Source organism: Pan paniscus, chromosome 3 (assembly GCF_029289425.2).
Source record: "Pan paniscus chromosome 3, NHGRI_mPanPan1-v2.0_pri, whole genome shotgun sequence".
NCBI classification, from domain to species: Eukaryota; Metazoa; Chordata; class Mammalia; order Primates; family Hominidae; genus Pan; species Pan paniscus.
This window is the reverse complement of record NC_073252.2, coordinates 97,518,030-97,806,387: the sequence shown is the minus strand read 5'-3', so window position 1 is coordinate 97,806,387 and position 288,358 is coordinate 97,518,030. Positions and strand designations below refer to the sequence as shown.

General features: G+C 38.1%; 4 protein-coding genes across 8 annotated transcripts; 2 read left to right on the top strand and 2 right to left on the bottom strand.

Annotated features, from left to right (window-relative positions):
• Positions 1-70,054: 70,054 nt before the first annotated feature.
• C3H4orf54 (chromosome 3 C4orf54 homolog) lies at positions 70,055-88,252 on the top strand. Its single transcript, XM_008955437.6, has 2 exons — positions 70,055-75,550; positions 83,586-88,252. Exon 1 carries the CDS (start codon positions 70,142-70,144, stop codon positions 75,512-75,514), a length of 5,373 nt encoding a protein of 1,790 aa, XP_008953685.5. The 5' UTR covers positions 70,055-70,141; the 3' UTR covers positions 75,515-75,550; positions 83,586-88,252.
• Positions 88,253-100,791: 12,539 nt separating this feature from the next.
• On the bottom strand, positions 100,792-160,195 carry MTTP (microsomal triglyceride transfer protein). 2 transcript variants are annotated; one of them, XM_055111660.3, is made up of 19 exons: positions 153,373-153,768; positions 149,272-149,433; positions 142,463-142,650; positions 141,038-141,181; positions 135,030-135,137; positions 133,444-133,560; positions 133,005-133,144; positions 129,904-130,054; positions 127,565-127,722; positions 124,051-124,219; positions 123,069-123,176; positions 117,820-118,032; positions 115,818-116,029; positions 113,554-113,651; positions 113,341-113,462; positions 111,654-111,881; positions 105,698-105,822; positions 103,561-103,731; positions 100,792-102,114 (listed from the first exon to the last, which is right to left on the bottom strand). In XM_055111660.3, the coding sequence occupies exons 2-19, from the start codon at positions 149,330-149,332 to the stop codon at positions 101,943-101,945; spliced, it is 2,685 nt and encodes an 894-aa protein (XP_054967635.1). In that variant the 5' UTR covers positions 149,333-149,433; positions 153,373-153,768; the 3' UTR covers positions 100,792-101,942. The 2 variants fall into 2 exon arrangements, with proteins under 2 accessions (XP_054967635.1, XP_034814835.1); XM_034958944.4 differs by lacking the exons at positions 149,272-149,433; positions 153,373-153,768 and adding an exon at positions 160,005-160,195.
• TRMT10A (tRNA methyltransferase 10A) lies at positions 160,165-175,679 on the top strand. Of its 4 annotated transcripts, none has more exons than XM_008955324.5 (8): positions 160,165-160,329; positions 164,896-165,092; positions 166,035-166,197; positions 166,830-166,901; positions 168,024-168,098; positions 170,296-170,445; positions 173,222-173,327; positions 174,856-175,679. In XM_008955324.5, the coding sequence occupies exons 2-8, from the start codon at positions 164,908-164,910 to the stop codon at positions 175,122-175,124; spliced, it is 1,020 nt and encodes a 339-aa protein (XP_008953572.1). In that variant the 5' UTR covers positions 160,165-160,329; positions 164,896-164,907; the 3' UTR covers positions 175,125-175,679. The 4 variants fall into 4 exon arrangements, with proteins under 4 accessions (XP_008953572.1, XP_003829981.1, XP_008953574.1 ...); XM_003829933.5 differs by having other exon boundaries at positions 160,172-160,329; positions 164,885-165,092; XM_008955326.4 differs by lacking the exon at positions 160,165-160,329 and adding an exon at positions 160,430-160,675.
• Positions 175,680-175,763: 84 nt separating this feature from the next.
• C3H4orf17 (chromosome 3 C4orf17 homolog) lies at positions 175,764-213,491 on the bottom strand. The gene is made up of 9 exons (XM_003829932.4): positions 212,868-213,491; positions 210,936-211,155; positions 201,494-201,703; positions 199,622-199,686; positions 194,233-194,376; positions 186,426-186,507; positions 184,806-185,013; positions 183,722-183,765; positions 175,764-182,268 (listed from the first exon to the last, which is right to left on the bottom strand). The coding sequence occupies exons 2-9, from the start codon at positions 211,060-211,062 to the stop codon at positions 182,069-182,071; spliced, it is 1,080 nt and encodes a 359-aa protein (XP_003829980.1). The 5' UTR covers positions 211,063-211,155; positions 212,868-213,491; the 3' UTR covers positions 175,764-182,068.
• Positions 213,492-288,358: the final 74,867 nt, after the last annotated feature.

Below are 288,358 nucleotides of genomic sequence, written 5' to 3'. Positions count from 1 at the left end.
TAGTTTTAGTGATGTTAATGCTTATGGTTGTGCATGGACAGAGCTGTCTGATGGGTTTATAGGGAGGCTAACTCTGAAACACATACCAGACTGAGACTGTCCCTGTAACAATTCCAATAGACTTTCCAGGAAAAACCTCTTTCTAACCCAGAAAAAGCCCATCCTCTATTTTTTCTTTCATTGAGCTCCATCTAATGGCAATTGCATGCTTTTCAACAAGCAGAGAAATTCATGGCTTCCAGGTAAACGGTAAACTCTCTCAAGGGTGTCAAGGGAGCTGAGTTTGGGCTTTCTCAGTAACAGTAGTAAGCCTTGGGGTTTATCATTTTCTGCATCAGGATTTTACTGATTGGACTGATTTCAGTTCAGGGCACACAGAAAGTCAATGCAAGAGAAAGAATATGCTTTTACTTAATCATATCATAAAGCAATGTACCCCTGGTGCACAGCTCCAAGACACATTTGTCAGAGCCATCCAGCTGTTTTAAATGCCAAGTCAGATAAGGAAATAGCTGGCTTGAGACAGAAGACTTCAGGCAGCCTCTAGAACAGCCCTTTACTGCATTGTTTTATAACACTGAGGCAATGTAGAAACGTGCAGAAAAATGCACACAGCAGTGGGTGTGCATTTCAAGATGAAAACAGTAAGAGCAAAGATCCATGCCTCATTGGTCACTATACTGCTCATAGGAGTGGAGAGACCTGCAGTAACTGTTCCAAGGCTGTCATTCAGTAGCTGCTGAATGCACGCTCTGCTGAGTCACTGGCCTTGGCAAGTCGTGTTGGCTGGGGCATGGTAGGCAGGTGATAGAGAAAAAAAAGCTGCTCTTTAAACTTAGCTGCTCTTTAAACTAAGTTAGTTCATTTTATAAGACACACTTTTAATTTTAGTACATCTCTTCTACTTCTTATGTTTGAGCCATTCAAACAATATTATAAATATTTTTACTTATAAATGTCTTGAATAATTACAAATAATCAGTCTCCAGGGAGAAGGAGACTGGCTTTTTCTTCTCTCCCACCAAATATGTAGATACATGCATACACACGTATGCACACATACACACACAGATGTATACACACACACACTTACAACTGCCTGCCTAGGGAGAATTTGTGTTTTTTCCTCATAAATGCTGGTTTGGAGAAATTAAAGAATCCAATACTAGATATGGAATAGTACAGAAAAAATGAGCAAGACCCATCGAAGGCACCCCGTCCCACATCTGTGACTAAAGGCCTCTGTTGTATACAGCGCTGTCCTTGCATTCAGCGTGAACTCAGGCTACCATTCGAGGTGGGCTCCTCTGGGAAGCATTGCCAGCTCCCACCTCAGGCCTTTACACCAACTTGCCTAATTGGAAAGATTTTCTATCCTCTGAGTGAGCCAATAAGTATTTCCGCTGAAAGCCTGTGAAAGGTGGGAATGATACATCCGGAAGCAGCTGTTTGAGTTCCAAAACACCCATCAGGCCAGCTGGAGGTCCCTTTATTGTCTGTTTGTTATTGAGATAAAGGTGCTCCTTATAGAAGAAACTGGCTTCTCAAGGGCATTGCATTTCAAGTGTCTTACTATATTTACCCATGTCCAGTAGGAGTGACTTTGCTCTTCCAGTCAAAGGTGAATGATGATCACAATGCCTTGAACATAAAACATGACCTAAGGGCTGGGATGACAGTAAAAGAGAGGCCAAAAACACAGTCATATATCTCCTTTCAATTTCAATTAATTTAGGATCATCCACCCAGCTCCCCAAACCAGATACTTCTTTAATATCTCTGCTACTGTTTTGTTTTTTGGCCATAATTTTTGTTAACAAGGAAATTCTTGTCCTGGGCAGCCTTCTCCTAGAGGGCAGTAGAATAGCAATTTCTGTAAGGAAATAAGGATTTAAAGAGAGAGAAAAAGTCTCTGTGTCCTTCTATACTGAACTTGTTGCCTCCCTTCGAAGTGCCAGATTGTTGCTCAGGAGGAGTTTCGTAGCATCACAGGAATTGATCCTTCACTTATAACCTTATTTCTTTACCCCTCCACAGAATGCAAGCTCCAAAAGGATTCATTAGCATGCAAACTCCCTTATAACCAACACCCACACTGTGTCTCAGACCTAAAGGTAATAATGTGGGCCCATAATCCTCTTCCTTCCCTGAGACAGGGGAAGGTGTATTTCCTCAATTCTTCTCATTCATCCACCCACTGGGAAGATTTCAGGTTGGCCTAGAAATATAAAGCTCAGGATATGACGCAACAACATTTAAGCCCTGCTATTCTTCTGACTGCCACAATTCAACAGTTCTTAGGATTGCCTGTGCCAACTTATCAGATATTCATTCAGCCTCAAATAACAGAGCTGTCCCAAGAATGGCTTACATTCATGAGGGTTATTTCCCAGAAACTTGCAGTTTATTTTATTGTCTGCAACGGTATCACCCCTCCAACTCTGAGAGAGTCTAGGGAGTTGAGATTTTTAGTCAGGTACATTGTTACTTTAAAAAATATGAATAAGGAAGCTGGGGGAAGAAGAATGAATTTTGGATAACAAAATAGTAACTCATGACTGCTACAATTCCAGCATTTGTTGTGCTTGGCAAATAGTAAGTTACACATATGTATTAAATGAGGCCCTAAGATGGTAAGACAAAGCATGATCAAAGCCAGAGCACTTATCCTGAAATGATTAGCCCTTTTGGGATGTTACATGTGACTAAGAAAGCGTACCCAAGAAAGTTTCATGGTCATAGACATAAGCATAAAAAGCAAATAACTGATTCAGTTCTACTTCATCCTTGCCTCACTCTATGAAACAGAGAGAGAGGAAACTCAGAATAGGTCTTTAATGTGATTCTAGTCATTCTTATAGTAGTATTATAGCTCTCAAAGTTACAAGGACCTTGACACTAGCTCTTTCCTCAATTATGTGTATGAATTCCAAGGGCAACGGTCCTCACCACATTTCAGATCTGATATCATGTCTATAACTTCATAGAAAGCATCTCAAAAAAGGTACATGACTCATTATTATTGTCTTGGGAGAGACTTCATTATTTAGCACCTTAATCACAGATGAATTTTCATATAACAGAGGTGTCCGATGATGTCTTTGACTTCAATGAAACCTTGACAATTCACTTCAACAAGGTTTATGATGCATCAACTGTATTCCAAAGACTGTGCTTGTTCCTGAGAATACAGAGAGGAATTATACACTGCTTCTCTCCTCAAGCAGTTTATAATTCAGTGGTGAGAGATTGCTGATACGGTGAGTGTTATGACAGTGGACAAGCATGATGCTGTAAGATGATGATGGAACTAAACTCATTTGGAAAATATTCTCTAGGGTTGTTAGAAAGATCTGAGATGGGCCTTGGGGTAGAGTAGGACTTTATCAAGTAGAAGGAGGTGGTTGAAAATTGTATCCTTTTGCATTTAATTTATTAAAATAATTACATTAGCACTAGGTAAGAAAGAAATGCTGAGTATGAAAGAAGTCTGTGTTTGGGAGAGTAAAAGTTTGAATTTGAATTAAAACCATACCTTTAAAGATGGTTACTAAACCTGTTGAAGATATGGTCATTAGGCACATCACTGCCACAATCCTAAGAAATGTGAAAAATATTTTGCAGACTGATGAAACTCTCCAAAGACTAAAGATATAAACTCTCTTTTCCCTTGACCTTTGATAGAGAAAGTTGAGAGTCACAGGCAACCTTCCCATAAATTTGTAATTGTGAGTTGGGAAGTGCCATTCGGTCCCTTGGAGAGCAAAACCTTTCCCAAACTAAGGATTCTCAGATTACAGTCTGCTTAAATGATTTCAAAATACTTAAAAGGATATTTAAAAATTAAGTCGAGGATCTAGCAATTTTCTTCATAATGCAAAATGCCCAGATGTTTATAGAATTTACATTTGCAAAGTTGGAAAGTAGGTAAAAAGCAATGTGACCAAAATCTTCAGACTGAAGTTTTGCCCCTGCTAGGAGAGAACAGCTGCTTCTGTGACAGTCTAAGAAAGAATTCATGCCCCCTCCAACCTCCACTCTAATCTCCTTTCCCTGACTAACATCAGGGGAGCAGAGATAATCTAGCTCAGAAGTCACATGGAGGTAGATGTTACAGGAGACCAAATATCCAAACTGTAGTCAATCAAAGCACATGATATGGTTGTAGATGACTGACCCAATTGGAGCTTAAAATGATAGTACAGACGAGATGCCTTGGCACTCTGTGTAGAATAGTTAGATATTTTATTCCCTCCCAGATACTCTGTGTTGCTGTTTGTTTTTTAAACCCCAGTCAGCTTGGATGTTTCAAGTTGTGTTTTTTTCATTTTTCAAAGCTCTGATGTGTGTTCCACATAGAGGTATCCAAATTTAGCACATCTTTGGCTTGAGAGAATGTGCTTACTCTTTTATAGCGTATTTACTGTCGTGTTACTTTAATTTAGTTGTGGGTTGCAACCGAGCATGGCACAACTGCCTGTTTCATTGTGTGTGTGTGTGTATGTTTTCTCTTGCACTGCTTTTTGCCTCTTCACGGAAAATTTATACACAAGCCAGGCTGATGATTGGTTCCCTAGTGAGAGTAGCTCACACTCTCCTCTGGGAATGTAGGAAATGGAGCAACCTCAGTGTCTCTCAAAACCAGTTAAGCATTTATACATAACCTGTGCCCAAATCTTATCAGACAATTAAGACGAAAGGACATTTCAATATAATGAAATGACATTGCAACTTTGACTTTTGAACTGGAATCATTGAAATGTCCTACTCTCCCTTAACTCGGTCAAAAACTAATCTATTATAGGTATGACAGATTAAGGACAACAGCCTCCCTTGGTCCTTTCCAGCAGTTCCCTTGGAGAAGGTCCTTTCCTGTGTGACCATTAATGAGCTGGAGCTCCTTAGCACCTAAATATTCCTAACTGTACCCAGGGGCCAGAGCACATGCAAGGAAACTGAGGGTGACAGATGGGGAAGCAGAAAGAAATCCTTCTTGGCAACAACCATTTCTTCTAAGAGGCATTTTTCTTGTTTGGCTGGCTCAAAGAGCATTCTATTTTTTTTTTCATGGAGGGTATAGACAGCTTTCTGCAACACCTATTTTCTTGTTTATTGAAATTAGGAATCAGGTGTATATGAAAAATAGAAATATTACAAATAGGTAATTTTAAGATTTGTAGACCTCAAAAATAATGTAATATCAGTCATTTAAAAAACCCATTAATTCTGGGATATTCAAATATTGCTTGATACAGAGGAGATCTCTTAAATAGAAACTTTTTTTTTTTTTTTTTTTGAGATGCAGTCTCCCTCTGTTATCCAGGCTGGAGTGCAGTGGCGTAATCTAACTGCAACCACCACCTCCCGGGTTCAAGCAATTCTCCTGCCTCAGCCTCCCAAGTAGTTGGGACTTTAGGCACACACCACCATGCCCAGCTAATTTTTGTATTTTTAGTACAAAAGGGGTTTCACCATGTTGGCCAGGCTGGTCTTGAACACCTGACCTCAGGTGATCTGTCTGCCTCAGCCTCCCAAAGTGCTGGGATTACAGGCATGAGCCAACATGCCTGGCCTTAAATAGAAACACTTTGCATGATATTTCCTTGTTTATATATGAAAATCAGATATAGATCAAACAATAATCAGCTGATTAGCAGATCGTACTATATTGCTACTCTAGCCCAAGTTAATTGTTTATTTAAATTAGGATGTTATTATCTTTACGAGGTTTAGTTTGCTAGGGGCTCCATAACAAAGTACCACAGACTGAGTAATTTAAATAAGAAAAATTTATTTTCTCATAATTCTGGAGGCTAGAAGTCTGAGATCAAGGTGTCTGCAGGGTTGATTTCTTCTGAAACCTCTCTTCCTGACTACATTGTAGATGGCCATCTTCTCCCTGTGGCTTCACCTTTTCTTCCTTCTGTGTCCTAATCTTTTCTTACAAGGATATCAGACATATTGGATTAGGGCCCACCCTAATGACCTCATTTTAACTTAATTACCTCTTAAAGACCCTATCTTTAAATATAGTAAATTCTGAGGTTAGGACTTATATGAGTTTGCAGGTTGGTATGGTTTGGCTGTGTCCCCACTCAAATCTCATTTTGAATTGTAGCTCCCACAATTCCCATGTGTCATGTGAGGGACCTGGTGGGAGGTAATTGGATCATGGGGGCAGATCTTTCCTGTGCTATTCTTGTGTTAGTGAGTAAGTCTCATGATATCTGATGGTTTTATAAAGGGGAGTTTCCCTGCACAATTTCTCTTCTCTTGTCTGCCACCATTGAGATGTTTCTTTCACCTTCTGCCATGATGGTGAGGCCTCCCCAGCCACATGGAACTGTGAGTCCATTAAACTTCTTTCTTTTGTAAATTACCTAGTCTTGGGTATGTCTTTATCAACAGTACGAAAATGGACTAATACAGAGGTATATAACTTAGTTTCAAACAGGAGGTATTAGCAAGCAAAATAAATTTGCAAATACATAAATTTTTCTAAGCCTACTACATTTCAGGCAATGGGATAATTGTTTTATATACATTATTTCATATACTTCTTACACTGACTTGAAAAGCTAGATTATTAGAATCTCCATTTTACAAATGAGAAAAGTTGAGCTAAAAATGTTCATTAATGTTTTCAAATCTATAGAGAATGAATTCTCAAAACCATATCTGTACATTGTCTCCAGAAAATGGAAAAATTACTGTTATGCTCTTGTAGGAGTGAAGGGAACTTTCCTTCTACTCTGATATTTTGATAATTTGCATCTCTGGAATAAACTAACAGTAGACAGATTAACAAGAGGAAAAGCATACAAATTTATTACATGCAAATGCCCAAGAGTCTCACAAAATATAAGACTCAAAGAAGGGTCAGATGGTTGAAGTTTAAATAGCAATTTATTTTTAAGAGACAGGGTCTTGCTCTGTCACCCAGGCTGAAGTGTAGTGGTGTGATAATAGCTGTCACTGCTGCCTCAAACCCCTGGGCTCAAGTGATCCTCCTGCCTCAGTCTCCTGAGTAGCTGGGACTACAGGTGCATGCCATCATGCCAGGCTATAAATGGCATTCTGAGCTACAGAAAGAAATAGAGGCTTAGGACTTCTTCATGTGAGGGGTCAACACAAGCTGTGAAAGGGTGAGGGAAGGAAATGTATGGTGAGCAAAGGTGTTTTGTTATGCAGGTAGTCTCTCAGGTGACAGTATAGGTGGTATAGTGACCTTTAGTCTTCTTTCCTATGAGTTAATCTTCCCTGTTCGATGGACTTTTAAGGCAGGAGCTCATGACAATTACATTCTTTTTTTTAATTTTTTTATTATTTATTATTTTTTTATTATACTTTAAGTTTTAGGGTACATGTGCACATTGTGCAGGTTAGTTACATATGTATACATGTGCCATGCTGGTGCGCTGCACCCACTAACTCGTCATCTAGCATTAGGTATATCTCCCAATGCTATCCCTCCTCCCTCCCCCCACCCCACCACATGGATGAAATTGGAAACCATCATTCTCAGTAAACTATCGCAAGAACAAAAAACCAAACACCGCATATTCTCACTCATAGGTGGGAATTGAACAATGAGACAATTACATTCTTTTGCGAGGAACTTCCCTTAGTCAAATAAACAAACTTCAGGGAAAGCCCCTCCCTGCACTTGGAGGAGAAAGAGGGATGAGAGATAGGAGGGCAGAAGAGGATCAGAGACCTTGGTTCTTCTTTAGTTCAAAGTACTCAGCATGCCAAAGCACCATACTTTGGGGTATTGTTTTCTGAGCCCCAACATTCCTTTGCAATTTACCCAAGTTTACATAGCTGATTGGCAGACAATACAGGCCTCCTGATTCCTTGTGCAGCACTGATATGCAAATAATATTAAATAAATCTATAAACAAATGTAGTTTTTAGTGAAGCAGGAAAATTTCCCCGACCCCTTTGTGGACTGGAACTAGAGTGTGAGCATGGGAACTAGCTGGCTGCTTCAGCGCTGGCAGGGGCAAACTCCACTCACTCAAACCCGCTGTGCTCAACTCCTTGCAGAAGGGAGCATGCAGGTGAGCAAGTGCAGGAGCCTGGGTGAGTGCTTTTGGCTGTTGGCAGGAATGAACTCTGTATAGGTCCTGTGGCAGCATCTAGTGGGGGTGCCTGCAAACCCTGAAGCCCCAGAAGAGTGTTACAGTCAATGTCCTTTTAGTTTTGCCACCTGTGGACAGCTTAAGTGTTAACACCTCAGTGGAGGGTCAATGTGACAGTCTTTTGCACCCGCACCCGAGTTCTCATCCAGTATCCAGGAGGAATGAGGTCACATGAACAAATTTGAAGGATGGTAAATGTGGAGGATCTTATTGCCAATGAGAGTGGCACTCAGCGGGAAGGGGAGATGAAAAAGGGATGGAGCAGGAAGGTAATTTTCTCTTGGAGTCTGGCTGTCTCCAGCTGGACTCCTCTCTGAAGTTATGCCATCAAGCTGTCCCTCTGAAGTCAAGCTGCTTCTCTCTAACTGTAGCCTCCGACATCCATTGTTTCTCCTCTCTTCTGCTGGTGGAACCTGTGGTTTTTATGGACATAGCATGTGGGGCAGGGCAGGCCATGGGAGGTTTTGGAAAAGGCAACATTTGAGCAGGAAAACAGGAATGTATGTTCTCACTTTGGGCTGTGGTTCCAGGCTCCCAGGTGGCACCCTTGCCAGGGACCTGCCCCCTTCTGCCCAAAATTTCCCTGCCTCTTGTCCCTATCATTACTACTCTGCTTATTAAAAACAAGGACTTTACTTTTTCCTTCTGTTAGTTAGACTTTTTAATTTTTCTAGGAACAGAGAATATTGAACAGGATGAGTTCTTAAAAACCATCAATGCTTTGCTTGTTAACCCAGTTAATTAGGGCTATGGAAAGGATATATACTGGCAGGATAACTAACCATCCCAGTTTGCCTGGAACTGAAGACTTTCCTGCAGTATGAGAGTTTCTAAAGCTGAGATAGTCTTAGTTTAGAAACAGAAATGGTTTTAGAAGCAGAAAAGAAAAGAAACCATCTTAGTGATCAGAGAGCCAGGCCTATGAAGGACTAGGTGATCAATCTGAATACAAACAATAGAGACTCCCAAGAGACTGATATGCAAATGGACAATGTCCAGACCATATATAAAAACAGAACTTTGATCCACAACTTTTAGAAACCTGCCCAGGAAACCAGCTCCTTATCTGCAATGAGCAACACAAGAAGCCATCCTGCTGTAAGTCAGACCTGCAGGAAGCCAGATTGCTATCTGTAGTGATGATCCAGGAAGCTAAACAGTAGCTGCTATAGCAATAGGCCCCAAATAGCCAGGACTTGATTAATAATTGACAGCATCCCTAATTTTGATCTCTGCTTCCAACCTAGGACCAGAGAAAGCAGAATATATACCCCTAACTAATCACACAGGACAACCTGATTCTGGTTAGCCCACTTATAGCTTCCCCAGGCCAAAGCCTCCGATCAGTGCATGCCTGAAGCCTTCCCTTTTTTCCATTGTAAAGCTTTCCCACTTCTTTGCCTGCCTTTAAATCTCTGCCAAAACTCAAGGGATGATGCAGACTCTTCTGCTATAGCAAGCTCAGAATAAATAACCTTTGCTTTTCTCATTTGGATGGTCTCTGTTTATTTCCACACTCCTGTAACTGCCCGATGGGTTCTTCCTGCTCACTACACAAATAAAATCAACTCACCAAGACCATGGCATTGCAGTAAAGAAAGAGTTTAATTGACATAAGGCCAGCTATGCCATGTGGGAGACTGAGTTATTACTCAAATGAATCCCTGAAGGCTCAGAGGTTAGAAATTTTTCAAAGATAGTTTTGTGGACAGGAGGCTAGGGTAGGAAGCATGCTGATTGGTTGGGTTGGAGTTGAAATCATAGAGAATCAAAGCTGTCCTCTTGTGCTGAGTCAGTTCTAGGGTGGGGGCCACAGGACTGGTTGGCACGTCTAGGTGGTGACATCTGGTTGTCAGAAACGCAAAAACCTGAAAAGACACCTCAAGAGGCCAATCTTTGTTCTACAATAGTTATGTTATCTTCAAGACTAATAGGGGAAATTGCAAATATTATGACCTCCAGAATAATGACTGAAAATTATTTAGAATTCAAGCCCCTCTCATCCTCCTAACTTGGTGCCATTTCATTAAGCTTTACAAGAACAGTTTAGTTTTTAGAAAGGTCTATTATTATGTAAGCTATAAATTAAATTTCTCCCAAAGTTAGCTTGGGCTATGCCCAGGAATGAGCGAAGGGAACCAGCCTGTGAGGCTAGAAGCAAAATGGAGTCAGCCACGTCAGATTTCTCTGACTGTCATACTTTAGCCAAGGTGGTTTCAATACATCAACAGGGCACATTGTTGACTCTCTAGTGTTCCAGCATTGCGGCGACTCAGCATCTTATCCTTACTGCTCTTATCTCTCCAGCTGCCATAGAAAATACCCTGTCATCCTTGTGTTCCCAAGGCTTCTGTTTGCTACCTTATTCCTGCCTCCTTCAGGTTCTCTTCTCCTCCACTAGCTGCATTTCTCCTAGAGCTAAACTCTCGAAGAGATAGAAAATCTGACTGCAGTATGTATTGAGCACCTAGTGAGCATCCTTATTATGCATTGTTATGGCTCCAGCCAACTGGTGAACTGCAGGCCAGACTACAGATTGCTGCTTTTGGCTCAAAAGCCTGTTTTGAGGCAATTATCTGTGCTCATCGTAACACCATCATATGGTTCAAAGCATGGCCGTTTATGCATAAAGTATCATTTCATTCAAAAGGTGTATGTGTACACTCCATGTATTCTCTACTTTTTTTCTTGTTTCCAAGAGCTCCTTTTCCCGGTATATCTGGAAATAAGAAGCTCTGAGTAAGTGCTCAATCTGATTTGGCAGACTTTTATCCCTGCCTTGTTACTACTGGGTTTTCTTGAATAGAATCTTACAAATCAGATTCCAAATGAACAATGGCATTCTCTCACCTTACTGAATAGTCCTTTGCATACGAATAATTGTTATTAATTCATAATTCTATAAACTACTTTATTTTCAAAGGAATTTGAAACAAATAATGGCTACTTCCGATTCCATTTTTCATAAAGTTCTTCAAGATATTTAATCTTGAATTACTTGTATTCTCTTATTTGTCATGTATTTCTCATATTTTCTGAGTACCTAATAGCTTTCGGGCACTATATGATTATCTATCTGTCATATAGTCCTATTTCCAAAGCAAAATTGTTATGCTTAAATCTTCAAATTACTTCACTGTAGTTAAATCAGTAGAGGAGTAGTCAGAGAAACAAGCATAATTTCAATAACAGAAGGTCACTAGGCTTAAGGGTTGCAGTTTTAGGATCTAATCTCCATTGCCCATGGAGATGAGAACTCCTATTTTGTGGCACACAACTAATCTAGATTGCAGGAAGATGAGTTCCAGAGGCAAAGGGAACTAGATTCTGTCTTAATCCCACAGCCACCCAATTCTCTTAATTTTTAACTTTGTAGTCACTAGACAAATAACTGTTCTTTTTTACAAATAGCTTTTCTAATGGGAAATACAACCTGTTGACCAGTTAAAATTAGAGTTTACTCTTCCTGGCAGTGGTGTTTCTCTCAGTGTGCTGATAACAAGTATTTCATTGTACAAATTTTTATTTCCTGAGTGTGATTTGCTTGTCTCAAGATCTTATCAAACTTGAAGGAAAGAAACTTAATCAGCCTAGAGGTCCTCTCTGACCAGAAAAGAGATGATACACCATGGAGTGGACATTCCTTTCATGTCTTTCTTTGGTGCTGAGTATAGATGCTAGGGTGTATAAACAAGTATGAATGACAGTAGTTGTCAACTCATTTCTGAAAGCAATTGGTATTGTGAGTTTATCCAAGGAAGACCCAGATAGCACAGATCTAGGAATAAAGACAGGGCTGTGGCATTCTGCTATGAGAGCCAGATGGGTCAACACTCAGAAGCACAGGGCAGGTAATGGATGTGTGTGTGTGTGTGTGTGCACGTGTGTGTGTTTGTTCCAGCTATAGAGAGGTGTGTGGGCATGGGAAGTAGGAAAGGGGATTGGGAATGACTGGAATTGGGGGAAAAAGAGTTTTATTTTCAAAAGCCCAAATCCAGGTGTTGGGTTCAGAAAACAAGCCCAGGAAAAATGATTTCTTCAAAAACTAAGAACTGAGAAACAGACCCTAGCAAGCTTGGGACAATTAAGAAGGGCTTGCTGTTTCCATTCTGTATCACTTAGTATTCTGCACAAGGTATGGCCCTGTTTTGAGATTTCTATCATAAGTTAAATCCATTCTTATACCTTTTCTAAATCTTGCTGTAGGTTTGAGAAGCAGAGTAATGTTGAGGGCCACTGCTGTGTGCACAAAGCTGCAGCTTATATAAATGCTCTATTCATCATTACTCAGCGATGGCAAAGGTAATCACTAATAACCTCTGCAGGTTTAAAACTTCTCACCAGCTGTCAAATGACCATAAAAAGTATAGTTGACATATCTGCAGAGAAAAATTCCAGGCTGGATGAGGTTTACAATCCTTAGCTGCCCTGATTCTGTCCCACCTTTTTGCTTTGCTTTACCTTTTTGCTTTGCTCATCTCTTTGCTTTGCCCTACCACCGTCTTTCCAGCTTCCTTAGCTAGAATGGCCCCTGTCATCTGCACACCACATCCTTACTCATACACTGCACCTCTCATCCCAACCATGCTGCCACCATGTAGGAAAATTACTCTTACTTCACCTGAGCAGGTTAGTCTTTGACTCTAGCATAGAATTGGATGGCACAGAAAGCACAGCTTTTTTCCCCTTACCTGACTAAACCTCACCTCACGTGACTAAACCTAACCACATGTATCTTAGCTAGAAAGCATTACTCCACCTTAGTTCCTTCTTGTTCACACCCTGTCTACGTTTACTAGATTAAACAGATGTGGATTCATGCTGTTAAAATTATGGTAACAGTCTCATCCAGAATTGATTCTCAGAGTCCCAGGGTGCTCAGTCACTGTGTCTTCATTTCCACCCTACTCACTGTCCCTCAGGAAGAAAGCCATTTCTCAATGTGTTCTCAAGCTTTCTGTCTTGAGCCATCACCATCTCACTGACTTCATTCCTGGTGGGCTCTATGGCATTGGGGCCCAAAATATTCAGCCTTATGCCCTCATTCATTTCACTCCAGCTTGTATAATTTACTTGATAATACATGTTTACTAGCTAGTGAGATACTAAGATTCATTTCACCCTCAAAATAAGCTCAGCTTCCTCATCTACTATTCCAAATTGGCATCAGGGCCAAATCTTATCATTATTTATCTGTCTCTGATGACAGATTCCATCCATTCTCATTTCAAATCTCTATCAGTTACTTCTGACTAGGAGAAACAGAATGTCTGTCTTTTCATTTTGGAATTGTCCATATGGGTTCCCTAAGTTCCTATTTCCTCTCTAAAAGATGCCTTTAAATCTTAGCTCATTTTCAGAACAAGGAGACTCTCAGTGAGTAACCAAACTTATGTCAACAGCTCTACTCATTGCCCAGGTTGTTCTAGGTGACTCACCCCTGAGGAAACTCTGAAATGTCATTCTCTAGTATCCTGTACCCGCACTACTTAGCAACAGCAAAACTATTTTACGCTGACTATAAGCACAACAGACACAGTTTCCATCAAGGGAAAAGAAGAGCTAGTAACTGACAAATTCAAAGTATCAATTACTCCCTAAGCTTAATATCAGAAAGAGCCCATAGTCTCTATTTTGAAAGTGGTTTTCCTGGTCCACAAGACACACTAGTATGTCTCAATAGGATGTTTTTAAAATAATGTACTACATGTAAACTGCAGCTCAAAGAATGTAAACAATTGAAATCATCATACCATGATTCAGGAAAAGTAAGAAGTTATTTTAGAATAGACCTGATCTTTTTTTTTTTTCTTTGATGGAGCCTCACTCTGTCACCCAGACTGGATGGAGTGCAGTGGCACAATCTCGGCTCACTGCAACCTCCACCTCCCGGGTTCAAGCAATTCTCCTGCCTCAGCCTCCTGGGTAGCTGGGATTACAGGTGTGCACCACCACGTCCAGCTAATTTTTGTATTTTTAGTAGAGATGGAATTTCACCATGTTGGCCAGGCTGGTTATAATCTCCTGACCTCAAGTGATCTGTCCACCTCGGCCTCCCAAAGTGTTGGGATTACAGGTGTGAGCCACTGCTCCCAGCCTAGACCTAATCTTTACATTAGATTTTTGGCACACAATGCTGGTATCATTCAAACATTAAACTTCACTAAGTGTATAGGAATTTAATTCACTCACAAGCATTCTGTAAACTTTTAAGGTTTATGTATTTTTATGAAACATTTATTTCTATAGGTTCTTATGTTTTTGCAATTATTTTAATTAAAGTACATTCTGGATTTGCTATGTTATCTTATTAAGAAAAGATTAGAGAATCTACATTCTGATGAGTCAGCATAGCCAGTTGGCTAGTCAGAAATGACTCTGTGTTCATCAGTATCAGCTGTGACAAGTATTTATGTCAAAGGGCAGCCATGAGCATTTGTGCAGGCATAATATTAATCAGGGGAAATATTAATCAGAGAAAATGTATAACATGCAAATGATGAGTGTAAGCCTTCTACTGAAAAATTACATGAGTAGTTCTCCAATTTCTGCTTCAATATATTATAGCTTCTTGGTAACACAAGCAGGATAATCCTTTAGTTCTATCAGAAATACAATTGCCTACCATGGTTTAACGTTTGAATTTTCTTCTCAGGAAACGTTATGGCGTGAAGCAAACTGTATCGGAAGATGCAGCTCCACATCATGTCTTAGCCTCAGCAGAACGGTAGTCAACATGAGCTACTGAAGCTCAGACATGATATAATAGGGTTTAAGTTCTCTCTTCTTCTGTTCTTCTTCAAACTAAAGTAGATTACTTTCACTTTACTATTTTAAAAATTATATTTTATAATAAAGAAATATACCTCCATAAATGGTAATGGAACAAATGTTATCCACATTACAAAATTATTATTATTGGATCCCTACTACCTACCACAAACAAAAATCAGTCCTAAGTAGACTAAAGATTTAAGTGAGGAAGAAGAAAATATAAACCTATAGAAGAAAATATAGTAGGATATCTTTAAAAATTGGAATAGGGTAGAATTTTTTAGACAAAAGTAATCCAAACCATGAAGGAAAAGATGAATGAATTTGACCACATTAAATATAAGGACACTTTCTTTTCCCCTCCCTCCTTTCTGTCCTTCCATAATAATGCTACCCAAAAACTATAGGGACCAGGGGCCTGAGCAAGGAAGGCACATCTTACAAAGGCAGCAGCATCTCACAGAGGTGTTGGGTGCTTTTATGAGATAGGAACATCCAGTTCTGTAGCAGCCCGGCGAGGTCAGTAGATTGCTTTCATATGAGGACTGACCAAATGTGAAAGCAGATTGAGAATAATGGGAGCGAGATTTCACAAAGTTGGAGAAAAAAGTTGCAATTACAGAAAACAGGGAAAGCTAATATAAACCCCAAAGTTTTCAATATATGGAGGTCATAAAAATAAATATATTCATACATACATAAGTGTGCATGTGTGTGTTGCTCTCTGCATGGCATATTGCTCATTTGGAAAATATTGCTTCACTGAGATATGCAGATCTTCCAAATTTGACACTTTTTATTGTATAATATCAAATAAACACATTCTTAATAAAGCCATTAATCAGAAAAGTCTTTATGTATTGGGAAACTGTTTCTTTACTGTGCAGATACAAGTTTTCTAAATTCTGAATTTGCCTAAAAGCTTAAAATGGAATTTTGTCATTGGCCATAAAGACTGCCTGGATTCTCTAGAGAATACACCTTCCAGTCCTTGCTAGATTGGAGCAGAGGTAGTCACTTAGCTATGAGGAGGTGTGGGAGGCTACCTGGGAATCTACATGCTCTTTATACATACTTTTATCATTTCTCACTATATTTCTCACCATCTACTTCCACAGTAACTGGTGCATCCAATGCTTGGGACTCTCCTTGGTGCTGCTGGATGAAACGGCTTGCTATTTTTGAACATCTTCCTTTGCATCTTAGATGCTTACATTTCAGCTTTCTTTACTCTGCCTAGCCAACATCTCATCTTCCAAAAGTTTATTGACATACCTCATTTCCCGTAGTCTATTCTCTTTTTAAATTGTGGTTTTAGAATATTTTTATCTTTTATTGTTGTTTTAATAGGGCTTAGGGGAGGAAATAAATATTTGTGCTTAATCTGCCATGTTCAAGGCTCCTGCATTAAGAATGTAATTTTAAAATTTGTCTTTCTCACCTCTTCAAACAAAACCGTTCAAGCTTAGAGGATTCATGTCTTAGATTGCATTCATAATGTAAAGAATATCACCCATCTTTCTTCGATAGTGAAATTGTGAGACTTCTTAGTGGTACAGGTTGTGCATCAAAAATCCCAAATCTGAAATGCTCCAAAATCTGAAACTTCTTGAGTGCTAACATGATGCTCCAAGGAAATACTCACTGAAGCATTTTGAATTTTAGATTTTCTGATTTGGGGTGCACAACTAGGATGTATAAAGCAAATATTACAATCTAAAAAAAATCAAAATCTGAAACATTTCTGGTTCTAAGCATTTTGGGTAAGAGATACTCAACCTGTAGAAGGCAATAGAGATGAGGAATGCTAACAGTCATTTTTATGTGTGCTAATTTTCCCTGTGGATTAAAGCTCCTTTCTGGGTGTAAATTGTGGTTCAAATATTTTGCCCACTTTTAAATTGGGTTGCCTTTTCTTTTTTTAGTATTTCTATTCTGGGTACAACTTCTTTGTTAGCTATGGGTATGTAAATATTTTTCCCGTATATGGTTTGCCTTTTCATTTTGTTAATAGTGTCTTGATGAATAAAAGTTTTAAATTTTAATGAAATCAAATTTATCTATTTTTCATATATAATTAATACTTTTCGTGTCACCTCTAAGAAATCTTTGTCTCCCAAGGTTCCAAAGATGTTCTCTTATGTTTTTCCTAGAAGCTTTATAATTTTTGCTTTTACATTTAGGTGTGTGATCCATCTTGAATTGATTTTTATGTATAATGTGTGGTTGAAGTTGAGGCTTATTTTTTTTCCATATATTTATTCCAGTTTTTCCAGCTCCATTTGTTTAAACAATTTTTCTTCACCTATTGAATTGTCTTGAAACCTTTATAGAAAATCAACTGACTCTGTATATAAGGGTTTATTTCCCAACTCTTAAATCTTTCCTATTTTTTGTCTATACTAATGATAATTCTAAATTATTTTAATTACTGTAGCTTTATCATAGGTCTTGAAATAAAATGTGAGTGCTCCAACTTTTTGTAGAATCATATTGTTGATTTCTATAAAAATGCTTCAGTGTTTTGATTGGGACTGGGTTTAACCTATAGATCAATTTGGGAAGAATAGACCTCTTAACAGTATTGTGTTTGTTGATCCATGAACATTCTGTATCTCTCCTGAAATTCATTTAGATTTTTAAAATTTATTTCAGGAATGTTTATAATTTTAAGTATAGAGATCTTTTATATCTTTCATTAACTTTATTCTGAAATATTTTGTATGTTTGTTGCTATAATTTAAAAATATTTTCCAATTGTTTTGGGCAAGTACATAAAAAGAAAGTTAATTTTTTGGTATATTGATCTTATTTCTTATGACCTTTACAAATTCACTCACCAGTTCTAGTACCGTAGTTTTTAAGAATAGATTTCTGGCCAGGCACGGTGGCTCACATCTGTAATCCCAGCATTTTGGGAGGCCAAGGTGGGTAGATCATTTGTGGTCAGGAGTTCGAGGCCAGCCTGGCCAACATAGTGAACTCCATCTCTAGTAAGAATACAAAAATTAGCCGAGTGTGGTGGCATGCACCTGTAATCCCAGCTACTTGGGAGGCTGAGGCAGGAGAATTGCTCGAACCCGGGAGGTGGAGGTTGCAGTGAGCCAAGATCGCGCCACTGTACTCCAGCCTGGGCAACAGAGCAAGACCCTGTTTCAAAAATAAATAAGTAAGTAAACAAATAAAAATAAAATAGATTTCTTCATGATTTCTAGATGAAAAATCATGTCATCTGGAAGATATATATGGTTTTCATTTTTTCTTTCAAATTTATATATTATTTTATTTCCTTTCCTTGTCTTACTGGGGGGTTTCTCAACCTCAGTGCTATTGACATTTTGAGTCTGTCCTGTGCATCCTAGAATGTTTAACAGCATCCCTGACCTCTACCCTGTAGGTAAGAGTAACATCGCCTTTTCCCCAGAGTTGTGAAAACCAAAAATGTCTCCTGGCATTGCAAAATAATCTCTTGCAGGGCAAAATCATCCTCCTGAGTACCACTGCCTTTTTGCATAGACTGGGACCCCCAATGACATGTTGAAGAGAAGTGGTATAAATGGACATTCTTGTGTTGCTTTCAATCTTAGAAGGAAAATATTCAGACTTTTGCTATTAAGTAAAATGTTGGCTGTGGGTTATTGTTATATATGCCTTTTTATCAAATTGAGAAAGATTAATTCTAATCCTGGTTTACTGAGCTTTGTTTTTTGGTCATGAATGGATATTGGATATTGTGCAATGCTTTTACTGTGTGTATGGAGATGATCAAATGATTTTTCTCCTGTATTTTGTTAATATTGTGAGTTGCATTCTTGATTTTTGAATGTTAAACTAAACTTACACTTTACTTAGACTGTATTATGCTTTTTACATATTGCTGAATTTCAGTTGAAAATATATTTAGGATTTTTGCACCAATATTCTTGAGAAGTATTGTTCTGTAATTTTCTCTATTTGCAGTATTTTTGTCAAGTTTTGGAACCGGGGTATGGTATCCTCAAAAAGTGAGTTGGGAAGCTGGCAAATTTGTAATGTAATTCTCTATTTTCTGAAAAAGCTTGTGTAATGTTGGTATTATTGTTTGTTTACAGATTTAAGAGAACTCATCAGTGAGCCCATTTGAGTCATGATTTTTGTGTGTTTGGGAAGATTTCTAATTAGCAATTCAATTTCTTTATTAAATGAAGAGTTATTAAGAATTTTGATTTCTACTTGTGTTGATTTTGATAGTAGTTGGTTTTGGCAGGGTTAATTTGTCTTTTTCATCGAATTTGTCCAATTATTAAATGGGTTCTTGATTGGATCCATCTCATACTAATTTTGGTATATAATATTTATCATATGAACATATATTCATATTTATATACACAATTAAAATTAATTAGACCAAATAGGAAATCATCCTGGCTTTTCAGTCTTTGTAATGACGGTTAGTAAATAATCTGAACAAGGAAACTAAGTAAGTGTTCATTATTCCGGTTAATATCTTTGTGTGTGGAAATAAGATATATTTTATACAAACTCCAAAGTGTGATTGATTGAAGGGAGTATAAAACCAGTTTCATATGAATTATTATTTTTTGTTTTTGTTTTTCATTTGTTTTTTATTATAGCCATCTCTTTTTAAATATACTTTAAGTTCTAGAATACATGTGCAGAATGTGCAGGTTTGTTACATAGGTATACATGTGCCATGGTGGTTTGCTGCACCCATCAACCTGTCATCTACATTAGATATTTCTCCTAATGCTATCTTGCCCCTTGCCCCCTGCCCCCCAACGTGCCCCAGTGTGTAATGTTCCCTTCACTGTGCCCATATGTCCTCATTGTTCAATGCCCACTTATGAATGAGAACATGTGGCATTTGGTTTTCTGTTCCTGTGTTAGTTTGCCGAGAATGATGGTTTCCAGCTTCATCCACGTCCCTACAAAGGACATGAACTCATCCTTTTTTATGGCTGCATAGTATTCCATGGGGTATATGTGTCACCTTTTCTTTACCAAGTCTATCATTGATGGGCATTTGGGTTGATTGCAAGTCTTTGCTATTGTAAATAGTGCTGCAGTAAACATACATGTGCCTGTGTCTTTACAGAAGAATGATTTATAATCCTTTGTGTATATACCCAGTAATGGGATTGCTGGGTTAAGTGGTATTTCTGGTTCTAGATCCTTGAGGAATCAGCACACTGTCTTCTACAGTGGCTGAACTAATTTACACTCACACCAACAGTGTAAAAGTGTTCCTACTTCTCCACATCCTCTCCAGCATCTTTTGTTTCCTGACTTTTTAATAATCGCCATTCTAACTGACGTGAGATGGTATCTCATTGTGGTTTTGATTCGCATTTCTCTAATGACCAGTGATGATGGGCTTTTTTCATATGTTTGTTGGCCACATAAATATCTTCTTTTGAGAATGTTCACATCCTTTGCCCACTTTTTGATGGGGCTTTTTGTTTTTTTCTTGTAAATTTGTTTAAGTTCATTGTAGATTCTGGGTATTAGTCCTTTGTCAGATGGATAGATTGCAAAAATTTTCTCCCATTCTGTAGGTTGCCTGTTTACTCTGATGATATTTTCTTTTGCTGTGCAGAAGCTCTTTAGTTTAATTAGATCCCATTTGTCAATTTTGGCTTTGTTGCCGTTGCTTTTGATGTTTTAGTCATGAAGTCTTTGCCCACGCCTATGTCCTAAATGGTATTGCCTAGGTTTTCCTCTAGGGTTTTTATGGTGTTAGGTCTTACATTTAAATCTTTAATTCATCTTAAGTTAATTTTTGTATAAGGTGTAAGGAAGGGGTCCAGTTTCAGTTTTCTGCATATGGCTAGCCAGTTTTCCCAACACCATTTATTAAATAGGGAATCCTTTCCCCATTTCTTGTTTTTGTCAGGTTTGTCAAAGATCAAATAGTTGACGTGTGGTGTTATTTCTGAAGCCTCTGCTCTATGCCATTGGTCTATATATCTGTTTTGGTACCAGTACCATGCTGTTTTGGTTACTGTGGCCTTGTAGTATAGTTTGAAGCTAAGTAGCGTGATGTCTCCAGCTTGGTTCTTTTTGCTTAGGATTGTCTTGGCTATATGGGCTCTTTTTTGGTTCCATATGAAATTTAAAGTAGTTTTTTCTAATTTTGTGAAGAAAGTCAATGGTAGCTTGATGGGGGTAGCACTGAATCTATGAATTACTTCGGGCAGTATGGCCATTTTCACAATATTGATTCTTCCTATCCATGAGCATGGAATGTTTTTCCATTTATTTGCTCTCTTATTTCCTTGAGCAGTGGTTTGTAGTTCTCCTTGAAGAGGTCCTTCACATTTCTTGTAAGTTGTATTAATAGGTATTTTATTCTCTTTGTAGCGATTGTGAATGGGAGTTCACTCATGATTTGGCTCTCTGTTTTTCTGTTATTGGTGTATAGTGATTGTGATTTTTGCACATTGATTTTGTACCCTGAGAATTTGCTGAAGTTGCTTATCAGCTTAAGGAGTTTTTGGGCTGAGAGAATGGGGTTTTCTAAATATACAATCATGTCATCTGCAAACAGAGATAATTTGACTTCCTCTCTTTCTATTTGAATACCTTTATTTCTTTCTCTTGCCTGATTGCCCTGGCCAGAACTTCCAATACTACGTTGAATAGGAGTGGTAAGAGAGGGCATCCCTGTCTTGTGCCAGTTTTCAAAAGGAATGCTTCCAGCTTTTGCCCATTCAGTATGATATTGGCTGTGGGCTTGTCATAAATAGCTCTTATTATCTTGAGATATGTTCCGTCAAAACCTATTTTATTGAGAGTTTTTAGCAGGAAGTGGTGTTGAATTTTATTGAAGGCCTTTTCTGCATCTATTGAGATAATAATGTGGTTTTTGTCATTTGTTTTGTTTATGTGATGGATTACCTTTACTGATTTTCGTATGTTGACTTAGCCTTGCATGCCAGGGATGAAGCTGACTTGATTGTGGTGGATAAGCTTTTTGATGTACTGCTGGATTTGGTTTGCCAATATTTTATTGAGGATTTTCACATCTATGTTGATCAGGGATATTGGCCTGAAATTTTCTTTTTTTGCTGTCTCTGCCAGGTTTTGGTATCAGGATGATGATAGCCTCATTAAATGAGTTAGGGAGGAGTCCCTCTTTTTATATTATTTGGAATAGTTTCAGAAAGAAAGGTACCATCTCCTCTTTGTACCTCTGGTAGAATTTGGCTGTGAATCAGTATGGTCCTGGGTGTTTTTTGGTTGGTAGGCTATTAATTACTGCCTCAATTTCAGAACTTGTTATTGGTCTTTTCAGGGATTCGACTTCTTCCTGGTTTAGCCTTGGGAGGGTGTATGTGTTCAGGAGTTTATCCATTTCTTCTAGATTTTCTGGTTTATTTGTGTAGGGGTGTTTATAGTATCCTCCGATGGTAGTTAGTATTTCAGTGGGATCAGTGGTGATCTCCCCTTTATCATTTTTTTATCGTATTTATTTGATTCTTCTCTCTTTTCTTATTTATTAGTCTGGCTAGCAGTCTATTTTGTTAATGTTTTCAAAAAACTAGCTCCTGGATTCACTGTTTTTCTTGAAGGGTTTTTTGTGTCTCTATTTCCTTAAGTTCTGCTCTGATCTTAGTTGTTTCTTGTCTTCTGCTAGCTGTTGAATTTGTTTGCTCTTGCTTCTCTAGTTTTTTCAATTGTGATGTTAGAATGTTGATTTTAGATCTTTCCCACTTTCTCCTGTGGGCATTAAGTGCTATAAATTTCCCTGTAAACACTGTTTTAGCTGTGTTCCAGAGATTCTGGTACATTGTGTCTTTGTTCTCATTGGGTTCAAATAACTTATTTATTTCTGCCTTAATTTTGTTATTTACCCAGTAGTCATACAGGGAGCAGGCTGTTCAGTTTCCATGTAGTTGTGCCATTTTGAGTGAGTTTCTTAACTCTGAGTTCTAATTTGATTGCACTTTGGTTGGAAAGACTGTTTGTTATGATTTCCGTTCTTTTGCATTTGCTGAGGAGTGCTTTACTTCCAATTATGTGGTCAATTTTAGAATAAGTGCTATGTGGTGCTGAGAATAATGTATATTCTGTTGATTTAGGGTGGAGAGTTCTGTAGATGTCTATTAGGTCTGCTTGGTCCAGAGCTGAGTTCAAGTCCTGAATATTCTTGATAATTTTCTGTCTCATTGATCTGTCTAACACTGGGAGTGGGGTGTCCCACTATTATTGTGTGGGAGTCTAAGTCTCCTTGTAGGTCTCTAAGATCTTGCTTTATGAATCTGTGTGCTCCTGTATTGGGTGAACATATATTTAGGATAGTTAGCTCTTCTTGTTGAATTGATTGCTTTACCATTATGTAATGCCCTTCTTTGTCTTTTTTGATCTTTGTTGGTTTAAAGTCTGTTTTATCAAAGACTAGGATTGTAACCCTTGCTTTTTTTTTGTTTTCCATTTGTTTGGTAAATCCTTCTCCATCCCTTTATTTTGAGCCTATGTGTATCTTTTCACGTGAGATGCATCTCCTGAATACAGCACACCGATGGGTCTTGACTATTTATCCAATTTCCCAATCTGTGCCTTTAATTGAGGCATTTAGCCTGTTTACATTTAAGGTTAATATTGCTCTGTATGAATTTGATCCTGTCTTTATAATGCTAGCTGGTTATTTTGCCCATTAGTTGATGCAGTTTCTTCATAGTGTTGATAGTCTTTACATTTTGGGTTGTTTTTGCCATGGCTGGTACTGATTTTTCCTTTCCATATTTAGTGCTTCCTACAGGAGCTCTTGTAAGGCAGGCCTGGTGGTGACATAATCCCTTAGCATTTGCTTGCCTTTAAAGGATTTTATTTCTCCTTCACTTATGAAGCTTAGTTTGGCTTAATATGAAATTCTGGGTTGAAAATTCTTGTCTTTAAGTATGTTAAATTCTTCTCTTCTGGCTTGCAGGGTTTCTGCAGAGAGATCTGCTGTTAGTCTGATGGGCTTCCCTTTGTGAGTAACCTGACCTTTCCCTCAGGCTGCCCTTAACATTTTTTTCTTCATTTCTACCTTGGTGAATCTGACAATTATGTGTCTTGGGGTTGCTGTTCTTGAGGAGTATCTTTGTTGTGTTCTCTGTATTTCCTGAATTTGAATGTTGGCCTGTCTTGCTAGGTTGGGGAAGTTCTCCTGGATAATACTCTGAAGAGTGTTTTCCAACTTGGTTCCATTCTCCCTGTCACTTTCAGGTACACCAATCAAACATAGGTTTGGTCTTTTCACATAGTTCCATATTTCTTGGAGGCTTTGTTCATTCCTTTCCATTCTTTTTTCTCTAATCTTGCATCTTCATGCTTTATTTCATTAAGTTAATCTTCAATCTCTGATATTCTTTCTTCCACTTGAATCGATTTGACTGTTGATACTTGTGTATGCTTCACGAAGTTCTCATGCTGTGTTTTTCAGCTCAATCAGGTCATTTATGTTCTTCTCTAAACTGGTTATACTAGTTAGCAATTCCTCTAACCTATTATCAAGGTTCTTAGCTTCCTTGCATTGGGTCAGAACATGCTCCTTTAGCTCAGAGGAGTTTGTTATTACCCACCTTCTGAAGCCTACTTCTGTCAATTCATCAAACTCATTCTCCATCCACTCTTGTTCCCTTGCTGGCAAGGAGTTGTGATCCTTTGGAGGAGAAGAGGCATTCTGGTTTTTGGAATTTTCAGCCTTTTTGCTCTGTTTTTTTCTCATCTTCATGGATTTATCTATCTTTGGTCTTTGTTGTTGGTGACCTTCGGATGGAGTTTTTGCGTGGTTGTCATTTTTGTTGATGTCGATGCTATTGCTTTCTGATTGTTAGTTTTCCTTCTAACAGTGAGGCCCCTCTGCTGCAGGTCTGCTGGAGTTTGCTGAGGGTCCACTCCAGACCCTGTTTGCCTGGGTATTACCAGCAGAGGCTGCAGAACAGCAAAGGTTGCTGCCTGTTCCTTCTTCTGGAAGCTTCATCCCAGAGGGGCACCCACCAGATGCCAGCCGGAGCTCTCCTATATGAGGTGTCTGTTGGCCCCTGATGGGAGGTGTCTCCCAGTCAGGAGGCACAGGGATCAGGGATCCACTTAAGGAGGTGGTCTTTCCCTTAGCTGAGCTCGAGCACTTTGCTGGAAGATCCACTGCTCTCTTCAGAGCTGGCAAACAGGAACATTTAAGTCTGCTGAAGCTGTGCCCACAGCCGCCCTTTCCCCCAGGTGCTCTGTCCCAGGGAGATGAGAGTTTTATCTATAAGTCCCTGACTGGGGCTGCTGCCTTTCTTTCAGAGATGCCCTACCCAGAGAGGAGGAATCTAGAGAGGCAGCCTGGCTACGGCAGCTTGGCACGCTGTGGTGGGCTCTGCCCAGTCCGAACTTCCTGGCACCTTTGTTTACACTGTGAGGGGAAAACTGCCTACTCAAGCCCCAGTAATGGTGGACGCCCCTCCCCCCACCAAGCTCCAGCATCTCAGGTCGACTTCAGGCTGCTGTGTTGGCAGCAAGAATTTCAAGCCAATGGATCTCAGCTTTCTGGGCTCCTTGGGGGTGGAATTCACTGGGCTAGACCACTTAGCTCCCTGGCTTCAACCCTCTTTCCAGAGGAGTGAACGGTTGTCTCTTTCTGGCATTCCAGTCACCACTGGGTTATCAAAAAAACAAAGCAAAACAAAACAAAAAAACTTGTGCAGCTAGCTCAATGTGTGCCCAAATGGCCACCAGTTTTGTGCTTGAATCCCAGGGCCCTGGTGGTGTAGGCACCCAATGGAATCTCTTGGTCTGTGGGTTGCAAAGACCATGAGAACAGTGTAGTATCTGGGCCAGATAGCTCCATCCCTCACAGCACAGTCCCTCACAGCTTCCCTTGGCTAGGGGAGGGAGTTCCTTGACCCCTTGCACTTCCTGGGTGAGATGAAGCTCCACCCTGCTTCTGGTCATCCTCTGTGGGCTGCACTCACTGTCTAACCAGTCCCAATGAGATGAATCAGGTACCTCAGTTGGAAATGCAGAAATCACCTGCCTTCTGCTTTGGTCTCACTGGGAGCTGCAGAAAAGAGCTGTTTCTATTCAGCCATCTTGCCCAAGGCTATGATAGCTATCTTATTGAGTGCCTCAAAAAATTATTAAGCAAAGTGTTACGTGAATTCAGAGTACGCTAAATAGCTTCCAGTCAGGGGAAACTAGTGAAGTCTTCAGGAGGTGGAAGCTGTGAGGCAGCCAGAAATGGACAGCAGAAAAAAAAAAAAGGCATAAGCTTGGGGAAGCAATGAAGAGACATGGAGGCAAATCGACATGAGGAATAGTTAAGAAACAGCAATGTGTCCAGTTTGATGGGATCAAGCCTGCTCAAGAACAGCAATTGTGGTTACATAAGGAATGGTGTCTTGGGAAAAGTTTCTGAAGGTCCAGAAATGCCAAAATTTGAAGTTTAGATTTTTTCCTTTAAGCCAATGCTTTTTAATATTTCCCTCTCTTCTTTCTTTTCCCTTCATTCCCTTTCCTTCTTTTTCTGAATTTTTTCAAATATCAAAGCAGAGCCCTTCCTTCAGATTAAATATTACATGGCTGACTAGAATTGAAAATAGGCAAAATCAAAGATGTTTCATCAAAATGTGTGCTGCATGGAGGAAACCTTAAACTTGTCACATGATCCTCTCCTTGAGATGGCTCCTGAGGGGTCCTCCTAGGGCACTTTAAAATCTAGATTAAAACTGCAACTCTAAGCAATCGGGAGTCAAAGATTTTTCAGATGAGAAGGTGAGCCTTTTCCCAGTAAGCCTTGAGAACATTATTTTGCCTCTGTGGGGCTCATTTTCTCCCTTGTAACATGGAGATAATGATACCTTCCAGAGAGCTTGTAACATTGACAAAAAAAGTATGTGGCATAGTGCCTGGTCTATAGGTGTTCAGATAAATGTAATTGCAAAGTTAATGATTATGACTATGATAATGGAAACAGAAGGCATTGCCAGACACCAAGTTTCAAATTCCCAGTCTTATTACCAGATTTCTATTGGGATTGAATTCCTGGCTTACTCCAACACCAGGGTCAGAAGATCCCAGAAACTCAGTAGCCCTCCTGAAGAGTTACCACCTCTCTATGTGTGTACCTCTGGCTATTCCCGGATATTCAGGAAATGAATCTCTTTGAGGTTTTCCTGAGTCTGAACAAGAACCGAGCTTGACTGATCCTCTATGGTGGCGCTGATTGTCCTAGCATGCCTCCACTCAGAAGTGCTACTCTGGTATAAACCTGGTGCACCAAAGACAAAACAAGGAACTCTCTCCTCTCCACACTCAGCGTGGCATAACCCTAAGTATTTCCTACTCCAGAGGAATCAATGCAGCAGATTTCTCCACTCCAACTCTGGAACTCTGAGTAAAGCAGCTGGTTACACTCTTTTCCCTTTAGATTCCCATGTGTCATTTTATAAATAAAATACATCTGACTTATGTCATAGCTATGACATATTTTCTGTGAATAGTCATCTTTTATGGGAAGGTAAATTCATTTACTGTTTATTTATTCATTGACGCAACAAACAACTATTGAGTGCTCAGTGTGTGCCAAGCACTGGTTTGAGTAGACACTAAAAATACACTGACAGACCAGCCTGCAAACTAAACATCACAAAAATACTAGTGATATGTTTATATTTGTGTGTGCGTGTGTGCGTGTGTGTGTACAGATAGATGTACACACACTCAAAGGAAATTTAATATGGAAAGTCAAAGTCAACTTCTAAATGTGTTTGTGTCTTTCCAGGCTGACTTATGTGGCATTGCCAACACCATCTGCTCTAGAGCAGAAAGACTACTTAATAGGCAAAAGCAGCTGCCAGCTTAGGCTCAAAGTACTCTTTTAGTTCCCTCCAGGATGACCTGGTATGACCACCCTTTCTAGGTAAAGAGGATTCCATCGCCATTTGACAATGAATCCTCAACCCGATCAAAGAGAGATCATGTCAACCTGGCTGACTTTAAGTCACAGGAGGGTGGCATTTTTATGACTTAGTACTACCAAGCAAAGGCCAGTGTGTCAATCACTCAGAAGGGTGAATCTAGGTAAGTTTGGTTTGGGATTTGACTATTATCAATGTTTCTATACCACTGATGTGAGGAAAAATAATATTTCTGAAAAACTAACATATATTAATTTTTCCCTGATATTTTGAGACATAGTAAAATGTGGTGGCTAATCCCTAGAAAGTGGGTGCAGGGAGGGGTGAAGGTAGCGGTCATCTGGGGAAGAAAGGAGAATGAAATTTGAGGTCAAGGTGTTCTCCTCTTGCAAAATGATGACTTGAAATAAAAATTAGTTTTGCTATAGGAAAAAAACCTTAAAAATCTCTTTCTTAGAGGCTTGATATTGTCAGATGAGAGTTGCAGTTGCCTCAGATACTTTATAGGGATTTGGCCTGAAATGAAAGTATCCTAATGCCAGCTGCTCTACAGTAGGCAACTTTGGCAAATTGCTTGATAATGGCAGCAAATATTGCAAGGTTATTGTAAGAAATTTCGAAAATGTAAAATGCCTAAAGAGAAAACAGTCTCATTTATAATATTGACATCCATTTCCTATTCTCTCTTCATTTAAAAATAGCATAATTAAAACTATCCATATATAGCTTTTAGTCTACTGTGTTTTGACATTGTATAAGTAATATTTTATGAAAGTGTATTTTATTAAAGTGTTAATGTTAACAATTATTTTACTGTTAAATGGCCATACTGCCCAAAGCAATCTACAGATTAAATGCTATTCCTACCAAACTACCAACATTATTTTTCACAGATTAGAAAAGATTATTGCAAAATTCATATGGAACTAATAAAGCCTGAATACCCAAAGCATCCCTAAGCAAATGGAACAAAGCTGGAGGGTTCACATTACGTGACTTTAAACTATAAGCCTATAGTAATCAAAACAGCATGGTACTGGTACAAAAACAGATACATAGAACAATGGAACTTAACAGAGAACCCAGAAATAAAGCTGCACAACTACAGCCATCTGATCTTCAACAAAGTCTACAAAAATAAGCAATGGAGAAAGGACTCTCTATTCAGCAAGTGGTACTGGGATAGCTGGCTAGTCATTGGCAGAAGAAGAAAACTGGACTTCTACTTTTCACCATATACAAAAATTAACTCAAGATAGACTAAAAATGTAAATGTAAGATCTCAAACTATAAAAGTCCTAGAAGAAAACCTAGGCAATATCATTCTGGACATTGGCCTTGGCAAAGAATTTATGACTAAGTCTTCAAAAGCAATTGCAATAAAAGCAAAAATTGACAAGTTCGACCTAACTAAACTGAAGGGCTTCTGTACAGCAAAAGAAACTATTAACAGAGTAAACAGACAACCTACAGAATAGGAGAAAACATTCACAATCTATGCATCTGACAAAAGTCTAATATACAGAACATTTAAGGACTTAATTCAACAAGTAAAAAACAACAACAAAAAAACCATTAAAAAGTAGGCAAAGAACATGAAACAGACACTTCTCAAAAGAAGACATACAAGCAGCCAACACATGAAAAAATGCTGAGCATCACTAATCATCAAAGAGAGCAAAATCACATTGAGATACCATCTCACACAAGTCAAAGTGGCTGTTATTAAAAAGTCAAAAAATAACAGATGCTGTTGAGGCTGTGGAGAAAAGGAATGCCTATTCACTGCTGTTGGGAATGTTAATTAGTTTGGCCACTGTGGAAAGCAGTTCAGATATTTCTCAAAGAACTTTAAACAGAACTACCATTCGACCCATGGAATATTATGCAGCCATAAAAAAGAATGAAATCATGTGCTTTGCAGTAACATGGATGCAGTTAGAGGCTATTTTCTGAAGAAAATTAACACAGGAACAGAAAACCAAATACTGAATGTTCTCACTTATAAGTGGGAGCTAAACAGTGGGTACTCATGAACATAAAAATAGCAACAACAGACACTGGGGACTACTAGAGTGGGAGGGAGAGAAAGGGGGAAAGGTTGAAAAACTATTGGTTACTATATTACCTGTACGATGAAGTCATTTGTACCCCAAATCTCAGCATCACCCAAAATACCCATGTAATAAACCTGCACCTATATCCCTTGAATCTAATGAAAGTTGAAAATATTTACAAAATTAATATTTTAATGTTTTAATGTCATTAAAACATGTAAATAAGAAAATTATTTTATTATAAAAACTAACCTATGTTAATCGCAGAAAATTTAGAAAATAAAGTTTAAAAAATTAAATTTTTAAAAGATAACTAATCACTCTTAATATAGTTAGCTCTAAATTATAGGCAAATGTCTTACCTCTAAAAGCTTCCTATTATTTATCTTTAAAATGGACATAATGATAGTAATTTCCTTATAAGACTTATATTTCATGTTAACGTAAAATGTTTTTCACAGTTCCTTGTACATCATAAGCACATGTTTATAATTTTATACCAGTTTTAAGCAAAGCAACATCAACCTATACAAATTGTTCTGTAAATGTAATCTGCTTTTTTAAAAATATGAACAATATATCAGGATCATTTTTCCATGTTAGTAAACATAAATCTGCAGTATAATTTGAGTAACTATGTAGTATTTCTTTTTATGACTGTGCCATACTTATGAGACAATTAGACTGCAAATGTAATTTTTAATGGTTGTATAATATTTCATCATAAATATGTACTTGGATTTATTTAACACTTTGTGTCATCTGTTATGATTCAGCTGCCCGGGGAAAATGAGGCCATCTTAATAGTAATAAAATATATTTCTCTGAATCTCTTCCAATTTTCTTCTGCTGAACTTTAAGTTCTCGTTAAAGACTCCTTCTCTCATTTCCAACAGTCCCCAAGGGATTCACCCATCCCTTCAATCCAAAAATAAGGAGCACATGCCATGTACCAGACAGTGCAATAGGGATGCAATAATGAGAAAAAAAAAGATGCAGCTGCTGCTATCTTGGCATTTCCAATCTTAAACGAGAAACCAAACCTTAACCAAATAATCTCCCAGGCAATCAAACAGAGACTATGTTATGCACTACAAAGACAAAATAGAATGCCATTAGAACAATGGCAAATGGCCAAATATAGACTGGGGCTCAGGGAAGGTCTCTGAGGATTTAGATGATTGAGATGATATCTGAAGTGTGGAGAGGCTCCCTAGGTCTGGGGAATGGTTCAGGATGAAGAGGGTTGCTTCTGGTTGGAGGAACAGCAAGAGCAAAAGCTCCCTGGCAGGAGGAATAGTGTTGCTTGAAGCCTCTAGGCTGTGGGTGAATGCATACAAGGAACAACATGCAAAGCCAAGTTGGCAGGTACCACCCATTTGTTTGAAAATGTAGGCTTTATTGTTATTCAAGCATAGTGGGGCCAGCAGATCAGGAGATCACTGTTATTAAAAATTTAGTTTGTTATACTCACACATCCCCAGAGGAGGAGGGCCTGCCACACCACACCCAAGCTGAGTTAGGGGTTGGGTTGGGGGCGGGGACATGGAGAAACACCAGAGTCAGTCAGGAGGCAGAGAGATTTAGTGGGAAATGTGGGAAATAACCATTATGGTGGTTTTCATGGGAAGGAACAGAACAGGCAGGGTATGCAGACTTAGGATTGGCTAATTTGAGTAATTTCAGCAGGCTCTAGGGCATAAACCTGTCTCTAGTTTTCTGGTGCCATGCCCTGGGGTGATCAGGAAAGGGGTATAGTAGCCCTGAGTGTGAGAGCCCAGTGGAGGAGGTGGTTGGGGGTATGGAACCTTAATTGGTTAGCGTACATATAAAAGACACTCACAGGCTAGTTGTTTACTATCTCTGGGAATTAGCTAGCCCAGGAGGGGCAGGTTTTTCAAAGTCAGCAAGGCTGGAAGATGTTAATGCCCTTTTTATGGAACTCTGCAACTCTCCGCAACTACCCCTTTGGATGGAAGCTGGGAAGCATGACTATTTTTATCCCATTAAGAACTGTGCTCCAGTTGGCTGTTACAGTTTGGGAGACTCCACTAAGCTCACTCAGCCTACCCCAAATCAGTAAGCACGGTACTAAATAAAGGAAAAAAATTAATTAAGGGAATAATGAGCCCTTGTAATGGTTTGACACCTACTCCAGAAGAGACTGGCTTTTGAAAACTCTGATTCCAACTTACTTAACACCTTTGCAGAGGTGTTATAAACTAGGAGAGATCAGTTAAAGGTAATGACAATGTTGGGAAATATTTCCTGATATTACTAAAGTTCTGTTCTGTGAATTGTTCCCTGAGAAATTAAACACCTTCTCATTGAGCGTGAGAACTAGCCCTGAATTTCATGAAAGATTGAAAAGCTCATCACCAGCAGGTCTATTTCTGCTCTCAAGAGAAATTGATAATCTTCAGAGGCCAGGCCCTTCCCCACCCCTCAGAGTAGCTATTGTACCTCTCAAATGGTCAGAAGTTTTTTTTTTTTTTAAGTTTTATCATTCTATATTGTTTTAAATGGTTTTGTTCCATTATGACCTTGTTCAATTATAAAATAAAACATGAGCTATCTAACTAAATAAGCTTTAGTAAATGCATAGAATTGTACACTGCGGTATAGCTTAAAAGTGAGTGTAGGAGGGTGATATCAGCAAGATAGTGGAGGAGAAATTTTCAGTACTTGTTCCTTCACAGAAACACCAATTTGAACAACCATCCATGCATGAAAACATCTTCACAAGAGCTAAGGAATCCATATAAGATATTACAGCACTTGGGTGGAGCATAGATATAAAAAAAGACACCCTAAAGAAGGTAGAAAGAACAGTTTCACCTTATCTGCATCACTCCTCCACAAACCTGGGCACCACAGTATGGCAAAAGATACCCTCCACCTAGGGGAAGAAGAGTGAAGTGAGCACCTGACTTCACCATCAACTCTAGTTAACCCTGGCACCAGGCCCACTCCCATGGACCCAAGTGCCAAGCCCATCTCCGTGGACTCAGGTTCCAGGCCTGCCCCAGCACCAGGCCAGCCCCAGTGGACTCATACTTAAGTCATGCTCCAGCACCAGGTCAGCTTCTATGGAAACAAATTTCAGGCTCACCCTTGTGGACCCAGTCTCCAGGCTTGTCCCTGAAGACACAGACTCCAGGCCAATTGTTATGGACCCATCATGAGCCCCATCCCATTGGACTCAGATCCAGGCACATCCCTGCAGACCCTGGTATGTGGTCAGACCACCTAAGTACACCAACAGAAAGCACACACATGGACCCCACTAGATGGCCCACTTAGAATTTCTAGGCAAGGTGATGGGAGAATAGCTTTCTCTTTTGAAGCTAGTTTGTAAATACTGAAAGAGGTGTCTACTTCTTAAATGTGTAGACACCAATACAAAGACACATGGATCATTAATAATCAGGGAAGCACAGCACCACCAAAGAAACAAAATAAAACACAAGAAACCAACCCTAAAAAAATGAAAATGCATGAACTGTCTGACAAAGCACTCAAAATAATTGTCTTAAAGATGCTCCACCTAGCTACAAGAGAACAGAGACAATGAAATAAAATCAGAAAAATAATACATGAACAAGATAAGTTCAAGAGATAGAAACCATAAACAAGTACCAATCAGAAATTCTGGAGCTGAAGAACACAATGACTGAACTAAAAACCTCCATGGTGTGCTTTAACAGTAGGCTCAGTCAAGCAGAAGGAAGAATCAGTGAGCTCAAAAATACACCACTAGAAGTTACAGAGAAACAAAAAGAAAAGAAAATGAAAAAGAGTGAATAAAGCCTACAGAACTTGTAGTACACCATCAAGCAAACCAATTATGAAAGTTTCAGAAGGAGCAAAGAAAGGGAAATGGAGCAGAAGCCTATTTAAAGAAATAATTACAGAAAACTTTCCAAATGTGAAGGGGTAAATAAACATTCAGATCCACAAATTCAAATAATTAAAGAACCTCAGATAAATAAAGAAATGGTCACTGGGACACATTACAATCAAAGTCTCAAAAGTTAACTACAAAGGGAGAATTTAGAAAGCATTAAGAGGAAAGTGACCAGTCACAAGTAAGGAACTCTCATAAAACCATCAGTGGACTTCTCAGCAGAAACCTTGCAGGACAGGAGAAAGTGTAATGTTATATTCAAAGTGCTGAAAAAAAAAAAACCTCTGCCAACCAAGGATACTATATTTAAGTGAGCTATCTTTCAGAAATAGACAGATAGAGACTCATAGACAAACAAAAGCAAAGAGAGTTCATTACCAGTAGACCTGCCTTGCAAGAAACACTAAAGTGAGTTCTTCAGGTTGAAAAAAAGGATGCTAACTAACAATATAAAAACATAAAACTCACTGTAAAGATAAGAATATAGTCAAATGCAGAATACTCTAATAATGTAATAGTAGTATGTAAATTACTTTGACCTCTAGTATGAAACATAAAACTATTAAAAATAACTATTATTATAATATTGGTTAATGGATGGATAATATAAAAAGATGTAAATGGTGATGTCAAAAACATTGAATATGGGAGGAGGAGAAATTAAAGCATAGAGTTTTTGTATGTGATCAGAATTAAGTTGTTATCAGTTAAGTTGTTATCAGCTTAAAACAGGCTGTCCTAACTATGAGATGATTTATGTAGGCTTCATGGTAATGACACAAAAAAATGTCTAGTAGGTATACAAAAGATCAAGGAATAAGCATAACACTGCAAAATCATCAAATCAGAAAGAAAGACATCAAGAAAAGAAGAAGAAAGGAACTACAAAATCACAGAAAACAATTAACAAAAGACAACAGTAAATTCTTACCTGTCAATAATTATTTTAAATGTAAACAGATTAAAATATCTAATTAAAAGACATAGGGCCAGGCACTGTGGCTCTTGCCTGTAATCCTAGCACTTTGGGAGGCCAAGGTGGGCGGATCATCTGAGATCAGGAGCTCGAGACCAGCCTGGTCAACGTGGTGAAACCCCAACTCTACTAAAAATACAAAAATTAGCTGGGCGTGGTGACAGGTGCCTGTAATCCCAGGTACTCAGGAGGCTGAGGCAGGAGAATCACTTGAACCCCGGAGGTGGAGATTGCAGTGAGTTAAGATCATGCCACTGCACTCCAGCCTGGGTGACAGAGCAAGACTCCATCTCAAAAAAAAAATAAATAAATAAAATAAAAAATAAAATAAAATAAAGACATAGAGTGGCTAAGTGGATAAAAACAAAATTCAAATATATGCTGCTTAAAAGAGACTCAACATAGTCCTAAGTACACACACACACACATGGGCTGAAAGTGCAGGGTTGTAAAAAATATTTCACAAAAATGGTAACTAAAAGAAAGCAGAGGTGGCTATACTTATATCAGACAAAATTGACTTTAAGTCAAAAACTGTGACAAGAAACAAAGAAAGTCATTATATAATGATAAAGGGTCAATTTATCAAGAAGATGTAACAATTGTAAATATATATTCACCCAACATTGGAGGACCTAAATATATAAAGCAAACATAAACGGAATTGAAGGGAGAGTAGACAGCAATACCACATGAACCAGCCATCTCACTTCTGAGTCTATATCTAAAATATCTAAAGGAAATGAAATCAGTATTCTTTTATTATTATTATTATTGAGACAGGGTTTTGCTCTGTTGCCCAGACTGAAGTGCAGTGGCATGATCATGGCTCACTGCAGCCTCCACCTCCTGGGCTCAGGTGATCCTCCTGCCTCAGTCTCCTGAATAGCTGGGATTACAGGTACCTAACACCATGCTGGGCTTATTTTTGTATTTCTTTTTGCTGTTTTTTTTTTTTTTTTAGAGACAAGGTCTCACTGTGTTGCCAAGGCTGGTTTCAAACTCCTGGACTCAAGCAATCTGCCTGCCTTGGCCTCACAAAGTGCTGAGATAACAGGCATGAGCCACAGTTCCCGGCCCTGAAATCAGTGTCTTGAAAAGATATCTACATTCTCATGTTCATTGTAGTATTATTCACAGTAGCCAAGATATAAAATAAACTTAAGTGTCCATCAAAGGATGAATGAATAAAGAAAACATGGCATGTATATAAAATGAAATATTATTGAGCCTTAAAAAGGAAGGAAATTGCAATATGGATGAACTTGGAGAACATTATGCTAAATGAAACGGGTTAGGCACATAAAGACAAATATTGCATGATCTCATATGTAGAATCTAAAAACGTCAAACTCATAGAAGCAGAAAGTAGACTGGTGGTTGCCAGGGGTAGGGAGAGGTAGGAGAAATGAGGAGATATTGCTCAAAGGGTACAAAGCTTTGGCTATATAGGATGATAAGCTCTGGAGATCTAATGTATAGCATGGTGACTATAGTTAGTGATACTGTATTGCATACTTTAAATTTTCTTTCTTTTTTTTGAGATGGAGTGGCGCTCTGTCACCCAGGCTGGAGTGCAGTGGCATGATCTCAGCTCACTGCAAGCTTCACCTCCTGAGTTCACGCCATTCTCCTCCCTCTGCCTCCCGTGTAGCTGGGACTACAGGCACCCACCACCACGCCCAGCTAATTTTTTGGCATAATTTACATTTTCTAAGAGAATAGATCTTAAATATTCTCAGCAACAGAAAAAAAAGCTAATTATGTGAGGTGATGGATATGTTAAGTAGATTGATTGTGGTAATAATTTCACAGTGTATGCATATATCAAAATATCACATTGTATACTTTAATATATATGATTTCTATTTGTCAATTGTACCTTAATAAGGCTTGGGGGGGGGAGAAGACCCCCAAAAATGAGACACATAAAATAAGTTGAAGAACAGTACATAAAATGTAATTTCAATTGTGTTATTAAAAAGAAAAGATATTTTAATATTCATGAAATATATCTGTACTGAGAAAATGCTGCCATAGGCAAGAGGTGTAAGGAGGTCAGGAGAGTGATAAGATACAGGAGATGTTTGTTTTTCAGAGGTTTTGAATACACTGTTTTCTTTTCCACCTGAGATTCTCCAGGTGACAGGATGCCATTTAGGAGGCTCAAGCCTTGTATGTAATTTAAAACATTAAGCTCTTTATTTGTTTGCTAAATGTTGTACTTTAATTATAGGTCAGAAAGACTCCTAATAAAATAAACTAGTCTTTCACAAAACTGTTTTATGTGCCATTCACTTTTCAGAATGGCTATACCTTCCACCAAAGAATATAGTGAATCTTTCAAGTAACTAATATATTTCTCTTGTTTGATCAATGTCCACCTAGTTGGCACGTTTCTACTGACCCGTAGCAATACTGATTTTGCGGTAAACAGTTACAATAGTTTCTAGGCAAAGAATGCTTTGTATGGTAGACATACACTACCCCCAAAAATGAGACAAGTCACTCAGTGGCTGATCACAGTTGAAAGCAGAATCAATAAATCTTTGTAACGTTGGGCTTGCCAAGCAAAGCCCTGTTGCACTACAAATATACTGACTAGTGAGAGAGAGTCTCCAGGTCACATCATTCACTCCACACCCCCAACTATCTTTCTTCTTCTTGTCCAACTTTTTTTTCCATGACCATACTGCAGTCTCTGCTGAAACTTAAGAAAGACTAAAAATCAGGGACAGCTGTTGTAGTTGGAAACAACCATGTTTTCTGTGTTATAGTGGTCATTGAGCCCAACAGCTGCACATATGCAAGGCCAGTCAGTGTTCACTTTAATAGAAGTGTCTTCTCTGTTTGGAAGAAAAAAAATGCCATCAGAACCTCAGATTATAAGCTGATACTGTGGGTTGTTTCATTTTTGCACAAGAAATATTTTTTCATTTGTTTCTTCCACACATATAAACTTACATGACAGCACTTGCAGTTAATTTAAAGTCAAAGTGGGGAATCATACAGATATATGTATCTATGTTTAAATATTTTATTTTATCTTAAACTATAGACGTTTATTTATTTTCTAATGTCTAATGTAGGTCCAATGATGATTTTGGTGTGAACATGGTGTTTGGAGTTCTGTTGTTGCCTCTTTTATGTGGATGTCACTTTTGTATTTTGTAAAATTTCTTAATGTATTATGCATTATAGATTTCTTTAAAGTAGAATTAACACTCCAAGATAGTTATAAAACAATCTGAGAGTAGCTTCCATCTAGATTTTTACAATCTTTCCCCAAAGAATTAACTCATTCATACATAACTCCTCAGCAGCATTGTTAGTAATTAGTTTTCTGATGCTAATACTTCTTAGTATTCATAGAAACAATGTATTAGTCAGTTTTCACACTGCTGATAAAGACATACCTGAGACTGGGAAGAAAAAGAGGTTTAATTGGACTTACAGTTCCATATGGCTGGGAGAGTCCTCAGAATCATGGTGGGGGGTGAAAGGCACTTCTTACATGGTGGCTGCAAGAGAAAATGAGAAAGAAGCAAAAGTGGTTTTTTTTTTAACATAAACCCATCATATCTTATGATACTTATTCACTATCATGAGAATATCATGGAAAAGACTGGCCCCCATGATTCAGTTACCTCCCCTGGGTCCCTCCCACAACATGTGGGAATTCTGGGAGATACAATTCAAGTTGAGATTTGGGTGGGGACACAGTCAAACCATATCATTCCACTCCTGACCTCTCCAAATCTTGTGTCCTCACATTTCAAAACCAATCATGCTTTCCCAACAGTCCCCCAAAGTCTTAACTCATTTCAGCATTAACCCAAAAGTCCCCAGTCCAAAGTCTCATCTGAAACAAAGCAAGTCCCTTCTGTCTATGAGCCTGTAAAATCAAAAGCAAGCTAGTTACTTCATAGATACAATGGAGATACAGGTATTGGGTAAATACAGTCATTCCAAATAGGAGAAATTGGCCAAAACAAAGGGATTACAGGTCCCATGAGAGTCTGAAATCCAGCAGGGCAGTCAAAATTTAAAGCTCCAAAATGATCTCCTATGACTCCAGGTCCCACATCCAGATCATGCTGATGCAAGAGGTAGATTCCCATGGTTTTGGGCAGCTCTGCCCCTGTGGCTTTGCAGGGTACAGCCTCCCACCTGGCTGCTTTCACGGGCTGGCACTGAGTGTCTACAGCTTTTCCAGGTGCACAGTACAAGCTGTTGGTGGATCTACTATTCTAGCTTTTGGAAGGCAGTGGCCCTCTTCTTACAACTCCACTAGGCAGTGCCCCTGTAGGGACTCTGTGTGGGGGCTCTGACCCCACATTTCCCTCCCACACTGCCCTAGCAGAGGTTCTTCATGAGGGTCTTGCCCCCGCAGCAAACTTTTGCCTGGCCATCCAGGTGTTTCCATACCTCTTCTGAAACCTAGGCAGAGGTTCCCAAATCTCAATTCTTGACTTCTGTGCACCTGCAGGTTCAATGACACATGGAAGCTGCCAAGGCCTGGGACTTCCACCCTCTGAAGCCACAGCCCAAGCTGTACTTTGGCCCATTTCAGCCATGACTGGATTGGCTGAGACACAGGGCATGAATTTCTTTCTCTCTGAACTTTTCTTCAAGACTGTTACTTTCCAGTAGTACCTAGTACGAGGACCCTGGGCCCGATCCATGAGACCACTTTTTCCTCCTGGGCCTCAGGGCCTGTGATGGGAGGAGCTGCTGTGAAGGTCTCTGACATGGCCTGGAGACATTTTCCCCATGGCCTTGGGTATTAACATTAAGCTCTTTGCTACTTATGCAAATTTCTGCAGCCAGTTTGAATTTCTCCTCAAAAAATGGGTTTTTCTTTTCTACTGCATCATCAGGTTACAAATTTTCTGAACTTTTATGCTGTGTTTCCCTTTTAAAACAGAATGCATTTAACAGTTCCCAAGTCACCTCTTGAATGCTTTTCTGCTTAGAAATTTTTTCCACCAGATACCCTAAATCATCTCTCAGGTTCAAAGTTTCACAAATCTCTAGGGCAGGGGCAAAATGCTGCCAGTCTCTTTGCCAAAACATAACAAGAATCACCTTTGCTTCCATTCCCAAAAAGTTCCTCATCTCCATCTGAGACCACTTCAGCCTGGACCTTATTGTTCATGTCACTATTAGCATTTTTCTCAAAGCCATTCAACAAATCTCTAGGAGGTTTCAAACTTTCCCACCTTTTCCTGTCTTCTTCTGAGCACTCTAAACTGTTCCAACCTCTGCCTGTTACCCAGTTCCAAAGTTGCTTCCACATTTTCGGGTATCTTTTCAGCAATGCTCCACTCTACTGGCACCAATTTACTGTATTAATCCCTTTTCATGCTGCTGATAAAGACATACCTGAGACTGGGAAGAAAAACATGTTTAATTGGACTTACAGTTCCACATGGCTGAGGAGGCCTCAGAATCATGATGGGAGGTGAAAGGCACTTCTTACATGGTAGCAGCAAGAGAAAATGAAGAAGCAAAAGCGGAAACCCCTGATAAACCCATCAGATCTTGTGAGACTTATTCACTATCACGAGAATAGCACAGAAAAGACTGGCCCCCATGATTCAATTATCACCTCTTAAGTCCCTCCCACAACACATGGGAATTCTGGGAGATACAATTCAAGTTGAGATTTGGGCGGGGACACAGTCAAACCATATTAAAAAAAGTACTCTCTTTTCACTCTATTTCACTGGCTTATATAACATATAATTAAATCAATATAATCAAAATAACAAGTACGACTGGCATTTACTGGCTTGAAGACAAAGTCCAACTGATCCTTGGACAGTAAGTGGCTCTCCTGGAGGGACTAGCGGGGGTAGCTCTCTGTGGGAACAGCCCACAGCAGTGCCCCATCAGCCACCAAGTGCATCTGTCAGCACATCTTACTTAACTCTGGGAGAAGGTGAAGTACATGTTGGTTCAAGGAACATCTGCTGTTTATTAATTTCTTTTAGAGATTTGCAATGCGTTTTAAGCAGCATGACCCTTTCTTCAGTTGCAATCATACACAGAAAAACAGAATATCCATCAAGAGAGGAGCTGTTCTGGGGGAGTTATATTCATCATCTTTATTCCCCCACGGTGGTCCTTGAGAAACATCTAGAAATGTCCCAGGCTATATGAAGCACAATATGACAACCTATGACAGAGTCCAGTCCTTTTGTATTAAAGTGATAAACTGGAATCTAAAGATCTTGTGACCAGAACTCAGTTTTTCTACTTCCTGAGCTTATACTTTTTTTGTCACATTTTCCATCTTTTACTTCCCATGTGACTTGCAGCTGCCTCTCATGGGGTCTTTTAGACATCTGATTTTCTCTGAGTGGCAGCCCAGAGGCACTTACAAGTACCCAAGTGCCCACCTCCTTGGTGTCAGCCCTGACATTTGGCCTAGAGGTTAGGAAGGAAAATAGTAGCTTGGCTCAGCATGTCCTTACTCTATATAATTTACTGAACTTGCCGCAAGCGACTGACCCCTGTGAATCAGGGGTGTGGTGGAACAGGCATGAATTTCTTTCTCTCTGAACTTTTCTTCAAGACTGTTACTTTCCAGTAGTCTGTGGGTCTAAGAGGTTTTATTTTTTTGACGGAGTCTCACTCTGTTACCAGGCCTGAGGGCAGTGGCACGATCTCTGCTCACTGCAATCTCTGCCTCCCAGGTTCAAGCGATTCCCCTGCCTCAGCCTCCCGAGTAGCTGGGACTACAGGCACACATCATCATGCCTGGCTAATTTTTTGTATTTTAGTAGAGACAGAGTTTCATCAAGTTGACCAGGATGGTCTCGATCTCCTGACCTCGTGATCTTCCCACCTTGGCCTCCCAAAGTGCTGGGATTACAAGTGTGAGCCACTACGCCTAGCCAGAAGTATTTTTATTGCCTGCAAATTGCTCCCAGGGGGGGTTATATCCAAGCTGGGCTTGGTCAGTTAAAAGAGATGGAAGGGTAAAAGAAAATTCTAGGCAGAGGGAATATCAAATGCAGAGCCCTTAACTTGACTTGAGCAAGCATGGTATTACAGAAGCAAAAGATAAGAACAAAAGCCAGAATCATGAAGGGTTTTATAACTGTGCTAAGGAGTTTGGATTTTATTCTGAAGGGAGTGGAAAGTTATCAAAGTTAAAAGCAAGCAGGGGAATGGTATGATCAGATTGTGATTTAGATGGGTCACCCTGTCAACACCAGAAAATGAATGGGGACAAGGAGAGATTGAGGCAGGGAGACCAGATAGGAGGCTGTAACAGTAACTCAGGGGAAAGATGATAGAGACCTGAACTAAGGCAGTGATAATTCAAATAAAGAGGAGGAGATAGATTCCTAGATATTAAGCATGCCTCTACTTAGGACACTTTCCAGTGCTAACTGACTAGAAAGCCAGATTAAAGTGGCCAAAACAATTTTCAGGGGCATGAAAGAGAGTGTAGATTTCACATGTAATCAAGCTTCAGATTCAGTTTAAGGAATATTGTAGAGCTTCTAGTTTTCCTATTGGGGTTGCCATGTATGGCTAGATGTGCGGTGCACTAACACAACTTTATTTTTTAAATATTTTAAATGTTTTTTGAGATGGAGTTTCGCTCTTGTTGCCCAGGCTGGAGTGCGATGGCACGATCTTGGCTCACCACAACCTCTGCCTCCTGAGTTTAAGTGATTCTCCTGCCTCAGCCTCCCAAGTAACTGGGATTACAAGCATGCGCCACCCCACCCGGCCAAGTTTGTATTTTTAGTAGAGATGGGGTTTCTCCATGTTGGTCAGGCTGGTCTCTAACTCCTGACCTCAGGTGATCCACCCGCCTCAGCCCCCCAAAGTGCTGGGATTACAGGTGTGAGCCGTCATGCCCGGCCACAACTTTAAAATGTGCTATGATTATAGACCAGAATGTGTTTGAAGCCTCTTTGAGTTGTGCAATGCTTCAACTCTTCTTCTTATGGTTGTGCAAACAAAAATTTCCAAAGATAGTCTACACAGCTTCTTGAGAAATGTCATGCGAGGTATATAAGCCCTAAGATCTAATGTAAGACTGAAACAGTTATTGCTCCACACAGGTGCTGAGAGAGGTAAGAGAGGAATGCCGATGGCAACAGGCTCTGAGGTAGCTGGGGAAGGACCCCATAAGAAGGTAATATAAAGCCCTTTGTATCAAAGCAGACTGAGGGAAAACTTCCATCAATGTGTCACAGCTTGGAAACTAGTCCCAGTAGGGACACTCCACAGTGGTGCCCAATTCAGGGGCTCAGGATATGGACTGCAGAAGAATGTGGAAGAGTCTCTAGATTGCTAAGCTCCTCCATAGGATCTGCTCCCCAAAACCAAGAGTCCTTTTCTTTCCATTCTCTTTTTGGGAAAGGCTGAGATACATGCACCTTCCTTTGCTTCACCATAGCCAATAAAGTTTGTAAGTATTCTAGAAGTAGACCCTTTGTTCACAATCCATGATGTACCTGAAATATGTGAAGAAGTAAATGAATATGTGTACTTGCCCATTACTGTACACAGTAGATATATTTCTGATAAGTTGTAGATACACTACATAGAAACCAAATTTTACTTTTAAATAGTTTTTATCATGGTGACATTCTAAAAATATGTAGCAACTATAGTTTATTTAAACATTTATTAAGCATTTTAACCCAGGGTGGACATCTGTAAGACAGGAAAATTGCAGATGAAATTACACACACTGTGTTGATTTTATCAGTGCTTAACACATATATGTATCTGACACATAGTAGACACTTGATGAATGTTCACTGACTTCACAAATAAATGAGTCTGTTCAACCAAGAGTTTCTACACAAATTATCTCATCACTAACAAGTCTGTGAAGTAGGTGTTGTTATCTCTGTTTTACATAAAAGAAAACAAAAGCTCAAAAATGTTAACTGACAAGTCCTCAAGGCAGAACTAATAAATAATGTGGCTGGAACATTAATTGAGATTTTTCGATTCTTTCCACTATTTGGCAGCTATTTGTAAAAGCTTTATTCTGAATAATTCTGATTTTTGAGAAAGCTACTGAAGAATCCTCTTATAAAGAAGAAAACCATGTCCTCATTTAAATTTTGTAAGTAAAAAAAATTGGCAGGGGGGATTTTTCTATAGTGGGATTCTCATCTTATAAATGCATGAAACACTAGTTTCCATTCATTTTGAAGATGGAATAATTGAGTACCTGAAGAATATACAAATAGTTGATAGGCACAAAAAGAGAAAAAGAAAAAGGGCAAAATACAAAAAAATCCACAAAATTTTGACTTCTTAACTCTCCTATTTTGTTCTGCCTATTGTTATCACTTCTTTCATTTTTAGCTAGCGTTATATAACACTTATTTCTTTTTTTTTCTACCTGCTTTCAGATTGAAAGATTTGTTTTCCAAAACTGTTATCCTAATTTGTTGAGTTGACTTGATAAACTGATAAAATAGAAATCTTCCAGAGAAGAACAAACAAGCTTTGAAAGAAATAACAGGTGTTGAAAATGATGGGTGAAAGGGACCATGATTCACTGGGACTCTGAGGTTTCCTCTGCACAGAATCTAATGCAGTTGACCCTAATGTTGGGGGAAGCTGGTTTCATAGTGTCACCTCTCCAATATGCCACAAAGAGTATACTCTGCCCATTTGTGGTTATTCAGATTCCCACATCTCTCCCACCAGCATAGGGACCCCTTCGGCTAAAGTCAGCTTAAACCATCACATCCTCCCTTGGTGATCCCCATGGCTTCCACTGGAGATCATGTTCCTTGGTTCCTGTCCTAAATCAGTGCTGAGCTTTGCACACTTGATGTGCTTTTTCTCCACTATCTTTTTTTAGGTGAGGGTGAACAGAAGTCCAAGGATCAGGTGCTGGCTACAGAACAGAGAGATTTAGTTTCTGTCAGGATCAAACGTGAACATAAACCAAAAATAAGGTCAGTACCTCCACTGTTAGGGTCCTTTCAGACAATAAAACAGGATACATATTTATAATCTGTAAACACCACTCAGGAGAATTTGTAGCAAGCAATGCACTACCTTAATTTGATTGACCCAATCCTTTTTTTGACTGTGAAACTGTCCATGAGGACACACGGCAGTGGGTCTCTGCAACCTCAGTTGGCATTTTCCAAGAACTGAAGAAACTTCAATCTTATCTTTGGTTAATCTTCTTTCATTCAACCTGCTCTGATTCAGAGATCTTTTTATTCATACTTTTTCTAAATCATTGAACAGGAATTGATTAAATATCAGATTTTAAAACAAAAAAATAAATTTGCTGGGGGTTTTAACTGATAAAAGAAGGTCCAATAAGATATAAATAAATACATGCATGCGTGAAATTTTGGTGGAGGTGGCAAGGTACTCCCCAGCAAGTAAACTGCAAACTCACAATGGTGTTTACTGAAGTGCACTATTTTTAGAAAAGGCAAGTCTAATAGAAGTTGGCTTTGAGAGCCGTTTGATCCAGCCTTTCATCACTATGAGGTGGAGACGACTTTGGCAAGCCCTGAGCTGGGAGAAATCACCACCAGGGCTTCCACTGCACGAACCTCCGCCCTTGTGACCAAACATAGCCTTGCTGTTTCAGGAAGGTTTGCATAAAAAGGGATTGATTTTCATTTGATTCTGCAGATGGACTCCCTGAGCTAGCCTGGTGGAAAGGAAGAGAATAAAAAGGGCAAAAAAAAATTCTTTGGCAGTTCTGGCCAGCTTCCAAATGCTTCAAGCTGCCAGCACAACTGGCTTAATCTGCTTCTTTAGAGCTGAAGACATGCTTAACTTTCAAGGCCAGAAACTCAAGACTTAATGAGGGATAATCTAAAATTCTGAATCTTTTTTTCTGGTAAGAAACAAAAACAAAAGAGAAAAAAAACAAGCTACCATTCTTGGACTCTTCTGCATTTAAAAATTTTTAATTGCAGGAATGGTGGTCGTTCTCATTTAAAACCATTTTTAAAATTGTAAAAATGCACAACATCAATAAGAAAGAATCCTCTTGCATGTGTTGTTATTATATGATTGAGTTAAAACTGTTTAAGACAAGAAAATATCTCCCTGAAATAAAATATATTGAATTTGATCTAAAATTGTTACTTTTTTGCAGACCATTTATCATGGGCAGGCATTAATTTTAGTTTAGTTACAAAGATGAAAGATCAATAAAACATATTCCCTATACTCAGGGACCTCACAATCTAGCAGGGGAAACACAAAATCATGAATATATAAAGATACGTCTCCAAATTTTCATGCAGTGTGAAGAGCATTATGCGAAAGATATGGGCAAGATGTGAAAACAAGATAAGGTAGCAACAAATTCAGCCTAGGTGGAGAGAAGTTGATTAAGGCTTCACTTGCATATTAATGTTTGAGCTGGGCTTTAAGGAAATATTATCTAACAAGTGTTGGAAGTGAGACCAGGACTAAGTGAGGACTTGGAAAGCACTTGCTAATGGTGAGGTCAGCTCTGTTCAGACAAGGGGGTTGGGCCACACACAAGATTGCACAGCTCCTACCACCTGGTCAGAGCTCCAACAGACTTCACCAGAACTGGAGCATTAGGCTTCTGACAGGGCTTCTTGCTTCACCCATCATCCTTCTATAGAAGACTTTTCTCCCCAGAGTTTTAAGATTCAATACTTTAATATATAAATCATTTATTTCTTAAACACATGTTTATAGAGTGCCTACTATATGTCAGGCACTCTACTAGACACTTGGAATACACCAGTAAACAAAACAGAAAACTCTGCCCTTGTTGAACTAATTCCCTGGCAGTGGGAGATAGTCTTACCATGAAAAAACATAATAGATAAATATAAACTAAAATTTATTGTATGTTAGAAAGTAGTATTATTTTTTAAAAATATGAAAGTGGATCAGAAATAGTGGAGTGGGAGGAGGTTGAAGTGTTTAAAAAGAGTGGTCAAGGTAGACTGCACTAAGGCAGTAGTCTTTAAGCATAGACCTGAAGGGGTTAGCCATGTGAGTCATTGGGGAAGAGTGTTATAGGCAGAGGGAATAGCCAATACAAATGAAAAAAGTATTTTCAAAAACAGCAAAGAGGTCATTGTGGCTGGAACAGGGATCAAGGGAGAAAGAAATAAAGTCATCTCATGAAGGGTCAGGGTATCACAAGATATCTGGCTTTACTTGGTGGGAAATGGGTTTAGAGCAGAGGAATGAAATGCTCGGATTTATACTTTAAAATGAAACAACCTGGCTGACTTGAGAATAGACTGTAGGAGAAAATGTTGAAATGGAGCATGCTTGAGAGACTACATCAGCAACCAGCAGAGAGAAGGAGGCTGAAAACAGAGAAATAAGCAGAGGAAGTTGGGTGAAGCAGTGAGAGTCTGGATATATTGTGAAAGCAGAGCCAATAGGATTTGATGATGAATTGGCTGTGAGGTGAGAATGGAAGGAGTTGGTGATGACACCAAGGTTTTTGGCCTGAGCATCTGGAAGAATGGAGTTGCCATCCACTGAAATGGAAAAGGCTATAGGTAAAACAGGCTTGGGGATAAGACAAGGAGATTAATTTGGGGCATATTAAGTTTAGACACCCCAGCAGAGACAGAAACCTGAGTTTGTGGGAGAGGTGAGAATGGGGATATTGATTTGGAAATCATTGGTGTTTAAATTGTGCTGAGTCATAAGCCTGGGTGAGATCACAAAGTGAGTATGTATACAGGGAGAAGAAAAGAAGATCATGTGCTGGGAAAGGAACAAGCTCAAAAGACGGAGAAGGACCAATGATCAAGTTAGGAAGAATACCCAGGCACTGTAGTTGCCTGCAAACCAAATAATGAAAGTTATAATCAAAGAGGAGAAAATGGACACCCCTGTCAAATGCTGATGAAAAAAGCAGAGAACTGCCCTTTGTATTTATCAACATAACTGTTAAATTCAGGGACTCATTGGTAAATTTTACAAGAGCAATTTTGGTAGAGTGGTCAAGGTAAATCTTGATTGGAGTAAATCATTCAAAATTTCTGCTTTAGAGCCATATTCCCAAATTTTCCTATTTTTGCCCTGCATCTGATCCTCCTATTCACCTTGCTGTTTTCGTTTTTTTCTTCTTCAACTTATATTTTAAGTTCAGGGGTACATTTGCAGGATATGCAGATTTGTTCCATAGGTAAAGGTGTGTCATGGTGGTTTGCTGTACAGATTATCCCATCACCCGGGTATGAAGCCCAGCATCCATTAGCTATTCTTCCTGATGCTCTCCCTCTCCCCACTCCCCCAATAGGCTCCAGTATGCAGTGTTTCCCACCATGTGTCCCTGTATTCTCATCATTCAGCTCCCACTTGTAAGTGAGAACATGCAGTGTTTGCTTTTCTGTTCCTGTGTTTTCTGAGGATAATGGCTTCCAGCTCCATCCATGTCCCTGAAAAGGGTATGATCTCATTCCTTTTCATGGCTGCATGGTATTCCATGGTGTTATGTACCACATTTTCTTTATCCAGTCTGTCACTGATTTACATTTAAGTTGATTCCATGTTTTTGTTACTGTGAATAGTGCTGCAGTGAACATACATGTGCATATATCTTTATAATAGAATGATTTATAATCCTTTGGGTATATACCCAGTAATGGGATTGCTGGGTCAAATGGTATTTATGCCTGCAGATCTTTGAGAAATTGCCATACTGTCTTCTACAATAGTTGAACTAATTTACCCTCCCACCAACAGTGTATAAGCATTCCTTTTTCTCCACAACCTTGCCATCATCTGTTGTTTTTGACTTTTTATTAATAGCCATTCTGACTGCAGTGAAAAGGTATCTTATTGTGGTTTTGATTTGCATTTCTCTAATGAGCAGTGATGTTGAGCTTTTTTCATATGTTTGTGGTCTCATATATGTCTTCTCTTGAGAAGTGTCTGTTCATGTCCTTTGCCTGCTTTCTAATGGGTTGATTTTTTTTCTTATAAATTTGCTTAAGTTCCTTGTAGTCTTTGGATATTAGACCTTTGTCAGATGGATAGATTGCAAAATTTTTCTCCCATTCTGTAGGTTGTCAGTTCACTCTGATGGTAGTTTATTTGGCTGTGCAGAAGCTTTAGATGCCATTTGTCAATTTTTGCTTTTGTTGCAATTGCTTTTGGTGTTTTTGTCATGAAATCTTTTCCTGTTCCTATGTCCTGAATGGTATTGCCTAGATTTTCTTCTAGAGTTTCCAGAATTTTGGGTTTTACATTTAAGTCTTTAATCCTTCTTGAGTTGATTTTTGTATATGGTATAAGGAAAGGGTACAGTTTCAATATTCTTCATATGGCTAGCCAGTTATCCCAGCACCATTTATTAAATAGGAAATCATTTTCCCATTGCTGGTTTTTATCAGGTTTGTTGAATATCAGATGGTTATAAGTGCGAGGTCTTATTTCTGCATTCTTGATTCTGTTAAATTGGTTTATGTGTCTGTTCTTGTACCAGCACCATGCTGTTTTCATTACTGTAGCCTTGTAGTACAGCTTGAAATTGGATAGCATAATGCCTCCACCTTTGTTCTTATTGCTTAGCATTTTCTTGGCTATTTGGGCTCTTTTTTGGTTCCATTTGAATTTTAAAATAAATTTTTCTAATTCTGTGAAGAATGTCAATGGTGGTTTAACAGGAATAATATTGAATCTATAAATTACTTTGGGCAGTATGGCCATTTTCATGATATTGATTCTTCTTATCCATGAGCATGGAATGTTTTTCTATTTGTTTGTGTCCTCTGATTTCTTTGGGCAGTGGTTAGTAGTTCTCCTTGGAGAGGTCCTTCGCTTCCCTTGTTAGGTGTATTCCCTGGGTATTTTATTCTCTTTGCAGCAATTGTGAATGGGAGTTCATTCATGATTTGGCTCTTTGCTTTTCTATTGTTGGTGTATACGGATGTTAGTGATTTTTGCAAATTGTCTTTGTATCTGAGACTTGGCTGAAGTTGCTTATCAGCTTAAGAGGCTTTTGGGCCAAGATGATGGAGTTTTCTAGATATAGGATTCTGCCATCTGCAAACAGAGATAATTTGACTTCTTCTCTTCCAATTTGAATACCCTTTATTTCTTTCTCTTACCTGATTTCCCTGGCCAGAACTTCCAATACTATGTTAAATAGAAGTAGTGAGAGAGGGTATGCTTGCCTTGTGCTGGTTTTTGAGGGGAATGCTTCCAGCTTTTGCCCATTCAGTATGATATTGGCTGTGGGTTTGTCATATATGGCTCTTATTATTTTGAAGTATGTTTTTTCAATACCTAGTTTATTGAGAGTTTTTACATGAAGGAATGTTGAATTTTATTGAAGGCCTTTTCTGCATCTATTGAGATAATCATGTGGTTTTTGTCGTTGGTTCTGTTTGTGTGATGAATCACATTTATTGATTTGTGCATGTTGAACCAAACTTGCATCCCAAGGAAGAAGCCAACTTGATGGTGTTGGATAAGCTTTTTGATGTGCTGTTGGATTTGGTCTGTCAGTATTTTGTTGAGTATTTTGCATCAATGTTCATTAAGGATATCAGACTGAATATTTTGTTTTTTGTTGTATCTCTGCCTGGTTTTGGTATCAGGGTGAAGATGGCATAGAACAAGTTAGGGAGGAGTCTCTCCTTTTCAGTTGCCTGGAGTAGTTTCAGTAGAAATTGTGCCAGGACTTCTTTGTACCTCTGTAGAATTCAGCTGTGCATCCATCTGATTCTGGGCTTTTTTTTGGTTGGTAGGATATTTATTAATGTATAAATTTCAGAACTCATTATTGGTCTGTTCAGGGATTCCATTTCTTCTTGGTTCAGTCTTGGGAGGGTGTATGTGTCCAGGAATTTATCTATTTTGTCTAGATTTTCTAGTTTATCTACATAAAGGTATTTACAGTATTCTCTGATGGTTGTTTGTATTTCTGTGGGGTCTGTGGTGATATCCCCCTTATCATTTGATTGTGTTTATTTGATTCTTCTCTCTTTTCTTTTTTATTAGTCTAGCTAGTGGTCTATCTATCTTATTATTTTTTTTCCAAAAACACAGCTTCTAAATTCATTGATTTTTTGAAGGTTTTTTTGTGTCTCTATCTCCTTTAGCTCAGCTCTGATTTTGGTTATTTCTTGTCTTCTGCTAGTTTTGGGGTTTGTTTTCTCTTGGCTCTCTAGTTCTTTTAGTTGTGACATTAAGGTATTAACTTGAGATCTTTCTAGCTTTTTGATGTGGAAATTTAGTGCTATAAATTTCCCTCTTAACACTGCTTTAGCTGCATCCCAGAGATTCTGGTACATTACCTCTTTGTTCTCATTAGTCTCAAAGAACTTCTTGATCTCTGCCTTAATTTCATTATTTACCCAGTAGTCATTCAGAAGCAGGTTGTTCAATTTCCATGCAGTTGTGTGATTTTGAGTAAATTTCTTAATCTTGAGTTCTAATTTGATTGTTCTGTGATCTGAGAGACTGTTATGACTTTTTTTTTTTTTTGCATTTGCTGAGGAGTGTTTTACTTCTGATTATGTGATTAATTTTACAGTAATTCTCATGTTGCAAAGAGAAGAATGTATATTCTGTTGATTTTGGGTGGGGAGTTCTTTGATATCTATCAGGTCCACTTGATCCAGAGCTGAGTTGAGGTCCTGAATATCTTTGTCAATTTTCTGTCTCCATGATCTGTCTAATATTGTCAGTGGAATTTTAAAGTCTCTCACTATTATTGTGTGGGAGTTTAAGTCTCTTTGTAAGTCTGTAAGAATTTGCTTTATTAATTTAAGTGCTCCTGTATTGGGTGCACATATATTTAGGATACTTAGCTCTTCTTGTTGAAAGGCATTATATAATGGCTTTCTTTGTCTTGTTTGATCTTTGTTGGTTTAAAGTCTGTTTTGTAAGAAACTAGAATTGCAACCCCTACTTTATTCTGTTTTCCATTTGCTTGGTAAATTTTCCTCCATCCTTTTATTTTGAACCTATATGTGTCTTTGCATGTGAGATGAGTCTCTTGACCACAGCATACCTATGGATCTTGGCTCATTATCCAGCTTGCCATTCTGTGTCTTTTAATTGTGGCATTTAGCCCATTTACATTTAAGGTTAGTATTATTATGTGTGAATTTGATCCTGTCATCATGATGCTAGCTGGTTATTTTTTAGACTTGTTTATGGGTTTGCTTCATAGTGACACTGGTCTGTGTACTTCAGTGTATTTTTGCAGTGGCTGGTAACAGTTTTTCCTTTCCATATTTAGTGCTTCCTTCAGGAGCTCTTGCAAGGCAGGCCTGGTGGTGATGAATTTCCTCAGCATTTGCTTGTCTGAAAAGGATCTTATTTCTCCTTCATATATGAGGCTTAGTTTAGCTGGATATGAAATTCTGGGTTGGAAATTATTTTCTTTAAGAATGTTGAATATTGCACCCCAATCTCTTCTGGCTTGTAGGGTTCCCACTGAGAGGTCTGCTGTTAGTCTGATGGGCTTTCTTTTATAGGTGACCTGGCCTTTCTCTCTGCCTTCCCTTAACATATTTTCTTTCATTTTGACCTTGGAGAATCCGATGATTATGTGTCTTGGGATTGCTCTTCTCATGAAGTATCTTACTAGGGTTCTCTGGATTTTCTAAATTTGTATGTTGGCCTGTCTTGCTAGGTTGGAAAAGTTCTCCTGGATGATATACTGACGGATATTTTCCAACCTGGCTCCATTCTCTCCCTCTCTTTCAGGTATCCCAGTCTGTCACAGGTTTCATCTTTTTATGTAATCCCATATTTCTCAGGGGTTTTATTCTTCCTTTTCATTATTTTTTCTCTATTCTTGTCTGCCTTTTTTCAGCAAGATAGTCTTCAAGCTCTGGAATTCTTTCTTCCACCTGGTCTATTCTGCTATTGATATTTGTGATTGCATTGTGAAGTTCTTCCATTGTATTTTTCAGCTTCATAAGGTCGGTCATGTTCCTCTCTAAACTGGGTATTCTAGCTATCACCTCCTGTATTGTTTTATCATGATTCTTAGCTTCTTTGCACTGGGTGACGAGACACTCCTTTAGCTCAGTGAAATTCCTTATTACCCACTTTCTGAAGTCTACTTCTGTCATTTCAGCCATCTCAGCCTCAGCCCAGTTCTGTCTTTTCTGGACAGGTGTTGCAATCATTTGGAGGACATGAGGCACTCTGGCTTTTTGAGTTTTCAGCATTTTTGCATTGATTCTTTTTCATCTTTGTGGGCTTATCTACCTTTAATCTTTGAGGTTGCTGACCTTTAAATGGGGTTTTTTGGAGTTTCTTTTTGTTGATGATGTTGTTGTTGTCTGTTTGTTTTTCTTTTAACAGCCAGGCTACTCTTTCATAGAACTTCTGTGGTTTGCTGGGGATCCGCTCCAGATCCTAGTTTCCTCGGTATTTCCCATACCTGGAGGTATCACCAGTGAAGTGTACAAAACAGCAAAGATGACAGCCTGCTCCTTCTTCTGGAAGGTTCATCCTAGGTGGGTACTGACCTGTTGCCAGCCTGAACTATATGTGTAGGAGGTGGTTGGAGACCCCATCAGGAGGTCTTACCCAGTCAGGAGGAATGGGAATAGGGACCCACTTAAAGAAGCAATCTGGCTGCTTTTTGGTAGTGCAGCTGTGTTGTGTTGTGGGGGACCCTTCCTCATCTGCACCATCTGAACTCTTCAGAACTGGCAGGCTGGAACAGCTGAGTCAATGGAACCACAGAGATTGTAGCTTCCCCTCCCCCTTAGAACGCAGTCCTTCTCAGGCAGACTCTAGCCTGTTGCTGTCAGCTGGCTGGAATTCCAAGCCAGTGGCTCTTACCTTATGAGGTGCTGTGGAATGGGTTTAAGACAGAAACCAATGGCTCTTAATTTATGGGGCCTGAAAAACAATGCTGTTTGGCTCCCTGGATTCAGCCCCTCTCCTAGGGGTATGTATGGATGGATCTCCCATCTTGCTGGGAATCCTGGGGCAGAATATGCAAAACTCCTTGGTCTCTGTGCGTGCCTGAGTGGATGCTCTGCTGGGACTCCACACAGCTCTGTGTGTTGGAACCAAGGCCCTGGTGGCATGGGCTTACAAGGGGATATCCTGGTTGCAAAGATTCATGGGAGAAGCATGGTTTCCAGGGTGGGATCACACAATCACTCACTGCTTCTCTTGGCTGGGGTGTGGGTTCCTTTGGCTCTGTGCTGCTCCTGCGTGGGCCATTGCCTCACCCTGCTTTTCTTCATTCTCTGTGGGCAGAGCTGTTTTCCTAGTCAGTCCCAATGTGAGAATCTTGATACTTCAGTTGAACATGCCAAATTTACTTGCCACTTTGATTCCTTTCTGTGAGTTCTGCAGACTACCGCTGCTTCTAATCGGCCACCCTGCTTTACTGGTTTTTTTGTTTCTATCTTCCTATCAGGTTTGTACTTGGTGCTTGGCCCCATCTCCATGGTTACAACTTTGCTTCCTTTAAATAATGACTATCTGTCCCAAACACATTGCCTTCAGATGTGTCAAATACAAATCTCTTCTAGCTCTCACTGACCCTTATCTTCATGGCTTGTTGCTACTGGATTTTTTTCTGGCTTTAGAAGGGACCAGAGAAAAGCGTCAAAGAGCTTACTGTAAATTGGATTGCTGGCAAGTCTTCCTGGTACATAGATCCTAAACCAAGTTTCTTTTTTCCCTTCAACCCAGTCTGTTTCATTTTCCCTAAGGCAGATTCACCAACCTGGCTGTAACAATTTGTCTTCCTTTCCATGAAACTGGGATATTTCATGTCTTTATCTGGCCACAAGACCTAGTTTTTTTAATGGAGAGTTTTATCTCCTGGAAACCTGTCTTTTCTGAATTCTTTTGAATTCTTTGGCACTTTCTACTTCTAAGATCATCCCATATGAGAACTTCCACTAAGTTTTTGTTATCAAGAACAGGTCTTATATTCATCATATTTGCAACACTATATGCTAGGGTCTGCTGAAAGCTAGAAAAGAAGGTCACGAGGGTTCCTAATACTTTTCATCAAAAGAAATATGATATAGAGTATTCTTCAGAAGCTTATGCTGATCCTTATGTTTGTTGTGGCTCCATTCAATACCAAGACCTGGCTATAATGTCAGCATGATGGTAGATCTAGTATTTAAATGTCCTTGAAAATTAAGGGGATGAGGGGCTAAGAATAAAGAGTTGTTGAATAATGACTGCTAAAAGACACTATCCAGGGAGAAAACTAATTTCTCTTTGTCCGTATTCTTTAGTCCAAATATTTTATGATGCCTTCCTAAAAATAAGCACAGTAGTGGCACTTTAGAATGGCCGTAGTGGTTATGTAAGTCATCCTAATAGCAACTGTGTAAAATTGACCATTTACTTAAGTTAACAATGATGGAAAATTGTGATGGTAAGCTCTTTGACACTTTGATAAAAATGATGATAGCCAGCCTCCAAGATGGCCCCAGTGATTTCTTCCTTCCAGTATTCCCACTCTTATGTAGTCCTCTTCCACAATATAATGGATGTGACTTCCAAAACTAGGTTATAAATGGTGCCATGGATTCTGTAGTGCTCTCTCTCTTTCTTGGATCACTTGCTCTGGGAAAGCCAACTGCCATGTTAGGAAGCCATTCAAAACAGCCCTGTGGAGAGGCCCACATGGTGAGGAACTGAGGTCTTCTACCAACAGCCAACAAGGAACTAAAATTTCTTGCCAGTGTATGAGTGAATCTGGAAGTGGATTCTCCAGCCCCAGTTAAGCCTTTGTATATCTTGAGCCCTGTCCCACATCTTGACTGCAACCTCATGAGAGATTCTGAACCAGAACCCACTAGCTAAGTTCCTTCCAAGTTTCTGACTCACAGAAACTATGTGAGATAGTACAAATTTTAAGCCACTAAATTGTGGCATAATGTGTTATGCAGCAATAGATTACAAATACAGTGTTGTATGGAAACTTTTGAAGGTACTATCTTCTCTCAAATTCTAGAGCGCTAATAAAATAATTGACTTTGTTTATCTAGTGTCTATGTGTACAATTTAATCTCCATTTGAAAATGTCTTCAGAATTCTGGAAATTTTATTTCTTTACCTTAGTATTTATCAAATTTTAACAACAGCACTTGATGATTCAAAAGTTGGGCCTTGGAATCAACAAATTTTAGTTTAAATCACAGTCCTGCTATTCATTACCAGTATGACCTAAAGAAAGATGGGCCTCTGTTTTCTTGTCTGAATCATGATTATAATAAACACCTAACCTAAAAGACTAACATGAGGATTAATTAGATAATTGCAGGATCCCCTAGTTTCCTCTTGCTTTCTTCCTGTGTCCTTACTGAAAATCACAGAGTGCCTTGACCATTTTGTGACCCAGCCAGCTGCAAGTTTTTCCCAGCAGGCCTGAAGCCAAACTAGGGCCTTGAACATTCATAGACACTGATAAAGGTCTCTAGGTTGTTGCCCAAAACACTGAGAGGAACTGGCTCCAGCCTTGAGTAAAAATTTTTAAACCCTCATATAAACTCTGTACCCTGACCCCCGCTCTGCAGACATACCTAAGTAAAATATCCTTTTTCTCTCACTGTCTGTCACAAGGATTAATGCAGCACTCTGTAATTAGGTTCCCCTAATAAATGCTTTGGGCCGATTACCCTGGCATTTATTGCTTCTTTCTTTGGAATCCCAACCAGCTCCATCTCAGCTTCGTGTGGGGACAACCCTTGTAGGAATTCCCCTGACACTGCTTTTGGGGGTGATTCCAGCCTCAGCGTCAAAGGACCAAAACAATAATATATGTAGGCCGGGCACGGTGGCTCACACCTGTAATCCCAGCACTTTGGGAGGCTGAGACGGTCGGATCACGAGGTCAGGAGATCAAGACCATCCTGGCTAACACAGTGAAAGCCCATCTCTACTAAAAATACAAAAAAAAATTAGCCGGGCGTGGCGGCGGACATCTGTAGTCCCAGCTACTTGGGAGGCTGAGACAGGAGAATGGCATGAACCTGGGAGATGGAGCTTTCAGTGAGCCGAGATCGCGCCACTGCACTCCAGCCTAGTAGGCAGAGTGAGACCCTGTCTCAAAAAAAATATATATATATATATATGTGTGTGTGTGTGTGTGTGTGTGTGTGTAAAACAGCATATTGTTAGCTCATAATAACTACTCATTAAATTGTACCATTGATGATGATATGATGATGATGAGGATAATGTTGACATGATGATGAGGATGATGGAAAAGGAAAAAATCTCCTTGTTTTTAACCTGTAGGTAAATTCTTTATGAGGTAAAAGATAGAAACTTTGCATTTCTGTATTATGGTGTTCTTAGTTTATTGCCCTGTATTTTCTTCTTGAACATGTATAATTACATCTTTAATAATCATTATTTAATTTGGCAACATAACTCCCTAGCTTCTTCACCGTTTTCCATAGCCCATGATAAAGAAGGCATGTTGCAGGTATTATCATGATAAAAGCACATACTATCGAGTCAATTAAGGGACAATTTTATCTATAAGTTTAATTTTGGTCATTATTTAGATTCCTACTGATTGCTTTTTCTGCAGTTAGTTTACTTGATAGTAAAGAGATAATGAAATGCATAAATTGTTCAACTATTCAACCCTTTGTAGAGAGGTACAACCATATCCTTTGGCCAAGGGTCTGAAAACCTTGTAAAGTTAGTTAAATCTCAATAGTAGGATTAATTTTAAAAGCTACATAGAGTTCACTTTCTTTAACAAAATTTTACTGTGTCTCAATCTCATAGTTAAATGTGAGTTTGGATTTCCTTTCCCCATGGAGTTTAACAAATGAGAAAAGAAGACCTACTTATTATCACTGATATGACAAGTATTTGGTGCTTCTCCTAGTCTCAATTTTCTTATCTTTAAAGTGAGTGGATTGAGCTAAATGACTTACAGAGTAATTCTTCTTACAGATTTCTACTCATGCTCCAAGTGGTGAACCACAAATCCACTTCCCAACAAAGGCTACAAAATAAATGCTTTGCTGAATCTTGTTTCTAAATGAATATCTAGCATTAGAGGAGAATTCTACCCAGCCTTTTATGTGTCTTTGGAGTATCTGGGGTCAGTAAGTTATGAAAACTTTACTAGATGGTCCCCAAAAGATCAAAACTCATTGCTAGGATGTCGTTTGTGATGAGACTGCAATAGAAATGATAGCAACAAACAACACTGATGGGCTCACTGTTTTAAGCAATTCACATGTATTAACTTGTTCAATCCTAAATCTGACTCTATCAGCTATTGCTATATTTTACAGGGTCACCTGGTGTCTCAGTAAGAGTATTCTACCTTCTCCACTTCCAGACATAGGAGAGATCATTCTTATTCTCTCTACAGTGCTGTGGCCTAAGCAATTGAGTCATTGGCATTGTCTTCTTCATGCCAGTAGCCATGGAAGCTGAACTTTTAAAAAATGTAGTTCTGCAAACCTAGAACTAAATAAGAAAATGTCCATTCACAGCAAAAGGATAAATGTGTGCTCTAGAAGTCCGTTCTGAGATATATAAACACTTTGCTCAGAAGCCGTAAAGCCCAGTATTCCCCAACCCTTTCACTCCATTATAAACACAAATACTGTAAACACATACAGCGGGTGTTCACTCCTGCCATTTTACATAACCTAAATTTGATTGAATACCAAAAGAAATGGAAACACATTTAATGGCTTTTTTAAAAAATGCAAGTAAACCAGATGAATGAATCATTTTATACAAGAAAGGAAACAAATAACAGGAATTTGAAAAGATCAGGGCTATGGCTAGGAAATAAAAATTTCTGCCTTTCTAGCTAATAATATGGGTCAGTGGTTCCTAGATACGTGTTTCTTGTGTTTATTTGATTTGTCTAATTAAGGCCATTAGTATTTATGAAAGCGTTTCCATGGAAACAATGTCTAAGGTGCACAGCTGGTTCCAAATGGACTTGTTTCAGACACAGAACAGGAAGCAAGACTTCAGAATAGAACTCAGAGGCCAAAAGGTATATCTAACCTCTGAAATAGAGAACTTTCTTGAACTCAAGGGCATTTGATTTATATAAATTCATCCACTCTGTGTGTGGGGATGGGGAACTCGGAAATAAAATGTTGCCAAGTGTTATTTTGCATATATGTTCTTTATTATATACTGAATAAATACGTGCATTTATATATTGCATACAAGTATGTGCATTCACATATTATGTTATGCAGGTTTTTACTCAAAATCCTGAAATCAGAACTTATGAGTGATTTAAAGAATTTCTAAGGATAATTTTCACCTTTCCTGCTTTTTATTTTAACATGTCTTAGAGGCCCAACCAGATAGCAGCCTGAGACGCCACTGTGAATTAAAATGTCCCTGTGAGTGAGTGACAAGGCTGAAAGGATGGATGCCTCCTGGTTCCAAGTATTAATTCAGATCTGTTTGCTAATAAAGTAGTGTCTCTCCCTTTCAGATACTGCAATTCACCTGGAATAGAGAAGGAGGAGAAGTCAAAGTGGCTCAGGAGTGTATTTGATCAGTCTGTTAGATTTGATCCAGAATTGTGCAGAAGTTGCTTTAGTTACACTAGGACAGTTGGGAGAAAACCCAGGTAAGAATATCTTTCAACTAGGAGGACACATTCCAAAATCAGTGAGAGAGTATTCTGTAAGGTATCGTATTAGAAGTGTGTTGTGTTGAGTTAGAAATGGTTTTCTTGCACACAATTTTGCTTCCTCAGCTGCTGAAGGCATACAGAGAGGATGGCTTATCAGAGTTAGTCAGAAAAGCCCTCTGCAGTTATTTCTATTCTTAGAGGCTGTGTGCGTGGTAAAGGTACAGAAATCAACTCAAGTCTTATGGAAGGGGGTATATGTTTCAGGGACTAAAATAATACCACATTTAAATCAGGTAGGTACTTGCCTAGGAATGAAAAACCATCCTCTCTAAAAAGTCTCTGGAGGTTTTTATTTAAATGTTTTCAGCAAAATAAACTGTTACTAGGAAAACATGTTCTCATAAATATAAGAAGGGTCTGCAGGCCTGAAATGTATCTGGCTGATGTCTCTTTCTTTGTAATCCCACTAAGCCCAGATACTCAGCCATGAAAGTCAGAACTCCCTGCACCCTTCATCACCCATGGCTGCTGGCAGAAAGCAGCCAATGTTCTGAGCTTAAAGTAAACAGTCTTTCTTGATTAATGACCCCTGACCTTTTAAAGACTATGTATTCAGTGAGCTATTTTGACCACAGAGGCTCTTACATGATATATGGGCTGATCAACAGACATGGAAGAATTCTGTTGGCCTGGTTTAATGAAGTGCTATAGCATACTCCAAACAGACCTACTCTTGATTTGCCTCATCACTTTTTGAGCTGAATTATAAACTAAAATCATTACTTCAGAATTTATTAATTCTGAATTTGCATCATTTAATAACAGCATATTAAGTATTTTATCTTTGCTTTAATTTAAAAAGTGTTCTACTAAGCAAATTTATAATGTAAACAAGATGAGGAAATTTTTGGAAACTTTTGAAAATTAAGTGTTTCTAAGGAGTTTGTATACAACTATTTGTAAACAACATGTTTGTAATACCCATAGATCATAATGCTTTGATGCATTAATTATAAATTTTTTTGCCTATTCAGTAAAGGAGTATTTTTTCCTAAATAATCTTGCTAGCTTCTCTCCAGTTATCCAAAAGTAATTATTAGACTATTTAATTATTGATTCAGTAATGTAGATAAAAGAGCATTTGCTGAGTTTCTATTGTTCAGTCATTACAGAGTTAATAAAGATGTATTGATGCTCACTATGTGCTAGGCCCTTTTTTGGGCACTCAAGACAATATCATGAACAAAAGAGAAAAAATAAAAAGAACAAAAAGAAAAAAGAAAATCTTTGTCCTTATGAAGCTTGTATTGTCCTAGATGTTAGAATTAAAACAATAAATATGTTAGACATGATTCTTGCCTGTATACAGTTTTGATTCAGGTGGGAAAGATGGGCAACAAACCAGGAAAATAATTTTATAAAGAGAATTCAATAATAAGGTAATGTACAGGATGATGGGATAGGACATGGTCATTCTGACTCCCACTTTGGATACAGTGGTCAGAGAAGATCCCATGAAGAAATGATTAAGCTAAAACATGAGGGATAAGAAGGAGCCGGAAATTTAGAGCCAAGGGAAAGGGGAAGAGTTTTTCAGGCCGGTTTATAGCCCTAGGCAAAGAAGAATTTGCTGGGGGAGGAACCTATGACTGGAACTTAATGTGAGCAGCCCTGGAGGTTCAGGTGGGAACCAGATCATGTGTGTCCTTGTAACCTGAAGTAAGGGGATTGGGCTTTACCTAAATGAAATGGAAAGGGGTTTAAGACAGGGAGTAGCAACCAATTTCTATTTGTAAAAAAAAATTTCTGCCTGCTGGAGAATGGATTGCAGAGGGGCACGGAGGGAGCAGGAGGGCAACTTGGAGCCATGTAAGAATGGTGAGGGCTTGGACCACGGTGGTGACTTTGAAGATGGAGAGTAGGGAATGGGTTTGGGATGGACTTTGGAGGTTGATTTGAGAGCGTTATTTAAAAATGGGAGCACCGTAAAAGGGAAGAACCAGGTCTAAATTGATGAAGTGCCACATATTAAAATGGAAAAGACCAGGGTAGAAATAAGTTTTGCTGAGGGGAAGGTTGACATGAACAATGATGAGTTCACTTTTTGATGTGTTTAACCTCTGTAATGCCAGTCAGGCATCCACATGAAAATGTCAAGTAGCCCATGGGATATGTGAGTTAGAATTGAGGACACTGTTTAGGCAAAGGCATAAAAATTAGCAATCATCAGTAAACACAAAATGTTTAAAACAAAGGGCCAGGATGAGATCAACGGAGAAAAGAATATAGGTGATCAGGGGTCAATTAGTCAGCAATTCTTTATTGTGTGCTCCTTATGTGAGAGGCACATTGCCTCATCAGTGTTGACAGACAAAGATGTATAAGACAATATCTTTATCCTCAAGAGACTTACATTCAAGGTGAAAGGAAAAACACATACAATTGAAAGCAAATGTCAATAAAAGAATCAAAATGTATTAGTCCAGAGAGTAATTACTTTGGGTATCAAGAATTAGACTCATTTTGTGATGGTGCTGGTAGTCTGGGGAACCCTAGATGGGAGGCTGGTCTAGGATTCAGGGGGATTGTAAAACTTCAGAAACTAGATGGTTTGTATACATGTGCGTATTTTTTTTAAAAAAGAGTGAATTGTGAAATTCTCAAAGGGTTTTCTGAATCAAAAAAAAGGATTAGAAGCATTGCCATGGGAGATAAATTTAGTCTCAATCTTAAAAGGATTGGTTAAATTATAGAAGGTACAGAGAAGGAAGAAGGATATTTCAGGAATGGGGAGAGTGCAAAGAAACTTCCTGAGATAAAAAGACATTCAAGGCATCTGTGGGAATAGTTTTAGACACTGTGTTTGGGACAGGGGATTTATATAAAGCAGTGAATAAACTAAAACTGGAAAAATAGGTGGGAACTGAAATGAGGGACAACCTTAAAGGAGAACTAAGGAGATTGAATTTTCTTCTACAGACCATGGGGATTTATTGCATTCAATTCAGCTAAAAAATATTGAGCATCTGATAAATGCAAAACAATGTGTGATGTCCTGGTGTGTGTGTGGTAGGGGGCGGAGACTCACATGTAGTAGGAGAAGGGTTAAAATTTCTCCAAAGAATAACAATAGTTACCAATCATTAGCATTTATTCAGTGCTTACTATGGGCCGGGTTCTGTACTGAGTGCATTAAATGTATTCTCTAACTTAATCGGCACAACCTTATTGAAGTGTACCCTTTTGCGATACAAGGAAGCTAAATTACAGTTCCTCGGTTATGTGACTAGGAATGGTGGAGTCACTATTCAAATTCAGGCAGTGTGGCACTGCCCATGCCCTGAATGTTGGCTCTGACTCCCTGCTTCTCACACCAGGGGCACTGATACCTCTGGAGGCACTCTGCAGTGTACTAAGTGGTATGTGAAGGACAAAATAAATATTGTATATTTTAATAAGCCATAAACTGTATTTCAAGATTTGAAATATATACATATGAAAACAGACATGATTGTAAAAATCACATGAATTCTTAATGACTATATTGTATAACATTTATTCAGAAAAGTGCACAATCATAAGGATACAGCTCAATATACTTTCACAAAGTGAATGCATCCATGTAACCGCCACCCAGATGAAGAAATACAAGATTATCAGCACTCTAGAGCCCCAGTGTGCTCTCTGACAACTGTAACTAAAATTAACCACTATCCTGATTTCTAACTAATGACTGATTACTTTGTCTTGTTTTAGATTTCTATATAAGTAGAATCATATAGTATGTTCTATTTGCCACTGACTTCTTTTCCTTAAAAGTATGTTTGTGGCCGGGCGCGGCGGCTCACGCCTGTAATCCCAGCACTTTGGGAGGCCAAGGCGGGCGGATCACGAGGTCAGGAGATGGAGACCATGCTGGCTAACACGGTGAAACCTCGTCTCTACTAAAAATACAAAAAATTAGCCGGGCGCAGTGGCGGGCGCCTGTAGTCCCAGCTACTCGCGAGGCTGAGGCAGGAGAATGGCGTGAACCCGGGAGGTGGAGCTTGCAGTGAGCCGAGATCGCGCCACTGCACTCCAGCCTGGGAGACAGAGCGAGACTCCGTCTCAAAAAAAAAAAAAAAAAAAAAAGTGTTTGTGAGATTCATTCATGTTGTTACATGTGACAGTAGTTTGTTGATTAAATTCACATAGTTTTTAAGATAAAATATGATGTCACAATGAAATTTTTTGCTTTTTGAGGGAATATACAGCAATTTTTTGAGAATGCAATTAAGTCTCCTTCTGGTCACTCTGATGACAAAGTCTGAACAACACAAGAGCAAACACTGATTTGGGGTCAGGAGAAATGGATTTTAGTCTTCCTCCACTATTCATAGCTGTGTGACCTTGGGCAAGTCTCTTCTCTAAACTTCTGTTCCGGTACTGATAAAATAAGAAAGTTAAGCTAAAATGTCTGTCTTTAGTCTACTTCATTGTGAATGTTCTTTACTCTAACCCCAAGCTTCAGCTTAGTTTGGGTTTAACTTAAGGAAAAGTGATAGAGAAAATACATTTTTCCAAAATAAAATTATTTTTTCTATTATAAAAGAAAAGCACATTCGTTCTAACAATTCAAACAACACAGAGCTACCTAAAGGAAAATGTAATAATGCACTCATCCCTTTGTTGAATTCTACCTTCCCAGACATACAAAAATAATGTTAGTTTTGTATTTATACTCCCATAATATTTTCCATGCTGATAGAACCCTATGCTTACTTAAATGGATGTTACTGTTATTGTTATTGCTTTTTTTTTTTTTTGAGACGGAGTCTGCACTGTTGCCCAGGCTGGAGTGCAGTGGTGCGATCTCGGGTCACTGCAAGCTCCGCCTCCCGGGTTCACGCCATTCTCTTGCCTCAGCCGCCCGAGTAGCTGGGACTACAGGCGCCCGCCACTATGCCCGGCAATTTTTTTTTTTTTTTTTTTTTTTTGTATTTTTAGTAGAGACGAGGTTTCACCGTGTTAGCCAGGATGGTACCGATCTCCTGACCTCGTGGTCCTCCCGCCTTGGCCTCTCAAAATGCTGGGATTACACGCGTGAGCTACCGTGCCTGGCCTGTTACTGTTATTTTTGAAATGGAATGGTACTAACACATTTTATTCTTCAATTTTCTCTTCATGGAAATCCTTTCAAGGTTAAAACTGTTCATTTGAATTAAAGTCTGCACAATGTTCCACAGCATGCATTCACTGTAATCAGTCAATCATTTCACTATTGATTGATATTTAGGTGGCTTCCTTTTTTTTTTTTTTTTTGCTATCATAATGCACTACAACAAGCATCCTCATGCATATAATATTAAGCCTTCATAGTCTTTCTCATTTTGTATGATAGATATAAATGGTCAGATTGTTTTCTAAAAAGTTGCTCTAATTTGCATCTCAGTACTTGAGGTTTGTGAAGGTTTGAATGTGAGATTTAAAGAAAGCGAAGACATGACATCTTAAATAATTTTCAAAAATATTCATAGAAATAGAAAGCTAAAAAATAAAATATTGAGTGTATCTTTACAGGCTCGTGTTTGAAATTGCTGAAGTCTGAAATCAGATGTGTAGGAAGAAGAAACATTTTCCAAAATAAACAGAAACAGAAACATGGTTTTAGCCCCAAAAATGCAATATCAAGAATTAAAAGGTGAAAAAAATTATTTCTTAAAAAAAAATCACAGAAATAAGTCACTCATGTGGTTCATAGACAGGTAGCTGAGCTGGCTGGTTAATGAAACACTGTTTCAATATCAACCTGAAAAAACTTACAGTAACTTCTTAAAGCCTAATGAGGCAGCTCTTCTGTCCTGCCCTCCACAATGGGGAGGGTATCCTTGGCCACTCACTTTTTGGGTCCTATATCGTTCATGCTGGGATAACAGACAGAGGTCTCGGATAAAATGGACCAAGATTTAGGGTTAGGCTACTTGAAGTTGCCAGTATTATATAGAGAAAGATTTGTTTGTCCTGTTGATATTTCATTCTGAGGCTAGTCTGGAAGGAATAATTTTCCATTATCCAGCAAAATCTGAAACACCAAAACTTCCACAACTCCCTTGAGAGAAAGCTAGATGAAAACCACTATCTGGGACAACAAGTCAGGTACTAAGAGGAAAAAGAAGGGCAATGGGAGTGAGGAAAGGGAGGGCAGATGCCTAACAGACCATTCAGAGAGGAGAAGGAGAGGGAGGGAGATCAGAGAGGAGTGACTCCTTGATATACAACCTGATGCAAGGGGGAAAGTAGCAAACATTTTTGCATCACCTCTGGCCTCTGTGTGCAGGCTTGAGTGGCTGTTAGTAAGGTTTTATTTCTGGTGGTGAATTGTTTCTTCCTGTCCTTCCAAGTTTTAATGGCATAGCTAAGGGGTTGCATCTACAATGTGTATGGCATGAGTCTACAATAACGTGCTCTTCTTTGCACAAGAAGATAGTGCTACTTATTCATCCTCACGGTACATGCTGTTTTTCTATTCACAGGGATAGTTTTATACTAATCCTGCCACTCCGTTTCCTTGGACTCCATGGTGACCAACTGTTCCTGTGTGCAGGCAGCTGGTTGAGGCTGTGAAACAGCTAACTGGCCAGCAGTGGGCATGACCCTGTGACCTCCACCAAATAGACTGAATGCTCAATCATCAACTTAGCGTGAGCTCCAGTCACTCAGAGCTGGGTTCTAATCAAGGCTCCAGCACTTATGATTATGAAAAGTCATTCAGGGCACATGTCTTCACTCAGCCTCCAATTCTTATCTATAAATGGGAATAATAGTTGTTCTTTCATGGTATGTTTGAGAGGAGTAATGAGCAAAAATATGTAAAGCATTTACCCCAATAGACAAATAAATAACACTCTTTGGCACCCTCAGGAAAAAAGATAATACGGTGCCTCTCCTTCAGATGTAATTCTTTTGCATGCCTACCTTGGCCAGGAGGAGAAACAGCTGGCCACCCTCTGAGTATTAAGCTGTGGCCCACAGAAGAGACTCCTTTCCATCAGTGTGTGTGAATAGCTGTGCAAGTGTCTATGGAAAGCCTGACACAAAATTTCAGGTAGTCAGAGAATATCCCTCACCCACCACAGCCCAGAAAATCCTGAGAAGGTCTGTGTTTGGTAAATCCTTTTTCTGACTCCTTATTTGAGTCTGAGTTTGACTCTCTCTTCATTTCTGGTCTAGTGGTACACCTTTGATAAACTGTTCTTCCTTTTGAATAACATATTTATTTATCTTATTATGCCACTGTCAGAAACCCTAAATATAGCAGTGTCCTTTTACCAACTGGTGGATAGTCTGGCCTTCATTCTTTTACATACCATCATCTCCAACACTTTCAGGGAATGCTAAGAAACTTTCTCTGCAGAGATAAAAATAATGATACTGAGTCATTGCCTTTGTTACTCTTTGAATTCCCATATAAAGTTATCAACTAAGTGTACCTAGCCTGGTCTAGCAAGTATGCCTGCTTAATATGGTTTAATGCTGGTGACATTAGTCACTGTTAATTGCTCAAGAGTTGAGATCAGGTAGGCAATCACTGAGTTCATCTGTTAAAAAAATGACTGTAGTCATATTAAGGAATAAAAGGCTCCATGGCTACCCAATGACTGCAAGTTATTTCAACAAAACTGACCACATCCATTTTCATAGTAACATATACTACTCCAGAACTCTGAAAATGCCAGAGGGAAAGCAGTTTGGGGTTCTTAATTGTTTTACTTTAGCCTTTATCGTTTTTCTATTTATCAGTTGTTTTTTGCTTTTAATAGAGTCTGTTCTATTCAAAATTTTCAGCTCACATGGTTTTTAAAGATAATTTGTGGTTTGAATTAAACCCGACTGGAAATTGACTTCATTTGAAAAAGATTTCTCTTCAAATTTTTTCCTACACTGGCATTCATTTAGCTAGAAAGCAGTAAAGGAGCCACACAGATACTTTGGAGGTAAGTACTACTGTCAGAATGATGCTCTCTCTTTGCCTCTTGGGGAGTTTTAACTAGGGCTGTGCTCTGTGGAGGAAGCAAGATGCTGCAGGTAGATTTTCAGAACTTTGGGTATTAAGCAATTATGTTTTAACCTACACTTAGGGCATATGACCTTCCAATTTTGTAGTGTGCCAACTGCAGAGAGAAACTCAGCTGAAATCTGTTGTCATGACAGACAAGGCCATATGAAAAGTGCTGGAAAATTCCTCCTTAGACTATAATTGCCTTGATGGGCAGAAACTCTGCCTTCTATTCCACTATGGAGTATGTATGCACCACAGTGCTCACAGCTGTGTTCATGGTTTATCGTCCAAGACATGGTTAGCCTCAAAGCAAAATTTAAATGGGACATTGAAAATACTCAGCTTGCCTGAAGGAGCCAACTATATGTTATTTCATTTTATTTCTAGGATTATGATCCTTAATCCCTGAGTACATAATGTGTACACAGTTTTGTTATATGAAAAACCAGAAAAAACAAACAAGTTATGTGGTATATGTGTGGTCATGCAGATGAAATGAAATTGCCTAGTGGATAAGTGGCTTCCTTCTAATTGTGAATCCGGGTGCCCTGTAGAGTATTTGAGCATGGAAGTCAGCAACACTGTGTAGCATAATGGTAAAGGTCCAAGCTCTGAAGCCAGACTGCCTGGGTTTGAAGTCTGTCACATAATTTCTTAACATCATTCTGCCTCAGCTTTTCCATCTATAAGGAATTAGAACAATGATTACACCTAACTCATCAAGTTGTTATGGGGATCAAATAAATTAATACACACACATTTAAAAATGTTTCAAGTAGTTCTTGGCACATAGTAAATGCTATGTAAGTCTTAGCTGTGAATATTGTAATTACTATCATTAAGAATCTAAGAGCTGGGCATTGTGGCTCACGCCTGTAATCCCAGCACTTTGGGAGGCCGAGACGGGTGGATCATCTGAGGTCAAAAGTTCGAGACCAGCCTGGCCAATATGGTGAAACCCCATCTCTACTAAAAACACAAAAATTAGCTGGGCGTGGTGGGGTGCTCCTGTGGTCCCAGCTGCTAAGGAGGCTGAGGCACGAGAATTGCTTGAACCCGAGAGGCAGAGGTTGCATTGAGGCAAGATCATGCCACTGAACACCAGCCTAGGCAATAGAGTAAGTCTCTGTCTCAAAAGAAAAAAAAAAAAAAAAACTAAGATAAAAAAAAACATGGTTCTCTATAATCAAAGAGTTGATTGCACATTTAGCAAGTTCTCTCGCTCTTTACTCTTTCATTCTCTTCTTTTCTTTGTTTCTTTCCTTTTCCTTTCCTCTTTTACTCTCTTCACCTAGATCTCTGGCTTTATGTCTATATTCTGATTCTTGGTATTTTTAGTCTTGCCTTAAGTCATACTTTTAATGGCAGTGGTGTGGGCAGAAAGGAGTTGAGAGGATAACGGCAGACCTGTGTTGTCCACAGCCCAAGTATGAGAAGGTAGATGCTTCAGTTGTTAGGGGCTCCCACTCCATACCTACCCACATGCCTATTCGGAGGAAAGAACATTTTTCTGTGTGGAGGTGGCATTCATGTTGAAAGGGGATGGTTGATGGTGTTATTTTTGTTCCCTGCAAATGTGGTTGTTTAAAATAGTGCTTTATTCAATCGGCATAAGTGACACATAGACTATGTATAGTGGTGGAACTGGGCCTGGCAGGTGACAAGGGTCAGATCTCACCAAAATCAAGCATCATGGTTCTCCACCGATAGTACCCAAGGAATCAGCTCTGAGGATGGCCAGCACAGACCCCCATCTTAAGTTGACTGGCAAATTTGCTTGCACAACTACCAAATTGTCTGAAATGGAGGTACCTGAGAGCCAGCGAACGGGGATTTTGGCTTCGTTTCCATGGGGCATGCCAGTGGGTCACATTTCCTCTCTGAATCTCCCTCCAAGCCGCACTGTACTCTTGAAGGGTAAGTGTATTTGTTATTCTTTTGCTTTTTGACTCAGTGCCCTGCAGGCCTGGAATTCAGCCAGTGTAACCGAATCATGAGGCTGCAGCTCAGGCTATATTTAATTGGAGGTTTGTTGTCTTGCCATGGTTCTACAAGTTTAGGGATCTTTTTTGAGATTGATTAAGGCACTGTAGGGATTTGAAGTAGTGTCAATTTTGGCTCCATGTGCCCTTTTTAGTGACCATAATGAAAAGTTTGCTTAAAGTGTTAAGTTTAGGTCTTTGAAAATTGCCCTTTTATACTTTGAGTCACCACAGTAAGGATTCTAGGAGAGATTCTTCTATTTTGAACCAAACAGGTCGTGTTTCATAGAGTGTAACTTTGGGGAAAGAGGGATGGAATATTCTATTCCTGTGAAAAGTTTTACTACCAAAATTCATCTGATTTGGCTCTCCAAAGAAAAAGAAATGCATAGATTTTGAGGCAAATATAAGGCTACCATATGTACCAGGGAGACTTTGAAATATTTCCAGAGTGTCCTTAATTCATGCGAAATGTGTGAAAAATTTGAATTTTATTTAAGAACAAGTGGGGGGAACCATTTAATCAAAAACTTGAGAGTGAAAGATGGCTGTGAGGAAAGAATAATTTCATACTTGCTAGACATCGCTATAATAGATTACATAGAACATTTGGCTGATTTGAATTAGAATCCACATGCCTCCTCCACCCCCAACCTTCTCTTTTCATCTCATTAGAGCCTCTTCTTTCTACCCTGAAGTGTGGTTTCGATATGACTACGGAATGGACACTAAAAATATTTCTGGAATGACGTGACCCTCTCTCGCCCCATCCAGGAAAGGGACAAGGCTTCACAAGAAACAGCACATGCTTTCCTTTCATTTCTGGAAGTCCCGGGGTCAACCTACAGATGCTGCTTCTTCCGTGGCCGATGGCATTCAGACTCCTCGCTGCTGCCGACGGTGCCAGGCAAACAACTGGACAGGACAGCTCAGCTACAGAACACTGGCCACAGTCTCGGCCAGAGCAGCAGCCCCCCAGCCACAGACCACCTCCACCGCCTCATCCAGGAGCCTTCCCACCTCCCTCAGGCTTGCTGCGGCCCCGCCACAGGGGCTGAAGAACTGGGAGGTGGTGGCAGCAGTGCCTACAGCCTTGGGGCCAGTCCAGATACGTGGGACCCTGCTTCGGGCAACTCTGCAGCCCCTCCGGGGCCAGAGACGGACCCAAGACTTCCCCAGCGATCACCATTGTCTCTTCCTGTCGCTGAAACCTGGGCAAGGGCTCATAATGGAAGCTGCCCCTCCTGAGCTGAATTCGAAAGCAAGACAGGCGGAGGTGGGGGACGGGGTGAGCAGTGCTCAAGACAGCCAGGAGCTCAAGCAGCAGCTGTGGCCACTTCCCAAGCCTTCAGCCTCCTCCCAGCGAGAAGCGAAATATGTGGTCATGTGTGCTTCAGCTGAAGTCCAGAGGGAGAGTCCCCGGACCATGAAACTTACCCTGGGGCACTGCCCTGGGGGTCAGAGGGCCTCTAGGAGCCCAAAGCAGAAAGCCCAAGATGAACCCAGCAGCAAGACTCCAAGCCCCAAGAACAATCCTGCCTCCTCCCCACTCTCTAGATCCCAGCACTCTGCCTCTGAAGAGGGTGGCAACTTCTCATCTTCCTCATCCTCCTCCCCGATGAACAAAGCAGAAGAGGATGGCCTTTCCAAAATGGAGGACTCCACCACATCCACAGGCGCTCTGGCCACCTCCTCTTCATCCTTAGGCTTCGAGAGTGAGAGTGGTGAAAGTGAAGGTTGCCAGGCCGTGGGAGGAGAAGGAGAGAAAATATCAGGAGGAGGGGGAGGAGGAAAAGGAGGAGGGGGAGGAGGGGCAGGAGATGGAACAGAGTGCAGGGACATTATTGCCAAGTCCCAGGGCAGCAGGGACCCCCTCAAAGTCGAAGAGGCTCACTACATCACCACCCATGAGATCCAGCTGAGTGAGGTGGAACAGGACATGGATTTCGACGTGGGACTGGCCTCCCGCTGGGATTTCGAGGACAACAACGTGATCTACTCGTTCGTGGATTATGCTTCCTTTGGTGGCAGCGACGAGACCCCAGGGGACATCACCAGTCTGACCGAAGAGGACGACGACAACAGCTGCTACCTCAGCACCACTCCCAGCACCACCACCACCCGGACGCCCAGCCCTACAAGCAGCGACCTGGCCCGCCCCAATGCAGGCCACAGTGGCCGCGACACCAGCAGCACCGAAGTGGGCAGTGGCCCCTCTGACAGTGGCCCCACTCCCCCACCCACTGGGCCTGGCACTGCCCCCCTGACTGAGCCCTTGCCTGAGACCCCGGAGGCAGCTTCAGGGGCAGCAGCCGCCGCCGCAAGCAGCTGTGGGAGTGCAGCAAGCCAGATCCTCCTATCAATCAAACCGGCTTCCCGGGCTATAAATGAGCCTAGCAACGTGCGTGCAAAGCAAAACATTATTTATGCTGCCAAGCATGAAGGCGACATGAGCCTCCGCGTCTCTACAGCTGCTGAACACAATTCAAGTTCGCTGAAGCAAAACCCAGCTGCAGCAGTGGCTCAGGACCATGCAAAGAAATTCATTGCTGTACCTGCTCGCCTGGAAACCAGGTGCGGGGCCATCCGGGCGAAGGAGCTGGTGGACTACTCCAGCGGAGCCTCCAGTGCCGTGAGCGAACTGGACGATGCGGACAAAGAGGTGCGTAACCTGACCTCCCGGGCCTTCCGGAGCCTGGCTTACCCCTACTTTGAGGCTCTGAACATCAGCTCCCGGGAGTCCTCCACCACGCTCTCCGAAGTGGGCTTTGGGCGCTGGTCAACTTTCCTGGACTTAAAATGTGGGGGTGTTGGGGCCAGGGTGGAGCAGAGCCTCCTCAGGAGCAGCGCGGCCTCTGTGGCTGCAGGTCTGAGGAAGGGCAGTGGGGCCCGGGCCACTGCCGACCAGCTCTACATCCAGTCCAAGAAGTCTCAGACCAAGGCCTTGGAGTTCGTGGTCAGCAAAGTCGAGGGGGAAATCAAACATGTGGAGACGCCCCTGTGTTTCCAGAAGCAGGTCCAGACGGGCTCCCGCGTCGTCACCCTTTTGGAGCCCCTGAATGTACGCAGTGAGAGCAAAGCCAGCTCGGCCCCTGGGCCCGGCAGGGCCACCAAAGGCCCCGGCAAGGGTCCCGGGTCGGCATACACGGACGACGGCTCCGAGACCTCCGAGGGCAGCAAGCCCACCTCCCGCGCCGATGGCCCCCAGAAGTCCAAGTTCGCCTCCAGTCTGCTCAAAAATGTCATTTCCAAGACGATGCAGCGGGAACACGAGTTCAAAATGGAGAGGGGAGAAGTCACGGATACATCCCAGCACCTCTCAGGCACCTCCAAGGAGACGGAGGGCGCCCGCGGGAGCGAGAGGCAGCGAGAGAGGGGCCTGCAGAGGCAGAGCTCTCGTCACTCCGAGGCCGGCTCCGAGTACACAGTGGTCAGCATGTCCGACGCGGGCGGGGAGGGGTCCGTGGCGGGCTCCAAATCCCCAGTCTTCAAAGCCAGTACTCCTCGCGAGCGCAACGCAGGCCCTGGCCGGAATTTCGCCGATGGACACACAGAAGTGTGTGAAATTAAAAAGAGTGCCTCAGAGACCGTCAAGGGCATCTTCCTCCGTAGTCAGAACAGTGCGTTCCGGTCATGGAAGGAGAAAGAGGCCGAGAAGAGGGAGGAACAAGCCCCCATAGGGAAGCTGAAGCTGCCCAAAGGAGGCGACTGGCGGGCTGATCTCGGGGAGATTTCTGCCAGCAAGAACACCATCATGTCTCGCCTCTTTGTCCCCAACATCCAGCAGACACCCAAGGACAAGCAGCCGAGGAAGCAGGCCACCAAGTACCCTGCTGCTCAGGCCACCTCCACAGCGGTGATCAGACCCAAGGCTCCCGAAATCAAGATCCGGCTGGGGAGTGTGCAGCAGCCGAGCTCAGACTTCAACATTGCCAAGTTGCTCACGCCCAAGCTGGCCGGTGGCAGCGCCTCTAACCTGTTCAAGACCATCGAGGACAACAGCAGGGCACAGCAGAAACTCTTCCGCGGGGACAACCTAGAAAAAGTGCCCCATTTCCAGGTGAGAGACATCAGAGACAAGTCCAAGGCTCAAGGCGCCCTCCACCAGGTGAGAGATGTCAGGAAACTAATTAAAGGGTCAGGGGATAGTAGTGACAAGGGCAGTGTTACCCCAGAGCAGGGGCTGACTGGACCCAAACCCAGGCAGCTGTCTGCAGCAGCTGGCGGATCTGGATCCCTGTCCCCCATGGTGATTACATGCCAGGCTGTAGTGAACCAGAGGGAAGACAGCATGGACCGAGAGCCCAGGGAAAGCATGGGCAAAGGGGGCGGCAGCAGAGTCTTGAATTCTTCCTCCCCAGAAGGGACAGTCTTGGTTCACAGGGCATCTGGCAGGCTGCCTGTGGCTACCATTGCCCCCAATAAGCCCGAGCAGGGCTCATACCTGCCTGTGCTCAAGATTGTCTCCAAGGCTTCCACCCAGAAGACCCCAGAGAAGCTCAAGGAGGAGGAGGTCAAGGAGGAAGGGAAAGCCACGAAGCCAGCCCGGAATGCCCTGGAGAAGCTGACTGCTGCCGTGAGGTCCATGGAAGAGCTGTACAGCTTCAACAGGAACGAGTGGAAGCGCAAAAGCGACCCCTTGCCTATGATGATGGACAGCCACGTGCTGTCGCTCATTGCCAGTGAGGAGAGGGAAGGGGTAGTGGTTGCTGATGGAGACCACGACAAGCTGTCCAAACGGCTGGGTGAGGTGGAAGAGCGGGGCACAGGAAACAAAGCTGGTGTGGTCCTGCGAGGGGCCCCCATAGAACGTCTGCAGCGGAGAAACTCCAACCCCAGCGCTGAGAGTGTGTCTGCCAGGGCAGCGGCCTTTGAGAACCTGGCCAGGGAAAGACCCCGATCTCTCTATATTCCCCCAGTCCACAAGGATGTAGAGAGAACCCAACCCCTGCAGCCCCTCCCACCACTCCCCAGCAACCGGAACGTGTTCACAGTGAGTGCCAGCAGCATCCAGAAAACTGGGGGTGTCGCTGGCAAGTTCCCACAAGGGCCTTCTCCGGAGAGTCCTTCAGCAGCTAAGGGCATCAAGTCGCAGGGACTCCGGTCCCTCAAGATCTCTCCAGCCACCCGGGCACCTCCTGATGAGGTGACCAACAGGAAAAGTGGCAGCAATTTGGAGAAGAGCAACAGTGACTGTGAGAATTACCTGACCATCCCTCTTAAAGGAAGCTCTGCTGCAGGGGAGCTTCTTAGCAGGCCTGGGGCTTCCAGGGAGGGGCCCCCCAACTCCTCAGCTGCCACTCTCTGTAGTTTACCCCCGCTGAGTGCCCGCAGTCAGGTCCCCAGTAGCTCCAAAGGCTCTCAGGTTAGTGGAACCAGCCGACCAGCTTGGCGTACCAAACCTGACAACGCCAGGGAGACAGTAGCTGCCCCCCCAGGGCCACAGAGCCCCGAGCATCCCCCCACCACCATCTACCACCAGCCGCCGCTGCCCTTCACCCTACAGGGGGCCCAGCCTCAGGTCCTCTGCTTCTCCCCACCCAGCATGCCTGCCCCAGCACCTGCAGCCTCAGCTCCCGTCCCCACAGACCCCTTCCAGCAGGCACAGCCTCAACAGACCCAGCGTAAGATGCTCCTGGATGTGACAACAGGCCAGTACTATCTGGTGGACACACCAGTACAGCCCATGACCCGGAGACTGTTTGACCCTGAGACAGGGCAGTATGTGGATGTGCCCATGACCTCCCAGCAGCAGGCTGTGGCTCCCATGTCCATCTCTGTGCCTCCCTTGGCCCTGAGTCCTGGGGCTTATGGACCCACCTACATGATTTACCCTGGGTTTCTGCCTACCGTGCTGCCCACCAATGCTCTGCAGCCCACACCAATTTCTCGCGCTCCAAGAGGCAGTGAGCTCTCCCCAATGGTGGCAGAACCTTCCAGCAAAGAGGCAGCTGCAACGTTCACCGAGGCCCCATACTTCATGGCTTCTGGTCAGTCTCCGGCCTCCTCAACCTCCTCAGCCCCAGCAGCCACATCCCAGCTCCTAGGGGCCAAGGCCTTTGCCCAGCTGCATGGCAAGCCTGTCATCAGCATTACTTCGCAGCCCCTGGGGCCACGGATCATTGCTCCCCCTTCCTTTGATGGCACCACCATGAGCTTTGTGGTAGAACACAGATGATGAGCAGCCACCAGGAAGCGGAATGAAAAACTGCTGGTAAGTGAATTTCACTTTGATAATCAGGTTTAAGAGAGTAAGAACAATATTTTTTTGTTTGTGTTTGAAGTGAGAGATTTACAATAAAGGAGGCTGTCTCTAGAAATGGATGTTTTGAGAGAATAGAACAAAACTGCATCCAATTTACAAAGGGGATAATTTTGCCAGGATTCCCCCTCTCTCTAGGCTTCAGTCCCCAAGGTCGGCCTTTGCCCTTTGACCTTTTCAGATTGCCTGAGTGTTTTTTCCCACCTGAGAGTAGAAGGGAAGTGAACCTTGGGTCTGTTCCTTCAGTCTGTGGTGAACGTTGTCAGGGCAAAGAAATGAAAACCCAGCTTGGATTTTGTGGAGTGAGCCTTACTCTGTTCATGACAGTCCCAGGGACAGGAGGCACTGAACATCCCAGGAGGTCATTGGAAACCCCTTCAATCTGTTTGCTCCCCAGAAGTATGGAGAAGCAAAGACAGATGTTTTCTTGTAGGAACATTTTCTAAAATCTGCAGAAAAGCTTCTTTCTCCTCTGTATCTTCCTTTTGAAATTGCTTATACAAAGCGACTGTATTTTTTAAGCTCTTGTTTTTCAGTTTTCAGATAATCAGAACATGTTCTCAGGATGAGTTCAAGGTCTCTGATGTGTCTTACACACACACACACACACACACACACACTTTGTTCTCTATGGGGGAGGGAGGATTCTGGAGCTGCAGTTACTCCTTGCTTGAATGGACTTGCTGTGTTTAATCCAGTCCTGTCCAAACTGAACACATTATGCTTTGCTGCTAATCCCCACAAGACTGTTATTTTCATGTCTGCATTCTTTCTTCAGAAAAGAATCAACTTCCACACCTACCCCTAGGTAAAGGAAATCAGGGTAAATAGATTCCTGACAACTAAGTTAATCCAAATGTCCAAACAGGAATCCCTGGAAATACAGTACATGGAACTTGATAGGAAGAGTGAGCTTTACTTGTTCAAACCGGGACACTTCAGGTCAAACACATGACAGGGCAAAGACACCTTCAGATAGGAGCGTAAAGGTGTCAGAACTGTGTGGGGACAAACTTGCCCCTTACACTCCTGTTCTCTTCAGATTGGGAAAGGGTGATATTATAAAAGCTTCTAGGACTTTCAGTCTTTGGTAAGATCATATTCTGAACCAAAAAAAAAGAAAAAAGAAAAAAAAAAGAGATGGAAAGAAGAGAAATCCTATTTATGCTTCTATAATAAAAAATATGTTATTTCTCTCTTCTCTGTTATAACTGAAAAGGAACAGGAATATTGTTGCTTTGTGCAATGAAAGAGCCTTCATTCGGGAGTTAGCCTCACTGGATTTTGGAGTCACACAGCTTCTCACCAGCTGTGTGATGTTGGGCCTGACAAACTTTTTAGCATTCATGTGTCATCTCTAGTAGGGACAATAAATAATATCTAACCCTAAACATGTGTCTAAATATCAGATGATATAACAATGTATTGCAAGCTAAAAATTTTGTTCAAATTAAGAGATTGTTACTGAATATTATTACACTTATTGGACTGTAAGACAATATTAGACACTTTAAAAAACCCTTAAATCTTTCTCTAAGAATTCACTTGAAAGCACAAGCCTCATTTTAGCTGCAATCTAGAAATACATTATTTAAATTCTTCTTCTGGGATAGTCTGCAACAGACACTGTGTGATGATAACAGATGAAGAGGGGAGGGAGAAAATTAAAGACAAATAAGTCATCTTTTGTTTAGTGTAGAAAATTAAAAAAAAATTCAATATGCATGGGTAGGAGACTCAGAATTAGAGAATTAGTTTCGCAGAAGGAAAAGAGTAGCCTATAGGCAAAAGTGTTTTAATCGCTTAGACAGGTGGTGTGTTTACCTAGGGCTATTTTGGACCAACTAATGCTATGAGGCCTTTGTGCAAGCTGTGGAGGTGCAGAAGCAAGGGGAAGGGAGGACAGGGAAGAGAGAAGGGAGGATCGGGCACACACTTGCACAGTATCCTCTTAAGCAGCTGCCTTTGGCCTTTCCCCTGTCTGTTGAGTCTAGAGAGATTAGACTTGGAGTTTTTTCCAGTAGACACAGATATACATTAGAGTTTTTAGCGTTTGGGACTTGAATAGTGATATTTGAAAATTTTTTCCTTTTTGAAAGCACGACCTTTATTTTAGTAAATAAAGCCCTAAAGATAGACAGAAAGGCCAAATCTGGCTGGCAACTAAAGATTAGCTTTTTGTATGCAGGTAAAAGTTGACTTAGCCAAATTGAAATAATGAATTAAAAATTTTTCAAAACTCACCTTTGTGAACATTCAATACCACCCTCCAAAGAAAAGCCAGATGGATTTTTTTTAAGTGTGTAATTCTTTTCCTTGTGTAAAAAAGTTGTAAGTACCATTCAGATATTTCAAGATGGTCAGTGTGAGAAATCTTGAAAGGGATTTCAGGTCAAAATTTCCCTTAAAAACCAGACTTATTGCAGATATTTGTTTTGAGGTAGGGTAGGTTTATGTCCCCTTTTCAAATGAGAATTTGTGTAAATGATTTTATCTGACCACAGTATTTCACAGAGAAGAAAACTGGGACTTAGAAAGAAATGGTTTTACTGAGGTCCCCAGAGAATGAGAGAACCAGGACCTTTAGAACCAGCTCTTAACTCCTGGGCCACACCTTGCTCCCTGCAGACCACTCTGTGTTCCTTGGTGTGATGCATGGAGCAAAAAAGGGACAGTAAAGGAGGTGGTAATGAGCTCTGAACTGGCAGCAAGGACACCTGGGATCTGCTCTGTGGTGGCATTTGGCCATTAACCATCTGTGTTTCCATTTGCCTCTCTGGACATTTGTAAAATGAATGTTTCAACAAAATGCACTAATTCAACAAGCATGAATTACATGCCTACATTCTACGAGCCACCGTGTACTCCCTGTTGGGGCCGTAAACCCACATACGGATAACACAAATTAGGGGCCTACACTCCAGCAGGAGTGTAGACTTGTACACACAAAACTGCAAAACAAGTGTTCAAGAACTGTCATAACCTTTAAGATTCATTCCAGTTCAAATAATAAGTATTTCATCATCTATTTTTAGCACCACATTGCAATAGGGAGCTTCACTTTTGTTCCTTCCTGTATATATTTGGACATAAACAGCTGCTGTTATCTTTTTCTGATTATTCTCTTATAAAAAATATTATTATTAAAAAAAAATTATAGGTGGGGTTTTCTCACTTCTCTTCATCCTGTGGTCAATATCCCAGTTATTCTCAGATTTTGCCATGCCACAACCCATCTAAAAAGATAATATTATTCACTTTATTATTATTTAGTGAATCTCACATTGTGATTAAGGCACAAGGCTGTGTACCACCTGGGACCCAACTGCCCAGATGGCTACAGCAGTAATCCAATTGCAACACACCAGTGTACTAGGCACAGCAGTTGCAAAACTTCACCACTTTCTTTTTTGTTGTTGTTAGGCCTTTTTGTCTGCCTATTTTGGTTTTTAATGTTCCCTCTTCACATGATCTTTGACAACTTTTTAGTGAGAATTTTTTTTTAGATTTCTGTTATTTGAGGAACATGGCTATATTTTTCCCTTCCTGACATGCTCTCCTGCCCATCCACTTAGATGCTGTATTTTTGTTTTAAGATTTTAATTGGGACTTGATGCTAAATACCATTTACAAGGGCATAAAGATAAAATAAATATGTAATATTAACAAAAGAAAACTTTCATTGGCACAAGTAGTGGATATCAGCCTAAGAGAATTGCAATTATTTTGTTTCATTTGTATGTTCTTTTTTTTTTTTTTTTTTTTTTTTTTTTTTTACTGTAAGCCTTTGTTTCTTCATTTCTCCCTGTGTTTCATGTTGCTCCTGCATTGTTGGTCTTTCTTTTCTATTTAGTCCCTCAGAGTTATTTCTACCCCCTGTATAGGGCCCCATGCATCAGCAACTAAAGTAGCAAGAGCAAGGGCTGGATTCAGGGAGAGCTGTTTTATTATTCTAATGGGTCCCTAGACTGGGTCCTTAGATCATCAAACCCAGTCTCTTTGTATTGAAATTCCAAGAGGAAATTGGCACTCAGAGAGGTTAAGTGACCCTTCCTTAGTCACAGAACTGGGACTCAAAACCTAAATATTCCATGCCAGAGTCTTTTTCTTTTTTAGAGATGGGGTCACTACATTGCCCAGGCTGGAGTTCAGTGGTGCACAGGCGCCTTCTTCTTCTCGTCCATTTCTCCTTTTCCTTTTCTCCCTAAGGCCACTTTTCTTTGATGGAGTTACTTCCTGGTGTCTGTCCCACTAGTCTCTCTTTTTTCCATTGCCATTTGCTTGAGAATTTATTTTCTGTCCTTTGCTTTTTTTTTTTTTTTTTTTTGCAACTTGTTCCTTATTGCGGTTTCTCATTTTCCATTCACTTCAACTTGATTTAGTTCAACATTCCACCACCTTGCTTCTTCCCTTCTCCTCACTTCTTTTGTAGTTTTTTTTTTTTATTATTATCATAGATTAGACAGCTTAAAGGGTAGGACTGGGTGAGTCCTCCAGCTCCCTCACCTGAATGTTCTTGAAGCGTTGTACTTGAAGCCCACGCAAGTCATCTGAAGGACAGGAAATTTGCTGCTCCGGTGCATGCAGGCCAGGTAGCTAATCTGCAGGCTATAACCTAGATGTTTTATTTTCACTTCATTCCATAGTTACCTTCATGAATTGATTAGTTTATTTCTATTTTCCCCACTAACTTGGTAGTGACTTCCTCTCCCAATTATTGTAAATAGCTTCTGTTTTATTTTATCTTCTTAATGTATTTGTTTGTTTTTGCCTTTTCTTTTCTCCCTTTCCCTTTAATTGCATTGTGGCTTTCCTCTAGCTTACTATTTTGTACCTTTCTTCACGATTCCATTACCTTTATATTTTCTTTTTTAACTTATCTAAAATTAATAAGAAATTAAAAGTAAAAGCTAGTATGTATTAATCATTTAGTATATACCAAGACTTAACATCATTGAATTATTAACACAGGTAGGTACTATTTTTAATCTCTGTTTGACAAATTAAACATTAACTTATCCCAGATCAACACCTATTGAAATCCAGGCACTTGGAGCTCCGTGGCCCGTGCTCTTATAGATTACCCCCTTGCTCATTTATTTGTCTTATTCTCTGCTTGCTGGTCTCAGTTCTTTGTTGTAAATTGTCCCTCTTCCCTTATTTGTTCTTTGTGTCAGGACTTTCGCACTACCTAACTTCTCCAAAATTTTTCAGCCATTGCATTTTTCCTCTCGGCCACATCAGTACGCTAAAGGGTTAATTATATGAAACATTAAAGTCCTTGTGGATGGTGGAAAAGAACACAGTTGGAATTGACTGGCTGCCCTGCTGCTAATTTTCCAAATTTCTGTTTCATTCAGAGGAAATAGAATCTTCTGGCCATTTTACTGCCGCGGAGGGTGTGTGTGTGTGTGTGTGTGTGTGTGTGTGTATGTGTGTGTGTGTGTTGTGGCTTGGGGGAAAGGGCAGGGAAAGGGAATAAGGTAAGAAACTGACCCTGAATCTGTCAGTGTTAAGCATATACTAAAACTCTGTGTGTTTTTCATTTGATTAAAAAACTAGCTGTCCTTAGAACATTATATGCCCCAAAAAGAAACCTGAGACGGCTTAAGGACTCCTAGGAGCTGTGGCTCCCAGAGGTGGGAGAATTTTTGTTTATGTAAAGCAGAAGAATGTGGGCTGTAAAGGTAAGGGTGAAATCTTCTTGGATGCCAGTGGATTAAAGCATTTTAGTTGAAGGGAAGCTGTGTGGCTTTTACTAAATCACAAGTACATGTGCCTTGAAGTCAGGCAACCCCAACTCAGATTCTAATACTGTTACTTACTAGTCTAAGTAACTAGTCTTACTTACTAGTCACAGTGTAGTCCAGGCAAGTGACTTGTTGTCACTGAGCCTCATTTTCCTCATCTGTAAAATGGGGTACATTTCAGGAGAGTAGTGAAGACTGAATTATAAAACCATGACAGAAGACATAGCACATAGTACATTGCTCGTAGTAAGTGTTCAAGCTCCCTTGAAACTAGATCCTCATAAATGCCTCAGAATCCCCTTATCTTCTCAGGGCCCCTCACCAGAGCGGAAAATCAGCCCTTATCAATGCAGACTCCCAGGGTAAGCATCATGGACCTGTGCCCAGGATTGCTCTGTATTTCCCCAAACCGGAGGCAGTGCCCACAGCTCTGCAGTCCTCTTTGAACTAGCTGGCTGATCTCTCAGGGCAGGCCAGTTGGCTGTGTGTCAGGGTACTCTAGTATCCCCCAAGGCCTTCCAGAATGTTATACAACTCTGAGCATAGCTTGCCAGCTGTGTGCGGTGATTTTCCCCTCTGTCTGGGCACAGGCCGGCGTGGAGAAAGGGAAAATCTGACCCAGCATCCCTGTTGAACTCTGTCATGTGTTCTGGTCCTAAAACCGTGGGAAGTCATCCAGTTAAACTCCCTGGTGACACAGTGTAGTCATCCCTTCATCTTTACTGACTTCTTCGTGATCCATTCTACTGCAGTAAATATTTGTGAGGCCTCTAACAGGTTAGCTATATTGGTGATTTTTATTACTTTTTCTTTAATAGGAATTGGGAGCAACTTTACTACTTTTCAATTTCAAACCAAATTCCTCTGAAATTAATGTAAGCAGAAGCGATATTCTGTGACTATCCAAAAAGGCAATATCTACACTATCAATCCCTAAATATGATCCTAGCAGATTGTATAACCAGATTTCTCCTTCATTTCTCAGACTATTACCGTCCTATAGTGCAATCTCTCTCGACTGTTTCTTTCTTTTCTCTCTGTCTCCCCTCAATGTCTTCTCACTGCTCAAGGAGTCTTTGCAAATCTTGCCTAGTGATAGGACTCAGTCAGAGTTGTTATCAAATCCTTGTATCCACATTGAAATTATTCTTCTCAGTCCCATATTTTCTTTTCTCCCTCTTGTAATTAAATTTTCTTTTCGTATTGCTGCTTTTATGTCCTAAGGTAGAAAAACTTACATTTAGCATATGAGAGGTCTCCAAATTCACAATGGTCCCTTTCATCTTGCAGGTCATTCCTCAATATAAAGTACAACACAATAAAATAAACATGGAGTGTATACATATAAGCTTAAAAATTATTCTTATAGACTTCTTTTTTAAAACACATATTTAAACAGGTTTGTTTCTAGATGACAGAATTAAAATGTCCCTTGCCTTGCTACTCTGAGTGCATATAATTGGCTAGATAGCTGTTATTTGATACTTCTTGGAGGTTATTTTTCACATGAGCCTTCTTAATCCCTAACAAATATTACCTGTAGGCCACTCTATTTCTGTTTTCATAATATTATATTCAAATATCAACTCCCAAATGTTAAAAAAAACTTACTTAGGCAAAGTTCTGGTAGATATACTAGAACTTATATGGAGATAGAGAGAGAAGGCTAACCTTCAGCAAGCTTTTGAACATGTCAATGCTGTTCTAGAATGGATTTAACTAAGTTAGGTTCTAACCAGTACATCTTATTTTGAACAAAATGTACTATGTGAATTTCCACATAATTTAAGTACTGGTCATTTGCTTTACAAGAATTCTCAGCATGGAGTTTACTCATTTAATAAGATTGATAACTAAATTTCAAATATTTCCATTTAGCTTAAATATTTCTGCATGCTAATATTAGAAACATATCTATTATAATATTTTATCTTTGCTATGAATGATTTCAATGAAACGGAACATTTAACTTTAAAGTCATTTTTGAAGAGTTGATTAGATTTGATTCAAATTCCACTTGGGGCAATTTCTTGAAGTTGGCATAATGTTTAGTAAGTTCATAAACACATTTGCCAAGCACATTTTAAAATGTTAACTTCATTATTAGCATTGAAATTAGTCAAACAGTTAAATAAAATGTATTTTAATATTTTTCTTGTTTGTAAAAGTGAAATTTGCTTTTAGAACTAAAAATCTTTTCCTTGACTATGTTTTTTCTTAATTTTTTTATTTTATAGGAGCAAGACAAAAAGATGGACTATTCTTCTTTAATCTGGAATTTGCATTGTAATATCACTAAGAATTATTTCATCTGAAAAACTTCTTCCACATGTGTTATTCTTAATTTTTGCTTCTTATAAGCTAAGTGTGTAAGTTTCTATATTTTTCTGAACAATCCTCTTAAGGCAGTTTTTATTTTAATTTTATTAAGTTGATTGAATGGTTGCATTTTTTCCCTTTATGACTATTTCTTTTTATACTTCAACACAGGATATAAGCTTTCTATTCACCTCCTTCCCCCCTGTACTTGTGACTAGACAAACAATTCCTTTGTTCCCATTGTTCAGTCAAAACATACCACAGAATGGGATTGATTCTGTTGTAAACCAAGCTAGTAAATGAGTAATTTGGATCACGAATCTCCTTATAGTTTCTTGGAATATATCAAGACTAGCTGGCTGAGTTGTAATACGTATTTAAGTTTTCACTATGATGGTCTGCTCTTTGAATCATATATCAGCCAAACCTACCCATTCTCTTGGTTATGCTCTATATGTTCTTTTATTAGGTTTGGCATGATTTCAAATGTGATTGTGAAAAATGGTGGTTGTAATGTTTGTGCTTTATTTTATTTTTCCCATTTGTACAATGCCACAACACTATTTGTTGCCTTAAAATAGAATGGCTTGAAATACTGGAAAGCCAATGATTGCATCTAAAATTAAGTACTTAGTCTCAGAAAGGTATAAAATATCTATTTTCCTTTAAGAATCCAATTATTTTTGTGGGTGCATAACATTTTTCTTTTCTTCAATAATTCCCTCCATAGTTGCATACTCGTGTCTCTCATGGATTGTTTAGAGTCTAAAGAGTGACCCATTTGGGGCAGTAGAGTAGAATATGGCACTAATTCAGTGGCTCTGATTCACTCCAGCCCTAGCCTCGCTATCCCAATAACAGTAACCTAGAGTTACAGCACTTGCTCCTTATGAGGATGAGGCAGGTTTGAAGAGATGTCAAGAATCCAAATCACAGAATCTTTTATCGACATTTAGTACTGTCTCAGTTGTAACCCAATTCTGAAGGCTATTTGAGTGAGTGTTCACAGGGAGTCTTGAAGACTGGAAGACTTGATTGAACAGATAAATATTTAGCTTGTCATAATAAGTGTATCGATATATACTTGGCAAATGTTACATTGAAATATTACTTAATTACTTTTTAAAGGAATAATTTGAAGGTTTTCCCAGGATTTTTTTTTAAGAATCTCCTTTTATTTACCAATTTGTTTAAAGATAAAGCATTCTGGTAATTTTTTAAACACCCTAATATTATTTTAAACCTCAGCAATATTTGATTTCTGCTTAAATTTTCTTCATAAGCCACAGAATTTTATGCTACTCATGACAAAAAGTGTGAGTAAAAAACTAGGAGACTGAGTTTTGTATGATTTATATAATCTTTTTACTTTGTAGTTATGCTTCCCATCTCAGACTCTTAAAAAAAACTTAATTTCACTTTCAGGGCCTTCCTTTAAGGGATCTTACTCTGAAAAAAAGTTCTCTTGGGTATAGGGAAAGGTTTGAGGCGGGAATAGTCAGCTCTGATCACAATTCAATTGCTTGTTGTGCTGATGAGCTATGAAATGAAGCTATAGACTTTATGAGACATGAAATATGAAACATAGTCTCTGTGTATAAAAAAGATGCCCTTGTGCCAAATTCAAGAAAAAGATATTTCTTTATCATAGAGGTCTTCTTACCCAGGCACATCAATCAATTCCCCCCAGAACTTAAGTAAGTTTTCTCCACTGGGGAACAAATCTTATGGCATCAGAGCTTCCTCGTTTTCAGGAGAGATTGGCTGGGTATAAGGTAACTTAATATTGACCCAAGAAAGTAGAATCCCTTTCAGAAATCTTACACTTATTTTACTGAAAGCAGCACCAAGAAACCTCCAGTATTTGAATACACCTGGTGAAACCTATATAGGATTTGGGTGGATAGTACCAAAATTGTTAAGACTGGTTTAAAGTGAAATGCGACTTTCAGGAAAAACCAGTGGCCATGTTGAGTAGTGACTGGTCACCAACTCTTCCAAAAGAGAGACAACTCCTTCTCTAGAAAATGTGGTAGAGTTGAGGGCTTGGGACCCCTAATCTATGTATCAGTGTTTCTCACCAGCAGATTTGAGTTTTAAATTCTCACACTGAGGTAAATTAGGACACAAACTAAGGAAAGAAAGAAAAAGCTTTTCATTTGTTTGTTCTATACAAGAGGCTTCACCTTTTAGGAAGTTGCCAAGGACACAGTGATGTCCAAGTGGCTAAAAACGCAACTTTTAAATAATGTTCTATTAATATCATGTCATCTATCGATAATTTTATGGTTCTCTATTTCACCAAATCATACAAAGCTGCTAGGCCATTCACTACCTCCAGTGATAGGGAAAAAATATTTTCACGGGCATGAGGTAAATCTCAATCTTGATTTTTATTGTTTTGTCATTTCTTGAGGTTGCATGAATATTTGAATGAAGTGATATACCCTTCCTTTTATAGCTCAAGGGGAATCAAACAAGAGCCTATGAAGCCTTCTGACCCATAAAACTATTACCCTAATAATGTCCCTTTAGTTACTGAACTTCCCTTTTATTTTTTATTACTATAAAACCATTAGTAAAACATTTCCTAAATAGTGCCTTGAACTTGAATCTAATCAGAATTGCAGAGTCTGGCTTTTATAATATCCTCTTAGGGTTATATGTGTGGCTTAGTTTTCCAGAAGATCCACTTTTTACTTGTTGATAAAATGGTCATATTTGAAATATGTCCCATTTCAATCATTTCTGGAAAACTGAACACATGTGTAACCGTATAAAAATTTAATTCACCAGAATGTATGTTTTTAAAAAGTACTCAATGAAGTTGCCCTCAGGATTAAGTGAAGGCCCAGATATGTAGGTAATGACATAGCAGAGAGGCTCTCTATATGTCCATTTATCAGGGAGTAAATAAGCTAAAGCAAATCATACTTTATATCTTTATAACAAATCTCAACTATTGACATGCATTTCTAATACATCCTTATGTCACTGGAAATATCTGGTGATATAAATTCCTTTTTCTTATTTTCAAATTTGACATTATCATCCTTGCCTCTTAAAAAGATACATTTTAATTGTTTTCATACTTCATAGAAATCAAAGTCTGTGTTTGCTACAAATTGAATGCTCACGTTACCTGAAATAATACTTTGGACTGCAGGACAGGACAGTATTGATTCCTAAGTAGATTGACTATAATCTCATGATAAGTATGTATATGTGCATGGGAAAACAACATTCAATAATAGTCTTTGTGTTTAAAACTATCATGGTATACATTTTCTTATGTGGTGCTTGAGGAGTTTCATTCTACAGTTTACAAGGTGTAGGTTTGCACCCCAAATTCTCAGGGTATGCTATTTCACCCAAATACTTGAAAGAAAAAGGTGCCCTGTATTTTATCAGTACTGTAGAGGGGGAAATTTTTTGTGTAAGTTTGTTTGATAAAACTGCTTATAAAAATCAAATTCACAAAATATGTTAGGCTTTCACATAATTTCTAAGGAGATATATGTAGAAATAAGATATATATTATCAAGAGACTGCTTATATATTCTTAACTAGCTTCTGGGTCCTAAGTAGACCTCACAGGTGCATAAAATCATTAATAAAGCATGTAGCACTTGCTAATTGGTGCCTTAAGCTTGAATCTAATCAGAATTGCAGACTCCGGTCCTCTGGGAAAAAAACATGTCCGTCTGTGGCACGTGTGAGTACTAGGCCCAGGGGAAGAGTCTGAAAATTGAATTCTTTTGTGTGTCCTGTGTCTCAGAAGAGAACTGAATGTTCAGAGCAGCGTTTGTAAGCTATTAACATTCAGTATTTCGTGTTGTAACTAGAACACATTATTAGATTTATTCCTGTTTAATTCATAATGGTGCAGAATAAAACACACACATCTGATTTGATTTCTTTTTCTTTTTTTAAGTTTCATAATTGCTTTTTATGGCTAGTGTTAATGGCAAAAAGTCCTTCCCAGGGCTCCCTGAATAACCTACCATACCTGTATCCATAGCAGGTGATGCTTTTTTTAATCCCCACTTTGAAGACGTGTGTTTCTGTATTTACACATAAATCATACTATTGTATAGTAAAGACAGCAGTGGTTGAAAAGAATGTGAACACTGTAGAAGTTATGTTGGAAAAAAGGAGAGTAAATTGTGTGATTAATGGGGAAGGATATTGGATAATGTTATACCCCGGACTATGAAAAAAGCTGGTGGTAAATGGGAAGAATGTGAAATTTTAAACTGCTCTCAACGTAGGAATCTTGGTGGAAAAGTTCCTACCTGAGGTCTGATATGATTCAATTATAGAATGCAATGAGCTTGGCCAAGGGGACTTTGAATCCAGCCAAGGGAACTTTGAATCTCGACAGCTCTGAGAATCACATTTTCAGTGCATTGAATATGGAGTAAACTATTTAGACAAGGATTCTGTGAGACTAGGCTACTTACCTTTAATTGCCAGCATTTGTAAATGATTGTGCAATCTTGTGTAATGGTCTTTTATTTTGACTGTTTTGGAAAAAAAATGTTTTATTGTTTTTTTTTCCCAGTAAAAATTACTTCAAAGAAAACGTACATTGTTTGTCTTTACTTTAACTCAAAAAACAAGCTATGGATAGTTTTATTTTCTTCTACTTTAAATCCTTCATTTAATTAAAATACTCTATTAGTATTTCACATCCAGGTACTATTAATTTTCTATTGCTGTGGTAACAAATGACCACAAATTTAGTGGCTTAAGACAACACAAATTTATGATCTTACAGCTCTGGAGGTCAGAAGTCTGGTATTGATTTTTGTCTGTACCCAGAGTATTTTACTTCCTGTACCTAGAGTATTTTGGCCAACCTAAGGAGTCTGATCTGAGCTTGGCTCATTAAGTAGCATTGTGAGGAACACCTACCAAGGTGTCTGACACTCCACTGACACCAAAGAGCAACACAGACAACATGTGTCCCTGAGAGTCCACAGTGAGGCCCCAGAAAGTAATGTGGTCATCCCTCTCAAAAACTACATATCAGAGACATACATTTTGGAAACCTACTGCACAGTGAAGATTAATGCTGTAACATGTCCCTTAAATAATACACTAGTCAATTGAGATCACTATAAACCTTAAGATTAAGACCCCAAAACACTTGAACCCATATTGCACAAAGACAGACATCCAGGATTCCTCACATCTGTCTAGTGGTTGGGGAATATAGAGCAAGAAAGGAAATTAAGGGCAGTTTCAGATCTTATATGTCACCTCTGAGTCACCTCTGGCTTCCGGCTCTTGTTTCTAATCAATTCTCAAACTACAGTCTCCACTTTACATCAAGTATGCGTCATTTTTCTCTGCACTGCATTACCCCACCAGCCTTCATTGCAGCACACTCACCCCATCCTGAGTATTCCAGAAACAGCGACTGTATGTGTGGCAGGATTTGGCTGAAGGTTTGCTGTAACTCGATGGAGATTAGCAGGTAGTTCATCATATGGCAGGCAGCTGCATTAGCATACACCTTAAACCTGAACCACTGGCATTCCAATTCTTAAATAGCCCCATGCCATCTCTGGCACGAGATCATTTTCACTGGTTGTTGAGTTTATTTGTGCTCCAGACACTCTCCTAATTGCTAGAGCCCTCTCCTTTCATCTTCCACTTCCTCTGCTCCCTAGATTTCTGGCTCCCCATCCTCCATGTTTCTGTAATTTCTTGTATAAAGCAATTTACCTATCTAATGAATCCCTACTGATGCAGACCCACTACACTATATCCAGAAGATCTTACTTTCATAAACAAGCATGCCCATTGTTCTAGTTATGTACTGCTGAGAAACAATCTACCTCAAAACTTAGTGGCTAAAAATAACAAAAATCATCTGCTTAGCTCATGAATCTGCAATTCAGGCAGGGCTCAGCATGGCAGATTTGGGTGTGATTCACATAGTATCAGTCTAGGAATGGGAGAATCCACTTCCAAGATGGCACACTCACGTGACTGGCAAGTTGATGCTAGCTGTCAGCTGGAAGCTTAGCTAGGCCCAAGAGAAAAGGGTCTTGATTCCTCTTCATTTGGGCATCTTGCTGCTTGGGCTTCCTCAGAATATGATGGCTGGGTTATAACAGTAAGTATCCCCAGAGACAGGAGGCAGACAGTGCCAGTTTCTTAAGACCTATTTCAGAAACTGACAGCGTCACTTTCATCATCTCTATTTGACAGGAAATCACAGAGCCCAGATTCAATGGACAGGAACATAAATTCTACCTCTCAATGGGTGGAGTGCCAAGAACTGGGGGACATGTTTTAAAAGCACCATACTCATTAAGAGGTGTTTTTAAACGGTTTTTTTTTAAAAGGAATTCTTAAGTCAGTTCTTCAATCAGTATCATCTCTGTGAAATAAGTTTAGTAATAGCACTATTATTAACAGTATATAAAATACTATAGTGTGTGTATATGTATATAATATACACAAACACAATATATTTAACAGTATTACAATATACCATATTATATTTATGACATATGTATCATTATAATGAGAAAATTATGAGATAATATGTATCACTCCTAGCCTATAGTTAGCATTCAAGAAACATTAACTGCTATGATACACCTCCCCATTATAGCACCTCTGCTTCTGAAAACTTCAAATTCACTGTTATACAGCGTACTTAAAAATACTCAATCATTTATTGGGATTCCTTGTATGCATTATATTTACAAATATAATGCATATTCATTGAAAAAATTTAATTACAATATTTTAAAAATTAGAAAGCAGGGGGAAAAATTTTTACTTGGAGACCCACTGCACAAATTGCCTCTAGAAAATAAATATTTATAAGTATATTTGATATTTTACATGCTATTTTGTTTTCTACTTTTTTTTGCTTCATAATATTGTACCTCTTCATTTACCAATTGTCAGGTTCTAACGAAGATCCAAGGGGAGTTGGTGGGCGAGTGCGGGGGAGCTGGAAAAACACTCAAGGAAACGTAGACAGTTTCGACATGGCTTTACTCTTTCTAGGCACAAGCGAGTCCAGGCACGAGCCATATGTACAGCATTAGCAGGATAATTATACCTTTTACAAACAATAGTCGCTCCAAGCCTAGCATGAACTCACGTGGGTGATCACCTAATGCGCCTCATGTGGCGTGGTTACACAATGAGCAGAGTTGTGCACCTCTGCTCCAAACTCACTGAGTCATGCTGGACTGGATGTCTGCCTCGGCCTGTTTTGACCACAGCACATCCATTTTCCTTACACCAATATTCTACCTCTTTGTCTTCCAATATTCTTGGAGGAATGATTTTTAACTGCTCTATCTTTTTTCTCATATAGCTGTATTATAATATGTTTAATCAATCTCATATTTTAAAGTATTTATAGTTTGGAGCTATGAAAATGATGCTGCAATAAATATTTTTGAACATAAATCTTTGTAAGCATCTCTGATTATTTTCATGAGGTAAAGTCCTCTAATTAGAGTTACTAAACAAAAGTGCATGAGCATTCTTAGAAATTTTGACACATGAGATTTTGAAATGTCTTCCTCCCTCCATCTCCCAATTCCACCATCCCCCTACACACCTAAATCACCAGTTCCTTAGAAATATTCTATGCTAATGAGAGCTGCCATGCAAACACTGCATTTAGAAACCTCATATTTTAGCACTTCACTTATTTCAAATTATCTTGAAGGTGGAAGCATGAGCAGCTCCTTGTGATTTGCAGAAATACATATTTCACTGCAGAAAGTAGTATATAAACTTTTACTTTGACATTTCCCTCACTTGCTACTTTACAGACATCAGGAAAGAGTAATGGACTAATGGTCTTATGTGGTCTTAGGATTGTCATTGTCTTTCTTCGTTCCTGGGTCAAGTTTCTCTAGAACAGGGCTCTCAAAGTGTGGTCCCCACATCAATGGCAAGGGAAACTTAACGTGTTTTCAATGCAAACCCTCAGACCATCTTACACCTGTTAAATCAGAAATGGACAGGGAGTGGTGAGAAGCTGCAATCTGTATTTTAACAAGCCCTCCAGGTGCTTCTCATGCAAATTTGGGAACCACTGCTCTGGAACACTGTGCCCTGGCAACACAGTTTGGTCACTTCCTGGACGGCAGCAAGACTGATATTCCTGAGTAGAAAACTCTGCTCTTGACCCATTATATTAGTGTACTAGTCCCCAGTGAGATATTTTCTCTCTAATCCTCATTTTCCTCAATGATCTTTAACAATGGAGACAATAAATGCCTGTCTCAGGGTTTTTGTGAACATTTCATAAAAACAATTCTTAAAAAATATTGTTTTCCTTCTATATTGATACAATTAATCTAGCCTTTATTTTTTTGAACATTTATCTTTTTTTTTTCTTTTGAGGGAAGTGTCAGAGTACCAGGGCGTGAGGGGAGAGTAAATTGCTTTGCTATGGAGGCTGTAACAGAAATCTTCCCACTTCAAATGGCACCTTGGACATCCTGAAGAGCAGTTTAAGTTATGGATGTCCTTAGCATCCATAGGGAATAGCTCAGGGGTCATTGAACACAGACTATACAGTGCATGGAGAATACTGAGGATATATACATGGCGCTGAGTTTGAGAAGCTCACACTTTATTTAGAAAGATATTTACATAAGTAATCTCAAAGTAAAACTTCTAAAAAATAGTGACATAAGGCAACAGAGAAAGGCAGTCACCTAAGTTGGTTTGGTTAATTTCCAGTTGGGTTATATATTTAATAAGCATACATGGGAAGCAAGTGTCTCGATCGCTGGCAGATTCTATGTGCAGGAAATGTAATAGGAGCTGGGCTTGGTATGATTTGTTTCGGCGGAAGGGAAGGGGGAAGGCAAGAACACAGAAACAAACAGCTAAGGGTAAGATCTGTTTGGGACAGTGCATATTTCAGGGGCAGGAAAGGTGATATTCATGAAGAGTCATGCATAGGAGACAGGAATGAAGTGTGGAACCTGAGTGTGAGGAGAGAATTGAATTCTAGTCTTAGGAGCTCAGACTGGATCTTGCCATAGGTAGCAGACTCCTCTAGAGTTAAATCTTTCAGAATTAAATCCAGACTCTGCCTTTCGCCAGCTGTGAGACATTGGACAAGTCACTGAATCTCTCTGTGTTTTGATTCTTCCTAAACAAATCTAGTGTGTAATAATAGTTCCTACTTGGTAGGGTTCTTACGAGAAGGAACTGATTTAATGCCTGTAAAGGGCCTAGAGCAGTACATGGCACTTAACAAGTGTAATATAAAATGTTTGCTAAATAATAAAGGTAGAGAAAACTTTGTTTAGGCATGTTAAGTAATGTTAATTCTTGGGAATTGTCTGCTCATCTAACAAGTGCTTTGTATTTACCATAACTCCTTCAGATCTCATTAAAGAGCGAATGTCTGTTTTTGTTTGTTTGTTTTCTTTTGTTTTTTTCTTTTTTTGACGGAGTCTCACTCAGGCTGGAGTGTGGAGTGCAGTGGCATGATCTTGGCTCACGGCAACCTTCACCTCCTGGGTCCAAGTGATTCTCTTGTCTCAGCCTCCTGAGTAGCTGGGATTACAAGCGCCCACCACCCTGCTAGTTTTTGTATTTTGAGAAGAGACAGGGTTTCACCATTTGAGGAATATATGAGAGCATCTCTACCTTTAAGCATCTCTGTGTATCTTGGCAATTTGAAAGATTCATTGCACCCTGAAATTTTACTCCATGACTGTTTACATGGTTAATCTTCAGGCAAATTGAGTGGGAGAAGTCTTTTAAAAAGATAGATATCCCCAAACCAAATAGCATTGACTCATTTTCACTAACAAAGGAAATCAGTTAATTTATAACTAAAGCCTATTCTGGAAAGAGAATGTCCACACTTTTACATGTAATCCTAGAAGATTATGGCAGGAATCTTTCTATTAAAAATAGAAGGGTGAAAATAGTTTACAGATTTACATCATGTTCCAGTTAACTATGAATAAATTAAGCTTTTATGAATAGGACGGTAGCAAAGGATGACTAATGTCACTCTAGACTAACTATAATCCCAAGATAGGAGGTAAACGATTAGCTAATATACCTCCAGCAGTGGAATTTTTATCAATCTAAATATTCATTTTTTTTTTCTACTCTCATCAAATAGGATTGCAGTTTTTACAACAGGCTCTGTAAGACTGCAGATTATTTCTCTGCACACTCAAGCTGAAGACTAGCAGACCTGACTCTCTGCTGGGGTCTTAGATGTCGTGGACAGTAATGGAAGCTGATACAAAGTTAAAGGAAAATAGAAGTTGGTTAAGTAGCAGCTGGGGTTGAGGTAAAGTACCCATGTAGCCTAATTCAAATATCACCTCCTCGATGATGTTTTCTTTATCTTTTTTCTCTTTATGCTCCATTAGGATTTTGAATATGTTTCTTTTACATTTGTATCATTGAACTAAACTATTTTTACATGTATTGCTTCCCTCACTTCACCAAGTTTCTTGAGATAAAGCAGCATATCTTGCTTTTTTTTAAATCTAATACATTTCTTGATTCTAATAGATACTCCATATTGCATAAGACAAATGATTAAATAAATTAACAAGTTGTAGAGAAGGACTCATCATATAAGCTTGGCTGGATTTCTTTCATTTTCCCCTTCAAACTACTCTTGACTGTTTCTACCTGCTTTGTATATAGTTTAGATTAATAGTGCACTCTTGCCCTCTGGCTCCTGGCTGATTCAGCTAAGGGGTACCATCAACAGAAGACAGAGAGATGAAAGAAAGTGAAAACAGAGTTTCCCTAGTTTCCACCCAGTGGAGATGGTGAGGGTGGTTGCATCCCTCTACCCAAGGCCACAGACCCACACAGTTTATACTCTATGGATGCCAATAATCACTCCCTCCATTGACTTTTCGGGATCCCTGTTGTTAGGAGCCTCAGGGAGCTACATCATCTCTTGTGGTTTTTTCTATATCCTGCCCACATCTTTATAGAGTTTTTTGAGCTCTCCTCAAATTACCCAGTTTCAGTTTCATGTAACAACCCTATTTCTTATAGGGGCCTTGACATGGAAGGAGAAACTGATGTTAAGGAAGATGAAGACTGAGAATAGGTAGAAGTTTAAACATAGATATGACATTCTGCTCAAGTCCTAAACAAGAATGACTGAGCTGGAGTGGTGTCTTCTGGTATTTTCTTTCCTCTCAAAAATCCTATCCATTTTATTTATGATGTAGAGTTCTCTTAAGATTTTCTCCAAAAACTTTCTACTAGAACTTTCTTAGTTTGTGGATGAATTTTAAATTCATTCCATGCCCCCTAGTGAAAAGACTTATTCTTTTACTCTTGGTAATTATCATATTTACAGAGGACAAAAGCAAAGAAAAATGGTAAAGAAAGGATCAGTGAAATCTCAGGTCAATTTAGGTATGCAGAGAAATGGATGAAAGTCATGTTTTTACAAAATGGAGGAATAAATTTTTATAATGTGAAAGTAGTGTTTTCATGATAAATAAACAAAACTGGTAGCCATTTCAAAACTTATGATGTTCATGGATGAATGTCCAGAAAATAGATTCACTCCATTGAGTCAAAACATAAAATGTTGCTTTACTCAGAAATTGTATAAGACTGCACATGAAAAGTTAGTATTAATGAGTACTTATTAAATGCTTGTTATCTGCCAGGAACTTGCTTATTACCTTACTTCATCCTCACAACAACCTATGAGGTGCTGCTCATTTTCCCAATGTAGAAGCTGAGAGGCTTGAAGGTTTATGTAGCAGTAGTAAGAAGAAGAAGTGAGATTTCACGTATGCAGGAGTATCTTACTCCAAATCTCCTCACTGCTGCAATCCCCTGCCTCCTACCTTCCTGGATGCTGCATGGGAAATGTTTTCATGCCATTCTGCACCAATTCTGGAGAGTTAGAGAGAAAATTACTACTATGCTCTCCAACTACCTGTAAGGAAGAGGTAGAAATAAAGTGCAAACAAACTCCTTTTTATTAAAACTGATCAGTTATAAGATATTGCTCACTACATCTCCAAAATTAAAAACATTAACCAAATGCTACCAAGTATGTGCTGAGCAGTATGCTTTACATGCATTATCTCCATGAATCCTTAAAACAACACAATGAAATAAAGATTATAATACCCATTTTGGAAATGGCAGATAGGTTGAATCCCATGTCCAAGATCCAGCAGGTAGTGGAACTGGATTTCTAAGCCAGGCCTCCCTGTCCTATTCCCTTTCTCTCCCCGCTTCCTTCTAGGGGAGGAAGTTGACTAAGTTGACAACACTGAAGCTTCAACCAATCTGAATCTCAAACATATTCTTAGTGCTGGTACAGGCACCTCAAGTTGTGTATCTCTTCTCTGTGCAGTCAGACATCTAGACTATCTTGAAAGTGTTTTAAACGTTCAAATAAGCTTTTATTAATTTTCAAGCACAGCAGAACTTACAATACTTCATATGCATGAGTTCGCCATCTATGGATAGATTCAACTAACTGAGAATCAAAAATATACGGAAGAAAAATTTCATGAAGTTTCAAAAAGCAAAACTTGAATTTGCCCCACATTGACTACTAAGTTGAAGCCATGTGAATGAAGTGATGTTTAGACATTGTATTAGGTATTATAAGTAATCTAGAGATGCTTTAAAGTATACTCAAGCATGTGTGTAGTTTATATGCAAATACTATGCCATTATATAAGGGATTGAGCATCCACAGATTTTAGTACCCACAGGGGTCCTGGAACCAATCCCCAACAGATACCAAGGAACAACTGTATATTACTTAGTGAAAATAGAACTAGAGCTACTGCCATACAATTTGGGCCTTCCTTTCATGTCCCATAGTTATTAGTGTCTGTCACTGCTGTTACCACCACCACATTTTTCACCAGCATTATCATCTTTGCTATGTCCACTCTCACCACTTCTATTCAAGATTGTGCTGGAGGTTCTTGCCAGGGCAATTAGTCAAGAAAATAAAAAAAGAAAAACATTCAGACGGGAAAGAAAGAAGTAAAACTATGTCTATTCAAAAATGACATTATTCTTTACATAGAAAATTCTAAAGAATCTATTACCAAAAGATATAGAATGAATAAATGAGGTCAGCAGTGTTGCAACAAAATTTGTTTTCACATGAGCAATATATTATACAAAAATAAACTATATTTTTATATACTTGCAATGAACAATGAAAAAATGAAACAAAACAAATGTGTTCAGAATAGCATCAAAAAGAATAAAACATTTGAAATAAATTTAACGAAAAAAGTGCAAAGCTTATACTCTGAAAATTACAAAACACTGTTGAAAGAAATTCAAGATGTGCATAAATGAAAAGATGTTTCGTGTTCATGGACCTGGAGACAATATAATTAATTTTTGATGCACAGGTTCAACACAATCTCCATTTGAATCCAAGCTGGCTTTGTGGAAATTGACAGGCTAATCCTAAAATTCATATGAAAGCTTAAGGGACTCAGAATTGCCAAAACAATCTTCAAAAAGAACAAAATATGCGATTCACACTTCACAAGTACAAAACTTACTACAAAGCAACAGTAATCAAGGCAGTGCGGTACTAGCATAAAGATCAACATAGAGATTAATGGAATAAAACTAACAGTCCAGAAATGAGCCTTCATGTTTGTGGATGCCAAAATAATTCAATGGGGACAGAGTTGTTTCTTCAACAGTCAATGATGGGACAACTGGAAATCCATACACAAAGGAATAAATTTTGATCCTCTACTTCTCACTATATAAAAAATTAACCATGATGGACTAATTTAAGAGCTAAAATATGAAGTTCTTAAAAGAAAACATAGGGTTAAATCTTTGTGACTTTGGATTTGGCAATGGTTTCTTAGATATGACACCAAAAGAACAAACAAACAAAAAAGAAAAAGTAGAGATAAATTGTATCTCAGCGAAATTACAAACTCTTGTACTTCAAAGGCCGTTATCAAGAAAGTGAAGACACCAACAGAATGAGAGAAGATTTTTGCAAATTATGTATGTGATAAGGGACTTACACTGAAAATATATAACTAATTCTTGCAATTCAAAAATAAAAGGAAAAATATTCAACTTTAAAAAGGGCAAGGACTTGAATCATTTTTTTTTTCTTTTTTGAGACAGGGTCTTGCTCTGTCATTCAGGCTAGAGTGCATTAGCACCATCACGACTCACTGCAGCCTCAACATCCTGGGCTTGAGCGATCCCCCGACCTCAGCCTCAGAGTAGGTGGGACTACAGGCATGTGCCACCAAGCCCAGCTAATTTTTTTATTTTTTATTTTTTTGTAGAGATGAGGGTCTTCCTATGTTACTCAGGCTGGTCTCAAACTCCTGGCCTCAAGCAATCATCCCACCTTGGCCTCCCAAAGTGCTGGGATTACAGGTGTGGGCCGCCATACCCAGCCAAATACATTTTTTTATTTATTCGAAATATAGTGCTAACTTCACACCCACTAGGATGACTATAATCAAAAAGAAGTATATTAATAAGTGTTGGTGAGAATGTGGAAATATCAGAACCCTTATACACTGCTGGTGGGAATGTAAAATGGTTCAGTTACATTGGAGAAAATTCTGGCAGTTCTCAAAGAGTTAAATATAGTGTTACCATTTGAGTCACCAATTGTACTGCTAAGTATAAAGAAATGTAAACACATGCCCACCAAAAAGTTTGTACACAAATGTTCATAGCGGAATTATTCATAATATCCAGAAGGTGGAAACAAACCAAATGTCCATTAACTAATGAATGGATAAACACATGGCATAACTGTATAGTGCAATATTATTTGACCATAAAAAAGAATAAAGTGCTCATACATGCTACAAAGTGTACGAAACTTGAAAACACAATGCTAAGTGAAAGAAGCCAGTCACAAAAGACTACATAGTATATATGATTGCATTTATATGAATTGTCCACAATGAATCTAGGCACAGAAAGTAGGCTAGTGATTTCCTAGGGCTGGGAGATGGGTACATTGGAAGTGATAGCTAAAGTGTGCAGGTTTCTTTTTGGAATGATGGATGCATTCTACAATTGATTATGGTGGGCTTCTGATTCCATCAGAGGAGGAGACTGAACGACCACAGAGAAAGGGCAACAAGTCCGCCGGGCGCAGTGGCTTACACCAGTAATCCCAGCACTTTGGGAGGCCAAGGCAGGCAGATCACGAGGTCAGGAGATCAAGACCATCCTGGCTAACACGGTGAGACCCTGTCTCTACTAAAAACACAAAAAATTAGCCAGGCATGATGGTGGGCGCCTGCAGTCCCAGCTACTCGGGAGGCTGAGGCGGGAGAATGGCATGAACCTGGGAGGAAGAGGTTGCAGTGAGCCGAGATTGCGCCGCTGCACTGCAGCCTGGGCGACCGAGCAAGACTCTGTCTCAAAAAAAAAAAGAAAGGGCAACAACTCTTAGCTTTATTGCTGCTGTCACATGTTTCTCATTTTCATAACCTACTGTCTGTATTCGTTTGGCAGCAAATCTTTAAAACCAAAAGCATGTGGGAAACATCCTATAATGGGTTCAGAGAGCAGGTTCTGAGGTGAAACTACTCATATTTGAGTCCTGATTCTTTCACTTTCTAAGTGAGAAAATGTCTTCTGTGGGGCAAATTAAATGTCTTGTGTGCCCAATATTGTACTATGCAATACAGCAGCTTCTAGCCACATGCATCTACTGAACACTTGAAATGTGTCTCATCCAAACTGAAATGTGCTTTATATACAAGATATATACCACATTTTGAAGACCTAATCTTCCCCACAAAAGTAAAGCTTCCCATTAATAAATTTTATGTTACTTATATATTGATACGATAATACTTTGGATATTTTGGGTTAAATAAAATATATTATTACAGTTTACTTCGCCTGTTTTGGTTTACATTTTTAATGTGGCTACTAGAAATTCCAAATTACTTATGTGACTCATATTATATTTCTCTTAGTGCTGATCTATCATATGGAAATAATGCTACCTGTTAAATATAGTTTTTATGAAGATTAAATTAATGTACGGAAAAGGCTTCAAAATACCTCGCATATAATAGGCACTCAGTAAGTGTTAGCTTTAACACTTAGTTGAAGGTGGTCAGTTTAGAGAAGCAGGGAGCAACTTGTCACAGGCAGGACTGCAACATGAGCCAGGGAATGACAATAACACTTCACAGAAGAAAAGAAGCCACGCTAATCTTAAAGCTTGCAGGAAAGATCTGACTGGACAGAGGCCTGGAGATTCACATTAGGGGGCTATACAATTCCCAAATAGATGTCTTTTCAGAAGACAAATGTGTCTGTATGCTGGCATTTATAATGGAGAAGTAGTCAGAACTAGAGGACTGCAAATGAGGTTTAAAGTTATTTTTCTGGCTCCAATATCTTATTTCCAAATGTGGACTATCACTCTACCCCTCTTCATTTTCTATCTTGTTTATTTACAAAGGAGTTACTGTTTGTCCTATGCTGCTGCTTTCTTGTTTCTTTGGAGCATGTTAGAGTTGCTCAGGATCATCCATTCTCCACTGGGTGGGCAGATACTTGGCTCAGCAGCCCAGTAAACAGTTGGGAAATGGCAAAACACTAACATTCAGAGCACCACAGTCGTCACTGTTAAGTAAATGATTACATTTTGCAGAGGTGGCTGTGATTTGTTAAACCTCACAGGGCTGAAGCGCCTGAGTCCACAACATCTTCAGCTTAGTACCCTAGACCAACTCACTTTCCCTGCGACGTCAGCATCTTTCCAGAGTGGTTTCCCCAAGGCTGATGCTACCACATACCATGTTCCACCCACCACCTTAGTTTCTGATTCCTTTCTTCCTTTTTAGTAACATGACAGTAAAGGGGCCAGTCCAGAGCTTTATGAAAACTGGGGTTATGGCATGTTTTCAAGCTCACAGGTCCTTAAGAGGTTCTGACTGCTGATATTTTCAGTGGCCCATTTTTCAAATGGGTCTGGTCTCCCATCTAGAGAACCTGGCCTGACCTGTATTGCTGCAGAGGCTTAGCTGTGTATGTGTCTAGGCTCAGAAAGTGGCAGGAATGAGAAATATGGTGTTGGAAGTAACGAAAGACAAAAGGAATTCAATATGATTTCTACATATTTATTTTATCACACTTCGTTTTCAATTTACAACAAATAGTGGGCTAGCTAAACTTTCATTTCATGTGTCTGTGTTTAGTGGAAAATAAGCACCTGTCATTTGTTTTGGGTTTATCACCACATCTGTTTATTAATAAATATTTGCAAATGTTCAACATGGATCTTTTAATTCATACAAATAAAGACTTTTTTTCCTTATTTCATATTTTGGAAATCCAAATCCACCAGTTTCTTGAAGTAATGTTCTCTTAGTCATCCTAGCTATTGTGCAGATTACAGTTAAATGAACTAGAGCTCTCACCCCCAAAAAGGTGAGATAAAATGAGGATGTCCCTTAGAGGACAGTGTACCATATTACAGTCTCAAAAAGACACAGCAAAAGAAAAATCAAATGGAGTTTCTGAAATTAATTTTCCTGATTCCTCTGTGCTAGGTCCAATATTTTTGCAGGGCTGGAGGTAGAGACCTGAATGTCTTTGGAACAACCTCACTAAAATGGTCAGCAGAAAGATGAGATGTTATTTCTATGTGCCTTCTACCTTAAGGCTTAAAACTAACAATAACAGAGACATAAATATTAATTCTTGAAGTTGGCTAACAAGTCTTTTAAAAGTCTTGTCCCTTCTCCCCGGGCCCCCAACTCCAAAAAAAAAAAGAGAAAAAAAAATGGTTTGTTTGTGTCTTACTTATTTTTTTTTTTTTTCCTGATTAGGGAACGTGTTTGGTTTTCCCGTCATGCTTAAGGAAGTCCTATCAAGAGCTTCATATACATTGATCAAAAATTGTTGAAACAAAATTGGGTTCTCCTTGTGTGGTTTTGTTTTTGTTTTTGTTTTTAACAAACACTAGTTTCCTCTTAGAGAATAACTATTCTGACTGTACCAAATGAGATTTGAGAGAGGTATAAGTAAACTAAGAACGTTGTTGAAAGCGTCACATGATGATTCAAAATGACACTGTGGGTAGCATACTGCATATACCCAAATTTGATCAAACTGCAGTTTTTTGTAGCTTTTTACAAAAATCTTAAATACAGGTAAATATGTAAACGCTGTGCTCTCAGAGAGCAAGTACTTAGTCATGCCACATTGTGTCCCTTTCGGGGAGACAAATTCAAGTAAAATATCACAGGTCAGTTTCAAAACCATCCGCTGGAAGTACTATCCAGCTGAGGGGCAAACACCACTTTGCACATCTCCGAGTTCTCTTGATGGAGCGGGAATTCACATCCTGCTAATACGCTTTCTTTTCTTTTCTGAGAGACATAACCTCTGCCTGTGGACAGCCTTTCATACTTTTTCTCAAATTGCCTGTACAACAACAGCAACAATAACAGAATTACACACACAGTTAAGTCACCCTATACCTCTCCAGCCAAGTTACTGAATGTACTTGAAGTTTCTGTTCCAAAGCAATCTGAGAAAGGATATGAGTGTCAAAGGCTACTCCATGAATGGGTGATTTTCTTCTCATTTCTTTTTATATCAACAGAAACACTTCAAATGCCTGGGATATGGGAGTCCTGCCATACATTTTTCTAGAACGAAAGACTAAATTCATTTCAGCTTTTTGGTGATGCCATTAAGCTTTGCAGGCCGTGCTGTGTCTCACCCTTCATCCCAGAAGCCCCACCTTGGGAGCACTCTCCTTTTGAGTAACAGGCAAGCCCAGCTGGATTTAAGCAGAGAATGCGGACAGAGAAACATTCTAAGAGCTCTGGCCCAAGGCAAATGTGGAACCAAACCAATTAATCATGTGGGTGGGTTGGTGGTCACTGCATTTCAACCATTAGAAGGTTGGGGTTTTTAAAATGCATCTGTGGAGGTTCATTCTAGATATAAGTTAATGTAAGTTAGTGACAGCTTAATAGTTTAACTATAATGCACAATCTTTCATTCTCTGAAAATACAACCGACTCATGTTTACTTTTATATAATCGATGCGTTTTTTAATATGAATCATGAAACGTCAGTAAAATAATGAAGGTGCTCAATTTTGGCCTACTTAAAAAAGGAGATGATGTAAGATGTGGCTTGCTGTTTTAACTGTACAAATGACCCTTATGGTTACCGTAGGTCAACTATTATGAAAGGGTCAGTGCTACCTAGACCCAAGGCATTCTAGCTCTATGTGATAGTATTGTTACAAATAATGGTTACAAAATTCAAATGACACAGCATAAATGTTACATGGAAATTATATCTTTATATTTTAAAACACTAACTATTTTACCAAAAGCATTATTTAAAAAAATTCAGAATCCCAAACTCTGAAACTTGAGCTAAAACTTAAACAGGGTCAAGTTGCTGCTATATGGAATACTTAATAATTGCGAATTCATTTTGGCCCTTAAACATGGTAAATGGATTGCCAGGTGTTTTATTTGAAATCTTTTGTCCAGCAGTTTATTGTGAAGATACCAGACAGTAAATGTGTATCTGATTTTTTTAATGAAACTATGTGGCAACTCCTATGGTAAATCATAGGCCTTTCTTTCCTGGATAAATTGTTTCTGGATTAGAATATGATAACTATCTCCAGAATCAAATGAACTAGTCATTAGATTTTTTTTGGTATCCCAGAAACTGACTTTTTTTGGCCTTATCAATTATTCTTCTACTCATTTAAAGAAAATTCATCTTTCCCTGGGTTTCTACTATTTCGTTTTAATTCTGAAACTGAATGTTCTAAACTGAATGCAAGTTCCTGGTGCACTGGGGATGGTCCTGGAACATGACCTGAACGCTGCATCTTACCTGAATGGAGCTTCATCCTTGTCCATCTGCATGCAAACTAAGAATGGGTACTGAGAAAACTGCACTGTGGAGATAAACTCCAAGCCTGCTTCTGTTTCTGTACTGGTTTCCAGGCCAGCTTTCACAAAAGAGGAGTCCACTGTGATGTCAGTGGTTATTACCACAGTCACCCTAAACATTTGAGAAAAAAAGAAAACACTTGTTCATATTATATTTAATGGAATTGGACTAACAGCTGTAACTTTACAGGGTCTGAACGTATGATGCCAGTGACTGGAAGGAAACACTTAAGGGATTCAGAGGTGACCTGGATGTGCTTAGAGTTCTGCTGGTAACCAGGGCCTGGTGAGTCTCAGATATTGGGCAGGGAAGGTTTGCCCTTCCCCTGAGCTCTCCCCTGCCTTCAGTTGCAGATGTGGGGAGTGTCTGTAAGATACTACATTGTTTTGTATGGGCATAACAAAGAACAAAATGAAAACATTCTTGGAACCCAGTCCTCTCAGCAGGTCAGAAATACCCAAGTTATATTAAAATGGAGTCTAAACTCACCAAGAAGACAATCGATGCTTATAGTTTTTTGTTAACTATCTCTCTGTTGGCTTCTAGGCAGCTATTTTAATTCCATTTCATTACCTTCTCCAAAGAGTCTCTAGAGGCGTAAGCCCTTGATTGCCAAGATATTTGAAAAAATATTGTGTTACAAAAAATCATTCTTACAGTGGGGCATGTACAGTAGGTCCTAGGAGGAAAAATATGGTGGGTCCTTTAATGATGCTCTAGATAACTGGATAAACAGATTGCATTGGCTGGGGAATGTGCCCTGGATAATAATGAAGAGGATAAATAATTTCAACAGAAGACTTACTTCTACTGTAATTGAATTGTGGACTTTAAATCAAACTGTGAGAAATTGCTTTCACAATTAAATGAGAGTTCTATGCCCTTATGTTTTGACAGGAATATTAATTTTTGCTGCGCAAATTAAAACCCCTGCTGCTGTTATGATCAGTGTAAAAATAGGTCAGAGGTCGTTTTAATCCCTGAATCACTTAGAGTACCTTCTGATGTCCTATATTCAGCAAAGGTTTAAAAGATATTTTTTTCAAATGAACAAGTGGAAATGGAAGACAGATTGGTTACAATATGGATAAGGGTAGATTCTTAAGGATACTGTGTACTTTTTTAAAAAATCCAAACTACTTTTTGTTGTTGTTGCTGTTGTTGATTTCTCTTTGCAAAGAATTCAATTCCATTTCATTTGGAAAAACTTCTGTCTAGAAAGTACTTTGGAAAGAGGTGAAAGATGACTGATTATGTGGGAAGCCCTAAGTTATATTGTGAACCTTTTGATGACCAGTGTCATTTTTCATTCTGTGGTTCCTTTTAGTAACACTGTGGGTCACGCTTCACATTAAATGTGCTACTGTTTGATTGCTCTCAGTTCCTTCATCCATAGTTCAAGATGAATCAAAAATTTGATTTTATCACATATCTCACTTTTGCCTGAATGTGTTTTTAAATATCAAAAAATTAAAATTAGTTGCATTTCTATTTCCTTTTTAAAAATTCTGTAACAAACAGAAGGCTAATAATTTTCATCTTCACACTAGTTCAAAGACATTGTTTTATATTCCAAGTAAAACACTTTCATTAAATCTCACAGGTAGATTAGAAAAATTAAAGGAGCTTAGAGTATTTTATTTAGAAAAAGGAATGCTGATGAAAAGACTTAAGGACTCCTAACACTTAATAGTTAGTTTCTGCACAGATGAAATTATCTATTTTATTTTTCCCCACTGAAGACAACAAAAGAGGAAAGTTTACCTTAAAGTGAAATTTCTTCTCTTGGTGGAATACCAAAAGAAGATGAACCATCTGATTCACAGGGCATCCTGTCTATGTATGTCTTTAAAAGCAGGAAAATTCTTGGCTGAGTCATATTAGGTACTGACCTGCTCATAAGAAGCTATAGACAGAATAATTTCCTATGATCACTTCCAACTCTATCATTTTATAATTCCAAATAGAAAGCATAGATTTTGAAAAGTCAGAAGGTTAATTCCCAAAACATATTAATGAAGTTCTCTGTATATAGTCTTATATGTAATTCATAAATGTATAATGCATAAACACTTACCTATTTTTCACTCGGGTTTTAGACTCACGATACCACAAGCTAAACTCCATTGCACCTGAAATATCAATAGCTAGACCACCCTGGACCTCTATATTGGCTTTTAGTCCAGATTGTAACTGAAGTTCCTAGAAGAAAAAAGCATAATAATAGTTATAAAAATAATAAGTACAATTTAGTTAACCCCCTTTCCAATGGCACATTTGACCTCCTGCTGTAGATAATTCCATTTGAGTTGTGTTGATGTTGGAGTCTTTCTCTAGGCTTGGAAACATGCTGTCCTAATTTTAAGCACCAGAAGTAGACTCTGTTGATTTGCTAAATTAATTAGTCAATTAAAATACCAGAGTGATGAAGTGCCAATTAAGAAGGATGTTTTCCTTCAATCATTGCTACACTTTGAAAGGAACAATGGTTCTCAAAGTGTGTTTCTGTGAACAACAGCATTAGCATTGCCTGGGAACTGGTTTGAAGTACAGATTATAAGTTCCCCTTCATACCTACTAAATTAGAAACTCTGAGGATGGGGTCTAGCAATCTATGTTTTAACAAGCCCTTGTATGATTCTGATCCACCTAAATTTGGAAACTTTTGAACTAAGGAAAATGAAGGCATCTCCATCAGAAATCTAGCTGTGGCTTTTTGTCCAGGGAAGTAAGGGGAGGAGGTTTGGATCAGGTGATCTCTCGAGGTCCTTCAGCACTTCTCTAGTTATGTGCTGTGGCAAATACAGTCAACTGCATCCTGCTAGAAAATAACAGACAAGATTTAAAACTGCCGGTGGAGTGTGTTTGTCCATTAGTATCCAAGGGGAACTGGTTATAGGACTGCCTGTGCCCAGCCCTGAGTATAACAAAATCCAAGGGTGCTCAAGTCCCTTATATAAAAAGGCATAGTATTTGCATGTAACCTACACCCATCCTCCCATACACTTTAAATCATCTCTAGATTACTTATAATATCTAATACAATGTAAATGCTATGTTGCTGTTATGCTGTATTTTAAAAATTGTATGAATATATACTGTCATTTTGCTATATTTTATTGTTTGGTGTTTTTTTTCCAAAATTTTTGATCTGAGGTTGGTTGAATTTGATGAGGAACCAGCGGTTACAGAGACGCCAACTGTATACAAGTTCCAGGAATTGCCTACATCCAACTAGAAAAAGAAGGCAAAGCAATTTAACTAAGCCTAATACCCTGCTGTTTGACATTTGAAATGACACTGAGTTAACAGTCAAGTTCAACATGAACTCAATAGTATTTTTCATAGGGACAGTAATTATTTACAAACATGGCCCATCCTGAGCAAATTTTGTGGTTGTCTGAAACCCATTGTTTTGTGCTGTTTGGCTGCATTTAGCCTTTAAGTCTTGCATTTTTTTTTCATGTACATTAGTTGAGGTGATGTTGGCACAAAACTTTTTAGTTGGATTGGAATCAGATTGCCTGGGGACAGTGTTGGAAGTGATAATGATTTTGAGAAGGAGACTCAGTATCCTTAATTTTGATATTCCTCCAAAGATCTTAAATTCCTAGCAACTGGCAGGATGACTAACTTCTTTATGTAACTGCCCTACTCAGACCAAACAAGCCATGCATTTGCCAGCTATAACTGCCATGATTTAACTTTCTAGCAAGGATTGTGTTGATCTCCCTGAGTTCTCTTCACTTTCCAAAAAAAGGTCACAGGAAACCCCAGGCAAAGGACTTGGTTTACAACCAGGTGTATTAAAAAAGTACGGTTGTGGCATGAAGCTACTTTCAGTCTGAAGGACACTCTTTGATGGAAGCATGAGATTCTCAGTGCCATGCTCAGGACACATTAGGAGATAGCCCTAAGGATACTTAAAGAGACATTTGATATAGAACAAAATATGGCTGCATGGGATGAAGGGATTGTTTGAGGCATTATAACTAATGTGATGGACACAAACTATCCTGAAGAAAACACAATAGTCATGCCCACATTTTCACCTATGCCTGTGAACTATGGGACCAAAATATGAGAGTTCTGTACGTGTACTCCAAACATGATTGTTTCCAAATGAAAGCTATGGTGTGCCTCACCTCAGAAGTATTCCTTTCTTTGCATCTTTTTCTCTCTTCCTAATTTGAAAATTATAATCTTGTTCATCCACCCAGTCCAGCAGAGGCCTGTGATGTGGATCTTGGCCTTCCCACCAACCATATATTAAATGGAAGGCAAAATACACCAAGTGCCATGGAAAAGGCCATTTCATGGCTGTTAGACAATGCACCTTTTGTGGGGAGAGAGCACTTCCATTGCAAGGTGGGTTATGAGGAGTGCCTTGGATTTCTGGGAAAATTCTACTTCCTTACACAAAGGGACAAAAGAAGAATGCATGTGCAAAGAGGAATTTTCTTGGACCCCCTTATAAAGATAAACCACTGACCCCTGTAGAAAAACAAAGCACTCTTTCCTTTTTGAAAGGGACTAAGCCACATGGTGCTAATTTTTAAGCAGTATAAAGTAAGTGGAACTAACAGGTTTTGAGCACCTACTGTGTGCCCAAAGCTCTACAAAGCTTTGGTGTCTCATTTAATCCTCATACCAATCTTCCATGGTTGGCATTATATCTTAAGATTGAAAGGAAAAATCAGGCTCAGAGGCTACACATGAAGCCAGAATAAACACTCCAATTGTCTCTAGGGTGAAGACATTTCTTTTCTTTCTTTCTTTGAGATGGGGTCTTGCTCTGTCACCCGGGCTGGAGTGCAGTGGTGTGATCATGGGTCACACCAGCCTCAACCTGCTGGGCTCAAGCAATCCTCTCACCCCAACCTCAGCCTCCTGAGTAGCTGGGACTACGGGCATACCCCACTATGCCCAGCTAATTTTTTTATTTTTTGTAGATCTGGGGTTTCACCATGTTGCCCAGCCTGGTCTCAAACTTCTGAGCTCAAGGGATCCACCTGCCTTGGCCACCCAAAGTGCTGGGATTACAGGCATGAGCCACTGCACCTGGCCTGGGTGAAGACTTTTCTACTAATATTCATGGCTATCACAAAACCTCTCTTTTGTCTCCTGGTGTACAAGAAAGCCTGTTCTAAGAAATATTGCAAAAAAAGAAAAAAAAGAGAGAGAGAGCATAGGTTTATGTCCTTGTTTGGCCCAGAGTGCATATTTATTTAGATTCTTTCCTATGAACTAGAGGAAAAAGATATTAGAACTTTGTAGCTAATGTGACCGCTTTGATCCTCTTGGTCCCATAAGTGTTTCTTATAGCTCAGATGCTGACATTTTGACAACTCATCCTGTTGCTTCCATTTAGGGAAATATGTTCTTTACTGGCTAAAGAGGATCCCCTTATTAAACTGACTTTATGAGACATCTTTCTCTGAAGAGTAATCCAATTAGCTGAAGAGAGAAAGTGTGAGCAAGCACAGAGTAATTCCATCTGCCCTGGTGGCTGTGATGGGCTACCCACTGCCAACATTTCCTTCAGTGTCAGCACTTGACCTAGAGTGGTATGTGTCTCTGAAGCTAGGATGGCATTACTGGAGTGCTCTGCAGAGCCAGGGGGCCTCAGACAGCTTAATTTGTATAATAACCTCAGATCTGCCAAATACTCCAACCTGACACACAGACACTGGGCTATGTTTAATAGCTAGGGGGCAATCTTTCTCAAAGAATATGCCTTGCCTTAGCTGCCCTAGCTTAGTGAATAGAAAAACTGTACAAGATAATCTAGATCAGGGATTGGCAAACTATGGCCAGCAGGCAAGTCTGGCCCACTGGCTATTCTTGTACATAAAATTTTATTGGAACACAGCCATACTCATTTGTTAATGTATTGCTGATGGCTGTCTTCACTCTACAGTAACAGAATTGAGTGGCTGCAACAGAAACCATGTGGCCTGCAAAGCGTAAAATATTTACTTTCTACCCTTTACAGAACAAGTTTGCTGACCCAGGTCTAGATTACTCCTCATGGTTTTACACCCCGATTCAAATCCTCAGGCATTGTTTATGGGTAGCTAAGCACATACAGGTGGTGTTGAGCTGTCCTCTGTGTCCTAAAACGTGGACTACTTTTTCAGTACTTATGCTGCCTTTAGACGATTCTTTCATTAAAACTGGAATTGTGCAATGTAAAATTCTGATATAATTTGAGAACTGTTTTTTTCACGTGTGACTTGAGGATTAAGGGATACAAGACGCACTGCTCTTTGTCCTTTCTACATTTGTATTGACAGGAACAATTTTGTTCAGACACCCATTGAAAAACTATGTTCAAAAACTTCCCTCTCAGCTAGAGATAGCCATGTAACACCGTTTTGGTCCAAAACCTAGACAGGGATTCCAAATAATTCTTGAAAAAGAGTCAGACTCTGTGACCTCTTATCCTTCCCTTCTTCCATCTTGGAATGAGGAAGTGGTGCTGGAAGTGGAGCAGCCATCTGATAATCACAAGGTGACAAGCATGAGGTCAAAAGTCACAAGTGAGAATGGCTGAGCTGAAGGAAGGCAGCTTGGATTCTGATGATATCTTAAGATTTCCATATTAACCCTGGACCACCTACTTCCAAATGTTTGTTACACTATAAAAGTGAAACTATTTAGTTAAGCCACTCTAAATTGCTTTTTGTTTTTGTTATATACAGCTATCCTGAGCTGATATGAGGAACAAGAAAGATAGAAAATTAACACTGTTTAATCCCAAATAATGAGCTTTTGGAGGAGTTTTAATACAGTCTAATATCTAAGATATCTCCCAGCCCTTAAAATCTATGATTTCATAACCAGAACCTAACAAATCAGAATCCTCAAATTATCTGGCAAACAAAAAAGCTGATAAAATCTTCAGACCACCTGTTCCAGGTGCCTCATTTTACTAGTATGAAATTATGGCTTAAGGCTATTAAGTAACTGCCCAAGAGCACATAGCAAGAAGGTAACGGAGGAAAAATTCAAACGTAGGCTATTATCCATTAATGTATTAAAACAATAAAGTAAACTTTACAAGTCAGTCCAATCATCTGTAAATTTTTATTTCAATCTCCTTATATATTCTCAATATAATAAGTATGAATTAGAGTACACAGTGATCACTTTGATTCCTTATAAGATTTTATTTAGCAAATATATCATTTTTTATGTTGCCATGCTTAGTGAAGCAGAAAATAAATCAAACTATTAAAGAAAAATTTTAAGCACCAAACATTCAGACTCAAAGGTTATTCAGATTAACCCTCTTCTGTTTTTCAGAAAATCTAATTAGGCAGACCATCTCCATCCCACAGTATCTTGGCCACTTAAATCTTACTGCACCAAAGATAGTATTGTCATTTTTTTGGTACAGTATCATAAGATTTCAGGCCACAAAAAATTGAAAACCATTTTGAAGAATGTGGCTCTAGAGAATGAAAGTACTCCTATACTCTAAGAATGAACACATCTTTCTGAGATTTTATATACATGAGAATTTTGGGCCAAGAGTCTTCATGATTTCTTGCATGTGGCTCATGGCCGTGGTTGCTTGTGCCTCTACTAATTTGGCAGGGTCAAAATGATGCACTGTATGCATCTTCATCATCGCTGTCATTACAAATGTCATCAGTGACTTATAAGGCCACATAGTTCAGCTCCTGCCTTCAGGATAAATATCACCTAAGCCCTCGTGCCTGAGAAAGCCAAGTGAGGAGACAGTGGTAGCTCTATTCTGTTGTGTCCTAACCTTTCTTGTTTCTGTTAACATCAACATTTTCTCTTTGCCTCCAATTAAAGGCACTTATTAATCATCTAATAAATGAAATTATAACATATCTATAGTAAAGGAGAAAGGGGAACAATACCAAGAGGGCCAAGTGCTTGGAATATGAGCTCCAAGATGGGCACAATTTTGTCTTGTATCCTCCAAGAACTAAGCATATTTAAAACGTGCCTGGCATATTTTAGGGACTCAATAAATACTCACAGACTGAATGAATTACCTGAGAATGATCTATTAGCAGAATAAGTCCTTTCACCACACTGATAGGGTCGCCAGATGCTGACAGCATTTTGGACATCAAATCACTGTATCCGTTGAAAAAGGTGACAGGTCTGAGCTGAACATCAAAGAGGATGGCTGACATACCAGCATAGGAGTCAAGGTTCTCCTCCCCCTCGTCAGGGGTGGCTGCGATTAAGGCTTCCAGTCCTTGGGCTTCAATAACCACCTGGATAAAATCAATATAATGTTCATGACGCAAGCTCCCTGCCTGCTCTGTAAATAATGGCGAAGCTTCTGAGCTGCAGCTAGAACTTCTCAAGGGGCCAAAAACTTAAATATTTGCAACAGCTAAAAACAAAAACTAAAACAGACAAAAACCTCTATGCCTGAATATAAGGTGGGTTAGTTTTTCATTGAATCCTCACAACCACTCTTTGAAGTACATATGATATTACCCATTTTGTAGATGAGGCAAAAAAAGTTTCAAGTTTACTCAGCTAATAAATGTCAGAGGCAGGACCCATACCCCTTCTGTCTGACTATGAAAACCATGAGCTTTCTATTTTATGATGTCATCCTACAGACTCTTAGTCTTTCCAGGACTGTCATATACAACGCATCAGCTGTCTTGCAGAGCATCTAAAAGTAGAGGGAAAGGTGTTGGCAGAGTCATTCTAAGGCTGCTGCTATGTGAGGACATGGTATTCTCTAAGCCATGACTCACCCCATTCCATGTCAAACTTTTCTCCCTAGCCAAAAAAAAAAAAAAAAAGTTGATAAACACCATGAGGGGGCTAACACACTTATTTCCACAACAAATAGGAATCCTACATATTTTCTGTCCTCCATACCCAGCCCTTTAACCCCTGGATGTTTTGCATTTCAAAGTACATATCAGAAAACAGATTGTGATTCCTCAGGACAGAAAGGCATAGTATTCTGACTACAGTACTACCAAAAGGTATAGTAATATAAGATTGATAAAAATTCAAGTTTTTATAGCATTGGATCATTTAAAAAACTTAAATGGCTGTATTTACAAGGTAATAATTTCATGTACATAAAAACTAAAAAGAAAGTACATGTCATTATTAGGAAGTCTTTATAGACCATCACCTCAATTTGGATAACACTAAAGGGGTGGAAGTCAGCCAGCTGTTGAATGCCTACATTTTATTCTTTTCTCTTCTAGCAGTGTTGGAGAAATATAGATTGACTCTTTAGAGCATCATATTCTATTATGAACGGTTTTATTATGGGGAATCAATCTCTTCATAGAAACAACCAGAAAAGGAAAATATATTCTAGAATTAAATACTTGGGGGTGAGAGGAGGCTAAGAAATATATCTGTGAATAAAAATAAAATATTATTTTTAAACGTTTATGTGAGAAATATTGGCACAATTTCAGTTTTGTGAATATGTGCACCTTTGAAAAGACAAATGGACATTTGTCAAGTTCAATGGATCAAATTACTTAGGTTTCAAGTTCATATTCAAAACTTTCTCTGAGTGACTATAAACCATACAGCCTCTTACAGATAAGGGAATCATGGGCAAAATATGACAGAAGCCACCATTAACTTATACATTCTATAGCATTACCCACAGTATATATGTTTTATTTTACCTCAGCCTGATTTCTTGCATACTTTATTAAGCAAAATCCATGAGAAGTGAGTTACCTGGCTACCGTGAAGACCAGCCTTCCCAATGTACTGAAAGATGTTCAGGTTACTTCTCCTTAGAATGCCAGAACCCGAGTAGAGAATGTCTAGGCTGTAAGTAGATGCCGAACGGGGACTACCTGATGACACACAATAACTGTAATTTAATAGCAGTTCCAGCAATGCTAAGTTGTGGGGTACGGAAGGAGAACCTCTTTTTGGTGTACATACGTTCTATGTAGCCAGTGTAGGCAGAAGAAGATCCACTCCTGGAGAAACGGTCATAATTGTGAGCGACCATTTCCTTCAGAACTCGACGGACAATTTTGCTGCAACATATGAGGGAAAAAAAAGCTGCACATTCATTGTAATGACTGTTTCCCAAGTCAAATTTGGAAAAAAAAAAATCCTCAGTGGAAAAAAGAGGAAGCCAAATTTTCCTCATGCCTTTCCAAGAGCCAGGGTGGTGCCAGCTGGCGTGGTAGCATCAGGATTAGGGCTAGCCCCTTCATTACTCAGATATTTGAAATTTAGTTTGGTATCAAAATGACAGCAAGGCAAGGGTGTCCAGCTTTGAGGTGGCTTAAGTTGACTAGTAGACACATTTCAGGCATGGCAAAATTCTTTGATTCGTCATGGTTTTATTGTTTAATAGTGCATACACTTAAAGGAAAATTGTGCCAAACTGGGGAGATTGCACAATATTTCTTTAAATGTTTTTCTGCATTCCCTAATAGTCTCTCTCACTAATGACATATAGCAGTACATTTCCAGTATTTCTTCTATATCTGTGAAGTTTCCAATTACAGAAACAGCTCAGTAAAACCCATATAGAAATCATTGTCTCCTCTGGAGTAAGTCTTAATCCTTACCCCATTGCGTCCATCTTGTCTAAGTAATTAGTGTTAAGATGTTCATTTCTGATTACATAACATTAATCATATCAGTAATAGCAACATTATGACAACATAGCAAAACATCAAAATAATCAACTATAGAAATCTGGTCCTAGGTCTAAGGTAGAAAATAATTGAGGGGAGGCAATGGCATCCTGAGAGGTTTCCCCTCCAATATCACTAGGTTATAAGATTTTAGCCTAGAGAAGCAAAGATGAGGAGGGTTATGACAGCTATCCTCAGATATTCAAAGGGTCTTCTTGTGGATGAATGACTAGACGTGTTTTGCTTTGCTCCTGGGATAAAACCAGAGCCAATAGGAAGATTTCAGATTATACAAAGACATAATGGTAAGAGTCTCTGAACAACACTGGCACAAGTTCCCTCAAAGATGGTGAGCTTCCTGTCATCGGGAGAGGGAAGCAAAGTCTGAATACCACCTGCTGGGAGACTACAGCCCTACAGTGGAGAGATACCAAGCAAGGGAGCCTTTAGTGTTCCTCCCCACTCTAATGTTTTTGGTTCTGAGACTCTGAACCATAATGTTGGTGATATTTTCCTCACAATTTCTAATCTGTTCTCTACCCCACTGTCTCCTCTTTCCGGGTCCCGGAAATGCTAGAGCCATAAGACGAAGGCAGCAAGTACACCCAGGATCTCCTTCACAGGGTCTCATAAAAGCAAACAAAGAAAAGGAGAAGCTAAATGCATTCAACTAGAAATACATGGCTGCAGAGAGATTTGGCTTCTTTTCTCACTCACTTGCTCCATTGCTCTTTCCTGAATGTCCTGCTCTTATCTCTGTTCTACTCACACCCGTTTCTTATGTCTTCCTTCAGTCTTAGTCCTTGTTTCTTTTTCTTTCAACCTTTTAATGCTGTCTTTTTTCATTTTCTTTCTCTTTATTTTCCACCCTTCCAATCTCTGTGGTGAATGCTTAAATCTGATCTTTCGTGGGGGTAGTGTTCTGCATGTAACTCAGGAAAAATGAAACTTCCTTCTCTGACCCTCTAATTCCAGGGAGGAGGCACCTTGGGGGAGCCACTTTGCATTTGGGAGGACAGACTTGGTAACTGGAAGGAAATTAATTCAGCAAGAGTTATAGAGTGATGAACTCTACTGATTGCACTCTTTAAATTTTGAATCATCTTAAAATGTGGGCTGTGCCTAAGATTTTAAACTTAAATGGGAAATTTATTTGATCTGTGATAAATGAGGCTTCAAAAATTCCTAACACTTGAAATGTTACAATGAAAACCATTTGGTAAGAATTTACATTGTTTTGTTGTACTTATTTTTAAAATCCTGTTGAAAATGCAGTTAGCTTTTAAAACATTTGGCAATATACACTTGCCAGACTGAACAAGACATCCCTACTAAAAATTATACCCAGAGTTACCACTCATGGACTCATAGTGCCAAAATGAAGTTGTTTCATCTGGCCCCCTAAATATCCCTATTATGGGAAATCTGGCACTCTTTGGTTTTATGCAACGTAACCCTGCATAATGACCACATCATTATTATTAGCTACATCGGTACCCCATGAACACACAAATAAGCTTGAATACACAGAGAGACATGTGCAATATATTATACCTTGCAGGCATTTCAAAACGTAGGATGTCTTGAACAATGGCGAGCATGTATTTATTCATTTCTTGGGGCAGCTCCCCAATAGACAGCAGGATGTTCTTGACGTCCATGTAGGATGGGTTGTTATTTAAAATGATAGCAGCTGCAGCAGTGCGCACAGTCTTTTCATGAACTTTACGGTTTTGGTGGTATATTCTGTTTAAGGTCTTCTTCACCTGTTCATAAGATGTTCAAACTTAGTGCACATCTAGATTTTTAAAATGGACATTTCAGAAGGAATAGCAGGAATAGTGAGTGTTCATAAAAATATACATGTGTTACTACATTTCCCAGATTCCTTTGTGATTTGATGGGGGCCACGTGACTAGTTCTGGCTAATAGGCCATGGATAGAATCTATGAGGATCACTTCTAGGCTGAGGCCGTTAAGAGCTGGTGGCTTTCTCCATCTCTTTCTTCCATGACTGTAGTGAACTTCAGACCACATACTTCCTCATGCACATTAGGCATAGCATGAGAAATAAACATTTTTTTTTGAGGCGGAGTCTCACTTTGTTGCCCAGGCTGGAGTGCAGTGGCATGATCTCGGCTCACCGCAACCTCTGCCTCCCAGGTTCAAGTGATTCTCCTGCCTCAGCCTCCCAAGTAGCTGTGACTAGAGGCGTGTGCCACCATGCCCAGCTGATTTTTGTATTTTTAGTAGAGATGGGGTTTCACTATGTTGGCCAGTCTGGTCTCGAATTCCTGACCTCGTGATCCACCCGCCTCGGCCTTCCAAAGTGTTGGGATTACAGGCATGAGCCACCACGCCTGGCTGAGAAATAAACTTTTAACACATTGCTGAGATTTTGAGGGACATTTGTTATTGCAGCATAACCTGGTGTTACCTAACTAATATAGAATTTTAAGGATACTACATGGCATGGGGCTCTGGGGAGAGGTAGTTATATGAAGTAATGTTTCCTTACAATGAAGTACCTCAGAATCTTCCCATCTCTCTTTTTTTAATTAATAGACTTTTTAAAGAGCAGTTTAGGTTCACAGCAAAATTGAGTGGAAAGTACAGAGAGTTCCCACACACCTTTTAACCCTACACACGCACAATCACCCCTTGTATCAACAATGCCCTCAGTGGTACATCTCTTACATTCAATAAATCTACCTGGCACTTCATTATTACCCAAAGTCTGTAGGTTACATTAGGATCCTTTTGTTTTCTAAACAAAACATTAGCATCGAAGAAAACATGCCAAAATAATTGCATTCCATAGCAACAAGTAACTTCATTGATTATTAAAAATGCCTAATGACATTCAATGTGTAAGGATCTATACTAAGCATTTATAAATATTTCTTTAATTTCATTTCCCTTTACCTTTTACTAACTCCCTCAAATCTTGGCTTTGCTCTCAGATATGTAGATGTTAAATAAGTCACCCAAGAACAAACAACCAGGGAAGGACAGAGCCAGAGTTTATATGTAGGTCTGTCTTTCTCAAAAGCCTGTGCCCCTAACCATCATGATTTGCAGCCACCAACTTCAACACAAAACTGGTGGGAAGGTGCTTAGCTACAAACTTGAAACACCATTCTCGGCAGATGGTTTATCTTGAGATTTATAGATATTCTCTGCCCTAACAAAGGTTTAATTTAGATGGCTTCCTGAAAAATGTAGTTGTAGTAACAAACAAAGTTATACTTAAACCAGGATATTTCAGTATTGAAAAATGTAACAGCATCTTAAAACTTATAAAAGTAAATATATTTCAAAAAAGAATTTGTTTCTTAAGAGAATATGCTTCAATATTTATGCTTCAGGATATAGGACGTTACCCTGTGAGGATATTTAGAATAGCCTCAAATGCAATTTAAGAGTTATTTTTAAGCAGGAGAGAAGACTATTTGGGGAAAATACAGAGTGACTTGAGCGGAATTTGCATTTGACTCATGTTCAGCATGCTTTTTTTTTCTTCTGTAAATGTTGCAAATATTCTTGGAGATTTTACCTCATCAGTTATGAAAGGGAGATCATATCTCTGGAGAGCAGTGGCAGCCAGGTGGCTGATGGGCCCTTCTCCTGCTTCTGCATACTTCAGAAGACTTGGGATGCCTTCTGGAAGCAGGGCATTCTTCAAAGCCAGCAGATACATCCTAGTGTCCTCTTTTTTCTCTGCTTTTTCAAGTCCTCCCAGGATTAACTTCTTAGCTTCCACTACTGCCTGAAAAATCATATACCTTAGATATATGCATGACCATACATTGAAGAAGACTTGGGCAAGACTGGCTTTATTCTTGGGTCCAAGAAAGCAACCTACAGTTTTACAAAGTTTTGCATTGGTTGCTTGACTGAGGCACACAGTGGAATAAAAGCAAACAAGTAAAGCCTGATAAAGGTGTTATACTTTTTTTAAAAAAAATACATATACATTCTTAAGAAGCAACGAGTATTATCAATAATGGGCATATTTTGTTTTGAACACATTTTGAATATATAAGGCCACTTTTTAATTTCATTGTGATTGGTTATTCAAAAAACTGCTCATTCACTGAATTGCTAAAGCAACAATTAGATGGAGCCTTAGTGTCACCATACACCTTTCCTTAAGTAAGAACTTGGGTGAGACCTCTTAGAGCTCAACCATAAAGTCTGGCTCTAAATGTTTTAAAAGTGTTTGTTTTCACTTAATTCCAAATTTAATTAATGCTGCAATATAGTTCAAAGAATATTTCTTAAGTACCTCCTATGTGGTAGGTACTTTACTAGGTACTTTTCAAATATGTTCTGTAATCAGAAAAGTCCTTTTGTCCTAGTCTGAGAAAAAGGGGGATTGAGTGTAAGTTAATAGTTTAATGGGAAAGCAAATTAGAAATAGGGACATCTGGGTTCTGGTCTTATATTTGCCACTACATATGTTTTAGAGGCTTCAGTTTCATGTTTAAAATAAAGATTCTTTGTATGACAGAGTCTAGGCTGAAAAAAATTTTTCAAAAATAAAGAGTTTTAAGATCTAATTCATCCACAGGATTCATAACCTCTGAAATTAGGCTACAAGCACACACAAACACACACACACACACATACACACACACACACACACATACATGGGGTTGGGGAGAATGGATGATATGGGGAAGAGTGGAGAAGTATTAACAAAAGGCTCCCAATAGAAGGAAAGATGCTAAACATCACACTTAATCGGAGAAGTGACATTTCTCAACTATCAAATTGGTGAAAAATTCAAAAGTTTGCTAATATATTTTGTAGGTGAGACTATGGGGAAATAGGCCTTTTCATAAATTGCTGATGAAAGCCTAAAATGGTACAATTCCTATGGAAGATAATGTGAGAAAAACAAACAGAACTGCTTTTTGACCAGCAACTCTATCCCTGAAGCTACATCTCAACAATAGCAAAAATCTGTGCCTGAGATTATTCACTTCAGTATTATTTGTAACAGCAAAATAGTGGAAGCCACTTACGTGACCAGTCATAGGAGATATTAAATAAAACATAGTCCATAGACACAATGGAGTACTAGGCAGTTGTCAAAAGGAATGAAAAAGATCTCTATGTAGGGAATATTTTCACGATATATTGTTAAGTGAAAAATGTAAGATACAAAAAGAGTATGTATAGAATGATATATTTTGTGCAAAAAAGTATGTAAATGTGTGAACATCTGTTTACTGTTGCAAAAAGAAACATAGAAAGAAAAATTTTTTTTAATCAGTGATTTTTTTTACCTAGAGGAAGTAGGTGAGATTGGGGGAAAAGCATCGAGAAGCGATGAGACCTCTCTGTTAATACTTTTAAAACACAGTTCTGCCTTTTGAACCACATTATTATTTCACATGTTCAAGAAATAAAATTAAATTAACAGGATGGAAAATTATCAAAATTCAATTTAACCAGAAACAAATGAAACTAAATGTCTACCAACTTGATAATATGACTAAACAGAAGAGAATGAAAAAGAATTAATCCAAGTAACTTTTGAGCGTAGAACTTTGTGTACATGCGATGGAATATATTCTAAGGACAAAAAGAACTGTAAAAGTCTTGAACTTTACTTAGTTTGTTTATGTAGTAATATCAGTGTGGCAATTCCAAAAATATATTGTGTATGTTTTAGAATTGAGCAGGTGAATCAATATATTGGTGTTCTCGAAAACCACAGTTGTCACAGTGGGAGAAGGAAAATATAATGATGAAATGAGGGAAAAAATAACCCTGTAGTGTTGAATTAGAATTAGAATTAGAGATAGCAGTGGGAACTCACAATTTGGTAAATACATGTATTTTTTTCATTGTAAGAGACTAGTTGCAATGGCACTCAAGTAATAAGAAGTAAAAGTATTTAGAGGTAAAATGTCAGATGTCTGCAATTTACTATCAAATTATTCAACTAAAATAAGACAGAAAGAGATAAAGCAAAGATGAAAATACGTTAACAACTGATGAATCTAGATGAAAGATATCTGGGTGTTCATGGAATTGTACTATTCTTACAACTTTTCTGTAGGTTTAAATTTTTTCAAGTACAAATTCAGTGAAAATAAGGAATTAGGATGCCAGGAGGTCAAAACATAAGCAAAAGACAAACATAAAAAAGAAACATGTGGCATAGTACTGGTTGTGCACTTGTCTAGCTGCCATTCAGACTGTCACAGGACTGTAGCTTTTATGCTAGTAAGTTCTGAAAGGCTATAGAACTACACAGAATGGCAGGTTCCTTTTACACAGCATGCATATAGTGTGCCCAGTAGCTACCTTAAATTTGTGCTTATTTAATACAATACATAATTTTCTTTCCTTCCTTTCATATATCTTTGATTTGGACAAAATATAGATGAGTGTTTCACAGCAGAAAATTCAAAAGAAAAACTGAACCTTTACTACAGTTGTTCTGTAGTAAATTCACTATGGCCAAATCTTATTATCCTCAAAGATGAAAAAAAAAATGTTTGCTCAAAAACATTAACAAAATTGAATGCCAGTGATAGTAGATGGTTTGCAGCTACCTTCAAGGTAATTTTAAAGATGTGATGAGAACCAGGCTGTCCATTATCAGAAGAACTTTAAATTTGATCCTTTGTTCTGTTTCCTTATGCTACATGACTTTCCTAGGTAACCCCAGTCTCTTTCAAGGTTTCAGCCACTCTCTATTTCTGACCCTAACTTCTCTCCTGAGCTGCAGGTGAATGTGGACACCTGCCTGTTGGACAACTGAGCCTGGTGACCCAAAGGATTTTGAACTTAACATGGCCAAACCAAACTAATAGCTCTACTCTCCTCCCACCCCCAACCAGGCTGTATAAACCTTACTTAAGTGGTTGGCATCACCATACACCTGGTAACCTCAACTGAAAGCTATAGAGTCACCTGGATTCTTATCTCTTTCTCATTTTCCATATCTTATGAGTCACTAAATAAAGTGGCCCTTGAATCTATCTCCTCTCGGCCCTCTGCCCCTACATTAATTCAGACCTTTACTAATTCTTGCCTAGGTTATTGCAAATGCTTCCAGTCAGATCTCACTAACTCCAATCCAGTAAACAATCAGTCCACACAACATCTTGCTTCTTTCTTAATAAAAAATCTGAGTATGTCATTCATCTGCCTAAAGACTTCACTGTTCTCTTCTTTCTATGGAATGAAGGCCAGACTCCTTAGCTTGTTATTAATGAAGATCTGGCTCACCTTCCATCTCTTTTCCCATCTTTCCTGTGTCTCCACTGTCACTTATCTGCCCCCAGAAACATACATATTTTATGTTCCAACCCCACAGAATTTCTCACTGTTCCCAACCATACCAGGCCTATTTTGACTTTGGGCCTTTTCATACATTATTGTATGTCTCCTAGAATGTCTTTCATTCCATACTTTGACCTCTTCACTTAAAAACCTCTTCTAGATTAAGTGCAAAAATTGTTATTTTGGTGGAAACTTCTTGAGCACACTCAAACAGAAAACTTTGCTGCATCTTCTGTATTGTCTGAGCACTTTGTTTATATTTCAATATTATTTATTTGTTTATATTTGATAAACAGACTAGGAGTACTTTGAGGATGGTAGAATATTTTATGTATCTTTTTATTTGAGGACTAGCATCATGCCTAGTACAGAGTAGATGCTCATTAAATACTGCTGAATAGATCTTTTGATATGTGGGTTTTATCTTTTGCCAAGATATTTAATACACAAATAGCTGAAGTAAATCAGCTACTCAAATAATTATGGAAATTGAAAAATATAAGAAGTCATGCTTCCCTAATATAAAAATAATAAATTTAATTTCTGCCAGAACTTAATAAGTTAATACTCAAGCCTTTTCAGTACTACTGTTTTTAGTGATCTTTTTCATACTTAATGTATATTCTAGTTTTGGCTTGCCTCTTTTGGGACCATTTGGTTTCAAGAACATTTTCCCTACTATTTTTAATAGCAAGCACTTAGTAAGCAAAATGATATATAGTGCTGTCTGAGGTAGAAAAAATGCTGATGGGACACTGGCTGTATAATGTGGACAGAAAAAAAGACTATGTTGTTATATATTTAGCATCTTTATTTGCATTATAGAAAGATGGACTGTGTTAGACATTAATCTATTTTGGTTTTCCATATTTAGTTATACTTAAAAAGTGTTTTTGCTTTTGGCTTTTTAATAAGAAAGACGTGAAAATTGATAGTCCACTCAGGCAAGTGGAAAAGCTTTAGGCAAATGAAATTGAAAATAAAATATAAAGTTCTCTGTGATTAGAAGTAACTAAATTCCTACTATCAAAACTTAAAACTGGAAACCACACTTACTATATACAAAGTTCTACTCTAGGAGATAGCCTTAGAGTCTAATATTTCTCTGAAAACAAGAAGTATATCATACACACCATTTAAAACTGAGTACATAGTGGGCACTCAATAAAGTATATGGGTAGGGAGGTTATTGTACTATTCACTTTTTAGCAAGTCTTTATTAAATATTATCTATGTACCGGGAACTGGTGAGCAATTGGTGTTGAAAAAAACTGAGATCCATTTCTTCATGGAACTTACATTCTAGTGAAATAGAAATATACAATAAACATAATAAATGACTGAATTTTAATATATGTTAGATGGCAAAAATTACTATGCAAATAAGGTAAGTAGAATAGAGTAAAGAGAATTAGGAGTGCCAATAGTAGGCAGCATGGTGAGTATCAAATGGACAATGGTGTAGAATGATGTAATACATGAGATTGGATTTGCACTTACTTTGAGTTTGCAGCCTTCATTCTGACACAACTTTCTGACAAGTGTCCCAATGATGATCATAACAGTTTCTCTGATGTCACTGCTACCAATAGAACCTTTGAACTTACTCTATTAACCAAACAGGGATAAAATAGGTTACCAAGACATTTAAATATTTCCAAGGAACACTTTTAGTTAAAAAATAAACACATACTTGAGAAAGTATTTTTATGTTTCTAGATTGCAAACTCAGAATTTTGCTTTTGAGACACTTACACATTTGCTATCTAGCTTTGAACTGAAGAGTTAATCCCCTTTTCAGGGATTTTTAACCTGTGGTACAGGGAATTCTTAACCCTGGAAGTTTATGGATTGGATTCATGGGGTCAATGAACAAAAAAAAAAAAAAAAAAAAAGAGAGGTGAGGGTTATAAAATTTTATGTATGAGTAAAAAGGGGCCTCATCACTTTTATCAGATTCTGAATGGGTACATTTTCCATAAAGATTATGAACTATTCCACTAGATCATAGGTAGACAAGTGCAATTAAATAGATAACATTCTTGGACACAAGAGAAGTCTAGCTTTTGTTTTCAACATAAATCTTTAACAGCAGAAGACTTGTATCTCTTTGATGTAGGTGTATTAAATATCATGAGAATTTTTGAAGTCAAAACAAATCTTGTAAAATTGATTACTGAAGCATAACCTAGATTTCTCCCCTCTGAAATTCTGTCCTATGCTATATAACATGATAGGTGAACACAATCTTTAAATTTCCATATAGTTTATACTATTTACTGAAATTATGAATAAGGCACTAACTGAAATAATTTATTATACAGTTAATAATTAGTGGATAGAAAATACCCCAATTTGAATATGAATACTCAGGAGTCTCTAGTTGATAGCCTTCATTCAGATCTAAGAAACTTTTAATTACTGTTAATATTCTTAAGAAGTTTTATAGGAGTTGAGGGTCTTTATTTTCTATTTGACTTACAATGAGGGCTCTCAGGAGTTCTTCATTGGGATGAGAAGCAAATCCACAGGCATAGAGAAACCTCTCCTGGAGGATAATGCTGCTGTCACTTTTGAAATCCAAAAAGTCCAAAATGGCTTCTAATGAGTCTGAGGTCTGAGCAGAGGTGACAGCATCCACCAGCTGAGGTCTATAAAAAAAGGCATAATCATGGATATCAATGTTTAGGGGAAGGAATACTTAAAAATCTCTACCATTCACAGAGTTTCTATTGGTTTGAGTTTTCTCAAGAAGTGATTTTTTTTTTAATTTGAACAAATGAAAAAATGATTAAGACTTTCTCAAAAAGACCCCTCCCCATTTTATTTTAATTTTCTCCTTGAACGCCCCTCTCTCTCACTCAAACAATGTATACTCAGAATATACAAACTAATTTTACTATATTAACCTAAGCCAAGTATAATTTGGAGATTTGTAAGTAAAAGTTATATAAATACAATTATAAATTAAGTTCAAATTCTTTCCTATATGAGTAATACATAAAAGCTATGGGTCCCCAAATTTATTCTCTTTCTTTAATTAGCTTTGCAAACAAACATATTTCAGAAGTGCCTAATTGAACTAAAGCAGTATTATTTGATGGAAAATCCTTTAACCTTAAATCCAAGGGGAAAGGTTTTCCTCTTTTTAAAAATAAAAACACACCATAGTATAGTTCTATGTTTAACCACAATGAATATGTGTGAACAGAATGGAACCCCTACAGGAAAACTCTAGTTATATATTCTAGTCATCAAAAATCTTTGGCTTTTTGAGCCTGGGATGGTAAAACTTCTAAAAATAGTTGTCATACTAATTAACACATGTATGTAAATATTACATACTACCCCTATATAAGCACAACAGACAATGTGACAGGTGCTTAGTAGTTTATACTTTTAAAAAATGATATACTTGTACTATTTTGATCATAACAAAAAACTAGTGAATTAAGCTTAGATAACTAGAAGACATAATACTTATTGAGTTTATATTGTGCAAGCACTGTACTAAAAATTTTATGCGTCTAATCTCTCTTTAAGTTCTTCATCTGTAAAATGAAGCCAAAGTAGTATTTACCTCAGGATTGTTGGGAGGATTAAATTATGTTATCTCTGTAAAACATTCAGAAGAGTGCTTGACATATAGTAAGTGATTGATAAATATTAGCTGTTACTAATACTACCACCTCATTTAATCCACTGAACATCCCTGTCAGTTTAATATTAATATTCCCCTGTACATGCTAGGAAACAGACGCAGATATACCTAGTCATTTGTTCAAGGTCACATAGCTGGTAAATGGTAAATGGCATTGCTGGGATTGAAACCTAGGTTTTTCTGACTCTGGAGTCCATGGTTTCTTAATTATAGTGATGTTTCTCAAAGTGTTTTCCATGTTAACACTAGTCTTACAAAATGCTTTAAGAAAAGGGATTTTCAAGATCATGTGTTTTAGAAAATATTCAAAACTTACCAGAATATTATCTGATTAAAGATACTGAAAAGTTCTGCAACAGAGAGAAATTAACAAGGTTTCATCCAGTTTTGCAAACTCAGTTGCTCACAGAATCTTTTCCTTTTTGCATACCTGTTAACTTCCTGCAAATTACAGGATACAACATATAGGCTCTTTGGGAAATGTTACATTCCACCACCCTGCCTCTCACTAGCCTACAATACATAGAAAGAATTATTATCCCTATTTTACAGATGTTGAAAGTGAGGCTCAGAGAAGCTAAATATAAAAGACTTCCTTGGCCATGTGCGGTGGCTCACGCCTGTAATCCCAGCACTTTGGGAGGCCGAGGCGGGTGGATCACCTGAGGTCGGGAGTTTGAGACCAGCCCGACCAACATGGAAAAACCCCATCTCTACTAAAAATACAGAATTAGCCGGGTGTGGTGGCACATGCCTGTAATCCCAGCTACTCGGGAGGCTGAGGCAGGAGAATTGCTTGAACCCTGAAGGTGGAGGTTGTGGTGAGCCGAGATTGCGCCATTGCACTCCAGCCTGGGCAACAAGAGCGAAACACTGTCTAAAATTAAAAAAAAAAAAAAAAAAAAAGACTTCCTTGAAGGATATACTGTTATTGGAGGTCAGAATTTAAACTAAATTTTCCAATTTTAGTTCATCTTAGTATCCTTTCTATTACACTACACTACATGTGTGTTGCATGTTATATGGTTCAATATTGTATAAATAATCTGATTTAGAAAATACATCATGCAGTCCTCCAAATTATTGCTGCCTTAAGATTTTTAGGATACAGATAATGCTAATAAGGTTTAATGTAATCTCTATTCTAAATTAATACCTAATTATTCCACTTTTATTCTCAGTAATGTCTGCCTTTAATGTTAAGACAATGCCTATGTACTTTGAGAGTGGTAAAATTTTTAAAGAATCTTAAAAATATAAAAAATAATGTTAAGACAAGTCCCTCTACCAATATATTTTAACATGCTGTAATTAAAACAGAGCCTGATAATTTATGATTTTGCTTCTTTTTCAATTTCTGGTTTATTTATTTTTGAAGAGAATAACCAACTTTGATTAGTCATTTGGAATTCCTATCAATTTTTTAATGTCCTTAAGGCAAGTAAATAAATGCAATTGAGCATAAACAGACTTTTCAGAAAAAAGCTGCAATTTTCCTCCTGTTGGGGAATTCAGTTCTTTGAACTCAGTGACTGCTACTGCTGTGTGTGTGTGTGTAACTTGGCTAATTTCCACTTTTGATTATGTTAATGACTGTTTTTCACTGTTTGTCAAATTAATTGGGCCTTGTTCTATATCATCAATTAGGATAATTGGTATCATAAGCTCAATTTGTATATATACACAAATTCTGTATGATAGACTAAAAATACATTCTATTTAGAAACAGATGCAATGTTTTGGGGAAAAATTAAGTCAACTCTGTTTATTACACATGTAAAATGGATCATAGTTTCACCAAATATTAAGTAACATATGGATTTATTTTCTCCAGATTCTTTTCACCATTCGCCTCAGTTCTCAATTTTTTACATAAAACATAGTTTCAACTGGCTGTTTAGTGAAATCACATTTTCAACTGAAGAAGTCAAACTCTTTTTGTTGTTTTCTTTTAAATGAACTCAAATCTGTTCAGGTGTCAATTAACAGCATGAGGAACATAATTTCAAAAACAGTGAGGCAGCACATGCCCCACGACGTCACGACGAAGCCTTGCCTTCACTTATCTATGTATCAATCTAGTCCTGATTTAAACTCATAAACACAACAACATGTTTATTCCAAGTCCCTGCTGAAAATCTGCTATTGTATTTCTGGTCAAGTGACCATTAAATTACTGCACTGTGGCATAACTTTTCAATGAAAATGTAGTACAAGAAAATAATTGTTTTGGAGGTGGGGCAGTTGGTTTAAAAGGTGTCTTTCTTACTTCAAAAAACCAACAATCCAGAAATGTTTCTGACAGACAACCCCACACAAAGGTTGGGGAACTTACAATACTTCCTTATTTTCCATCTTTAGGATTTGAAGGATCTCTTCTTTCTTCGCAGTCCTGAGGTGCTGAATGAAGGCCAGGAAGTTTCTGACAGCCTCGGCCTTGGAAAGGTTGTCAGGCTGCAGGTATTTCCTGGTGGACTGCCAGAGCTCCGAGAGCTGCAAAACATACACTGCAGGCTCATACCCCACTCATAACTGTGAACATCCACATTTACAAAGGGTGTTCTCCTAGGAATAAAATGTCCCTTGTGTCTGAAGCAAAAGCAGCTTTTTGTACCTTACCTCAATACACATGACAGTTCCCTGCCCATATCATACCCCTGTGACTTCCATCCACTCTGTGAACCATTCCTCTGTAGGAGGACTGTTTTTGTCTATTCGTATTTAGCTTGAAGATCCTAGGGCAATAATTAACTGGTTTCTGGGTATATAGGTCATTTCACGGCTACACCAAGGGAATTTATCCGAGGCCAGGCTTTGACTACCATAGTGCAATTTAAATTGTGCAGAACTTTAATTAACAGCAAAATATTTCAGAGATAAAATAATGAGAACTGCTGAAGAATTGCATCAGGTTTCTAATTTACCTGTACCTCACTGAAAATCAATTTTTCGGTGAGCTCCCTATTCTCTCTCTTTATTTTATTATTTGTACGAAATTCAATGTTTTGCTGTTGCTAAGGTCTGAATTATTCATTTCTTATATCTATGTTTTTTAGAGTAGCATTTAGATAAAGGTAATTCTCACACACACTAAGTTATTCTATTGAGGTTTTAAAAATAATATTAGGTTGTCACAAAAGTAATGGCAAAAACCACAATTACTTTTGCAACAACCTAATAAATAGTTCTAATTAACAGCATCTCTCAGCTTTGAAACTAACTGAATAACTTATTTTTCATACTTTACTACTTTCCCCCCTAGTTTTATGAAATCCTATCAGTGACTACTAACTCTCTAACTCTATAGTAATAACTTGCTGCCAGTTTTTAAATTATTCATTACTTCTAATAAGCAATGGATCCTTTTTTTTCTCTTTTTCAAGTGCCTTTTAGCTATGTAATCTTAAGAAGATATTCCAAGTGAAATTCCAGCTGCACTTAGCTAAAGATTTACTGGGTCATTTCTGAAGGCAGAGAGCATATCAATATGAATTCAGGTGTTTTTGTTTTTGTTTTACTTTAAAGGGCTGCAGTAGAATTTACAAAAGCAAATTTGGAATTTGGAATTCCAAATTTGGAAAAGCAAATTCCTCAATGACATAAATAAATCCTTTTCTATAATAATTAAGAAATAATTATCAAAAATCTTAGATGGCTCATAATGTTTAATATCTATGGGAGAGAAATTAATAGTGCAGAGCATAAGGAAAGATTAGTTTTATTAGCCACCTTCCTAAATAATTTCCATCTCATACAGCATTAGAAAATTACATTAGAACATTAAATGACATATGAAAAAAAGCAGGTAAAAGAAGAAACTGGTTGAAAATGATGATTTTGTGTTTTAAAATGTTTCCTTTTTCCTCTAACTCAATTTCAGAAACTAATAAGCAATTACTGTCTTGTACTTTAAGCAAATTATGGTATTACATCTTGATGATTTCACTTTTCTGAACACCAGTAATACTGAAGGAAAGAGCATCTCCCTATAGTTACACACAGAGCATGAAGCCAGTGGTTTGCTCTTCTGACAAGAGATTACAGATAAGGAAATGCTGGGTGGTAAGTCATTTCTCTGAATGTATATCATAACTGATTCATGCAATAAAAGGAAAATTTTCTTTGTTGGATTAAAAATGTTACAAGATGATCTACACTTTGCCCTGGGGATGAGATACCGCATTTCTGACAGGAATTGTAGGGGAAACTGGGGTAAATAAATGTTTCCTAATTTAGGCAAAGATCCTGGTATCCTTTTTCAGTCCTTGCAGCAATAATCAGAACACTGAGGCCAGTAAAGTATGTCACCTGTGGACAAATAACTATTATGTGACAGAACTTTCAAGGTTCAGCCTTTGTCCACATTCTTGACACCATATGCTTCCCCCTAACTTCATTAAGCCCTCTATCCTCCCTGAATTCTAGATGTGACTTATTAAAGGCTGCCCTTGAGTTATAACACTTTTTGAGAGGAATGAATGGTAACTATTTGTTAATTATTGATGTGTCATGCACTATGTCAGGTGCATATTGTGAGACTGCTGTCATCACAACTCTGTGGTAGCTGGTAGTTCTTTAGAAACTGTCTTCATTGAATGAGTTGATGCTTTCACTGGAGACAAAATGAAAACAGAGTCTGATGTCATGATTATTCCCATATTTGTCTGCACTTACAGAAGGACATCCTTTACACTGGCTCTGGAAGACCTGCCCCACAATGGGAATGGCCGTGTACTTTGAATCAACTGCTTTGATTATGGCTGCAGCCTGCTTTCCAGACATCAGTCTTGGGCCTGCTTCGGTTGTCTTCAGCTCTAATTTCTGCCTGCATAATACCAAAGGGAAATGCTATATTATAATCATTCTTTTGAGTGAACAAGATACTAATTGCCATTCTTTTGGCAAACAAGATAGTAATTTATTCAAGTTGTATATAGCCATGTCTTTAAAACTGTGATATCTCCAGAGGTAACTGAAAGCTCATTATGAAGTCTTTCTGGAGCAACAATTATATTAAAAGATTTGAAAATTTAAGTTTGCATTTTCAAAATATTATTTCAACAGTATACAGGGAAGAAAAATTGCCTGGATGATGAATAAGATATGCAATGTCAGCTCTTTTGAATTTAGCCCAGCTTTCTGAAAATGATATTGTCAATACAACCACGTGTTACTTATTAACCAAGACAGCTAGAAAATCTTATTTTCCAAAAATAGTCTCAACTATATTTTTGTCTGACATGCTCTTCCAGAACCTGTCTGTCATCAAAAGGTAGGGTCTACATCCCTCTCCTTGAACCTGGGTAGGACTCTGTGACTGCCTCAACTAATAGAGGAGACTGAAAGTAACACTGTGTGATCTCTAAGGCTATGTCTTAAAAGAGAATTCAGCTTTTCTCTGGCACACTATCAGTACATGTGCTTCGGAGCCTTGAGCTACTACATAAGAAGTCTGACATGAAGCTGCAATGCTGAGAGGTGACAGGGAAATAAAGATAGTTGCACGAGGAGCCTCAGATGTTTGAGTCTTTCCAGCCCATGCACCAGATACATGGGGGAACAACCTTTGAATAGTTTGACTGTCTGAAACTACATAATAGATGCCTAGCAAGGCCAAGGCAAGCCTGTAAATTATGACAGAGAACAGTACAGTGATTGTTGCATTTTATACCACTAAATCTGGGGTTGTTACATAGCAATGGAAATCTCATAGGCCTGATAAGTTATTTAAAATATTTATTTTATATGAAAATATAATAAAACACTATAGATATACCAGTAGTATATGAAGTAGAATGCAAAATTCTATTCCAGATGAGACTTCTATAAAATTTCAAGCATCTTAATCAGGCATTTTTACTACTATTTTGCATCTATTTGGTGCTAATATTACAGCTACTCCAGAGAAATTTTTTGAGAAGCAATGGCATAAGGTATAACACATTCACTGCTAGAAAACATTGTTTTCTGAATTAAAATCTGAAAATAACAGAAACTCTAAGATTTAACATTCTAGTTCTTAATCCTATTAGAACAATTCTGTCCAGAGAATGGTCTTCAAATGATAAACAGGCCTAAATATTTAAGTTGCATAAGTCATATCAAAAATTTTGTCACATCTCTTTACTACGGAACTTTTTATGTTTTTTAACAACAATTTTTTTTTTAAAACCCTTAAAAATTACAAATGCTACCACTTTTTTACCTTAATATTAAAAACATTTGACAGAGAAATTAGAAAATGAACTACAATGAATCAAGTAGTTTGTCTTTTTAAAACTTAAAACCTGTTCAATAAATAATTGATTTTTAATACAATTTTATTTAAAAAGTAATTATTTACCATGTGCCGTGAATTGTTGTAGATGATGTAAAAAATAAAGATGAACAAGATATAATCACTATTTTCAAGGAGCTCACAGTTGAAATGAGGAAGCACAATAAATACAGTCATGTGCTGCACAAGGACATTTTGGTCAATGATGGACCCATGTACAAAGGTGGTCCCATAAAATTATGAAGCTGAAACATTCCTCTTGCCTAGTGACATCATAGCTGTCCTATCATCACAGTGCAAAGCATTACTCACGTGTTTTTGTCGATGCTGGTGGTTAACACACCTACTGTGCTACTGTTATATAAAAGTATAGCACGTGCAGTTCTGTACAATACATAATACTTGATAATGATGACAAATGATTATTACTGATTTCTGTGTTTATTATACCACACATTTTATTATTATTTTACAGTGTACTTCTTCTACTTATTAAAAAAATTAACTGTAAGACAGCCTCAGGCAGGTTCTTCAGGAGGTATTCCAGAAGAAGGCATTGTTATCAGAGGAAGTGACAGTTCTATGTATGTTATTGCACCTGAAGACCTTTCAGTGAGACAACATTTGGAGGTTGTAAGTGCCTTCCACTGGAGGAAGACAGTGATATTGATGATCCTGACCTTGTGTAGGCCGAGGCTAATATATATGCTTATGTCTTAATTTTTAACCAGAAATTTTTAAAAGTAAAAAATAAAAATAAAAAATTTAAAAATAGAAAAAAGCTTATAGAATAAAGATTTAAAGAAAAAATATTTTTTGTACACCTATACAATGTGTTTTAAACTATGTGTTATTACAGAGTAGTTCAAAAGTTAACAAAAATTAAAAAGTTTTTAACGTAAAAATATTACAGTAAGCTAAGGTTAATTTATGATGGAGGAAAAAAGTTTTTTAGAAATTCAGCGTAGCATAAGTGTACAGTGTTTATAAAGTCTACAGTAGTGTACAGTAATGTCCTAGTCTATGACATTCACTCAGTGCTCATTTGGTGATTCATCCAGAGCCACTTTCAGCCCTGCAAATTTCACTTATGTACCTTTTATGAATAAAGGTACACCTACATAGTATCTTTTATACTGTATTTTTCTGCTGACTTTTTCTATGTCTAGATACACAAAAACTTACCATTGTGTTTAATTGTCTACAGTATGCAGTACAGCAACATGCTATACAGGTTTGTAGCCTAGGAGCAATAGGCTATACCATATAATGTAGTGTAGGCTATGCCATCTAGGTTTGTGTATGTATACTCTATGATGTTTGCACAGTGATGAAATTGCCTAACAGTGCTTTTCTCAGAACTTATTCCCATTGTTAAGCAATGCATGACTACACGCGCACACACACACACACACACAAACACAGATCTATTTACAAATCAAGTATAATAATATAACAAAGAATAGCAAAGAAAATAAAAATTTTAGCATTATCTTACTTCGATACTATTTTCCCCTTAATGGTTTGTAGGAAATTCAGTCCAAAATTGTGTGTTTCTTCAGCAAGCACAGCTATAACAAAGCTGTCTTCTATCTTATAGGTGGTGACAGATGTAGCTTTTGAACTGACACCCAAGACCTAAATAAATAAATAGCCATCTTTATAACAAGTAATCATCGTTTAAATTGTCGAATCAAGTCAAATAGCAAACTGTCTTTCAGTCTACAAACAGCTTCCCCATTACACCCATCCCTCATTACTAACACCTACAACAATTGAAATGGGTCTATTCATTACATATGTGTGAATTTGTAGCCTAAACTAAAAATTACAAATGTTTCAAAATTCTATTTCTACTTTATTTTTCTATTACATTAAATTAGTCTCTACAAAATGTAATTATTTTAATGCCTCAAAGAAAGTGACATCTATCATACCTGATTTGGGGTCGTAAATCCAGACCTCGCTATTTTGCATGAATCCAAGGCCTTAATTTTGATCACTTTGTCTTGATGAGCCTGGTAGGTCACTTTACAATTTCCAGAGATATCTACCTAAAAAGAAAGGCAAGGGCATAATGCTTGGGATTCCTTGTGGGCCATTTGAATTCTAATGAGAAGTGGCTTGAAAATTGAGGTCTCTAATAGGCCATAGGGGACTTTTTTTCTCCCCCAGGATGATAAGATACAAAGACAAGAACAAGGTTTCTGGTAGCTCATTGATTCCCTCCCATTCTCTTTGGTTGAGTGTCTTAATAGCGCCTTCTCATTTTTTTTCACGAATAATGTGGGATTTCCTACTTCTCTCGAAATCCAATTAAAATTAGACAAATGGCCTGGTAATAATTGAAACTTTGGATAAATGGGTAATTCTGTGGCAAGGGAGTTGATTGTTAATGCTGTATCTAGATTCTGTGTGTGTGTGGTGTGTGTGTGTGTGTAACTTCAACTAGCTGAACATGATTAGAAATTCTTAAAATCCTGTGGGATTAATTAAAATCCAGTGGGATTAACTCAAATCATCATTAGCTACATCATCAGTTTGAGTTTAGGCAAATGTATCCCAATACAGACTCTGTCTAGCTTCTCTGAGCTTTTTCCTGGGGCCTCTGCCAGCATCACAGAAGCAGAGGTCTCTTTTCTAGCAAGCTAACCAACATTCTTTTGGTCCAACCCTACCATCAGATTTTTCACCCACTCATGGGCTGGTTGAATTCAGTCTAAGAAACTTGGACTCCAGCCTTGACTCCAGGTATGATACTGGAAGATCCACCTAACTTCTCTAGTTTCTTCTTTTGCAAAATGAACAGTGTTGGTATAGACCAGTGGTTCCCTACATTGACAATGCATCCAAATAATCCACAAAGACTGTTAAAATACAGATGTTTGACCAAGCGCGGTGGCTCATGCTTGTAATCCCAGCACTTTGGGAGGCCAAGGCGGGTGGATCATCTGAGGTCAGGAGTTCAAGACCAGCCTGGCCAACATGGTGAAATCCTGTCTCTACTAAAAATACAAGCTGGGCATGGTGGCACACGCCTGTAATCCCAGCTACTTGGGAGGCTGAGGCAGGAGAATCGCTTGAACCTGGGAGGCAGAGGTTGCATTGAGCCGAGATTGCGCCATTGCGCTCCAGCCTGGGCCACAGAGTGAGACTCCATCTCAAAAAAAAAGACGTTCAGGTCCTCCCCGATCTACTGAATCAGAATCTCTGGGATAAATATAGGGAATCTATATTTGTAACAAGCCCCTCCATGGTACAGTGGTGCACAGTGATATCTGGGAACCACTGGAATGATCCTCACGAAGCTCCTTTAGTATAAATATTTCTAATCCTCTCTACCTTGTAATTAATTAACAAAACATTGGGATAAATGGCAATTGTTTCATAGGCAAACGCGACTTCACTACACAAGTCACCTTTTCTGAGAATTACCTTAGTAACTCTTCTACTGAAATTGTATAAGTAGAAATCCTTACAAATTTTATTGAGATGCTGAATCCTTATTAATATTGGTAAGTACCTCATTGGTGGTTCCAGAGCTTAACTGTGTCTGAAATAGGCTAGCCAGGCCTCTCTTGATATTTTCTATGGCCACTGCCTCATTTTGATATGAGTAGAACTCTTTGACCTGGTGGGGAGAGGGGAACAGAACACAAATGAAGCAAAAATGCATCATTTATCAGATTTAAATAAGTGTCAGGCAAGGTCAGATTCTTACCTGTATTAATCCTGGGAGAAAGAGATCTGACACTCCAAATCTGGGATTTCCTTTTTGTGAAAAGAAGCTATTTAAATCTCTGAGACCATCAGAATATGAAGTTTAGGGAGACCGATAATGAAGGCTCTTGCATGATGGGCACAGCATTGGGAGAGAGCACTGATATAGGCTGGGAGCCTCATGAAAACAAGGATGGCCCAGGGAAGAGAAATGATGAACATTCTGTTTGAACATGTCAGCATGTTCTCTACCTGTAACTGTACTTGAAACAAAAAATAACTAAGGTTTAAAATAATAGCAAATAAAAAAGTTCTTGGACGAAAATGGCAATCACTACCTTTGAGATTCCTGAGATGGCACAGCCTTTATGGGCTATTGCAAGGCCCCAGGCATGGCCATAATATCCATGGTCAACATTTCACAGGGGCAATGTTTTCCACCCTCCAGAGCATTTATGTTGGTATTGGGTTAAAAAAAAAATATATATATATATGAATATATATATATTCAAACAAATCACATATATATGAATATATATGAACATATATATATGAACATATATATGAATATATATATGAACATATATATGAATATATATATGAACATTTTATATATGAATATATATATGTGTATATATATATTCAGAAGGCTGGAAAATTTGAGGTTGAGATTGCTACTGCTGCATAACCTGCCCCAGGCACTGCGTTAAGGTTCCCATCAGAAGGCAGAGAAAGGAGGTTGAAATGAGGAGGGTGACTATGATTTGGCAGGAATAGTAAGCCACTTAGTTTTGTTTTATCATCTTTGATATTTATAGGCACAGAGATGATAAGTGTCTTTCGCCATTTTGATAATTTAACTAATGTTTAAGAAACAAGGATAAAAGTACAAAGTGAATTTAATGAAAATCAGCTTGTTGGTTTTCACCCTGTAGACTTGATATGCATCACACAATTTAGAAATAGAGGATAGATACATGTTCCCTGTAAAAATTCCCAAGGTCTATGATAATTATAGCTGAGCATTTCTACCAGAAATATCCTGAATGCCTTCCTAGTACTCTTTAAAACCAACCATAGCTTCTAAAGTAAAACATAAAGCTCAATAGCTATGCAATGAATCCAAATAATACCAAGCTCAGTAATTTAGTCTACATGAAAATTCTCTTGTGCCTTAGAAGAAGAGAATACTTTTCCTGAATTATCCAAACAAGTGTCTCAAATCTCTATTTTTACTTCCTACATATACTCTGCCTAGTGATGGATTTACTAGGTACTTTATCTGGCAATCAGTTTTAGTCATTAGACTGGACTAACCTATAAATGTTGGAATAGTGTTTGTCCGACTTAGAAAGGAACTGGAATAATGACCTCAGTGTCTGAAAATTCACAGTATCATATTCTCAAACAAATCACTGGCAATATCTCAGACCCAAGCCTGAGTTTCTGAAGTTCTATTTCGTAAACTGTATCTCCTTCCTCTAATAATCACAGTGTAATTTCCTTTTCAAATATTTGGAAGTGTATCTCCAGATATCATGACCATTAGAAGTTCATAACTAGAGTGCCCCAAAATAGTCAGAAGTGTTCACTCAGTGGCAATGCACACATGTCTATATGGCCCATGTCTTTTTGGTATGAACCTTAAATACTTTAGAAAGCAAGATCTCCTAAGTGGGAAAAATACCAGTATTGTCACCACTATGTCACTTTCCTTCCAGGCTACAAAATGTATCTGAGCTATTTTTAAAGTTTTACCTAAAAGGTAAGGAAACCCAGTTCTTGGATTTAATCTTTGGACTGTGCATGAGGTTCAGTGCTTATCTGTTACTGACCAACTGCAATGGATCAAGTTTTGATCTTGACCTCTGGATCCCTTAGAAAATGGTGTTAGAGCCTTTTTTCCCTCCTGGCAGGCTGAATGATAGATATAAACTGTGAGACACAATGAAAAAAGTTTTTTTAATCCTTTCTATTAGTTTTTATTGCTTTCCCAAAACTAGAAAAATGAACACATCTCTTTTTCTTTTATATGACTGCTACTTCTAGGGCCTAAATTCTGTTTCTTTAGTGTAGACTGATGAGATCCAAAGTGAAGATAGTACTGATATCCATACCAGCTAAATGTCAAAACTGTTAGAATTGAGCTGCCTTGTAATCATTTAAAAAATAATAATCTGAAATCAGAATTTTGCAGTTCAAGCCACATGGCTGTCACAGCAATAATCTTAAATTTATTATTTCACAACAGGAACTGAGTAAGTTTTATTATACTCAGGCCATAAAGTTGATTACTTCATTCAGCAATGAAATTAGTTCTGAACATCCAAGAGCACAGGGTTCTTATCTAAATTCACAGTACTCGGAGCTTCCAAAGAGCAGCAGCAGGTACGACCTGGTTACAAACGAAGTCTTTAACCCAAGGAAACCACAGCTAGAGGGAGACTGGGTAAAATGGCTGGGAAGGTGGTACAGTGCCTCTTCCAGCCAAATATGAGGGGCCAGTTTCCTCTTGAAATAGGTAGGCATCATTCATATTGTTTTTTCCTTAGGAAGAAGATGCCTTTCTCCACACCTTCCTTTGTATTTATTTTAAGAATAAGAGGAGACTAAATTCCATTAAGTGGCCAAACCATAAAAATAATAAAAAGAATCCCAGCAAACAAAGATTAGTAATTTTATCTTTGATATCTATCTAAGACAGAGCATGGCTAGGAAATGACACACTGGAGAACAAACAAGTAAAGAAATATACAACAAATTTCAGAAGGACTTTCAAGGTGTCACATTTCTTGTGGCAGTTCAGTGTGTTTACAAGAGCCATGCTGATTTAGAGAGCAAATCAATGCCCGGAAACAATACAAAATAAAGGTCTGACTCAGCAGCCACGTGGTTAATTTAATCAACACAAAGCCAAAACCAGAAATAGAAATCTGGTAATTATCCAGTTAATTGGAGCAGCATTTCAGGCCTAAAAAAGAATCCATGGTATAACTTGAGGCATCTTTCACTCGTCAGCATTAATCAACTTAATCGGATAACTGTCACGTTTACAACTTAATGATTTGTAGACAAAACTAGAGTTATGCCCACTTATGTAGGGAAGATGAGTGGGCATGGAAAAAAGAAGATGTGCAATGAATATATATCTAAGTATTTTAATGGACTCTCTTTTAAAATGTAAATATGAGAGCCTCAGATGGGAAAGGGAGACGGGGAGGTCTGGAAGGACAAAAATTACATGCTGATGAGCATCCTTGAAATCCCAGAAACTTCAGGGAGCACAACTTAATTTAAGCCTGTGGTAGAAAATGCTCTCTAAGAAAATAGCCTGTCCATAGCCTTACTCTGCCTGTCCATAATTTCTCTCATAGTAAACCGAAATGATAATTTAAGTAATGATCTTTCTGACAGTGACATGGCCAAAACTTCCTGTTGGCTTCTTAGTCCTCATTGTTAAGTTTTTTCCAACAAATATTTTATTATATACTTGAAAGATACAATGATGTACTTTAACCTGTGGTTACAGTAAATCATCGCAAATCATAGCTCCTCTAGAATTGGCCCATTGCAGTTACTAAAATAATGATGTGGCAGTTCCATCCCAGCCTTTGAACAGTGAGGGTACTGAGTCCTTTCATGTGTGTAGCAGAAGACTTTGTACTCAGCTGCTACCAAAGGAGCTATAAAATGATTGGTTGTCAGTAAGATTATAAATGCAAATAATATCTATGAACTCAAGTGTCTTGCCACATTGGAAGCTCAGAGAAGAAAATAACAATATTTCTTGTTGTTAACAAAGTTGAGCCATAAGAAAATCAAATAAGTCAACTGATCTCATGATGTAAATAAGGAACACTACAAGTCAACCAAAGAGGCAGGCATTTCTCCAAATACTTTCCAGCTGGAAGACAGTAGGCATAGAAGTTTGAGCATAGACTCTATTTCAAATCCCAACTCCACCACCTGCCAGTTGTATGACCATAGGCAAATTTCCTAACTTTTCTTAACTTTGGTTCCTCATCTATCACAAGAGGTTGATAAGGCAGCCCTTACTGCTCAGGGCCGTTACAAGAATAAAAGAGACAGTTCGTGTAATGCCTTTAGTCAGCACCTAGCACACAGTAAGTGCTTAGTTCATTTTAGCTATTATTAAGTAAACAATAAGTAAAACCTTTATCAAAGTTCAACTCAGTTGAGCCCCATATAATCTTATTTGTTTATCCTTTATTTTAGAAGCATCTATATTCAGTATCCCCTATGAGCAAGGTGCTGAATAGACAGATACAACTCTGCCCATGAGAAACTTATTCTGAATGTGGAGAGCCAAGACATAAAAGGAGAGTGACAATACACTGTGATAAATGCTTTGACAGAAATAGGCCCAGGGGTTTGGAAAGATGTCGAAGAAGGCTTCATAAAATATTCAGTGCAAGGCATAATTCTGGGTGCTTTGGGGAAGGAGGGAGTGGAAGGGCATGGAGGTGAAGGGGAGAGGCTGAAATACAAAGAGGAATTGGATTTTTTTCTATCCAACACCCATAATCTAGCAATGAACACAAATGACCAAAAAGAAAGTGATAAGGGTCATGAGTGAGCTGCAAAGTGCTAAGAGCATTCTAAAGAGTGATGGTTATTTCCAGCTGGCTGGAAGGGTATGAACTTTATGACAGAAATGGCATGTGAGCAGTCAGAAACATGGCAAGTATTTTGACAAGTAAAGAAGGAAGAGAAAGCATTCTTGAAGATAGTGATTCATATTTGGTTGTAGGCGAGGTGAAAACACAAGATTTCTTCTTGTGAGTTCCTTTTTAGAACTTCATATAAAAATGTGCATCATGATTAGCAATATACATATATGAAATGTCCAAAGTATTTGTTTTCAAATACTTCAGTTGAAAATAAATAAAGTATTACTTTATCAGTATATAAAGATCAGTTTTTCTTTATTTTGAATTTAGAAAGTGAAATTTCAGAGACGTATGGAATTATAACTCAATGTTCCCTTTCTGTTTTCCTGCTTTTGTTCCTAAAATTGAGCTCTCATCTTTAGACACATTTTTATGTATGTAAACACACTATCTGTAATTTTCATAAACACAAATATGTAATGCCTAATAATCAACTGATCACAATTGTTTCTCAATTCCAAATTTATTAAGACCATTTCAATTGACTAGAATCAAGCCATAAGTAATGCACACATAGAATTTTTAAAACAGATTTTCAAATATATATTATAAAGTGTTCAATCATTATTTTAATATATAAAAGGCTTTTCCATGTCACAGTTTTAAAATAATTTCTAAAGGCTTTAAAAAAACTCTACTTTAGACTTGTCATACCCTTTTAAAATCTTTAACCTTGTACTTTAGCCAGATATCGATAATCTCATAACAAATCAATATTACTAATCTCAGTTGGATCATTTCAGTCTCATAATTTGTCTCCTTTCCTGAATTCATCCAATCATGCTTTGATGACTTGCTTTGTTACATTATGTTTGTAATCCCTTATAATTTGATGAGAAATTTACCTTTTAATAATGCCTTTCATCAATAAATAAATACTTGATTCCACTATAAAGATTTCCAGAAAAATAGGAAACAAATTGGCTAGTAAATGTAAGGGAACTCAGGGCATTGATTCAGTTTGGAAACATTTAATTTACAACCTCTGTTCTTTAGTTCTTGAAGAAATTCCATTTACCATAAAAGTAGTTACAATGTGATTACCTCAAAATAATATCTACTGAAGGGAAGAAAAATATGAAGTTGGAGAAAAAGTTGTGGAATCTAAACGCCCCTTTACCTTTCCATGGATTAGATGAAGGAGCGTAGGTCTTTGCAGAGCTTCCAAGTTTTCCTTTCCCATTATTTTAGATGGACTTTTTCCTTTGAAGATGCTCTTCTCTCCTCTCTGCTGATTCACATTTTCAACATTTACATCCTTTATCTGGAGTAACAGAAAGAAAGCTGTTAAAAAAAACTTCCTATATCTGTCTTCATCAGAGTCTCTCTGAAAATAAAATGATAAAGAAACAGAAAGAGTTGGCCACAATTTCTTCTGTCATTTTTCAATTCATGATTTATAGGACCTTGCCACTCACTTTAAAAGAATGGAGAAGGTATTTAAAAACTAGGTTTTTTAATAAGGCAAAAATAGCAATACTTAAAGAACTCTGTGACTTTAGGCTTAAAATAATTGTGACTTGAATGTGATTCTTTCCTATCATTGCCACTCTTCATTTGTTTTTTGTGGTTGCTGTCTGCCTGATCACTTCACTTTCTTTACCACTTGTTGGAAAGGACCCCTGCCCTATTCTACCTTATCTGTGTAAATAAAAATAAAGTCTAATTACTGAATAAGGAGGAATATAATGTTTTCTGGAGAACAGTTTACTGTTGTATTGAGAAATGGCTCAGAGAGATGGATGATGATGCTTAGATCTAACTTGGAAAACACAAGAGCAATTAGAGACACCCAAAGAAGCAAATATCACTTGTAAATGTATTGCTATGACACCTCAATATAAAGGACACCAGCAACTACTTGTTCCAAGTACTTTGTCCTGTGTACCTGTTTCACACCAAGATGTAGAAGAATAACTGACTTTACTCAAGGAATCTATTATCTTTAGGTTCTTGAGAAGCAAATAAGGGAATCACCATATATTACAATTGGAAAAGTCCCCAGAGACCAACTAATTTGGCCTCCCTTCTCAACACATAAATCTAAACCATTTTAACTGACCAAACACTGTTATTCAGGGGAGTACTTGGTTCCTTCCTCAGGAAGAACACAGACTAGGTTTACTCTCTCTTCAGTAATTCCACCTGTTGTATCAAGGAATGCAGGAACCTCCTAACTGATCTCCTCTTGAGTTAGAGTGGTCTAAATTGTTTTTCATACAACATGGATTATTGACCCTTCTCTCCCAGAGCATTTTGAAAAGACTCTAGTATAACGTCCCTATTAACATGGTCTATAGAATTGAACACCATACTCTGGTCGTTTACCAGTATATACCTTCTATTGTCTGTTGCAATAACTTGGAAAGATCAGTTCACTTTTCATCAGCAAAACCTTTAAATACATAGAACTGCTAGTTTTAGTGATAGATAAGAAACTAAAGGGATTTATAAACGGGAACCCAATACAAGTGCTGTCTAATGGTACACTTCTCAAAAACTTCTTATATCTAATCTTTGCATTTATCTGGTAGAAAATGCCCACCGTTATTTGGATCAACTGGTCATCATCACCATCAGGATTCCTCCATAGTAAGGCCACATCCACGTTGGAGGAAATGCGGTAGCCCACGCTGTCTTGCAGTTTTCCTTTGCCCCGATCAAGAAGAACTTCAGTGGAGTACGTGAGCTTGTACAGCCGGTCATTATTTAATGAGAGACCAGTTGTGTGACCTGCATAAAGATAATGACACATATCCAGTTTTCATTGTAAGGGAACATGCTGTCTCACCATCAGTGCATCTCTCTACCACAGTGGGGCTGAGGAAGCTTGGTAAATATTCGCTGATTGAAACATGGTGCTACTTCATCTGCTGAAATCATTGACTTGAAAAACATAGATAAACAAACAAAAAACAAACAAATAAGCTCCCATTTCAGAGAACCTTAGTTTGTATTCCTAATCACTTATCAGATAGTGCCATGGTTGAACTATAGATATTTTGGGTTTTTTTTGTTTAAATGCCATTGTATTTCTCTTAATTATATGAACATGATTTCAAGTAGAGGACCCACCAGGAATTGGTTGATAAATTTAATATGAGCCATTCGTAATTAACGTATTATTTAAATGCAAGCAGATCAATGCCAAGGTAGTTTTAGTGGTTAGAAGGAAGTTCTTTAATTTGGACATTTTTGATATTTAAGAAACATCTCTTCAGTGTAATTTACTCTATTAATGTAATTATCAAACTTTTAGTACAAAGGTACATTTCAGCGTTGCACATATGTAACTTTAAATTAGCTGTGCCCGAATAAAATAATGTTTTACTATATGAAATCTTAGTACAGGCTTAAAGTTGGCATGGGGTAATTTAAAAAGATCAAATAGTATACAAATCTGTACTGTGAGCCAAGAAAACTGATGTATGAATGAGTTCACACAGTATCCAATTCAGTTTACCTAGCCCAAAGAAATGCCAAGGAGCAAGTCTTTCCCAGAGATGACTTAAAATGTATGGTCACATAAATCTTTTTTCTTTTGTATATTTTCTATGTATGGCTCTCAGGAGATAGTTAAAAAAGACTTCAGTTTACCTTATTCCTCAATGCTAATGGGGTTGCATTGCCCAGTTTACTATGACACGCAACCATAATCTTTTTTTCTCTCAGGAAATATACATATGGGGAGAGGGACAGAAAAGGGGTTTGGGGTGACTAGACAAGAAGCAAAGCAGCTGAGAAAGGTGATAGCAAAAATTACTTTGCAATGCCTGAAAAGGCCTTACCCACCTACACAGTAAAAATCTGTTCACTGTCTCCTCTACATATGACAGCACGTACTTGCCCAGAGGAAATGGTGGTCAAAAATCCATCATCTGCATGTTACATGTATTAACTTATTTAATCCTCACAAAAATCTAATGAGGTAGGCACTATTATTAGTCTCATTTTATAGATGAAGAGACTGAGGGGACACAGAAACTATATAATTTACCTAAGGTCACCCAGGTAATTCATCATAGAGACATGATTCTTTTTTTTTTTTTTTTTTTTTGAGACAGAGTCTCACTCTGTCGGCCAGGCTGGAGTGCAGTGGCACGATTTCAGTTCACTGCAACCTCCATCTCCCAGGCTCAAGCAATTCTCCTGCCTCAGCCTCCTGAGTAGCTAGTAATACAGGTGTGTGCCACCACTCCTGGCTAATTTTTGTATTTTTAGTAGAGACGGGGTTTCACCATGTTAGCCAGGCTGGTCTTGAACTCCTAACCTCAGGTAATCCACCCACCTCGGCCTCCCAAAGTGATTATAGATGTGAGCTACCACGTCTGGCTGGAGATATGATTTTAATCCAGGCTGTTTGTCTCTAAAGATGATGCTCTTATCTATACTATATATCTCTAAAACTATAGGTTGAATTATTTTCCATTCCTAGGCAGTGAGCTAGAAATTTATTCATTCATTCAACTAGAATATAGTGAGTACCTTTTGAATAGTAAGTACTTTTTAAGGCTCTGGGACCACACCAGTTAACAAGCAGAGAAAGGCAGAGAAAGTTTCTTCTTCTTTCTTTACTTTTTTTTTTTTTTTTTTTTTTTTGAGACAGGGTCTCACTCTGTCACCCAGGCTGGAGTGCAGTCGTGCGATCTCGGCTCACTTCAACCTTCATCTCAAGTGATCCTCCCACCTCAGCCTTCTGAGTAGTTGGGACCACACACTCACGCCACTAAGCCCAGTTAATTTTTGTATTTTTGTAGAGATAGGGTTTTGCCTTGTTGGCCAGGCTGGTCCTGAACTCCTGAGCTCAAGCAATCCACCCACCTCACCCTCCCAAAGTGCTGGGATTACAGGTGTGAGCCACCACACCCGACCAGCAGACAAAGTTTCTACCTTTTGTAAATTTAATACCCTTTGTAAATTTTCTACCCTTTGTAAATGTAAATTGGAAGGTACATTTAAATGCGATGGAGAAGGGCAATAAAAAAATGAGTACATAAGCAAGTTATATAGTATGATAGAAGTGCTCATAAAGAAAACTGAAGCAGGAAAGGGAATGGAGATGCTGAGAGAAAAACCTCTGTGGAAAGGTGACATTTTGGACAAAGGTTTTCGGTGAGCCACACGGATATCTGTGGGAAGGGCATCCCCCTCCCCCAACTCCTACCCTTTCTACCCCTTCCCCTCACAGAGGAAACAGCAAGTGCAAAGGCCCCGAGGAGGGCTCCTGCAGGTGTAATGGAGGAAGAGCAGGGAGACCAAAGAGGCTGGAAATGAATAAGTAAAAGACACAGTGAAGGAGACAAGGTAAAGGAGGTACCTATGGGTGGCAGGAAGATTTGGGGAGTTTGAGTGAGATGGGACGCTGCCATAGAATTTTGGGTAGTGAAGTCACATAATCTGTCGAACCTTCAAAGAAAAGGGACAAGCATTTTCATAGGAATCAAGAAGAGCCCGGAGAAGGAAGTATGAAAGGATCTAAATGTGTATACACAAAACCAAGCTGTGTCCAAGCACCAAGTCAGGCAGAAACTGAGGTGTGAGACACAGAAGGCAAAGAGAGTCAGGAAAAACCTTGAAGGGGATGAAGACTGGGATTCCCTCTTATCTCTATGTCTTCTGCATTGTAATTGGGGACTCTATAGCGGGTTCAAATACTGGCTTTCTGGTCAGGAAAAATATTTCGGTCAGGAGGCCTTCTTTTTATGACACCTATCAAATTCCACATAGGGCATAAAGGAAATACATGTTGTCTTATCTAATCCTCAGAGCAATTCTGAAAAGTAAGCATTGTGTGAGAGAAGATAGAAGCTGACTCCAAGTTCAACCCAACATAGCAAATATAATGCAGATTTGATGGTTAAATTGACCAAAATCCAAGTTCTGTGGACTATATTAAGGTGTCCTCTGGTTAAAATAACTACGAAACATTTGTAGGAAGGTAACCTTTCTTAAATTCCAAAGCTTTCCAAACTATTATGTTATTCACTTCTTTTCTTACCTCTACTTTACTGGCCATATAATAAATCAATTTTTGACTATGAGTAGGAAATGTTAAAGCACAGAAAAGAATGGGCCCTTTATTCCTCCAAACTGTTTCCTACCTCTTTCAACAGGAGATAAAGCCTAAAACGGTTCAAATAAGGTGGACTGTGCTAGAGTGTCATCCTCTTATACTTTCCTTTTTGATAAGTATTTCTCTGTTTATGCTTTGCAGAGATCTGGCAACACTGGGCATTGGGGCATGTCCCATTTATATTGTTGACTTAATTCCTTTTGTAGGATAGTGCTCTTCAGAGTATGTATAGTAATATTTTTTGATAACTGTTGTTAGATAAAACCAAAACAGAAAGTAATATTAGCCAAAAAAGTCAGAATCTCTTTCATTTGCCCTTCAAGTGCATTTAGAATTTTTAAGTGACTTAAAAGCAACAAAACTGTTAGTTTTGAATCTTCAAGAAATATTTTTTAAATACTCCTTTGTCAGATTTATATGAGTACAATCACTGATAACTGGCTTAGTCAAGAAGACAAAGCAGAGCTGAGTTATTGGTGAGGTTTGAAGAGACATGCAGTGATGATAAGGGTGATAGGTAATGGCATTTATGAACCCAACAGAAAACTAAAGGGTCAGAAGTTAAAAAAGAGGATGAAGGGTAAGAAGAAAAAAGAACTGGAAGATGACTAATAAAAATTGACTAAAAAGTAAGGGTGGGGTGAGGGATTGAGAGAAAGACTGGAAATGAAGGAAGTGTACAGGTTTAAAGGTGACAAAATTAAATAGAAGGTAAAAATACTATATAAGGAAAACACAGAGAAGACGCTGAAAATAGTCCAACCATGACAAAGTATAATTAAGAAAAAGTAGGGAAAACTTGAGTCTTTAGAAAGTTCACACAGCAAATCATATAGATGTGCTCTTTTATCCTAATCCTAATACCCTCTTCAGATTCCAATCTGCCATTCAATTTTCCTTTTTCTTTTCTTCCTTCCTTTCTTTCTTTCTTTTCTTTTCTTTTTTTTTTTTTTTTTTTGAAACAGAGTTTCGCTCTTATTGCCCAGGCTGGAGTGCAATGGTGTGATCTCAGCTCACTGCAACCTCCACCTCCCAGTTTCACGCGATTCTCCTGCCTCAGCCTCCTGAGTAGCTGGGATTACAGGCTTGCGCTACCATGCCTGGCTAATTTTGTGTTTTTAGTAGAGATGGGGTTTCTCCACGTTGGTCAGACTGGTCTCGAACTCCCAACCTCAAGTGATCTACCCACCTTGGCCTCCCAAAGTGCTGGGATTACAGGCATGAGCCACCACACCCAGCCTCAATTTTCTTTAGATTCTAACCTGCCCTTCAACATCCACCCAGATCTGAGGATTTACCAAACAGTTGCATTGGTAATTTAGAGATGAGTTTTGAGGCAATGAGGCATGGGATCCCCAAATTTTAAATGGACTGATTTTAAGGTAAACTCTTCACAAGTTATTTGCTAATTAATGTCAGTTGTTACAAGGGCAAAGAATATATAATTAAATCATGGTACCATAATGCAAAAAGTTATTCCATCTAGGTAAAGAAGCTCTCAAGTTGTACACTTTTAATTTATGATATCAGCATAAGCAACGTACCACGATGCTGATGAAGCTTAAGCTCTCTTGCCCAGGATCCTTCCAAAGACTCCAGAAGTGGACCCTAGCAATGTATCCACATGCCATATCTTTTTCAGTAACCTTTGCAATAGTAAGATATTTTTGTAATCTTTTCTCAAAAGTGGCCCCTAAATTATGTATATTTCAAGCTTTAAAAATCTAGATTTACTACTAAGCTTGTTTACAATAAACTGTAGCTACCTATAATATTCTAAACCACATTTTCTCATTTATGCCGTTTCCCAATTATGCCATTGTCTAGTGTATGTGTATATTTAAATTTTTTATAAGTATATTTGAAAACATGAGGTCATCCAATGTTCTAGTTTATAAAATGGGAAAACAGGAGAAGCTCATGATAAGTACCATGTCTCAATTATTTTTCTCAAAATACTTATGGTATTAGGTTTGATACTATGGTATTTAAATCACACATATTTTGACTACTCAACAGTTTATTTGGCAGATGAAATAGTAAGTCCTCTATATAACACTCTCAGTCAGATATAATTTATAAATCTTCTTCTCATTAAAAAATTTCTTTTGTCCAAGTAAGAACTGTATGTTTAAATAGTAAATATTTAGAAATTGGTGAAAATATTTTCTTTAGTTCAAGAACCTACAGTGTGATTTGCTGAGGTGAATTGGTTTAAATTTAGCCCTCTATTGCTCCAATAATGAAGATTAGGTTTTTTTCCTCGTGTGGAAATTTTCTACACAAAAAATCCTGAGGCAAACTTTACTTTAATATCAAAAGCCACATTTATCCCTAACAGGTTTTAGAAGTTTATAAGTGAATTGTTTTCTATCAATTACTTAGAGTACATGGTTTTAAAATTGGTCCCTATAATGCTATGTTGTTATATCAATTGGTTTTTAACAGTGTGTCTTCCTAAGAAACTAAAAAGTGATCATTTTACACAATGCAGCATTTGGAAAACCGATGTTTATAATCTAGCTGATCTGAAACATGATTCTATATTAATACACTTCACAACAGTTTTATGAAACCATTCCTCATAAAATGTTTTTTCGCTTGCCTTTTCAATGGTATTAATTCATATGTATTTTTAAAATTAATTTCATCTTAAAATAGAAACTGTAAGTAGCAACATTGTTTTTCCAAAGATAATGTCTTATTTCTTAAATCTGTATCAGGAAATTTAATTTTCTTTAATTCACTATGAATTCTATCATTTTTTAATTGTAACGGAATTAAATATATGTTGTGCCATTTCATTCATAATTCTTTGGCAAATCAAATGCCTTTTTCATTGGGTCTAATTCTTCTTGAGGTCACATTGCTAAGCAACTAAAAGAAAATTTAAGAACTCGGTTTTTTTAAAAAATCCTCATTTACAATTCAAATGAAGGAGCTGCATTCAATGTGACCAACAGCAGCAGGTAACAATAGTGGGTATCTTTTTTCCTTCTTTTAAAAACAGACCATGAATGAGAAATTGAAGCAAGAACACACTGGTCTGAGGAACTGAAACTAAAAGAAATATCTGTTTTCTTAATGTTCGTAGGGATTTGAATTTGGTTTTCATTTCAACTCAGCCATGCTTTCACAAACATTCCAAAGTTACATGGTTTTGAAGATAGTTTAGTCAGAAACTCTTTCACTATTCACTCACACAAACACACACACACACGTATCTGCCTCCAACTCCAAAGATGGAAATTAAAGTTTAGCAAAAGGCAACACAAACTTACCTTTAACAGAAGCTGAATATGAGGAAATGAAGCAGAGAAAAAGCACAGCAAGAAGAATCATATTGACCAGCAATCCTCAACTGCATCCAGTGCCCAGCTAGGAGTCACTGAGAAGTGGACTCTTTCAATGGCAGCCAGTGAGGGAGTGACCCTCTTCAGAACCTGCAACAATCATGTTTATCTTTGGGGAAAGGTCAGACTCCAAACTCCAAAATCAGGACCTAAGTTCACTGAAGGGCTCACTATTAATGATTAAACGTAGGTGGGCTGCAGTTTTCAGTCTCTCACTCTTTTTAATTTTTTTTCACCCAATGAGGAAACTTTAAATGTTTTCACTTTTGAGAGCTAAACCAAACCAGTCTACCATCCTATAAATGCAGAAGTACTGAGGGGCATTCAAAGAAAAAAACTGGTGGTGATACTTCTTTCTGCTTAATACATAATCATCATTATGCCTGTAATAGTAACTGCCTATATTCACATTACAATACTATGTGGGAGGGTAGTAAGGATTCTCAAACTCTGCTAAACCTAACCAAATTTTAATATTTCTTGTATGGACATCTTTGAATTTTTATGCTATTATAAAAAATTCACACTGAATTTTAGGATTTAAATTTAAACTGTTAAGTCATACCACTACCAATCACTTCAAAATAATGTTAAAGTAGATAGAATTTTCATGAAACATAGATGATTGTCCTTATGTGTGAAACTGTATGAGGTTGGAGCAAATCAGCATTGTCTGTCATTAGCACACTAGCAAGCCAATTATTTCATAGTAGACCTCTATTTGTGTCTGTGACAACACACATTTGTCTGAGTTCCCAAACAGGCTGGATGCAGTCCTGTCCTTTCTGAATCTCATTTCTAGGAAGAGATTAAGAGGGGGAATTCCAGATCTTAGTTCTTTTGCTACAGAATATTAATTAGAAAACTTCTGTAGAATTAAAGCAAATACCCTAGTATGGCTAAGGCCATACTAACTGAAGCAATCCTTGTCCCTGGAAACTCCCATGAGAGAGACCTGATATGAACAAAACCTACTAACCCTACTAGAGCACATAAAGCCTGCTAAACCTACTAAACCTATAAAATGAGGTGACTTAGGCCGCCTGTGGGAACGTTTTGGCAAAGAAGGGGAAAAATGTGCTAGCAAAGGGCTATTTGAATGTATTTAAAAATATTTATGGCCATATTTTAGTATAAAATGAATTCTTAAATCTATCCTGGTCACTCTCAAAACCCTTTTCTCAAACCGTAACCTTGAGCTTAAATCTTCCAGACAATCTAGGTAAAAGATAGTAGACTTGATACAGACACAATGCAATTTAAAATGTAAAAATCTACAAAGTTAAGCATATTTCCTCTTGAATTATATATATGAAGATCGAAACATGAAAATTGTTTGTTCTTCTATTGGGATTAGAATTTCATTTGCTGTCACAAATTTTGTATAAAAAATATAGCTATAGTACCTAGCAAAAGTAAATTGTTTGGTTGGAGAAACCCCCTTAAGTTATAAATACTTTCGGGAGTTAAACAGAAAAGTAGCTTTGTTAAAGAAATGTAAGTTTTTATGAAGAGTAGGGATTTTGAATACAAGGCAATGTGAAAGTGCTTTGTTACTTTCCATTTGAATAGATTTCTACAGTTTGCCACAATTTCTGTGATACATACATAGGGATATAAAATCATTATAGTCACTTGAACTTTACTTACATATTTATTTAAATTAAAAGCTAGTTTGTATTGTATTTGATTGTATGAGAGCTGTCCTTATGTATTTTCATTTGAGGCTCACAGTTACAAGACCTTTAATGTTTGTGGTTAGGCTATGTGGTGCATGATACGTGCCCTTCGGGTAAAGTACCATTCGTTGTCAAGTGTTTTCCAGAGTCCAACCAATAAAAGACATATCACTATTGCCTAACAAACTAAATTCTATTTCATTTGAGCATTTGATTTCCACTAGAAAGCTCCTATGAGTCACTGTATTAAGTAGCGATTTCAACATAAGATGTTCAAATAAGGCTGCTTCTGCTGGTTATAAATAACATCATCCTTTTATAAAATATAAACATAACTTTTTTCTTTTTACAAGGACATTTTAGAAAAGACTTCTGGAGATTGTTTCATTACAGATGACATAAGAATGCCAAAGCCTTTCCAAATTCAGTAAACTCTGTGTATCGAAGAAGTATGCTCTTCTGTTACTGTTGATCGTGCACAGCAAACACTGTGCAAGCATGTGAGCACTACCTCCTAAAACTCACCAGCTATTTTACATAACATGTGAAGCAGGGCAGAAGCAAAGCACAGTAAAAAAACAAGAGCTGCCATCTATGGAACAATTACATACTTTGTTAATCACCTTACGTTTTTATAATAATCCTTACAACAGTCATTTGACATATTAGAAAAATGAGTCTCAGATTAATTTACTGAAGTGATATTAGGACTACAGAAAAATAAACCTTGAAACCTAGACCCAAGTATTCTTCTTTGCTTAAAAAAAATTACAGGTGGGGAGTGAGAAAAAAATTGATTTCTTACAGATGACATGCAATTGTTAATTGGGACTGTCTTCATAATAAGTCATCACAATTTTGTATGAAAACTAACAGAGCCCTTGATTTTTGTGAAATTGTGGTTAGACATTCAGGCTGAACATACAGGGGTAAAACTGATCTATGACAGTTAGATCAAAATCAAATGATACATTTCAAAACAATGCTATTGCAATGAAATTCCTTAGGTAGTACATGACACTGTGAAATATTTGCCATACTTCCATTTGCATTGATAAATAAGGAGACTATGAAATAAAAATGGATGATTAATTCCAAAGTACAGTTGTGTTTCTGTTGAGTGTCAGAGGTTGTCAGGAGTTAACGTATTTTCTTAGATTAGAAGACAAATGAACTTCACCCCACTAAAGGTTGGAAGGAAATGTATTACCCTACTAGATATAGAAAGTCAGGATGTATGAAAGCTATGTGAAAAAACAGTCTGTTTATAACATTGAAACACTTTGTTCTTAGAAAGAAGCATGACATTAATGAAAAAAAAATTTAGAAGGACACTTTAAGTTATCCCTACATGGTCATAATAGTTTAAACTCTAAAAGTATTTTCAAATCAATGAGGGAGTTAGCATTTTGAAAGAATCTTGAAAAAATTTCTTAAGTTAAAAATATTCTTAATGTGATGACTTTTTTTATTCCAAGGCAAAATTATATAGGAATACATACAATAGTTTGAAAGGTATTGTTTAAAAATTCTCTACAAGAAAATAAAGATTCATTGAATTCCTTATCAAAAGCAAACTTGGTTTGAAACACTGGGAATCTAAGACTCCAAAAAGAACATTCATTTTTCCAAAATAGAGTCACTAACCAAATTTTCTACCCCCTATACATATATATGCACATACAAATTTGACAACAACCAAAAAAATCCTTTGTATCATATCAGTTACCATAAAAGGATTCTAAATTATCTTTGACCACACAAAACTGAATTGCTAGCATTTAAAGGAGAGAATTGATGGAAACTCTTTTAGTAGACTACTGTAAATACAATAAGATTTTAATTTTGATCAGAATAAATTTATCGGACATTTAAAAAAAGAAATTTCAAAACCTAAAATATAATAATATCCAAGTATAAATGCAATTTTCCTTTTAAAGTATATATGATACAACAATTACATTTATGAACTAATTCTTAATATGTAGATATAAAAATATGAATTTATTTGAAGTGGAACAAGAAGCCAATTGTTTTAAATAATTACCAAAATAAGAAAATAAAAAATGTTAAAGAGAGGTCAAGAGATATAGAGGATAGAGTGAGTGGTGCAAAGGCAATATTTGGGGAATATATTTGAAGAATTTCCAAGAACTATTGAAAGGCACTGTATCAGTTCTCCATAGCTACCATAACAAATTACCACAAAACTTAGTGGCTTAAAACAGCAGATTTATTGTCTTATACTCTTGGAGGTCAGAAGTCTAACACTGGTCTCACAGGGATAAAATGAAAGTATTGGCAGGTGTATCCCTTTCTAGAGGCTTTAGGGGAGAATTTGTTTCCTTACCTTTTCTAGCTTCTAGAAGCTACCTGCATTCCTTGACTCGTGGTCCCTTCCTGCATTTACAAATCCAGCAAGAGTAAGCTGAATCCTTTTTACTTCATATCACTCTGACCATCTCTTCTGTCTCCCTCTTCCGTTTTATGAATCCTTGTGATTATACTGGGCCTGCCTAAATAATCCAGGATAATCTTTTTACCCTGAGGTCTGTGGATTGGTAACTTTAATTTCATCTACAACCTTAACTTAGAATATCACAGGTTCTGGAGATTAAGACATTTAACATCTTTGGGGAGCCATTGTCTGCCTATCACAGATACCAATCCACAGATTCACAAGGCTCAATAAGTCTTAAGCAGGATAATTTTTAAACACACATACACACAAGTAGATACATCATAATTAAACTGCAGAATATCAGAGAGAGAGAAGATATTTAAAGGAACTAGATAGAGAGGACAGATTATTTTCAAGAAGAAAGAGAAGCAGACAACTACTAAATTATTAACAGTATCAATGAAAATTAGGAGACATTAGAATGTTGTCTTCAATGTGCTGAGAGAAAATACTTGTGAATTAAGTATTCTATATATATTCTGTAAAGATGTCTTTTAAGTATAAACTTGAAATAGAGATTTTCCAGAAAAATTAAAACTGAAAATTTACCAGTAAAGGACTCCTCCAAATGACATCTTTAAAAATCTGCTTCAATTAGAAAAAAATTGACCCCAGATAAAATCTGAGATGCAAGAAGGGATGAAGAGCAAAGAAAGTATGGTGGAGAAACACACTGGCTCTAATAATAGTGTCTTGTGGAGTTAGGCATAAAGTGCACAAAAAAAACCATTAAAAATGGTGTCACAAGGAACTTTGTGGTATAGTGAAAATTTGGATACCATGTTTGATTAATGACAAAAATAGTTCAATAAATTATGGCGTATCAATTCAACAGAATTCCATGAAGCCATTTTAAAATAATACTATATAAGTGTGTATTTTGTATAGTTTGGTATATGTAAAATATGTAAACTTGTAAATATAGTATATTTACCATATCTTAGTAAGTAAAGGAAGCAGTCTGCTAAACAGCAGATGTAGATATGGTTTGAGATTTCTTGTTTAAACAATATACATACATATGAGCACAGAAAAAGGATTAGAACAATATTCACTGAACACCTTAATAATTATTATCCCTGAGAGACGGAATATAGTTTGTGCTTGCATTTTCTTTTTTTGCCATTATATTTTCTCACATTGTATAATGTATATGTTACTTTAAAATAGGTTTATTGTTTATAACAGTTTTAGATTTACAGAAAAATTGCTAAAATAATAAAGATTTCTCATATAGCCTGCACAGTTACTTCTGTTAATAACTTAGTGTAGTTGATTTGTTATTATTAATAAACCAATATTAATATATTATTAACTAAAATTCATACTTTATTTAGGTTACTTTTGTTTTTACCTAATTCTTTTTTTCTTTTCCAATCTCCCATCCAGGGTACATTACATTTAGTTCTCAAGTATCTTTAGGCTCCTCTTGGCTGTAATAGCTCTGAGGAGAAATGGTCAGATACTTCGCAAGATACTCCTCTAGTGAATTTTTGTGGTATTTTTCTCATGATTTGACTGAGGTTGTTAAGTTTGGAGGAGGAATACCACAGAGGTAAAGTGCTATTTTCTTGATACCACATTACATCAGAAGTACATAATATCAACATGATTTATCTCTATTTACATTGACTTTGATCACCTGGCTCAGCAGTGTTGTCAGATTTCTCCATTGTAAAGTTAATTGTTTTTCTTCACCCTTTTTTTCATAGTGCACTCTTTGGAAGGAAATGCTATGTACATCCCACATTTATGGAGTGAGGAGTTATGTTCCTCCTCCTTGAGGGTGGAGTAGCTACGTAAATTATTTGAATTCCTCCACATGGGAAATTTGTCTTTAATTTCCCATTGATTTATTTAATCACTATATCAATAAGGACTTGTGGATATTTAATTTATACTTTGGGTTAAGGTTGAATCCTTCTTTGTTGCAACAATTGTTCTATCTTTAGCCACTGGGAGTTCCTTCAGCTGGCCCCGTGTTCCTTTGACATACCCCATAAATGTGTTTTGTTTGGGTTCTGGTTTTAGTTTTGGTTTTTAGCATCTCCTTATTATCTGGCACTGCAAGATGCTCCCAGCTCATCTTGTGCATTTTTACTCCAATCTTAGAATCAGTCATTTCTCCAAGAATCTCTGGTTTCCTTTATTGAAGAACTGTACTAGAAACCAAGATCTGGACTCTAGGTGTGCTCATTTTTACAGCATCGAGTCTCTCAATCTATGAACACATATCTCTCCATTTATTTAGATCTTCTTTGACTTCTTTCATCAGAGTTTTGCAACTTCTTCATGTAGATTCTGCTCAAATTTTTTAGATTTATACCTATTTCATTTTGGAGGGGTTGTTTCTTTTTAATTTCAAGTTCCAGTTCTGCACTGCTGCTATATAGGAAGGCAATTGACTTTTGCATGTTAACCTTATATCATGTGACCTTACTATAATTGCTTATTAGTTTAGTGAGTGTCTTTTTTTGGTATGTTTTTGGGGATTTTCTAGACAGACATTCAGTCATCTACAAATGGTTTTATTTCTTCCTTCCTTTTATTTTCTTTTTAAATCTTATTGCACTGGTTAGAACTTCCAGTACAATGGTGAATATATGTGTGTGCTTTCTATATTTCTTATTATTGTCTGAGTTCTTTTATTCATCTTCAAATATTCATTTTTGAATCATTTTCATTTTTATGTGGTTCTTTAATATTTTCTATTATTTAAAACTTGCTCTCTGTTTTGAAATATTGCATTATAGTTTTCATCCACTTTTTTTTTTTGCTTCATATTCTCTTTTCTATTATAGCAACTTTAAATGAAATTCAACCATGATCCTTTTCTGTGGTATATTTTTAGGCTAATTAAGTTATTCTGTATTTTTAAGAGGGAGGATTGGGTAGAATATCTTTTCCAGTTTCATGGCTCTAGAGGTTCCTTTTCTAATATTTCATAAAATGACACACATGTCTTCATATTTTCTGAGATCTGTCTCCTCTCTACTCTCCCACTTTTATCTGCATCTGCTTTTTTGTTGGCCCCTATTGTCTCTGTTCTGTTCAATTTGGATTCTACTTTCAGCAGTTTCTCCCTAGTGTTGGGCTATGTTCAAGAACGGAGCTCCAGTTTGTTGGTTTCGAGAATTTACAGGCCTCACATCCCTCCAGCAGCTTCAGACCCTCCTCATTCCTTCACACTTAGCTGAGCTTAGAGTCTGCTGAACAACCTGCCAGTTTTGACGCCGACCTCACATTGGTTTCCTCTGTTTTTTAGTGATTATTTGTTGGCAGTTTTGGGGCCTTCCCATTCTGAGGGTCTTCAGATGACCTGTTGTCTTCCCACTATTCCCTCCTACACAGTTGCTGATATTAAGTTGGGTTTGCTCCTTCCTGTTCATATTTTGAGGTTTTAGGGATTCCTTTTCACCTAGTTATGTTATAGCTATCTTCTGGGATTTTGTTATTGTCTATCCTAGATGCTTTACCTGTTTTTATCAGGAGATTCAGGAAGTTCACAGACTACACCGCCTGTCTAATCACCTTCCCAGAGTCTTCAATATTCATATATTACGTGGGAGGATACGAGTAATATGTATGTATAAGTATGTAAATGTACAAATACATTTTAAAGGTTTTTTTCTGTATTTTTGGAGTCAGTCGAAATGCAGGTTGAAATGATTATAGATGAGTGGTCGATTCTTCCTTGTAGCTACCTTTCAAGTCATGTTTAAAAATGGGTTTCTTTTTGGCTTTCCTAGCCTGAAATTAAAGTACTCACAAGTGTTACTCTATTTCCACATCTCCTCACTCCCAACTTGCTGAAGAGTATCCTAAGACTTAGAATTAAGCTTAAAATAATGGAATTTGTAATGATTGCCCAATGTTTTGAAATCAAACTTACGGAGGGGTTCATAATCATAGTTATTACTGTATTTTTATGTCCTAAAGTTCTAGTTCTGTCTGTAGCCTCCTTCTTATTCTACCAACTAGGGCCCAATTTAACAAACTGGTTGCCAACTGTCTGAATATAGCCCACAGACATATTTTATTTAGTCTGCTCAGTATTTTAAAACAAACAAAATAGCTGCCAACACTTTAAAACCAGATTTCATATTTATGGCTGTTCTTAAAAAAATGAGATCTGGTGCCATTAGGCCCATATTCTCTCCTGGAACTTGTACCCTGATTAAAGAGGAATTGCACTCTCAGGTTTGTGATACTTTCCTTCTAGACGCTTCTCTCATTTGCTACCTTCCAGTCCCCATAGATACTATGCATTTGTAACCCATGGAGTAGTATCTCTTTGAGTCCAACCTCTTATATTGGCTTAAACTACAAGTATGTGCTCATTCTTTTTAAAATCTGTTTCTACTCAGATGTCCTGCAGACTCCCCAGAATGCACATATTTTAAAACAAAACTATTTTTTCAAAACCTATTTTTCTTTTCTTTTCTTTTTCTTTTCTTTTTTCTGAGACGGAGTATCACTCTGTCACCCAGGCTGGAGTGCAGTGGCAGGATCTCGCCTCACCGCAAGCTCCGCCTCCCGGGTTCACGCCATTCTCCTGCCTCAGCCTCCGGAGTAGCTGGGACTACAGGCGCCTGCCACCACGCCCGGCTAAGTTTTTGTATTTTCAGCAGAGACGGGGTTTCACCGTTTTAGCCAGGATGGTCTTGATCTCCTGACCTCGTGATCCGCCCGCCTAGGCCTCCCAAAGTGCTGGGATTACAGGCGTGAGCCACCACGCCCGGCCTCAAAACCTATTTTTCTTCCAGTATTCCCTAAATGACCCGGTTAATGTTACTGCATTCCTACAGTTGTCCAAGTTAGAGAAGCCCTTAGGGTTATTATCTCCTCCTTCTTCCTCATTCTATCCACAGCTTTTCAGTCATGTGCAAAACTATGACACGCTTAGGTCTTTGCTTTCACTGTTCCCAATATCTTAAACTTCTTCACTTTTCTGACACCTGTACAACTCCTCCTTACTTTCCAAGATGAAACAAAATTATTTAATCTCCAAAACTATGTCCTCTGCCTCAAGGAGCATTTAGTTGCTTCTTTCAAAGTACAAGCATCTCAAGTACATGTTGTATGGTATTTATTTACTGCTGGCTCCCCTATTAGATTAAGGATTCCTTAAGCACAGAGAGCATGATTTCGTCATTTCTGTATCACCAATACTAAGACAAAACGCATAGAACTCGATACATGTGTCAAATAAATAAATACATAATTTTACAAATCAATGAAAATATTGTTTCACATGATTTCACCGTCTTAAACTTTCTATATGTTTCAATTTTTTGTTAAATTGACTTTTGCTGGTGCTCTTTTGGTGCTTACTTTGGATTAATAATAGAATCATTTTAAATTTTGCACCAAATGACTACAAAGTTAAATGTCTATGTCAAAAGAAAATTTATTGACTTCATTATTAGAATATGAAGTTTTTTTTTTTGCTTTAAAACTTTGTTTAAAATATCTAAGGATGCCAGGTATTAACTCTGAAAAAACTGTATAATTATTTATAAAACAGATCCCATAGGAGCAACTGAACAGCTGTGGAAAGATTTGGCACATCACTTTGCCAGCCTGAATTTAATGACCTACATATGAAGGGCTACATATCCAATTACTAATCCTCCCTCAGCTACTCTTTGCCCTCATATGGAGGCAGCTGAAAAAAGATGCCCTACTAACAGATCAGAAGTGGATCCAGACTTTTTTGCCAGTGCTCAGTTAACAAAGATCTTTTAGGTTTGAGATGAGGAAGAAACAGAAGAGGGACTCACAACAGTGTTATAGCTGACACAGTGTTTCAAGTAAAATTTAAGGGCTTATGGCAAGAGTGACTTTAGTTTTGTAACTAAAGTCAAAGAAATTTCGGCTCTTTTAGAGAATCTCAAATTCTGGATTTAATTTTCTATTCACTGAAGCCTTTAAACATGTTCAAATATCTTCAAGCATCAAGGATAATTTACTTCAAAATTATTTCTATATGAGAAGCCAGTCTTCTATTCAAGATGCAAACCTCATTCTTACCTTCAAATTCTGCAATAATCACCTATTAGAAGTAGAGGAGAAAAAAACTAAATAGAAAACGACAATCTACGGGATTGTATTTCATTTCTCTCTCAGTTGACATGATCTATATATAGCAAAAAGATTATATAAGGTCAAGTATTATAAACAATGAAATGTCATCTGGTGTTTTGCAAAACAGCATAGGAAAAATAGCTCAAGGAATGAATAAAGAGTAAAGCTATGGCTGTTTTACTTCAGCCATAAAAAAGCCTTACAGATTCTAAATTTAAATGCATTTTATTGTGAATCTGACTCACTTTTTGAATTTAATTTTCCACTTGAGTTATGTAAAATCATGTGATATGGTAATTTTCTGAATAAATTAAAAATAATATAGGCAAGAGATGTTTTTCTCTCATTTTCAACACAGAAAAATTAGGAGCCTTTCTTCGTTGTTTTGCATTTTTAACAGTGGGACTATCTTAATTCCTTCATCCAATACTCACAAGAATATATGAATGAATACACGTCTGCAGGTACACACTTAATTCTTGAACGGGAAAAAACAGACATCACTGTAACTACCTCCCACTCCCAAAACACTAACTCCAGACCCCGCCCCGCATAAACCCCTCCCCTTTCTTCCATTGCGGGTTCGAAATGGGCGCAGTTCGATGACGTAAGACGCAACCGCCGTAGCCTCCACCGTGTAACTACCGCCCCTGCCTCTGGGAATTGAAGTTTCTGTGGAAGGAAGCGTGAGCCGTAACCAGGCCAACCCAGAAAGGCTTTCTTTCTGAGATTTCACTTCCCTGTCAACTCTTCAGCTCGGTAAGTGTCCTGGCACTGGTTGGCGCTCCCCCGCACTATGGTATTCTCTGGACGCAAAGGGGCGCGTGCCACACAGCCCCCTAAGGGCTTCCGGGGGAGAGGGGAGCAGTGGTGTGGAAGTGGTTGCCTGCGGCGCTCTTGCTGAAGGAAATGACGTCGATGACAGGCGCCCCCCGCGGCCTACCCAGCTGCTCCCTGGTTCGCCAGAGACAGCTTAATCCCGTCTCTGAAATGCGTTTGCTGGCTGGGAGCCTAGAAGGGATAGTGGGCGAGGCTCCGCCCCGTGGTGGGGCGCTTTCCGTCGGCGCGTGTTTTGGGGTTGCCATCGGCCCGTAGTATGTGAAAAGTGAGTTTGCAAAGAATCAGTGGGAAATCTGTACTCTAAAGGGCCGGAAAGCGTGTTATGGCCCTGCCACTTCGTGGCTAGAGACCGTGGGCTTTACCTCTCTAAAGCTGCCTTACCTCATTTTTCCTGCAAAGGGCTGACGTCGCTGAACTCTCTGAAATGTAGAGAGCCCGAGGGGAAGTTGCTGCAGGTGCTGTGAGCTGAGGACAGTTTTATAAAGATCGAAGTGTTACTTGATTTCACTGAAATACTTTAAATTTGGGAATTTTTCTACAGATATGAAGAGGATGGCAACACATTACTTGTCACTTTCTGAAAGAATTTCCTCTGCCCCTTCCATTCCCAACCCTCTGCCCAAAAGGCTTGACAACTGAAGTGAACAAAGGGCTTTTCGCTCCTCCACGTTTAGTCCGCATGTCTTTAAAAAGGGCATTCCTGGCCGGGCGCGGTGACTCACGTCTGTAATCCTCGCACTTCGGGAGGGCAAGGCGGGTGGATCACCTGAGGTCAGGAGTTCGGGACCAACCTGACCACCATGGTGAAACCCCGTCTCTACTGAAAATACAAAATTAGCCGGGCGTGTTGGCGCATGCCTGTAATCCCAGCTACTGGGGGGGCTGAGGCAGGAGAACTACTTGAACCCAGAAGACGGAGGTTGCAATCAGCCGAGATTGCGCCATTGCACTCCAGCCTGGGCAACAAGAGCGAAACTCCGTCTCAAACAAACAAGAAAGGCCGGGCGCGATGGCTCATGCTTGTAATCCCAGCACTTTGGGAAGCCGAGGCGGGTGGATCACGAAGTCAAGAGATGGAGACCATCCAGGCCAACGTGGTGAAACCCCGTCTCTACTAAAAATAACAAAAATTAGCTGGGCGTGGTAGCGCGCACCTGTAGTCCCAGCTACTCGGGAGGCTGAGGCAGGAGAATCGCTTGAACCCGGGAGGCAGAGGTTGCAGTGAGCCGAGATTGCGCCACTGCACTCCAGCCTGGGCGACCTAGCAAGACTCCCTCTCAAAAAAAAAAAAAAAAAAAAAAAGGCATTCCTTTGCTATCGCTGTCAAGTCATTAATTCCAATCTGCATTATTCCCACATTCGTTGAGATTTTTCTGAAAAGGAGACTGTCATAAATTAACGACGATTATTTATTTTATCCCAATCCATAACTTAATGCAGTTTTAAAAAACTTTTTTTTTTCTTTTGGTGCTCATTGATGTAGGATGTGTCCTTGCCTTACAAAGTGAGATAGTTTGTAAGCCCACTTGATAACCTATGTCTGCGAATGAACCCCACAAATTTTTAAAATTTTATGCAGAAGTAAAATTTCACACACACACACACACACACACACACACACACATATATATATATATATATAATTTTTTTTTTTTTTTTTGGAGAGGGAGTCTTACTCTGTTGCCCTAGTTGGAGTGCAGTGCTGCGATCATGGCACACTGCAACCTCTGCCTCCCGGCTTCAAGCGATTCTTCTGCCTCAGCCTCCCGAGTAGCTGGAATTACAGGCGTCCACTACCACGCCTGGCTAATTTTTGTATTTTTAGTAGAGACGAGGTATCGCCATGTTGGTCTTGAACTCCTGACCTCAGGTGATCCGCCCACCTCAGCCTCCCAAAGTGTTGGGATTACAGGCATGAGCCACTGCGCCCGACCTCACACAAATATTTTTATAGTTACTGTAAAATACGTTCTTGAACATTTGTTGAACTTGGTTGAATGAATGAAAATGTACTGTGAGCATCACTGCATGTGAGAAAGGAATGAAAAACTCTGCCATGGAATTTTATAAATTATTGCCCAAACTAAAACAATTAGAAAGCAAGTATACCTAATAAAATGCTGTTTTGCTTAACAGGTAATCTGAACACGCTAGTACATAGTGCAGTGTAGATATACATTATACTTATTGTATAGTGTAGACAGTGCGAGTTGGTAGATATCTTTGTAAAGTATACTATACGGAATAATTTATAAGATATCAGGTTAGCATCATTTTTGTTGCATTCCATTTGTCTCAGTGCACCTGGCTTATTTAAAGCCTAAAAACTTCACTTAGTACAGTCGTTTTCTTAGTTAGGAATAGTTTTTAAAAAGATGATGATGATGATGATGAAGATGTTGACCATCTCATGACCTTTCCTTGTGTTTGAGAGATTGAAACATTAATGTACTATGACAGGTCATATTAAATTTAACTTAAGACTTCTTAGATAGGAAAGGCAAATGCTCCCCCTGGTGTACATGACCTGTAAAACATTACATTGCTCTTTAAAAAGTCTTCACGTAGGCCAGGCCTGGTGATTCACGCCTGTAATCCCAGCACTTCAGGAGGCCGAGGCAGGCGGATCATGAGGTCAGGAGTTCGAGACCAGCCTGACCAACGTGGTGAAACCCCTTCTCTACTAAAAATACAAAAATTAGCCAGGCGTGGTGGCGCGCGCTTGTAATCCCAGTTACTCAGAAGGTTGAGGCAGTAGAATCGCCTGAACCTGGGAGGCGGAGGTTGCAGTGGGTGGAGGTTGCAGTGAACGGAGATCGCGCCACTGCACTCCAGCCTGGGTGACAGAGTGAGACTCTGTCTCCAAAAAAAAAAAAAAAAAAAAAAAATCTTCACATAGAGCTAATCAACACATGCCGTTTTTGAATAAAATAGAGAACTAACTGAAAATGATGCCACTGATAAACAGAAATGTACTCTCTTGGAATATTATTATTTCATGAAGAGAGCAATTTGTTTCCTGTGAATTTTAATTGTGCTTTTAAGTTTCCTCCACTCGGTGTCGTTTTGGATACCTGCATAGCTGAATTTTATTTAATGTATTGTGTATTGAAAGAAAGGAAAATAAAAGTGATCCAGGGGATCAAAATACATATTTTTAAATTTTTTTCCATCTAGCCTTTTTAGGCTTATTCAGTTTCCCCACCTCCAGTTTCTTAAATTGAATGCTTACCTTACTTTCTAGCTTTTTTTAAAAAAATTAATGAATGCATTCAAGGCTATATGTTTATCTCTAATTACCTTTTTTTCCTGTATCTCTCTTATTCTGTTATCCAAGTCTTTACTGCTCCTCCATATTATTTTTCTGTTCTATTTGTGTCTGCATCCTGAGTCAGATTGTCTTCTAAGTCATCAGTTACTTCTTGGGACTCCAGATAATCTGGAGTTTGTCTCTTCTATTGAACTTATGTCTTCATTTCCTAGTTTTCACAGATTCTTTTTCACTGATTCTGTTCTTTTTCACTGATTCTTGTTTTACTTTTTAGTAAAGCCTGCTTTTATATCACAACTTTCTGTTTTGTTCTTATACTTCTTATTCCCTTATGACCTCTCTGAAATATTTCAGCCAAATTTATTTTAAAGTCATTTTGATTGCCCTATTTTTAATTTGTATCAAGTGAATTTATTTCTTGGTTATTGATTTCAGTTTTAAAAATCAGTTCTGTCTTTTTGTAGTTTCCCTCATTCTACAGCATTAAAAAAGACTGTAGAAAAGATGCTTTTCATCTCTTTTTAAAATTTTTTGTTTTATTAAAAACAATATATTTTCATTATATAACTTTAGAAAATGCAGAAAACTGTGGGTAAGAATTAAACGTGTGTGTGTATACCTTTTTTAAAAAGTTGGTCGTAATGTATATATTGTTTTCTTTGATTTTGTTTAATGTATAACCGTTTCCCCTTATCATTAAATATTTTTGGATATATAAGTTTTTCTGGCTGCTTAATATTCCTTGCCCATGTTATAGATTAACCGTAATTGTTTAGTTTCCTTTCACTGACATTCAGGAGGTTTCTAACTTTTCACTGTTAAAAATAACACTGCATTGCATATACTCTTGTGCACATTTTTGTGTGCATTTCTGATTTATTTACAGAAATTTAAGGAAATACTGAGTCAAAGGGTGTCTAAATAGAGATTTTGAAGCTCTTAAAACATATATATGTGTTGCCTTCTGGAAAAATTGTACCATGACCACCAGTAGTGTATGAAACACCCCATTTCTTTAGACCTTTACTAGCATTGCTGAATATTTAATTGATATTAAATGGTATTTAAATGATATTTACAATTAAATGACATTTATTTGTCTAAAGTTTTATTTCTATTATTTTATGGTTTAACTTTAATCATATTGATTATTTGAGTTTTTTAACTTTTTTGTGCTTGTAAATTATCTATTCATGTCAAAAGTTGTTTTTCAGAGGCACCAAATAATGTCATCTGAAATGTTGCCAGCATTTATTGAAACTTCTAATGTTGACAAAAAGCAAGGCATAAATGAAGATCAAGAGGAGAGCCAGAAGCCAAGATTAGGTGAAGGATGTGAACCAATATCTAAACGACAAATGAAAAAACTAATAAAACAGAAACAATGGGAAGAGCAACGGGAACTCCGCAAGTATGTGTTTCAAAATGTATATGCTCTCTTCCTATTTAGAGATATGGAATGTTAGACCTTGCATAGCCCTTTGGCATATTAAATGTAATTGTGTTGCTTAAAATTCAATTACTAATTTTAGACAAAAGCGTAAAGAAAAACGCAAGAGAAGAAAATTGAAGCTAACAACGTATATTGTTAGCTAACACTGTCAACTGGCTGTTAAAACTATTCTTTAAAATTGTTTGGGTTTCTTTTAGCACTGTTGATGATCTTGCACTCAACACTTTTTCTAATGCAGAACCTTATTATGAGTAGCAGCACAATTTTTGAAACAACTGACTTAGATAAGGGATGTAATTAGTGTCCGTGTGCTAGTTATGGAATAAAAACAGCCAACTCAGAAAGATCAAGTTTTGGCCTAACATTGATTTTGCCACAAGAACTGTTGCAGGTTTTGGTGAAAGCAGTTTGGCTAAATTTGTCGTTGTAATAAATGCCAAAATTTATGGAGAGAAAATAAACTGTAGTTGGTGTAAATTAGAGAAAAAGTATGTAATTTTTTTAATGAACAATTTTATTTTGCTTTTTTCTATACCTTATAAATGTGGCTTAAAAATCATATAGGTAAATTATGAAAATAAAATTCGTCATAACTCAAACTCAGTATTTATAAGGTTAGGGATAGTATGATACCAATAACAAATGAAACTATTCAGATAGTATAGTTAGGATTTAGATAGAAAGCTTTAGATCATTTTTGGAAGCTCATTTCCTTCCTATCTGAAGCTTTTAGATGGGTTGTATAAAACTGCTAATACTTGCCCATTTTTGAATGGTCACAGAAGTGACAATTTCATATGATTTAACCTGATGATTTTTAAAAGGAATTGTTTATTTAGAAGAGTCTTGTAAATAACTGAATACACAATAACAAAATGTTATTTCAATTACTAATTTTAGACAAAAGCGAAAAGAAAAACGCAAGAGGAAAAAATTAGAGCGACAGTGTCAAATGGAATCAAACTCAGATGGACATGACAGAAAACGTGTTCGAAGAGATGTTGTTCATAGCACCCTTCGCCTTATTATTGACTGTAGTTTTGATCACTTGATGGTATTAAAGGTATCATGAATCATTGTCAGAAAAATCTTGTATGTGAATTAGGTCGAATCATTTTTGTTTTAATATGCAATATCCCTTTTATGTAAATTTGTGTATTGAAATGAATCTTCAGTTTTTCAAACTTTCCCCTAAGTTAAATTAGCTAGCAAATTGCATTGATATAATAAATATGTATATTTATATATGTGTGTATGTGTGTGTGTCAGTATGTGTGCAGACAGGAAAGAGAGACAAACACACACTTCGTAGTCTAGATGACAGAACTAAATTAACTACTTATTAATCATAAAGATCTGTGGGGTTTTACCAGTGTTGTTGGTAAAACATGAAAATAGTAATAGTATGGCTCTAAAAGTCTTGTTGTTGTCTCTTAAGAGAGTAGCCGTTTTCATGAACTAGCATTTTAAATAAATACAAAATATGAAATAATGGGTCACTTACAGAGCATTAACTTACAGTAATTTTGCTAGTATGTAAGGAAATCAAATAACATTTATCAGAATGCATTTGTATTTAAGAAGAAAAGTTGTATGTATATAGTCATCCCTTCTGCTTATTCCATTCCTTTAAGATCATAGAATGGCCATAGACAATTTTAATAACTTTGCTTTAAAAATTGAACTCTGTGATAGGACATTAAGAAACTTCATAAGCAGATTCAACGATGTTACGCAGAAAACCGACGGGCACTGCATCCTGTGCAGGTATGTGTGAAGATTTTAAAGCAGACTCTAGTTTTCTTTGATATCTTTTGTGGCAAAAGACATAGATAATTCCTATAGTCTTTGCAGTAGTCTTACAGGTAATCTTGTTTAATGCCTATGTGAAAAAAAATTTTTTGACAGAAATAAAGGAAAATATTTTAAACATCTTTTTATATGTTATCTTAGACACACTCTTTCCAGTAATCATCAGTCTTATACAAATTGGCCTTTTCATTGCCTGTAGTTGTTATCTTCATTGTGGGACATACATATATTTTTATACCAGTTTTTCAGTTTACAATTACTTCCAATGTGGGAGAGAGATTGGACAGAGAGGCAGAAGCTGTGGCTGCCACCGCTTGACATATGTCGTGGTATCTGTTGTATAGGTTTTGTCTACTTAAAGGTTTTTAGTTTTCTTTTGGGTCACTGAGAGTTTTGACAGGTCTTTTTTAAGCTGAGGTGAGGGAGTGATTTGGGAGACTATTTGGCTACTGTTAAGAATAACATCTTTCTGTTGGAATTCTAGGTGACCTAAAAATTAATACTGGCTCACTGATGTTAAGAACCAGGAACTATTAATATATTTTGGTTAGATATTTTGTTTTTACCAAGTGATAGTAATTTTATATTTTTGTTTTTTGTACTTTTTGTTTTATAGTCTCATATCACACTTCTCTGATAGTCCTTTTATCCCCATTTTTATCTGTATTAGACCCCTTCTCACCCTTGTTTCAAACTTAAATAGGTGTCAGGGTTTAGAATCAAAGAAAAATTATGAAGACTTTGTATTGTTTTAAAAAAAAGGAGTGGGAACTTGACATGGAAGCAGGGAGTTTGTAGACAAGTGATGATTAAGGTACAGGCATGTTATAACTACTTGGGATGAAAATGTAAATGGGATACTGCAGCTACTGGGTTATGAAACATGCACACAAAACGTACTATTTCTACCACAGTTTATTGTTTGCTCAAAGCATGTCACAAATTTTTTTTCTAGATAAATGAGAATAAATATATTTTGTGTTTCATTGATCGTCAGATAAGTAGATGAGAGAAATAAAATATTAGACTTAAATGGTCATTTGTTCTCTTTTTCTATACTTACAAATCTTTTATCAGTTTTACTTGACAAGCCACGGAGGCCAGCTGAAAAAGAACATGGATGAAAATGACAAAGGATGGGTCAACTGGAAGGTAATTAAAACAGATAAACTCTCACATAATTCCAAGTATTTTTATGTTTCTAAAGGTCTACATTTTGTACCTAAATTCTATATAATGCTACTTAATACAACAATCTCCAGATGCAATCTCTGAACCTAAGTCTAAGATTACAAATCAGAGATGCTGAAGAAGGGAGTGAGACATCTGGTAGCTTGTATTTGTTCTCATTAAATCTTCCCTATTTTATGGTCAACTTTTAAAACGTATTTTTAAAAAGAAATAATTTTAAGGGCCTTTATATCATTTCTCCCTAACATACTAGCTATACATTATATGTTACCTATAAAAATGAAGTCACTCTAAATTTTGGAAGTGTGCCTGCATTCTGTTTCTTCTTACTCTGTGCTGGCCACTAACCGCATGTGGCTATTGAACTTGAAATGTGACAGTCTGAATTGTGAATTGAGATGTGCTATGAATGTGAAATACATACTGGATTTCAAAGACTCAGTACCACAAAAGAGAAAGAATGTGAATATCTCCTAGGTAATTTTTAAAATATTTATTATATGTTCAAATGATAAACTTTTAGGTATACTGTATTAATAAAATAAATTGTTAAAATTAATTTCACCTATTTTCACTTTTTAAAATTTGGATACTAGAATATTTAAAATTGCCTATGTGGCCTCACAGTTTTTTCTATTGGACCAAATTGTTCTCAGTCATTGGTAAAGGTGACTAAATAGATTGGCCTTGGTACCAGTCCCTGAGGAACTTGATCCTATTTAGGGAAGTACTGGGTTATCCCTATACCTTTTTTCTTTCTCAAAGTCAGTTCTCTCAGTGACACACTTTCCCTTTCACACTCACTAATTCCATAACAAAGGCATTTATTTTATTAATAGCCTATGGTATGAAACATTTTCAAAGGCTTTTAAGTTTTTAAGTACAGTATATTTACCAAATCCTGTATTTGTGCCCATTTTTCCAAGAACTAGTGTAATAAATTAAAAGAGGCATGTTTTCAGTTATTTTGCGACTTGTTAAATTTATCATTTATACCATCACCTTTCCAGAGAGACTTGAGATTCATTGGTCTCTAATTAATCAGGTTCCTCTTGGGGCCTTAAATTTGTAATATAACATTTTCCAGAAAACTGGCTATTTATTAATTATACATTTTAGGAGAGAGTTCTTTTGCCTCATTCTTGGTTTCATTAAAAATTATGGATAAATGTCATCTGAGCCTGGTGATACATCTTTTATGCAATCAGTGTGGCTTACAATTCATGACTGCCAGCTATTGTTCAATTTTGTACCTGTGACCTGACAATTTTGGTGAAGAAGTTTTCAAATGTGTGTCTCTTTGTAGAAACAGATACATGGAATTAATTAAATCTATAAGCTATTTTCTTTTCTTTTTTTTTTTTTTTTTTGAGACGTAGTCGCTTGCACTGTCACCCAGCCTGGAGTGCAATGGCGCAATCTCGGCTCACTGCAACCTCTGCCTCCGGGATTCAAACAATTCTCCAGCCTCAGCCTCCCGAGTAGCTGGGATTACAGGAGCCCGCCACCACACCCAGCTAATTTTTGTATTTTTAGTAGAGACAGGGTTTCACCATGTTGGCCAGGCTGGTCTCGAACTCCTGACCTTGTGATCCACCTGCCTCAGCCTTCCAAAGTGCTGGGATTACAGGCATGAGCCACCGCACGTGACCAGCTATTTCCCTTTCATGATTCATGTAGATGGAGAGGAAGTAATTGGAGAAGGCATTCTTTGGTCATAGAACAATGTGAGCAAATATGTGGCAGTAAAAATGCATTTGTTTTGTTGGAACAGAAATAAAGTTGGAAAAGTAGATTACTGCCATATTCAGGAAAGAGTTTTTAAATTAAGGATTTCAGATTTTATCCCACAGAAAAAGATAAAACATTGAAAGTAGTGTTTTTAGAAAATGAGCCTGCTATCAGTGTGTGGAAGTAGGTTGGAGGGGTCTGAGGCCAACAAGGAGGAAATAAAATTAAGAGGCTATTTAAATGATCAAAGTGTGAGATATAAGAAATCGATGTAGTAAATTCAAAATAATGCATTGTAATTATATTATTTCAAACTTTGTTTCATATATTTTTGAATGGATTTGTTTTGGGAAAAGAGAATAATCATTTTTAGCCAACTTTCATAAGGTCTTATTAATTAGTAACCTCTTTCCCTGTTGTCTTAAAGGATATCCATATCAAACCAGAGCACTATAGTGAACTCATAAAGAAAGAAGACCTGATTTACCTTACGTCAGATTCACCTAATATACTGAAGGAATTAGATGAATCAAAGGCCTATGTGATTGGAGGATTAGTAGATCACAACCATCACAAGGTACTATTAAATTTTTATTTTTGCTTTTGCTTGTTCTTAAAATTGATATATCACCATTTCCTGAAAGTAACAATAATACTAATGATAGCTCATCTTTATTGAGTGCCTACTATATGTCAGTCACCTTCTGAGCTAAGCAAAGTATTTCACATAAGTTAGCTTGCTTAATCTTCACTCAACCCAGTGAGATTAGGGCTATTATTATTTACGTTCCACAAGTAAGGAATTCATGGCACAGAGAAATTAAGTCTAAAATCAACAGTAGTAGGTGACAAAGCAGCTATTTGAAACCAGGCTGATTGTTCTGGAGTCCACATGCTTAAATGCTATACTGATAGAAGATTCTGCTGCTAATCAATTGCTAAGCCATTGGAACTTAAACTAGTTTTTAAATATGTTATTTTCATGGGGTGTTTTTTCTATTATCTTTCATTTGTACTTTTCTCTCTTCCCATCCATACCTTTATTTGGATGAAAAATTACAGAAATGCACTTTCTGAAAGAAAATGTCATTTTGTACTTCGCCAGCTACATTGCAGCATGCAAAATTCTTCGTATCTGCTTGTCCAGTATGTTAGGTCTGTGGCTATTGAGCACTTGAAATGTGTACAGTATGACTGAAGAACTGAATTTTTAAAATTGTAATCAATTTAAATTTAAGTAGTCACACATGGCTACCAATTGGACAGTTGCAGCTCTATTGCATCATAGGGAATTTTATCAGAATGATCTTTTAGCCTTTTTGTTTTTTTCTTAGTGGAAAAATTCTGTTTTGTTATTTATATAGAACCACATTTTTTCTCATGTTTATGTTTCTCTGAACTAAAACAATTTTGTTTTCAAAAGCACCTGCTTCAATCTATTATTATTTGCTGCCCCCCCCACCAAGTATGCAAACCATCAGTTGACAAATTGAGCTTTTCTTTCTCCTGTACTCTGTTTTTCGACCATTTCAGTTCTGGTTGGACATAGGTTTCAAGGATTTTAATTTTGAGAAGAGATGAAATTCATATTCTGCATTTTTTTAATTGACAGGGAAAAATAAAACTTGTCAGTTATTTAAAATTTCTCAAGTTTTCATTTAATTTGTCTTTGTCATTTGTGCAAAGTAGTGTTACTAATTGAAATTTAATTTTTTTTTACACTTACGGGAAGAATGATGGTGCTTCCATAGGAATTCAGTTTAAGTTCAGTCGTATGTTGCTTAATGATGGGGATGTGTTCTAAGAATTACATCATTTAGCGATATCAATATTATAGAGTGTACTTACAGAAACCTAGATGGTATAGCCTACTACACATAGGCTGTATGGCATAGCCTATTGCTCCTAGGCTACAAACCTATACAGAGTGTTACTGTACTGAATAGTGTAGACAATTGTAACATAAAGGTCTTTGTGTTTCTAAACATATTTAAACATAGATGATATAAAAGATTTTTAAAATACAGGTATATGCGGTATACATGTATAGGGCACTTACCATGAGTGGTGCTTGCACAACTGCAAGTTGCTCTAGGTGAGTCAGTAAGTGAGTGGCAAATAAATGTGAAGACCTGGATATTACTGTACACTGCTGTAGACTTTATAAATACTGTACACTTATGCTATACTAAATTTATTTAAAATTTTTTCTTCAATAATGAATTAACCTTAGCTTACTGTAACTTTTTTACTTTATAAATTTAATTTTTTAAACTGTTGGACTCTTTTGTAATAACATTTAGCTTAAAACGTAAACACATTATACAGCTGTACAAAAATATTTTCTTCATATATCCTTATTCCATAGGCTTCTTTCTATTCTTAATTTTTTAACTTTTTAAAATTAAAAAAAATTTTTTCCTCTTTTTTTTTCCAACTTTTTAAACTTTTTTGTTAAAAACTAAGACACAAACACACACATTAGCCTAGGCCTACATAGAGTCAGGATCATCTAAATCACTGTCTTCTACCTCTACATCTTAGTCCACTGAAAGGTCTTTAGGGGTAATGTCATGCATGGAGCTGTCATCTCCTGTGATAACAGTGCCTTCTTCTGGAATATCTCCTGAAGGACCTGCCTGAGGCTGTTTTATATGTAATTATTATTTTTTTTTTTAGGAGTAGGAGGAGTACACTCTAACGATAAAAAGTATAGTAAATACCTAACAGGTAACATTTATTATCATTATCAGGTGTTATGTACTGTACATAATTGTATGTGCTGTACTTTTATGTGATGAGCAGAAGGTTTGTTTCTGCCAGCATCACCACAAACACATGAGTAATGCGTTGCAGTATGATGTTCCAACAGCTCCAAAGTCACTAGGTGACAGGAATGTTTTAGCTCCATTATAATCTTATGGGATTACCACTGTATATGAAATCTGTCATTGCCTGAAACTTTGTTATGCAGTGCAGGACTGTATTTTAAGCTGAGATAAAGGCAGGGTAGAATGGGGAAAAGATATTTGAGTTAGGAGATATGTGAGCCAGATTTTTCTCGTGATTCTGCCACTGAGGAGCTTTGTAACTCGGCAGGAAACATAATGTCTTTGGTTTCCTCATTTGTAACTTGAGGAGCTTAAAACAAATGCTCTGCACATTGACTATACTTATTGTCAAGAGAATGTTTCCAAATGAGCAGTAAAACACACACATACCCCCCATTCAGATAATATTCTCTGAACTATAAATTCTCTGAACTATAAATCTTATCTAAAAATTATTTATACTATTACAGAAACTTTAAATAATTTAATGTTCTTGTCGAAGTCATAGTGTCTTTGTTTTAGGGACTCACATATAAACAAGCGTCAGATTATGGAATCAATCATGCACAGCTCCCACTTGGAAATTTTGTGAAGATGAATAGTCGAAAAGTTTTGGCAGTTAATCATGGTAAGCTGTAAGGGATAAACTGAAAATATACCTGAGCGAACATTGTGAGAAAGAATATTACATTTAGTATTTGAACAAGTAGAAAGTATTACACCTTCCTGGAGACAAAATTGTAAAAAGTAATAATTTATAATTTGTTTAACAGAAATAATGTGTATTAGAAAATTTTGAAAATGTACGAAAGTATTAAAAAATTAGCTGTGTCTTACTACACAGAAATACTTGGTGTTAACTTTTTGGTGTTGACCTCTAGTTCTTTTCCTATGTATATATATTATTATTTATTACATAATTGGATTTTCACTATATTACATACAATGTTGTGAATCTGGGATATTTTCTCTCCTTTATTACTTTATTTTTTCATGTCATTGAATGATTGTTAATGGTGGCCAGGCACAGTGGCTTACACCTGTAATCCTAATCCTAGCACTTTGAGAGACCGAGGCAGACAGATTGCTTAAGCCCAGGAGTTAGAACACAGCCTGGGCTACGTGGTGAAACTTCATCTCTACAAAAAATACAAAAATTAGCTGGGCATGATGGTGGGTGCTTGTAGTCCTAGCTATTCAGGAGGGTGAGATGGGAGGATCACCTGAGCTCAGGAGGTGGAGGCTGCCGTGAGCCATGTTTGTGCCACTGCACTCCAGCTTGGGTGGCAGAGTGAGACCTTGTCTCAAATAAATAAATTTTAAAAATGGTTGTTAATGGCTATGTAGTCCATCATTTGAATATACAATTATTTAACCATTCTACTATGGTTGAATTGTGTTTTTTTCTTTTTGCTGTTGCAAATAACATTGAAATAGACATCCTTGTACCGGTCTTTGCCTGGACTTTGCTTTAAAAAAATTTTTAAGCCGAGTTTTTAGTCAATACACAACTACTTATTAAACTTTTTATGTGCTACTTTCTATATAGCAGGTTCTAGGGAGTTATAAAAATGAAATTATCGATTCAACAAATGAATTGCCTCTAAAACCTTTGATATATAGTAGAAATTACTTTTTCCACAAAGTAATTCAGGTTAGCCCTTCAGCAGTATGCTGATGTGAGAGTACCCTGGAGACAATATTGATACTCTTGACTACAACCAATGTGAAAAGAAAAACAAAAGAAAAAAAAGCAGGCAAGGAGATCCTAGTGTGAGTGGCTCTTTACAGGAAACATGAAGAAAGTTAAGTGAATGCTAACTAGGTTGTTAGCATGTAAAGGATAAAGATGTGAAGGGGCTAAAAAAGAGTAGGAGAGAAACTGAAAAGGTCTTTATTGATTATAATTGACATGGGATACTGGTAAATTTCTGAGTGCTTAAGAACTGAACTGAGAAAAAGCTAGATAGGAGGTAATAGACTTAAGTACCTTGGGGCAAATTGGGCTTGACAGACAATAGAAAGAAGAGATAAGAACAAAGTAGTTATTAGGACAAACTAGCACTCTTAACACAAAGGCAATGTATTTTAAAAGACATTGTGCAGCATTGTGATGAACTTGGCTAAGAAATGTACGGAGTTTGTCTTTATTGCAGTGTTTGAAATTATTCTGGAATACCTGGAAACAAGAGACTGGCAAGAAGCATTTTTTACTATCTTGCCCCAACGGAAAGGAGCTGTTCCCACAGACAAAGCCTGTGAAAGTGCTTCTCATGACAATCAGTCTGTCAGGATGGAGGAAGGTGGATCGGACAGTGATTCCAGTGAGGAGGAATATAGCAGAAATGAACTAGATTCACCACATGAAGAAAAGCAGGATAAGGAAAATCACACTGAATCTACAGTGAACTCTCTGCCACACTAATGTTACCTGGTTTCCTTTTAGTTTAAGGAAAAATTAGGAGAAAGTGAGGTGCTATATAGAATATTGAAATTGGAAGAACATTTTATTTTCTCTTATTTCTGTTGTGATTTTTAAAAACTTTTTTTTGGACCTAAATAATAATAATAAAAAAAAGCCCTTTAAACTTTGTAAGGAAATATTTTTTGATTTTGCGTAAGAAGATTTAAATGTGTATGTGATTTTTTTGTTTTTGTTTTTAAAGCCTCAGTAGTTTCTAGATAATTTTACTGTATTAGTATATTTTCATTTTCTTTCATTTTATATTCTTTAGAATGTGCCTTCTGACCTTTCAGTTTTTTAATTTTATAGTCACATCAACATCTTTATGATCTATTGCCTATATATCTGTGAGGGCACATATTCATAAATATACTGTCAATCTATCAGAATTTGTGTATGGTAGGTTACCCTCTATTTGCAGCTTTTATGTTTAAATTAGTTACTTGAAAGAATGTAGTAATTTTAGGAGGAAGTATCAGTTTGATAGACTTAATAAATCATTTCTTTTGGACTATGGAGCGCATATCTGTTCCTTCTTTATGATGCCTTTTTATGGTTCTGAAGTAATTACTGAAGAGTTGAGAATCTCTTTAATGCATTTTCTTAATTCTTACAATGGTGATAAGTTACTTCAATTATAAAATTGAATTTTGCAGACTAAATTATTTTATAAGGCTGTTGCTATTGAAAGATCAATTTTGTCTTTACCTGCATTTAAAATGGAACAGCTCTTAGCAGCTGTGGTTTTTTTTTTCCATATTTTTTTTTAAATTTGTTGGCTCTTAAGATGAATAAAGTTTATAGGTGCATCTGCCTCCTCTTCTATAAGAATATGCATACTAATGTTTGTTTCTATAAATCAAATACACATGTGATAATATGCATGTAAATACATAACTATCCTCCTCATGTATGGCTCTCAGTTCTTAATTGATGATAACATGATTGATTTGCCAGGTTGTGTTGAACACGCTAAGAACAATTTGAATTTTATTAAGTACAAAAATCCTTAACGTTTGTATGGGAACATTGGCAAGAAAGAATAGTGTGAAAGGGAACTGTTTTAGTTTCCTATCAGTAATTGTACATGCAGTTAAATGTTTAAGGTAAAATGATTGGTCTCTGTCACAGCTAAAAGATTTCAGTAGCCTTCATTGAGTTTGGGTAAAATAAGTTGCTGTTCTTTTGTCTTCTTTTTAATATATAAAAGTTATATTTAAAAAGTATATAACATACTATATATGTTACATACTAACATATATATGCACAACAGAAAGTTTATTGGATTTAGTACTGATATTTACTGTCTATTTTTGTTACTTTGTTCTTAGTAATCTATTATAGTTACCTATTTTAAGGTAAGGTCTGTAGGCAAGATATGTAAGTAAAGACAAGCCCTACAATTTTAAAATAACAAAGCTTATGTCTTAAGTTGTATTCTTTCAAAGGTTCATGTTTTTCTGAGTAAATGTGGTTTATTAGCATGAAATATTATGCCTTTTACTTAAATTATTTTATGTAAAATAGGGCACTGTTTAATTATGAAAGGGGGAAAATCATTCCAAATAAGAGTTTAATTTTTATTAATTATAAAAAACTCTGTATTAGTTTCCTAGATGTGCTATAACAAATTACCACAAACTGGGTGGCTTTAAACAACAGAAATTTATTCCCTTAACAGTTCCAGAGACTAAATGTCCAGACTCACAATGTCCCAGTGCCATGCTTCCTCCTTAGGCCCTAGGAAAGAATACTTCCTAGCCTCTTCCTGGCTTTTGGTGGTTGCCAGCAATCCCTGCTGTTCCTTAGCCTATAGTGGCTTGACTCCAATCTCAGTTTTGTTGTCAAGTGGTCTTCTACCCTGTCTTCTATGTTTGTATCCGTGTCCAAACTCTTTTTCTAGGGAGACCAGCACTGGATTAGAGTTCACAATGATCCAATATGACCTCATCTTGACTACATCCGCAAAGACCCTGTCTCCAAATAAGGTCACATTTACAGGGTACCATGTGTTAGGATTTTCTTTTGGGGGACACAATTCTACCCACTGCAGGCCCATATCTTATCTAGGATGTTGGTGGCAAGAAGGCGAAGATTACTACCTCTTTTGATATAACTAGTTTCTGAGGTATTTAAAAATTTGGTTTTAAAAATATTAAGCTTTTTGCTCATTTGCATGTATACTTTTCTCTCAACATTGTTTTGGTTTATTTAGGTTATTTGTTAAAACTTCAGTAAATACTAAAGTTACTTGTATTAGAACATAATAAAAGTAGAGAATTAAACTACCTAAATAAACGCATCAAAAAATATATGTCTGCTGAAATACAGAATTTCCTCACATTTAATTTCTTTAATAACCTACAGTCATCATAAAGCAAGCTCATTCTTAAGAGAAGAACCATTCTTCATTCTGATTCTCCAGAGTTTGGTGCTGTTGACATTATAGCATTTGAAAATGCTCAGAATGGAAAAATCAAAAATGAGAAAAGAAAGTAATTCTACTGAATAAACATCTTTTGGGAGGTAAATGAACAATGATGAAATCCAGCAGTGACTGGCAATTATAAAGCAAAGGGACATACTATTTCACTTTATAGACAGAAAAGGTAACAGAAATGATGTAGATAAAAGGCAAGAATTGTCCATAGAGCCCTGAGAAAGTATACAGACAACAGGTGTAAAATGAGATAAAGAAAGAAAGGAGAATGGTAGAGATTTGAATTAAGGGCAGTAAAGGCATTTAGTAGTCATTAAACTTTGATTTCAGTTAGCATGCAGGTATTTATCTCTGTTTCCCTGTCTCATTACCAGACAAATATAGTAGTCATCTAATAAATGTGAAGAAGAGAAGCAGTGACAGAATCAAAAGGTGGTAATATTGACAATCAATGGAAACAGTAGGGAATTGGACTAAGCATAAGCCTTGCCACTGCCACTGTTGGTGATGAGACTTTGGATGAGTTATTCAACCTTTGTTAGGCCTCAGTGTTTTTATATGTAAAATGGAAATGTTATTCCATTTACTCTGTCAGGGCTTGAGCAAACAATTGTCAAGCAGTAGCTAACGATAATGCTTGTATTGGCTTTCTCATTTCTTGCCTTATTTCCCTTGTTTCTCAGTCTTTTTGACATTGCCTGCCCTAAAATGGTAATAATATATAGGCTTTTGTTTCAGGCTGTACTTTCTGAGGAACCCAGGCTTAGATAAGATTTTTAAAATGTAAACTTTCTAAATTACCAGATGAACACTCACTAAACAAAACAAGGAAATTACAGATCATTTAGTGAAACATTTATAAAAGCAACAAAAACAATGCTAACATAAAACACAATCACATGACAAAATCTATATGGCCTATCAGCAAATTTAAATGGTCCAAAAATCTTCCAGATTGGATTTAAAAAAGAAATATATGCTGTATTTAAAACTACTCAGCAATATTGAAAATAAAAAATAGAAAAAGCCATACCAGGCTAATAAAACGAAGTCAGAAGTCACAGTCTTAACATTAGATAAGGTCCAACACATTACAAATAAAGAAAAGGAGAAGGACATGTTGTAATTGTCAAGAAGGCAATCCTTAGTAAAGATCTAACCATTATGAAAATCTGTGTATCAGGTAACATAGTATTCAAAGTCACTGACAGTCTTTGGGAATTACATGAAACAATACATCAGTATAAGGAGTCTTTAACTCATACTTCTCAACCTATGACAATGTAAGTAGACAAAAGATGAGTATGTGGAAAATGTACATGCTATAATTAATACAGATAGTGATACCAAATTTTGTAGGCTAAAAAAAATGCAACTCGTATTCATAAAAGTAACTATATTAGACCACAAGGAAAATTTTCCAGAAGTAAAAATATAGGCAACTTCTCTGATAACAATACATTAAACTGGAAAATAAACTTGGTGAGATGGGATGAAAGCCTTATTTTAAATTTTTTTTCTCAAGAGCTTATAAAAGGGGAAAGATAAAGATAAAAGAGGAAAGATAGAAGAGGAAACCAAATTAGAAATTATGTAATATTTTGAAAATAGAGATAATAAACACTACATATCAGATCTATAGATCTAGCTAAAGCTGTGATTAGAGGAAAATTCATCACTTTAAAAATTCATGCTAATGAGAATAACTGAATATAAACATATTAAAAAGATTTGACTCAAGGCATTAGAAGAATAATGAACCTGAAGAAATAAAAAATGGAACTTAATAAAAAATGAAAAGAGATACAAAATAGAAATAGGAAAATTGTTGGACATATGAATAAATCCAAGATCTGTTGTTTTTTGAAAATGGTAGCAAAATGTGAAAAGTATTAGCTAACTGGATCAAGAAAAAAATTACAAATACACAAAAATGAGATTTCAGAATAAACAAATTTAGATGAATTATGAGATAAATCTCAATTCTATGAAAATAAATTTGAAAACCTGGATGGAATGGATAATTTTCTGGGAAAACATGAAGTTCCAAAATTGATCCTCCGCTCCAAAAATACAGAAAATATAAATAGAACAGTTACCACAGGAGAAATAAAATTGTCAAAAAGCTACAACTCCCAAAATACAAAACCTATGTGATCTGATAGATGAATGTTAGCACATTTTTAATGAAAAAGAATTGGCAATGCCACTGTAACATCTTCATAACAGAAAAGCAAGAGGGAGTGCACTTTATTAATTTTATGAGTTGAGCATAATCTTGTTATGTGTCACTAGCACCTAGTGCTTAAGCACATAGATTCTAGCCATACCTTGAGCCAGCCATGAAATCTTTGTGTCAGAGAAAGTTGACTGTCCACCAAAAGCTAATTTTTGTTAACATAGAACATAGCTGTAATTGGAATATGATTCCCACTCAAGAGTTTTTAATCAGTTTCCCTTTCAGCTATACTAATTCTCAACCATGGAATGTAACTAGAAGTGATGTTTACCATTTCAAGGCGAAGACTTTAAGCAGATATATCCTCCTTGTGGAAGGCATAATAATGTCCGTTCAAAGATCCTAATTCCCAGAACCTTTGAATATGTTAAGTTACGTGGTAAGGGGGAATTTAAGAATTAAATTGCTAATCGGCTGACCTTAAATGAAGGAGATTATCTTGGATAAGCTGGATAACAGGCCCGATGCAATCACAAAGGTCCAAAAGTGGAAGATGGAGGCAGAAGAGTCAGCATCAGAGTGATTTGTTATGAGAACAACTTGACTGGCCATTGCTGACTTTGAAGATGAAAGAGAGCCATGAAGCAAGGAATATAGATAGCCTCTAGAAAATGGAACAGGTAAGGAAACAAATAGTCCCCTAGAGCCTAGGAAAGGAATGCAGTCCTGCCACACCTTGATTTTAGCCCAGTAAGACCTGTTTCAGACCTCTGCCTACAGAATTGTGAGAGAATACATTTGTGTTGCATTAAGTCGCAAAGTTTGTGGTAATTTGTTACATCAGCAATAGGAAACTAATACTTTACTCTCATTTTTTCTTTTGCCAGCATGGTACAGTTGACAATGGAGCCTTAGGTGATGGTTGAGCCACAAGATGGAAGGATCCTGGGCCTCTAAATCACCAAGTAAAGCAAAGTTATCTTTGAAACACACACTTTAGACTCTCACGTGGGAAATAATTGTATTTGAATGATAGCATTTGTTACAACTTATCCCATCACAATGAGTTCAAATCTGTGCCTCAGCTTTCTTATTTTAAATAATGAGAAAAATAAGAGTAGTTACCTCAAATAGTTTTTGTGAAAATTAAATAAGTTATTATATCTAAAGTGTTTAGAATGATTCGTGACACATAGTATGTTATCATTAAAAGTTAATGTACATATAGACATGCATGCATATGCACACACCACACACTGAATTTATAGTATCTCTGATGAACATCAGTATGAACATTCTAAATAAAGGATTGGCTTATTGGTAGATAGACTGCAGCAACATGCTCAAAGAATCATATCTGTGGCCCAAGAGTGGTTTCTTTTTTTTTTTTTTTTTGAGATGGAGTCTCGCTCTGTCACCCAGGCTGGAGTACAGTGGTGCGATCTCAGTTCACTGCAAGCTCCGCCTCCCGAGTTCATGCCATTCTCCTGCCTCAGCCTCCAGAGTAGCTGGGACTACAGGCACCCACTACCGTGCCCGGCTAATATTTGTATTTTTAGTAGAGACAGGGTTTCACCATGGTCTCGATCTCCTGACCTCATGATCTGCCCACCTCGGCCTCCCAAAGTGCTGGAATTACAGGCATGAGCCACCGCGCCCAGCCACGTGGTTTCTTTTAAAAACACAAAAAATTCAGTATGAAATGTTAATGTCCACCATTAGTACTGACTGAAAACTAGTTTCTTTCTGGCTCATGAGTTAGAAACAATATGTATATGTTTTCTTTTTGGAGGGGAGGGGAGCATTTTTTCATAATAGTTCAACAACAGTGAGACACTAGATGATAAAAATCATCTCACATGTTAAAATTCTGTTGTTGGGTTGGTTTGTTTTTGCGGTGATGGTGGTGTTTTGTTTTTTGTTCTTTGTATTTTTTTCCCCCTCTAACAGAGTTTGGGGTAGGTGTCAAACTGTAACTGCCTAATTCTGACTATGGATGATTTTTCTAGTATCAGGGCTCTATGCTCATGTACTAATAGTGCAAGACTGGAAACATAGTATATAAATAAACGTATTTCTTTTACACATCGTATTAACTACAAATGGAAATATCATTTCCAGTAATATTTATTTGTAGCATTACATACAGGTATTTTTAGATTTACATGTGCCACCATAAAGAGGACCACTTGATTCCTCAATACCAAAAATATTCATTTGAAAAATAATTCGATGATGTAAATGTGAAGCTCATATTCATGAAAGAATTCATCCAGTCTAGAACTTCTACCTCCGGTGTGTTGAAGGATAACATGCTCTTTGGGGACAGAGGTTGTATTCTTGTATACTCCTTGCTGACACTGGTTTTGCTGATCCACTCTCCTGAGTGTTAGGCCTGGGAGGAGACTTTGGTTTGCTGAAATACTCTGCAACAGGTATTTTCATATTATTTCTTCTTATAAGTAGTGGAGGCTTGTGCTCAGCCTCTGAAATAGAGAAAAAAATCTAAGTAAGACCATAATTGAGACACTGAATACACCTTCTCCATGTTTTAGTAGTAAATTATCTATAAAAAACTATATGAAGTTTAGGTGAATCAGATACACCCAAAATTCGCAAAAGAATATATTCCTTTTCTTTTTTTTCCACCACATGCTCATCTTTAATGAGTTATTTGTTCTGTAACATGCAGGATATGTTCCTTCACTCTCAAAAGTAAACATGATTTTGATTGCATAGAACTGGTTATGGGTAAGAGTGACAGTGAGAGAAAGAAGGAAGATCTATGGTCCTGATAGATGTAACAAGAGAAGAGACAAACAGGCTAAAACAAGTTAATTGTGCTCGTAAGACCTACATAGTTGCACCCAAGCAGGAATAGGGATGTAAGGAGATGCTAAATATCGACAATGGAGAGAAAGGGGCATGACTTGGGAATTCTTATACAAAAAATTCCAAATATCTAAATGATAAAATATGTGTGAGCCTTACAGGTAAGACATAAAGTTGAATAATAGAAACCATCACTGTCATGATGTTATAGTCCCAGGATGAGGAGTTTGGTAGGAGAGGCCAGATACAATAGGCTGTCCTTGGAGTCTAAGTAAGGGAGTACTTTGTAATTTTTAAACTATACTTATTATTGGCTGTTAGGAGATAGTGTCTTTTTTGGGTTTGGTTAATCACAGTGGAACTTGCTGGGGTCTAGGGTGACCCCAGTGAGCTCTAATTGATTATATTTCATTCCTGGTATAAAGGGAACTTGTAGAAATGACAAGACACATTTTTGTATAAAGCTTGTAGATACACTTCATAGTTGTTGCTCTGTAGTCATGAATGCTCTCCTTGTTTTAAAGCTAGAAACTGCCAAACCTATAAGGATACTTTGGGCTATTTTGGACCAAGGTAGGACTTTCCACAATTCTTGATTCTCCCTGGTTCCCCTACAGACTGGAGCTGGGCTTCTGGTGGAACACAAAACTGCTCTTTTCAATTGTATTTCAGCTGTCTTGTAGGTCACCTGCTTGTGGCTGATTGCCATTTTACTCTTCTCTCTGGTTGACTTTGTCTCCAGTGAAATTATTTAACTCCATTAAGCTGTGAGGAACCAAAACTCTGAGATCATTGTCCTTTTGTTAGGTCAATGCAGGGTTTCCCTTTTCACTGAATTGCTATAACCAAACCTATAGTTCCTGTTGTCCTGCTGTCTTGCTTCTCAAAGAGTGTCTGTCCATGATCAGGCACTTTGCCTTTCAAAACAAAGGTAAATTTATCTTTATGAGAAAGTAAGCAGATGCTCTCTCAAGAATTGATCTGGAAATTACTATTGTATTTTTCTGTTTTTTTAAAAGCACTGATCCTTAAAATCTGTTCCCTGAGTCATTAGTACTTACTGGTTTCTTTATACCAACTCAATAGTTACCAAAAACTGTACTTAACCTTTTGGTACTTCCTTGTTTTCTTCAGATCCTTGACTTGACACTCTAGATCAGTTGGAGAAAGAAAAAAGTGAATTTCACAGATACAAAAAAGTATTTTCTATAGACTACACTGTCATCAATAAGTTCAGTGTATATGTATCTTAAATATGCTACCCCAATTCTTTGTTTTTTTAATGCATACAGTATTAAATTTACTTCCCAATGAAAAATTCTTCTTACTTTGAGTAAATATTTAACTATTGTATCATATGTTAGTCATTAAGGTACAGATTAACTCTTACTATCTTCTAGTTTCTGATTTTATGGAAACTTTAAGATACGGACAGTTAGTAATACAATTTTTTTGTCTTAATGCTTTTTAAAGTGACATATTTATATTTTCAAAAATGTATTTTTCCTCTAACTTTAAGCTTTACTCAACTTTTAATTTTAAAGCAACAAGATTTTCTCTCCTAGCTTAAATAACATCCTACCACACATTCTTTCACCATGATTCTACATAAATATATATTTTTCTTCTGTTATTGAAATAACAGCATCTAAGAAAAATTTCTCCTGCAATAATTTCAATTATTTTAGTAGTTATTTTTCTCTCTAGGGGGCCCCAGGAGTAAATCAGAGGAAATTAAGTGAAGCAATTTATTTTAATCTTGCATTGTTCTACACAAAAAAGTGAAACCTGTGTGATACACATTTAACAAAATATACAATAACTGTAACAATACAATTTTGTTTTCCTTAATTGCATCTATTTTCAGTTAAACTATAAAAATCTTTATTATCTTAGATTTCTAGGTAGCCACTCTTGCTTTTCCCTTAGTGGAAAAATAATTTTTCTTAAAAAGAAAGGTTACCAGATAAGAAAGACATAGTTTCTGCCAAAATGTTCTAAACAATAGAATTGAGAACAATTCTTATATTACATATATGAAAATGAAAGCAAATATATATTGCAGTCACTTACTGAATAAAGCAGAGCTTTAGAACCTCCTGTTTAACATTTTGAAAGATAAATAACAAGAGAATTCAAAGTCTTCATGTGCCATAGGCCCTCCCTCTAGGGGGCCATTATATCTAATTACCTGGTTGGTTGATCCCCTTCTGTATCTCTGGTCAGCACTTTTGATTTTGCAGTAAAATTTGGGGGCAATTTAACTGTGGGTGGTGATTTAACTGTGGGTGGTTTCCCAGTCTCTGCTGCTGGTTCCATTGAGGTGTTTCTTCTGTGATGAGTTAACAGGTTTATCTCGGCAAGCTCAGAATGAATCAAAGCTGAGATCCACTCTTTTTCTGGTTTAAAAGACAAAAAAGGGTGGGAGGAGTGAAGGTTGCAATTATCATGTTGCATAGAAACACAGGAATATCCAGCTCCTGAGTATGAAAGACTGGTCATCTATTTTCTGGATAGTTACCTATGTGGGAGTAAGGACTTCTGCAGAAAAGTTGGTTCATTTTAACATAGTTTCTGTTGACCTGTGATACTGTAGAGTGCCCAGAGTAGTTAACTCACTGAGGCACTTGTCCCTGAATAGCAGTGGAATAGTTTTAAAATATTGAGTACAGTAGCCAGTCTTACAGGCTGCTGCCAAAGATATAAGGATACCTATACAAAAATAAGAAGGGTAATATGATTCCATTAAAATACAGACTAATAGGTAATAAATAGTTACAAGCATATCTAGGAAGATATACACCAAAGTATTCACTGAAATGATGTCTGTGGTAATTTTATTGATTATTTTTGTTCTGTCTCATCTCTTTTTTTCTTTCTGGTTCATCTGTTCTTTCTCCCAACAATAAGGATTTATTACTTGTATAGTTTATTAAATGTTACATTCTTTAAAAGGAAAAATAATTGGAAGGTAACTAAAGACCCATCACCTCTAAACACTTCTCAATTGCCTAAAAAGTAGTATTGAATTCCTGGGGCAAGGTAATATTTCCAGAATGCTTCCTACTTTAAAACATTAGACTTCCTCACACATTGGTACTTGCTAGCATTGATCAGTGCAGTGATTCTCAAAGAGTAGTGCTGAGACCAGCATTATCAGCATCACCTGAGAACTTGTCAGAAACACAAATTCTCAAGTCCCACTGCAGAGATTTTGCCTCAGTCAGTCTGATGATCAACTACATTTGAGGATCAACTACAAGTGAGGATAGCTCTCTGCCGTTTATCATTGTCCCGATTGGGAATGGCATGTGTTTTCATGGAACAGGCCAGGAAGGGCCCAAAAGAGGTTAGGAAATGACTGAGTTGATGGTTTTGCTGGGCAAATGGCAGAGCTGTTACAGGTTGGATAGCTGTTCTACTGTTCTCCTTACCAAAGGAAAGAAATAAGCTTTGTGTTCAGAGTTAACAACAGGCCAGAGGATGTGCTCAGGGAGGCCTCTGGGTGTGTGGACTCTGGAGGAGCATAAACCAACTCTAGCTGAGAATAAGACCGCCCTTGGACACAAGTGTTTCATGTCACCCAAATGAGTTCAATTTAAAGCGTACTGAATTTTGGGTTCATTGAATGACCCACATGCATGCAGCTGGATATGCAGAACAGCAATTATTCTGATACTGAAACATTGCGGAAATAATATTGCAACGTTATCTTTGCAAATCCAAGGTACAAAACTTCAGATATTGGCATATTCCCAGTTTCTGACAATAAATTGAGCTCAGTGTTTTAAAATTTATATCTTAATCGCACCTTTTGAAGTTGCATGAAGCAGCCACTGTAAAACTTCTGCCAGAGAATCAGTATGCAAAATGCCACAGAGCTTTGCCAGGATCTGACAGAGAACATTAGAGTTACATATGAGCAAATAAATAGTACAAGGCTTATCAGTTTTCCTTTACCTTCTCCAGAATCCCATCTTCCCAAATATCACTTTGTATATGATGTGCAATTTAGTCAATTGGGATTTTTAACTCACGAGCTCGATTTCAAATAGCACACAGTAGAATCTTAGTGAAAACAACATTTCCAGTACAATTAACAGTTTAGGGTAGGCTATGGAGTGTGTTTGTCTGACGTATTGCTCCTCACAAGAGGGCATTAGCTGCGGGGGTCTGCCTGCAGACCCTGACCTCAACGACGGATGAATAAAACATACACTGACACACAGATATTCTGTTTTGCCAGTCCAGCTTGAGTGTCCAACCGCCTGCGCACCAAGAGAGGTTTGTCACTGCGGCTTGCCCTGAGCAGCTCACACTCCAGGCATTTATTTGATATACAATTAACAACAGAAGCTTTGAGTAAACACACTTGCAGATAATTAACATGGTTAAGAGAGTAGTTCTAGGAATGATTAAAGCTCAGGTACCGAGGTCTAAGGTAAATACCATTAGGGGGCAATATCCCTAGTCGACCTCCCGCCAAGAAGGCCATCTGGGTCAAAGGTTAGTTAATGGAGGTGGGGTAAACAGACAACTGGGGAAGCCTCTATTGTCCCTAGTATTTACCCTATGACCTGATGTTCTGAGGTAAGAACAGGCTGCCTCCAGCCTGTTCAATTATTACAAGCTGTGTAACCTTTTGGCCTTCCAAAAGGTTCGTGACTATTCCCTATAACTTTCCCTAATATTTGACTTTAATATTTCTGCCACCATCCTGAGTGAATCCCAACATTTGTCTTGTTTTGTCTGTTCAGTACCAACATCTTCTAGTAGGAACATACTTTTGGTGAATTTATCCTTCCCACTGTACCACAGGGTTCTAATGAGAATCCATCAGTCACAGAACTGGCCCCATCTGCCCTGCTCCTCTACATAGTCTGAGACAGAGGGAACAGGCTGGAGACTGCCTGTGATGGGACCAAGTTCCCAGGGGAAGGGGCAGCCAGCATATCTGTGTTTTGGTCAACTCAGCTGTTCTAGCCTGCTGGCTCCAGGGAGTGCAGGCCATCTGGACAAGGAGGAGTCCCCCACAACACAGCACAGCTGCTGTGCCAGATCATGCCCAGACTGCTTCTTTAAGTGGGATCCTGGTCCATTCCTCCTCACTGGGTGGGGCCTTCCTGTGGGAATTTCAGCAACTCCAGCCAGGGTCATACACACAGAGCTCTGATCTCCCCCTGGGACAGAGCCCCTTGGGGGAGAGGCAGCTGTTGTCTCTGCATTTCAGTTGACTCAGCCATTCCAGCCTGCCAGCACTGGAGAGTCCAGGTCTGGACGTGGAAGAGTTCCCCACAATGCAGCATACCTGCTCTTCCCAAAAGCAGTCAGACTGCTTCTTCAAGTAGGTCCCTGATCCCATTCCTCCTGACCCGGTAATACCTCCCAATAGAAGCCTCTACACACCTCCTATAGGAGCATTCGAGCCAGCAACAGCTCAGTACCCCCCTAGGATGGAGATCCCAGAGGAAGGAGCAGGCAGACACCTTTGCTGTCTTGCAACTCTCACTGATGATACCTCTAGGTATGGGAAAACTCAAGGCAACCAGGGTCTGGAGCAGACCCCCAGCAAACTGCAGCAGCCCTACAGAAGAGTGGCCTGACTGTTAGAAGAAAAACAAACAAACAGAAAACAACAACAACAACAAAGATGCCACAAAAATCCCATTTAAAGGTCAGCAACCTCAAAGATTGAAGGTAGATAAGCCCACAAAGATGAAAAAGAATCAACGCAAAAATGCTGAAAACTCAAAAAGCCAGGGTGCTTCTTCTCCTATAAATGACTGCAACACATCTCAAGCAAGGGCACAGAACTGGGCTGAGGCTGAGATGGCTGAATGAGAGAAGTAGGCTTCAGAAGGTGGGTAATAACAAATTTTGCTAAGCTAAAGGAGCATGTTGTAACCTAATGTAAAGAAGCTAAGAATCATGATAAAACAATACATAAGCTGATAACAAGAATAGCCAGTTTAGAGAGGAACATAACTGACCTTATGGAGCTGAAAAACACAAGAACTTCACAATGTAATTATAAGTATTCATAGCAGAAAAGACCAAGTGGAGGAAAGAATCTCAGAGCTTGAAGCATATCTTTCTGAAATAAGACAGGCAGACAAAAATAGAGAAAAAAGAATGAAAAGGAATAAGCAAAACCTCGGAGAAATGTGGAATTATGTAAAAAGACTGAACTTACAACTGATTGGAATACCTAAAAGAGATGAGGAGAATGGAACCAAGTTGGAAAACATACTTCAGGATATCATCTAGGAGAACTTCCCCAAACTACCAAGACAGGCCAACATTCAAATTCAGGAAATCTGGAGAACCCTGGTAAGATACTCCATGAGAAGATCCACCCTAAGATACATCATCATCACATTCTCCAAGGTCAAAACGAAAGAAAAAACATTAAGGGCAGCCAGAGAGAAAGGCCAGCTCACCTACAAAGGGAAGTCCATCAGGCTAACACCAGATCTCTCAGTGGAAACCCTACAAGCCAGAAGAAATTGGGAGCCAATATTCAACATTCTTAAAGAAAAGAGTTTCCAACCCAGAATTTGACATCTGGCCAAACTGAGTTTCATAAGCGAAGGATAAATAAGATCCTTTTTAGACAAGCAAATGCCGAGGGAATTGTCACCACCAGACCTGCCTTGCTCCTGAAGGAAGCACTAAATATGGAAAGGAAAAACTTTTACCAGCCACTATAAAAACACAGCTAAGAACACAGACCAGTGACACTATGAAGCAACCACATAAACAAGTCTGCAAAATAACCAGCTAGCATCATGGTGACAGGATCAAATTCACACATAGCAATACTAACCTTAAATGTAAATGGGCTAAATGCATTAGAGAAATGCAAATCAAAACCACAATGAGATACCATCTCACACCAGTCAGAATTGTGATTATTAAAAGGTCAAAAGACAATAGATGCTGGCAAGGTTGTGGAGAAAAAGGAACAATTTTACACTGTTGGTGGGAGTATAAATTAGTTCAACCATTGTGGAAGACAGTGTGGTGATTCCTCAGTGATCTAGAGGCAGAAATACCATTTGACCTAGCAATCTCATTACTGGGTATATACCCAAAGGAATATAAATTATTTTGTTATAAAGATATATGCATGCATATGTTCACTGCAGCACTATTCGCAATAGCAAAGTCATGGAATCAACCTAAATGCCCATCAATGATAGACTGGATAAAGAAAATGTGATACATATACACCATGGAATACTATGCAGCCATGAAAAGAAACAAGATCATGTCTTTTGCAAGGACATAGATGGAGGTGGAAGCTATTATCCTCAGCAACTAATGAAGGAACAGAAAACCAAACACCACATGTTCTCACTTATAAGTGGGAGCTGAACAATGAGAACACATGGACATATGGTGGGGAACAACACACACTGGGACCTGTCAGGGGGAGTTGGGGGAGAGGGAGGGCATCAGGAAGAATAGCTAATGGATGCTTGGCATAATACTTAGGTGATGGGATAATCTGTGCAGCAAACCACCAGGGCATACATTTACCTGTGTAACAAACCTGCACATCCTGCACATGTACCCCGGAACTTAAAATAAAAGTTGAGGGAAAAAATAGTGTTTTGTTCTTGAACATAATTAATATATTGGCAAGTGAACTTGATGTCTTGAAATTTTAAGATTTGAGAATCTAGCCTAGAGTAGGCTCTATTGCAGGGCTATTTTTAAGGTGTAACTTTTCTGGGGTCTGAATTGAAGTCCTGGTGTGTTCCACAAGGTATCTTCACTCTGTCAAGGTCTTTTCAAGGTTTCTTAGAACTCCAGCAACTCTAAGCTCTGTGATACCTCCCATTAGCTCTCCTTACCAGGTCTCAGAATCACCCTGTACATGTGAGGCTTCATATTGGACTGAACACTTAATGGTACCCCTAAATTTCTGGAGCTCATTCTCTGCATAGATTTATCTTCTTCAGATCTTACTTTGCAAGTTCCAGCCACCTCAGCAACCTCAAATGCTAAACTCTGTTTTCTGTACCTAGTGAAGCTGCTGCTCTCTGTTCAGGCTCCACTTCTCTGTGCCATGATTAGGCATGTGCCCCAGGCAGAAGTCTGGGTTGAATATGGAAATAACCCCAATTGTTTCTCTTCTCTCAATGGTCCAATCTGTAGTGTCTGTTGCCCAGTACCTGAAAATCGTTTCTGTATATATTTTGCTGAATTATATAGTTTTTTACAGCAGGAGGTTAAGCGTTGAGCCTAATCTATCATTTTGGAACCAGAGTCCCTTGTTTGCAACTTTGTCACCCCTTATCTCCCCAAATTAATCTGCATATTGTATCCAGAGTGATTTCTAAAGTACAGTTCTAACTATGTAATTCTTACACTTACAAAGTAATTCAGTATCATTTAGTGCTTAAAATTCTTTGCTGGCTTCCCACACCCCTTGGGATGAAATCTGGACACCTTGATAGGACTTATAAAGTATTACATTATCCAGTCTGTTCTTAAGTCTCCAGCCCCATCTCTTGCCACTTTCTCCATGCACTGTCTGCATCAACCATATTAATTGTTGTTCGTTGTTTTAAATAAGCAATGCTCTCACTCTTTAGTCTTAAGATACGAAGGTCACTTGACTGGGAAAGATCTCTTCCACATTTCTCTTTATCTTCTAATTATATCCTAAACATTCTTTAGGTCCCTTTCTCCTTAAAGGCTCTCTGAGCTACAAAGTCTCCTGGTACATATTCTTATAACAGCTGCACTATTATTTCATAACCTCTATGAGTGAAGAAATTAATTGTGTCCTCACACTCTAGTATTTTGTAGTTTGACATTAAATATTTACAGAATAAATGGATGTGTTTGGTCCACTCTTCTTTTTAAATTTGAGACTCAGCGGGTACATGTGCATGTTTGTTATGTGGATATACCAAATAATGCCGAGCTTTGGGCTTCAGTTGACTCCATCATGCAAATAGTGAACAGAGTTCCTGATAGTTTTTCATTCTTTGCTTTCCTTCCTTCCTCCTACCTTTTGGAGTTTCCAGTGCCTATTGTTCTCATCTTTATGTCTACATGTACCCAGTGTTTAGCTCCCATTTACTGGTGAGAATATGCGGTATTTGGTTTTCTGTTTCTGCATTCATTGACTTAGAATAATGCCCTCTAGCTGCATCCATGTTGCTGCAAAATGTATTATTCCATATTTTATGGCTGTGTAGTATTCCATGGTGTATATGTACCACATTTTCTTTATCCAGTTCATCACTGATGGGCACTGAGTTTCATTCCATGTCTTTGCTATTGTGAATATTGCTGTGATAAACACGCCAGTGTGGGTGTCTTTTTATCTTTTAGAACAATTTATTTTCCTTTGTGTATATACCCAGTAATGGGACTGCTGGTTTGAATGGCAATTCTATTTATAGTTCCTAGAGAACTCTCCAAACTGCTTTCCACAAGGGCTGAACTAATTTATAGTCCCACCAACAGTTTATAAGAGTTTGGCAGACATTTTGGTGTTATGTCTATAAAGATCTTTGGAAGGAAGGCTTAAAACAAGGTGCTAATAGACACGGAATTATGTTTCTCTTTCCTTTTAAAGTAATAATCATGAAACTGCATACCTTTTCACACATGCCCCTGCAAAAACATTTCCTGATTTCACAGCCCATTTAGAGTTACTCAATGGATAGTAGGAAATTAGAAAATATTACACATTTTTTTGTAGGAAACGTGGAAGAATAGAATGCCTCCAAGATGAGCAGTATTTCCGGGGCTCTTTTATACAAGCCAAAACATCTTGATAAAACCTACTTTATCACTTTATTCCCTCTCCGTTCATTTATTTAGCAAATAGTCAACAACTATTTGGCAAAATGTCATTGTCTGTGTGCCAGTTAATATTTTTCAAGCGAAGTGGTGAGTGCTAAGAAATCAGTTGTGAACAAGGCAGACAAGATCCCTGCCTTCAAAGAGTTTATATTTTAGTGTGTTTTATATCAACCGATGTCCAGTGAAGTTGATTTTTGTAGGATAGAAGATGCTTTTGAGAGGAGGGCTCTTTCATAGATGCCCAGAAAGCCAGCTCTATAGGATCACGCTGTTCTATTGATATGCCCAAGGAAGAATGACAGTCTTACTAAAACTGCATTCATTTTTATGGATTATTTGAGTTGAGAACTATGTATTTAGCTGATTTTCTACAGTTATCCTTTTGATTTTGAGTTCACTTTTCCTTTTAATTTATTTATTCAATATCCAACAAATACTTATCTAACAATTACTAGGTGTCTAGCACTCACCTAGGCACTGAAGATTAAGCAGTAGCAAAGGCAGACAAGTGTGAGATCTTATATGATTTAAATTTCAGTGGGAGTGGGGCGAGGAGAGAGACAAAATATTGAACTAAATAAATAAGTCTGAACATACATATATAGCATATTTATGCAAAAAAATAACAAAGGGTAATGGGATATAGAGTGACTGGTTAGCTACTTCAGATTGGATGGTTAGAGAAAGTATCTCTGAGTAAGCAATACTGAAACTGAGACCTTAATGAGCAGGTGATCACTGAGCCAATAAAGAGAAAGATAATTCTTAGAGGAAAGCTCTTAAGGTGAGAATGAGAAAATTATAGAAAGATCAAAGTGGCCAGAGTGTAGCAGGTGAAACAGTGGTTCTGAAGACTGTATAATATAAAGTCTTTAGCCAGAATCATCAGGAAATAATGTATAAACATAAGTCAAATATGTAGATACTCTCCTTTCTATACATTTCCTTTTAGTCTCCTTCTCAAGTTTAATTATCAGCATAAATTATTACACCAATGTCACTATCATACTCTGTGCTCTACTTTTAAAATACTTCTTTGTTAGGCTTATTCAATAACCATCTCTACAACATGCTCTGTTATTTGTAATTATAACTATAGACACTGATTACTTAAAATTCCAGTTAGAGGCATCATTACAATCTTCTAACCCTTAGTTCATTGTAGTGGGACTTATGGTGGTTCAATATGGAGGTTACCAAAGAGATTAAAAGAAGGAAAAATGGCAGATGACAAATATCAGCTGACTGACGTATTCTTGATTTTATATCATTCTCAGAAATAACTGTGGCTGGGAACGGCCTTTCAGGAAGCTGATATGACATATTACTATTAATATAACTAAGTTTATAACCCCAGACAGAGAAAGTTTGAAGACATAGTTTTGCAAAGAAAAGAGGAAGAGATGAATGTTGATTGGAGGAATCTATGCTTTAAAATATGAGAAGTAAATGTATAGATTGCGGCAAGACATTCAGAGTAGTGTCTCTCAAGTATTAGAAAGATGATAACGAAAGATGGAAAGAATAGGGCTGGGTTTGTGTGATAAACACCAAGCTTTTCATTACGTCTGAATCAAAGATTGTGTTTATCTGACAGTGGCAAGATTCCAAGGAAAGTTAAGACTGGAAATGAAAATAGGAGTATGCCTTGGATTTCAGGCTAAGCAGTCTTAAATCAATTCAGTTATCAGTAAGGAATCATTTAAGAGTTTTAAGGATGCTAGTGGTATAAATTTTTTTGTATATTCATGCTGTTTCCAAGTTATGGATTTGATAAACCTGATACTTACTTTTATTTCCTGATCCAGATAGTTTGGTATGCAAATGGTGTTTGCTTTCACATCATTCTTGGTACTTGTCATCCCTGAAGAACAGGAGCCAGGAGTAGAGCATGCCTTTGGAGGTGATGGTGGTCTTTTGGCCTTAATTTCTTCCTAAATCAAAAGTATAATATAACCAATATACATTTGCATCCACCTATATTTTCTATGAAAATTCAATGTAAAATGAATGAGAAATATTGTGCCTAATAAGAGAGATACATGAAAGTAAAAAAAGGTTAGTTTTATCTTAAGCTATCAAATATTTATATTTAGAGACAAAACAAATAGTGGTATCTTATTAACTTTTGATGAAATCATTTTAAACTCTTGGCTAAATAACAAGATAACAAATTTGTAATATGCAATGTGTAACCTTTTATATTGCAGTTCCAGATAACAGCCAACTCATGACACATGAGATTTGCTGTTAAGTTGGGAAGATTTCTCTTTTATGGCCAGGAAAAGACAGCTGAGAGGTTTTATGCTTTGTCTGTGAAGCAACTGCATGATGCAAATTGCTACTTCCTTGCTGCAAGCAACAGCTAACAGCTGAGAGTTAGGCAAACTAAATTTCTTCCCTTTTTCAGTTGGAATGGAAATAGAAAGGTTATTTTCCCATTCTGGGAGGTAAGTATACTGTTTGCAATTTTTAAAAATTAAAAGGTTCTGGGAGCTTTAAGTCCATGAAGAGTTACAGAAGCCTTAGATCCATGGGCCTGTTCCAGGAAAGGCTTTCTACCCTTCAGAAGTGACTGATTTATAACAACACATAGAATTTAGTGCCTAAATGAGCCAACAACCTGGGATTTTGATGATTGGAATTGATAAAACAATATTTAGCTTTATGTTTAGCAAAAATAAATCTGCATTATATTTGAGGCATTCTTTTTTTAAGTTTATTATACAGACTTTGTTATGGAAAAATAGTAACACAGTAAGTCCTTAATGTTGTTGATAGCTCTTAGAAACTGACTTTACGTGAGATGATGTATAACAAATCCAATTTTTTTTTCTCATCAACTGATATGGTTGGCTCTGTGTCCCCTCCCAAATGTCACCTTGAATTGTGATAATCCCCATGTGTCAAGGGCAGGACCTGGTGGAGTTAATTGAATCATGGGGTCAGGTTCCCCCATACCATTTCCATGAAAGTGAATTCTCATGAGATCTGATGGTTTTTATAAGTGGCCTCCCCCTTTACTTGGCTCTCGCTTTTCTTGCCTGCTGCCATGTAAGACATGCCAGTTTTGCCTTCTGCTATGATTGTAAGTTTCCTGACTCCTCCCTAGCCATGCAGAACTGTGAGTCAATTAAACCTCTTTTCCTTATAAATTACCCAGTCTTGGATATGTCACAAAGATAAAGTCCAGCAATTGAGTCATGAGTCAAAGAAGAAATAATAATGAGAATTAGAAAATACACTGAACTCAGTGAAAATGGTATATACAAAAATTGTGAGAGTGGCTAAAGCAAACTTCAGTGGGGAATTTATAGCTTTAAAATACATATATTAGAAAGATAAAATGAGTTAGAAAAACAGCAATAAGATAAAGTATGTAATAGAGAAAACTAATAACAGCAGAAATTAATAAAATAGAAAATATACAACATAGAGAATCAAAAAATCATGAAAATCAATTCTTTGATACACTAATAAAATCAATAAACTTATTGAATAAACTTTTGTTGAAAATTATAAACTTCTTTTAATTGAGAAAAACAAAGACACAAATTAACACAACTAATATGTAAAAGGGTACTTCTTACAGAACCAGCAGATATTTTTAAAAGAATATAAGGATATTATGCATAACTTTGTCAATAAATCTGAATTTAGACTGAATAAACAACTTTTAGAAAAGAATATATTACCAAAAACTGATTCAAGGAGAAATAGAAAATCTGAACAGTTTTGTAACAAAATAGATTTTAAAGCAAAGAATAATGTCAGGGATGAAGAGAGTAACTTCATAATGATAAAAAGGTCATTTTATCAAGAAGACATAGCAAACCTAAACAGTTTTATGCCTAATAAGAGAGTTTCAAAATACATGATTAAAAACTGGTAGAAATGGAAAGAGAAATTTAAAAATCCACAATTATAATCAGCGATTTCAACACCTCTCCCTCAATAATTGGCAGAAAAAGTAGCCAATCAGTAAGGCTATAGAACGAGGGTCCCCAAATCCCTGGACCACAACCTGCTGCACAGCAGAATGTGAGCAGTGGGAGGGCAAGTGAGCATTACCGCCTGAGTTCTGCCTCCTGTCAGATCAGCAGTGGCATTAGATTCTCATAGGAGTGCAAACCCTATTGTGAACTGCACATGCAAGGGATGTAGGTTGTGTGCTCCTTATGAGAATGGAACACCTAATGATCTGAGGTGGAACAATTTCATCCTGAAACCATTCCCCCCACCCCACCACAGGTCTGTAGAAAAATAGTCTTCCAAAAAAGTTTGGGAGCTGCTGCTGTAGAAGACTTGAACAACAGTATCACCTAACTTGACCTAATTGATATTTATATTGTGTTCTACCAAACAACAGCAGAGTGAATATTTGTTTCATGGGTACATGAAAAATTTATTAAAGTCAACAATATTCTAGGCCATATAACAAGTCTCAATAAATTTAAAACATTACAAAGTATATAAAGTGTGTTCTCTGACTACAATGGGATTAAACTGGAATTAATAACATAAAGATATCTGGAAAATCCCCCAAATATTTAGAAAATAAATAATATGATTTTAAGTAACCCATGGGTGAAAGAATAAATTAAAAAGGATATTAGGAAGTATTCTGAACATAACGAAAATGAAAATTCAACACAGTAAAATTGAGGGATGCAGCCAAAGTAATGCTTATAGGAAAAATGTAATAATAAATGCTTATATTAGAAAAAAAAGTCTCAAATCAATGACCTAAGATTTTACCTTCTATAAAGATAGGAGCCAAAGTCAATGAAATGGAAACACAAAAGCAAAACAATAGAGATACTCAATGAAATGGAATACTGATTCTTTAAAATGATTAATAAAACTCACAAACCTCTAGCTAGACACATCAGGAAAAAAACAAGACGCGAATTGCCAAAATCAGGAATGAGAGAACAAACATTAAACATTATAAAATAATAAAAGGAATATTTTTAAAAACTTTACATCAGTAAGTCAACAACTTAGATGAAATGGACATATTCTTTGCAAAATACAAACTACCAATGCTGGCTAAAGAAGAAATATACAACCCAAATAGCCTATATCTATTAAAAAAAAAAAAAGAAAGAAATTGAATTTGTAGTTAAAAACCTTGACTCAAAGGAAATATCAAGCCTAATATTTTACTGAAGATTTCTACTAAACTTTTAAGGAAGAATTAATATCCATTCTACACAAAATCTTCCAGAATATTAAACAGGAATTCCCAACTTATTCTATAAAGCCAGCATTATGCTGATATTAAAACCAGAAAAAGACTTTATAAGAAAACTACAAACAAATATTCCTCATAGACACAAGAATGCTAAAAATTTTTAATGAAATTTTAGTGTATGACAAGGATAATACATCATGACCAAGTGAGGTTTTTACTGGATATGCAAGGTTGGTTCCAATTTGAAACTTAGCCAGTGTAATTCACTATATTAACAGACTAAAAAAGAAACATCATTTGATCATCTCAGCTAGATACTGAAACAGCATTTGGCAAAATACATCTCTCCCCATTTCTGTTAAAACTCTTAGCACACTAGGAATGGAAGGGAGCTTTCTCAGCCATATAAAGGTCATCCACTAATAAAGTAAATGAACATAATATTTAATGGTGAAAGTCTGAATGCCTTCCTCCTATGATCAGGTACAAGGCAAGGATGTCTGCCCTCATCATTTCTATTCAACATTGTACTAGAGGTTCTAGCCGTTGCAATAAAGCACAATACAGAGATAAACAGCATGCAGATGTGAAACTATGATGGAAAAAATTATAAATTTTTTAAAGACACTTATCAAAAAAAGAGCAAGCCTCAGACTGGAAGAAAATATTTGCAAAAACATGCATGTAACAAAAGATTTAATCTAGAATATACGAAGAACTTTTACAACATTATAATAAAAAAGTCAACAACCAATTTTTTTTTTTTTTTTTTGAAACAGAATCTTGCTCTGTCACCAGGCTGCAGTGCAGTGGCACTATCTTGGCTCACTGGAACCTCCTCCACCTCCCAGATTCAAGCAATTCCCCTGCCTCAGCCTCCCAATAGCTGGGACTACAGGTGCATACCACCACGCCCAACTAATTTTTTTTGTATTTTAGTAGAGACGGGGTTTCACCATGTTGGCCAGGATGGTCTCGATCTCCTGACCTCATGATCTGCCTGCCTCAGCCTCCCAAAGTGCTGGGATTACAGGTGTGAGCCACTGCGCCCGGCCAACAACCCAATTTAAGAAGTGGACGAAAGATCTAACAATATATTTCCCATGAAAAGATATATACATGGCAAGTAAGAATTGGAAAAGATGTCAACGTCATGAGGAAAATGCAAATTAAAACCACAATAAGATGCTACTACATACCCACTAGGTTGGCTAAAAATAAAAAGACTGACCATTCTAAGCTTGGGGAAGACGTGGAGGAAAAAAAAACTCATACGCTGCTGGTGGGAATGTAAAATGGGACAATCATTTTGGAAAACAATTTGGCTATTTCTTAGAAACTTAAACATCCAACTACTATAAGACACAGTTATTTCACTCATAGGAATTATCCAAGAGAAAAGAAAGTATATATCCAAACAAAGACTTGTAGACAAATGTTCGTATTAGCTTTGCCAGAAATTGGGAAGGACCTAAATGTCCCCCAAGAGGTAAATAGATCAACACATTGTAGGATAACCATACAATTGAATACTACTCAGCAACAAAAAGGAATGAACTATTGATGCACATAAAAACATGGATGAATCTTAAAATAATCATGCTGAGTTAAACCAGATTTTAGAAAGAGAACTCACCATATGACTTCATTTTTATAAAATCCAAAAAGTCCATGCTAATGTTTAGTGACAGAAAGCAGACAAACATTTGCCTGTGGGAGGGCCAGAATCGTGAGAAAACTTTTGGGAGTGATGAGGACGTGCATTCTCTTGACTGCAGTGGTAGTTTCCCAGGTGTGTATTTGTCAAAGCTCATTAAATTGTGCATTTTGAATATGTGTATCTTATATTATGTTAATTAGACTTTACTAAAGCTGTAAAAATATTGTGAAACATGGTGACTTTTCGGAAAGGTATGTAAAGAAAAGGAGAGGAGCTTATAGAAGTCAAACTAAATAGATAGCGGTAAATAGCTGTTCCTTACCTTTTTAATTACTAAGGGATTCTCACTGGAGGTTTTGAAGCACTCTTTAATTTTTCTACTGGGCTCTGAAATAAAATTGAGGAAAAATGTATTTAGATTAAACTGAAAAAGAATTTATATCACATGATATATGTGTCAATTGCTGAAATAGATGAGAGTATTTCTGACTTTAAGGTCAATTCAGGAATCTGTTTATAAATATTAGGAAATTTGCAGGTAAATGGCATTATAATAACATAAAGTATTTGCATTTAAAAACTAGTTCTATGCCCAAGATGATGATATAAAAACACACGGCAAATGCTTTCTTGATCTGGTTAAACTGATTTTAAAAGTATATATTTTAGGGAGGCCGAGGCGGGCGGATCACGAGGTCAGGAGATTGAGACCATCCTGGCTAACACGGTGAAGTCCCGTCTCCACTAAAAAATACAAAAAAATTAGCCAGGCGTGGTGGCGGGTGCCTGTAGTCCCAGCTACTTGGGAGGCTGAGGCAGGAGAATGGCGTGAACCCAGCAGGTGGAGTTTGCAGTGAGCGGAGATTGCGCCACTGCACTCCAGGCTGGGCGACAGAGCAAGACTCCGTCTCAAAAAAAAAAAAAAGTATATATTTTAGTATAAGACATATTTTTCTCTGTTTTCTGTCCATATAAATGTCACTTTATCTAATTAAAGAGAATTTTTTTGTTATTTGACCTTTAGACAGAAAGATGGTTTGTGCTGAATTACAATTACATTCTTTATTTTCTTTCTTCTTTTATCAGCCTCTCAACCCTACCCATTTCATACTCAGTCATATAACTAAATCCCCCTAAGCTGCCCTAAAACCACTTAAAGTTTTACTTAATTTCCCTTTACATTAATTTATAGATAAAAGAAAAAGATGACTTTTTCCCACATCTGCTATAGAAATCTTATTAGGTGGTGACACCTGATTCCCATCAAAGGCCTCTTTCTTGCAAATGTAGTTTTTAAGTTTCTAGGTTCTACAGTATAAAAAGGGACACAAGAAATAAGGGAAAATAAGTGGGCTTTGACTCTTCATTGCTAGCGGAAGGGAGGGAAGAGAAATTCTTGAAAGGATGAAATGAATCAAGTATGAAGACTTTAGAACGGTATATGTCCACATAGTGAGTACTCTATAATTGACCACTCTTATTGCTATCTTTAGAGATATATTTTACTACATTATGCCATAATAATTTTCATGTATCCTGATAGTTTTAGTAATAGCATGTAAATTGTATGGGGCAAGAAAAAGAGAACTGGATATAATTTCTATCATGCAGAATTCCTTTCTTCTATTTTACCTTGCTCTTTGGATTTTTCCACATTTTACTTTTATCAGTGCCGTTTTCCTTCAATTCAGTAAAAATTAATTCAATTGTTTACTAAGGACCAGGCACTGTGCTGGGACCTGGGGAGAAAGGAAGGATGGCAAAAACACAGAAAGCAATAACACAGGGCCTGACCTTAAGGAGACGACAGTCTCATGAGGACAATGTAAACATGCAATTTCATTCTTACTGTGTTTCCAGGACTCGATTTTCGTCTGACATCGTTTCCCTATCAGTGTTGGAACAACATTCATTTCTGGCATCTTTTAGCTAGTTTTGTAGGGATTAAAGACTAGGACCACACCAAATATGTCTTAGGCACTATTAATAGTAATGGTAATAACATTTTTGACATCATTGTGCTACTGATGAGATTAGAAGAGTGAAAAAAAATTATATAACAAAATTTATGTTCCTCACAGTGAGGAAACTTGATGTAAAAACCACTGCAGCTATTTTAGCATCATATAGACTCCCCACAGCCTTGTTTGCAGGAGGCATAAGGAAACATTTCATCAGTTCTAAATCAACTCACCAGAATGAGGCCGTGGAGGCACTTTGGCACCGTTTGGGGCTGGCGACACTCCTCTTACAGGGCTCTCCTGGACTGCAGTGCTGGGTGGGTAACTGCAATTGGCAAATGGTATCCTGTTCTTCTCTAAGTAGTTAGACTGGCCAACTCCCCACAATGTTCCAAATGCATTCTCATCATCATTCACAGTACAGATTGGAATGTTATTCAAGCCTAGGTGAGTAAAGATTAAAAAAAGAGACAGATCAAACAACCAGATTAGATGTTTGGAAGGTTTTCTTTGAATGATCAACAATTTCCCAACCAAATATCATTAAATGTATGTAAAATGTTGAACTTCAAATTGTATAAACCAAAAAAAAAAAAAAATTGTATTATGAACCAGTGCAAGGTAGACATTCTTTGAAAGTCAGTGTGGCCAATTACATGCTTCCTTAAAATCTCCGGCCATTTTGTCAGTCTTGAGAGCCAGACCACATCGTCGATGTTGGTCTGGGATTCAAGTGGAGTAGACCTTCTATCCCAGACAAATCTCACACTTCCCAAAGCTTGATAATGACTAAGAGGGTTTGTGCTAGCTCTCTTCATGAATGCCAGATTTAAATTTTTTAAAGCACTCAGAATGCCTCAATGTAACTAGGTCTTCTAGAAGAGATACAGTGGTTCCTCTTTTGTCCTGGCAGAGGTAAAAAGGTGTAGGAGCTGGAAATAGGAGACAGGATAAGGTAGATTGTGACAGAAGGAGGAAGGAGAAGTTGGTATAAAAGGAACTCCTTCCTCATGTGAGAGACTTCTGGGTTCACTCTCTCTCCTAAAAATAACTATTCACTTTTGGCTCAAATATAGGATTTGGTTCAAATAATAAGTTATAGACAGGTTCTCTTTTCAATATCAATGCTAAGTCATGTGGAATTGGACAGCTTAGGAAATGGGGGTGTGCCGGGTATTGCTTTCTGTTAATCAATGAGTTATGACAGGTAGTAAGAGATGGCTGCGTTGTCTTCCCAGAAATTGCCAGGCAAGCTTCTGGATAGTGTTTTCTACACTTGCTCATTTTTCCAAATCTCTCTCCAGTACCACTGGTTCACCTAATTCTTAATTGTCTTCTCAAATAGCATCAAAATAATCTTTGCTGGCAACTCTGTCTGAAATGTGCCCGATCACTCTCTGTCCCCTTATGTGCTTTTATTTTTTCCACAGCATTTATCACATATCATAATACATCTGTTTGCACACTACTTCTCTGAGCTGCATTAGAATGTAAGATTAAATTATTTAAGATATAGATCTTAAATACACAATATGCAATGGTCACAAATTAAAATCTACTTTTTTTTTTTTTTTGAGACACAGTCTCTCCCTGTTGCCCAGGCTGGAGTGCAATGGCGCAATCTCTGCTCACTGCCACCTCCCCCTCCCAGGTTCAAGTGATTATCCTGCCTCAGCCTCCTGAATAGCTGGGATTACAGATGTGCACCATCATGCCCGTCTAATTTTTTGTATCTTTGGTAGAGACGGGGTTTCACCATGTTGGACAGGCTGGTCTCGAACTCCTGACCTTGTAATCCGCCCACCTCAGCCTCCCAAAGTGCTGAGATTACAGGCGTGAGCCACCGTGCCTGGCCCCATCTACATCTTAAATACACATTTAAGCTAATGCTTATTAGCTAATTTGGAATATTAGAATATCTAACAAATTAACTTTGGAATTACAGTTTAAAATGTTAAAATGATTTTACATTTCTGATTTTAAATAGAACACTATGAAAATATTATTAAGTTGGTAAACAGTAAAGAAATGGCTTAATCTATACTTATAAGTATAATTTATTTAACTTACAGGAGTTATTTACAGCTTAGTGAGAATTTAAGTATGTAAAATATTTTTAAAAATCAAGTATATTTAATGAATAAGTGCCATTTAAAGCTTTTAAAGCTATTAACAAAGTTTGTAAATGGGACCAAATGTTAATCAAAGATTCCCCCCAACCAAGAAATGAGTGTTAAAATTTGCTAGATTTCTAAGGCAGACAAATAATGTTGGAATTGAAATTTTTCTTTCAATTGAACATATATTACCATGAGCATGGCTTTGTGGCAGGCATTAGAGGAGAGTTGAAGACATAAAAATTAGTCCCTTGCCTGCCAATAGTTTTATAGTATATGATAAGAAAATGTGAAGCAGAATGTGAAATAAAATAAAGAAGAGGTATACATCAAGTGCTTTAAAGTATATAAAACCAGAAAGAAAATTCTTCAATGTAATACTATTTGTTTTTCATAGGAAAAAAAGTTTCAATTAAAAATTAAATGTGGGTTGGCTGGGTGCGGTGGCTCACGCCTGTAATCCCAGGACTTTGGGAGGCTGAGGCGGGCGGATCACGAGGTCAGGAGATCGAGACCATCCTGGCTAACACGGTGAAACCCCGTCTCTACTAAAAATACAGAAAAAAAAAAAATTAGCTGGGCGCAGTGGCAGGCGCCTGTAGTTCCAGCTACTCGGGAGACTAAGGCAGGAGAATGGCATGAACCCGGGAGGCGGAGCTTGCAGTGAGCGGAGATAGCACCACTGCAGTCCGGCCTGGGCGAAAGAGCGAGACTCCGTCTCAAAAAAAAAAAAAAAAATTAAATGTGGGTTTTGGGGTTTTTTCCCACATGTAGGTTGTGAAAAACTGCGCCCTCAGGTTTGGCCAAGACAATGTATTCCAAGGCCATCTATGACTTCTTTACAGTGACATCTGTTTGCTTCCCCTTGGCCTTCATTTTCCTAATCTCCTTTAGGAATATGTCTTTGCTCGTCACCTAGCCATTTTCCTTGAATTTGTTTCCCTCTGCTGGTTCTCTCTGTGCTGCTTAGCTGGACTTTCCTCTCTCTACCCCAAGTTCAACCTTCTCTGCTCCTCTCTCTGCCCTGGCCTGTCCCTCATTCCTTCCCACTTTGATGACTGAATCAGTCTTCTAACTTATCTCCCAATGTCTAGTGAGGTCCTGCTCACCTTTCACTTTCTACAATGCAGCTAGAATGATCTTTTGAATGAAATCAATTGCTCAGGGACACAGAACTGTGAGACTACTGATGTAGAATATAAATCCTATTTAAAATCTGTCAGTAACTCTACAATTTTATCTGGATGCAATTTAAACTCCTTTCCTCCCACAATAATTTATCTAGCACCTCACTTGTGGCAACTACTCCTTAGGAAGTTGAGGTAAATCATGAACAAAACAGACACACCTTCATGGAGCTCACAGCTTAGTGGAGGATTTCTGAAACTATTCAAATAATGAAGAAAATAACTATTACCACACCATAAGGTGTGGTAATTGCTGTAGTACATCCACCACCTACCTAGATCATGCCTTCAGCACCTAGGCTCTCAGCTCTGCAGCTCCACATATGTCAGTTACTTATGGCTCATTCTGAGTCCCTCTCTAGGAATTGCTCTTGGCTGAAGGCAGCTCTTGTACACAGTGAGAGCTCTTGTATATAGTGACTGGTTGGTGGGAATTACAAAGGCCTGGCCCCCTTACCTGGAATTGAGACACCTCTGAAGGGATATCCCAGCTCCACAGCTCCTCGTGCGATTGGCTGAGGTCCCTATTGTATCCGCAGTTCCACTTCCCCTTCTACCCAGTTCTTCTTCCTTCACTTATGGCTTTCTTATCAATGTTGTTCCCAAAAGCACTTCCTAATAAAGCTCCTTCACACAAATCTCCACCTCAGAGTCATCTAAGACAATTACTTTAAAGAAAAATATACAGTACTATGAAAAAATACCATAAGAAAATCTAATTTAGATTGAGGATGTGAAGCCTGAAAAGTCTCTCTGAAATGATATTTAAACCAAAATGAGGAACCACAAATAATGAGGGGAGGTTTATAATTAGAGGGAAGAGTATGTGTGGAAATCCAGACGGAGGTGGGAAAGGGCCTGTGACATGTTCAAGCAACTTAGACAAGTCCACTGTGGCATATGCATAATGGGGGAGGGAGTTGATAGGAGATGAGGCCACATCATAGGGAACATTTTAGCCTATGTCAAAATTAACCACTTTATCCTAAATTCATGGGAAGCCTCCAAAGGTTTTTGTGTAGGATAAACAGTCTCTCTCTCTCTCTATATATATATATATATTTTTTTTTCTTTTTTTAAAGAGACAGGGTCTTGCTTGTCACCCAAGCTGGAGTGCAGTGGCACAATCATGGCTCATTGCAGCCTTGAACTCAGGGCTCAAGTGATCCTCCTATCTCAGCTTCTGAGTAGCTAGACCTACAGGCGCACCACCAACTCCCCACCTCAAGCAATCCTCCCACCTTGGCTTCCCAAAGTGTTGGGATTGCAAGTGTGAGCTACTGAGCCTGGCCTAAACAGTCAAATTTACATTTTAATATGATCTTTCTGGTTGTTCTATGGAGGATAGACTGGAGAGAGGGCAAGAGTGGAAGTAAAGCTGCTATGAGGGCTACAGATTGCAAAGTAGTAGTCAAAGCAGGAGATAACAGTGGCCTAGAATGGAGCTGTGACAGTAGCCATGGAGAGAAGTGGCTTAATTTACAAAATATTTAGAAGGAAAATGACAAGGTCAAGTGAAGTATTGGAAGGGGAAGAGAATGAGGGAGAGGAGTTAAAGAAGAACTTCAAGTTTACAAACTTCAAATTTACAACACCATTTATTTGTTAGGATACACTGGTTGGGGGACCTTGCTTTTGAAGGAAGATCAAGAGTTCAGTTTTGAAGAGCACAGTTCAAGGTGCCCATGAGGCATTCCATGCCTTGCAAGTAGACAGTTGAATATACAGGTCCAAACTTTTGAAGAGGTGTCTGAGTCTGAGATACATATTTGAAAAATATTTGGTCTATAGAGGGTATTTGAAACTTGTGAATGAACATATTTGCCTAGCATCCCAGTACAGATTAAAAAGAGAAAACAGCCAAGGACTGAGCTGTGAGGGACTCCAGCATTTACCGAAGAACAAAAATTAAGCTAGGAAGGAGAAGGCACAGAGGTAGAGGAAAAACAACTGAAGCATATATTGTTACAGAATCTACATTTTTTTAAAGGTGAAGAAAGAAAGAGAGAAAGAGGGAAAGAGAGACAGGAAGGGAGGGGTGGTTAGCTGTGCCAAATGCAGCTAAGGGGTCAAGATGAGGATTGCAGTGTAGTGGATATCTGTCAATTCTGCCCAGAACCTGTTTCTATCTTTCCTTAACAACAGTACCCAGGTTATTTTGCTTCATTATCCTCCCCTTGTCTACCACTCTGCAGCCCCTGCAGCCCCTGCAGCCATATGTTCTGGGGAAGATTGAACCCATTCCCCTTGCTGTAGTGATTGGTTATTTGAACCATGGCCTACTAATCTGTGCATGCCACTTCCCTGTCCATGAGGATTCATTCAAGGATAGCATGAGAACTGCTGTGTGCTGGTAAAATGAAAATGTAAAGAGAATTTTGCAAAATCTGCTGGGAAAGAAGTCAGAGTGGCATGCAGATGTGAAACTAAGAACTGATGTAGCTATGTTGCCACTAGGAGAGGAGCAAGCCAGCTCTAGGTTGAGTCTGGAATTGTGGAAGACAGAGAGAAGCGCTTTTAAAAAGCAGGTTGTTTAAGCGAGCCATCAAATCAAACGTAAAGCCCACCTCCCTGATGGACTTTCCAGTGACTTGAGCCAATAGATCCTCTTTGCATTGGATTTGTCTAACTGAAGGATAGTGGTAACCTTAGCAAGCCCAGCCTATGCAGAATGGTGGATGAAAAGGCCACGCTTCGGTGGGCTGAAGAGTGGCTCCGAGGAGAAGAAGTAAAAACCATGAATGTAGACATTTATTTTGATTGTGAAGAAATATAAATTCCCTAGCATGATATCCAGAGCCTGCCTAAATCTGGCCTCTTATCCACTTCTCCACCCCGACTTCCCATTATCCCTTCCCTCCTCCCCACATGCTCCATAACAGGCATATGGAGCTTCTTCTACAAAGTTTCCTAATATTCTTTCGCTGTTCTCTTTGCCTTCCTTGTTTGTATACTTAACCCCGATGTAGATATTATTGTTACTAATGTCATTTTACAGAGTGGCTGGACCAGCCAGATAGCCCAGCTCCTGAGGGCAGGCTCTTGGCTATATTTTCATTCCAAATAAATGTTTGTTGAATGAATGAATAAACGTATAGATGGCTGAATGAATAAAGAGATGATCAATATTCATGCCTTTAAATATCATTTCTATGCTGATGACTCCCAATGTGCATCTCTACTCCTAAGTTCCTATTTGAGACTCAGACATGGATTTCTATTCTAGGTTTGGGATTGTGGGCAGCTCATTTCCATTTGGATGCTTGATGTTACTACACTTGCAGTATGTATACCACTGAATTGATTTTATTGTCTGACAAGAATGTGAGCTCCATGAGGGTAGGGACATTTTTTTCCTCCCTCAGAAACTTTGGTCTATCTCCCACATCTAGAACAAAGTTTGTTATATGTTCGAAATTGAATAAATATCTGTTGAATGAAATGACTTCACCTTCTCCCTTTCAGCTTTCCTGTTTCATCATTTTTTAGTTATAATAACTAAGGGTGGAGAAAGGTGCAAAGGATATGTGATTTGTTCCTCTTCACCTTCTGTACTAATCAGTTACCAGGACCTTTTCATTTCTTCCCTGCAAACTCTCTCTAGCCTCATATTCTGCTATTGCTTGGTCCTGCTGCCAAGAGCATAGCAGGGATGTTTGTCCTCGTGTATCTGCACAGGTGCAACAGCCTCCTAATTCTCTTCTCTATCTCCAGGATCTGCCCTTTTTTTCAACAAAGCTTGGTTTATTTGTATCATGACTTTTTTTTTATTTTTAATTTTTTAATAATTAATTTTTATTTTTATTTCAATGTTTTTGGGGACACAGGTGATTTTTGGTTACATGGATAAGTTCTTTTTTTAACTTTTATTTAAGTTCAGGAGTACAACTGCAGGTTTGTTACATAGATAGGTACACTTGTGTCATGGGGGCTTGTTGTACAGATTATTTCATCATCCAGGTGGTAAGCCTAGTACCCATTAGCTATTTTTCCTGACACTCTCCCTCCTCCCAGTCTCCACCCTCTGAATGGCCCCAGTGTGTGTTGTTCCCCTCTATGTGTCCCTGTGTTCTCATCATTTAGCTCCCACTTACAAAGGAGAACATGTGATATTTGGTTTCCTGTTCCTGCATTAGTTTGCTGAGGATAATGGCTTCCAGCTCCATCCATATCCCTACAAAGGACATGATCTCATTCTTTTTATGGTTGCAGAGTATTCCACGGTGTATATGTACCACATTTTCTTTATCCAGCCTATCATTGATGGGCACTTAGGTTGATTCCATGTCTTTGCTGCTGTGAATAGTGCTGCAGTGAACATACAGGTGCAGGTGTCTTTATAACAGAATGATTTATTACTGGGTAAGTTCTTTAGTGGTGATTTCTGAAATTTTGGTGCACCCATCACCCAAGCAGTGTATGCTGAACCCAGAATGTAGTCCTTTATCCTCACCCGCTTTTTAACCTTCCCACTGAGTCCCTAAGTCCATTATATCATTCTTATGCCTTTGCATCCTCTAGCTTAACTCCAACTTGTAACTGAGAACATATGATCTTTGGTTTTCCATTCCTGAATTACTTCACTTAGAATAATGGCCTCCAGCTCCATCCAAGTCGCTGCAAAAGACATTATTTCATTCCTTTTTATGGCTGAGTAGTGTTCCATGGTGTATATATACCACATTGTTTTAATCCACCTGGTTAATGAGCACTTAGGTTGGTTCCATATCTTTGTAATTGTGAACTGTTCTGGTATAAACATGCATGTACATGTGTCTTTTTCATATAATGACTTATTTTCCTTTTAGTAGATACCCAGTAGTGGGATTGCTGGATTGAATGGCAGTTCTACCTTTAATTCTTTAAGGAATCTACATACTGTTTTTCCACAGAGGTTGTATACTAGTTTACACTTCTACCATAAGTGTAAAAGTGTTCCCTTTTCACCATATCCACACCAACATCTATTGTTTTTTTAACTTAATTATGGCCGTTCTTACAGGAGTAAGGTGATATCTCATTGTTGTTTTAATTTGCATTTCCCTGATAATTAGTGATGTTGAGCATTTTTTTCACATTTGTTGGCTGTCTGTAGATCTTCTTTTGAGAATTTTCTATTCCTGTTACTTGCCCACTTTTTGTTGGGATTATTTGATTTTTCTTGCTGATTTGTTTGAGTTCCTTATAGATTCTGGATATTAGTCCTTTGTCAGATGCATAGTTTGCAAATATTTTCTCCCACTCTGCAGGTTGTCTGTTTGCTGATTATTTCTTTTGCTGTGGAGAAGCTTTTTAGTTTAATTAGGTCCCATTTATTTATTTATTTTTGTTTTTGTTGCATTTGCTTTTGTGGTCTTAGTCATGAATTATTTGCCTAAGCCAAATGACATTGGTTTTTAATATCACTTTTTCTGTCACCTCAGGAATATGACACATTTCCATCTGCTGGAGCTCACTGTGGCAGCATTTCTCTTGGGGATAAGAATCTCAGGGATGGGTGTGAGGGTCTATTTAGATTACGCCCAATAGCCAGTGTTGATATGCTACTTTGTCGGGGGTGGTATCACACAGTCACCCCATCCTAGGTGAATTGGCTAGTTCACCCTATGAAGTCCAAACAATTCTGTTTGTTTTCCATATATTTCATAACCTTGAGAAATGTACCTCTCAAAACGTCAGAACCCTTTTTTCTCTGTACCTCTCAAAACATCTCAGAACGCAAGATGTGTTTAAAAACTGTATACTTTTAAAATTCTTCAATCCAAGCTCAATTGAACTGCCTCCCTCAAAAGGGAAAGCTGTTATTAATGTCTAATTTTGAGTAATTCTACTGTATAAAGTTAAAGTAAAAGCTAGGAAAAGAGAGAGGAAGGAAAGAGAAGAAAGGGAGGAAGGAAGGGAGGGAATGAGGGCAGGAGGCAAGGAGGGAGGGAGAAAAGACAAGACAGAAGGGAAGGAAGCAAGAGTAAAACATATGCTTCCTTAGGGATGATATTTAGCATGCAGATGCTAGCATGGATGTGTGGATTGTTAAAATACTGAAATATTTTTATATCAATTGGTCAAGGCTGCCCTGAGCTCCCTGAGTGGTCCCCATTTTCCTGGCCACTTTGGCCCCTCTCCAGGCCCCTGTCCTAACAATCAAGCAATTTAACGGTTACTGTCCAACACAGAGAGGGACTGCAGGCCTCTGCTCTCACTCCAGGCCTCTGCTTTCACTCCAGTGCTGGCATCTAGTCCCAATAGTCAATTCCCATACCTCTCCAGTGGTTAAATATTTTGAATAGCAGCGTTGTGTTTACCTGCCAGAATTATCAAATAGCCCAAGTGTAGAGAATAGAGACACATACTAGGACCTTAAGTCACCTTACCTTTGATGTGGCAGACTCTTCTGGGATGAGGGGTGTGCCTGACTAGAAAGCAGCTTACATTTCTAGCCATAATATGGCTGCCTTTGCCCTCGATCTGAAGAGCAGATGTCGGGGGGTTCAGGTTCATGTTTGTGGTGTGTTTATTTTCCCCTCTTCACTGTTGTCACAAAAGTTTTTGGGGTCTAACTTGATTGACCTCACTTCCAGATGTGCTCAGACCCTGAAATCACAAAATGACAAACATTCTGACAAGAGTTTCTTGTCACTTTCTTATATATCAAACATTTCTCCATCTTCTTTGCTTGAACTAAATTGTTTCTCATGTTACAGCAATGTGAGGCTATTTTGTTTTCAGACCAAATTTTTGTAAACGTTGAAAAGTATAGGCATGGGTGGATCTAAAACATTTACCCAGGGGAAAATCAAAGTGTTTGATTTCAAAATATTTATATTATATTTGTAAAAAGTATAAAGTATATTCTGTTTTTAATTTCATTTGAGCTCACTTTGTTGACTTACCAAAAAAAAATTACATGATTATCAATTTTGATATAGTAAATTTAAATGACTTTTAAATACAATACTCACAAATGCACTTTACATTGAATTAATTTTAAGTTAAGTCCCTTCATATTGTACTTTTAAATCCCAGCATCTTAAAATGTATATCATCTTCGGAGAGAATGGTAAAACCCAAAGAAGGAAAAAAATCCAAAAGAGTGATGTATCTGGAGATGATAAACCAGAGAACCTTTGCCATGTTGTTGTTTGCAATATTGAGTAACAGTTAACATTTTTAGACACCTATGGTGTCATAGACCTGGGAGATTAAAGATAATGTTGTGTATCTTGGTGAATTCACAACCATGTGAGAAAGAACATTTCTGGATTAAGAACATAGAAAGTCGTTATTTAAATTTTCTTGAAAATAGTATGCTTTTGAAATCTAAGAAGGATGATTTTCTGGTGCCTGTTGTATTTTTTCTATCTTACATGAAAATCTTATTCATCGTAGCAGAATTGGGAAATACACATTTTATTTATAACCATGGCAGAGACTTTTTGGGTTAGAATAATTTGCAGTGTCAAAAAATGTTCATGTTCTAGAAATTGATCTCAGGATTTTGTTGGGATGGATGCTTTTAGATCGTTGACTACCTTTTTAGAACAAAGAAATCTATGTTTAAGTGTTTCATGCTATATACTTAGACTGTATGGTGTATAAATTCCCAGACTTGTTGCCACAGAATATCTGGTTTTCAGGAACTTCAGTTTGATATATATAAATACTAAAATTATCCTAGGTTGGGTAAAATATATGTAGACATTAAATGCAGAAAATATCTATCTAGCAATAAAAAGTATATTTTCATATTGCTGTTTATGAATATCACAGTGAGGAGCTAGTTCTAATCTGTTTGTTTAAATCACACTTTAGACTTACTCATTCTTTTGGTGTGGGACCTTTTGTACAATTAAGCCAGTAAATTTGCTTTTTACTTGTATTGAGGGGAAAAGAGTACAGCAGACAATTTGGAGAGTGAAAAAGACATTAAACCAGAAATTTAAAGATAGGATTCATGGTCCCAGATTTGCCATTAACCAGCAAAGTGACCACAGATTAATTGTTTTATTGCCTAGATTTCAGTCTGTTTATCTATAACCTGATGAAATTGACTTAAATGTTAGCTGATATTATTCAGTTATTCTATATGTGTCTGTCCCACATGAATTCTCTTAGATTAAAGGGTAGTGATACACTTTAAATTTTGAAAAAAAAAGTCAACAAGAAAACAATGTGTATTTCATTTTCTTAAAACAGACTTATTTGGCTTTTACATACTCTTGAAAAAAGAATGAACTTGAGGACTATTAACTAAATCATACCTAAAATTTTAGAACATTATTGTAATGATGAATTTAAAATTATACCTGAGGACAATATTAAAAGCAGGTGATCTTGCTGACAAGAACTCAAGTCTGTTGATACCCTCCCAGCCTCATAATATGTCTAGACTGAGTTTTTGTTGATCTCCTTAAATCTCTGCACTTAAGCTAGAAGTTTTTAGTTGGTAGAGACAGACCAATCTCGAACGCTTCCAAAAGAATACAGCTGTCTTCATCCAGTTTCTCACACTCTTACTCCAAGGAGCCTGTGTGGCTCCCTGGTTGTTAAGATATGTTACATAGCTTAGCAATGTGGTAACATTCCTTAGAAAAATCTAAGTTCTAGAACCTCTCACCCACTATTCTTCTCAGACCTCCAGTTACCCACTTGACAAAACCATGTGGCCACAAATGGCTTTCCTCAATTTTGGACATATAATAGAGTTAAATCCAATGCAAGAAAAAGAAAAAGAAGAAAAATAAAACAGAGAGCAATATAAATCAAATTTATAATTTTTCCCACAATTCTGCTTAAAGAACAGTTATGATATAACCAAATATAGCTTAATCCAAAACCAATGGGGAGAAGGTATACATGCTTTTAAGGAGTTTCTAATAATTGTGAATGGAATATACTGCTCTGGTAGTCAGGATGTCTGTGCTGATGACATGTTCAATAGCCATGAAAAAATATTGAAATGTTAATTAGAAGTCATAGAGAAACACACACACATGTACATGCGGTGCTTCACAAGACTTTTCAGAATACACATGATTTTCAATTTCTGAATTACAGTCTCTAAGAGCAATATAGACAATTTCTGAAAGGCAAATACTAGCTTAAAACAATGCAAGGATAGAGCCTAATTTGTCTGTTTTCTTGACTGGCCCAAGAATTAAAGGTTTAATTGCCTTTGCCTATAACCCATTCTTATGCCTTATGCCTCCCTGTTTTACGTAGTTTATGGGGAATTTTATGGGAGATCTAATTGACTTTCTAAGGTAATTTTTGTATTCTGAGATTTTTAGTTTTCACTTTGTATCAGTTGAGAAACTTTATTACACAGCTAATAACAGAGATCAGAAATAGTGTTCTAAGTAAGATAGATGTGTATTTCTTCCTCACATGGAAGACTTCAACCGTCTAGGGTTGGTATGGAAGCTTTATGAAGCATCAATATGGACCTTGGCTTCATCTATGTTTTAGGTCCATCTTTCTTAATATTAGGCTTCCATTTTTGAAATTATCCCTTTTTCAAGATGGTTCCTGAAGTTCCAGTCATCCAAGATGGCTGCTATATTTGCACATATCAAATCTGTACTCCAAGCAGGAAACAAGAGGAAGGTTGGGGAGGTAAGGGCTGGCAAGGGCACATGCTAGCTATCTGCTCTCTTTGTAAGAGCCTTCTCATGAGTCTCAGACAATAATCTAGGTTGCATTGACGATTTATAGCTACAAGGAAGGATAGAAAATGTAGTTTCTTAATAGGGCACATTGACACCCCATTCTAAAACAGGGGCTCTAACAAGAGAGGGAGAAAGTGTAAATTGGGTTATAAAAAGCAATCTCAACCACAGATCCTGACATTAATACCTAACTCTGGGTAGGAGAATTCTACGCTCTGTGTGCTGTGCTTTCCCTTAGAGAGGGTCACTAGAGATAAACATGTACTTGGCTATGTAACTATGTTATTTTCCATTTATGAAGCCCCATGGGGAATTTTCCTGTCTCATTACTAGGAAAAAAATGATACAACTGGCTTGTTTGCATTAATTTTGTCAGAATCAAAAAGACAGAGGTTGCTCTGCTGCACTGCTCAGGGTAGCACAGGTATCCTTGTTGCCTTGGATACTCTATTATTTTAGCAAAGAAAACAGATGGAAAGTTTTTTTTGGAATATGTGCATATATTTATGAATGGTAATTAGTGATTTTTAAACATTATCTGGGGTCATGATAAGCAGGAAATCCACAGGTTTTTCATTGCCCACAGATATTTTGAAAATTGTTATGGACTGAGTTGTGTCCCCCAACAAATTCGTATCTTAATCTCTAACCCCCAATGTGACTGTATTTACAGATGGGGCCCTCAAGGAGATGATTAAGTTTAAATAAGGTTATAAGGGTTGGACCCTAATCTTATAGGACTGGTGTTCTTATATGAAAAGGAAGAAACACCAGAGCCCTCTCTGTCTCCTTGCATGAGCTGGCCATGTTAGGACAAAGGAAGAAAGGGACATCTATCACCAGAAAGTGGCCCCTCAGCAGACATTCAATCTGCCAGTGCCTTGTTCTTAACCTTACCAGCTTCCATAACTGTAAGAAATAAGTTTCTATTGTTTCTAAGCTGCCCAGTCTAGGGTATTTTGTTATAGCAGCCCAATTTGACTAAGACAAGGCTTCACCAAAAACTAAGCCTGCCAGTACCTTGATCTTGGACATTCAGCCTCCAGAACTTTGAACATATAAATTTCTGTTGTTGAAGCCACTCAGTCTATTGTATTCTGTGATGGCAGCACAAGCTGACTGATACAAGTGTAAATATGCAGGATACTCTGTAAGCTCTGTTCTCTCCATGAATAAGCAGTGTGGCCACATCTCAAAGCTGTGAACTAGTTAGGCCTATTCATTTTGATCACCTAAAATCCTCACTTTGCATTTACTATAAAAATGCCACAGGTGTCTGATTAACATATGAGAAAGCAATGTAAGTGATTTCGGAAAGGAAAAGATGCTAATTTAACATAATGGAAGAATAAAATTTAATTTCATCTGGTGCCTTGACAACCCTATATTCTGTTCTGTCAATTTTGAAAGCATATGGTTCAGTCTCGAATTTGTAACAAATATCTACAATCACAGAAAACGGTACTTTTCACTCTGTGATCTCCAGAGTACAACAAAAATGCTGACATAAGTGTCATAGAAAGAATTCTACAATGGCCACCAAGATTTCCTCCCCATGGTGTACATACTCTGTGTTATCGCCTTCTCTTGAGTGTGGGTAGACCTGTTAATATGATAAATATCACTCCTGCAATTAGTTTGCATTTTCTGGCAAAGATGAAGAGATTTTACAGATATAAAGTCCCTAATCAGAATGACTTTGAGTTTATCAATCTCTGTTAATCAAAAGGAGATTATTTTGGCCTGTCCCAAACTAATCAGATAAGCCCTTTAAAAGAAGATTTAGGCCTTCCCCACTATCAGAGATGCTCCCTTGCTTACTTTAAAAAAGCAAGGCATTATGAGTTCTCAAGCTGGGAGGAAATGAACCTGCAAACAACCATGAGAGCTTGGGAGAAGACCTCAGAAGAAGACCCAAGCCACAGCACATATCTTGATTGCAGCCTTTTGACAGTTCTCACCCAGCCTTTTCCAAAGACTTCCTGTTAGTCATACCTTCCTCTAAGAATATGAGTAACTCAAAACTTCAAAAGAATTAAAAAGAAGCTCTTCAAAAAAGGTGAATACACCCTTAGAGTTCTCTTCATGGGGCAAAATCTGGGTTCACATTGGATAGATAGAAAATATAAAGCTTCAGGCCAGGCATGGTGGCTTATACCTGTAATCTCAGTGTTTTGGAAGACTGAGGTGGGAGGATTATTTGAAGCCAGGAGGTCAAGAGCAGCCTGAGCAACATAGCAAGACCCTGTCACTACAATAAAATTTTTAAAAAAGAAAATATAGTTTCCTGTTAGAAGAGCACTGTAGCAAAACTCCTAAGCCCAGTTGCTTACCTTGTTGTTGTCCAGTCATAACCAACCCCATATGATCATCTGAGAGCCTCTTTTGGCAGGCATAGGAGTCCTGTGGCTTATAACATTCTCTTGCTGATAACATTGACTTTTCTGTTCTTCTTAGGAGTTATGTAATTAGATGAAGTAAGATTATCTCTAGAGTCTCTTCTGGCACTATGATTTGATTTTGTTTTCTTCTGTGAGGTAGAAGAATATTATTTTCAGACACAAAAAAATAAAAATACAACAAAACCACCTTTGAAATTTATAATTCCTTGATATCAAAAGATGATGGAACAGGAAGTTCTAAGCCCTCATCTCCCTATAGAAACAATGAAATACTTAACAATGTTAAGTTAACAATGATATGCAGAGCAAAATATCTTTGCACATATTTCAGATTGCAGTTAAGAAGTACCCCCAGATGAGCAAAAATACTGATATCAGCCACACTGAAATGAGTTGGAAGAGCAATTTTACTTTACCATCAGCCCCTCCCCCAAGTTGGCACAGCTCTGAGCTGGGAGAAATTGCCTTAGCTTGTGGATGCTCCATTCAGGAGTAAAAAGAGGGTGGAGCATATATTCATCATTCCTGGCATTTTGGCACAGTGCCCAAGGGACTTCTTTCTGCCATGCCTCACTCAGAACACTGAAAGAATCAAAATAGTTTAAATTCCTAGGGGAAGTCAAGAATAAGGAAAAGAGGTGAGTAGCTCATCACAGCTGGCACAATTCTGCAAGATTGGGAAAAGATACATAACCCTTAAACATTTTCCCCAGGAGGAAAGGAGGGAAGTGAAGTATACATATCCCTAGAAAAAAAATGAGAGGCTCCCAAAATCTCTAGCTAGGCTGATTGGTGAAGGGCTTTCCATGTTGAACCCAGGCCTAATGAATGGGAGAGGTGACTATTTCTTCAAATATACAGACACCGACAAAAAGCTACAAGAAATATAATAAGTTGCAGAACTGTGACACAAACAAAGAAGAAAGAAAAGCACTAGCAACTGGTCTTAAGAAAAGAGAGATCTGTGAATTGCCTGACAATTCAAAATAATCATTTCATAGAAACTGTTAGTTATATATGGCAATGCAGAAAAACAACTAAATGAAATCAGAAAAATAAAACATAAACAAAATGAGAATATCAACTTAAAAACTATAAAAAAGAACCAAACAGAAATTCTAAAGATAAAGAATATAATAATTGAACTGAAAATTTTACTAGAGGGACTCAATGGCAGACTTGATCAAGCAGAAGAAAGGCTCAGTAATTTTTGAATACATGTCATTTAAGATTATCCAGTCAGGCTAGGCATGGTGGCTCATATCTGTAACCCCAGCACTTTGGAAGGTTGAGGCAGGTGGATCTCCTGAGTTCAGGAGTTTGAGATCATCCTCGGCAACATGGTGAAATCCTGTCTCTACCAAAAATACAAAAAATTAGGCAGGCATGGTGGTGCCCCTGTGATCCCAACTCCTGGGTGGGAAGGAGGTGGGAGAATTGCTTGAGCCTGAGAGGTGGAGGCTGCAGTGAGCCAAGATTGTGCCACTGTACTCCAGCCTGGGTAACAGAGTAAGACTCCATCTCAAAAAAATAAAAAAATTTTAAAAGTATCCAGTCATAGGAAGAAAGGTAAAAAGAATGAAAAAGAGTGAAGATAGACAAAGGGACTTATGGAATACCATCAGGCAAATTAATATATGAATTATGAATGTCCCAGAAGGAGAAGTGAAAAAGAGGCAGAAAGCTTATTTAAAGAATAATGATTGAGCCAGGTGTGGTGGTGGATGCCTCTAGTCCCAGCTACACAGGAGGCTGAGACAGGAGAATGGCTTGAGCCCAGGGCTGTAGTGTGCTATGATTATGTCTGTGAGGAGCCACTGCACTCCAGTCTAGTCAATGTAGCAAGATCTCATCAAGAAAGAAAGAAGAAAGAAAGAAAGAAAGAAAGAGCAAGAGAGAAAAAGAAAGAAAGAAAGAAAATGAGAAAGAAAAAGGAAAAGAAAGAGAAAGAGAGAGAGGAAAGAAAGAAAAAAGAAAGAGAAGGAAGTAAGGAAGGGAAAGAGAAAGAGAGAGAAAGAAAGGGAGAGAGAAAAAAGAGAGAGAAAGAGAAAGAAAGAAAGTGAGAGAGAAAGAGAGAAAGAAAGGAAAGAAGGGAGGAAGGGAGGAAGGAAGGGAGAAACCGGAATGGAGAAACAAAGTGGAAAAACAAAGAAGGAAGGTTGGTTGAAAACTTCTAAATCTGGAGAGGAAAATAGTCATCCAGATTAATGAAGCTCAAAAGATCCCAAACAGTATAAACATAAGCGAATCCACACCAAGACACAATATAATCAAATTTTCAAATGTGAAAGAGAATACTGAAGGCAGCAAAAAAAAAGTGACTCGTGATATACAATGCAGCCTCCCTAAGTCCATCAGCAGATTTTCCAGTGGAAACTTGCAGACTAGGAAGGAGTGGGATGATATATTCAAAGTGCTAGAAGAGTTTGTTATTTTTCCCCAAGATATCATATAGGAGACATTGTTAGCATGCTTCTCCCACTTGGAAAGACAAAATAGTGTGTAGAGATTCACACGTGAACTTTCTTCCAAGAAGCAAACACAGGAACGTAATAAGAAAATTGAAAGCCACAGACTATTTGAAAGAAGCATTGGGCTGTAGCTTACACTGTGAGCCAACTAGAAAACTGTAAGTCCCCAGAGTGTGAGAAGAGGATAGACTACCTCTGGAACATACACTCCCACTGGGAAACCTGGCAATCCAGGCCATGGGGGAAGGCCTTAACTCTACCCAGTGCTGAAGCTGACTTAGTGAGTGGTAGGGAGTATATGAGAAGAATTGACATTAGAACAGGCTTTATATTCATTTTCAGTCTCCAGCAGGGTTGGAGGGAAGACATTCCTGATCCTGCCTCACAGGGGACCTTGCCGAAATCTACCAGCTAACTCAGGTGGCAGTCACAGGTAGAAGGAAGCTCCCAACTGAGATTCATGATATAATCTTCAGTGGAGACAAACCCCCTTGGCCAGAACTGAGGGTTGGGTGGGAAGTGTGCTGCAGCCACAGGCACAGGAGCTGGGTGCCCCTGCTTCACAGGCAAACGAGGAGAGGCATGGCCTGAAAGCCATGGTTGCTGTCTCCTTGGGGGAAGAAATATGGCCTGGGGCACTTTTGAGTTCTGAGCACAGACTGTGTGGAACCTAGCTAGCTGCTGCTAGTGGAATGCTGCAAGTGTGAGACTGGCCTTGCCCAGTGAGTGGGAGCTGGGTGGAGCTTACTGCCACCTGCTACTCTCCACTCTCCATATGGACTCTTCTATACAGCAGAGGCAACTGTGCTCTTCCCTGGAACATTACTCTGGTAGCCAGAGAACTGCTCTATAATCCCCAGTGGGGCCACTGCTTTTGCTCACATGTGGAGGGCCCGGGCACAGACTTGCCTTTGCCCTTCCAACCACCCTGGCAGCTTCAACAAAGGACAAAAACTTTTGTGGGTTCTGTGTGGCCCCATCCATTTCCTGAGTCACCACAGTACATCTTCTGGATAACATAAGGCAAGCACAAATCCCACTGCTACCACTGCAGCTGGTGCTCTTTTGCAAGTGCCACCTCCTGGCTGGAGGCCAAGTGCCACAGTTCATTATAGTCTCTACAGGCAAAATAACAGTGTGCAGAATGGAGAAAATTTGTGTGTGACCTCAGCTATCACCATTGCCTGTATCATCCCGGCTAACCAAGAGGTCCTGAGTCTGTCCACATGACTAGTTCCTTACTAGTACAACTGACATTTGAGAAAGCCAACAATACAGTAACGCAACTTGTATTCAAGGAATCTCACAAACTCTATGTCACTCCCCACCACCCTTTTCAGAGCTGGCGCTGATACCCACTTCTGGGCACCTTGAATACAGATCACATCACTGGACCCCTTACAGACATTCCCCAACACCACTCTGGAGTGTGGCAGCCCCACTGGGCAGCTAGACCCAGAAGAGTAGCAACATTCATAGTAGTCTGGCTCTAAGGGACTCCTACTCCTAGGGGAAGAGGAAGTGCGCCACATCAAGGGAGCACCTCTTGGGACAAAAAAAAAAAAAAAAAAAAAAAAAAAATCCAGATGGTAGGCCTTGAGTTCTAGAATTTTCTAGTTGTGGGAAGTTTCTTTCAGCAGAGGCAGAGGTGCAGTGCTGGGCTTGGTGGAGAAAATCTGCAGCTCCACTCCAGCAATGAGGCAGTCCTGGTGCTCCTGAAGGGTCTTGGAGAATGGGACTTCTTTTCCCCCTCATCCACTACTGCAGATACAACTGGGGCTCCTCCCACAGGAGCTCGGCATGGATGCGCCTGTTGACAGCCTTTCTGGAACACTTCAGGGTGTCTGCAACCTCACAAGGGGAGTGCCTTCCAGGTGCAGGCTTGCATGAGGGGTAGAGTCATAATCCCTCTCTACATGGAACATCAGCATTCCTGCAAATGTAAAGAGGTGCCTGCCTAATCTGAATAGCCATGACACTGCATCAGGAGTGTGACTGCGAGGTGGATTGCCTTCCTGCTGAACTGGCAGGGGAGCTGAGGTGGCTCCCTCCCTTCCCCTGAAAAGACCTTAGTGCCTTTCACAAAGAGCTCCCCAAGCTGTCTCTGTCAAGGCTGGGACCTCTGCCTACCATTGGGTATTGGGTTTGCCAACCTGTGTTAACCACAGCTGGTTTGAACCCATGGATGCCTCCCCTCCTGGCCTGAAACCTGAACTTTTCAACCCAGTAAATAAAATGGTGGGGGAAAATAAATAAACAAAGTACCTACCGCTGGAGAATGAGATGAGCTTCAAGAGACCTCTGCCATTCCAACCCCACAGGAGACAGTGAACCTGCACACAAACTAAGCACATTACTACTACAACCAGCATCTAAGAAGCCACCACACAAAGACTCTATATAACCAAGGAACTCATTTAGAGTCTCCACCCCTGAAAGCACCCAGAGCTGAACTAGGTTACCATAAACTAAAAACATTAAAGTCACATCCTCAAGGGGGCATTTTTTTTTAAATCACAGTCAAATACAAAAGAACCTGGGTCATCACATTTAACCATCTATCTTGAGCACGCTATGGAAAATTAGCTCATTGGATTAGCTAGTTAAGATCTTGGAAAGGACAAAGACTTGTGACATAGGACCAGTTTGTTTTGAATAGTCATGTGACAAAATGGGAAAAGGCTGGGGAAAATGGCATTAAACCTGGATAACTAGGTGAAAGGAGAGAAGGGATTGCTTGAGGAGGGCACTGCACCCTAGGAGTGGATGGGACAGGCTGACACAGGCTGGTGTGTGTCATGCATGTGTTCTTTCTCACACTAGATGGTGAGCCTCTGAATACCAGGCCCTGCGTCTTACACACCTTCATATTCCTCGCTGTGATCTACACACGGCAGCACCGCACATACTGCATGTCAGTTAGTTGAGGTCCTGAAAAGGGAATGTCCTAAAGAAGACTCTGATAAAAGGAGAAAGATGGGGGAATTCTGAGATAGGCAGGGCAGTGGGAGAGGGGTCAATTTTGAAGCAGGAAGAAAGGGAAAGGACTTAATGAAAGAATGGAAGAGAAAGAAAAAGAACTGACAATGACAGAAATAGAGGTAGAGCAGAGACTGAGATCCAGAAGAGCCAGTTAGTAGTGGACAAAAAGAGAGAAAGCAAGGAGAGTGTAGATGTGGTTGCTGGATCTGTGTGCCCCTTAGACTGTTGCCCCAGAGCCGATAGAAATGGAACCCACAGCAAATAGTTGTTACTCATGGTGCTTAATCTGTGCGAGACCTTTTACCTCCATCATAACATCTAATTTTTAAAATATTTATGAAGCAGCTATTATCTATATTGTAGAGATTAGGAAACTGGCACTCAAAGAGGTGAAGTGATTTGCCCTGATAGCAAGGAAGTTTACCAGATTCCAAATCCAGTGCTCTTACCAGTAACAAGTGCACACTGAACTGCTGCCAGACCCACGCGTCCAGATTCTGCTCTGGCGGGAAGAATTGATAATGCTGTCTGAATGTAGCTCTGAAAGTACCCCCTGAGAGTAGCGCAGGGTTTTTTGTTACTAACAGCTTTCTCCTCATGCTAAGAATCCTATACAGTACAGAGCAGGGCCATCAGAGTGAGACATTGGAGCTTTGACTCTGCCAGTTACATGTGACCTTTGACTTGAGCACTTGGCCACTGTACATCTATTTTATTATCAGAAAAGGAAGGATCTGAGAGGACCTATTTCATTGCATTGGCTGCAGAGAAGCCAGTGTTTGTAAAGTTCTTAGCGCATAGCCTGCTTAACACAGGGCCACTTTAAATATTATAAACTTTCCCCCCCGTAGTCTATAGAAGGAAGTCAATAGGCTCTGTAGGGGCTGCAGGTCTGGGAAGGGAACCTGAGCACCTGAGTTTAGGTCAGAGCACAGTCAATAAGGCCAAATTAAAGGGAAAATGTGTGGAATGCTGTAGCCAATTTGGGGTTTGCAATGGACCAAGAAAATGTGCATACCTCTAAAACAGAGTTTGACAATGTAGGAAGAGTCAAAGTAGATCTTGAGAGAACAGGCAGAGTATAAACACCAAACAGGGAAGCTAGGAACTGCTCCTTGAACACCAGGACAGGTACTCAGTAATATCATTACTGTTCTCTAATCGTGTGGGAGAGGTTAGGAAGTGCCTCTTCCAATTATATTGTGGCCAGACAGAACAGTGAGTGGGATCCCTAAATGCTTCTCCTCTTTTTCTTATTGTATTGTGTCTGACTTCTTTAACTCAACCTTATATTTGTAAAATTTACTCCTGCTGTTGGGGGCAGTTTTAGTTGATTTTCATTTCTGCATAGTATCCCATTATAGAATATGCCATAATTTGTGTATTTATCCATTCTCATGTTGATGGACATTTGGATTGTGTATAAATTTGGCTGTTATGAATAATATTTCTCTGAAAATATTTGTGCATGCATTTTAAGTGGACACATATTTAGAAATGGATTGCTAAGTCACAGGTTGTGTATCTTCAATTTAGTAGATAAGGCCAAAAGCTTTTCAATCCAGTAGTATCAATTGATGTTCCTGTTAGTGGTGTAAGATGTTTCTGGTTTTTCCATATCCTTACAAACAATTGGTATTATAAGTCTTTTTAAATTTTAGATAGTTTAGGTGGTGATTAGTGGTATCTAATTGTGAATTATAGATTTAAATTTTTTACTTACTTATCTGAAATATAATTTGCACATAAAACTCATCTTTTTATAAGTACACAGTTCAATAATGAGTTTTGACAAATGTATTCAGTCATATAATACCACTACAATCAAGATATAGAATGTGTCCTTTAACACAAATTTCCCTCCCTTTCCTTGGCAGTAAGTTCCCTTCCCTCATGTCTATGACTGTGCAACCACCGCTAGGACTGAATGTTTGTGCTCCGCTAACATTCATATGTTGAAATTCTAACCCCCAAGGTGATCATGTTAAAAGATGGGGCCTTTGGAATGTGATTAAAACATAAATGGATTAGTCCCCTTATAAAAAACCCCAGAGAGATCCCTTGTCCCTTCCACCATGTGAAGGCACAGCAAGAAGACATCAACTGTGAAGCAGAAAGTAAGCCCTCACTACACAATGAATCTGCTAGCACCTTGATCTTAGACTTCCCAGGCTCCAGAACTGTGAGAAATTAATTTCTGTTGCTTATAAACTACTCCATTTATGGCATTTTGTTATAGTAGCCCTAACCGACAAAGACAACCACTAATCTCTTGTGTCCATATGATTTTACATTTTTGAGAGTATTACATGAATGGTTTGTAACTTTTGGATATGGCTTCTTATATTTTCACAATATTTTGGAGATTCATCTGTGATGCTGATTATATAATAGTTATCTCCCTTTTATTGCTGGGTAGATTCCACTGTTGGGATATACCACAATTTGTTTATTCATATAACAGTTGATGAATATTTTAATTGTTTCCAGTTTTTGATTATGATTAATAAAACTGTTATGAACATTTTTATGCCAGTTTTTGTCTGGAAAAGTATGTTTTCATTTCTCTTAGGTAGATACCTAGTAGTAAAATTGCTGTGATAAATTTACATGTTATCTGCTCTTTGGAATAGGAAACTACAGAAGAAGTGTATCTGGTCACTTAAATATTTCCTGAATACTACTACTGGCAATGAAAAAACCAAGTACATAGAATATACACATCATTTTATTTAATATACTAGCTTACATACAAGACACCTATGACCTAGACAAATCCAGGGACTTATCGAAGGTCACACAGACCTTGTCAGAGTTAAAATTCCAACTAAGGCTTATTGAACTAACACTCATATTCTATTCCCAGCCTCTGTTCCACAGAGGGAGTAATTGTTGTTCAGATTCCTGTGGATTGATTTAAGCATCAGCCAAATTAATAATGAATGTAAAAGTGCTCTGCAAATGATAAAGCAATATGGAAAGTTTGATGTTACTATGACATGCTGAATTTGATTAGAGGTGGCAGATGATACAACAACTCAACAGGCTTGGCTGCAGAGCACAATAAAGCTGTGAGGGAAGCATGGTTAATGATTAAGAGCATGGACCTTATAATTAGACAAACTTGAATTTGAATCCTGCCTCTGCTTTGTACTAAATGTCTGGTCTTATAAAATTATGTAAACCCTCTTTGGGTTAGATCTTCACTAGATACAAGATAATAAAACCTGTTGGATAAGGAATCCATGAAGACTGAAAGAGATAATATTCAATGGCTGGCACAGAGAAAACTCTTACTTAATATATAGAAATATTTACTACTGGTAAATAGTAGTAAATCAAATATTTTTGATTCAAATATTTTGAATCAAATATTTTTCTAAGGAGGAAGTAGATAACTGTTCACAAGTAGCATGTATTTGTTCAGATCCCTGCAAAGACATGAAATCAGAGGAAAGGAAACGTAAGCACTCCTGGTAGCCTTTTAACCTTAAACCATTTTAGTTATCCTTTTAATTATTAGTTACTCTATGGGAAGGCTTAGTTGACAACAACTTATGAACAAGAATAGAACATAGATTATGGACTTGGAAAGAAGTTATAAAAGGGAGCCCTTGGCCTCTTTCTCACTGTCGATTACTGTTAGTTTTGAATCAAAATATCTTCTAGGTCATTTTTATCATATTTGACAGAGGTTGCCTATAATTTACTAGTAGTGTGACATAGGGGAGTAGCATTATATGAGCATTCAATCAGTTTTAACTACAGGTGTTGAGAGTGTGGGTGAGTAGTAAAGGGACCTGGATGAGTAAACTGACACTATAGATAGATGGGGCAATTTGGTGGCCCTTCTGCTCAATAAACATCTGCCCTGGAGTGAGAGTGACAGGAGAGATATGAATCTATTTTTCACTGAGCAGATCTCAGTTACCTTGCAGCTCCCATGGGGCGATCCTCTTGCTTCATTCCTTGATTCTGGTGTTTAAAGATCAATCATTTTTTTTTGTAGCATGATCATAAATAGACGTTAACTTCATGATCTTGTGCCCAAATGAAGAAATAGAAAATCCGTTTCAAAGCTGGTAGAAAACTAGCTCTCAATAAACTGAGAAACTGAATATCTGAATACTATAATTTATGAATGATTTAAAAGAATTTCAAGGATGGTTCTGATTTTCAAACCTATTCTCTGCTTAAGGTATATCTTCATTGTAGATCAAAGACAGACTCCACATTATAAGATTCTCCTACATTGTATGGTAAAATCTGTGTGAATATAATGTATTTTATCATAGGAGCTTGCTATAGTTTAATCAGCCTACCCATAAACTAACATGAACCCACATGATAATACCATTCATTTCTTTTGATGCCTTCCAGTTATTAAATGCAAGGCACTTGTGGTGTGGGAACCAAACATACCCATTTCTATTGAGGAGCTGAGTTGTCCATCTCAAGAATCATGAGATTCGAGTAGAGACACAGTGCATACTGCATATCTGAGGACTAGGCTGGACCATGAGGCACCTATACCCCAGCACCGTGAAAACTTACAGAAAGGCCTCTTAAAACTTTCCACTTAAATAATACCTTTGGTTTCATGGCTGAACTTGTTGGGAATAAGCCCCCAAAATCTGGCCATAAACTGCCTCCAAAACTGGCCATAAACAAAATCTCTGTAGCACTGTGACATGTTCACGATGGCCATGGCGCCCACGCTGGAAGGCTGTGGGTTTACTGGAAAGAGGGCAAGGAACACCTGGCCCACCCAGGGCGGAAAACTGCTTAAAGGCGTTCTTTTTTTTTTTTTTTATTCTACTTTAAGTTTTAAGGTACATGTGCACAACATGCAGGTTTGTTACATATGTATACATGTGCCATGTTGGTGTGCTGCACACATTAACTCGTCACTTAGCATTAGGTATATCTCCTAATGCTATCCCTCCCCCCCACCACCCCACAACAATCCCCAGTGTGTGATGTTCCCCTTCCTGTGACTATGTGTTCTCATTGTTCAATTCCCACCTATGAGTGAGAACATGCGGTGTTTGGTTTTTTGTCCTTGCGATTGTTTGCTGAGAATGATGGTTTCCAGCTTCATCCATGTCCCTACAAAGGACATGAACTCATCATTTTTTATGACTACATAGTATTCCATGATGTATATGTGCCACATTTTCTTAATCCAGTCTATCATTGTTGGACATTTGGGTTGGTTCCAAGTCTTTGCTATTGTGAATAGTGCTGCAATAAACATACGTGTGCATGTGTCTTTATAGCAGCATGATTTATAATCCTTTGGGTATATACCCAGTAATGGGATGGCGGGGTCAAATGTTATTTCTAGTTCTAGATCCCTGAGGAATCGCCACACCAACTTCCACAATGGTTGAACTAGTTGACAGTCCCACCAACAGTGTAAAAGTGTTATTTCTCCACATCCTCTCCAGCACCTGTTGTTTCCTGACTTTTTAATGATCGCCATTCTAACTGGTGTGAGATGGTATCTCCTTGTGGATTTGATTTGCAGTTCTCTGGTGGCCAGTGATGATGAGCATTTTTTCATGTGTGTTTTGGCTGCATAAATGTCTTCTTTTGAGAAGTGTCTGTTCATACCCTTTACCCACTTTTTGGTGGGATTGTTTGTTTTTTTCTTGTAAATTTGTTTGAGTTCATTGTAGATTCTGGATATTAGCCCTTTGTCAGATGAGTAGGTTGCAAAAATTTTCCCCCATTCTGTAGGTTGCCTGTTCACTCTGATGGTGGTTTCTTTTGCTGTGCAGAAGCTCTTTAGTTTAATTAGATCCCATTTGTCAATTTTGGCTTTTGTTGCCATTGATTTTGGTATTTTAGACATGAAGTTCTTGCCCACGCCTATGTCCTGCATGGTATTGCCTAAGTTTTCTTCTAGGGTTTTTATGGTTTTAGGTCTAACATGTAAGTCTTTAATCCATCTTGAATTAATTTTTGTATAAGGTGTAAGGAAGGGATCCAGTTTCAGCTTTCTCCATATGACTAGCCAGTTTTCCCAGCACCATTTATTAAATAGGGAATCCTTTCCCCATTTCTTGTTTTTGTCAGGTTTGTCAAAGATCAGATGGTTGTAGATATGCAGCATTATTTCTGAGGGCTCTGTTCTGTTCCATTGATCTATATCTCTGTTTTGGTACCAGTACCATGCTGTTTTGGTTATTGTAGCCTTGTAGTATAGTTTGAAGTCAGGTAGTGTGATGCCTCCAGCTTTGTTCTTTTGGCTTAGGATTGACTTGGCGATGCGGGCTCTTTTTTGGTTCCATATGAACTTTAAAGTAGTTTTTTCCAATTCTGTGAAGACAGTCATTGGTAGCTTGATGGGGATGGCATTGAATCTGTAAATTACCTTGGGCAGTATGGCCATTTTCACGATATTGATTCTTCCTACCCATGAGCATGGAATGTTCTTCCATTTGTTTGTATCCTTTTATTTCCTTGAGCAGTGGTTTGTAGTTCTCCTTGAAGAGGTCCTTCATATCCCTTGTGAGTTGGATTCCTAGGTATTTTATTCTCTTGGACACAATTGTGAATGGGAGTTCACTCATGATTTGGCTCTCTGTTTGTCTGTTATTGGTGTATAAGAATGCTTGTGATTTTTGCACATTGATTTGTATACTGAGACTGCTGAAGTTGCTTATCAGCTTAAGGAGATTTTGGGCTGAGACGATGGGGTTTTCTAGATATGCAATCATGTCATCTGCAAACAGGGACAATTTGACTTTCTCTTTTACAAATTGAATACCCTTTATTTCCTTCTCCTGCCTGATTGCCCTGGCCAGAACTTCCAACACTATGTTGAATAGGAGTGGTGAGAGAGGGCATCCCTGTCTTGTGCCAGTTTTCAAAGGGAATGCTTCCAGTTTTTGTCCATTCAGTATGATATTGGCTGTGGGTGTGTCATAAATAGCTCTTATTATTTTGAGATAGTCCCATCAATACCTAATTTATTGAGAGTTTTTAGCATGAAGGGTTGTTGAATTTTGTCAAAGGCCTTTTCTGCATCTATTGAGATAATCATGTGTTTTTGGTCTTTGGTTCTGTTTATATGCTGGATTACATTTATGATTTTTGTATGTTGAACCAGCCTTGCATCCCAGGGATGAAGCCCACTTGATCATGGTGGCTAAGCTTCTTGATGTGCTGCTGGATTCGGTTTGCCAGTGTTTTACTGAGGATTTTTGCATCAATGTTCATCAAGGATATTGGTCTAAAATTATCTTTTTTTGTTGTGTTTCTGCCAGGCTTTGGTATTAGGATGATGTTGTCCTCATAAAATGAGTTAGGAAGGATTCCCTGTTTTTCAATTGATTGGAATAATTTCAGAAGGAATGGTACCAGCTCCTCTTTGTACCTCTGGTAGAATTCAGCTGTGAATCCATCTGGTCCCAGACTTTTTTTTGTTGGTAAGCTATTAATTATTGCCTCAATTTCAGAGCCTGTTATTGGTCTATTCAGAGATTCAACATCCTCCTGGTTTAGTCTTGGGAGAGTGTATGTGTCGAGGAATTTATCCATTCCTTCTACATTTTCTACTTTATTTGCACAGAGGTGTTTGTAGTATTCTCTGATGGTAGTTTGTATTTCTGTGGGGTCGGTGGTGATATCCCCTTTGTCATTTTTTATTGCGTCTGTTTGATTCTTCTCTCTTCTTTATTAGTCTTGCTAGCAGTCTATCAATTTTATTGATCTTTTAAAAAACTAGCTCCTGAGTTCATTGATTTTTTGAAGGGTTTTTTGTGTCTCTATTTCCTTCAGTTCTGCTCTGATCTTAGTTATTTCTTGCCTTCTGCTAGCTTTTGAATGTGTTTGCTCTAGCTTCTCTAGTTCTTTTAATTGTGATGTTAGGGTGTCAATTTTAGATCTTTCCTGCTTTCTCTTGTGGGCATTTAGTGTTATAAATTTCCCTCTGCACACTTCTTTGAACGTGTCCCAGAGATGCTGGTATGTTGTGTCTTTGTTCTCGTTGGTTTCAAAGAACATCTTTAGTTCCGTCTTCATTTCATTATGTACCCAGTAGTCATTCAGGAGCAGGTTGTTCAGTTACCATGTAGTTGATCAGTTTTGAGTGAGTTTCTTAATCCTGAGTTCTAGTTTGATTGCACTATGGTCTGAGAGACAGTTTGTTATACTTTCTGTTCTTTTACATTTGCTGAGGAGTGCTTTACTTCCAACTATGTGGTCAATTTTGGAATAGGTGTGGTGTGGTGCTGAAAAGAATGTATATTCTGTTGATTTGGGGTGGAGAGTTCTGTAGATGTCTATTAGGTCCACTTGGTGCAGAGCTGACTTCAATTCCTGGATATCCTAGTTAACTTTCTGTCTTGTTGATCTGTCTAATGTTGACAGTGGGGTGTTAAAGTCTCCCATTATTAATGTGTGGGAGTCTAAGTCTCTTTGTAGGTCACTAAGGACTTGCTTTATGGATCTGGGTGCTCCTGTATTGGGTGCATATATATTTAGGATAGTTAGTTCTTCTTGTTGAATTGATCCCTTTACCATTATGTAATGGCCTTCTTTGTCTTTTTTGGTCTTTGTTGGTTTAAAGTCTGTTTCATCTGAGACTACGATTGCAACCCCTGCGTTTTTTTGTTTTCTATTTGCTTGGTAGATCTTCCTCCATCCCTTTATTTTGAGCCTATGTGTGTCTTTGCATGTGAGATGGGTTTCCTGAATACAGCACACTGATGGGTCTTGACTCTTTATCCAATTTGCCAGTCTGTGCCTTTTAATTGGAGCATTTACTCCATTTACATTTAATGTTAGTATTGTTATGTGTGAATTTGATCCTGTCATTATGATGTTAGCAGTTATTTTGCTCATTAGTTGATGCATTTTCTTCCTAGCCTTGATGGTCTTTACAACTTGGCATGTTTTTTCACTGGCTGGTACCAGTTTTTCCTTTCCATGTTTATGGCTTTCTTCAGGAGCTCTTGTAAGGCAGGCCTGGTGGTGACAAAAATCTCTCAGCATTTGCTTGTCTGTAAAGTATTTTATTTCTCCTTCAGTTATGAAGCTTAGTTTGGCTGGATATGAAATTCTGGGTTGAAAATTCTTTTGTTTAAGAATGTTGAATATTGGCTCCCACTCTCTTCTGACTTGTAGAGTTTCTGCTGAGAGATCAGCTCTTAGTCTGATGGGCTTCCCTTTGTGGGTAACCCGACCTTTCTCTCTGGCTGCCCTTAACATTTTTTCCTTCATTTCAACTTTGGTGAATCTGACAATTATGTGTCCTGGAGTTGCTCTTCTTGAGGAGAATCTCTGTGGCATTCTCTGTATTTCCTGAATCTGAATGTTGGCCTGCCTTGCTAGATTGGGGAAGTTCTCCTGGGTAATATCCTGCAGAGTGTTTTCCAGCTTGGTTCCATTCTCCCCGTCACTTTCAGGTACACCAATTAGATGTAGATTTGGTCTTTTCCCATAGTCCCATATTTCTTGGAGGCTTTGTTCATTTCTTTTTATTTTTTATTCTCTAAACTTCTCTTCACACTTCATTTCATTCATTTCATCTTCCATCGCTGATATCCTTTCCTCCAGTTGATCACATCAGTTACTCAGGCTTATGCATTCGTCATCTAGTCCTTGTGCCATGGTTTTCAGCTCCATCACGTCCTTTAAGGACTTCTCTGCATTGGTTATTCTAGTTATCCATTCGTCTAATTTTTTTTCAAAGTTTTTAACTTCTTTGCCATTGGTTCAAACTTCCTCCTTTAGTTCAGAGTAGTTTGATCTTCTGAAGCCTTCCTCTCTCAACTCGTCAAAGTCATTCTCCGTCCAGCTTTGTTCCATTGCTGGTGAGGAGCTGTGTTCCTTTGGAGGAGGAGAGGTGCTCTGATTTTTAGAGTTTCCAGTTTTTCTGCTCTGTTTTTTCCCCATCTTTGTGGTTTTATCTACCTTTCGTCTTTGATGATGGTGATGTACTGATGGGTTTTTGGTGTGGATGTCCTTTCTGTTTGGTAGTTTTCCTTCTAACAGTCAGAACCCTCAACTGTAGGTCTGTTGTAGTTTACTGGAGGTCCACTCCAGACCCTGTTTGCCTGGGTATCAGCAGCAGTGGCTGCAGAACAGCAGATATTGGTGAACCACAAATGCTGCTGCCTGATCCTTCCTCTGGAAGTTTTGTCTCAGAGGAATACCCGGCCGTGTGAGGTGTCAGTCTGCCCCTACTAAGGGGTGCCTCCCAGTTAGGCTACTCAGAGGTCAGGGACCCACTTGAGGAGGCAGTCTGCCCATTCTCAGATCTCAAGCTGCGTGCTGGGAGAACCACTACTCTCTTCAAAGCTGTCAGACGGGGTCATTTAAGTGTGCAGAAGTTATTGCTGTCTTTTGTTTGTCTGTGCCCTGCCCCCAGAGGTGGAGCCTACAGAGGCAGGCAGGCCTCCTTGAGCTGTGGTGGGCTCCACCCAGTTCGAGCTTCCCAGCCGCTTTGTTTACCTACTCAAGCCTGAGCAATGGCGGGCGCCCCTCCCGCATCCTTGCTGCAGCCTTGCAGTTTGATCTCAGACTGCTGTGCTAGCAATGAGCAAGGCTCTGTGGGTGTAGGACCCTCTGAGCCATGTGCGGGATATAATCTCCTGGTGTGCCATTTGTTAAGCCCGTTGGAAAAGCGCAGTATTAGGGTGGGAGTGACCCGATTTTCCAGGTGCCATCTGTCACCCCTTTCTTTGACTAGGAAAGGGAATTCCCTGACCCCTTGAACTTCTCGGCTGAGGTGATGCCTCACCCTGCTTTGGCTCATGCACGGTGCACTGCACCCACTGTCCTGCACCCACTGTCTGGCACTCCCCAGTGAATTGAACCTGGTACCTCAGTTGGAAATGCAGAAATCACCCATCTTCTGCATCACTCATGCTGGGAGCTGTAGACTGGAGCTGTTCCTATTCGGCCATCTTGACTCCACCCCCCTCAAAAGGCATTCTTAAACCACTAGCAATAGCAGGAGTGATCTGTGCCTTAAGGACATGCTCCTGCTGCAGATAACTAGCCAAAGCCCATCCCTTTATTTTGGCCCATCCTTTGTTTCCCATAAGGAATACTTTTAGTTAATCTATAATCTATAGAAACAATGCTTATCACTGGATCACTGGCTTGCTGTCAATAAATACATGGGTAAATCTCTGTTCAAGTTTGTCAGCTCTGAAGGCTGTGAGACCCCTGATTTCCCACTCCACACCTCTATATTTCTGTGTGTGTGTCTTTAATTTCTCTAGTGCCACTGGGTTAGGGTCTCCCTGACCGAGCTGGTCTCGGCAAGCGGTGCCCAATATGGGGGCTTGAACCTGGGTTGAAGGGTCACCAGAAAGATGGTTGGAGAATGTGGAACTAAGCTGGAGGACACCCAAGTACTCTTATGCAATCCCTGTGATGAGTAAGAAGGGGAGCTCAGAAGCATCAGGGTAACAATGGGACAAGTGTGGGCTCTGGTTCATTCCACCTTGGAACCTTTTCACACCGATCATGAGGAGGAAAGAAAGAGGTGACAGAGCAGGTTTGTTTGCCAGCTAAAGCTAAAGCTGCAAGGGAGGAAGAGGTTCATCCCTACCCTTCTGCACTCCCTCATTATTTTGAAGAAAAAGAGTGGCCTGACCCTCCAGATCTTTCTTTTCTGGAGGACACTGAGTGAAAAGTAGCTGCCCCAGTGACTGTTTGAGCAGCATCTCGAGTGAGCACTTTCAGTTCTATTCAGGCAGGAATTCAACAAGCTAGACGAGAGGGTAATTTAGAGGCTTGACAGTTCTCTGTTAGAATACACCCCCAGATCAACAGGGAAATATTATAGCTACATTTGAGCCTTTTCCTTTTAAATTACTCAAAGAATTTAAACAAGCTATTAATCCGTATGGACCAGGCTCTCCTTTTGTAATGGGACTGTTAAAGAATTTTGCTGTTTACAGTCAGATGATTCCTACTGACTGGGACACTCTTACTCGAGCTTGTCTAACTCCTGCTCAGTTCTTACCACAATTTATAACTTGGTGGGCAGATGAAGCTTCCATCCAGGCTGCTCACAATGCCCAGGCCCAACCTCAAATTAATATGACTGCAGACCAACTTTTGGGGGTCAGCGGCTGGGCTGGTTTAGATGCACAAGTGGCCACGCAGAATGATGCCATAGAACAGCTTAGAGGAATGTGCATTAGAGCTTGGAAAAAAATGTCTTCAGGTGGAGAACCATATCCTTCCTTTAGTGCTGTAAAGCAGGGACCAAAAGAACTGTACATGGATTTTATAGCTTGGTTACAGGAGCCTCTTAAAAAGGTGATTGCAGATTTGGCTGCTCAGGATATAGTGTTGCAGCTATTAGCTTTTGACAATGCTAATCCCAATTGCCAGGCTGCTCTGTGACCTATTAGAGGGAAAGCACATTTAGTTGATTATATCAAGGCCTGTGACGGTATTGGAGGTAATCTGCATAAAGCTACTTTGTTGGCACAGGCAATGGCAGGAATGAGAGTGGATAAAGGAAATACTCTGTTTCCTGAATCTTGTTTTACCTATGGGAAGCATGGTCATATTAAAAAAGAATGTAAAAAAAATCAGTGAGTCAGGCTGCCAGATAGGGGAAAAAGGAAAGCTGCTGAGCCTGAAATATGTCCAAACTACAAAAAAGGAAAACACTGGGCTAATCAGTTTCACTCTAAGTTTGATAAAGATGGGAACCTGATTTCAGGAAACACCAAGAGGGGCCCATCCCGGGCCCCATTCCAAACCAGGGCATTTACAGCTCAGGCCATTCCCTCACCCCTATACAATGTCTGTCCCCCACCACAGCTGGTAGTGCTGCAGTAGATTTATGCTGCACAAAAGCTGTGAGCCTTTTGCCTGGGGAACCCCTGCAAAACGTCCCAACAGGGGTCTGTGGACCCTTGCCAACAGGGACCATAGGATTACTTTTAGGAAGGTCTAGTTTAAATTTACAAGGGGTACAAATACATACAGGAGTCATTGATTCAGATTACAATGGGGAAATTCAAATTCTTATATCTATTTCTGTTCCCTGGAAAGCAGAGCCAGGAGAGCGCATACCACAGCTCCTGATTGTGCCATATGTAGAAATGGGGAAAAGTGAAATTAAACAAACAGGAGGATTTGGAAGCACAAATAAATAAGGCAAAGCAGCTTATTGGGTGAATCAAATTACTGATAAACATCCTACCTGTGAAATAACTATTCAGGGAAAGAAATTTAAAGGTTTGGTAGATACAGGAGCAGACATTTCAATCATTTCTCTACAGCACTTGCTGTCCCTGTGGCCAATTCAACTCACTCAATTTAACATAGTTGGAGTTGGTAAAGCCCCTGAAGTATATCAGAGTAGTTATATTTTGCATTGTGAAGGGCCTGATGGACTACCTGGGAATATTCAACCAATTATAACTTCTGTACCTATAAATTTATGGGGGAGAGATTTATTACAGCAATGGGGAGCACAAGTTCTAATTCCAGAACAATTATATAGCCCTCAAAGTCAGCATATGATGCATGCAATGGGGTATGTCCCTGGTATGGGACTAGGAAAAAATTTGCAAGATTTGAAAGAACTGCTTCAAGCAGAAAGACAAAGTTCCTGCCAAGGTTTAGGATATCATTTTTGATGACGGCTATTGTTAAGCCTCCAGTACCTATATCTTTAAAATGGTTAACATATAAGCCAATTTAGATAGAACAATGGCCACTGAGTAAAGAGAAACTGGAGGCTTTAGAGGACTTAAAATTGGCCTTTAATAGTCATAGATTTAAAAGACTGTTTCTTTACTAGCCCCTTAGCTGAGCAAGACTGTGAACAGGTTTGCATTTACAATTCCTGCGGTAAACAATCTGCAGCCTGCTAAGTGTTTTCATTGTTTTACAGATGGGTCTAGTAATGGTAAAGCTTCTTATTCTGGCTCAAAAGGTAAAGTTTTTCAGACGCCCTATACTTCAGCTCAAAAAACAGAGCTTGTAGCTGTAATTGAGGTATTGACTGCTTTTGATATGCCCATTAATGTGATTTCTGATTCTTCATATGTCGTTCATTCCACACAGTTAATTGAAAATGCTCAGTTATGATTTCATACAGATGAACAACTGATGACTTTATTTACCCAATTGCAAACAGCAGTTAGGAGTAAAACGAACCCTTTTTATATCACTCACATTAGGGCTCATACACCTCTTCCAGGACCTTTGACTAAAGGGAATCAAATGACTGATCGCCTAGTTGCTAACGCAATATCTAATGCTAGACGTTTTCACAATTTAATCCATGTTAATGTCACTGGTCTCAAACACAGATACAGCATTACCTGGAAAGAAGCTAAAGCTATTATCCAGCAATGCCCAACTTGCCAAATGGTACATTCCTCATCTTTTACAGGAGAGTTAATCCTTGAGGATTGGAACCTAATTCTCTTTGGCAAATGGATGTCATACATGTTTCCTCATTTGGGAGACTAGCTTATGTACACGTATGTGTGGACACCTTTTCTCACTTTGTCTGGGCTACATGCCAATCAGGAGAATCTTCTGCCTGTGTTAAATGTCACCTTTTGCAGTGTTTTGCAGTGATGGGCATTCCATCTTCTATTAAAACAGATAATGCCCCAGGCTATACTAGCCAATCTTTAGCTACATTTTTCTCTATATGGAATATTAATCAATCACTGGTATCCCATATAATTCTCAAGGACAAGGCATAGTGGAAAGAATAAATCTCTCCCTATAATAGCAGTTGCAAAAGCAGATGGGAGAAAACAGCGACTGTGGAACACTGCAGATGCAACTGAATCAAGCATTATTAAGTTTAAATTTTTTGAGCCTGCCCAAAGGCCAGACGTTATTAGCAGCTGAACAGCATCTACAGAAACCAGCTGCAAAGACAGAAGCAGAACAACTGGTTTGGTGGAGAGATCCAATAACAAAAAGTTGGGAAAGAGATAAAATAATAACTTGGGGTAGAGGTTATGCTTGTGTTTCTCCAGGCCAAAATCAACAGCAGATTTGGATACCATCAAGGCACCTGAAAACCTTATCATGACCCAGTTGCTGAGGAAGAGATTCTGGGAGGATCCCAAGGACCCCCCAGTGGCAGCCACATTGAGACTGACACTGAGGAGGACCCCAGCTATCATGAGCAACACCCATTGAACACAGCAACCCACCTGGGGAAGATCAAGACGCTGTCACAGATGGTGGAAGAAAACCTGAGGAAAGCAGGACAACCAGTCACAATGAGCAATTTAATGGTAGCTAGGATAGCAGTGATCATCACTGCCATGAGTATTCCTTCAACAAGGGCTGACACAGAGAACAATTATACTTATTCAGCATATTTATCAATCTTCGCTGGCAATAATGCCTGGATGTAATCATTCTATGACACAGTTACACATGCTTTCTGATCTCAGTATTTACCATAATAAATCTGCTCCTATAATTGAGGCATACCACCCTCAAAAACCTATTTGTAAACAAAATTGAAACTCGCCAGAAAATATGAACGTACTTGTTTAGGAAGATTGCATTGCAGAGCAGACAGAGGTGCTGCACGATGATTCCTATGGAAACATTATTAATTGGTCCCCTAAGGGGATGTTTAGCTTAAATTGCACCTCTCAGACTGCATGCCATGGTCATACTATGTTCAGCTGGTCTGAACAAAATGGTCAGATGGTGGAAATGGTAAGAAGTATGGCAAGAGTTCCTGTTATCTGGAAACATAGTGGTATAGTGGCACCTCAACCTCAAATGATATGGCCCAATGTAGGAGCTAAACACAATGATTTGTGGAAACTATTAATAGCTCTTAATAAGAACAAAATTTGGGAAAGAATAAAAAAGCATCTAGAAGGACGCTCTACAAACTTGTTTTTGAATATTGCAAAATTAAAGGAATAAATATTTAAAGCATCCCAGGCACACCTGACCTTAATGCCAGGAACCAGAGTGCTTGAAGGAGCTGCAGAGAGATTAGCAGCTATTAACCCATTAAAATGGACAAAAACACTTGGAAGCTCTGTGATTTCAATGATGACTGTGCTTTTAATCCGTGTTGTTTGTCTTTGTATAGTCTGCAGATGTGGATGCCGACTCCTGCTAGAAGTAGCTCACCGTGACAAAGCTGCCTTTGCTTTTATTGCTTTGCAAATCAAAGAAGGGGGACATGTTGGGAATAGGCTCCAAAAATCTGGCCATAAACTGGCCCCAAAACTGGCCATAAACAAAATCTCTGTGACATGTTCATGATGGCCATGATGCCCACACTGGAAGGTTGTGGGTTTACCAGAATGAGGGCAAGGGACACCTCTCCCACCCAGAGGGGAAAACCACTTAAAGGCGTTCTTAAACCACAAACAATAGCATGAGTGATCTTGCCTTAAGGACATGCTCCTGCTGGAGATAACTAGCCAGAGCCCATCCTTTTATTTCAGCCCATCCCTTTGTCTCCCATAATGAATACTTTTAGTTAATCTATAATCTATAGAAACAATGCTTATCACTGGCTTGCTGTCAATAAATATGTGGGTAAATCTCTGTTCAAGACTCTCAGCTCTGAAGGCTGTGAGACCCCTGATTTCCCACTCCACACCTCTATATTTCTGTGTGTGTGTCTTTAATTCCTCCAGTGCTGCTGGGTTAGGGTCTCCTCAACTGAGCTGGTCTTGGCAAGTGGCGCCCAATGTGGGCAAGCTGGTCTCAGCATGAACTCAGTTAATGTTTGTTTATCACTCTAACAAAATTCCTGCAGTATATTGGTATCCCTAATAAAAAAAGCTATTGTTTGTAATTTGATTATGCATTCTTTATGATTGTGAGATCTGACTATGCAAGTTAGAAATATGTAAGGCAGACTGGCATGCTAGCAACTCTAGAGCAGGAGCCAATTCTATGATCTGCAGGTGGAATTACTTTTTCACCAGGGAAACTTCAGTTTTACTCTTAAGGCCTTTCAACAGAGTAGATGAGTCCCACCTACTTTGTTGAAGATCATCTCCTTTACTTAAAGTCAACTGATGGCAGATGTAAACCACATCTGCAAAATATTTTCACAGCACCGCTCCTATTCAACATTGTGTTGGAAGTTCTGGCCAGGGCAATCAGGCAGGAGAAGGAAATAAAGGGTATTCAATTAGGAAAAGAGGAAGTCAAATTGTCCCTGTTTGCAGATGACATGATTGTTTATCTAGAAAACCCCATCGTCTCAGCCCAAAATCTCCTTAAGTTGATAAGCAACTTCAGCAAAGTCTCAGGATACAAAATCAATGTACAAAAATCACAAGCATTCCTATACACCAACAACAGACAAACAGAGAGCCAAATCATGAGTGAACTCCCATTCACAATTGCTTCAAAGAGAATAAAATACCTAGGAATCCAACTTACAAGGGATGTGAAGGACCTCTTCAAGGAGAACTACAAACCACTGCTCAAGGAAATCAAAGAGGATACAAACAAATGGAAGAACATTCCATGCTCATGGGTAGGAAGAATCAATATCGTGAAAATGGCCATACTGCCCAAGGTAATTTACAGATTCAATGCCATCCCCATCAAGCTACCAATCACTGTCTTCACAGAATTGGAAAAAACTACTTTAAAGTTCAAATGGAACCAAAAAAGAGCCCGCATCGCCAAGTCAATCCTAAGCCAAAAGAACAAAGCTGGAGGCATCACACTACCTGACTTCAAACTATACTACAAGGCTACAGTAACCAAAACAGCATGGTACTGGTACCAAAACAGAGATATAGATCAATGGAACAGAACAGAGCCCTCAGAAATAATGCCACTTACCTACAACTATCTGATCTTTGACAAACCTGAGAAAAACAAGCAATGGGGAAAGGATTCCCTATTTAATAAATGGTGCTGGGAAAACTGGCTAGCCATATGTAGAAAGCTGAAACTGGATCCCTTCCTTACACCTTATACAAAAATCAATTCAAGATGGATTAAAGATTTAAACGTTAGACCTAAAACCATAAAAACCCTAGAAGAAAACCTAGGCATTACCATTCAGGACATAGGCATGGGCAAGGACTTCATGTCCAAAACACCAAAATCAATGGCAACAAAAGCCAAAATTGACAAATGGGATCTAATTAAACTAAAGAGCTTCTGCACAGCAAAAGAAACTACCATCAGAGTGAACAGGCAACCTACAACATGGGAGAAAATTTTCGCAACCTACTCATCTGACAAAGGGCTAATATCCAGAATCTACAATGAACTCAAACAAATTTACAAGAAAAAAACAAATAACCCCATCAAAAAGTGGGTGAAGGACATGAACAGACACTTCTCAAAAGAAGACATTTATGCAGCCAAAAAACACATGAAAAAATGCTCATCATCACTGGCCATCAGAGAAATGCAAATCAAAACCACTATGAGATATCATCTCACACCAGTTAGAATGGCAATCATTAAAAAGTCAGGAAACAACAGGTGCTGGAGAGGATGTGGAGAAATAGGAACACTTTTACACTGTTGGTGGGACTGTAAACTAGTTCAACCATTGTGGAAGTCAGTGTGGCGATTCCTCAGGGATCTAGAACTAGAAATACCGTTTGACCCAGCCATCCCATTACTGGGTATATACCCAAAGGACTATAAATCATGCTGCTCTAAAGACACATGCACACGTATGTTTATTGCGGCATTATTCACAATAGCAAAGACTTGGAACCAACCCAAATGTCCAATAATGATAGACTGGATTAAGAAAATGTGGCACATATACACCATGGAATACTATGCAGCCATAAAAAATGATGAGTTCATGTCCTTTGTAGGGACATGGATGAAACTGGAAACCATCATTCTCAGTAAACTATCGCAAGAACAAAAAACCAAACACCGCATATTCTCACTCATAGGTGGGAATTGAACAATGAGATCACATGGACACAGGAAGGGGAATATCACACTCTGGGGACTGTGGTGGGGAGGGGGGAGGGGGGAGGGATAGCATTGGGAGATATACCTAATGCTAGATGACGAGTTAGTGGGTGCAGCACACCAGCATGGCACATGTATACATATGTAACTAACCTGTACAATGTGCACATGTACCCTAAAACTTAAAGTATAATAATAAAAAAAAAATATTTTCACAGCAACACCTTGTGTCTTCGTCCATTTTCTGCTGCTATAATAGAATACCACCAACTAGGTAATTTATGAACAATAAAAGTTTACTTGGCTCACAGTTCTGGAGGCTGGGAAGTCCAAAAGCATGGTGCCAACATCTAATGAGGGTCATCCAAAGGTAGAAGGCAGAAGCAAGCACAGAACAGAGAAAAGGGGGGCTGAATTTATCAGGAGACCACCCACATAGTAACTAACCTACATCCACAATAATGGCATTAATCCATTCATGAGGGCAGAGCCCTCATGGTCTAATCACCTCTTAAAGATCTCACTTCCCAGTACTATTGCATTGAGGATTAAGTTAAGTTTCCAAAATGTATACTTTGCAGGGCATGCTCAGACCATAACACCTACTTTAATTGAATAGCTGGGCACTATAGCCTGGCCAAGGTGACACATAAAACTAACTATCATAGTACATTCCTGTCAGCATGGCATTCACACACATCTTAAATTGTACATAATCTTGAAATGACAACAATAAATTCCCATCAAGATGGCTGACTGAGAGAAGCTAGTGTACACCACTCTCATGGAGAGAAGAAAGAATGGTGAGTCAGCACTAACTCTTCAATTGGATCATCCAGGTGGACACACTGGGAATCATCAAGAAAGCAATGCAACCCACAGGGAATGGAGAAGAGCAAGACAGGATAACCTTTGACCTGGGAGTGGTGCAGAGCCAAGGGAGGCTCCCCACTGTGGTGAAATGGTGAGTGAGAGTTCCCAGGGACCGCGCTTATGCCATGAACCTTTGCAACTCTAGGCTCAGAAAATCCTCCAATAACTCCATTACCCTTCACTCTGGGGATTCCAGATTGACATGAAAATTTATGTGGAGTCTTAGCAAAGCTTCCACTCAGGCACATGAGTGACTCTGCATTTGTCTGAGGTGGACCTCCCAGAGGAAACTGAAAGCCTCTTTGCCACTACCCCTACTGCCCACGGGCTAGGGAAGGAACAAAGATCCTGTGAGCTTTACCCACACCTCCAGTAAGCCACCACTACCCTAAGAAGAGGCCAGTCTGTCTCCCTCATGATCCCCCTCCTCCCCTTGTTTATCACCAGGCAGAGGATCTTGGCTTGAGCCCACAACACAGCTACCCCACTCCAAGCCAATCATGTCAATTGGTAGTGGCTCTGCAATTCTCTGGTGCAGCCCCAAGAGACAAGTAAAAGGCCTTCTGCTACAATGACAGCCAAGATTTCTTCCCCTGCTGCCTCCAAGCTGGGGAGTGAGCATAAAGCCTGAGCTTCACCCCCACAGCTGTGGTGTGGGGCCCAGCAGTGCCAAGCCAATATCTGCAGCCAGAACTCAATGGGGCAAGGAGCCCACACTTTCAGAATACTGAGAGGGAGCATGGTTGCAGTCATGAGGAAACACAGAGGAGCAATGTAGCTGAGCAAGAGCCTACCTACTGGCCATTAAACTTAAGCACCATCTACTGGGTCGCAGCCCAAACTTCAACATGAAAATATTTTACTAATATGCCCCCCACAACATGAAAGCAAGGATAAGAATTCAGCTACAAATACGACCCTACACAAAGCCTCAGCCTTCTGAAAACATCCAGAAAAGAACTTAACTGACTATACTCAAGTTACTCCACCATTGTTAAAGGAACATCAGCCCACATAGATGAGAAAGAACCAGTGCAACTTGTAATCTGGTAACTCAAAAAGCCAGATTGTCTTATTTCCTCCAAATGACCACACTAGCCCCCAGCAAAATTTCTTAATTAGACTAAAATGGATGAAATGACAGATATAAAATTCAGAATATGAATAAAAGCTAAGATCATCAAGATTCAGGAGAAAGTCAAAACTCAATCATAGAAATAAAAAGATTATAATAAAATAATACAGGAGCTGAAATATGAAATGGACTCTATAAGAAAGAACCAAACTGATCTGATACAGCTGAAAAAGAGTACAATAATTTTATAATACAGTTGCAAGTATTAACAGCAGAATAGACCAAGCTGAGGAAAGAATCTCACAGCTCAAAAATAGGTTCTCTGAACTAACTCAGCCAGATAAAAACAAATTTAAAAGAATAAAAAAGAATGAATGAAATCTCTAAGAAATATGAGATCATGTAAAGAGGCCAAGTGTATGACTCACTGGTGTCCTTGAAAGAGAGGGAGAGAAAACAAGCAAGTTGGAAAACACATCTGAAGATATCATGCGCAAAAATTTCCCCAACCTCACTAGAAAGGCCAACATTCTAATACAGGAAATTCAGAGAACCCCTGCAAGTTACTATATAAGATACCATTCCCAGGACATATAATCATCAGATTCTTCAAGATCGACATGAAAATATATATATATATAAAAGGCAGCTGGAAAAAAGGAACAGGTTACCTATAAAGGGAAACCCATCAGGGTAACAGCACATTTTCAGCAGAAACCTACAAACCAGAAGAGACTGAGGGACTATATTAAACACTCTTAAATAAAAGAAACTCCAACCATGAATTTCATATCCAGCCAAACTAAGTTCCACTAGCAAAGGAGAAAGAAAAATCCTTTTCAAACAAGCAAATGCTAAGGGAATTTGTTACCATCAGACCTGCCTGACAAGAGGTCCTTAAGAGAGTGCTAAATATAAAAAGACCATTACCAGCCACCACAAAAACTTACTTAAGTCTACAGACCATTGACACTATGAAGCAACCACACAACCAAATCTGCATAATAACCAGCTAATAATGTGATTGCAGGATCAAATCTACACATATCAATATTAACCTTGAATGTAAATGGGCTAAATGCCTTAATTAAAAGGCACAGAGTGGTAATTTGGATAGAAACGCAAGGCCCAACTGTATGCTGTCTTCAAGAGATCCATCTCTCATGCAATGACACCCATAGGCTCAAAGTTAAAGGATGGAGAAAAATCTACCAAGCAAATGGAAAACAAGCAAATAAACAAAAAGCAGAGGTTGCTATTTTAACTTCAGTCAAAACAGCCTTTAAATAAATAAAAAGAGACAAAAATGGGCATTACATAATGGTAAAGAGTTCAATTCAACAAGATCTAACTATGCTAAATATGTATGCATCAAAGACAGGAGCACCCAGATTGATAAAGCAAGTTCTTAGAGACCTACAAAGAGTCTTAGACAATCACAGAATAATAGTGGGAGACTTCAACACCCCACTGACAGTATTAGACAGATCAGTGAGGCAGAAAACTAACAAAGATAATCAGGATCTGAACTCGACACTTGACCAAATGGGCCTAACAAATATCTACACAACTCTCTACCCAAAAACAACAGAGTATACATTCTTGTCATTTGCACATGGCACATACTCTAAAATTAACTACATAAATAGCCATAAAACAATCCTTAGCAAATTCAAAAAAAAACCCAGATCATACCAAACTCATTCTCAGACCACAGTAAAATAAAAATTGAAATCAATACTAAGAAAATAATTTTAAAAATGGAATTATATGGAAATTGAACAACCTGCTCCTGAATGACTTTAAGGTAAATAATAAAATTAAAACAGAAATTAAATTCTTTGAAACTAATGAGAACAAACATACAACATATAAGAATCTTTGGGGCATAACTAAAGTGGTGTTAAGAGGGAAGTTTATAGCACTAAATGCCCATATCAAAAAGTTAGAAAGATTTAAAATTAACAACTTAATGTCACACCTAAAGTAACTCGAGAAACAAGAGCAAACTATCCCCCAAACTTACAGAAGACAACATGTAACCAACATTAGAGCTTGATGGAAAGAAATGGAGACGCAAAAAACCATACACAAGGTCAATGAATCCAGGAGTTTGTTTTTGGAAAGAATAAGTAAGATTGAGAGACTTCTAGCTAGACTAATAAAGAAAAAAGAGAGATTTAAATGAACACAATCCAAAATAGCAAAGGGTACTTTATCACCAAATCCCACAGAAATACAAAAACCCTCAGAGACTACTATAAACACCTACAAGCACAAAAACTAGAAAACCTAGAAGAAATAGATAAATTTCTGTAAACATAAAACCTCCCAAGATTGAACCAGAAGAAGCTGAATCCCTGAACAGACCAATAATGAGTTCCAAAATTGAATCAGTAAGGAAAAAAACCTCCCAACCGGAAAAAGCCCAGTACCAAATAAATTAACAGCTGAATACTTTCACAGCAACAGTTGTACAAAAAATATCCGGTGCCATTCCTGCTGAAACTATTCCAAAAATTGAGGGAGAAGGACTCCTCACTAACTCATTCTATGAGGCCAGCATCACTCTGATACCAAAATCTGCTATCAGACACAGCAAAAAAAGAAAACCTTAGGCCAATATCCTTGGTGAACATAGATTTTAAAAAATCCTCAACAAAGTACTGGCAAACCAAATCCATCAGCACATCAAAAAGCTCATCCATCAAAATCAAGTAGGCTTTATTCCTGAGATGTAAGGGTGGTTCAACAAACACAAATCAATAAATGTGATTCATCACATAAACAGAACTAAAACCAAAACCCACATGATTATCTCAGTAGATGCAGAAGTCTTTCAATAGAAATCAGGATCCCTTCATGCTGAAAGCTCTCAATAAACTAGACATTAAAGAAACATACCTCAAAATAATGAGAGTCACCTATGACAAACCCACAGCTGACATCATACTGAATGGGCAAAAGCTGGAAGCATTCTCCTTGAGAACTGGCACAAGACAAGGACGCCCTATCTCACCACTTCTATTCAACATAGTACTGGAATTCCTAGCCAGAGTAATCAGGCAAGAGAAAAATCAGAATCATCTGTTTGTAGATAATATGATTCTATACCTAGAGAACCCCAGAGTTGCTGCCCAAAAGCCTCTAGATCTGATAAACAACTTAAGCAAATTTTCAGGATTCAGAATCAATGTACAAAATTAAGTAGTATTTCTATACACAAACAACGTCCAAGCTGATAGCTAAATCAAGAACAATTCCATTCACAATCACCACAAAAGAGTAAAATACCTAGGAATACAGCTAACCAGGGAGGTGAAAGATCTTTGCAATGAGAATTACAAAACACTGCTGAAAGAAATTAGAGATAACACAAACAATTGGAAAATTATTCCATGCTCATGGGATGGAAGTATCAACACTGTTAAAATGGCCGTACTGCCCAAAGCAATTTATAGATTCAATGCTATTCGTATCAAACTACCAATAAAATTATTCACAGAATTAGAAAAAACTATTTTAAAATTCATATGGAACCAAAAATGAACCCAAATAACCAAGGCAATTCTAAGCAAAAAAAAAAAAAAAAAAATGAAGAAGAAGCTGGACTTTGTTCCCATTTTCAAATAATACTACAAGGCTACAGTAACCAAAACAGCATGATACTGCTACCAAAATAGATACATAGAGCAATTGAACAAAATAAAGATCCCAGCGATAATGCCACACACCTGCAACCATCTGATCTTTGACAAAATTGACAAAATTATAAATTGGGGAAAGGACTCTCTATTCAATAAATAGTGCTGAGATAACTGGCTAGCCATATGTAGACTGAGATGACCCCTTCCTTGCACTATATACAAAAATCCACTGAAGGTGGATTAAAGACTTAAACGTAAAACTTAAAACTAAAAAAATTCCTGGGACGTAACATGGGAAATGCCATTCTTCACATAGGCCCTGGAAAACATTTCATGATAATGCCAAAAGTAACTGCAACAAAAACAAAAATTGACAAATGGAATATAATCAAACTTAAGAGCTTCTGCACAGCAGAAGAAACTGTCAACAGAATAAACAGACAACCTACAGAATGGGAAAAAATATTTGCAAACTATGCATCCAACAAAGGTCTAATATCCAGAATTTATAAGGAATTTAAACAAATGTATAAGCAAAAAACAAACAATCTCATTAAAAAGTGAGCAAATGACATGAACAGATCTGTATTAGTCAGGGTTCTCTAGAGGGACAGAATTAATAGGATAGATGTATATCTAAAGGGGAGCTTATTAAGGAGTATTAACTCACATGATCACAAGGTCCCACCATAGGCCATCTGCAAGCTGAGGAGCAAGGAAGCTAGTCTGAGTTCCAAAGTTGAAGAACTTGGAGTCTGATGTTCAAGGGCAGGAAGCATCCAGCATGGGAGGAAGATGTAGGCTGGGAGGCTAAGCCAGTTTAGCCTTTTCATGTTCTTCTACCTGCTTTTATTCTGGCCTCACTGGCAGCTGATTAGATTGTGTCCACCCAGATTAAGGCTGGGTCTGCCTTTCCCAGCCCACTGACTCAAATGTTAATCTCATTTGGCAACACCCTCACAGACACACCCAGGATCAATACTTGGCATCCTTCAATCCTATCAAGTTCACACTCAGTATTAACCATCACAAGACCCTTCTCAAAATAAGACATACATGTGGCCAAAAAGCTTATTTTAAAATGCTCAATATAACTAATCATTGGAGAAATGCAAATCAAACCTCAACGAGATTACCATCTCACACCAGTCAGAATGGCTATTATTGAAAAGTAAAAAACAGATGCTCTTGAGGTTGCAGAGAAAATGGGACACTTACACACTGCTGGTGAGAATGTGAATTAGTTCAATGCTTGTGGAAAGCAGTGTAGCAATTTCTCAAAGAACGTAAAACAGAATTACCATTCAACCCAACAATCTCATTATTGGGTATACACCTAAAGGAAGAGAAATTATGCTACTATAAAGTCACGTGCATGTGTATGTTCATAGCAGCACTATTCACAATAGCAAAGACATAGAATCAACTTAAATGCCCATCAATAGTAGACAGGATAAAGAAATGTGGCACCATGAAATACTACACAGCCATAAAAAAAAGAATGAGATCATGTCCCTTGTAGCAACATGGATGGAGTTAGAGGCCATTATCCTAAGCAAACTAACACAAAACAGAAAGCCAGATATCACATGTTCTTACTTATAAGTGGGAGTTAAACATTGAGAACATATGGACACAAAGAAGGCAACAATAGGCACTGGGGGCTATTTGAGAATGGAGGATGAGAGGAGGGAGAGGATCATAAACCTACCTATGAGGTACTATGCTTATTACCTGGGTGATTAAATAATCTGTACACCAAACCCCTGCAATTTGCCTTTATAACAAACCTCCACATGTACCCCCGAACCTAAAATAAAAGTTTTTTTAAAAAAAGGACAATAATAAAATTGTATTTTCACTTAACAGATGTAACTATTCTGTATACAATAAAAAATGTGCTAATACTTTCCCCCAAAAAATATGCAAAGACCTTGGGTGATGTTCATTCTTCTCATTGATCTGCTCTAACTTATATACTGTAATGGAAAATTAACTATCATTAATACATTTTAAAAGATAAAGAGATAAGTGTGCAAAGGAAAATATTTTTATATAAGCATATATATGTATATATACATATATATATATAAATAGACTCATACCAAAATATGAATATTCATAACAACTGTAGTCCTCATTTCTACAGCTGGTCATATGATTGTAGCTTGTATTTATGACTATCATATTCTACTACTCTTTCTGTGTTCCCTTTGCCCTCGGCAGGTATTTCAGCTGGTCATGGTTTTTTCCTGGAAAAATGACACAAACCTTCATCCTAAAGGATCTGGTAGTTGTGCCAGAATTGAATTGTAGTTTTCCATTGACCCTAGTCACAGGACATGTTTGTACTGAAAGATGCTCTAAGGGATCTCCTCTACTCAAGACACATTCTTTTTAATTTAATTATACAATAGCAGCCCAATTTCCCCTTGATAATCAGGATCAATCACTCCAACCAGTACAGTAACTCCCTTCTTTGCCTAAAGAAGGGAGGCATAAAAGACCAAAGTGTCTGAATCGTAGTCTTAATTTCCACTTCAGTGGAATCGTGTCTCCTGGTGGAATCATTCTTCCCTTTGGAACTAAGACCTCTAGGTCAGCAGAGCATTAGGTTTTTGGGATAGGAAGAAAAGAATTGCTAGTGAGTCACTAAGGGCAGCCTGCTCACTGTCTGCAAGCTGAACAAGGTAAATGTTGAGTAGCCGGATGCTCAATCCACCAATTTTCCTACTACTACATACTCTATCCATTAGTGTAAAATAAGCAATTAATTGGGAGAACTAGCAAGCATTAGGAGATTGTCCTATTCTTCAAGGTTATTGGGAAGGAGAAAATGTTAATTGCCACTAAGTAAAACAAAACAAAACAAAAAATGAAGTGCTGAAATCTATCATATTCTGGCATTAAGAATTTTCTGTTTTTCCCATAGAATATTGTAAAACATTTAGACGATAGGGTTTGTACTGTTATAAGATCATTCTGTGTTTATAATGGTTTCTTTAAAACATCATGTTAAGAATAAATTCTGGCCTGTAATATCAGCACTTTGGGAGGCTGAGGTGCAAGTATAGCTTGAGGCCAGGAGTCTGAGACCAACCTGGGCAACAAAGCAAGACCCTGTCTCTACAAAAACAAAACAAAAATTGTAAAAAAGAATAAATTCTGCTATTGAACAATATCAGTGAGGTAGTATAGCTTATTGAGATTAAATAAATAATCAAAGAACATACATAGAAAAAATTAACAGCATGCAATTTTGGTGGGATTGATGAAATAAGTGCAGAGCCAGTAGAATGATCTCAAAGGACTGAGGATTACATGCTATTGTATTTTAGGATAGGAAAGTAAATTGAGCTAATACATTTTAAACTTTTGACTTAAATGAATGATACAATGTTATTTATATAAGTCTATGCTTTTATAATTGATTATAACCAGAAAATATAAAAATAAAATACTGTCACTCTATTTGAACTATCTTGAGAGAAATATTATCTACGTCATAAAATACTAATGAATTTTGTGTATCTTTCTTGTTTTATCTCCTCACAGATTCTGGCCATCAGCTTTTGTGGCACAGACGACTGTGCAATTAATGGAAAATTAAAAACTAAATATCCATTTCTTCTAGGACACGAAGCAGCTGGAATTGTAGAGAGTATTGGAAAAGGAGTGAGAAAGGTAAAACCAGGTAAAATAACACAAAAGTAGAGACTTGTCAAATAGTGTTGGGGGGTGGTGGTTTCTGACAGTTTACAGATTGGAAAGAGGAATTCCAGTATGATCTTCATCCTATCATAGATTTGACTAGTGTATATTTAGTGCCAACTATCTGCTAAGTAATAGTTTGGTGCTGAATCTTTTTTAAAAATTAAAGAACCAAATCTCTCCTCTCATAGAACTTACATTCTGGTGACAGTGAACAAGATAAAAAGAAAGCTAGGCCCCAGTGTGTATTGTTCCCCTCTATGTGTCCATGTGTTCTCATCATTTAGCTCCCCCTTATAAGTAAGAACATGTGGTATTTGGATCTCTGTTCCTGAGTTAGTTTGCTAAGGATAATTGCCTCCAGCTCCACCCATGTTCTCGGAAAAGGACATGATCTTGTTCTTTTTTATGGCTGCACAGTATTCCATGGTGTACATGTAACACATTTTCTTTATCCAGTCTACCATTGATTTAGGTTGACTTCATGTCTTTGCTATTGTGAATAGTGCTACAGTAAACATACGTGTGCCTCTGTCTTTATAATAGAACAATTTATATTCCTTTGGGTATATACCCAGTAATGGGATTCCTGGAACAAATGGTATTTCTGTCTTTAGGAATTTGAGGAATCACAAAAACCATCTTCTACAGTGGTCAAACTAATTTTACGCTCCTACCAACAGTGTATAAGCCTCCGTTTTTCTTCACAATCTCACCAGAATCTGTTATTTTTTGACTTTTTAATAACAGTCATTCTGTCTGGTGTGAGATGGTATCTCTTTGTGGTTTTGATTTGCATTTCTCTAATGATCAGTGATGTTGAGTGTTTTTTCATGATTGCCGGCTGCATGTATATCTTCTTTTGAAAAGTTTCTTCAATTGCCTATTGCAGGGTGGAGAGTGGGAGGAAGGAGAAGATCAGTGCTAGGCTTAATACCTGGGTGAAGAAATAATATGTATGACAAACCCCCAGGGCACAAGTTTACCTATTTGACAAACCTGCATATGTATCCCTGAACTTAAAATAAAAGTTAAACTAAAAAAGAATAAATTGAAAATGACAGATACAAATTTAAGCAAAGAAGATACACATAAAGCCTCATGTAATTAAATAGTATGTTTTAAATGGACATGAAGTAGAACACTGTAGTACACTGTAAGGACTTTTACTCCTAAATGATTTTGAGTAAAAATGATAAGCATTCTTATATGTTTAAAAGGAACACTCAGCTGCCATACTGAAAAAAAGAGATGAGGAGGAAATAAAGGTGGAAGTAGGAGGCAAGTTAGGATGTTATTATAGCAGTAAACACAAGAGGTGATGATAGCTTGGACCAGGATGATAGTATGAAAGTAGTGAAAAGTGATTGGATTCTAAGTATATTTTGAAGATAGAGTCAACAGAACTTGCTAAAGTGTGCGAAATAAAGGCATCAAGGATGACTTCAAAGTTTGGGTAGAAAGACTAGTAAGTATGTTGGGATTGCAATTTACAGAAAAGAAGGCTATGGAAAGCATAGATTTTGAGGCACTATAGGGAGCTTGAATTTGGCCAGGTTATATTTAGGGTGTCTGATGAGCGCTTCCTTATGTCTTCATTATAGTGGAGATATATGTGTGTGTACATATATTTTTATATATTATATATAAATATATATAATTAATATATATTAATTTATAGATATTTTAAAAATTCTTTTGCTCTTGGAGAAGAGCTAAACGTGTAAGCTCAGTTTATCATCTTAAATCAGAAATATCCTCTATATTTTCTTTACTTCTAATAGTTTTTTCTTTCAGATGTTGTCAAAATATTAGGTTTCTTGCCCCTAAACTCAGGCCAGATAATCTTGGAAGCTGAAATAACACAGCCCTTATTATACCCATATGACATAGTTACTATAGTAACTCAATTCCATGGTCATCCAGTAAAACTTCCCCCAAAGAAGTGGCTTGTCAGATAGAGGTTCAATGATCCATCATAATTTCAACCAAGTTCCAGAAAGTTGAATAAATTCCCTGTGATTTAATAAGATTTTACTTTACCAGTATCATACAGATGAAATTAAAAATTAGAGGTGTCAGCTTTTTGGGTTTCTGACAAATGGAGTGAAGTGAGTAGGTTTAGCTAAAGTGACCTGAGGCATGGCCATTTGAGGTTCTAGTATTCATTTGACTAGGGACAATGTGTCTCACAGGTTAAATTTCTATTCCTCTTTAGGTATAAAAGGCCTCTCTTTCTCTGAAGCACTGTCTTCACTTTTCTTCCTTCTTCTTAATTTTAACCTTGCCTCACTCAGAAGGTAACAAGAATACTGGGTGAGATCTGAGGTGGGGGCCGCTAAACAGCCTCTCTACCTCCAGTTCTTCCCAGGCCCATCATCTCCAATGTCCCCAGTGTTGTGTTTCAAAACTAGATTTCACCTCTTGAGCGGTTTCCTCAGTTATCATCAAGATGTAAATATTGTAACAGAAATCTTTTCCTTCTCAGGAATCTTAATAAACAATAAGAGAGTTCTCCTAGTTCTCTTCTTAGGGAAAAAAATATTTCATGAGCTACTATGGCTAATGTATAAAATTGCCAAGTGCCAATAAGAGATAGCTGTTAAATGCTTTCTATCTTTACCACCAACTTACTGAATGCATTAAGAACTTTATTGATGTGTATTTCACACACCACACAATTCACCCATTTAAAGTGTACAATTCAATGGTTTTTAGTATATCTGCAAATATGTGCAACCATCACCATAGTCAGCTATAGAAAGTTTTTGTCACCTTAAATACAAACTCTGTACTCTTTAGCTACCCCATTCCTCCTCCACTGACCAAGCCCTAAGAAATGTGCAATCTCCTTTTTTGTCTCTGTAGATTTGCCTATTCTAAACATTTCGCATACGTTGAATCATATGATATGTAGTCTTTGGTGTCTGTCCGGCTTCTTTCGCTTAGCATGAAGGTTCATTCATGCTATAACATGTATCAGTATTTCATTTCTTTTTATGGCTGAATAATTTTCCAATGGATACCACATTTTGTTTAGCCAATCATGAATTGATGAGGATTTGGATTTTTTTTTTTTTTTTTTACATTTTGGCTGTTGTAAATAATGCTTCTATGAATATTCACATACAAGATTCTGTGTGAACATACATTACCATTTTTCCTGGGTAACTCTGTGCGTAGTTTGAGTACTGCCATACTGTTTTACACTCCTGCCAGCAGCGTAGGAGAGCTCTTATTTTGCTACATCCTCATTTTTTGATTCTTGCCACATGCTAGTGGGTGTGTAGGCAGTTTCAAAGGATGATGAAAATAGCCCCCACTAGGACAATGTCAAGCAAAACTGTGATGTCAGGGCAACCACAGAGAATCCCCACTAGGACAATGCCTAGTGGAGCTGTGGGAATGGGGCTGCTTCCAAGATGCCAGAACTGTAGAGCCACCAGCATGCATCATCAGCCTGAAAAAGCCTCAGGTATGTGACTTCAATGAATGAGAGCTGAAGCATGAACTGTTCCCAGCAAAGCCATAGGTGCAGGGCTGCTTGAAGCCTTTGGGGCCCAACCCTCACCCCAGTGTGTCTAGAAGATAGGACATGGAGTAAAAGAAGATTATTCTCAAGCCTTAAGACCTGATGTTGTTTGCTTTGTTGGGTTTTGGACCTACTTGGGACCTGTTGCTCTTCTTTTTTTCACTGTTTCTCCTTTTTGGGATGGGAATGTCCTTCCTGTAGCTGTCCCACCATTGTATTCTGGAAGTGCATAGCTGGTTTGCTCACAGGCTTACAGTAGAGGAAAATATAACATGGAGCTAGTTAAGACTTCGGGGGCTATTAGGGTGGAATGCATGTATTTTGTACGTGAGAAGGACATGAATTTTAGGGGACCAGAGGTCAAATGCTATGGTTTGAATGTGTCCTTTTCAAAATTCACGTGTTGGAAACTTAATTCCCAATGTTACAGTGTTGGGAGGTGAGAACTTTTGGGAGGTGATTAGGTCATGAGGGTGGAGCCCTCATGAATAAATTAATGTTGCTATGAAAAGGGCTTGCAAAAGTGGGTTTATTCTCTCTTATCCTTCCACACTGTCATGTGAGAATGCAATAAAAAGGCCCACATTAGATGCCCACATCTTGATTTTGGACTTCCCAGCCTCCAGAACTGTGAGAAATAAATTTTTGTTCTTTATAAATTACCCAGTCTCAGGCATTCTGTTATAGCAGCACAAACAGACTAAGCCACCTTCCTTTATTTAATTATAGTTTTCTTTAGTTCTTTGATCATATTTATAATGTCTACTTTGAAGGCTTTGTGTGTTAAATTCAATGTCTGGTTGTTCTCACAGGCAATTTCTTTTGCCTGCTTTTTTTTTTCCAGTGTATGGGTCATAATTTCTGGTTTTATTTTTTTGCATGTCTTGTAATTTTTGAGAAATTGGACTTTTTAGATAATACTGACAGAACGATCAAGTGTCTTACCACAGCTAGGAAATAGTAAGTACATGGCTCAAAACCCAGTTCTTTGATAAATTTAATCAGGAAGATAAAGGATATCTAACTTTGTTAAAAGTGAGCTTGGGCATGTGTTGTGAGAGGTTTTAATTGAAATACGCCGTAGTCTTTTGTATATATTTATCCTTTCAACATTCCAGAGAGACTTTTTGATGAATGATTGCATTGTTCTCTCCAGGAGACAAAGTCATCCTTCAGTATGGAAAATCTGACCCTTGTTTGATCCCTAAAGGAAATATATGTGATCAATTCAAGTAGGTCTCTTTAATTACTAAAATTTCATCCTATACCTCCATTCATCTCTCATATGTGCTTTTATGGTTTGCTTTACTAAGCTTTGATGGTATTTGTGAAACCATGGCTGATGACACCACCAGATTTACCTGTAAAAGAAAACCAATCTACCAACTCCCTAACACAAGCACCTTCACTGAATACACAGTGTTAAGAGAAAGTGCATTTGTCAAAATTGATCCTGATGCTCCACTAGAAAAAGTATGTTTGATAGGCTGTGGATTACTTGCAGGAAGAGAGCAGGAATAAATAATGCAAAGGTAAGGATTTAGATTGGCTTTTTTCCATCACAGTCTTTTAAAGCCTCCATCATAGGCTCTTTCATTTAATGTATACAAGAAGTAAATCAAGCTCATCTCTGTGATGCCTCCTTCAGGCCATCCTGTTTAAAAAGCTCAAGGCACAAAAGAAAGGGGGGTAGGAGGAAGAGATGTGTGCTCAAGATTGCCATTTTTCAGCTTTTATGGTTGCCTTCTTTTCCCCTATTCTAGGTTTAATGGTTTTATAAATTTTCACAAAATGAAAGGAAGGAACAAACACATAATGTTACAAGTCAGGCTTCCTTGTTGCTTAGCACATTTGAGAATACACAACTTAGTTTATACCACTTAGTATTTTACATTTACTTATTGCATTTTTCTTTGTTTTCTTGCATATAGAAAAGAATGCATGGAAAACAGGAGTAAAGGGAAGTGTTGAGAGTGGGATAGCAACTCATTAGGATTCTTGGAGTTCTCTCATAAAGTACTAGCAAAATGGTAGCATCTGTTCTTAACTGGTGTTTTTAGGAGATTATCATTTAGAAAGCTTGCTTTTTGAAGAAAACTGGAATATGAAAAGTAAAGAGTTTGCTGGTCTTCTCTTTTGGTATAGGAAATTTAAATACCCTCATATACTAGTCTGGGCTGTCTTAAAGTGGAGAACAGAAAGGGAAAGAAGACAGCTCTTTCATTTGCCCTTTGTCTACAAGAATTTCTGCTTACAACATTTGGGGCCAAATTTTAAAGGCCCAAATAAATCTATCAAGAAATAAAACCCCCTAATACTACTGATTTTTGCAACTCTCAAGTCTGACACAAATTCATAACTTTATAAACTGCCTATGCTCCATTGGTAACTGGGCATTGTGTATGCTCAGTTGACTAACATGAATAGACAATCCCCCAAAAGAAGTGACACTGAACTAATGACTGAAGGTGCTGACCATTTCTGTCTCAACAGAAATTGCCTGAAGGGCCAAGGGCTTCTCAGTCAAGAAGTTATTTTTTTAAAAAAACACCCTTTTCAGGAAGATTGCATAAGTTAACTGGCTTTTTTTACTGCAATAATGGAAACTAAGTGTTGTCCTCTTCTAAACAAAGGTAAATAGGTTCTTGTTAAAGATAACAATTCAGCTACCTTTTGTTGCCCTTTCTCATTTTTATGAGCCTTAGTCACATTTCCTACCCCCTTCCAGTTATTTCAAAGGAGAATAAAGGCTTTATAAGGAATGAGAGTTACTAAATAGATTCTATGGATGCGTACTTTATTAGAATTGTTTAGCCTAATCATTAGAATGGAATCATTTAGAATCATTACATGTGTATCCTTGGTTAAAGGAGACGCAGTCAGTACAGATTTTTATGTGCATTCCTAGGAAATTCTTAGCCACATATTTCTGTTTTTTATGCATGGCGACCTCATAAGTAGACACCAAAAACTGAATCACAGTGGCTGGGTAAAATAAAATTTTTGCAGCTTCCTTCATGTAAATATAATGCCCAAAGGGAGAAAGTTGCATTGACAGCTACTGCTGCTCATCTGGTCTTCAACCTAAAAAAGAAAAATTGGAAACTGCTCTCCAAGCCCTTAGGGGAGTCATAATTTTGACAATTCTAATACTAGTTTCTGACATTCCTATAAGAAATCTTTTCCTCTGTTGTCTAGAGATTGGTAGTACATCATATAAAGCTCTCAAGTTCCTTTCAAAGGAAAGTGTTATTTGAAAGATTTAATAATTTAAAAAGACAAATTGACCAGAAACATCACCTCCCTTTCCCAGTGGAATGGGGTCCACTCACTTTCTCAGCCTGCATTGCCTTTGGATGTCTGTGTCTTCTGATAATTTAGGTCAAATTCTTTCTAACTTGTACTGTGTTTGGCCTGGGTGAAGTTGGCCTCTTTATTATTATGGGTTGCAAAGCTACTGGTGCTTCCAGGATCATTGGTATTGACATCAACAGAAACAAATTTAAGAAGGCCATATCTCTGGGAGCTGCTGAATGTTATTAGTTCCAGGGATCTTGAGAAGCCTATCTGACACGTGCTCATTGAAATGAGTGACAACATAGTATTTGAAGTTACAGGCTTTGTTAAAACCAAGGTGTACTCCCCCCTGTAATTTTTAAGATTGCAGATTTTATGGTTGGGCAACCAATATGATTTGGCTGTGTTCCCCCACCCAAATCTCATCTTTAATTTTAGCTTCTATAATTCCATGTGTCATGGGACAGACCAAGTGGGAGGTAATTGAATCATGGTGGCAAGTCTTTCCTGGGCTGTTCTGGTGATAGTGAATAAGTGCCATGAGATCTGATGGTTTTATAAAGGGGAGTTCCCTGGCACAAGCTCTCTCTTTGCCTGGTGCCATATGAGACGTCTCTTTGCTTTTCCTTTGTCTTCCACCATGATGGTGAGGCCTTCCTAGCCATGTGGAACTGTGAGTCCATTAAACCTCTTTCCTTTATAAATTACCCAGTCTTTGGTATGTATTTATCAGCAGCATGAGAATGGAGTAATACAGCAACCCATCAGTTGCTGGGAATCTGGCTTTTAATAGCCTCTCAGAGTTGGGACGAGGCCTTTAAGATGATCTAATCCAGCCACTATGTAAGAGCAGGGAATCCCTTTCTTGCTGTTGCTACATTAACACTTCCAGTGAGGGGAAATGTCACACAAGAAAAGGCAGCCATTGCCCTTTCAGAAAAGTGGCAGTTTCTCACGTTCACCCTTTAGATAGCTCTCTCCTTCCTCAATGTATCCACAATCAGAAAGATAGGTTCTTTTAGTATCCCAGAATATAATTTGCCAGCATTCAAACCTACCACTTGTTATTTTACCATCATTTGACCTGTATTAGAATTTGTTTCTTAATGTTTAGTCTACCCATGATTGACCTATCAGAGTTTTCCTTACTGAAAAGATGTAAGAAAAATGACCTGAGTAATTCTGCTTTCTCTAGCTACTCTTTTCTCTTCCTTTTTCCTTGTTTGAGACATAGCATTATAACATTAACCACATTAAAAGCCTCCTTATTTGCCCTTAACTTTTTTTTAAAAAAAGAAAGTCTCAAGTCATTCTTTTGGTCTTTAGCTTTGAGACACTGTTCTTATAGGTCCCGAGACTCTATTTTATTATCCTGGATAGCAGGGCTCTCCTTTAATTTGTTGTTCTCTTCTTTGAGAAGTCTGTTTTAAGGGCTCTAGTGCAGCCATGTTGGAATCGTTACATGTGTATCCCTATTCTTCCTCACAGAGATCATTTGCAGAATCCATTGTCAGAGTTTCATCCTTTAAATATTCCTCCCCTTTGAAACAACTTATTGTCTTGAGTACACAGCCATGGCCTCTAACCTATTTTTCCTAAACTTTAAAAAATTTGGCCTTTACAAAGCTTAAATATAAGTCTGATTCTTCTTAATGTTGCTTCCTTGATGATTAGGAAGGAAATCATCTAAGATGACATGGTCATTTCCATCCTTCATCTTACTACCAAATAACGTTCCCTATTTGCATAGAGTTCAGTCAGGAAAAAGAGTTCTCTTCATTGCTCTTTGAGTTGGTTGGAAAATGCAGCTGTCAGCAAACAAAGGCAAAATGAGACTTCCAGCACATATTCAGTTAGTCTCCAGCACTGCTATTCATCACTGAGCCTTATCTCTATGGTTTATTTTGCCTTTTGATTCTTTGTTGAAGTGCTATCCTCTGCACTTAAACTCAGTTATTGAAACTTCATAGGGATCTTCTAGGTGCACAGAACATTTATTTTTATTTGTAAGTAATTTTCTCACAAAAGGGGGTCATTTTAATGGACAGATTGTGATAAAAAGAGATTATTTTAACTAATGGGAGGAGAGTGGTTTTGCCAGGGATTGCTAAGCAGGAGCAAATCTGACTCCATAATTAAATGCTGTCTTTATATGAAAAAGTCTCTCTTTTTCATTCTCTGACCTTAAACAAGTTGACTGCCCTGAAATCCTGCAATAAGAATTATGGAAAATGTATGATTAATGGAATAGTTCCTTTTGGAACACACTTCATTTGATCCAGTGCTGTTCTTTTTTGGAAAAATAAATAGAAAGGCTCTCTGTTTGGAGGTAAGGAGATAAGAAGACAATAATTTCTAGTATAAATGTGAACATAGCCATACATAATTGATGTCTTTCCAAAACCCAGATTGCTATTTTACCTGATGAAAAGTATTTTTAAGAAGTTTAAAAAACAAAACTAACAAAACACAAAACAGTAAAATGTGAAGGAGAGATTTTAGCTACTGTGAGTACCATTCATCTTCACGCCTGGCTGCACTCGGTGTCAAGAGAATTCCTCACCAACTCCCATCTGCAGGATGTGTCAACACAGTGGTTTAAGCAGCCTCCACTACCACACCTCCAAGAATTAAAATAAAGGGAAATAACCCATCAGCAGTCCAAGAATTAACATAAAATCAAGGCTTAAAACATTTTGGTGGGGTGAATTGTTTGAAGGTTAACACACAGACAAACACACACACACACACACACACACACACACACACACACACACACATTTTGGCTGTCTTAAAAATAAAAGAGAAAAGCAAAAGTGGGTACACATTCACATATAGTTTCCAAATCTCTTCTAGTCAGAGGATTCTCTTCTAGACTTCATCATAATTTTCTTTCAGCCACTAAAGGTTTTATAATCATTTTTCAATAGCCAGGACACCCAAGGGTATTTAATCATCAACAGATACAACATGTTCCTATAAATGGAAGAGAGAAAATTCCTTAAAATAAAGGGTACTATATATATTCTATACCTTATGGGAAAAGGCCTGAAAGAAAATTCTCCAAAATGTGTTTTTTCTGATTTTTCTTTCTTTTTTTTTTTTTTTTTTTAAGACAGGGTCTTGAGACCAGGCTGGTCTCAAGCTCCTGGGCTCAAGTGATCCTCCCGTCTTAGCCAACCAAAGTGCTGAGATTACAGATGTGAACCACAGTGGCCAGCCTAAATGTGGTTTTTCTGGGCATAAGGAGGACAGCTAATTTGATTGATTTATTTTAGTCTTTATTTTCTAACTCTCCTCCATGAGTATATTATTGTTTTTTAAAAATTTATTTTTAGATTGGACAGCAAAAACTTTTGTTTCTTTAATTTTTATTCCTTTCTTATTCATTTTTTAGTTGTAAAAGTAATATAAGAATAAATTTTCATTATAAAAATTTAAATCATATAAATGTAGAGAATATAGAAACTATAGAGGCATAGGGTCCAATGAGGTAGCCACTAGCCATATGTGGCTATTAAACACTTGAAATATGGCTAGTCCCAATTAAGTTGTGCTATACGTGTAATGGAAAATATTTGATTCATACTTTTTGATCTTAATTACATGTTGAAATAATATTTTGGGATATACCTGGTTAGATTAAATATGTTATTGAGATTAATTTCACCTGTTCCTTTTTGCTTTTTATAATGCAATAACTAGAAAATTAAAGATTAAATATAAAATTCACCAGTAAAATTAAATATATAGTCAAATTCAGAATATGCCAATACTGTTATGGTGCTTTGTACATCTCTAGTATAAAGATTAAGTCAAAACAGCCAAAAATAACTACACAGGGGGATTTATTCCTGGTATGCAAGGCTGGTTTAACATATGGAAATCAATCAATGCGATACATCACATTAACAGACTGAAGGACAAAAATCAAATGATCTTATCAATTGATGCAGATACAGCATTTGACAAAGTTTGAGATTTTTCTTGATAAAAACTCTTAACAGTTTAGACATAAAAGGAAACTTCCTTAACTTAAAGGTCATCTGTAAAAACTCCCAGCTAACATCCTAATCAATGGGGGAAAACTAATTAATTGTTCTTGATAATACTTTTAAACAAGAAGAAGAAATAAAAGGTATCCAATTTGGAAGTGAAGAAGTAAAATTATCTCTATTTTCAGGTGACATGATCCTATATGTAGAAAACCCCAAAGGCTCCACCAGAAAACTGTTAATATAATAAATGAATTTAGTAAAGTTGCAAGATATAAAATCAACATACAAAATTTGTGACATTCTATATACAAATAATGACCTAGCTGAAAAAAAATCCCATTTACAATAGCATCAAAAACTAAAATAAAATATTTAAAAATAAATTTAACCAAGATGGTGAAAGACCTCTACAAGGCAAACTATAAAACAGTTAAAGAAATTGAAAAGAATACAAACAACTGTAAAGACATCCCATGTTCACAGATCAGCAGAATTAACATTGTTCAAATGACCATACTACTCAAAGCAATCTACAGATTCAATGCGATTCCTACCAAAATACCAATGACATTCTTCACAGAAATAGAAAAAAATTATAAAATTTGTATAGAACTACAAAGCCCTCAATAGCCAAAGCAATCCTGAGCAAAAGAAAGAGAGCTACAGGTATCACAAGATCTGACCTCAAAATATACTACAAAGCTATAGCAACCCAAATAGCATGATACAGGCATAAAAACAGACACATAGACCAATAGAACAGAACATAGAGCCCAGAAATAAATAAATCCAAATATGTATGGTCAATTAATTTTCAACAAGGGCACCAAGAAAACACAATGAGGAAGGGATACTTTCTTCAACAAATAGTGCTGAGAAACTGGATTTAGTCCCAAAAATAAATAAATGGGACTATATCAAACTGAAGGGCTTCTGCATAGCAAAGGAAAGAACCAACAAAATGAAAATGCAATCTACAGATTGGGGAAAAAATACTTGTAAACCATATACCAGATAGGATGTTAATATTCAAAGTTTATAAATAGCTCATACAAACATATATAACCTGGTTTTAAAATGGGCAAAGGACTTGATGTAGACATTTGTCAAAAAGCACATAAAAATAGCTAATGGATACATTAAAAGGTACTCAATATCCCTAATAATTAGAAAAATACAAATCAAGCCTGGGCGCAGTGGCTTACCCCTATAATCCTAGCACTCTGGGAGGCTGAGGCGGGCAGATCACTTGAGGTCAAGGGTTTGAGAGCAGCCTGGCCAACATGGTGAAACCCTGTCTCTACTAAAAATACAAAAAATAATTAGCTGGGTGTGGTGGCGAATGCCTGTAATCCCAGCTACCTGGGAGGTTGAGGCAGGAGAATCGCTTGAACCCAGGAGATGGAGGGTGCCGTGAGCCCTGATCGCGCCACTGCACTCCAGCCTGGGTGACAGGGTGAGACTCTGTCTCAAAAAAAAAAAAACAAATCAAAATTACTGTGAAATACATCTTTACAGATCTTAGGATAGCTATTATCAAAAAGAGAAGCAACAGAATGTGTGGGTGAGGGTGTGGAGAAAAGGGAACCTTTGTACACTGTTGATGGGAATGTAGATTGGTGCAGCCATTATGGACAACAATAAGGAAGTTCCTAAAGAAATTACAAATAAAGCTACCATATAACCCAGCCATCCCTCTTCTCTTGGCTTGCTGGCTTACTGTGTATTTCTCAACTCTGCCTCTATTTTCACATGGTCTTCTCCATCTCTCTGTGTTATCTCCTTTGTGTGTCCTAAAAGGATACAGGGTGTTGGATTTAGGGCTTACCAAGATAATATAGAATGATCAAGAGATCGTTAACCTAATTAACATCTGTAAAAATCATTTTCCCAAATAAAGTCACATTTATAGGTCCCAGAGAATTAGTATATGAACATTTTTTGGGTGTCCACCATTCAACCCAGTAGAAGGTGACTGTAGGATCATGGTTCTTTTAAACAAAGTAATGTGGCAGGGGAATTGAAACCCAAAAACACGTGAGCAAGTTCCCCAGTGTCGCACAGAAGCCAGTGGCAGAACTGGTCCCATGTTTAGAAAAAATGGGAGAAGTGGTGCATCATCAGCCTGAGAATGCTGACAGATTCTCAAAATTCACACATATGAATGAGCTCTTTGTTTCTCATTTTTCTGCTCCCTCAGCTAAATAAAAAGGACAGACAGTGGAAATGTTTCCTGAGCTCCTTTAGGGAATCTTAGGATGAGTGACATTACTTTGGATTACCAAAGTAATGCAAAGTATTATGCATTTACTTTTTCCAGCCAGTGGGTCTAATTACTATCAGCTGTTATCAAGCAATAGCTTAGGTTTATTTCTGTTAGAACTCAAAATGGAGCGCTTCTGAATACATAGTTCTTCTGGCTCTGAGAAGAGATATTTCAATTCATTGAGAGAAGTGCTGTAATTTAAGTGTTGATAAAAGAAGTTTAAAGAGCATTCTCTGCCATTTGCATATCCATATTAGATATTTCACAGATACTGAATAGTTAAAATGATAGTTGGTTTATGATTTAAAAAAAGCTTTTAAGGAAAAATTACTGTAGGGTGTGACAAGAGAAAAGACAGCAAAAAGGCACTGGAATGCCTACTTTTAAAAATAGCTGATTATGTACTATCTAAACTTGTCAAAAGAATATATCTATATCAGGGTGGCTTTCTGGAGTGGGAAGAGAAATTCAAGATTCTTTTCAAACCGATGTTAATCTAAGTCTACCTATATATTCTCTTCTAACATCTTGTTTCCAGTCACAGGGTTTAAGTGCTATATTCACCACTAGGTGGTGGTAACACACCAGGCACAGACTTCACGGTGCCCAGTCAGCTAGGGAAGAGGTGGAACACAAGTTTGGAGGCAAGAAAGGCTGTGGCCATTTACCTCCCTAAACTAAAAACCCTTAGAAGGTAAAAGTAAAGGCTACTATATAGCCCTTTCGATAAGACATTATTGATAAGTTGGAACATTCTGCAATACGTTACTTCCACTGACATAATTGACATTTTGCATCCTACCTCAATAATTGACATTCTGCAACCTATCTCAATAATTGACATTCTGCAACCTACCTCAATAGTCTTCCATTTTTTCTTCACTAAAGTTAAGCTATAAATACTTATAATAATACATCCCAAGATAAGCAGAATTAACAATTAAAATAATCCCTACAAAAATGCTTTACAAACTCACAAGTGCCAGAGAAATATGGATTATGCTTGGCCCTTAAATTTTTATTCCAGGATGAGAATATTTAGAAGAGTCCTTCTCGCTCTGGGAATACCAAAGGATCACTTGGGGACTTTTTGCAGCAGATTCTCCAGATATTTAGGTGGGATTTACCTTCTGTGATAGTTCAATAAATATTTACTGAGTGAATGAGTGACTTAATGAATGAATACATAAGACAAGTGTGGAGTTGGTGAAATGAAAGGCACTGACTTAGAGATAGACTCTTATGGCTGGACAGTAGGCTGTGGGAAAGGAGGGCAAGGGAAGAGGGGGAGACACAAAGAATCTCCAGTCAGTGACAGGCACTGTCCTTCCAGAAAAGTTGGAATTTGGGCAGCTGCAGTAACCCTGAAGCACCTGGATGTTAACAGACCATGTGCAGAAGTCAGCAGTTTGAGAGTTCCCCTCTGAGAATACTGAGTTTGTTAATATCTGGTACCAGGGCTTTATTCCAAGTTGAAGAGGCGTCTCCTACTTCTAATCTGTGGCTGGTAACCCTGCCTCAAGGATAAATATTATCCTCCTAACCCTAGGATTTTCTAAGTATTTGCTTTCTCTGAAGATATGTTGGTCTTCTCTGGCTATGGACTAGAGGAAACCTACAGGGCATAGCACAGGACCACCTCTGTCCAGGACAGTACCAATGACCCGTGGAATAAAGAGTTTTGGCTCTTAACCCAAACATCAGAAGCACCTGAGGAGCTTTGCAAAATCGTGTAGGCTCTGAAGTCCAGCCAACAGTTTATGTTTGAAAAACCTTCCCTGGTGATTGATAAAGACCCAGGGTTGAGAAAAATAACTAGAACCAGGCCTCAAAGACTTGCTCTAGGGCCAGAGGGCACTGACTGCGCCACCAATGCCCAGTCACCCTGTTCCCTGTCATGTTGGGTTTATACAATACTGAGTTTTCAGTAGCTTGACCAGTACCAGAAATGTTACAGTATTAAAGGCAAATTTGACAGCCCAGCTGCTCATTTATGGTCGCCTGGGGGGACATCCTTTTCTTTTTCCTAGCATAATAATATTAATAGCTAATTGAATGATCACAATGTTCTACACTCCATTAAGCAATTTACATGCATTTATTCCATTTAACCCCCACAATCATCCTACGAGGCAGGAACTTTTATTACCCATATTTTACAGGTGAGAAAATTGAGGCTTATAAAGAAGTTGTGGATGGACCACTTAGTTTGGAAGATGGCAGAGTCATGACCAGAACCAACTTGCGTTTGAAACCAAAGCTTCTGTTCCTCCAGAGCACATATTTCTGTTATCTATGGAGGCAAGCTTCATGAAATAATCTGACTGATAATATCTATAGGTTATTGAAACAAAATCCAATGCAGTCTGGAAGGAATAATAGTAGAAAATGTAACAATCATTGTGTCATTTCTGGCTTTAGTAGGAAATAAATAGGTGGTGTCATCAAGGTGAGTTATTGCAAAGAGTTTAAGAAATTATTTATAAACCTATGGATAGCATTTTGTAAAAGCAACCAGAAAGGGTCTAGGACCCTGGAGCTGGTATGTGTGGGAGCAGGAGAGGAAGCACTTGCTGGAAGCTAGAGAGAGGCAGGGCTGTATGAAGAGGGCCTCAGGACAGAGATTCATTGGGTAGAGGGAGCCAGCCAAGAGGTGTCTGGGGAAAAAATACCCCAACCTGATTCTGCCTCATTCTGTCCCTGCACTCTGTTTCCCAGCCTCCAACTGACACCTCCCTTGGCCAAAATGCAGCCAAGGGGCAAGAAAGCCCTGGACTAGTCCACCTGAGTCAGTTAGCCCACCCACTTACAGAGCAGGATGGACGGGGGACCAGGGAAAGGAAGTTGGTGCTGTCCAGAAGACTTACATTGACTTAAAATATATCTTTAGGGCCGGGCGCGGTGGCTCATACCTGTAATCCCAGCACTTTGGGAGGCCGAGGCAGGTGAATCACTTGAGGTCAGGTGTTCAAGACTAGCCTGGCCAACATAGTGAAACCCCGTCTTTACTAAAAATACAAAAATTACCCAGGCATGGTGGCATGCACCTGTAATCCCAACTACTTGGGAGGCTGAGGCAGAAGAATCACTTGAACCCAGGAGATAAAGTTTGCAGTGAGCTGAGATCGAGCCACTGCACTCCAGCCTGGGTGAAAGAGTGCAACCCTGTCTCAAAAAAAAGTGCATATATATATATTATATATCATATATATACAGATATATATCAGAATATATATATCTATATATCAGAGTATATATATATTCTATATATAATCTTTAGGTACTTTGGTTGAAAAATGAAAGGTATTACCCTCCAAAATAATGATTAGCAATCACAAATAAAACTGTCCTAGTAAGTACCTATTACAGTGTGCACTTTAACTTCATTATGTTATTCTACATTTATAATACCTCTTTAAGACATGCCTTATTTACTGGGTCTCTGAAAAATGCAGTACCTTTTTTGAGGTACATAGTTAGTACCTGGTCAAGCTTAGATTCTAACTCCAAAACCTGTTTTCTTTTCACCATAAAACACTGAAAATGAACCAAACTGAAAATGACTAAGCAAATAATTTTATCTAGAAAGACCTAAAAGAGTAAGAAGAAAAAATATAGTTAATATTTTTAGATAAATCATTTTTATAACATGATAATTCAAAGTATTAAAAACATTGATGTTTCTCAGTCTTCTCTCATTTTTCTCTTTAAAAGGAACTACTCCAATATGATAGTGCACTCAAAATAAGTTAATAATTGGCCCGTCTTGCTGAATCAATTTAGGCTTACCTAATTTGTTTTGTTGACTTTCACTCCTCCACTGGGGTGGATGGAGAAAGCTACATTTACACAGGGCTATGTTTTAACATAAACTGAGGTGGGGTTCCTGAAGCTGGGCTCTCCAAAGGAACAGAATAGGCAGGATATAGTGCAACCATGGTATGACTGCCTCAGACTGACTCGATGCCTTTCTCAAAGTCCCAATAATAGAATCAACCTTTAGCTGGCACATTTCCTAGCGTGGTGCCATTTTAATCCATGAGCCCAAATTCGTTGGTCAGATGGGTTGGCGAGCTCTCTCCTCACACGGAGCAAAACAAGAACAGAAGGAGGGATATAAGTCAGGGGAGAGGATATAAGAAAGACCTGGATCTCAAAACATTTCAAGGAGGGAGCTCTACTTTTGAGACCCTGTGTTGTGTGAGGCAATCTAGCGGGCAGACTAGGCAGAAACCAAGGAAACAGGAGATTCATGACTAAACATGCATAATTATATATGGCACTAGCCACAGGCAAGAGTCATTCTGTGAGCTCACCTGTTCCCAAGCCCATCCCAGATTCCAGTGCTCTTGCCTCTGAATTAATACAATACTCCTTGTTTGATTAATTAATGTTAGCTGCTTATCGTCTTACGAAACTTTTCATAGGACAATGTCTTATGTTTTCTGCCCTACTATAATGTGTCTTTTATGTTGCACATACTACAATGTTGCGCCACTGTTAGGATAATCGGTAGCTAAATGAATGAGTGGAATGAAGGAATGATAGTTAAGAATCTTTGCAGACTAGGGCAGAGACAGGAAGGTGTTGGGGGAGTCTGAGACAGGAATCAGGTTTCACCTCACAGCGTTCCTTAGGAATGATTGTTCATTCAGACAACTCCAATTTCCTGGTTTTCTTCTTTTGGTTAAAATGTGTACACCTCTTCTTTCAGAGTCTGTTCCCTGGAAGCAGCTCATCTTCCTCGGCGGCTGTCCTTTACCCCAAGGCTGTCCTCACCTCCTGTGCTCCTCGGCCATGCCAAGAGTCTCCAGGCCTCTGCTCCTTTATTTTTCCAGCTCTGGGGGGAAATTACCTTTTGTGAAAAGTAATACATAGAAACAAATAAGAAACAGTAAAATCATTTAATATATTGATTATTTCTTCTTGTGATGACTTACTGGATTAGAAAAAGAAATACAATGTATACTTTATTTCCAAGAAAAAGTTTCTGCATTTAAATATCCTAAGAATTCGAGTCCGTACAGGATTTGGAATCCAGATTTGTGACTGTTATAGAAGAGAAGGTTACATACATGGTTTTCAAAATTGCTTTAGCCATAAAATTCTTACCATTCTTCCCTTGTGCTGTCCCTGAGGGAATCAATAAAGAACATTTGAAATCTGTTTCTAGATGATTGGAAAAGGTAGAACTCCAGACAGTGCCAGTTAGTGGGGTGCTAAGTTAGTTGGCTATCAGGCTGAGGAGATATGGAATCACTGGCTGTTAGATTTAAGTCAGTATTATGATACACATTGGTGGGGGATAATCTATTAATAGTTAGAAATATTGGTCTTGATGAAGTCGGGATTCAGATTCCACTGCTGCTTAGCTGTGTGATATTGGATTAGTTACTTAACCTCGCAACCCTTCAATTTACTTATCTGTGATATGGGAATACTAATATCAACCACTTCATAAAGTTATTTCATAAAAATGAAATGATATAATGCATGTAAAGCTCTTAGCCCTGCATCTGGCACATGGTAAACATTCAATAAATATTAGCTAACATTTGTGTAATCATATCTCTTAACAGCTTGAATTGATTTTCATTTATGCATAGTGCAGAAAGCTTATTGTCCAGTACAACGCCAAACTACTTTTGATGACTTTAGTTGAAGTCCACCAGGGAGACACCTGAAATCAAAGAAAGATTTGGGTTTATTTGCTTGTTGCAACAAGAGACAACATGCCTTTGGGAACTGTAAAGTATCTCATAAGAGGATGCCAGAAAGAAGTTATTATAAGAGTTGTGCTTGTGTTAGATGAGTCTGCAAAGGGTTTAAGGAAATGGAGCTTTGCCTGGGATTGGATGCTGTCAGGAAGCAGGGGCAATTCTATGATTGGGCATTTTAATAGCATTTATCAAGAAGGCAAGAGTAATAAAGTGGAAATGAACCTGTAATTGGTAAAGAAGCAGCAGTTACTCATTTAACCAGATACTGTAGTTGTCTTTTCTGTGCAGCAAATTATCCCAAAACTTAGCAGCTTAAAACAACCACCAGTTAGTTGTCTCTCACTCTTTCTAAGGATCAGATATCCAGGAAAGGATTAGCTGCATAGTTCTGGCTCAAGGCGTTTCTTGAGGTCTCACTGAAGCTGTCAGCTGGAGCTGCAGTCCTAGAAGACTGGGGCCAAAGTTGAGCTTCCAACTCTTTCAAGTGGCTGTCGGCAGGAGGCTCCAGTTCCTCTCTATAGGGCTGCTCTGACATGGCTTACCCCATTGTGAGGAAGAAGAGAGAGCAGAAGGAATAAGGTCCAGTGAGTTGTATGATGGAGTCTTAGAACTACACATTGTCACCTCCACCTGATTCTATTCATTAGAATCAAGTCACTAAGTCCAGCCACCCAACAGGAGGGGAAGCTGTACCTCCTGAGGGGAGGAGGATTCAAAAACTGCAGACATTTTTTTCACACTTCCACATTAGGGAAGTATGATGTTTCGTCACTTTTGTGATTTGAACAATGATCATGTATGTAGACATATGTGTATGCATGCTCTGACATGATTACAGAGTGGCCATGTTTTTCTTAATCCATTATGGTCACACAGCAGATTTGTGTAATGTTGGTATTTGGGAAGTTATTTATGTTTAACAAAGAACATCTGAACTTGCTGTGAGTGTCAGATCAACTCCTGGATATCAGGGACTGATTTATTTCTCCTTACTGTCCATAATAATTTCAACATTAAGGACTGTTGCCCTAGACACAATGATATGGCTTGCAGACCATTTTCCATGTATTTCTTTTCTACTCGAGTAACAGAATCTGAGCTTTATTTGGCATACATCTCAAGGCAAGTATCCCCTTCCCCGCTGCTAGTCTAGGTTTCACAGGTGACCTAGTTCTGGTGAAAAGTTGTAAAGGGACATCACCAGGATGCTTTTTGGGAAAGATTGCTTTCCATGAAAAGAAGGAGGCATGTGAATGGGAATGTCCTATTTAGTACTTTTCTGGATTTTTGTGTTTGTGTGAGGATGAGATGTTTGCAACTGCAGGCGCCATCTTGCTAGAATGAGAGGAAGGACAAAAGCCAGCCCAAAGTCCTGACATCACTAGGGCCCTAGACCAAGGCCAGCAATCATCAAACTATAAACTTCTGGCTAGTTTGGATTTTTTTTAACACACACACACACACACACACACACACCATTTTATTTAAAGTATTTCTGTTCCTTGGAGGAAAAATTTCTAACTGTCATAAAGAATCTCCTCAAGATAAATTTGATTGTTTCCTTTAGGAATTTTGTATAAAACAAAGAGAATAAAAATTGTTTCTATGAAGAAACAGGAAAGCTGCCACTTTGTACGAGGCACAGTATAACAGAATTACCTATGCACTTTGGGTGTTCTCATCATATTCCTACATAATCCCTGTATGGTATTAAAACATTCCCTTTTCACAAATGTTTAAACTGAGATCTAGATGGGGTTAGTAACTTATTATGGTCAGCTGCTAAGTATCAGAGCCAGAATTACAACTAAAATCTATTAGACTGCATACCCCAAATTTGCTTGCTAGCACTGGCCTGATTTAAAGCAGCATGTGATTAAAGTAATATTCTAGTTGTCTGTCTGATAAACGACATTGGCTAGTATTCCTTCATAACATCTCTCATCTCTAGTGGAGAAATTGATAAGGAAATATGAGAAGACCAAAACTAGAGGAGCAGTTCAGCTTATAGAAATGCTAAGGGAATTCAAAGGGACTTGAAAAACAGATAAGCTTTAAAATATGAAAAATGCTACTTTTTAATCAAAAGTGACATTACAATTTTAGAGACTAAAACATGATGTTCAAGAAAATGTCTTTCATTGAAAGAATACAAAAATGTGGACTGGTAGTTCTTCATAGAGTATGTTTTTGCTGAGAACAAATTAGCCTAGATTTTATCTTTACTCTTCTTTTTGGAAAGTAGAGTTATTTGGGGACAAAAGATTATTGATATAAAAGTTGATTAAACATGTATTATATTGTAAACTTCTTGGAACAGAAACTACATCATAACCATTTTAATACTGCCAACTTAAATAACAAACAGAAGAAAAGGCTCTCCAAAAGAAAATGATGTTTATTCAGGAATAGGGTATTGCAATGGGAATATGTGTGCCACAGTGTACTATGTGCACATTCAGGGAGATGAAGAAAGACAAAGGTTTTGAAAGGAAAAATGAGGCAGGATGTGGCCAAGAAAGCCAACTAGAAGCAGCTAGTGTGCATGGCTTTCATGGAGAAAAAGAGAAGGGGCAAGTAAATACAACACCTTCAACTGAAACATCCAGGTACCCGCATTGGGACTAATTAAGGAAACAATTTGACCCATGAAGAATGGAGAAAAGCAAGGCAGGACAACGGCCCACCTGGGAGTAACACAGAGCCAAGGAAACCTCCCACACCCAGGGAAGCAGTGAGTGAATGTGCAACCTCGAGAATGCATGATTCTCTCACAGATCTTTGCAACCCTTGGGTCAGGAGATCCCCTCATGAACCCACTCCACTGGGGCCTTCTGATACACAGAGCTGTGTGGAGTCTCAGCAGAGCAGCTGCTCAGGAACACACAGAGATTCAGGATCGTTAGATATTCAAGTTCTCTGGGCTTTCCAGCAAAAGTAGCTGCAACTCCAACAAAGCAGGAAGTTAGACTTTGGTACATATCACTAGAAAAGAGGCTGAATCCAGGGGGCTGAGCAGTGACAGTCTGCAGGCCCCATTTCCACGGCACCTCACAGGATAAGACCCACTGCCTTGGAATTCCAGTCAGCCACCAATAGCAGCATTGCACTTCCCTGTGATGGAGCTCCCAGGTATAGGGGCAGGCTGCCATCTTTGCTTTTTGGGCAACTTAGCCATTCCAGCCTTCAGGCTTTGGAGAGTCTGCTTCCCTGGGTGTGGGAGGTTTCCTTGGCTCTGTGTTACTCCCAGGTGGGCCGTTGTCCTGCCTTGCTTTTCTCCATTCTTCATGGGTCAAGTTGTTTCCTTAATTAGTCCCAGTGGAGGTACCTGGATGTTTCAGTTGAAGGTGTTGTATTTACTTGCCCCTTCTCTTTTTCTCCATGAAAGCCATGCACACTAGCCAGGGACAAAGGTAGTACCCAAGCACAGCACAGCTGCTCTGTGAAAATGTGAACAAACTGCTTTTTTAAGTGAGTCCCCAATCCCATTCCTCCTCACTGGCTGGGAACTCCCAAGTGAGGTCTCCAGCCACCTCCTACAAGTACACTTGGGCCAGCAACAGGTCTGTCCCTCCATGGTACAGAGCTTTCAGAGGAGGGGCAGGCTGCCATCTTTGCTCTTTTGCAGTTTTCCCTGGTGATACCTCCAGGTACTGGAAAATCCGAGGAGACTAGAAACAGGAGCAGGCCTCCAACATACTGCAGCAGCCCTACAGAAAAGTGGCCAGACTGTCGCTTGGGTGCCTATTCCCATATCTCCTCACCGGGCAGGTCCTCCAGGCCTGGGCCCCAGCTGACCCCTCCCAGACCTATTAAGCCAGTTGCAATTCAACAACTCCCTGAACAGAGTCTCCAGGGGCAACTAAATGCCTTTCTACCACTGCCTCTGCAGTGGAACTGCACTTGCTACCCTTGGACCAGTGAAGGAGCAAAGACCCTAAGTGCTTTAACCATACCTCCAACAAGCTGCAATTGATCCAAGGAAAGGAGATCAGTCTGTCTCCCATGGGTCTCACACACCCAGCACTGCTTGTCACCAGGCAGAGACCCCTGGCTTGGACCCACAGCACAGACCCTCCATCCTGAGATGATTGTACTGAGTAATTGTTGACCTGCATCTCTCTAGGTTGGAGCCCCTAGGAGACAAGCAAAAGACACTTGGCCACAACCACTACTAAGGTCCTTTACTCTGCTGCCTGCAAGTTGGGGAAGGAATATAAACACTGAGACTGTCCGAGAGCTACAGTGGCCAGCCCAGGAGCGCCAAGCCATGATCAACCACCAGCACTCAATGGGGAGAGGCACCCACTCTTTCAGAGCACTGAGAGGAACACACCTGCAACTGTGAAGAAACATAGGGGAGCCACACAGCTGAGCAAGAGTCTACCAACTAATAAGCCTAAGTGACACCTATTGGATCACACCCCAAAGCTTCAACACCAAATAATTGCTGACACATCCCATTCTGAAACCAGAGACAAGAAATCAGCTTCAAATAAAGACCCTGCACAAAGTCTTGGTCTGGTGAAAACATCAAAAAAGAAGTCTATTGACTGTATGCAATCTACACTGCTGTAAAGAACATCCACATGCAGAGATGAGAAAAAAAAAAAAGTCAAGAACTCCAGTAACTCAAAAGGCCAGAGTGTTATATGTCCTCCAAATGACTGCACCAGTTCTCTGACAAAACTTCTTAACCAGGCTGAACTGGCTCTAATGACTGAAGTAAAATTAAGAATATGGATAGGAAAGAAGATCATCAAGATTCAGGAAGACAGCAAAACCTAATCCAAGGAAAATAAGAATCACCTTAAAGTGATACAGGAGCTGAAGGATAAAACAGCTGGTATAAAAAAGAGCCTGATGGGTCTAAAAGAGCTGAATAACAAAATACAAGAATTTCGCAATGCAATCACAAGTATTAATGCAGAATAAATCAAGCTTAGGAAAGAATCTCAGAATCTCACATGAAAATAAAGAAAAAAGAATAAAAAGGGAATGAACGAAACCTCTCAGAAGTCTGGGATTATGTAAAGAGGCCAAATCCACTAATCACTGGTATCACTGAAAGGGAAGGGGAGAAAGGAAACAACTTGGAAAACATATCTCAGGACATTGTCCCTGAAAGCTTCCCAAACCTTGCTAGACAGGCCAAGAGTCAAATTCAAGAAATGCAGAGAAGTGCAACATTCTACACAGGAAGATCACCCCCAAGACACATAATCATCAGCTTTCCCAAGACTGAAATAAAAGAAAGAATGTTAAAGACAGGTAGAGAAAAAGGGCAGCTCACCTACAAAGGGAACACCATCAGGCTAACAGCAGACTTCTTAACTGAAACCCTACAAGCCAGAAGAGATTAGAGGCTTAGATTCAACATTCTTAAGGAAAAAAAGTCTTTAACCAAGAATTTTTATATCCAGCCAAACTAAGCTTCCTAAGTGAAGGAGGAATAAGATCCTTTGCAAATAAGCAAATGTTGAGGGAGTTTGTTACCACCAGACCTGCCTTACGAGAGATCTTGAAAGGTGCACTAAATATGGAAAGAAAAGTCTGCTATCAGCTAATACAAAAACACACTTAAACACACAAACCACTATCACTATTAAGCAACCACACAAACAAGGCAACATAGTAACCAGCTAACAACAAAATGACATGATCCAATCCACACATATCAATACTAACCTTGAATGTAAACAGGCTAAATGCCCTACTTAAAAGGCATAGAGTGGCAAGTTGGATAAAATAGCAAGACCTAGTGGCATGCTGTCTTCAAGAGACTCATCTCACACAAAATGACACCCATAGGCTCAAAATAAAGGGATGGAGAAAAATCTACCAAGCAAATGGAAAACAGAAAAAAGCAGGGGTTGCAATCCTAGTTTCAGACAAAAGAGACTTCAAACCAAAAAAGCTAAAAAAAAAGACAAGGGCATTGCATAATGATAAAGGGTTCAATTCAACAAGAAGACTTAACTACCCTAAATAGATATGCATCAAACACAGGAGCACTCAGATTCATGAAGCAAGTTCTTAGAGACCTACGACAAGACACAGACTCCCATACAATAGCAGTGGGAGATTTCAACACTCCACTGACAATATTAGACATAACTTTGAGGCAGAAAATTAACAGAGATATTCAGGACCTGAACTAAACATTGGACCAAATGGATCTGATACACTTCTACAGAACTCTCCACACCAAAACAACAGAGTATACATTCTTCTCTTTGCTACATGGCACATACCCTAAAATCGACCATGTAATTGGACACAGAACAATCCTTAGCAAATGCAAAAAAATCCAAATCATACCAAACACACTCTCAGACCACAGTGCAATAAAAACAGAAGTCAAGACTAAGAAAATAATTCAAAACCATGAATTACATGGAAATTAAACAACATGCTTCTGAACTACTTTTGGGTAAATAATGAAACAGGCAGAAATCAATAAGCTTTTGAAACTAAAGAGAACAAAGATATCATATTCCAGAATCTCTGAGACAAGTAAGGCAGTGTTCAAAGGGAAATTCATTGCACTAAATGCCCATGTAAAAAAGTCAGAAAGATCTCAAGTTAACAACCTAACATCACAACTGAAAAAAATTAGAGAAGCAAGAAAAAATCAGCCCCAAAACTAGCAGAAGACAAGAAATAACCAAAATCAAACCTGAACTGAAGGAAAATGAGACATGAAAAGCCATTTAAAAGATCAATGAATTTAAGAGTTTGTTTTTTGAAACAATTAATAAGCTAGGCCACTAGCTAGACTAATAAAGAAAAGAGAAAAGATCCAAATAAACACAATTTGAAACGATGAAGGGAATGTTACTGCTGACCCCATGGGAATATAAATAACCATCAGAAACTACTACAAACTCCTCTATATGCACAAACTAGAAAACCTAGAAGAGATTGATAAATTCCTGGACACATACACTCTCCCAAGACTGAACCAGGAAGAAATTGATTTCCTAAACAGACCACAACGAGTTCTAAAATTGAATTAGTAATAAATATCTGACTAATCAAAATAAAGCCTAGGACCTGATGCATTCACAAATTCTACCAGATGTACAAAGAAGAACTACTATCATTCTTACAAAAGCTATTCCAAAAAATTGAGGAGACAGGACTCCTCCCCAACTAATTCTATGAGGCCAGCATTATCCTGATACCAAAATACTGTCATAAGACACAAGAAAAGAAAACTTCAGGCCAATATCCTTGATTAATATCAATGCAAAAATCCTCAATAAAATACTTGCAAATCGAATCCAGCAGCACATCAAAAAGCTAATCGACCATGATCAAGTAGGCTTAATCCCTGGGATACCCAAGGTTGGTTCAACATAAGCAAATCAATAAATATGATTCATCACATAAACAGAACTAAAGAAAAAAACACATTATTATCTCAGTAGATGCAGAAAAGGCTTTTGATAAAATTCAACAACCCTTCACGTTAAAGCTCTCAATAAACTAGGTATTGAAGGAACATACTTCAAAATAATAAAAACCATTCATGACAAACCCATACCTAACATTATACCAAATAGGCAATAGCTGGAACCATTCCCCTTGAACACCAGCACAAGACAAGGATGCCCTCTCTCACCACTCCTATTCAACATAGTACTGGAAGTCCTAGCCATGGTAATCAGGCAAGAAAAGAAATAAAAGGCATCCAAATAGGAAGAGAGGAAGTCAAACTATCTGTTTACAGATGACATAATTCTATATCTAGAAAATCCCATAGTCTCAGCCCAAAAGCTCCTTCAGCTGATAAACAACTTCAGCAAAGTCACAGGATAAAAAATTAATATGCAAAAATCACTAGCATTCTTATATACCAACAATAGCCAAGCCAAGAGTGAAATCAGAAAGGCAATCTCATTCACAATCACCACAAAAAGAATAGAATACGTAGGAATACAGCTAACCAGGGAGATGAAAGATGTCCACAATGAGAATTACAAAACACTGCTCAAAGAAATCGGAGATAACACAAACAAATGGAAAAAACATGCCATATTCATGGATAGGAAAAATTAACATCATTAAAATGGCCATACTGCCCAAAGCAATTTACAGATTCAACGCTATTCTTATCAATCTGCAAATGACATTCTTCAACTAGAAAAAAATATTTTAAAATTTACGTGGAACCAAAAAACAACCTGAATAGCCAACATGATCCTAAGGGAAACAAAACAAAACAAAAACAAAGCTGGAGGAATCATGTCACCCAACTTCAAACTATACTACACGGCTACAGTAACCAAAATAGCATGGTATTGGTACAAAAACTGGCACATAGACCAATGGAACAGAATAGAGAACCCAGAAATAAGGCTGTACATCTACAACCACCTGATTCTCAAAAAAAACAAGCAATGGAGAAAAGGCTCCCTATTCAATAAATGGTACTGGGATAACTGGCTAGCCATATGAAGAAAATTAAAACTAGACCCCTTCCTTACACCATATACAAAAATTAACTCAAGATGAATTAAAGACTTAAATGTAAAACTCAAAACTATAAAAACTCTGGAAGACAACCTAGGCAATACCATCCTGGACATAGGAACGGGCAAAGATTTTATGACAAAGACACCAAAAGCAATTGCAACAAAAGCAAAAACTGACAAATGGAATCTAATTAAACACAGGAGCTTCAGCACAGCAAAAGAAACTATCAACAGAGTACACAAACAACCTGTAGAATAAGAGAAAATAGTTACAAACTATGCATCTGACAAAGATCTAATATCCAGTGTCCATAAGAAACTTAAACAAATTTACAAGATAAAAACAAACAGTCCCATTAAAAAGTGGGCAAAAGGCATGAACAGACACTTCTCAAAAGAAGACATACACGTGGCCAACAGTCATATGAAAAAGAGCTCAACATCACTGATCATTAGAAAAATGCATTTTGAAACCACAATGAGATACAATCTCATAGCAGTCAGAATGGTTACTATTAAAAAGTAAAAAAAATAACAGATGCTGGTGAGGCTGTGGAGAAAAGGGAATGCTTATACACTGTTGGTGGGAGTGTAAATTAGTTCAACCATTGTAGAAGACAGTGTGATGATTCCTCAAAAACCTAAAGTCAGAACTACCATTTTATCCTGCAATCCCATTACTGGCTATATACCCAAAGCAATATAAATTGTTTTATTATAGAGACACATGCACACACATGTTCATTGCAGCACATTTCACAATAGCAAAGACATGGAATCAACCTAAATGCCCATCAGTGGTAGACTGGAAAAAGAAAATGTGGTATATATACACCATGGAATACTATGCAGCCATAAAAAAGGAATGAGATCAGTCTTTTGCAGGAACATGGATGGGGCTGGAGGCTATTATCCTCAGCAAACTAACACAGGAACAGAAAACCAACTACTGCATATTCTCACTTATAAGTGGGAGGTAAATGATGAGTATGAACACAAAGAAGGAAACAACAGACACTGGGCTCTTCTTGAGGGTGAAGGTTGAGAGGAGGGAGAAGAGCAGCAAAGATAACTATTGAGTACTGGCTTAATTCCCAGGTGATGAAATAATCTGTACAACAAACCTCCATGAAATGAGTTTACCTATGTAACAAACCTTCACATGTACCCCTGAACCTAAAATAAAAGTTAAAAATAATGAGCAGAATTGTATAATTGTTTTGAGATAATTATCTTTCGCTACAAAGATTAATAACAAAGGAACAAAGGTGGTGCCAGTCTGAGTTTGGACAGGCAGTTAGTTGCTGGGCAGATATCCTCACAGAAGTATTTTTTGTGTAAGGTTGTGATGACCTTTGTGCATTGTTGTGGCTTCTGTAGAGTCTTTTGTGGAAGTTTTTATTATCTGGCATATAAGTGTGAGAAGCCTCTCTTCATAGCCCTCCCCAGCTCTATTTGTCAGGGTTTTTTGTATTTGTTTGTTTGTTTTAAACATACATGACTCCATTTTGATTCCGACCACTTTCATATTTCTCTTTTTGATTACGATTGTTCTCGGAAGGTATCACAGATCAATCATCCTGTAGTTAGGTTTTGATTGTCCTTCAGTACCCAAATGAACCTGCACTGAGTTGCTAGTCTGTCCCACACTGGAGAGAGTGATTGGCAACTAAGAGTCAATGTCAAACTCTGTTTAGCAACATTTCAGCAATAAGGGAAGTTTGAATGGACAGCTCTCCAGTCACTCCTCAGGTGGCTCTTCTCTTTTAAAGACAGAATTATTTGGGGATGAAAGACTATTGAAAAAAAAGATTGTTGAGAATCTATTATATTCTAAGCCTATTGGAACAGAAACTGTCTCAGAATCATTTTAGTATCTGACCCCACCACCAATATCCCGGCACCTAGGCCCACAGTAGAAACTAATAAAAAATCTCATTGAATGAATAAAAGATTTATTGCCTGATTAAGTAAATGAATGGTCACTCACACTTGTGACATTTGTAACTTTTAGGGGATCCTGTGAACTGAGTTTCCCAAGCTCCAATTTGATTCAGTTCTTTTCTTTCTCATAGCCCAGCCAAGCCTTCTTGATCCCATTGTGATCCTTCACACTGGAGGACTAGTCAAGCAGTTAATCACAGCCGGTGGTTTCTTCAGCTGCAAAGGGAAATGTCACTTTCACTGTGACTCAGCTCTTTTCCACTGCTTTCTTGAATTGCTGTTTGTTGAATAAATCTGGTCGAGTTTGACAATAAAGGTCTCCCAGGAAGTGTTAAAATAAATGAGGTCTTGGTAAGGTGTCTCCTAGACATTTAAAACAAACAAAACAAAAAAAAAAACACACTTCATAAAAAGAATTGTTTGGTTAATGGGCTATCCGTTGATTAAAATTGTAAGCATTTGATTTAAAACTGGCTGGTAGAACTTTCATTTACTAAGTAGTTTACATTTAGGTATCAGTATTGTCTTTGAAGTATAAGAAGGTGGTCATCTTTTTGCTATATGCTTAAAAGGATTTATGAGTTAGTGTTGACTGGAGTGCCCAGACTCTGAATCTACATGGAGAGTCACCCTTGCAGTACTTGAGCAGCCCCATGTCTAAAAATTTTGTTCCTTTCAATATGATTATGTTTCCCTGCCTCTTCATGTCTGGCCCCCCACTTGGGATGTTACAGAACTACCCTCAGTTGCCCAATGAGCCACTGATGTAACAGAATGTGTACCTGCCCTTACAGTGTCTTCCAGGACCCACTTTCTGATGTCCTGTGTTTTTCTGGATACATTTGGTACTCCTATACACACACTTTCTTCACTTCTCCTTGTTGACCCTGCCTGGAGAGGAGAGATCCTATAATATTCCTTTTGGTTAGAGACCCCTTTTGTGTTCATTTCATAGAGCTGCCATAACAAGGTACACAAACTTGGTAGCTTAAAACAACAGAAATTTGTTCTCTCATAGTTTCTGAACACCAGAAGTCCAAAATCAAAGTATCATCAGGATTGGATACTCCTAGAGTCTCTGAAGCAGAATCTGTTCCATGCCTTTCCCCTAGCTTCTGGTAGTTCCCAGCAATCTTTGGCATCCTTTGGCTTGTGGATGTATCACTCCAATCTCTGCCTCTGTGGTCACATGCTGTTCTCCTCTGTGTGTCTCTTTGCATCTTCACCTAGCCTTCATATAAGGACACTAATCTTTGAATTTAGAGCTCACTCTAATGCAATATGACCTCATCTTAACTACTTACATTACATCTGCAAGGATCCTATTCTCAAATAAGGCCACATTCTGAGGTTCTGGCATACATGAATTTTGGGGGAACACTATTCAATCCAATACACCTCCTTTCTTCCCAGCTGGGTCTTACAGGAGCACAAGGTATCATTCAAGCTTTCTTGAGATTTTGCCCACACCCTATGCCTACATATATATGTGCAAGCTCATTTATCTAAAGAGAAAAGAACTAGAAAGCTAGGCTTTCATCATTTGAATGCGCATTTAAGAGTGGCAGCTCAGAGAAAATAATGTGCATATAAATTATTCAAAGCTTGTCTCGTGGTATCCCAATAAGGGTAGTTACCTTGCAGTGGGTAGGCTTATCACTGATCTTCAGTAATGATAATAAAAGCTAACACTTGTTGATCATAAACAGTTTTTTAGGGAATATTTCAAGCATTTCATAAATGGTATCTCATTAAATCTTTACAACAGTTTTGTGAAAGAAGTACTAAATTGGTATTATCCTCATTTTACAGGTGAAGAAATTAAGACTTACAGAAATTAGATAGTTTATCAAAGGTAACAATATTCTTAAATGGATGTCAGAGTCCAGAGATGAAACTTTTAAACACTTCAATGTGGTCTTCTTATAAAAAATACATTGTCTTCTCCATTTGGCAGATGAGAAAAAACGTGGGTACAAGAAGTTAAGTCATTTGTCTGAAGTGTTATAGCCGGTACATCTGAAATGAAAATCCTGATCTGTTTTCCCTTAAAGCTAAATTCTTTTTATAGCACCTGACTGCAAATTTGTTTCTACAGGGGCCCAGGTGATGACAGCAATGGAGGAAAGTGGGTAGCTGGCTCTTTGAGGATCCAGCAGATCAAAAAAAAAAAAGAGGTTGAATTATGAAGAATAACCTCAATGGTTTGTCCAAGAGTTTGCTCAACCCACACTAGCCTGACTATGCCTGAGTTTGAATTTGGGAGCCCTTTCTTTCCTTTTGACGCTGAGATTCTGTGAGCAAGACACTGCCCTCAGCTCCATGGGTGTAGGGACACAGAAACTCCCATTTAGGGGGCTTCAGGCTGATAATACTGACTATACTGATACCTAAATGTAAACTACTTAGTAAATGAAAGTTCTACCAGGCAGAACTTTTAAATACTTAGAATTGTAAGTATTTAAATCTAATACTTACAATTTACTTTTAAATACTTAAAATTTTAAGTATTTAAAACTAATACTTACAATCAAGGGATAGCCCATTCCTTGATTAAATGATGATGGCCCAACTTAGAACTTGGTGTTAGGACTCAGACCACTTGCTGGCTTCCAGCTCATTTCCTTTCCTCTTTTTTTTTGCCTTTTCCTTCTTCTTATTTATACCCTTTGTTCAACTATTTTATAAATATTTTCCACAATCCACCAATAGGTTTCCTGTCACCCATGTAGCATATCATTTCCCCTTTGAGATTACCTTGAGATTTATTTTAAATTGTGCCTCAGTCTCTTTCTCTAAAATGAACAATATCATCTGCTTTTTAAGAGTTTTATAATCAAATGAGATAATTATTTAGTGATCTAATAAACATTTGCTATGATTAATTGAAGGAACATTCAGTTAAAAAGAGAAAGATATAGACCATAATTTAACCAAGGTAATTTCTAACAAATTACGGGCCATAATTTCAGATAGAAGGAGGTTACCTACTCTCCTTACACAATGGCAAAAATTTGGCCAGGTCTCTGACTTTCAAGCATCTTTTGATATAAAATATCCTGTTCTACTTTTTCTATAAAGCACTGAAATATTTCAGAAATTCTTCCATTTCAGTGTCCAAGTTACATTTCCAACACCAGGTCTCAAATATGGAAGTGACATCAACAACATCAATGCCAAAACTCTTTACCAGACTATGCATTGATTTTTAATTAATTTAATTAATTCCCCATAGTTTAGGCGGAGTTAAACCTTTTTATTTTAAAATTACAAGTTCTTCATTTTGAAGAAATCCAGGACAAACCATAGCTTCTTGTCAGTTTAGACCTCTCTTACACAATTATAGCTGTGACCTCAATTTAGCCACCAGCATCCTCATAGTTATATAATTCCTGGTCTCGTCCTCAGTCAGCACTGCCATAAGACTCAATCTTGTCACAAAACTTCATTCCTAGGACAAGAAAAAAAAAATACAAGGCCACAGTGTTGTCTGACCATAGTTCTTTAACAATGTCTGGGGCTCTTTCCTGCAGAGGTGTGTTTAGCTGAGGAACCTCAGATTTCATATCAGACAGGCACCTGCTCCTTAAGGTTCAATTGGGCTCTTCCTTTTGCTTTTATCACTGAGAATAAATGCACATTTTACACTCATACATTTCCATTTTTTCCAGGCAAATTATAGAAGGAGTGAGAGAGCATACCTATGTTATCTGAGAGAAAACTGGCAAAGACAAGCCAACCCTTTGAGGATGCTATGCTTTACCTCGGTAATGACACAAAAAGTGATGAAGGATGCAGTGCCAGTCTTGGAAGGACAGAAAGTACAGGGGCATATCTCACAAAGCATAGTCTTTGGAATGAACTAGGGTGATCTAATACATGGTTTTGGGCTGTGTTTCTTAAACTATCTGTGGTGAAGACCCATTCTATTCCTTCTCCAGTCCATCATGGACTGATCCTTTTATAAAATATAATAAAAATGGATTACTAGAAAAATAATGAGAAGCAAAGTACTAATCCATATTTTTTATTATATTTAACAGATATAAACTTAATTTGTCAAGTTTCTATAGAAGTTTCTAAACACTCTTAGTTTCGAGGTCCGTCTTCTCATGGACTGAGGAGGGTTGATGCTAATAATAATAATAATAATCAGAGGGTTGATGCTAGGCTAGGATCACGCTTTGGGTGGCACTGCTAGTATGGAAGAATAGTGGTCCCAGATAGGCTTCACACTGGGTCACTTGGGCAGATGTCCCCAAACTTGTGTTTATTGAAAGGGGAATCATGTGGATGTTGTTCTGGTATTGTGTTTTTTTAACAGCTTCTCAATTCTTTCTAATGTGCAGTGAAGTTGAAAATCATTCCTCCAGAATAACAGGCCTTGTTATTTAAGCTTCATTTCTGTCAATTACTGACAAACAGCCAGATCTACATAAAGAGTAATAACCCTGAAGGTACAGACAGCTTAGACATTCTAGCCCTGACCAGCTTAATTACATAAATAAAATTCTAGCTTTTATTTTTTAGAGATAGCCCTGGCATTCATTAAAAAAAAAAACTCTTAAGGAATTTCTTTAAGACAAAATGACATTCTTGCTCTGATATCAGCATTAGTTGACCATTTGATCTAAATTTGTTTCTTGTGTGAATTTACCAGAAGGGGATACATTTTACCGTATGGTACACATGGACCTGTGTGTAAAACCAGACTTCATTTTACTACCTGTGGGAATATGGGCCAGTTATCTAAAATCTCTGAGTCCAGTTTCTTTTTTAAAAAACTTTTAAGTTCGGGAGTACATGTGCAGGTTACATAGGTAAACACATGTCATGCGGTGTTGTTGTGCAGATTATTTCATCACTGAGTTTTTAAGCCTAGTACCCATTAGTTATTTTTCCTGATACCCTCCCTCCTTCCACCCTGTACCCTCTTATAAGCCCCAATGTGTGTTCTTCCCCTCTACATGTCCATGTGTTCTCATCATTTAGCTCCTACTTATAAATGAGAAGATGTGGCATTTGGTTTTCTGTTCCTGCATTAGTTTGCTAAGGATAACGGCCTCCAGATCTATCCATGTCAGAGCAAAGAATATAATCTCATTCATTATAATGGCTGCCTACTTTTCCGTGGTGAATATGTACCACATTTTCTTTATCCAGTCTACCATTGATGGGCATTTAGGTTGATTCCATGTCTGTGCTATTGTGAATGGTGCTACAATAAACATACATGTGCATGTGTCTTTATAATAGAACAATTTATATTCCTTTGGATATATACTCAGTAATGGGATTGCTGGGTCGAATGGCAGTTATGTCTTTAGGTCTTTGAGGAATCACCACACTGTTTTCTACAATGGCTGAACTAATTTACACTCCCACCAACAGTGTATAAGCATTCCTTTTTCTCCAGAACCTCGCCAGCATCTGTTATTTTTAAACTTTTTAAAATGGCTAGTCTGACTAGTGTGAGATGGTATCTCATTGTGGTTTTGATTTTCATTTCTCTAATGATCAGTGATGTTGAGCTTTTTTTCATATGATTGTTGGCCACATGTATGTCTTCTTTTGACAAATGTCTGTTCATATTCTTTGCCCACCTTTTAATGGTGTTTTTTCCTTGTAACTTTAAGTTTCTTATAATGCTGTATATTAGATTTTTTGTCAGATGCATAGTTTGCAAAACTTTTCTCCCATTCTATAGGTTGTCTGTGTACTCTGTTGGTAGTTTCTTTTGCCGTGCAGAAGCTCTTGAGTTTAATTAGATACCATTTGTCAATTTTTGCTTTTGTTGCAATTGCTTTTTGCATCTTCCTCATGAAATCTTTGCTGGTGCCTATGTCCTGAATGATATGGCCTAGATTGTCTTCCAGAGTTTTTATAGTCTTGGGTTTTACATTTAAGTCTTTAATCCACCTTGAGTTAATTTTTGTACTTGGCTTAAGGAAGGGGCCTAGTTTTAATTTTCTGCATATGGCTAGCCTGTTATTCCAGAACCATTTACTGAATAGGGAATTCTTTCCCTATTGCTTGTTTTTGTCAGGTTTGTTGAAGATCAGATAATTGTAGGTGTGTAGTCTTATTTCTGGGTTCTCTGTTCTGTTCCAGTGGTCCATGTGTCTGTTTTTGCACCAATATCATGCTTTTTTGGTTACTGTGGCCCTGTAGTATAGTTTGAAATTGAGTAGCAGGATGCCTCTAGCTTTGTTCTTTTTGCTTAGAGTTGCCTTGGTTATTTGGGCTCTTTTTTGGTTCAATATGAATTTTAAAATAGTTTTCTCTAGTTCTGTGAAGAACATCGTTGGTAGTTTAATGGGAATAGCATTGAATGTATAAATTGCTTTGGGCACTATGGCAATTTTAATGATATGGATTTTTCCTATCCATGAACACGGAATATTTTTCCATTCATTTATGTCATCTATGATTTCTTTGAGCAGCGGTTTTTAGTTCTTCTTAGAGAGATCTTTCATATCCCTTGTTAGCTGTATTCCTAGGTATTTTTTTCTTTTTGTGGCAATTGTGAATGGGAGCTCATTTGTGACTTCGCTCTCATCTCATCTTGACTGTTGTTGGTGTACAGTTGCTAGCAATTTTTGTGCATTAATTTTGTATCTTAAGCCTTTACTGAAGTTGCTTATCAGCTTACAAAGCTTTTGGACTAAAGTGATGGGGTTTCCTAGATATAGGATCATTTCATCTGCAAGCAGGGAGAGTCCAGTTTATGAAATGCCTTCCTCAAACTACATTTTATTACCTGTGGGACCAAGAGGAAGTTATCTAAAATCTCTGAGCCCTTGTTTCTTAAATGCATTCCTCAAAGGATCATTGTGAGTTTTCAATAAAATAACCCACAAAAATTGATTATATATTAGTGTCTGGCAGGTAGTCGGATTACTCAAATATTAACCGTCACTCATTCCCAGGGCTGACATCTATCCGATATGCCTGGAAATGGCAAGTCAGCTGGCATCTATTAAATTAAGCTGTGGATGCACTGATTGATCAGTGCCATGTATTTTAGGTTGATAAATATTTTGAATATTTTGAATATTACATCTACCAATCGTGTTTCTTATGCAGAATCTGTTCAAAGTTATAGTGCCAGGCAGTATATATTAACAAATTGGTACCTTGTTTATCAATTTTTCATGTACGTGATTAATGTGAATCAGATTCCAGAATCTAATCAACCTCAGAATCGAATCAAAATCAGGCTCTCAAACTTACATAGCTGAGAATTTTTTAGACCCAAGATATCCTCATCATACTATAGGAATCCCAGGGATATGGGATTCAATATCATCCTGGATCTGCCCTTAACCACCTTAAAAACAGTCTAAAACTCATGGGGCACCTGGGTGGAGAACAAAAGCAGAAATACCTGGTTCACTGTAAGAGCAGTATTCCTTTTGTTCTCGGAAGGTCCAGACAGCAGTGAAGTTTCACCAGTTCAATAAGATGAAAGAAAACAGTTAAGAAGTTAATGAGAGTTGTGGTTTTTATCACATTTATAATATTGTATTAGGTTGTTGCAAAAGTAATTGCAGTTTTTATATTAAAAGTAATGGATTACTTTTGCACCAACCTATTAGCAAATTGTTGTTTTTGCCTCCTCTTCCTCTCTTTCACCTTCCCCGCCCATCCTTGCAAATACTCCTACATTTCAAGGTTCATGTGATATAATTGTATTTGGAGACTTAGACCTCCAAGGACTTTCCAGTTCACCTCCTGGGACATGTTGATCCATGTTTGGATCCATTCTGGCTTCTGATCTCTAGCAGCCAGAATGGATCTAGCAGCTCACTGGGGTGAATGAAGGAAGTCACAATGACCTCTGTTGACTGCAGCCTAGATGAGTGCTCTTCACTATCCCTTGCATTTCCAATTATCAGTCCTTATGTTTCATGTCTTAGATAATACTGAAGTTAGTCTAACCTCTCCCACAGTGCAGGAGTTTGGTCTGTATTGTTACTTGCAGATGGTTGTGACCTTTTCATGATAAGCAGCTCAAAACCTTCATAAGTTAACCTATTTAAGCTTGGAATTCTCTTCTCCATATAGATAACAAGTTAGTCTCAAGAGTTTCTCTCATGTTTCTACTTCCAGGCTTTAGAAAATACAAGGGGGTAAAACCATGAGGAACCTCTTTTCTCCAAATAAAGGCTTGCAAATGTGAAACAGGTTAAAGCAAAACTTCAAGAGTTGAGGTGCGGTGGGGAGTCACTGAGGTTTCTTCCAGGCTTGCCCCTGACCACACTGCTGCAGCGTAAGGTGAGGTACTAAGTATGAGCAAAGCTCTGCAATGAAGAATTGGTCCAAGGCCACTTCTGCTGCTACCATACCATTCCAGGAGCCTGCTCTATATTTTAGTGACATGAGTCCTGAGGGGACCTTCGGAAACAGATGCAAAGAGAGAAACTTTAACTTGACTTAATGAGATACTGAACACCTCCCAGAGCCATGTCTGTCTTATTCGCAAGGTTGTGCCTCCCATCTTCCAGTTTTTAGGCACGCTCCCTTTCTGATTGCTGTGTTTTGATGCCAGTCCTTCCCTGCCAGAAACAGCCTTTAGGCTCAGTCTCTGTGAAGAACTGCTAGGCCTTAGTGCCTTGGGGTCATTTTCAACAAATCCTTAGTTGCATACATCACAAAACTGATTCTCCTGTGCTTTGTTTTTTTTTTTTTTTGAGATAATGAGTAGGAAAAAGAAAAAAAACTTGGGTTTATTTTTTTCACAATCCTTGACCTCCTTGAAATGAAATTCCCATCAGCCAGCACACCGATTTCATGAGCTGAGTGAAATGGAGAGTTTATGT

Coding starts and splice junctions, on each gene's coding strand:
- TRMT10A (XM_008955324.5), top strand. CDS start 164,908: ATGTCATCTGAAATGTTGCCAGCATTTATTGAAACTTCTAATGTTGAC. Junction 170,446..173,221: donor TAGATCACAACCATCACAAG/GTACTATTAAAT, acceptor TCTTTGTTTTAG/GGACTCACATATAAACAAGC. Junction 173,328..174,855: donor AGTTTTGGCAGTTAATCATG/GTAAGCTGTAAG, acceptor TCTTTATTGCAG/TGTTTGAAATTATTCTGGAA.
- C3H4orf17 (XM_003829932.4), bottom strand. CDS start 211,062: ATGAACCTGAACCCCCCGACATCTGCTCTTCAGATCGAGGGCAAAGGC. Junction 199,687..201,493: donor GCCTCCACGGCCTCATTCTG/GTGAGTTGATTT, acceptor ATTTTATTTCAG/AGCCCAGTAGAAAAATTAAA. Junction 185,014..186,425: donor GCTTCATGCAACTTCAAAAG/GTGCGATTAAGA, acceptor CTTTTAAACCAG/AAAAAGAGTGGATCTCAGCT.
- C3H4orf54 (XM_008955437.6), top strand. CDS start 70,142: ATGCTTTCCTTTCATTTCTGGAAGTCCCGGGGTCAACCTACAGATGCT.
- MTTP (XM_034958944.4), bottom strand. CDS start 160,146: ATGGAAGAAAGGGGAGGGGTTTATGCGGGGCGGGGTCTGGAGTTAGTG. Junction 127,723..129,903: donor AGTGTAAAGGATGTCCTTCT/GTAAGTGCAGAC, acceptor TATGTTTTGCAG/CTCTCGGAGCTCTGGCAGTC. Junction 111,882..113,340: donor CTGGTCTTCACGGTAGCCAG/GTAACTCACTTC, acceptor GATTTTATCCAG/GTGGTTATTGAAGCCCAAGG.